Consider the following 243,167-nt stretch of genomic DNA (forward strand, 5'->3'; position numbering starts at 1 on the left):
ATAGCAGAATTATACTGACAATTCATAAATATTCTGCGGGTCTGTTTCTCGAGAAACAGACCTGCAGAATATTTATGAATTGTCGCTCTGTCTGTGGTTATTTCAGTATCAGAATCATCTGTCAGTATAATTTCACTTAGCATGAAAGAGTTCTTGTTTCATGATAAATATCTTTTGTTAAGCCTGGGATTTAGAATACAACAACTAATTGTGGAAATGCCTAAACCTCTTATACATTTATGTTAGGAGGTAAAGGATATCAGTTATGTAAATGAGTAAATCTGCTTTGGCAAACCTCATTTTTCTTGAAGTGTTGGATACTTCCAAATTACAGACAAATTTAGTCATGCTTAGAATAAAAGGTAAAGGTTTCCCCTTAACATTAAGTCTAGTTGTGTCCAAATCTATGGGGTGGTGCTCATCACTATTTCTAAGCCGAAGAGTCGGCATTGCCCACAGACGCCTCCAAGGTCATGTGGACGGCATGACTCATGGAGCGCTATTACCTTCCCACTGAAGTGGTACCTATTGAACTACTCACATTTGCATGTTTTCAAATTGCAAGGTTGGCAGAAGCTGGGCCTAACAGCGGGAGCTCACCGTGCTCCTCAGATTCAAATCGCCAACCTTTAGGTCAGCAAGTTCAGCAGTTCAGTGCTTTAATCTGCTGCACCACCGGGGGCTCCACATGCTTAAAATAGGTCAATTGAAATAAATGGGATTGGAGTTTTGAGTGGAGATGGATGCCGAAATATTATTATTATTATTAAGGACCAAAGATTCAGGAAGAAAATAAATATTCCTCTTGTTAAGGTTTCTAAACCTATAGAAGAAATACATTCTTGTTTAGAAATAACCCAATCCTTTCTAAATTAATCTTAAAAGGAAAAGAGATATGTGTTGCGTCATGTTCTCTCTTATCTTAAACTAAAACTTTACAAATATTGTTGACATAGCTTGTAGACATGCATCATTTCGCAACACAGTAATTCAGTTTTAATTCAGCAAATTGGGAGGTTAAACCAACCTCTTATAAAAGATACAAACACATACATAAATTATAATAATGAAATGGATGGGGGCACAACATACCTCATGAAAACCTTTCATTCATATTTCTCATGTTCATGCGACGCACCTACACACTGCAGCCGACACTAATGTGTTATGACACACAGTTTGGAAAGCTCTGCTTTATACACCTCTTAGCATCCAATAGCCTTGGATTTGGGTATCGCAGCAAATGTTGTTTTTGTGTAGGGATTCATTCTCTTCCCCAGTAAGTTCTTTCTACTTCCAAGCATCACTTACTGGTAGATTACTTTCAGAGAAGTATCTGCACGAGTCTCTTGCTGCATAAAAAGAAGGAAGGAATGGAAGAGACAAAAAGAAGAAATGTGGCAGCACCACGGTGAGTTTGGGTTTTTTGTGTGAGCTTTCAGGGATATCAATCCACTTCTTTGGAAGCTATACAAAGTGATATTAAGACAACAGGTAATAGTTGTGGGAATGGGATAAAATGTAATAATAATTATCCTTGCCCTAAATTATCAAAGGGTTGCATAAAGTGATATGTCTATACTGAATCCAGTCTGAAGAGTATTTTAAAAAAATCTTCCACCCCAATTAAAAATAATAATTATTGAAAACCAGCATAAATTTGGAAGGAAATTCAAAAGAGAAATAGTTTCTAATCAAAAAAGGAAAGCAGCAGCTGCAAACAAGCCCTATCGAGGAATAACGTGTTTTCAGTGTTTCGTCATCAAGGACATGTTCTTAGTATTGCCTTCCATGCCAAAAAGCTTCTCATTGTGCCCAATATAGCTTAATCAATCCATTGTGATGTTAATGAGCCAAAAGATAGTTACTGGAAGGGAAGCTTTGGTAACTGTTAACACCGTTCTAGAATGTAGAAAGAGACTTTTTTAAAAAAAGTCAACTGAGCATCTCATATTTTCAGTGCACTAAAAAGTGTAGGGGTAGGGGACAATTTTGTTTTGCAAAAGAATTACTGATAACCATCAGTGATGAGGAACAAGAAATACATCAAAATGGTTTCCCAAAGATTTATTTCACAAGAAAATCTCCAGTCCCTTGGGAAGTATTTGTTGCTCTGCAGGCAGGTAAAGCCCTCTGACTTTAAACACCACACAGCTGAGTAAAAATGCAAGCAGTTTGTTGAAGATATTTTAAAGCAGTAGCAGTAGAAAGCAACCTACAAAAATAGGTAAATCCAATTAAGTAGAAAGATAGATAGAAACAAATAGTCCAGGAAAATAGTCCATCAGAGTTCATGAAAACAAACACTGAAACTTCCAAGGTAAAACCCCAAAACTTAAACACAAATCAAACAAGGCACTTAGCACAGGAATCTATCCAAGGCAAGGCTTCCGGGGATGTGGGACAAAGTCTTGACTCAATTCCAACATTGCTTCGTCTGGCTACAGATTCTGTACTTGGCACTTTTATTCCCTAATCAACTCTATATCCCAAGTGGCTAGGAACTGATTTCTTTTCAGCCTTGACTGTTATCAATCTCTCTCACAATCTGGCAGAGCGCCTGAGAGCTTGGTTTGTTTGTCTGTGCTAACTGAAAGCTTTTTGCCAATCTGCTGGCTTATTAATTTCTGTAGCTGGCCCAGGTGCCGAGCTTTTCTCAGGCTCAAAGCCTTGGGAATTCTCCGGAAGCACTTCAGGCCTTGGGAACATACCATCAACCCCAAACCCTTCAGGAACATTCTCATCAGAAAAATCACTTTGAACAGGAATCCCATTGTCATTCCCTGCATCTAGAACAAATTCATAATTAGAAATAACATTAGAAACATTAACCGCATTGTCACTCCCAACATCCAGAGTACCCTGATCATTAGACATAATCACAGGCTGAACTCCAACAGTTTTGCTCCAATCCTATTGAACTGAACACATCTATCTGCATTTCAAAGAATATGAGTGTAGAAAGCATTTTGGAGTGTATCCCATGCTATTGAGAAAGAAATGTGTTCTGCTTAATTTTTGTGAAGAAGTATACTGTCAGGGCACATGCTGCTGGACCACATGAACCACTAGTAAACAGTATGGAGATCAGTAGTGTCTCATACATCATAGTCATACCCAGTGGCAAGTGGTCTTAGCACTGAACCTCCCAAAAAAATTAAAAAGTTGGGAACACCAACAAATTGATACGGTCTTTGTCCCAAGAATTCCTGGTCCTTTGTTTGGTCCATGCTGGTCTCTGCTAAAACTTGAGGGTGCATCTGCACTGCAGAATTTATGAAACTCGACACCATTTTAACTGCCCTGGCTCAATGCTATGGCTTCATGGGATTTGTACAAGGTCTTCAGCCTTCCCTGCCAAAGAGTGCCAGCGCCTCACCAAATTACAACTCCCAGGATCCCATAAGCATAGAACAAAGGCAGTTATAGTGATGTCAAACTGCATTCTTTCTACAGTCTCGAGTCGAAGCACCCTGAGTTCGTCTATTTTCTGGATTAAGGGATCCAATGGAAATTAGCATAATCATCCTCTGTGACGAACTCTCTAACTAAAAATATCTTTACTGGAGTTCTTTTTGCTTCCCAGTCTCTATTCGCAGTGTGGTTTTCTGCTAGAGACTTCACCAGTCTCCGTTTAATTCGTCCATAGTTTTCTATTTAATCATTTCAATAAAATGTCCAGACTGGGTTCCCTCTTGAACAGAATTTTTCAAGTCTGCATCGTTTCCCTTCCATTAGAGTGAAATTTGTGCATAAGGATCCCAAATGTAAAACAAGGAAAACTGGTCTATTTAACTGTACACAGGATCCATTCATGCTTCTATGGACCACAGAGTCCTGCAGCATCACAGCTGTGGATCTCAAGATAATGCATCCTTTCTTAGGACACAACTGGAGGCCTCTTACTTTTATTCCTCTGCAAAATGGCCAGATTATGTGTGGACAGTCTTTCTTGTGTTGTTGCTTCAGCCCAGGGCTGTTTCTGTTCCAGGAAGGCATTGTTTTAGGTTAACAAGGGCACCTTTCTTTCTCAATTATGGCAACTGGTTAAGGTTCCTCCTGAGATTATCAGAGCTCCATAACTGTGGGTAGAGCAGCATTGTGGTCTCTGTGTCGAACGAAACTCTTGGGCAACCAGAGTTCAAATCCTCACTTAGCCATGGAAACTCTGTGATTTGGGGCAGGCAATACCTTTGCAGCCTAAAAGGAAGGCCTCCACTACATAAATTTTGCCAAGAAAAATGTTATGACAGTTTTGCCATGAATTGGAGTTGACTTGACAACGCATTGCTGCAATGAGGGCTGTAGTTCCTATCTATCACTATTTGTAGGGCAGCATGTGCTGGAAAATGAGAGCTGTTGTTCTATCTAGTTTTTCTCTCCTGGCAGATGTTATCAGCAAAGACATATAACTTAAAAAGTGGGACAAATGTTGATCTCAGACTCTGGGAGGTGATGCTCATCTCCATTTCTAAGCCGAAGAGCCGGTGTTGTCCATAGACATCTCCAAGGTCATGTAGTCAGCATGACTGCATGGAGCGCCGTTACCTTCCCACAGAAGCAGTACTTATTGATCTACTCAAATTTGCCTGTTTTCAAACTGCTAGCTTGGCAGAAGCTGGGCCTAACAGCAGGAGCTCACTTCGTCCCTGGATTCGAACCACCGATCTTTCACTCAGCAAGTTCAGCAGCTCAGCGGTTTAACCCAGTGCACCACCAGGGGGCCTAATATATATAGTATATCTATATTATTATAAAGTTGAGAAGAAGAATTATATCTGTTATACACCTATTTGAAAGCTCATATGAAAGCTTGTATTTGCTGGTATGAGCTTTCAAGTAGGTGTATCATAAAGATATAATTGAGATAGGTTTGATGAGATTCTACTGGGTGACTTGAGACAGGAAGAATGATTGTGTAAGCCCTGTTAACTCATATCATGAGCTTCTATGGGTGCATCCACACTGTAGAATGAATGTAGTTTTATCCCACCAGGCTGTGTTGCAGCTAGCTGATAGCCAGCTGCATTAATTCACTACTGACTGAGAGGTCATGAGTTTGAAGCCAGCCCGGGTCAGAGTGAGCTTTCGGCCATTAGTCTAGCTTACTGTTGACCTTTGCAACCTGAAAGATAATTGCATCTGTCAAGTAGGAAATTTAGGTAGTGCTTTATGCAGGGAGACCAATTTAACTAATTTAAAACACCATAAAGCCTTCCATCAGTATGCAGAAGAATGAGGAAGTACTCCATCAAAGGACTCAGTGTCACAAATGGACAGCTCCCCCTGTGACTGGAATTGAGCATACATTCATGAATCTAGAAAGCTGGAATGCTAAATTGCCTCTGTCTCTGTCTATATATGTTGTATGTCTAAATGGCATTGAATGCTTGCTATGTATATGTGCATTGTAAACTGCCCTGAGTCCCCTGCAGGGTGAGAAGGGCGGAATATAAATACTGTAAATAAATCAATAAATTAAAATGCCATGGCTCATTGCTGTGGAGTTCTGGTATTTGTACAATGGTTGAATGAAAAGTAATGCCTCCACCTTCGTTACTTGGGTTTGGATGGGAATATTTTAATAAATCAAATGCAGAAATAATCCTTAGAATGTGCTCTTTAACTACTTTTCCACATAATCATTTCTGCCACCAATGAACAAGTTTTCTGAAGCCGTCACGGAAGAAGTCGACACTGTTTCCGCAACGAGCGTCTCACTGTTCTTTCAACGTCTTCATCAGAAGCATAATGATGTCCCCACCGATCTTCTTTCATTATCAGGACCAGATGGAAGTCAGACAGTGCTAAATCTGGACTGTATGGAGGATGCCGTACGATGGTGAAATCGAGTCTCTGAAGTTCTGCTGTGTACCCATCGTGCACAGATCTTCTGATAGCTAAGCAAAGGAATAATGTGACCCACACGTTCTTGTGAAATGCTGATTATGCTTGAAATTTCTCTCTGAGTGATACGACGATCGTCCTAAATCAATCTGACAATCTTTTGCTTGTGAAACTTGGTGGTTGCTGTCATAGGACATCCAATTCTCTGTTTCTCACGCAAGTCAGATGTTCCCACCTCAACATCTTTAAACTTACTTGCCCAACAATGCAAAGTACACACATCAACACAATCACCACAAACAGTTTGCCTTCTTTGCTGAATCTCCTTTGGAGTGACACTTTCTGCTGTCAAGAATTCAATGACTGCAAATTGCATAACTTGCATTGACCGACCATCTGCGCAAGGTTCCATACTTCGCACTTTAACAACACAGCCATTCAATGCTAAGGCTTCCCGCCAAAATGGAACTGTAGAGGAGTGTCTAGTGAACAAGCCAGTACCTGCCGCATACCAGTACTGTCAAAGTTTAATAATAATAATAATAATAATAATAATAATCTGTTGAGTTACGAAGGTGGAGGCATTACTTTTCATTCAACCCTCATAGTTTGGTGAGGCCCCCTAGAACAATGACTCCAAGTGCTCCGTAGCTCTGAATGGTGAAAGTGGGGTCGAAATGCATTCTTTCTGCAGTGTAGGCGCATCTAAGGAGTGCCTCCCTCCACCACCCTTTCTGTGGATCTCTCCCCGGCAGTTCTCCAGGCGGCCACTAGATGTCGCTGCCGGCTTCGTTCCAGGAGCTCCACGGAGGCGGGCCGGGATTCCCCTTCCCGGAAGGGAAGAGGCGCCAAGCAGAACAGGAGAGGAAACTGCGGGAGAATGTGGCGCGCAAAGGTAAACCCGGAACTGGAGAGCCCCCTCGGCACTTGCACCTGGTCTCCTGGCATCACAGCGGGTGGGATGAGAAAGCCTCTTCCTCCTCCTGGTGAATGGCTGCCCATTGAGCCAGGAGCTGGGCCCTCCCTCCTGCCCGCTTTGGCTGCATCTACACAGTGGAATGAATGCGGTTTGGCACTGCTTTAAGCGCCATGTGCCAAGGCGATGGGGTCTTGGGATTTGCAGTTTGGTGAGGCACCCGCACTCATGCGCAGAGGAGGCTAAAGACCTTGCAAAACTAGAACTCCCACAATCCCATCGCATTGAGCCAGGTTATTTGAAACAGCATCAAAACGTGTTTATTTTGCAGTGTGGGTGATGCACCCCTAGTCCTGGGATGCTTAAGGTCCCTTGAATACATCTACACTACAGAAGGAATGCTCTTTGACCCCATGGCTTAATCAATGCTATGGAATCATGGGAGTTGTAGTATTACAAGGTCTTTAGCCTGCCTTGACAAAGAGGGCTCACCAAATTATACATCCCAGGATTCCACAGCACTGAGCCAAGCCAGTAAAAGTTGTGTCAAACTGCATTAATTCCACAGTGTAGATCAGGCATGGGCAAACTGCAGCCCTCCAGTTTGTTTTGGATTTCATTTCTCACAATTCCTAACAGCCAATTAGGAATTGTGGGAGTTGAAGTCCAAACACCTGGAGGACCAAAGTTTGCCCATGTCTGATGGAGATGCACCCAGGGATGCTGGACTCCCAGGTTGACCAAAGGCTCACAAATCTTTAAAGCTGAGGGCCCTTCCAGACAGGACCTGTATCCCAGGATTCAAACCCCAGTTTATCCCAGATTATCTGTCAGCGTGGACTCATATAATCCAGTTTAAAGCAGAAAACGTGGGGTAGGATCCTGGGATATAAGGCTTGTCTGGAAGCGCCCTGAGTTTCTCAAACTGTGCTTGCCCAGATGTTTTGGATTTCAGCTCCCACAGTTCCTAACAGCTGGTAAGATGGCTGGGGTTTCTGGGAGACAGCTGGAGGAGCATGGTTGGAGAAGCTTTAAAGTGTGTAGGTATGTCTCCACCTCAATACTAAAACAAAATGAATGACTTTTCAGTCGGATTATTGCAAGTACAGATGAAAGTAATCAATGTAATATTGTTCTGGTTTGAAACATATAGTGGATAACATAGTCAAGAAATGATAAAAATTAATCTTCAAAATCAGAATGCATACGATGTGTTATTCCAAAGTAGGTGTCCTTAGGACAGCGTTTCTCAACCAGGGGGAGGGTCGTGAGGGAGTGTCAGAGGGGTCGCCATAGACCAGGGGTCCTCAAACTAAGGCTCGGGGGCCAAATGCAGCCCTCCAAGGTCATTTACCCAGCCCTTGCTCAGGGTCAACCTAAGTCTGAAACGACTTGAAAGCACACAATAACAACAACAATCCTATCACATCAGCCAAAAGCAGGCCCACACTTCCCATTGAAATAGTAAGACGTTTATATTTGTTAACATTGTTCTTAATTTTAATTATTGTATTGTTTTAAAGTGTTTTTTTTACGCTACAAATAAGATATGTGCAGCGTGCATAGGAATTCATTCATGGTTTGTTTGTTTTTCAAATTATAATCCGGCCAACAGTTTGAAGGACTGTGACCTGGCCCTCTGTTTAAAACGTTTGTGGACCCCTGCCATAGACCATCAGAAAACACAGTATTTTCTGTTGTTCCTGGGGGTTCTGTGTGGGAAGTTTGGCCCAATTCTATCATTGGTGGGGTTCAGAATATTCGTTGATTGTAGGTGAACTATAAATCCCAGCAACTACAAGTCCCAAATGTCAAGGTCTATTTTCCCCAAACTGCACCAGTGTTCTCAATTGGGCATGTTGAGTATTTGTGCCAAGTTTGGTCCAGATTCATCATTTGTTTGAGTCCACAGTGCTCTCTGGATGTAGGTGAACTACAACTCCAAAACTCAAGGTCAATGCCCACCAAACCCTTCCAGTATTTTGTGTTGGTTGTGGGAGTTCTGTGTGCCAAGTTTGGTTCAGTTCCATCATTGGTGGAGTTCAGAATGCTTTGATTGTAGGTGAACTATAAATCCCAGCAACTACAACTCCCAAATGACAAAATCAGTCCTACCCCTAATCCGCCAGTATTCAGATTTGGGCATATTGCGTATTTGTGCCAAATTTGGTCCAGGGAATGAAAATACATCCTGCATGTCAGATACTTAAATTATGATTCATAACAGTAGCAAAATTGCAGCTATGAAGTAGCCACGAAAATAATGTTATGGTTGGGTTTCAGTATTAAAAGGTCATGGCATTAGGAAGGTTGAGAACCACTGCCTTAGGAGGAATGTTGGTATTTATTAGAGTGGTGAAGTGTTTTGGACAACAAATCCCACAATGCCTTGCTGTTGTTGGCTGCTGCTTCTGGGAATTGAAGTTCCCTGGTATAAAAAGGAGAGGAAAAGACGTTAATCATTTGTATAGACCATACACGGGCAAACTGTGGCCCTCTGGGTGTTTTGGACTTCAACTCCCACAATTCCTAACAGCCTACTGGCTGTTAGGAATTGTGGGAGTTGAAGTCCAAAACACCCAGAGGGCCAAAGTTTGCCTGTGCCTGGTACTGGACAATTCCAATCTGCTTAACTTTGTTCTGCCTTTCTTTTCTTTTTTCCAAGGAAAGTTCTTAGCTGCCTTTTAAGAGCTGCGTGCCAAGTAGACATTTCCGAAAGGGAAATTAACTTTTGCTGTCATTGCTCATTTGTATTAGGAAAAGCTTTGCTTGCTGATTTGGTATACAGCTCTTGAAGCCTTAGGAGACGTGCCAGGAGAAAGAAATATAGACCTGGCATTGCTTTTTATCATTTCTGAAGCGCCATTAAGCACAATTCTTTGCACATTTGGACTTGGAATGAGCTTTATTGAACGCAGTGGGATGTATTTCTGAGAAAATGTTTATTTAAAGCATCCTTAGCCTTTTAAAATAATGGTTTTAAGGTCAGAGACGAACATATAAATCAAAGATGGGAAACAGGATATGAGTCATCTAGGAAATTATTTCTCAAGCTTTGATCTTCCAGATGTTTTGGATTTCAGCTCCTCAAATTCCTTCACAGTTGGCCAAGGCTAGGGCTTCTAGGAGTTGAAAGGATCAAGGTTTGGGGACAACTGATATACAGTGCATCCACACTATAGAATTAATGATGTTTGACACCACTTCAACTCTCATGGCTCAGTGCTGTGGAATCCAGGAAGTTGTAGTTCGGCAGAGAACCAGTGCTCTTTGGCAGTGAAGGCTAAATATCCTGTTAAACTACAACTTCCATGGTTCCTTAGCATTGAGCCATGGTGATTAAACTGATATAGAACTGCATTAATTCGATGGTGTAGATCAGGCATTCTCAAACTGCGGCCCTCCAACTGTTTGGGCCTTCAACTCCCAGAATTCCTGACAATTGAACAAGCTCGCTAGGGCTTCTGGGAGTTGGAGGCCCAAACAGCTGTAGGGCCACAGTTTGAGGATGCCTGGTGTAGATGCAGCCCAAGAGGGCCAAATATTGTGCAATTGTTCTTCCAAAGTAAGCAGACACTTGGAGGCTATAAAATGAAAATATATTGGGTTGGTGTGAGTTTTCTGGGCTGTATGGCCATGTTCCAGAAGCATTCTCTCCTGACGTTTCACCCACATCTATGGCAGGCATCCTCAGGGGTTGTGAGGTCTGTTGGAAACTAGGCAAGTGGAATAATGCCCAGGGTGGGAGAAAGAACTCATGTCTGCTTGAGGCAAGTATGAATGTTGCACTTGGCCGCCTTGATTAGCATTGGAGGCCTTGCAGCTTTAAAGCCTGGCCGATTGCTGCCTAGGGGAATCCTTTGTTGGGAAAATATATTTCTTTGAGTATTTAGTAACTCCTATTAGTTTAGTATCTAGGTAAATTGATGCCTGCTAGCTATGACTTCCTTTACAGCGGAGAAAAATTTGGTTCTAACTTTTGAAATTCCACAATGTTCTGTTTAGGGCCATAAATGTGTCCTTACATTATTTTGTTCTTAGGTGTGTTCTAATTCAGTTTTTTTTCTTTTCCTTTCGGCAGTCAGCAGTGGTGCTATGTATGGATGTTGGCTTTTCGATGAGCCATTCTGGTCAGGGAGAGGAGTCTCCTTTTGAACAAGCCAAGAAAGTGATTACAGTGTTTGTCCAACGGCAGGTAATCAAATAGAAATAACCTGTGGATCGTAGATCATAGTTCGGGCAGTCCCCAAGTTATGAACAAAATAGAGTCTGTAGGTTTGTTCTTAAGTGGAATTTGTTTGTAAGTTGGAACAGGCATATTTTTTAAGTGCAACTCCAGCCCTATCTATCTATCTATCTATCTAATCTTTGGATAGCATAAAGAAGGGTTAACATTGTGCTGGCATTGAATTTTGCCATTACCTATGTGGAAACCGCTTTGAGTCCCCTTCGGGGTGAGAAAAGTTGTATACAAATACTGTAAATAAATAAATTAATTAACATCCCTGTAAGGTTTTTCTTTGCTGTCTGTGCTCATGTTCAGAAGATTTCACTTCACTTTCTCTCCCTGTGACTATTTGGATTTTGAGAAATTTGGTTTGTTGAAACTAAAGTTGGTGATAAAGTGGAGACACCTTTTCCCCATGATAACTCTTTCAGGAGTGAATTTTCTTTCCTAGAGGTAGATTTATCTCACTTCCTGTTATCTCACTCTCTGTTCTTAACTGCGAGTTATTATAAATCAGATGTTTGTAACTTGGGGACTGTCTGTAGATGATACAGGAGTTAGAAGCAGACTGCAGCATGACATTGATTCTGTAATATGAAATGAAACTGGTGCATCTTCTGGTATCATAATGCTGTGCAAGATGGGGATTTGTTTGTGACAGTGTAGTCATCTTAGCAGCAATTCCATTTGATTGTGTGTGTGTGTGTGGGGGGGGGGGGTATACAGATCAGAGAATATCTCAGGACAATAAAATACTTTAAATTTGATTTCTCAGTATAATGCATACTTCAGTTTAGCATGTAGTAGCCTTCAGTCAAGCCTTGCCTCATGAGAGGTGCCACCTGGTTGTCAGGTTATAAGTGAAAAGGTCTGGGAAATTGGCATCAGTAGCAGTAATGCACTGGCAGTAGGCTTGAGCCAGGATCCATTTTTAGCTGTTTCCTTTGGCCAATCTTTGGTTTCTTTGAGTGACCGTAACAGCAAGGGGCCAGTCATCACAGATTCCCGTCCAAAACGTAAACACATGGCAGCCGATCTTGGCTACTTCTCCTTTATTTGGAACCATATTTTAATCTTTTTTATTTTCTTTTATTTCATTTATGCTTTTTATTTAGTGGGACTGACTGGGAGTCGGGAACAGGTGGGATGAGTGGGTGGTGTGAGCACACATATTTGGGGGCTTGGTAAAGTCACCTTTTTAGCTTCTTTTTGTCCTTCTCTTCCTCTACTTCAAATACTTCTAAAAGGTAATAATGATAATTATTAAGCCCATCAAACCAAAAAAAAGCCCTCATTCTCTGAAAACTACTATCACCTAATTACCTCTCCTCTAGAGGAGAAAGTAGAAACGACTTTAAGGAAGCGTTGAACCTAGAGATTGAAGCGTGCCCACTCCAGACAGGTCCTGCAGTAGAGAAAAATGAGGGTTTTTTTATAAAAGGAAACCCAGGGAGATTGATCCAGGTCGATCACTTTTTCTTCCCTGCCAGTGAGCCTCCTTATATGCCTTGGAAAGCTTTGTGTAGGGAGAGAGAGAGCACACACATGCAGCCTGTCTCCTCTAGAGTAGAAAGAAACAGCCTGGCTCCCTTGAAAGAAAAAAAAGAAAATGCTCCCAGGAACAGAAAGGGGAATCTCGTAAATTCCCCATTGCTGCTAGTGGCCCGGATCTAGCTGTTGTTTTCACCTACAGACCAAAAACGGCTATCTGGTTTTGTTGTTGTTGTTCATTTGTTCAGTCGTCTCCGTCTCTTTGTGACCTCATGGACCAGCCCACGCCAGAGCTCCCTGTCGGCTGTCACCACTCCCAGCTCCTTTAAGGTCAGTCCAGTCACTTCAAGGATGCCATCTGGTTACCCACCTGTTTCGGGAGTCATGCAAAAACAATGCAGGGGTCTACCGGTATCTGGCCAACAGAAGCAGATCGAGTTTTAGCCGAAATGCACAAATCTAACTGGCAGGCTATTTCAAAGGGGATTGAGATCCTAGCCCATTACTCTTGAGAAGTATCTAATTTGTCAGCAACTAATACCAGAAAAAAATGACTTTTTTCTCACTCTTGAGCTGACATGATCAGCCATAGCGATGTAAAGGCCATCTTTTGCCCTGGTGACAGGACAACCCTCTCCCTTTTTGGGGATGGTGGGGGAAGAGTCTTAACCATAATCCTGAACCAGAAGTTATTTTCAGGAGTACAACTATGGAGAACAGATTCAAATCCTTGCTCAGCCATGGAAACCCTTGGGTGAGTCCCACACTCTCAGCCTCTCAGGAAAAGGAAGTTAACCCTCCTCTGGAAAAAAATTGCCAAGAAAATCCCATGATATCTTTTTCTTAGGGTTGCATTAGTTGGGGATGATTGGAAGGCACACAACAAACAGCAACAAAGGTAAACCATGACCTTGGGTGATTTCCAGAAATTATGATATACCTTCCCTATTCCCATTCTGTTAGATATTTTAAACCATTCATGCCTCTTACATTGTTGAGGGAACAAGTCTTTGTAGTAAGATTTTTCTGGCCCCAGGATGTGTTTCTAAATATTGACCTGTAGTATTATGCAGCCCTCATGACTCCAGTTTGATATCTAAATTTGAAAATTTGATGTAACTAAAGAGATTTTACTTGTGAGGCTAGCAAATCGTTGAGGGTTACCTGTAAAGTTTATACCACTCACTCTGTCATCTTGTTTTCCATTTCCAGGTATTTGCAGAGAGTAAAGATGAAATTTCCTTGGTTTTGTTTGGCACAGAGAACACAGCAAATAGCCTTGCCAGTGAGGATCAGTATCAGCATATTGCTGTGCACAGACACCTGATGATGCCGGATTTTGATTTGTTGGAAGACATACAAAATGTGATTCAGCCCACTTCTGAACAAGGCGACAGTATCTTTTATGAATGTGTTTTTGCCAGATAACGGTTGTATGGAGGGTTGATAGTTTGTTTTGATCTCAAACCACCTTCTTAATAAATTTCCATAGTCTTTATGATGAAACGGTTCCCCACCCCCCATCCCTTTCACCAACTTCCGGTCGTATGACTTCAATTTTGCAGGCAAAAGCTATAAAACTATGCTTTTTAGAAATACGCTGGTAGTAACTGGAGAGGCAGATTTATCTGCTTGCCCCTTTTCTCTTTGGTGTGTTGTTCACACATGCTGAATAAGGGATTTAGGAAGAAACTTCTATTTACCTTGCTCACAAGTACTGTAGGATTGGCTAGAGGAGAATACAGTTCTTTCCCAGGTCAATCTTTATTGCATTGTTTACTGCAGGTGCGCTGCTGCATCCTAAAGCGGAAGTACACTTCGATACTGCTCTGTCACCAGCCTCATAGTACCCAATGCTACTTAAAAGCATACATTCTTTCAGCCAGAAAGGACAAGAGCAAGCTAAGAGCTCTATAGGTGTAAAATACTTTGTAAGAGGAGCTTCATTGTCAGAAGCTTTGTTAACTAGAGTATGCCTGTATACTTGATGGTTTGTAGTCCATCTTTATTCAGGATGTTGGTACAAAGTGATGTCACATCCAAAGTGGCTTGGATAGTGTTCTCTGAGAGCCTGAGGATTGATTGTATTTTCCACAGGAGATGGTTTGAGCATTGATTACATATGGTCTGAAATCTGAGTCCATATATCCAGATTCCTGATAATGGGGATTTCAGTGCCTTTTTCTTCAAAAAGGTAAATTACATCTTATAAATAGTTTTGGGGGTTTTTTGGGTGGTGGGAAATTTTATTGAGAATTTTTTTTCAGTGTTTACTTGGGTAGAGAGATAGTTTTGTATGTGAAGTTTCAGAACTGAGATTTCATTCTTGTTTGCTGTATGGAATTCTGATGAAATGGTTTAGCAGTTTCCTGGAGAGAATTTTGCAATGTCTTGTTATAATAGTTCATGGGATATATTGTTTGCAGCAGTTTTTTTTCATTCCCTATGACATTTTGTTATTTGCATTTATTCAGAAATCCAATGACTGCCAGTATTTCAGCAAGTATTTTGTAGATTTTGTATATTTTTCCTTGCCACAGCATGTTTAGACATTTGCTTGTTATTACTACTCTTCCTATAGGACTGCTGCGCTAATAATATAGTGATGTAATGATGCCCAAGATATATCAGATCATTGCCTTGTTATTTCATTGTCTTTCCTTAATGTGCCTAGTCCTCGATGCCCTCATTGTGAGTATGGACTTGCTTCAAAGAGAGACAGTGTAAGTATTTCAGCACATGGCTGCTTTTTCTGAATGTTGAAAATAGGGCTGACCAACATTGTGAGCTGCTGTAAGTCCCCTTTGGGGTTGAGAAGGCGGTATACATATACCGCAAATAAATAAAATAAATAATAAATTTTCAGTACAGAAACATACGATGGCAAGACACCTTTTAAAATATTATTCTGCTGTGACAGTTATGTAATAGGAACACTTTAAAAAAGAAAGATAAGAAAGATCTGTTGAAGGATGTTGGCCAAAAAGAGGTAACATGCTTATAATGAAAATCAAAATTCCCCGTGCCCTACATAGGTTAGTAAACAGGTGAGGGAAGGTTTGTTAGTTAAATGGAGGCTATGGCAGTACTTTGAACTATCAAGATTCAGAAAATAATCAGATCAAAAATACACTTTCCTGTTATTGAAGGGTAACAAGAATAAATCACCAATTCTGATCTTTCCTTTTCACCGTGTTCTGTTTTTGTTTGTTTGTTGTTTGACACTAGCTACTTAACTGTTTTTATGAAGATTCCTTGAACGACAGAAATTCAAACATTAACTATGTAAGCTCGCTCTGTGTTTCAAGTTTAACCACTTGGTTTAAATTTGGTTTAAAAATATTCCCTGAACTCTTTCCTCATCACTTTACTTACGTTGCCTCTGTCTTCTATTGGGTGTTCACAAATCTCCCAACTAAACAGTATATGCAACCTGTCCTGACTCTATGTCAGTCTGGGCTCTGGCCCCATTCACACAACAGAATTTTAGCACTGTGTTTCCACTTTAATTTCCCTGGCAATCCTGGGTTTTCAGTTTATGGAGAAGCATTTCATAATAAAAATAAATTTTTATTTATATCCCGCTTTTCTCTCTAAATAAGACCCAAAGTGATTCACAACAGTTTAAAAAACAATACAGATCCAACATACATATAAAGGTAATCTATAAAACCATAAGACCTAAATAAACATATATAAAAACATTGATCAAATACAAATACGTTGTTGGAAACTCATCAATACAGGTGGTAAACTGAACGCGACACACTGAATGTTAGCCTTCCTGTTGTTCCAAACTAAGTCTGTTTGTGAGAACAGGAAGGTCTTTAGTTGCTTTTTAAAAGATGTCAGGGAAGGGTCTGTTTTAACCTCCTTGAGGAGGAAGTTCCAAAGAGTTGGAGCGGCCACCGAGAAGGCCCTCTCTCTTGTCACCACCAACCACATTTGCGATGGTGACAGCAACGAGAGGAGGGTCTTTCCGGAAGATCTTAATGTTCAGGCAGGTTGGTATAAGGAGATGCGGTCAGATAGGTAAGCAGGAACCTGAACCTGAACCGTTTAGGGCTTTAAAGATCAAAAACAGCACCTTGAATCGGCCTCGAAACATATTGGCAGCCAGTGCAGGTGCTTTAGCAGAGGGGTAGTACACTCCCTGGGTCAAGCACCTGAATATTCATCGAAATAAAGGACTCAATTTTACTACACCATTCTATATAATGAGACTTGAACAGCCACAAATTTTTCGTGTCCTGAAACCAAATCCCAGCAAATACTAAGGAAACATCTTACCTTTCTTTCCAGTTCAGAATAGCCAACAAGTTTTATAGCAACATCCCAAATGTATCATATTTCAGTTAGGCAATACATATTGTATATTGACTGTGGACTTTCGTTAAATATGTGTGGTCGAATATCTACGCCTCTATTTTTAAAGATCATTTCAGTATCACAGCTGTTTTTTATCTCTTGAGATTGTGTTTTTCTTCCTTTAAGAGGGAAAAAATACGAGAAGCTACACATTGAGGTTTTTACTGACCTTGGCAGTCCCTTCAGTGAGGATCAACTGGATGTTATCATTGCTAACTTGAAGAAAACTGGGATCTCGCTTCAGTTTTTGTGAGTGTGCGGAAACCTATGATATCTGATTTCTACTTCAGGTTTTTCTCAAAACTGGAAATGCTTCTCCTCTGTCTCTAGCAGTGTAGTGGTATTTCTTAATTTTTTTGATTAGGCACTGCTGCTTGCAGTCTGCACAGGGGAAAAGCAGTAATAACTATATCCATTGCAATGAATTTTTTTCCAACTGATGTAAATTACGCAAAGAATAAAACATCTGGCTTTGCTTGCCATCAGCAATCTGCCATTAAGAAAAATGATAATGGATGCATTGAAGTTGATGCAGTCTATGAAAAATAGTATCCAGGGGAGCACCTACGTTGTCCAGCTGCAGCACAACTAAGAAGGATTACTTTGGTACTTCCAAGATGGAAATAGGTCTCTGATATCTCATATCAAATGTGCTGGTCATTAAGATGCCACTGCGAGGTTCTTGTGCCTTCAAAGAGGTGGTTCAGTATGTAGTGTGATTCACTTCACCTCCCTATTCCATTTGCCATACTGTGATAGTTTAGATCGGTTGAAGATCTACCACTGCATGGTGTAACTCAGAAGCAAGCACCATCATTTTCAGCGGATCTTATCTCACAGAATCCAGAACAGCAGAAAATAAGCTTGCTTCCTTCCCTATGTGCCATCCTTTCAAATATTTCAACATGACTATCACATCCCCTCTCAGCCTTCTTTTCTCCAAGCTGAACATACCTACCTCCCTCAGCCATTCCTCATAGGTCTTGGTTTCCAAACCTTTGATCACTTTGGTTGCCAATATGATCAAAAGTTTGAAATGATCAAAGCTTCAGGTAACTGCATAAAATATATGCACAAGGAGAAGCTGCTGCTGGCCTCTTGAGATAAATCACTTCTGAGCAGGTAGAATAGATTTGCACTAAAGCCAGGCTTTAGCACAGCTGGTTAACCACCAGCAGCAATAGATCACACCAATTGAAAGGCTGGCAATTCAAAGCCTGGGTCAGGGTGAGCTCCAGACCTTCAGCCCAGCTCACTGTCCACCTAAGCAGTTCAAAAACAGTGGTGAGTAAAGAAATTAGGCACTCCTTAAGCAGGGACCATAAAAAGGAAATAGCAGAAAATGCCTGCAGTCAAGGAGAGGAGAAAGTCTGTGATCAAGGGCTCTTCGTCATAGAGCAGTGGTTCTCAACCTGAGATCCCCAGATGTTTTTAGCCTACAACTCCCAGAAATCCCAGTCAGTTTACCAGCTGTTTGGATTTCTGGGAGTTGAAGGCCAAAAATATCTGAGGACCCTAAGTTGAGAACCACTGTCATAGAGGATGATGCGACAGCACTCCGCTGTGGCTGGAATCGAGTAGATCCTCTGGGACACCGAAGTTGGGAAAAATGCAGATGTGTACCTCTATCTGTTGTCTGTGCTATCTGTTTAATGGCATTGAATTTTTGCTGAGTATGCTTTCTGTGATCCACCCTGAGTCCCCTTTGGGGTGAGAAGGCAGAATATAAATACTGCAAATACTGCAAATATTTAAATAAATAAATAAATAAATAAATAAATAAATATGGAGCTAAGGGAAAGGGAGCAAGCATTTAGCCCCTTTCTACTCCAGAGCATTCATCTGGTTTGTGTACACCTCTCTCTTGACTGCTGTTTCTTTAAGACATGCATTTCTTGTTAAATATAGTTTGGGCCTTGCTTTTTGATCCAAGAGTTATTACCAAAGAGGAGGTGATTCGGATGCATTGTGCTAAACTTTTAATTTAGACTCATTCTGCAGGGGAAAGTACATCAGCTCTCAAAAAAAAGTTGCATCTTTTAAAGATCTTGTCTGGAACGAGTCATGTCATTAATGACTAATGGTGCAGCAGTAAATAAGCATCATCTGTGTGGGTTTGCTTACTAAGACTTGAGAATGACATTTAAAAGTGTATCAGAACAAAAGGAGAATTTCAGGCATCATTGCACATGCTTTCTTATTCAAAAAAGAAATAAATAGAAGCCATCATTTGAATTGATTTGTTGTTGTGCCTTGTGAATGAGGAACGTACACTGAAACTGTTTTTTAATTGCTTGTTTAGTTTGCCATTTCCAATGAATGACGAAGGTGGAAGCGGGGATAAGACGGATCGTGCTCATTCTCATAGGCCTCAAAACTCTTTTCCAAGAAAAGGGCTATCAGAGCAGCAGAAAAAAGGCCTCCAAATGGTGAGGAAGCTGATGTTTGCACTAGACAAAGAAGATGGACTGGAGGAGATTTACACTTTCAGGTAATCTTGATGTCCTTCTGCTTCTTATATTAGAAGATTTGCTTTTTACTTCACTTGCAAGACAAGACAAACTCCAGAAGTCTTATCTGGCTTAAGGTAAAGGTTGTCCCCTGACATTAAGTCTAGTCGTGTCTGACTCTGGGGGGTGGTGCTCACCTCCATTTCTAAATCAAAGAGCCAGCATTGTCCGTAGACGCCTCCAAGGTCATGTGGCCAGCATGACTACATGGGGCGCCTTTATCTTCCTGCAGAAGCAGTACCTCTACTCACATTTGCATGTTTTTGAACTGCTAGGATGGCAGAATCTGGGGCTAACAGTGGGAGCTCACCCCACTCCCCGGATTCGAACCACCGACCTTTCGGTCAGCAAGTTCAGCAGCTCAACAGTTTACCCGTTGCACCACTGGGGGCTCCGACCATTATATAATAGAGATCAATTATATACAGAGACCAATTATAGGTTGGCAGAAGCTGGGGCTAACAGCGGGAGCAGCAAGTTTAGCACCTCAGTGGTTTAACCCGCTGTGCCACCAGGGGGCCCTGGCTTAAAAGACACTCCCTTAATTTATGGTGGAACTTTACTCCAGTGTAAGAATGTGTAGGTTCACAAGGCAGATGTTCATCATCCTTTTTGCCATGCATTTTTAAACCATAGGAGAGAATATAATTTGAGTCAGAGAAGCAGTAGACAGGAAGGGAGGCGTACTTTGAATCTGACTAATATAGTTTACCCTAGTAGCAAACAGGGCTATTTTCTTGTCACCCTGTGACAAAGTGTGTATCTGCACCGTCTATTTAATGCACCACTTTAAATGTCATGGCTTAATGCTATGGAATCCAGAGACTTGAGAAACTGCAAGTCGCTTATGGTGTGAGAGAATTGGCCTTCTGCAAGGACGTTGCCCAAGAGACGTCCGGATGTTTTGATGTTTTACTATTCTTATGGGAGGCTTCTCTCACCTTCCCATATGAGAAGCTGGAGCTATAACACAGGAGCTCACCCCAGTCTCTGGATTCGAACTGTCAACTTTTTGGTCATCAGTCCTGCCGAAACAAGGATTTAACCCATTGTGCCACCATGGGCTTCTTTTTAATGAATAAAAATAAAGATCATTTTCTCCAGCTTAATTTGTTTAACATGAGTTTGTATTTATACTTCAGTGATTTGTGAAGCCATTCACTGTGCTTCCCAAATAGTTTTTCTCTATGTATATGTTTTTTTTCTTTATTTAGAGAGAGTCTGGAGCAGCTTTCAATGTTTAAGAAGGTTGAACGGAGACCTATGCCTTGGCCCTGCCAGCTTACAATTGGTTCTAAACTATCCATAAGAATTGTGGCTTATAAAGCAGTAAGTTATTACGGGTGTATTGTCACCATTCTATCCTAGCAGATAACATAAGTGAAGACGTATCAGCATGTATGTCAGTAAAAACAGAAACTCTGATTTGAGGTTTAATTGATTGTAAATGCAATTTTATATATTTATTTCTTCATTCATTATTTATTTAAAATATATCATACCATGTTGGACAGCATTGATAAACACAGTACAGCTAAAACATTAACAGGTTTTTTATTCTATAATTTATTTATTCTAGTTGTTCTCTGAATGTTTTTGTTAAATCAGTATTGAGATTGGGTTGCTGTGAGTTTTCCAGGCTGTATGGCCATGGTCCAGAAGCATTCTCTCCTGATGTTTCTCCCACATCTATGGCAGGCATCCACAGAGGTTGTGAGGTCTGTTGGAAATTAGGCAAGTGGGGTTTATATATCTGTGGAATGTCCAGGTTGGGAGAAAGAACTCTTGTCTGCTTGAGACAAGTGGCAATTGGCCACCTTGAATTGGCATTGAATGGTCTTGCAGCTTAAAAGTCTGACTAGTTGCTGCCTGGGGGATCCTTTGTTGGGGGGTGTTACTGACCCTGATTTATTCTTGTCTGGAATTCCCCTGTTTTTTGAGTGCTGTTCTTTATTTACTGTTCTAATTTTAGAGTTTTTCAATACTGGTAGCTAGATTTTGTTCATTTTCATGGTTTCTGTTGAAATTGTCCACATGCTTGTGGATTTCAATGGCTTCTCTGTGTAGTCTGACATGGTGGTTGTGAGAGTGGTCCAGCATTTCTGTGTTCTCCAATAGTATGCTGTGTCCAGGTTGGTTCATCAGGTGCTCTGCTATGGCTGACTTCTCTGCTTGGATTAGTCGGAAGTGCCTTTCATGTTCCTTGATTTGTGTTTGGGCAATGCTGCATTTGGTGGTCCCTATGTAGACTTGTCCACAGCTGCATAGTATACGGTAGACTCCTGCAGAGGTGAGAGGATCCCTCTTGTCCTTTGTGAACGTAGCATTTATTGGATTGAGATTGACAGTGGTAGTAAGAAAAGAATATTTCTGATATTAGTTTAAGTTTTGTCAGCACAATGCCAATTATCTTTTCACTCCCATTTGGAAAAGGAACGTGGGTACTCAGGAAAGTTGCAGTTAATATGCATGTTAAAATCAAAGAGATTATTTCTTAAATTAAAGAGATTGTTTCTTAAATTTTGATACCAAGTTCACTGAGGAGAGAACGAAAAAATCCTGGATGGTTGTAGATGCCAAGACATCAAAAAAAGATGATCTGCAAAAAGAAACAGTTTATTGCTTAAATGATGACGACGAAACAGAGATTCAGAAGGAGGATGTTATTCAAGGTATGATTTTTGTGCTTTGTGCATTGAACTTTCCCAAGGCATTGTGTGAGTTTGTTCAAGTACTATGTTTTCATTTGACATTTCTTATGTTTCTGTCTTTAAAGTCTTTCCTTTGACTTGATTCAAACATAATGGGGAGCCATTGTTTACTGCTGTGAAAATGTCTCAGAACATTCCTTCCTTGTGTCCTTTACACACAGAAGTGGAAAAACACAAAATTTTTAAATATATATGTATTCTTTTTAACCTAACACCTCTCCAGGAATCTCTAAATTCTTCAGAGGCTGTATCTGCAATGCAGAATTAATGTGGTTAATAATAATAATATAATAATAAATTATTATAATATTACCCTGCCACCATCTCTCTGAAGTTACTCGGGATGGCTAAAATAGCTCTCCAAAGTGCCGCACATACAACAACAACAACAACAACAATAATAAAACTTTATTTATACCCCGCCTCCATCTCCCCCAAGGGGACTTGGGGCGGCTTACATGAGGCCACACCCATTAGTACAGTAAACAATATAACACAAAAGCATAACAAAAAATCAGAAAATAAAATACAATAAAAACATAAGAAGACATCCATAAAGTATCAGATAATAAAATTAAAATTCCAAATTCATAAAACACAGTTGTAAGTAAGGTGCCACTTGCACTCCCATGGCTCAGAGCTATGGAATCATGGGAGTTGTAGTTTTACAAGGTCTTTGGCCCTCTGTGCTGGTTCCTCACCAAACTATAATTCTCAGGATTCCATAGCATTGAACCATGGCAGCTAAAGGGGTTTCAAGCTGCACTAATTCTACAGTATAGATGCACTCCTAGAAAGAACAAGATACATAATCTTATCTACAAATAATCAAATCTGTAAATGTTAAGTGCACCAGCCAATGGTAGAAAGCTATCAGTTTTGAGCCACGTATACTCCCTCTGTTTCTACCCATGCCAGGAGTCACATCATGGGTTGAGAACACAAGTTCTCTGAGTTCATTCCTAATGAGGAACTGTTTTGAATTTTAAAACTTTTTTCAGGGTTTCCTTCGTGCATGCGAAGACAAAAATCAGAGTCATGTTTTGTCTCATTCTCCCAACAGCAACCCATGGTTTTTCACTGGATCTAGACAAAGTCTTTTGTATGTAGATGAATCCACCCATATTTATTTTAGGTTGGACACCAATTTTAGCCAGTAGAAAAATATTCCATTATCTTAATATTGTTTGATCATATGCATTTGCTAGAGCTCCTGGTGGCTCAATGGATTAAAACCTTGTGCTGGCAGGATTGCTGACCGAAAGGTCAACTGTTCAAATATAGGGAGCGGAGTGAGCTCCCCTCTGTCAACTTCAGCTTCTCATGTAGGGACATGACAGAAGCCTCCCAAAGGATGATAAAAAATCTGGGCATCCCCTGCCGATGGCCAATGCTTCGCAGACAGCCCAATCTGTCACACCAGAAGTGACTTGCAGTTTCTTAAAGTCACTTCTGACACGAAAAAAGATGCATTTGCTTATGCACTTTCCCTTAATTTTTTCACCCACTTTTGTTCTGCCTGGTATAGTTTTGCTGCACAGCATTTTACCCTTTGTTTCACTAAGCCTTAATTCAGTCCATTTTTCCCTTATTGTCTTCACTTGCTGAAGAATCTGAGCATCGACATGGATAATCCTACAATCAGTGTCAAGCAACCCATGTGAGCTCTGCTGTGCTCCTCTGTACCCATTGCCTGGAGCCTAGAACAGTTACTTCTTTGGCTAGAGCTCCTAGAATCCCTCCAGCCACGTCACCAATGGCTTGCTAGCTGGAGTCTTACAGAAATTATAAGTAATCCATAAAAATACTTTTTCCAAGCCCTGACATTTACAGTTTAATTGGTGCTGGAGGCCAAAGGGTGCTGCTGTTTCTGATCTTTATTTTCTCCAGACTTATCTCCTAAGGCAACTTGGAGTCAGTTTCCTTTTCTTTTGGTTAGCTTTCATGTTGTACTAGAATGGCTTATTTAATTTGACCTTTTAGAAAACTTTTGTGGTAACAACTAACTTCTTCATCCACTCCTGTTTCTTGGGACGCAGATGGCAGTCAAGTTTATAGATGGCAGCATACAGTCAAAGCACTGTAGTCAGTTATATTGTACCATTCTTTGGAAAATAAGACCAGGAAGGGTGTAGAACAAATGCCATTTGACACCACTTTAACTGCCAAGGCTGTGGGATCCTGGGAATTGTGGTTTTACAAGGTTTCTGCCAAACTACAACTCTAGGATTCCACAGCATTGAGCCATGCACTTAAAGTGGTGTCAAACTGTATTTATTCTCCAGTATAGATGCACCTGAATATGTGTTATTTCAGTGGGTGAAGAAACAAAGACTTCTTATGTACCTAGATGTTTAAGAATGATAATAATTCCTGCTGAAATATTGATTGTTTTTTTCCTGCTGCATTGATTCTAGCTTTCTGTAATTTATTTATTTATTTAAAACGTTTATATTCCGCCCTTCTCACCCCAAAGGGGACTCAGGACATACAAATGGCAGATATTCAATGCCAGGACATAAATAGATTATACACATACATAAGCATTAAAATTCTTTATCTCATCATTAAAATCCACTGTATAAAACCATCTCGATCATCCGCATCAAATCTAGTTGGCCTGATAAGGTTTCCCATTGCTGCCTTATTGCACTGTCCCAAAATCTTGGTCCCACATCCAAGTTTTTACCATCCTTCTGAAGGTCAGGAGGGAGGGAGCTGATCTAATCTCACCAGGAAGGGAGTTCCATAGCCAAGGGGCAATCACTGAGAAGGCCCTCTTTGTGACAGTGGCGGGATGAAGAGTAGGGCCTCCCTGGAGAATCTTAATCTCCGCAATGATTCATAAAGGGAGATGCATTCAGACAGATAAATTTGGCTGGGGTCATTTAGGGCTTTATGGGCCAAAGCCAGCACTTTGAATTGTGCTCAGTAGCAAACTGGCAACCAGTGGAGCTGGCGTAACACAGGAGTTGTATGCTCCCTGAAGGCTTCTCCAGTTATTAACCTGGCTGCTTCTTGTTGAACTATTTGAAGTTTCTGAACAGTCTTCAAAGGCAACCCCACGTAGAGTACGTTGCAGTAGTCTATCCTCGATGTAATGAGCGTGGACCACCTTGGCCAAGTCTGACTTCCCAAGGTAAGGTACTGGTGCAACTGGTGCAGAAGCCAGGAGGACTTGCACCTTCAAAGGGAGTGTAACCTTATCCAGCACAGGCTGTAACCCTATACCCTGTTCGGCCTTGCCAGGAGGACCTCTGTCTTGTCTGGAGTCACCTTCAGTTTGCTCGCCCTCATCCAGACCGTCACAGCGGCCAATTTGGTGCTTTTTACATTAATACTGCTTTTAAAAAATACTGTACATTTTTTCAAAGTTTCATTATAAGCTGACTCGAATGTTTTTGTGCAATGATTGAGCAGAATTCTTCCAAATAGAAGTTAAATCCTCACCATACAGTTTTTAAACACACTAAATAAAAAAAGATGGCAAAATACAGAAAACGTGTCTGCTCAGCAGGGCAGTTTCTTTGTAAAAGCACTGTTGCCGTTTCGTGGGAGATTGGTGTGTTTTTATCAAGACATTTTGTTCTATGAACTCCTCAGAGACGCAGAGTGCTTCTTTGAATGTCCTGCTGATTTGTTATGTCACTGATTTTCTGTTTGGAAAAAAAATACCAAAAAGCAAAGCACAGGTTGAGAAAGGGAGAAAAGAAAGTCTGGCAACTTTAGGGAGACTGCTTTTGCATTTGATTTATTGGGACAAGCATTAAAATGAAATATAACAAGGCACAAGGAATGGAAGGAAGAAGGAGTGTTACTTGAACATATACATTCAGAGCAGTGAAACATTGAAAATGGCTTTGGGCCCTGCATGCTTTCTGAAATGGAGAGAAAGTTTATCAGAACATTAATAAAAAAAGACTATGAAAGTTGCATGATTATTGGATTCCAGAAGTAGGGAACTCCACTTGGAGGAGTATTTGTTTCTTTAATATTTATATACAAGATATCTCAAAAGTTACCACACATAGGGAAAATAGGAAATTGTAGCTAAATGTACCTTTATTTACAAAATACTCATTACAAAATTGTGTAAAACTCTTCCAATGTAAAAATATAAATACAAAAATATATCCTATATGATATAAGTTTGTTAATTTTTTCTACATATGGAAACTTGGGACACCTTGTAGTACCCCCCCCCCCCCCCACTTCACAAAGGTCCCCAATGTGGTATACAACATGTCTGCTGAGGTTTGTTTCTCTAGGCTAGATGCATTCACCTTGTGAATTAAAATGTCTTTGGCTGGTTCCTTGCAAAACAATCAAGTGTCCTTTGGATCAGAGCTCAAACAGCTAAATAAAGAACAACACAAGAAAGCTGGGGAATTCCAGACAAGAAACAATCAGGGCCAGCTAATCACCTCCCAACAAAGGAGTCCCCCAGGCAGGAAGCCTTGAAGATGCAATGCTGTTTGGTGCTAACCAAAGTGGTCAGTTGCAACATTCACACCTGTCTCAGACCGACAAGAGTTCTTCCTCCCACTTTGGACATTCCACAGAAAAATAAACCCCACTTGCCTAGTTAACAGACCCCCTCAACCTTTGAAGATGTCTGACATAGATGAAGGCAAAACACCAGAAGAGAATGATTCTGGAACATGGCCATACAGCCCAAAAATTGTGAATTCTGCTATAAATGTTCAGCAGTGGAACTCTCTGCCTCAAAGTGTACTGGAAGCTCCTTCCTTAGAGATCTTTAAACAGAGGCTTGATGGCCATCTGTCTGGGATACTTTGAATGTGCTTTTCCTGCATGGCAGGGGGTCGGACTAGATGGCCCATGTGGACTCTTCCAACTCTATGATTCTATGACTGATGAAAAATTCAAGGTTCATTTAGTAGAGAAGGGAAAACCCCAGGGAGGGTAGGCTGTTGATGCCATTTCCCATCCAGACATCCAAGAAGATCAGAAGGATACACCATGGTGGAAAGAATAGAAGGAATCTGTGCTTCTTTTAGGTTTCCTCAGGATTGACTAAGTTCTTGCTTTTTGCAACTCTATTCAGAGAAAGGGTTGGTTCCTTTGTTGATAAGATTTACCTACGCACATTTACCCATGGATAAGTCCATCCAAAGTTTTTAGGTTTGCTTTTTAATTAGCATTTCTAGACTTATGCATGAGGATATGGGATACTTTGAAAAGATGTTATTCTCTCATTCCACAGGGTTTCGCTATGGGAGTGAGATCATTCCTTTCTCTAAAGTGGATGAGGAGCAGATGAAATACAAAACAGATGGAAAATGTTTTGCTGTCCTGGGGTTCACTAAAGCATCTCAGGTATGACCTATAACTTGGAAATGCTGGCTGAGTTGCAGGCTGAGTTGAATTTAGGTGATGCAGGCTGAGTTGAATTTAGGTGAAGTGAAATTAAAGGTTTGGTTTGCCTGTTTTGCATGGCTGCAGAGTTGCTGGGTGGGATTGCTATTTGTCAGAGCTTGACATTTGAATGTTGCTTCTTGCTCTTCTAGGTAGCAAGCCAAAAACAAAATTATAGATCACATAGAACGATGCACATATGATGAGTGGAGTGCCACAGGATTCTGTCCTGGGCCCAGTTCTGTTCAACATCTTTATTAATGACTTCAATGAAGGTTTAGAAGGCGTAATCATCAAGTTTGCAGACAACACCAAATTGGAAGGGATAACCAATACTCCAGAAGACAGGAGCAGAATTCAAAATGATCTTAACAGATTAGAGAGATGGGCCAAAACTAACAAAATGAAGTTAAGCTGGGACAAATGCAAGATACTCCACTTAGGCAGAAAACATGAAATGTAAAGATACAGAATGGGGGATGCCTGGCTTGACATCAGTACTACATCCAATTCTGGGCACCGCAATTGGCAAGCTGGAATGTGTCCAGAGGAGGGTGACCAAAATGATCAAGGGCCTGGAGAACAAACCCTATGAGAAATGGTTTAAAGAGCTGGGCATATTTAGCCTGAAGAAGAGAAGACTGAGAGGAGACATGATGGCCATGCATAAATATGTGAGGGGAAGTCATAGGGAGGAGGGAGCAAGCTTATTTTCTGCTGCCCCAGAGACTATGATGCGGAACAATGGCTTCAAATTACAAGAAAGGAGATTTCACCTGAACATGAGGAAGAACTTCCTGACTGTGAGAGCTGTTCAGCAGTGGAACTCTCTGCCCCAGAGTGTGGTGGAGGCTCCTTCTTTGGAGTCTGTTTAAAAGCCTCCAAAGAAGGAGCTGTTGGGGGTGCTTTGAATGCGATTTTCCTGCTTCTTGGTAGGAGTTGGACTGGATGGCCCATGAGCTCTTTTCTAACTCTGTGATTCTATGATTCTACATGTCTTTGCACCCATTTAGGGCCACATTCCCACAGGGGTAATCTGATGATAGACCAGAGCTATAAGTAGATGGGACATTCTCCTCTTTCTCTTTGCAACTTCACTTTCTCTTTACTTCTCACTTGCTCCTCTTTTATCGTTCCATTTCTGCATGGCACAAAATAGTATCTACATTTGAACAGTAGCTTGAAAGGTTTTCAAAAGCCAGACAGAGTGAACTGTTGTGGGTTTTTTCTTCTTCTTCTTCAACTTGTGGGAGAAGGCTTGATGGGAGCAATAATGAGAAACTGTGAATGCTACTGAATGAAGGAGAAGGTATGAGATAGTTAACTGAGTGATGAGAGAAATTGAGAATTTTAAATCTGAGTACTGTTAAAATTAACCTAGAACAATAGAGGAGAACCATGTGCAGCTATAGGAAAGGGCACTGGAATAAAACGTAATGCTATATTTGATCTTTTCAGTGTGGAATTTAATTTGCATGTTGGATGGCAGTAACTTTACAGAGTTCAAAATGGCATTGGCGTAAGACCAAGTTGTGGCAATGTTCATTTGTAGGTCCTGAGGCATCGCTACATGGGGAATCAGGTTCTGAAAGTCTTCGCAGCAAAGGATGATGAGGTGAGGCCAACTGACTGTCAGTTGAATCTGAAAGCTGAAATTTTTATATTTTGCTCTTTGAAGTGTTGAAAAGCTGGCTTAAGGAGAAGATACTGAAACAAGCTGAAACTTCCCATTCTTAAAAGTGTATAAAGAAAGCAAGTAAAAAGCATTATAACCTACAAGGGGAAAACTGGAAGCGGAGGGGTGTTGCTCTAGATGATTAAAATGCCAGAATAAATAGATTTTTTTAATTTTATTTTGTTCATTTATATTGTGGCCTTTATATGGAGTTTTCTGGCAAAATGCAATAAAACCAATTTTAAAAAATTGAAACAAAATAAATAAATACATTAAAATGTTAATTTAAAAAAAAATTAAAATCAAGTATGATTCCTTAGCTGTGGATTTGATATCCATGGTTTCACTTACCCATGCTTCAAAAATATCCCCCCACCTTTAAAAAAAGTGTTTATGGGCCTCTTTAGGTGATTCTATAGCTGTGATTCCCTTTTTTTGACCAGGGACCATTTTGACCAGGGACCACTCTCCAACATTAGTACCAAAAGAGTTATGAGTCAGTTTTTGGTCAACCTTAGATTTGGTTTGGTTTTTTGGGGTGCTGATTCAGGAAATTGCATCAGATAGACCACATCAGCTCTAGTTTCTGATACAAGACATATGCCACCCAGTAGTCGCTATCTGCTTGCCCACAGAAAGCCATATTTAATAATCTAGATCTGATGTGGTCTATCCAATGCAATTTTCTGAATCAGCACCCTAAATAACCTGAGGAATAGGCCTAAAAACAAAGACACCAAGGCTCTGCTCCGGGGGAGAGAGGAGGAGGAGAAGCAACAGTCGAGGCTTCTTGTGGGGCCTTTCGTAGGTAGTCAGCCTCTCCCCTCCTGATATCCCTGTTGCCTCAACACTATAAGATGGTTTCATGAGACCAGTCACTCTTGTTGAAATGGTGTAGTAACCATGAGGCCACGGGATATATTTTAGGTCTTGGGGACCACTGGTGGTCCATGGACCACAGGTTGGGAACCATTATTCTATAGTATGCTCTTCTGGCCCAGGAATAGTCAATATATATCTTAGGGGGCCAGCCACCCTTGGCCTTAACCCCCATTTTCCCACCCGTATTCAAAAAGCCCTGAAGTGACACAACAGTGGAGATAGTAGACAGTAGAGCTTCCTCCATTGTCTTGTTGTGCAGCAGACACTAGAACTTTGTGTAAAAAAAAGACTATGGGAAGTCCCAGAGACTTTTCTGGTGTTACTTCTCCAAGGAGAATTAACTCCCTGTTACATCAACGGAGGAGTGTGCTTCTGGAGAATGCTTGTAGAGCAGCTCCTTGGTCACAGCCTTTGACGTTAATATTAGTAATGACAAAGGAAAATTGTATCAATGAAATTTAAAATACAATTAAAGTAAAATATGAATGGAAGGATGACCTTTTAAATAAAAAGTAGCATTTTAATATAGATAGCTAGATTTCTATATGTGTTGATAGATAGTATTTTATTTTTGAAATGTCCATTAAACTCCTCCGCTTTCCTCAAGATCTTAGTTTTCAGATGTGCAGCCCTGGTGTTCTTGCCCAAACCTGAAAAATACTCCCTGGATCCATGGGACTTGCTCACTCTTTTTTAACATGACAAGAAAAAGAATACTGCACATTTTAGTTGTTCTTTAGCTTTATATCTATAGCTTTTCTAGTTTTGAAGTGGTGATGCCCTATATGGTCTAAAGGTAGTACCCTGCTTGGACACCTCTCTTGATGTTGTGACCTGGTTGTACTCTTGTCAGCATTTCCTTTTGCTTTTGAAGAGGTAAAAAGAGACTCAAAATGCTTTTTGATCCTATGAATGCTGTTATTGATATCCATTAGTGTTATTTCTGTATACTTGTGCATATCCTTTGACAGGCTGCAGCAGTTGCTCTTTCTTCCCTCATCCATGCTTTGGATGAGTTGGATATGGTAGCCATTGTGCGTTATGTCTACGACAGAAGATCCCAGCCACAGGTTGGAGCAGCCTTTCCATTGATCAAAAATGAATATGAGGTAATACTTCTCATGTTAATAGGCTTCCTTTGCTGCTTTTTACTGTGGGTCCAAATGGGGTCCCCTTAGCTCAAATGTTGGGATTCCAAAATTTGTGGCAACAATAAAAGGTTTCTGAACACCATCCATTTACACAAGTCTGTTAGCAACAGCATGTGCTGTCTTCAGTGGACTCTCTGAAAATGTTTCTGCCATACTCCACAAAAAGAAAAACCATCCTGTTTAGGTAGCCTTGCAAATGCTGGTTTCTTTTCAGTAAATGTTTGATTTTTATACCTATTTATTTACCTATATACCTGTATAAGAAGCCCTAATCTAGTTAATTCATATGTACCTATATAAGAAGCCCTGATCTAGTTCATTCAGCCCTGTTCAGTTATCATTTCCCAGCTAGGTAATGTTGGTGTCATTCCAACATGGATGTCATTCTGATATAGAATAAAGCATTTTTAATATATGTGTTGTCGAAGGCTTTCATGGCTGGAATCACTGACTTGCTGTGAGTTTTCCAGGGTGTATGGCCATGTTTTTTTTTTTTTCCGTGTCAGGAGCAATTTAAGAAACTGCAAGTTGTGTCTGGTGTTAGAGAATTGGCCATCTGCAAGAATACTGCTCAGAGGAATCCTGGATGTTTTACTATCCTGTGGGAGCCTTCTCTCATGTCTCCGCATGAGAAGCTGGAGCTGACATATGGGAACTCACCCCGCTGCTCGGATTTGAACTGCTAACCTTTTGATCAGCAGTTCAGCCAACACAAGGGTTTAGCCCATTTCGCCACCGGGGGCTCTGTTGTATAGCCATGTTCCAGAAACCTTCTCTCCTGACGTTTCATCGACATCTATGGCAGGCATCCTCAGAGGTTGTGAAATCTTAATCTAATACAAATTATAGCCTTTAGGGCAGTGGTTCTCAACCTGTGGGTCCCCAGATGTTTTGACCATCTCTCAGAAATCCTAACAGTTGGTAAACTGGCTGGGATTTCTGGGAGTTGTAGGCCAAAACACCTGGGGACCCACAGGTTGAGATCCACTGCTTTAGGGTGTAATTGATTCTATTTAGTTATGGATTTAACATATTTTAACTAGTGTAAAACTGTTTATTATGCCATTGTTTTGTTGGTGTGTGTTTTCACCAGACATTTCTGATTTATGGCAATCCTAAGAAAAAGCTATTGTAGGATTTTCTTGGCAAGATTTGTTCAGGGGGTGTTTCTCTTTACCTAGCTCTGAAGCTGAGGTAGTGTGTTTTCTTCAAGGTCACTCAGTGAGCTTCTTTAACCCAGTGTGGATTTGAACCCTGTTCTCCAGAGTTGTAGTCAAATGTTCAAACCACTACATTATGCTGGCAATATTTGCCTGTTTATATTATTTTTATTGGCTCAAACTAGCTATCCCCTGCCACGCGTTGCTGTGGCCCAGTCTTGTGAGCTGGAACATAAAGTAATGAGAAAATGCTGGTTTCTAATATATGTAACGTATTGATGCTTGTGGGTTAAAAGTATTTCTTGTTTCTTTGTCAGTGTTGATGTGGAGATTGTCTGGTTTGCCTACTCTGGAACATGCAACATGTCATTGTCCTTTCAAATCTATGATACTATGTATGTGTGTGAATAATATGAAACTATATCTATGGCTGGGTGGCTCTTTCTCAGGAGGGCTTTGATTACATTTTCTTGCCCTGGTGAAGGGAGTTGGACTGAATGGCCTTAAGTATTTTCTGTTGGTCATGGGGATTCTGTGTGGGAAGTTTGGCCCAGTTCTGTGATTGGTGGAGTTCAGAATGCTCTTTGATTGTAGGTGAACTATAAATCCCAGTAACTACAACTCCCAAATGTCAAGGTCTGTTTCTCCCAAACTCCATCTCTCTTCATATTTGGGCATATGGAATATGGAATATTCGTGCCAAGTTTGGTCCAGATCCATCATTGTTTGAGTCCACAGTGCTCTACCTGGATGTAGGTGAACTATAACTCCCAAACTCTGGGTGAATGTCCACCAAACCATTCCAGCATGCTCTGTTTGTCATTAGAGTTCTGTGTGCCAAGATTGGTTCAATTCCATCATTGGTAGAGTTCGAATGCTCTTTGATTGTAGGTGAACTATAAATCCCAGCAACTGCAACTCCCAAATGACAAAATAATTTTTTTTGAGTGATGGTCACTCCTTGGGTTAGTTTGTGGGGTTCGGAATTCTCTTTGATTGTAAGTGAACTATAAATACCAGTAACTACAGATATCAAATGTCAAGGTCTATTTCCCCCAAACTCCATCTGTGTTCATATTTGGACATATGGAATATTTGTGCCAACTTTGGTCCAGATCCAAAATTGTTTGAGTCTACAGTGCTCTCTGGATGTAGGTGAACTATAACTCCCAAACTCAAGGTCAATGCCCACCAAACACTTCTAGTGTTTTCTGTTGGTCATGGGAGTTCTGTATGCCACGTTTGGTTCAATGCCATAATTGGTGGAGTTCAGAATGCTCTTTGATTGTAGATGAACTATAAATCCCAGCAAATACAACTCCCAAATGACAAAATCAATTTTTTTGAGTGAAGGACATACATTGGGTTGTTAGGTGTATGCTGTCAAAATTTGGTGTCAATTGGCCCACTGGTTTTTGAGTTATTCTAATCCCACAAATGAACATTACATTTTTATTTATATAGATTGCTTGATATATGTTGAAGTGATTTTGTTATACATCATCCTGAGATCCCATCATACATAAATAAGTAATAGCATAAGTAAAACAGGTAAACAAGGTATTTTACATCTCATCAGCAGGGTTTTGAAAAAATTACAATTGATGTTCATGTTTTTAGACTATTTTGTGTTAACATTGTTCGGTCTTTGCACCTAAAATCCATCATATTTTTTAGTCTGTATATCTTTTCTGTTTTTCACAGAACAAAATTCTGCATTTCACACAGTAAAACAATGATGGTACACAGAGAAAGTCTGCAGATGGCAGTGCCATTTCTGCAGTACACATTTTTAGTAACAACATATGGGATACAGTGTTCAATAAACATTGTTTTGGCTAAGCAAAAACTCAAGCTTTGTTGTTTTGGGGGTTGACATAAGCTTTCAAGTTTTTTTTGATAGACGTAAACTGTCCCAGAGAAAAATAAATTGCTTAAGATGAGTTGCAGGAGACATGTGAATAGAGATAAGTAAAAGGGCTATAAATGCCAAGAACAGATGATTGCCGATGGCCACAGCTTGACAGAAAGCTGTGGAAGCCCTGTAAGATGAAAATGGCTTTTAAAACAGGAAGCATATTTTATTTTGCAGAGAGGAAATCAAGAAAATTGCATGCCAGTGGGTCATTCACCAATAAATTCAGCATCCCTCAGTGTGTACTGCTTCAGTGCTGAATATTTATTTTAAGACTTCTGTAAACATTTCTGCTGAACGTGTATTCCAGACTGTGTTTGGCTATTTAATATGGTGGATGCTTCCAGGCAGAGAACTCCTTTCTCCATAGAACTCACAGAGGTTGTGCTTCTATTTTCTGATCAAGTTATAGAATAAGGTCCCATTTACACCTGGCTCAAGGGAAGACGAAAACAATTGGAAAACGTTGAAATGTTGGGTTGTTGTGTGTTTTCCGGGTTATATGGCTGGTTCCAGAAGCATTCTCTCCTGACGTTTCGCCTGCATCTATGGCACAACCTCTGAGGATGTCTGCCATGGATGGAGGCAAAACGTCAGGAGAGAATGTTTCTGGAACATGACCATACAGCCTGGAAAACTCACAACAACACAGTGATTCCGACCATGAAAGCCTTCGACAATATGTTGAAATGTTGCATATTAAGGATGGCTTACAGTGAATGACACAGTGTACTTCTATTATAAATGCTTCACTTGGAATAATCCCATTATGGTTTTGCTTTCTTGACACTTCTCTGCTCATCCACTATTTACTTTTTAGTGCTTGGCATATGTACAGCTACCTTATATGGAAGATTTGAGGCAATACATGTTTTCCTCCTTGAAGAATAATAAGAAATGTGCACCAACAGGTGAGATTTCACTTTAATTCAGATCCTTAGCAAGAGTGACCCTATACATGTCTCCTCAGTTGTGACTTCCACAGAGTTTGATGCTGCTTTCCCATAGACTAGTACTGGCTTGCCAGTTTAATACTGTGCACAGTACATGTAGCTTTTGTAATGCCAGAAATTATTACTTGTGATGTTGTTTCAGGTCCAGCCAGATGTTGTGGGTTTTAGAAGTGCAACTTTATGTTAATGAATCCATCAGTCCCTGGAACGAACCTTCTCTTTCAGCTTTCACTTCACTTTCTAGCTTTGACACAGGCCTTGATTGTGATTAAAGCTAACCAGGATAGTTCAGTATTTTCAAACTGTGGTGATGACATGTCTCATAACTGCATTTAAGACATGAATAGGAACCCACTTTTTGAGTGAGAGGAAAAGGGCTTCAGTGTGATTGCAGGGAATTCTTTACTTTTCCTTTGATGCTGACTTTGTGTGATTTTGTGACACAATGCATTCTGCAGATCAGAATGGAGTACATTTGGCCCTCTGGGTAATTTGGTCCACAGTTCTCATCAGTCCCACCTTTAATCCACAATTCCCATGAGTCCCACCTTGAACTACAGCCTCAACAGGGGCTGTAGTTAAAACATCTTGAAGACAAAAGGTCTCCACCTCTTCCATAGATGTTTTTGCCCTGTGGCAGCCTGTTTTCCCCCCATGTCTAGTTGCATTACACCGGCTTCCCCAATCTGGTGCCCTCCACAGCTGTTGGGATACAGCTCACATAATCCTTCTGGCATTGTCGCTATTGATTTGGAATGATGCTATTCTAGTCCATTACATCTGGAGGATAGATACCAGGTGGTAGAAGGCATTCATGTGTGCATCTGTTAGAACAGGTAGAAACTTTGTTTGTATCTCTTTAACATAGGTTTTGGTTTGTTTACTTGCTTTAGTATACATGGTTTTTCAAGACATGGCTATTCAAGAAGGCCTTTGATAATAGTTAAGGTGTCATCTATAATGGATGATCTAAATGAAGTTCTACCCTGCTGATATTTTTAACCCATCTTGTGGCTGAGTCATTAAACTTAGTTTGTATAGTTTACTTCTAATTGCAATCTATTGTTGTGTTTTGTTGTTATTCCATTTTGATTGATGTGTTCTATGTTAACTCCAGTATCTTGTAATTTATGTTATTTGGTTATTTCTGTTGATTTTGGTTATTTTTTGTACTTATGGGGAGATGGAGTGGGATATAAATGTTGTTGTTGTTTAGTAGTATTTTACATTGAGGAATATAGTTTTCAGTCCCAACTGGATGTTTACAGTTCCCTTTGCAGTCACACCACCCCGTAATCCACATAATGTCAGTCTGGAGCATTTGAGCACATTATTTTAAGTGTTCTTGTGCTATATTATAAATGCACAGCAGTCTGTGAATGGAGGGAAATTCGTAGGGAAAAAAAACCTGGAAATGGATGGTGTTTCTTGCTCTAAATTTATTGAACGGATTAACTTATCAAATGGTTGAAGGACTTCTCTCATTTAAAAAAAAAAGACAATACTTTTTTGTGCTGAAGCTTGCAGTAAAAAAGCACATATAAAATGGAAAAAAGTGATTAGGAGAGAGACAGAAAAGAAGAAAAACCAGTCACAAATATGTGTGGTTCCTTTGCATGACAGAATGACTGTTGGATGGCAGATGGATAGAGGCAAAACAGTGTTGAATGAAGTGCTTAATGGAGTTGTTGCAATAAACAAACCCTGAGGTTTAAAAAAAGACAAGCAGGCAGTTGTCCTTAGCAACTGAATCATGATGACTCTGAAGAGTGGATTCTGGCTGCAGTTAAACCCTTTGTGCTTAAAAATAGTACATGACTATTCTAATTGAGACATCATAGTATTTGAAAATAGCATGTCAAACAAAGGGCACTGCAGATGCTAAATCGGAATTTTTGTTATGAGCATCAAGTGCGTGGCTGGGAATCATATGAGCCTTGGGATGTTCTTGAATGGCACTTTCCATCAGCCTGAGCCTGCACTGCCATGGATGAGGGCTCTATGATTCCTGTCACTGGTCTACTGTTTGCACATTGATGCCTATACTCAGTGTATATTTTCTCCTCACTTTTGTACTTTTGTGATGTATTTGAGAAAACACAAAGATTAAAAACTTGGCATTATACTAAGTGTCCTTTGAGCAGTAACTGGCCACTTGAAGTGCCTCTGGTGTTACTATAAGAAGGTCCTTCATTGTTCATGTGGCAGGGCTCAGGTGGTCTGTGGTTTGCTCTTCTCCACACTCGCGTGTTGTGGACTCCACTTTGTGGCCCCATTTCTTAAGGTTGGCTCTGCATCTTGTGGTGCCAGAGCACAGCCTGTTCAGCACCTTCCAAGTTGCCCAGTCTTCTGTGTGCCCAGGAGGGCATCTCTCATTTGGTATCAGCCATGGATTGAGGTTTTGGGTTTTTAGCCTGCCACTTTTGGACTCTCGCTTGCTGAGGTGTTCCTGTGAGTATCTCTGTAGATCTTAGAAAACTATTTCTTGATTTATGGCATTGGCATGCTGGCTGATATCCAAACTGGATGGGCCAAGTATGTCACTGCCTTGGTCCTTTCATTGTTGGCTACTATTATTAACAGGTATTACCTGTTGCTTGCTGCTGCAAGAGAAGCTTTATCAATTTTAGAAGCATAGGTTCAATTGTTTAGAATGGCTGCTCCATTCGGATAGTCTAACATCATTATAAAGCATTGTGCCTCTTTTCTCCCATAGAATTCCTAGATGTATACTGTATGTTATGTTTATATTGTCTGTTTTGATAAGACCAATTGGCTGATCATTAAAATCATTTTGGGCTCTCCCATAGAAATCAGTAGGAGAAAAGTAAAATTGCTATCCTCTAGGGGTATAGACACTCAGAAGTTTAAGTTACCAATACATTGAACAAGCGAAGGAAGCTCCTCTCTCTTTTCTCTGACTTTATCTGCTTTATATTTCCCCCTCTTACATCTGAATGGCTATAAATGATTTCTCTTGCCAAAAGTTAATTACCCCTCCTTGTATTCATTTAGCTATTGGTGAAAATAATAACAAAATTGTTTTGGGGGGCTGATACCTGCTTACGAAAAGAGAACATTGCTATACATCCTCATTGTGTGTTAATGTTTTGTCTCCGCTGATCCAGAGGATCAGTTGCTTGCAGTTGACTCTCTGATTGATTCCATGAGTTTGGTTTATGAAGATGAGAATGAAGAAACAGTTGAAGATACATTTAAAACCAGCAAATTTCCAAATCCTCAGTTTCAAAGATTGTATCAGGTAAGAACAGTTGTCTTCTCATCATTGTCATTAAACATTGTCAGACTTTTTTCAAAGTATCTTCATACTTTTGCTAGAAAGAACATTGTGGCAAACACAACCTGGTAAGGCTCAAAGCCTGGAAATGTTATGGTTTTTCCTGCTGTAACTCCCAGAACCTGATTATCATGTTGTCTAAGGAATTTGGGAGCTGTTGTCAGGAGTGTAGCTGTGTATGTGGCAAAATGAGAGTATTTAATAAAAATTCTCCCCACCCTAAGGGATTTTCCTTTGATCCCCAATTTCTTTAGAATTGTAGTAAACAAAAACTTCAATTGAGGATTTAGAAATAAAGATTGGAATCCTGGTTAACTCAACGTAAATTGAGTAGGTATTTAACTAAGTAGTAAAGGTGATAAGAAATCCAGTTTTTGAAGTGTGAAGATGCATAAATGGGCATTAGCAAGTGTGCCTTGGGAGTGCTTGATGTCCATCATGGACCTGATGCTCATTGGGGACTATAACACATCAATCCCACTGTGCATTGGTCCCTTTTCTGGCTTTCCTACACAGTTTCATAATAGCCGCCCTCTCCTGGAAATGAATGTTTGACATCTTTAAGTTCTGTTTTCAACAGACATAAGTCCACTTATAAGCAACTCCTCAATGGGATTTTGGCCAGAGCTGAGAAATCTAGAGAAAAGAGGCAGGCAGAGTTACTAAGAGACTGCACACATAACGTAAATGATTTTCAATGTCTCATTTCTTTGTTATGAGAAATTTAAGGGCCAAAGGAAAATTCCATGGAGAGGGACATAACATTCTCACTTGGGGAGGCAATAGCTTCATTTTACCCCCCCCCCCCCCCCCCGCCAAGCCACATAAACTACATCACTGGTTGTAATCCAGTCCTCCCCAAGTTCAGGTGAAACTAAGCCCATGTATGTCAGAACAGATATCTTACCACTTGACTTTGATTGAAGTGGGAATGTGTGCTGTCCCTACTTGCCTCACAGAAGGGTGTTCTCAGACAATTCAACCAGAGCTCTTGGAAATTAGCTATGTGCACTGGATCCAGTGCTTTGTATTCATGTGTGCTCTGTGATGTCTTTATGTTATCAGATGTAACAGTTCACTTTAATTATGGAGCATTGCTCTTAGAAATGCTCCATCCACCCAGTTCAGAGCATAATAACCTATACATGGCCCCTCATTATTTATTGGTTGCAATCTCACTGGAAAATGTGAGTTTTGATCTCACTGGAATATATGAGCAGCATAAAATGATTCAGTATCCTAATAGTTGGAGCATTGGACTGTATCCTAGAAACCGTTGTGAGAAATCCGTGTGCTTTGGCAGACAAATGCAAATTTGACTTGAGAAATTTTATCATACAGGTTCTGGGTTTTGGAGGACTATCATAGTTTTATACACTGAAGTAAAATTGGGTTATTCGTTGAAATTAAATCATCAAAATATTCTTGCATTTTAACATTCCATCTACCATACTGGCCCCTGAATGTTTTGGTGTAATCAGCCCCACTTTTAAGCTGAAGTCACTGAGCATTACAAACGCATGCAGTATATGATCCTTTTCACTGTAACCATTCCCTGTAAACTCATATAATCTCAGAATATTGCCTCTCATACCAAGAAGCATTTAAACTTCTGCAGCGGATCCCACGGGGACCACACTCTTGAAATGCATGTTGGAAACAAATACTTTCTAAAGTGTACACTCATCTACATCTTACAGCCTCTAAATTACTGACTTGAAATATGTTTTTCTCTTTTCTCACCAGTGCCTACAGCACAAGGCTTTCCATCCGGATGCCCCTTTGCCCCCTATTGAAAAACACCTCTTAGACATGTTGGAGGCACCTCAGGAAGTGAGAGAGAAATGCCAGGCTCCTCTTGAAAAAGTGAAATCGCTTTTTCCACTGAAGGATGCAGGCAAGATGAAAGAGCAGAAGACAGCTCAGCATATCTTCAAAGACAAGTGAGTTATGTCGTTCCTGCTTCTAGTGCTTCTGGAGCCTACCTTAGTGCTAAAGCCCTAGCAAGGTTTTTAAACATTAAAACATAAATAAATAAAAGGAGGTATTTAAGAGTGGGAAGGGAAAGGAAAGATGGGATGTCAGTGAGGTTGAAACGGAAGTGGTAGGAGAAAAACCCATCTATTCATTTCTCTCCCACTGCCATCCCTCCACTGCTACTCCCTTTAATTCTTACATAAACAAGTGCATTTAAATGGGAAATAGCAAGAACGGGTGAAAAGCAACCTGAGAAAGTGAGGGAGAAATAGACAAGTTATCAATCTGGAAGAACACAAGATCTTTGTATATAAGTAGTGCAGGGTTTTTTATGTAGCTGTCATGAACCACTGAGCTGCTGAATCTGCTGACCAAAAGGTCGGTGGTTCAAATCTGGGGAGTGGGGTGAACCCCCTCTGTTAGCTCCAGCTTCTGCCATCCTAGCTGTTTGAAAACATGCAAAAGTGAGTACATTAATAGGTACCACTTCAGCAGGATGGTAACGATGCTCCCTGCAGTCATGCTGGCCACATGACCTAGGAGGTGTCAATGGACAACGCCGGCTCATTGGCTTAGAAATGGAGATGAGCACCACCCCCTAGAGTCAGACATGACTACACTTAATGTCAAGGGGAAATCTTTACCTTTTACATGAATCAGAAAAGTATCAAAACAGATTAATAGCAAGGAATATTTATGCTATTGTGGTAACCACAATAAACCTCACTCTTAATTCATAATGGACTTCTCATTCTGTGATAAGTTGAGATGTGAGGAGGAGATTTAGACAATCGCCTTGCAACTGTATCTTGTTAAAAACTAGACATTTGTCTTTTGAAAACAGTTTCTGGTGTAGTTTAAGGCTATCTAATGAGCTGTCTTGCATTTAATTGAAGTTTGTTTAGTGAGTACTGACAGCTGCACGTTGAAGTTTATCAAGCTCTTATGACCAAGGAGATGCGTTAGTAAATGTGCAGGTCTTCTTTGTTCACACATACTTAAAAGCTGTCAGTTTTAGGACAGGAGTCAGCAAATTGTATTAGAAGGGCAAATAGATTACTTTCTTAAACATTAAATTTCCATTATCTCTGATGCCAATGGAAAAGAAACCTGATGTGAATATATAATATTATGAACGCGTTCTTGTACATATGCACATACTCCATGTGGCTCATTAGGAAACTACAGAGATGGTGTTGATTTTCTGGTTTGGGGTAGGATGGAAATATCAGCCCTACAGTATCTTAGGTGGGACACAAAGCTAAAATGAGCCCTGAGACTGAGGCTGAGATAGATATTTCAAGCATCAACATTTTATAGAACTTCAGAGGTACGCAGAAGTATGTTGACAACAACAAACTTCACAAGAACAACAGAATGTGTCCAGAGATTGGTTGTCATTTAAGAGGATGTCCTCAGGGACTGGCACTGTATGGGACCATAATTTCTGGTTGTTGCCCTCAGCACATAATACTGCAGTTACAGCATTTCTAGCATGACTAAAATGTTACAACCCAGCAAACAGTACAGGCCATGGTCAGTTATTGTCAAAAGTGAGTTGATCAGGCTCACTTAAGCATATAATAGCTGAGGCTTTCATTTTTATTTTCTGCCAGCACTGGTACTCCCCCCCCCCCAAAAAAAAAAACAAACAACAACACCCAAACAACCTCCTGTTTTTACCACAAGTCTAATGAACTTCTCATCATTCTGGCATTGAACTGGATTTCTTATTATTTAGGATTTTTTCCTCCTAACTTGAGACAGAGTCCAGCTTCTTGGGAGCATAAAAGACTATTGCTTGAGAAAACTGCAACTTCTGAAACTTTCCTGGCAGGATATGTTTATCCCATATAAATTGCCCTATTCATGTTGTTTGAAATAATTTCTTCAGATTGCGAGTTTTTTTCTTGTCTACTTCCAGTACTGAAGATGGGCCCAGTGATCAAAAAGTTAAAGTAGAAGATGATGATGTTGGTTTCAGGATTGCAGACCTTGCTGAGGGCAATGTCACTGCAGTAAGTACTTCTTGCAGAGGCTGCTGTTAAAGAATTGGTGAGATTGGATACTGTGATGGGGCATGACTCCTCGATGAAATGAGAGAAAATCAAGCATTAAGAACCTGATCAGCACATCTCTCTGGCAGTTTTTAAAATAACCTTCCTGTGGCACAATAAGCAACATTTCATGAGATCATCAGATAATCCACATGAAGGGGAGTGGGGATTTGTTAATCTTCATCTGACTAAGCCACTGTCCATGGTCTACTCATAGAATAATGTATTTTGTGAACTAAAAAGTTTCAGTTTTATCAATAGTGGCAGTTTTGGTGTTTGCTACCACTGCAAAATAGAAGGCTAAATCAGTAATCCACTTAGGCCAGTATTGTAAACTCTGATTGGTACTATCCCCTGTGATTTTTAGCAGTATTATTTCCTAGTTCAACCTGGAACTTGAAAAGATAATAGAATGATAGATATTCGCGAAACTGTGTTTTTGCAAATTTATGTACCTGCTCCATCACTACAGCAATACTACCCTATTATGAGTCCTTGCTATAAGGAGGGGGTTTGCTTGTGTGACAGAATTACTATATATACACGAGTATAAGCCTAGTTTTTCAGATCTTTTTTTTGGCTGAAAAAGTCCTTATCGGCTTATACTTGAGTCAAGATTATTTATTATTGAATTCTGTTGTTGTTGTCATTGTTGTTGTTATTATTATTACATTTATCATTTTACTCTTATTATTATTATATTTATTATTTTACTTTATTATTGTTGTTATTACATTTATTATTTTTTAGTTATTACTGTTATTATTACATTTATTATTTCACTCTCTTTATTATTATTGGAAGGATACATAAGTACATTTACCTTGAAGAAGGTGAGAATAATGGTTTAATCAGAGTTGGACAGTCTTACCTTAAATTACAGTTTTATGTAAATATTCAAAAACATTTAACCTTACGATGCCTCAATTAATGTAATTGTATTGGTATCTATTTATATTTTGAAATGTACCAGTAGCTTATACTTGAGACAATCCATTTTCCCAGTTTATTTGTGGTAAAATTAGGTGCCTCGGCTTATATTCGGGTTGGCTTATACTCGAGGATATACGGTATATCTTCTTCTCTTCCTCCTTAATATCCCGAACCCTATAATCTGATCCAGAAGGCACCTCAGCATTTAGGAGAGCCTTGAATGCTTCTTAGCAGGGGGTTGGACTGGATGGCATGAGGTCTCTTCCAACTCTATGATTCTAGGAGCAAGAGGAAATTGTTCCACCTTCACATTCTGCTGATGGAAGTTGTTTCATCAACAGGGAATCTTAACTGAATATCATTCTTTGCAAATAATTTTATGGGAGGGAGGAGCAGAGCAAACAGAACACTTAATTTGTGACTGAAACAACAATTGCCTTGGACTTTTCCTTAGTTTTTTTTTTTTTGTTCAAAACTTTGTGTAGCCTGGTCTCCCTTTCCTGTTCCTTCCTAGCTCACATTTTGGAATCCCTGAGTAAGTTCAGAAGGCCTGAAACGTCAGCAGGAATGTGTGCTTTTTCTCACAAATGCTGCACTGCACTGGAGGGCCAGGCCAGCTCAGCTCTTCTTTGCGCATTTGACTAAGAGGTTTGACTTCCAATTAAGCATCTGTCAGAATGCAAATGCAGTCTGTGCTGCTGAGAAGCTTTTCACACAACAGTAGAAAAAAAAGCAGCACCGTCCCTGAATTCCCTTGTCTATGTCTTTGAAAGAAATGATTACATCACACAAGGACAGTACAGTATCTTTTAAGTTTATCTTGTTGTGCTGTTCCTCCCAGGTCCAATTTTGATTAGTGTTTTCCAGTTTGTTTTTGTTTTTTTTTTTTTTGTCGTGTCAGGAGCGACCTGAGAAACTGCAGGTCGCTCCTGTTGTGAGAGAATTGGCCGTCTGCAAGGACGTTGCCCAGGGGACGCCCAGATGATTTGATGTTTTATCATCCTTGTGGAAGGCTTCTCTCATGTCCCCACATGAGGAGCTGGAGCTGATAGAGGGAGCTCATCAGCCTCTCCCCGGATTCGAACCTGCAACCTGTCGGTCTTCAGTCCTGCGGGCACAGGGGTTTAACCCACTGCGCCACCGGAGGCTCAGTGTTTTCCAGTTTAATGTACATGCTAAACAATTCCTTTGATTGAATCAAAATGGGTGAGAACCAAAACCCCCATTTTTTCAGCTTTGTTTTTAAAAATATGGAAGAAAAAATGCAATGAGGGGCTGAGGGTGTAACTGTTGGTATGTTATTTTATAGGTTGGAAGTGTTAATCCAGTAGAAAATTTCAGAGTGCTGGTGCGGCAGAAGAATGCTGACTTCAAGGAAGGTAAATTCAGTTTGGTTTACATTTTTTCAGTTACATTGGACCAACTGGTCTTGAATTCAGGTGACCTGGGCTGAGAAATCACTGTTTTCTTACTACTCAGCCCAAATGTTTATGCTGGCAAACATCCTCTCAAAGATAAAGTATGGCCCCATCTATACATCCATATAATGCAGACAACTGTATTGAAGTGCATTATTATTGGGCTGGGCTTTAGCACAGCTAGTTAATTACCGGCAGCATTAGATGTTACCAATCAAAGATTGGCAGTTTGAAGCCCGGGGTGGGGTGAGCACCCGACCTTCTGTCCAACTTACTGTCCACGTAAGCAGTTCGAAAACAGCTGTGAGTAGAGAAATTAGGAACCTCTTAAGCAGGGAGGTATTTTACGGCACCATAAAGGAAATAACAGAAAATGCCAGCGATCAAAGGAGGGAGGAAGTATGTGATATGGGGCTCTTTGTCATAGAGGATGGAGTCACAGCACCCCCTGTGGCCAGAATCGAGCATGACCTCCAGGACACCGAAATTGGGGAAAATGCCAGTGTGTCCCTCTATCTGCTGTCTGTCCTGTATTTTAACAGCATTGAATGTTTACCATGTATGTGTTCTGTGATCTGCCCTGAGTCCCCTTTGGGGTGAGAAGGACAAAATATAAATGCTGTAAATAAATAAATACATATGTGAGTCTACATTCCATATAATGCAATGTAATGCATTTTAACTGCATTATGAAACTGCGGCCTCAGTCAAAGTAACAGTCCTTCAAGCATATGGAAAATTGACCATAATCTTTTACGACTAGGATGAGGCAGATTGATTCATTGCTGTTACTCTTATTCTGCCTTGAAAATTAAGTCTTTGTTGTTGTCTCTTTGTAGAATTGAAAGAACTGCATTTAGAGAAGGGCTGAAAATTAGAACAGAGTATGTAACTTAAATTCAACAAAATACATTTTATCTGTAGCACAATCCAAAAGGTGTTTACTCAGATCCATTTTCAGTAGAATTTACTTGCTAGTAGGTTAGTTTAGGATAATAGTTGTCAACTCCTCTTAGTTTATACTGGGCATAGTTTAATTTTCAGGTTTTTTGCATTCCCTTTATTTTCTGTTCTGCAGCATACAAAAATATAGTTCAAGAGTGACCACCTTACAACAGCAATTTTGGCATTTCATCCCATTATTTCTTTTTTATATCATTGAAATTAAATTGGTTATTAGGGCTGTGCGGTTTCGTTCGTTAATTTCGTAATTTGTTAATAATTTGTATTTAAAGTGGTTTACAATCCGATATTGAACCATTCAGGAGCAACTAAAAATCGAAACGAATTTTTAAAATTTATTTCGTAATTGTTTCGAAATTGTTTCGTTATTATTTCGTTATTATTTCCGTATGTCTGGTGCAAGTTTTATAGTTGTTGTATCAGTGATTAAAAAAATAAATTATCACACCAACAGTCAACAACAGAGGGAGAGGGAAGCTTCAGAAGTTCCCCCTGTCCCATTTGGAGGGCTTTTTAGCGTATTGCGCAATCGCGTTCGCCATTAACGAATCGATTCGTTATTGTTTCGAAATTGTTTCGTAATTTCTGAAATTTCGTAAATATCGAACTTTTTTAAAGAAAAAATTCAGAATTCTTTTAAATAACAAAACGCAAAAAACCCCTAAAAACGAATTGAGTTTAGAAACAAATTTTTCCGTGGTTGCACAGCCCTATTGGTTATGATTGCTCAGATTTTTATGTATATTGTGTCAATTTTCTTTTCATCATTGTTTATAATTGTGTTTATCTGATCATTAAGAATGTGTAAATGAGCCATTTTAAAACCTGCTGTTTCAGTTTAATCAAACTTTGGGATTTCTGTTCATTCAAAAGTAATAGCTGATCCAATTTTCCAAATGTCAGTATAAGTATTTCTTTTTTAAAAAAATATTTTTTATTCTTGTTAACGGATAAGAGAGTAAAAAAACATAACAGTAAAAGTGGTGGAACAATATGATTTTTTTTACAGTATAAGTATAGGTATTAGTCAAACATGTTTACATATATCTTTACCAATAAAATAAATAGCACAGTTATATAATTAGCCTTTGATGACAGTAGTGATGTGTCTTTGGTATGTTTTTGTTTAAATAGATTCAGAAGATGGAGAAATGCTTGCTCCAGAACAGTTTCTCAAATGTTGGGTCTCTTGAATAGCTTGGACACTTAATAAAAATTTCTCTTTTGTCTGCAGAAAAATGTATAATTACAGGGTAGACTCAATAGTCTACAACATACTGATTGTGGAAAAGATATTGGTTGCACTCCAAAGTGTTCCTATTCGACATATAAGGCTGTTACTATAAAAATGGAAAGCTTTCAGCAATAGCTACAGATAAAACTAATTAAAAAGATTATTTTAATTTCCTAAGAGTTTCCCCCAATATTTCTTTTATCATTTGGAACAAACTGTTCATTGTACTTTCCTGTTCCGGTTACTGTGGGAAAGAACTTAGATAATATAAACAAAAAACTAAGACACATGTGAGAAAAAAACGACTTAGTAGTCCTCTGTATTGTGGCTTTAAGGTAATGTAATAAAAGGGAGAACAGCGTACATAAATGGATATATTATTACTTATTAATTCAGATATAGTGCCATCTTGTACACCATCAACATACATGATTTGGAAATATTTTATGGGTTATTGTGTAAGTGTATTTCTGCGTGAATTTGTGCAGACCTGGAGTCCTTCCCAATATCATGCTCTTCAAACACAAGACCCTTCCTGTCCATAGATGCTCAAGCAACCAAGCTCTGAAAGCCAAATATCACAGGCCATGCAACTGCTGTGCCTGCACTCTTAAAGAAGTATTCCCGTCTGACACGCTGCTTCTTAAACTGTGGGCCTGATCCCAAATGGGGTCCTCAATGTTGAGGTCCCAAAAATTGGCAATAATAATAATAATAATAATAATAATAATAATAATAATTGAATAAAACTTTATATCCCACCTCCTCACCAAACAGGACTCAGGGCAGCTTACAAAGAGTAAAAACAGAGTGCAATACACAGAAATACAACATGATTTCTGAAATGCCACCCATTTACACAAATCTGTTAGCAACAATGTGCAGTGTTTACAGTGAACTCTGCAGAAAGTGCATCAGGTGTACTCCACAAAAAGGAAAATCAGCTGTTTAGCAAGCCTTGCAAATGCTGATTTCTTGTCAGCCAATGTTTGGTTTTTATACTTATTTTATCTACTTATATACCTGGGGTCATCTCAACATTTCTTGGGCAGAATGGGGTCATGAGTGGGAGAAGTTTAAGAAGTCCCGATCTAACATACCTCTAAAGGTGGTGGGACTGAGAGAAAGCCCTTCCTCAGACAACTTAATACTTGAGGTGATTTGTATAGGAAAATACAGTCTTTTTCATAATTAATCTTTCATACTGTTAAAATATAAATTGGAATCCCCCCCCTCCACCCAAAAAAAAAATCTGGCTCCCATTGTATCCTTATTTTAAGGCTATCTTGCATCACCAGTACCTCTTAGCCTTAATCCATGTCCATTGTGATAGAATGAACCTTCACACTTCTTGTATTTCCACATACATTTTGGCCCTGCTGCACATTTTGGATTTTTTTGTTGGATGTCTGAAAGTACAATCTTTCAACTTTTTTAAAAATTGTGTTAGAAACGACTTGAGATTATGCTGCTAGTTCCTTCTGGTATGAGAGAATTGGCCGTCTGCAAGGATGTTGCCTGAGTGTGTTACCATCCTGTGTGAGGCTTGTCTCATGTCCCCGCATGGGAAGCTGGGGCTGACAGACAGGAGCTCACCCCAACCCGTGGATTCAGACTGCTAGTCTTCAGGTCAGCAGTTCAGCTAGCACAAGGATTTAACCCATTGCATCACCGTGGCTCAGTCTTTCAACTAAAAATAAGAGAGAACTTTTGTGTATAGCCAGGAAGATACAGAATACCTGACTCCCAGTTTACCTGGAATTTTCTAGGATTTAGATTGGGGGGGGGTGTTAACTGGAATTTGTCAGGATTTAGATGGGAGGAGCTGGTATTTTAAGGGGAGAAGGCAGGAAGTTCATGCTAACAGAACAATTGTGATGACTACAATTTGTGTGAGTATACTTATAATACAGAAGAAAGGGACAAACCTCAACTGATTAATTCATTTGAAGAAGGAAATTAATCAGCACTAGAGAAAAGGCTAGGAAAACATCAAAACCATCATCTTGACAAACACAAGACTGAAACAAGAGCTGTGGAAAAGGAGGGAGTACGACACATCAGGCATTTCCACAACAATCTCATCTCAATCCTTCCCCCTTTGATGTGACACTTCTCATTTGCTTTATATATTGCAGCGTATAAAGCATCCACTTAATTATTGCTTATGTGCATAACGTTAGTTTTGATAGCTGACAAGAGATCAGTAAGAACTGTGGGTGAAATTCCTGACTAGTTTTGGGTAGATCTTGATTTTCTTCTGAAAGAAAGTTAAATACAGAACTTCACGTTTCAACTGCTGTAGCAAGCAGGCATCCTGTGTGTCAAGCAAAAATTAACATGCCACCAATTTGTTGATGGAGTTTCCTCTGTTTGAGAAACCCAAGAGTATGAAAAATGTTGACTTTGAAACTGTACATATGAGGCAAAAGGATCAAAATGTGGGTATTGACAAGAAAATGTGAGGTGGCAGTGAAGAAAGAGACAGAAGCTATTGAGAAAAGGGCCATGTTTTGGGATGTCTACCGTGGAATAAGATTAGAGGCGGTGAGTGAGTTGCATTATTTGGCAGCCTTAGGGGAAATGTATGTGCATTTAATTGAGTAAATAATAGGAAATGCCTTATGAATATTTAGTAGTAGTGATGGATGAATGCTCGTAGATTCCATTCAAAACCAGTGTTTATGAGCTTTCTTGGTTTGGGTTTTTTGTTTGTTTGTTTGTATGATTTTTTTTAGGAGGGAGAACTTGAGTGGGCATTTTTAAAGCTGCCTCCCATCTTGCCAAAACAAGTGCATAAATTTAATTCAGTTTCTCATACTCTGCACCTGTACCCCAGCTGTGGCAGAAAGCTGTTCAGGAATTCAGCTGTGTCTCCCTTTGCCCAAATGCACCAGGAAAAGAGAGAGTAGGTATTAAATCTAGATGGAGAGCGTCAACCACTTAGGATCGTCAATAATTTAAAGAATTGATTGACCCAAATAGATGAAATGCACATCAAGTGAAAGGTTGCTTGATCAGAGGGTCTGCTCATGTGGGCCAGCGCAATGTGGTGTTTTGAATTTATACTGACATTTAAGGAGAATCTTTTCCTTGTATGTCAAAAAATAGCCCAATAGCTAGAAAGAGCTGGAGTAATACTCTCCCCATAATGCTAATTTATTTATTCCAAAAAAACAAAATAAATACATTGGTGTTTTAATATCAGGCTTTTTGTTTAGGGAGAACTAAAGAACTATGTAGTAGTTTCAGATCTCCTATAACTCCATAGTCTAAGGGTTTTAGTGTCTATCAAGATTTTTTGTCCATGTTGAAATGTCATTAATATTATCCGTTTTCCCACCATAACTTGAGAGATTTGATTTTCACATTTGGCAGCCACTGAATTCATTTCCTTGAACAGCAATGGTTGTCTCCCCCCCCCCCCCCCCCCAAACTCGACTCAAGATTCTGGTTGCAAAGTCATAGCAGATTCGTCTTAACTCTGTAACACATTTTTGATGTTTCTCTTTTACCGTTGACCCAGAATCATGGACCTTAAAGAATCATAGTGTTAGTAGAGACTGCAAGGATCACCTATCACATTTACTTGAGTGTAATGTGCACCGTTTTGGCTAAATTACTTAGTCAAAAGTGAGATGCCAGTTACAACCAGTGGCACATTAGAATTACTTGTAACCCACTTGTCTGTACCTCTAACCAACTCACCAACCGTGGCCTGATGGAGATACATCCCTCCATGCTATGTAAAGTCTAGTGAGTTCACTAGCTCCAATCTGGAAAAGTCGAGGATAGCGAACTTGGAAGAGTTGGGGCAGCAAAAGGGCTGACCACGAAGGGAGGCCAACCTCCTTCTCCCATTTGAGAGCCTCATACTGTTCCCAACAATTGGAAATGATGCAAGGCTGGCCAGTGGGTGAAATGGCTTGGCTTCCCCTTGCTTCTTGGCCCTTCAACTGCTTGCCTCAGGTAAGCAGACAGAGGAAGGGCCAACAAACAAGAGGAAACAAGCACCATTGTCTGTGCATTACATGTGCCTTTGCAATTTTTATAGTAATGTGCACTCTGAAACTGAGGTGCACATTACTTGCGATGACACACTAGACTTGAGTGAATGTGGTAGTTCTACTCACTTGCCATGAATTATGCATGTATGGTGTAGGAAAAATTGGCCACTAGATTTATGGACACCGTGGGTTAAACCACTGAGCTGATGAACTTGCTGACCAAAAGGTTGGCAGTTTGAATCCTGGGAGTGGGGTGAACTTTCTCTGTTAGGCCCAGCTTCTGCCAACCTAGCAGTTCAAAAACATGCAAATGTGACTAGATCAATAGGTACTTCTGCAAGAAGATAATCGCTCTCCATGCAGTCATGCTGGCCACATGACCTTGGAGGCATCTACAGACAAGGCTGGCTCTTTGGCTTTGAAATGGAGATGAGCATCATCCCCCAGAGTCTGGCATGACTAGACTTAATGTCGGGAATAGTTTACCTTTAGACTTTCATTGTTTAGAGCCCCATATTTGTTCCAAAAGTGAACTACATCACAGAGGCTATAGGTTAATCTGAACAGCCCTCATCCTCGCCTGCTGTCATGTCCATCTTTCATTGCACAATAAATGATGGACATGACAGCAGGCAAGGATGAGGGCTGTTCAGATTAACCTATAGCCTCTGTGAGTGGACCAAGCTGAGTCAAATATTTAAAGTAGTGTTAGGAAAATCGGTAGCTGCTTTCACTCTCTTGCAATCTGGAAGTATGTGGGGGAGATGTTTTTTTAGAGCTGTATTAACATATCTCGCAGTGGATTCAGATGTGTTAGCTGTTCTGTCTTAAACCTGTTGTTTTCCTGCAGGCTTGAATTATACTGTCTTAGAATGATTTGAGCAGATTTTAGTCCCGAGGGGGTAATTAATAAAAAGTACCATCATTGCAGCGGAAGTCTCTTCAGATAGAAAGCGGGTTGTCATTTTGTTGGGAGGAGGGAAGAGGAATAAAGGTCAATGTGTTAAAATGAGTCGTGTGATGCTTTGAAGCTGAAGAGTGCCTCTTCCCCAGTAAAGACTTCCGCTATACTTTCTTGGTGCCTGGGGTTTTAATTTAACACATCAGTGGAGAGGGGATGCTCTAAATGGGGTGGGGGAGAGGGAAAAGCAGAGTTTTTTATTGCTGCATTTTCTAAGAAATTAGAATATTTTATGAGAAAATCATTAGCCCTTAGGTTGAGATGGGTGGGTGGGTGGATGTGGAGAATGTATTAACCTGTGAAGCTGAAATTGTAAAACTTCTTGGTTGGTTGTCTTCATATAAAATATATATGATGGTTCTTCGTGGGAGCCAGCAGTTTATGTCTTTGTCCCTCCATACAAACATTTCCAAAGAGTACAAATGGTATGTTAATCTTCAGAGTGGAGAGAAGCAGTCATAACTTCAATGTAATGCTCTATGTATACCCTTTTCTATATCCATATAAACACAGCAACAATTTCCAACTTAAGGATCACATTTCTCGTTCAAGAAGGAGTTGCATCCATCCGTGCAGTCCATAGTAGCGACCTATAGTTGGCCACATCCAATTAACCCAATACATATTCAATTTATTATGTTCACAATTGTCAGTCATTGGAATCATTTTGTAGGAATTGAGATTCTACCTTGCAGCGAGGCATTGGGCAACATTGTGGTGACTCTGTCAGTGAGCATAGTCCTTAATAGCAGTGAATGAAAGTTGTTATAAAAAGGGTGTGTGTTTTGAAGTGTATTGACCTATCAGTGTGTTTAGTCTTGGATGGTCTAGGCTGGCATGGAGTTCCTTTTATGTTTATAGCACATAAAAGGAATAGTGGAACTCCATGCCAGCCTAGACCATGTTTGCAAAATTCAGGGCGGAGAGGATTTTGGTGCATCTACTCTATAGAACAGTGGTTCCCAACCTGTGGTCCGTGTACCACCAGTGATCTGCAAGAACTAAAATGTCCGCGACCTCACCATTACTACACCATTGCAATGAAAACGGCTGACCTCGCAAAACCCTCTTATAGCACTTAGGCAATGGGGATGTTGGGAGGGGAGAGGCTGACTACTCACGAAAGGTGTAACAACAAGCCTTCTGACTTCTGCTTCTCCTCCTCCTTCCTCCCTCTCTCTGAGCAGAGCTGGTTCATGTTGTGCCTGGAAGTGGGGTGCCTTGGTGTCTTCGTTTTTAGGCCTGTTCCTGAGGTTATTCGGGGTGCTGATTCAGAAAATTGCATTGGATAGACCACATCAGCAATAGATTATTAAATATGGTTTTCTTTGGGTGAGAAGATAGCAACTACTTGATAGCATATGTTCTGTATCAGAATCTAGAGCTGATGTGGTCTATCCAATGCAATTTACTGAATCAGCACCCCAAATAACCAAATCAAATCTAAAGTTGACTAAAAACCGATTCGTAACCCTTTTGGTACTAATATTGGAGAGTGGTCCCTGATCAAAGTCTTCCCTGGTCAAAAAAGGTTGGGAACCACAGCTGTAGAATGAATGGAGTTTGATGCCATTTTAACACCTATGGCTCAATACTATGGAATCATGGGAGTTGTACTTTTACAAGTCTTTAGCCTTCTCTGCCAATTAGTGCTGGTGCTCACCAAACTACAACTCCCATCAATCCATTGCATTAAGCGAGTTTTTCACAAACTGTGTTCGGGTATTTTAGACTTCAGCTCCCATCATTCCTAACATCTGGTGAAATAGCTGGGATTTCTTGGAGCTGAAGTGCAAAACACCCAAGGAGCACAGTTTGAGAAACACTGCATTAAGCAAGGGCATTAAATTGGTGTAAGACTGCGTTATTTCTACAGAGTAGACGCAGTCTCTGAGAGGCGGTCCTCCATCCAGTGAACTCCTCATCACCTTTTGTGCTATATTAATAAGGCTTGGTTTGTAAAGTTACATTTTTATTGTAATTAGTTTTGTCCATGTGCAGTAGGCATTCTTTATTCCAGATTTTTAAAGAAAGAAGACAGCGTTTTACCAGGTCTTTTCACCCTCTGCAACGATCAAAGTGCATGCCACCAGCCTGACTCTTCTGCTGCTACAGCTCATCTCTACAGCCATTTGTAGCCCAGTAGTGCCAACTGTGGAAGGCTACAGGGCCTCATTAGCCTCATGAGAGACATTGGAGCACCTGTTCCCACAAATAAAATAAAATAAGAAGGGTTTTGCCTCTAGACACCTCCAGGAGATATGCAAACACTTTCAACATGATTTGGGTTTCAAAAACAGTCTCTTCTGGGAATAAATTGGTGCATACAAAATGTGTCCCACACCCACCTCCCTGGGTTGACATAATTCAGGTGAAATATTGGAGGCGGAAATGCCCTTTCGCAAGCTAAGAGGAAACAGCATCAGCACAGATTGAGCATTCTTATCTGGAATTCCAAAATAATCCAAAATTAGCCACCTGAGATAGCAACACCTTTGCTTTCTCATGGTTCGGTATGCACAAACTTTATTTCAGGCTCAAGATGATAAAACAATATTGTGTACAACATTAACTTCAGCCTATATGTATAAGGGGTATAGGAACATAAATGAATTACATATTTGCGCTTGGGTCCCATTAATAAGATCTTATCTTATATAAATGCAAGTATTCTAAAATTGGGGGGGAGGGAAGCCCAAATACGGGGCACTTCTTGTTTCAGACATTTTGGATAAAATGCTTTTTTGAGTGGCATTGGAGGCCAAAATAACCCATTGGTCTTTGCCTTACTCATCACTCTCCAATTTCATTTTGCATTTACGTTATAAAAGTTATAGGAGTGCAACCTGTCACAAAATGGATAATCTATCCTTGATCTAAAGTGACATTCATTTGATCATGAGTTTATTACTGGTAAATATAACTGAGATACTATGACAGTAAGGTGCAAGAGAGCTCACCTGTTTGTCAGAACTGAAGGAGAAATATCGCTGCTTAACCTGAATTTGTGCTGTTTGTCGGGAAAGGCAATATTTTATCTTGGAGGTGGCATTTTCATTGGTTGAATAACCCATATATTTCCCATTCCCTTCATTTTGAGGGTGTTATATTACCTTGATTAGCCCCCCACACACACCTTTTCCCCATTATCTATGTAATATAAAACTGGGTCAATGTTTTTTTAATGAGTTACTAATCTAATCAAAGGAAACAAAATCAAATTGGGAGCAGTGACTTGAATCCTGATTGTCGGTTCATGAATGAAGAGATCATGTTTATAAGCCAAAGTTTTTCCATGTCCCTCATCATTCTGTTGTTCCCTGCTAAAACGCCGAGGTTTTCTACGGAAGGAAGGCGAGCAAGAGCATTGGCTGCGCCTTGGCACTTTTTTGGCATAATGATTGACAGAACAAAATCCGTGTCAGTCCTTAATATGGCGGTGGAGGGAAAGTATTCTTTTGTTGGAGTGTTGGCTTCACTCTATCAGTGTTGAATCCCTTTTTTAAAATCGTGTCAGAAGCGACTTGAGAAACTACAAGTTGCTTCTGGTGTTAGAGAATTGGCTGTCTGCAGGGATGTTGCCCAGGGGATGCCTGGATGTTTTACCATCCTGTAGGAGGCTTCTCTCATGTCCCAAATGGGACATGAGAACTCACCCCATCTCACAGATTTGAACCAATGATCTTCATGTCAGCAGTTCAGCCGGCACAAGGATTTAACCCATTGTGCCACCACAGCTCCATATTGAATTCCTGTATCTCTTTCACTGAATTCAATTGCTTTACATCCTCCACCTCCCCACTTCAGTCTGATGTTAGAGTTTTAACTAGTATTGTAAAACATATGTAATTTGATTGTACTGTGTGAGTAATTCCTCTAATTTTCTAATTCTTGTCTTCTAGTCAGTCAGCAGCTAATAAAGCACATTCACCAGTTTTTGGAAAACAGGGGCCACTTATACTATTCGAAGAGCATTGACTGCATAAAAGTTCTCAGAGATGAAGCAATTAAGGTAATATGGGTTTGAAACTGTTCTCAGTGTTGGGTATGTGTGTGTGGATTTCCCTGTGCCTGCCCCTTTAATTTCTTAGGGCAGAGCTTTCCAAACTTTGTGCCACAACAGTGTGTAAGTGTGTGAGTCTTATGTGAAATAAGCAATAAATCATTTGTTTTAAAATATATAAATAAGAGGCTTTATAAGATGTGTGTAAGTAAAGGTGAAGGTTTTCCCTTAACATTAAGTCTTGTCGAGTCTGACTCTGGGGATTGGTGCTTATCTCCATTTCTAAGCCGAGGAGCCAGCGTTGTCCGTAGACACCTCCAAGGTCATGTGGCCAGCATGACTGCATGGAGCGCCATTACCTTCCTGCTGGAGCGGTACCTATTGATCTACTCACATTTACATGTTTTCAAACTGCTAGGTTGGGCCTAACAGCGGAAGCTCACCCCACTCCTCAAATTCAAACCGCCAATCTTTCAGTCAGAAGTTCAGCAGCTCAGTGGTTTAATCTGCTATGCCACCAGAGGGCCCAAGATATGTGTATCTCCATACATTTCATTATTACAGTTTATGTATGTGTCCTTTTCTCTGGTTAGGGAGTTGGTTTAACCTCCAACTTGCTCTCAAAATTGAATTGCTGTATCACAACATGATGCATGTCAAAAAAAATGTGCCACTAACATGAAATGTTTGGAAAACTGTTTTAGGATTTCTCAAGTAGGAAATGCTCAGAGGGTGTTTGTTGCAGCCTTCCTCTCATACTTAGCCTATAGCACCATTCATTCATTGGTGGTTCCCATCCAGGCTGAACCCCTCATAGTTCCAAGTCCAGATAGGACCTGGTACTTTTGGGGTATGCAATTTTGTGGTGGGGGAATATAGCTACCTACCTCCCTTCCTTGTATTGAAAATACAGGAGTTGCTTCAAAAAGGGTGTGAGGAATGCAACTGTGATGATGTCCTAAAACAAGGCAGTGCCATGCATTTTGCCATGTATTTTGTTCTTTTGCCCCTTTCAGAGTTCCACTGGAGGTTTTCAAATGTGCAGAGAGAATGTGTGCAACCTTCTAGATGAAAAGGAAACAATACTTTCCCGGAAAGCAAATCTCAAAAAGAGACAGGGCTGCTTTACGTCCTGTCATATATTTTTTTTGGTGACTCACTGCACATTAGACGTTTGGTTCTGAACATGGCCAGATGAATTGAGTGTGCAGTGGATTGAAAAGCTTCGCTTCACTTTCCCCCTACCTCCACCCGTTTCAGACAGGGTGTTATGATGAATTAAGAGTATGGTGTCATTTTGATGTCAAGCTAACTCTTATTTTCCTCTGTTATTCCTTTGTTGTTGTTGTCGTTGTTTCAGCTGTCAGAAGTTCAGTGCTTTAATGATTTTTTGGAGACTCTGAAAAAAAGGGTGGAAGATAAAAACCTAACTGATTTCTGGGAGATTATTGTACAAGGTATGTCAAATGTTATTTACAATGTGAAGTGAAGGGGAAAAGAAGAGGGCTGGAGTTTAGAGGCAAATTGGAAATTTTATGAGGAAAATCACAGTCCTGTCGGGAAGAATTAATGGAATGAATGCAGACTTGCACTACTCTCTAACAAATCTATATACGAACAATGTTTAATATGAAAGATAGGGACAGATTTGGAATTCATTGGATTTTCTTTGTACTCCATACAAGGAGAGGATGCCTAACACTAGTAGTGGTGAGGAATGCTCTGTGGAAGAAGGCAAGGAGCAGGAGGGAGAAGAAGCAATGACAACAATAATAACCAGGAATTTTATTCTATTAACAGGAGTATTCTTGGGTAAAGGTCTAGTCTGGTGGAAAGGGGAAGAGAGGCAGTATTTTGCAGATTCCTCCCTCTGGAGCAGTGGTTTTCAACCTGTGGGTCCCCAGGTGTTTTGGTCTACAATTCCCAGAAATCCTAGCCTAATCCAGTTAGGATTTCTGGGAGCTGAAGACCATAACATCTGGAGACCCAGAGGTTCAGAACCTCTGTAGAGCTTCCAGCACATTCTCCAGCAATATTGAAGAGGTCCCCCTGACCTCTGCAAATTTTCAGAGAGTGAATTCTTACCTTCTCAAATTGTATAACAGTGCACATCAGTGGGCCTGGAGGAACTAAGGTGGATGATATAAGCCAACCCGAATATAAGCTGAGGCACCTAATTTTACCACAAAAAGCTGGGAAAATGTATTGACTTGAGTATAAGCCGAGAGTGGGAAATGCAGCAGCTACTGGTAAATTTCAAAATAAAAATAGATACCAATAAAATTACATTTATTGAGGCATCAGTAGGTTAAATGTTTTTGAATATTTGCATAAAACTGTAATTTAAGAAAAGACTGTCCAACTCTGATTAACCCATTATTCTAACCTTCGACAATGTAAACATGTTTACCTATCCTTCCAATAATAATAGAGTAAATTAATGTAAATGTAATAATAACAGTAATTTTATAGTAAAATAATAAATGTAGTAATAATAAAGTAAAATAATAAATGTAATAAAATAATAACAGAGTAAAATAATAAATAACTTTGATTTGAGTATAAGCTGAGGGGGGCTTTTCCAGCCTAGAAAAGGGTTGAAAAACTCAGCTTATACAGTTACTGTTAATAATAATAATAATTATTATTATTATTATTATTATTTATAGACCGCTCTATCTCCCTGAAGGGATTCAGGGCAATTTCCAACAAATATGGTAAACATTTAATGCCAAAAGGAAAACCATACAAACAGTTTACAACTGTTCCCACAATTGAGCTAGCAGAAATGCTCCATTTCATCAGAAGTGGGTGGAAGGAGCCCTTCTTGATTTTTTCTGGATCCAACCCATTAATAGTTATAAAATATTTTCACTAAATAATTGTATGTGAACACTGCTCCAAAACAATGTTAAATTTATATCTCTGGGCATAGGGAACGGATGATCACATAATGTCTGAGGTGTTTTGAGAGATCCAGAAATATTTGTCAGATGTGTGTTCATATTTTTTTTATAGATTGTTGTTATTAGCAACTGGTTAATCCTAAACTGCCGGTTTTCCCACTTCAGGTGCTTTTGTACATAAAATATTAACTACTCCCACATTCTTCTCTGCTGGTCCCATCCTTTTTCATGTGTAAGATTTTCATCCTCCCACTTTCTAGAATACTCTATACGAATAGATTCCACTTAAGCATTAGGAAAAACTTCCAAACTATAAGAACTATTTAACAGTTGAATGCACTGCTTCACAGGGTGTTGGTGCTTCCTTCTCTGGAGGTTTTTAAGCAGAGGCTGGATGGCCATCTGTCAGGGGTGTTCTGATTGCATGACATAAAGTGGTTGGACTGGATGACCTTTTGGGTCTCTTCAAACTCTGATTCTTTATTTCAGCCAAACCCATTCTTCCTTTGCTTTACTTACTTCATTCATTTATGTTATGTGTCTACTGTATTATCAAATATATGTTTACTGAGTTTTCTGATAAAAGCCACTATAATGTGTAATCCTCCAATACAACCACATCCTTATATTACTCAACACAGAAACTGTCTATCTTTGCACTTGGCTTATCCTGGCTTGGGTAAGGTGACCATCATCTTAGCCATATAACATCTATTTTGTTGTTGTTTTTCCTTTTGATTAAACTGGATGACTTCTTATACTGGATGGCTTCGTTCTGAGTCCCTTTGGGGAGATAGAGTGGAATATAAATAAAGTTGTTTATTATTATTATTATTATTATTATTATTATTATTATTGTACTTTGGTCCATTATTACTTTTACTATGATATGAATATTCATTAATTAAGTTGGTATATCATGATACTTAGCTTGTTGGTGAAAGCTGTGTCATCCTAAAACAAAATGTTGTTGTGACCACCAAATACTGATTTACAATGCTTTACTTGTAAAATTAATTGGAGAGACTTCATAATCTGACAACTGTTTGTTTATTCTTAGATAAAATTTCCTTGATTACCAAAGAAGAATCTGGAGGAAGCTCATTGACAGCTGAAGATGCTAGAAAGGTACTTGTAAAGAGGGCTTTTTAAATATAAAGTCTGCCAGGTACAAGAGCAGGTTTAGCAGCAGGCTTGGGGAAAATACGAAAATCCTGTCTGCAGTTGTAAGTGTGACATGAGCCAGATGATGTTGATTTGATTGTGCCAAAACTGCATAGTTTTATTATTTCTCTGCATCCAAGCAAAGATGTGCATTCCTATGAAATCTGTATGCAAAAGCGGTCCTATAATAACCGTAGAGACCAAAAGACCAAAGTTGGTCTTTTTGTAGGTGCATCTACTTTGTAGAATTAATGCAGTTTAATACCACCTTAACTCTAATAGCTCAGTGCCATAGAATCATAGGAGCTACCTCACAGCTCCCAGCCTTCCATAGCATTGAGCCATGGCAGTTAAAGGGATGTCAAACGGCATTCATTCTACAGTGCAGATGCACCCTAGGTCTAATTCCTAAGATGCAAGACCTGGTTGAAGGTTGCTATCTGGAACTGTTGCTTAAATCTATTCTCTCTGTTGTGTCACTTTCAACTACTTCAAAGAAGATTTTTTCTTATTCACTATCTCAGTTCTTTTTTTAAAAGAAATTATTGTTAGGGAGATGATCTGATATAAACCCACCTACTCATGAAGAAGATAAACCATAGGTTATCTTTTTACTGCATCTAGCTTCTTGTAGCCTCTTATGACTTTTAGGTTTTTACTATTGACATGTTAATATGACACTTCCTTCCTGTTTATAAGAAGGCCTATAGAGCACAGGGCTGTGCCTTTGTGGGATTTGTTTCGACAGTTTCCTTGAGTTGTTTATATGGATTCCCCTGAGACAGGCAAGAATGAATGGGTGCCCATCCGTTGTTATCGCCCTCTCTTCCCCATCCTCCTTCTGCCATTGTTTCCCTTGGGCTCCTGCAGCCACGGCAGATGGCAATGAGGAACTGATTTCTTTGTTCATCTTTATATGCTCAGTGATAAAGAGAGCCTACTGAGAATCCCCTTGGATCCAGGAGCAAATACAAAGGAACATGAAGAACAGTGTGGCACCATATTGTTCGTCTGTGCAGGCTGTTCTTTATGCTCAAACTTAAAGGGACAGTAGCACACATGCATCCCCTCTCTGACTGACTTTGCATGTAGCACAGTCGGTGAGCCATGTGTACCTTCCTATCCTTTAAGCCAGTGGTTCTCAGCCTGTGGGTCCCCAGATGTATTGGCCTACAACTTCCAGAAATCCTAACAGCTGATAAAATGGTAAACCACTAAATACAAGAAAATAAAACCATATGACATATAAAACAACAGTTTAGAAAACATCACACAATAACCTATGGAGACAAGCAGCTGACAAGCTAAGATAGAGAGTGTGATTGCGCCCCTCGCATCGCATCTCAAGTGCTTTGCTCTAGAGCAGAAAAATTGTGAACTACAGGGCTGTTGTTGAGTTCGGCTGCATTGCAATGGAGGATTTGAAAATTGGGGTCTTCTCACATACAGTCAGTCCCATAGAAGAAAAGCACGTTCTTTCTGTGCCTTCCCTTCATTTAGGCTCTTTTTGTCCAGTAAAATGAGGTAGCAATTTGAGTTGATATAAATAAAGTATCATCATCATCATCATTTGTAGATGTTTACGCCTCTTTATACCTCAAGTCAGGGAATGCTATTCTTTAAATCACTTATTTCTTTTCCCTTACTACAGTTGGTTCTCCACATTTGTGGGTTTGACTTCTGCGGATTCAATTATTATTTCTGGATTTGATTAAAAGGTTTCCCTAGAAATCTCTAGGTCTTCCAGTGCAACCTTGTAGTTACCAGATATTGACCACAGACTCATGCAGATGACCTAGAGATTGAGGTGTTCTCTCAACTTTTTGAAAAAAAGGCTTTTTTATTCATAGATTTTCCACTTTGTGGGAGTCTTGTGTCTCCAACCCTAAAAAATGTGAAGGGCTGAGAAGGCATAGCAAGGAATGTTGGGGAATCTGAGCTGTTAGGCTCAAAATAACCTTCAGATGGGTTGATTCCACCATAAATATAACAGTGTACAGAAGTAAACTTCATAACTTACATGTGGCGAGCTATGATAAGCTTTTACTCCATAGGATGACACAGGATTGCAGAGTCAACTTTAGATTCAAAAATATTTATTGAAGTAAAAGAAATACATTCTTGATAGAAAAGGTCTTGGAGCCAACTAGCTTACTAAATTTTATCCTTACTGGAAGGAAGAAAAGGCAGAAGAGACAATGGAAGAGACCACATGGTCAACCCAAGGGCAATAAAACGTAAATAGGAAGTTCCCTCACAGAATTCCACTACTATATCATCAAAGGAGAGGAGACAGTGGCTGGCAGGAAGAGTAAAGACAAAGCCCTTTCTGGGAAAACATGCATAGGAATGTGGGGAGGAATTCCTCAGCCTCATCCTATCGCAGTATGGAAGCGCCGTCTTTGTCAAACCAGGCCTCCAAGTCAGCAATGCCCACAACACTGAAGAAAACAATATCGAGGTTATAACAGTAGAGCTTAATAACATCACCATCACCTCTGTGTACAAGCCCCCAAATGAAGAGTTCTGCTTCTCCTCCCCCGAGAACTTTGACAGGCACCAAAGGGCGGTAGTAATTGGTGACTTCAACAGCCATAGCCATGTATGGGGCTATGCCCAAGAGGACAGAAATGGAGAGGCTGTCCTGTCCTGGTCTGAACTGCACAAACTATCACTCATTCATGATAGCAAGCTCCCACCATCCTACAACAGCGGGAGATGGCACCGAGGTTATAACCCAGACCTCTTATTTGTGAGCGACAGCATCATACAGCAATGCACCAAATCAGTGGGACCACCAATCCCAAACACACAGCACCAACCAATAATATGCCAACTGTTCCCAACAATAAGGCCTCAGGAAGTTCGATTTAAACGAAGATACAACTTCAGAAAGGCAGATTGGACTAAATTCTCAGACATGTTAGACGACATGATCACATCGGTCGCACCAATCCCTGAGGAATACGAACATTTTATTGAAATAGTGAAAACCTGCTCACGGGCCTCTATACCGAGAGGCTGCAGAACCCACTACCTCCAGGGCATTACTCCTGAAACAGCTGCCTTGTTGGAAAACTATTACAGGCTCCACAACGAAGACCCATTTAGTGAGCAGACTCTTCAGGCAGCGCAGAGCATTGTGTCCTCCATCTCTGAAGCCAAGAAAGAACAGTGGATCAAGTTGATCACAGAGGTCGACATGGGCAGGAGCAGCCAGAAGGCGTGGAGGCTCCTGAGACGGCTGAGCAACGATCCCTCACAAACTAATACCCATGCCAACATAAAGGCAGATCAGATAGCACACCAACTCTTGAAGAATGGGAAACCCAACCTTGCCACCAAAGTAGGAAAGAAACCAATAGCCAGACAACCAGAGATTGAGAACAACAACCTCCATGAACCTTTTACATCTACTGAATTGGACATGGCTCTCAACAAATGTAAGAATGGCAAAGCAGCTGGCTTGGATGATCTACGGATGGAACAAATCAAGAACTTTGGTCCAAAAGCAAGGCGCTGGCTGCTGGAGCTGATGAACAACTGCACTGCATCCTGTCAGATCCCCAAAATCTGGAGGAAAGCAAGAGTCATCGCCATCTTGAAGCCAGGCAAAGACCGTAATGACCCAAAAAGCTACAGACCAATCTCCCTGTTGTGCCACCTCTACAAAGTTCTGGAGAGACTTATTTTGCATAGAATTATGGAAAATATAGACCCCTGTCTGATCCCACAGCAAGCTGGCTTCAGAAAAGGCAAAAGCTGCACATCGCAAGTGCTGAACCTGACTCAGCACATAGAAGATGGCTTTGAAAGGCAGCAGATCACAGGAGCTGTCTTCATAGACTTGTCAGCAGCCTATGATACTGTGAACCACCGCCTCCTCCTGAGAAAAATGTATAATATCACAAAGGACTACCACCTTACCCGCCTCATAGGAAACCTGCTACAAAACAGGAGCTTTTTTGTTGAGTTCCAGGGCCAGAGAAGCAGATGGCGGAAACAGAAGAACGGCCTGCCTCAGGGGAGCGTGCTTGCTCCATCCATGTTCAACATCTACACAAATGACCAGCCACTGCCAGAAGGGACAGAGAGTTTCATCTATGCTGATGATCGTGCCATTACTGCTCAAGCAGGGAGCTTTGAGATGGTAGAACAGAAGCTCTCCGAAGCTCTAGGTGCTCTTACTGCCTATTACAGAGAAAACCAACTGATCCCTAATCCATCTAAAACACAGACATGCGCCTTTCACCTTAAGAACAGACAAGCATCCCGAGCTCTGAGGATTACCTGGGAAGGAATCCCACTGGAGCATTGCAGCGCACCCAAATACCTGGGAGTCACTTTGGACCGTGCTCTGACCTACAAGAAGCACTGCCTGAACATCAAACAAAAAGTGGGCGCTAGAAACAACATCATACGAAAGCTGACTGGCACAACCTGGGGATCACAACCAGACACAGTGAAGACATCTGCCCTTGCGCTATGCTACTCTGCTGCTGAGTATGCATGCCCAGTGTGGAACACATCTCACCACACTAAAACAGTAGATGTGGCTCTTAATGAGACATGCCGCATTATCACAGGGTGTCTGCGCCCCACACCACTGGAGAAATTGCACTGCTTAGCCGGTATTGCACCACCTGACATCCGCCGGGAAGTAGCAGCCAATAGTGAAAGGACCAAGGCAGAGACATCTCCAGCTCATCCCCTGTTTGGGTATCAGCCAGCACGTCAACGACTTAAATCAAGACATAGCTTTCTTAGATCTACAGAGACACTCGCTGGAACACCCCAGCAAGCGAGAGTCCAAAAGTGGCAGGCCCAAACCCAGCACCTCAATTCATGGGTGATACCAGATGAGAGACTCCCCCCTGGGCACTCAGAAGACTGGGCGACTTGGAAGGCGCTGAACAGACTGCGCTCTGGCACCACGAGATGCAGAGCCAATCTTAAGAAATGGGGCTACAGGGTGGAATCCTCGGCATGCGAGTGCGGAGAAGAACAAACCACTGACCACCTGCTGCAATGCACCCTGAGCCCTGCCACATGCACGATGGAGGACCTTCTTGCGGCAACCCCAGAGGCACTCCAAGTGGCCAGATACTGGTCAAAGGACATTTAACCAAATACCAAATTTGCAAAATCTGTGTGGTTTTTTTCTTTCTTTTTTTTTTTAATCTCTGTGTTTGCTATGCTCTGTTAGAATTGTAATACAATGGTTGCTGATGACACGATAAATAAATCCTATCTCTATAGCTACTCATTGAGGTCTACAAAATTGATGACACAAGAGACTTATGCAGTCCAGGGATGAAACCCAACAAGGAGTAATTTACCCCTATATTTTGGAATTGTGAAGGGCTGGAGGTTTAGCACAGCTGGTAAATCATCAGCAATTATAAGATTTATCAACCGAAAGGTTGCAAGTTCAAAGCCCTGGGTCGGCGTGAGCGGCTGACTGTCAGCCCTGCTCACTGTTTACCCAAGCATTTCAAAAACAGCTTTAGCTGTAATTAGAGAAATTAGGTACCACTAAAGCAAGGGAGGTGTTTTACAACGCCATAAAGAAAAAGAAAATCAGAAAATGCTGGAATGAGGAAGTCCTGACGGCTCTTCATCATAGAAGATGGAGTGACAGCACCCCCTATGGACTCGAGCCCAACCGTCCATGGCATCGAAAAACACCTCTTTCTGTTTTGTCTGTGTACTGTCTGTACACACGGCATGGAATGTTTGCCGTGTATGTGTACTTATGATCCGCCCTGAGTCCCCTTCGGGGTGAGAAGGGCGGAATATAAATAAAGTGTTGTTGTTCCATCTTAGTTCCGATCAGTTTCTCCTGAGTTTTAAATTAGGTCTTAGGGCTGATTTATGCAGGACATATGCCACATGGAAAATCCTGCCTGAGCTTGTCGATGTTCTGAATTTTGTATAGATGCTCTTACGATGCAAAGGCAATTCTATTTAGATGCTCTGACCACGTGAGCTCTGTGCGCCAACTTTCCTTTCACTGGCATGCTAAGGGAATGCATGAATGGGCCAATGTCAGTTAGAACTGACCAGTATGTTTGGATCAGGACTTTCCCTTTGGTCTCTGTTCTGCATAAATTGAACCTGCAACCCTTTCATGGAAAGGATTGGTCTCTCTGCATCCTGAGAGAACAGAGATAGAAGGGCTGCTCTTTAGAACACAGAGATGTGACGTTAACAGACCTGCCAAGAATGCCCCGTTGTTACCTTGAGGGTGGTAATGGGTTTCAGCACAACTATTATGTGTAATTTTGCTTCTGCATAAATGTAAAACAGATCTTGTCAGGAAGAGAGGAAATAAGGAAAAAACTTGCTGATACTTGGTGCTTTTTTGATTGGAAGCAACAAAAAAAAGTTTAATTTTGTTGCTAAGCAATTTCTCATCCTCAGTGTCTTCAAGACTCTGATGTGTTGTTTACATCTAATTTAGCACCGGGATGCCACTTCAGAGGCCTCAGAGCAAATAAGTAACTTTCAGAAATAGCATTTTACGTTAATTAGCTATGTAAAATGGGATTTGCTCCAGCAGAGAAAGGCTTTTAAATTTGACAACTTGCTTTTACTTCAATATTGCCTGTACAATAATGGTATTACATCCACAATGTCAGAGGAAGAGAGGCACACGAGCGTGACATGTTGAGACTGCAATCTTCCCTGCTGCATAACCTTTCCAGATCTGTGCTGCCTTTTGCTACGAAAGGTTATAACACATCCAGACAGTCTTAAAACAAATTTTACTTTTAGGGTAGTGTTGGCTTACAGCTTTGGAAAGGCATAGCCATTGGATACGGATACAAGGAAAGCAGCCACCAATGTAGCAGTCAAAAGTGTGATTTTATTTTCATTTTGGAAGCCAGAAGTAATACTTTCCTGATAAATTCATTTGTATTTGGGAGTCTAGGTCAGAATTTTTTTTACAAATATATATCTAAAGCAGACTGAAAAGCTGTATTGCTTCTTCTTTTTCCTTGTAGCTTTGAATGCTCAGTAATATTGTCTATTTGAAACCAGAACTAACCTGGAGCTGTGTTTTGCTTCCTGTTGTGGCCTTGAATTGCCCAATCTAACCCCAAGCTTAATTGCTAGATTCAGAATTAAATGGTTGAAAGAATATGATTTTAGGTTAAAAGGGGCAATTTGTTGATTCTTCAAAGCCACTATGTAGTTGCGTGGGCAGTTAGAAAGTTGGAAATAATACATACGTTTTACTAAATGTAATTAATTCACAATATAGTTTGCCTTTAAGATCAGTTTTATTTATATACTACCCTTACTCCGTCTAGACAACTATCTTTTCATACCTTTCTATTTTTGCCAGGAGTACCTGGTGGTGCAGTGGGTTAAACCTTTGTGCCAGCAGGACTTCTGACCAACAAGTCAGTGGTTCAAATCCAGGGAGAGCGGGTTGAGCTCCCTCTATCAGCTCCAGCTCCCCATGCGGGGACGTGAGAGAAGCCTCCCACAAGGATGGTAAAGTATCAAATATCTGAGTGTCCCCTGGGCAACATCCTTGCAGACAGCAAATTCTCTCACACCAGAAGCGACTTGCAGTTTCTCAAGTCACTCCTGACACGAAAAAAGTAATGCATTCAGTGCTTCTTAGCCTACAGGGCCATTTCTTCATGGAAGCCTCTTTAGTTATCAGCTTGATGGGGCCATGGAAATGAGCTGAAGTACCCTTCCAAGGATGCAGACATAGTTCGAGACAGGACATTCCATTTCAGATTTACCTTAAAGCATTCAGATGATGATTTCTTGTACAATGCGGGAGCTCTGACCTTGGATTGGAGCCAGAAAGATCTTCTAGATAAGTGCCAGAAAGACAGAATGCAAGGATCCAAAATGCTCCTCGTTTTGTCACAATACCAGGGAACCGTGAACTGGGGATAAATTAATTAATATTTAGCAGATTTTAAATGGCAGTTTTTAAAGTGAGATGCTCTTGATCTTGCTCAAGAGAGAAAAGCAATGCAATAATGAGAATAAAGGTGATGATTGAAGTATAAGTGTTCCCTTGTATTTCTACTGACACAGCAAAAGCCTGGCAGAACTTTGGAAAGATGGAAAGCTTTGACAAAAGAGTGCCTTTCACTTCAGTATTGTTCTCTTAAGAGTAGTTTTACACATAGTGACACTGAGTGAACTCTTAAAAGCCAAATGAGGTTGTTCTGATGTGCACGTATTAAAATTGTGAGGTAGCGCTTGCGGAAAGTTGTCAAACAGAAAATCAGGATGTCCCCAATCCATGAGTTTCTCTTCCTGATGGTTAACTTGCATGTGGGTTATAATCTGACCTAATTAATAGTAACATTTGTTTTGTCTGAATTTAATGTTCAGTCTTAATTGCCCAGTGACTGCTTTTAACATGTCTAGAAATCCTGGTCTCCATCTGACAAATGATGATGGTAATTTGAGAGATTTTTAAGTTTCTGTTTTAGGATTATTATTTATTTCTGTTTCTCCAATATTTCGTCCAATATGTGTAGGTGGCAATAGGTTAGAAGAGGCTGATTTTTTTTTAGCAATGTCTATAGTATGTGTATCTCCATAAGCTGTCGCCTGTCAACTTATGGAGAAATGTATTTCATAGGATTTCTTAGGATTTCTGTTGCTTCCTCTGAAATGTAGTCTACAATTCATTGGTGGTTTCCCATCTAAGTTCTAACCAGGGCTGAGCATCTGGTGCCTGGAGAGTATTTAATCCTTTGTAGTAGACCACAGGGAAAGAATATTCTTAATAATTGCTGATTGCATTCAAATCAATTTTGTTTCTAGTTTCTGGCTCCCAAAGAAAAGCCCATGGAAGTTTCACCTGTAACGGATGAAGGAGACGATGTTGATGATCTTGTAAGTATTTTAAAAAAATGTTCCAACATGAGTTTGTTTGGCAAAACGTTATAAAATGATAATCCACACAAGCAATTCTCATTCTTCAGTGCCCTAGGAAGGTTGTGATCAGTGAGGCAAATCCAGTCACTGGAGCCTCTTCATTAGAGCTTATCACAGAGTTATCTGAGGTTGAGGATGTGTGGGTTTTCATGCTGGAGTAGATATTTCCAGAGTCATAGTAGGTTATTTTCCACAATCCCTTTCTTTGGAGGAAAGAATTTCCCTTTATAGCTAATAAATCGGTATGATTTAATATACAAAAATAGTTTCCTTTGACCATCAAATTTAAAAGTCACAAGAGTGGGGAATGAGCTCCAACAGCCAACTTTCTGAAGTTAGGCAAACTCAGCTCTGGACAATATTTAAAAAGAATGTGTTGTGGAAGGCTTTCGTGGCCAGAATCACTGGGTTGCTGTGAGTTTTCCAGGCTGTATGGCCACGTTCTAGAACAGAGGTTCTCAGCCTGTGAGTCCCCAGATGTTTTGGCTTTTAACTCCCAGGAATCCTAACAGCTGGTTAACTGGCTGGGATTTCTGGCAGTTGCAGGCCAAAACACCTGGGGATGCACAGGTTGAGAACCACTGTTCTAGAAACATTCTCTCCTGACATTTCGCCCACATCTATGGCAGGCATCCTCAGAGGTTGTGAGGTTTGTTGGAAACTGGCCAAGTGAGGTTTATATATCTGTGGAATGTCCAGGGTGGGAGAAAGAACTCTTGTCTGCTTAAGGCAAGTATGAATGTTGCAGTTGGCCTCCTTGATTAGCATTGGATGGCCTTGCAGCTTCAAAGCCTGCCTGGTTGCTCCTTGGGGGGTCCTTTGTTGGGAGGTGTTAGCTGGCCCCGATTGATTCTTGTCTGGAATTGCCCTGTTTTTTGAGTGTTGCTCTTTATTTGCTCTCCTGATTTTAGAGTATTTTTTAAATACTGGTAGCCAGATTTTGTTCATTTTCATGGTTTCCTCCTTTCTGTTGAAATTGTCCACATGCTTATGGATTTTATTGGCTTCTCTGTGTGGTCTGACATGGTGGTTGTTGGACTGGTTAGCATTTCTAAACAGACTACCCAACAAGCTCTACAGAAATTTCCTTGGATTCTGTCATAAGGGTGCAGCTACTCATTGGCCAACACACATTTTGTTGGGCTCTGTAATTAGTATTTGTCTTAGATTTTTCTCATGTTCAAAGGCTGCACAGCTAAGTGTGTATGTATTTGATAAAACTTCTAGTTCATCCTGTAGAAGTTTTATTTTTAAGTCTGTGGCCTGTGTTGTAACTATTGTGTGTTCTTTTGCAGCTGGATATGATTTGACTGAGAGAGTTGCTGAAACTGAAGATGGAAAACAGGCATGGACTATGAAGTCCTCGGGAACAACGAAATTGGCAGTGTGCTTTCAGTCTCCGTTGTCTGTTGGTCATAAGGTTTGAGAAGAAATACCAACACAACTGCCAATATCTTACTTATCCAGCCTTTTTAAATATGGTGGATCTATATTCTTCGATACCACTGCACTTGTTGCAGTATGTCATCCCTAGATCTATACATGAGAGGTTGTGATTGTTCAGGTTAATGTCCTCTTGATGGATCACAGACCTGCAGAGTTGGAATTGTTTTTTATGTGGCTAAAAAATATTCAGATTAGTTAATAGCCTCCCCCCCCCTTCTCCATATTGCAACAAGGTTATGTATTATTTGTTACTTTAATTTTTCCTAATGCAATTTGGTCTCAAGATTCAACTAGTTTTCAGTATTCTTGATGTTAAATAGGGAAATAATTTAAGTCATGTCTGCAATTAAATGTAATATTGTTATACTACATGTGAGAAACAGGAGATAAAACAGAAAATAAAAGCTGGAATATGGTTTAAAGAACCCATGACTTCAATTTTTTATCTCTTACATTATTTGTGATGAGAAAATAGGGGAAATTAGCTGCTTCCAATCCTTGATTTTCCTAGTGTTGGCAGCCTAAAAATAAGTTTAAAAAAGTACAAGTAAAACTCTCAAATGCAAGGCATAAAGAGATATTAATAAGAGCAGTCTTGGCACTGCTAGAAGAAAGGTTTCCTTTCCCTGCTTAGAAAGTGAGTGTGAGGAAGAAACTGGAACCATAAGTGTTTTAGTGTTGCTGGAAGGAATATCCACTTGATTCAGTAGAGGGAGCTGCAACTGGAGTCTTATCATAAATGCAGCTTGAGTAAAATCACTGTGGCTTTAGCTCCATCATAACGCATCCCCCTGGTTGCCAGTGATTCCTTATGGAACTGGCACCCCATTTTTACATTGCTCTTTCTTACACCATGGACCTAGGAATCCCACCCTGATGTAAATCAATACTTATGTATGCCTTACATTCTTTTCATTCCAGAGTGGTCTGGCCATCTGTGTCCCTCAATGACTTTAAATGTTTACACCCACACACACCCCACAGCCGTTGATATCCTGAACATCTTGACAGGATGCACACAACTTACTCCCTATATGTTTAAGGTGGAAACTGTTCTGTATGAACTCTGGAATGAAGGTGTGTGTCTTAATTTCAGGAGCTTCCTACAAATCACATGTGGTCTGATGGACCAAAAACGTTGTGCAACTCTTGTGCAACCCATGGTTTGGAGACATTGCTGCTTTGAATTGCCCCGACCAGGCTGATGGATAATCAAAAAGTAACTTTTCTAATGCTGGTGTAATGATAAATACTGAAAGATCAACATGGAGAATGGAGGAGCGAAACACTGCAATTTGCTCAGGACAAGACACTAAAGATGCTTGGTCCGCAGAAAAAGTTTGCAGGCCACAAACAAAGACTTTCTCTTTCAAGAAAAGTACCTGAATGTCCCCCCCCCCCCCCCCAACTTTTTGGTTGTGGGCAATGCCAGATAACCTGTTTCCAGTGGATGAGAAGATGACGCATCAAGCAGGTGATGCTTCTTGTCCAAAGGAGAGGTTGGATTTGGAAGCAAAGCTGGGAACACAATGTCTTGCTTTACATGAAAATAAGACACAACTTCATGGTTATATGCCTCATAGCAGAATAATAACTTGCTACTTCCTAAAGATGCTAGTGGCTGCATGACAGGTAAGACCATCTCTTGAGTATCGCTTTCCCTAAAAAAAACTTATGAAAGTTGTAAGGATACCATAAGACAACAGTGACTAGAAGGCACATGTACACACTGTCTCATCCATATCTGTTTTGCCTGCCATTTTAAGAACACTTCTTAATGGAGGAATATTTCTTGTTCATGTGCCTTGGCATGAATTAGGTTGGAACACTCCTGAGTAATCTCCCATTCCAATTTTTCAGTTGTTTTTTAAATGTCTCACTTTCTCTTTCTCCGCTTCCTCCATTTCATCTTATTTCACATGCTATAAAAACAAATTAAAAGTGCAAAAATCGTTTAGACTCAATTTATACAGCAAGAGGGTGAGGAAAGGAGGAGGGTGCTGCCCTTCCCTATAGACCAGTGGTTCCCAACTTTTTTTTTGACCAGGGACCACATTAACCAGGGATCACATGACCAGGAACCACTTTGACCAGGGACCACTCTCCAACATTAGTACCAAAACGATTATGAATCAGTTTTTTGGTCAACTTTAGATTTGGTTTGGTTATTTGGGTGCTGATTCAGAAAACTACATTGGATAGACGTCATCAGCTCTAGTTTCTGATACAGAACATATGCCATCCAATAGTCACCTTCTGCTCACCCACAGAAAACTATATTTAATAATCTAGAGCCATGGACTTTATTTTAGGTCTCACGGCCCAAAGATTGAGAACAACTGCTATAGACTCAGGCAAAAGCAAACCCCTATGGTTTCTTCTAGCTTCCACATTAATAACTTTCATCATATTCTGAAGTCGTTAGCACACATGCTGGTTGTCATCTGAAATATCTCTATACTCTATTCTTTTTTCTTCTTCTTCTCTTCTTCTTTCTCTTTTTTTCTTTTCTTTTCTCTCACGTTATTATATTATTATTATATTCTCTCAACTCTTTTACATTATGTGTCACAAAAGGAAACTCTCAATAAAGATGATTTTGAAAAAAAGAAATAAATGTTAGAGGTTGGCCAATGGTGGACTTTCATGTGTGCCCAGTAACATTGGTAGGGGCCTCTGGCATAGATTTTTTAAAATGTAATTTTCCTACTGTTGTACTATGGCAGGAAATAAGAATAACGTCAGTTGTGGAATTTCATAGCTGATTACAGTTCCAGACACAATCTTGGACAGTGAATGATGCAAACCAGATCTATACCTGACCAGCAGTGGTTTTAGATAGAATCATAGAATCAAAGAGTTGGAAGAGACCTTGTGGGCCATCCAGTCCAACCCCCTGCCAAGAAGCAGGAATATTGCATTCAAATCACCCCTGACAGATGGCCATCCAGCCTCTGTTTAAAAGCTTCCAAAGAAGGAGCCTCCACCACACTCCGGGGCAGAGAGTTCCACTGTTGAACGGCTCTCACAGTCAGGAAGTTCTTCCTCATGTTCAGATGGAATCTCCTCTCTTGTAGTTTGAAGCCATTGTTCCGCGTCCTAGTCTCCAAGGAAGCAGAAAACAAGCTTGCTCCCTCCTCCCTGTGGCTTCCTCTCACATATTTATACATGGCTATCATATCTCCTCTCAGCCTTCTCTTCTTCAGGCTAAACATGCCTAGTTCCCTAAGCTGCTCCTCATAGGGCTTGTTCTCCAGACCCTTGATCATTTTAGTCGCCCTCCTCTGGACACATTCCAGCTTGTCAATATCTCTCTTGAATTGTGGTGCCCAGAATTGGACACAATATTCCAGATGTGGTCTAACCAAAGCAGAATAGAGGGGTAGCATTACTTCCTTAGATCTAGACACTATGCTCCTATTGATGCAGGCCAAAATCCCATTGGCTTTTTTTGCCGCCACATCACATTGTTGGCTCATGTTTAACTTGTTGTCCACGAGGACTCCAAGATCATTTTCACACGTACTGCTCTCGAGCCAGGCATGATACCCGTTGAGCTATGTAACAGCTGACAGACACAGCTGATCCATCAGACTTCACTTTATCAGAGGCTCCAGAATGGACAAAACTGGGAAGCTATTTTAGTATATTGCCTAGAAATTGGGTTCATGCTATATTTTAATTCTGTTTTTAACCACTGTTATTATTTAATTGTTTTTTAACTTTTGTATTGCTCTTTTTATACTGTTTAGTGTGGATAGATGTCAGCTGCATTGAGTCCCCATGGAGAGAAAGGCGGGCTATAAATGATGATGATGATGATGATGATGATGATGATGATGATGCACTATCAATTTGTGGCACTGCAGAAATGGTTAGGCTTATTAAGCTACTTTAAGAAAAAATAAATAACTTACCTGCCTCTAAAGCAGCCCCGTCTATCCTAGCCAGTGATCAGAGATTATATAAATTGGGTGTAGAACATCTGGAAACATCAAGTTGCTTACCCTTGCTCTAAAGTATTACTTTGAAGAAGAATGTACCTGTGTAGTTCTGCTTGGGTTTATTAACATGTTAGTTTTAATTAGCCACCACCACAGCAAGTTGAAAGTCTTCCATGACATACTATGGACTTAAACCAGCTGTTCTATTTCTAACTACAGAATAGTGCTTTCAGGAAGTTCTGTGAAGACATGCCTATGGAGACAGATGGGTGCTGCTTAAAAACAACATGCTTTGTCACCTGCATGTGTTCGACCTTCCATAGATAACTTGGGAGTGCTTAAACATATGCTTAATAGCTTTTATCATTCCTGCTGCTGTAATGCAGTCTGAGAAACCACAGAAAGTTTACCTATTGCCATATACTTTGAATTTGGTTTTATTTATCGGGGTCTTAAAGCACTGGAATTGTGTTGTTGGCAGGGCAGTTATACTGCTAACACCTTGAGAGGAAATGCATAATTTATGTTTATTAATAAAATTGGAGATAGCTTGGCTTATCGCAGGCTCAGCAGGCCGTTGGGCAGAAAATATGGTCGTGAGAATGTTGTCTCGCCTGTTCAGGACAAATGGCAGAACCACACTTAAATTGGAGTCTTTGTTTTTTATGTGGTTTCTCGAAAAGGAAGAATGTTTGTTATTTGTGTTAACAGCCATGTCAGTAATTGGAGTTTGAACAACTCAGGGTTTTAATGTCTAATATTTCAGGCAGTAATGTGCATAGCAGGGACAAACATTTCACCCTTGGGCTGTTATGGATGAGCAGAGAGGTTTGGTTTTTTTTGTGGGTTTATTTTCACAAGTTGTCTAGCCTTCCCCAGCTGAGAGCAAGGTTGCAAAATTATTTCAGATCCACCTCTGGTTTTGTTTGTTTGTTCTTTACTGTCACCATTCTGTTTATTAGTTTTATTTATTGGCAGGCTTTTCTCACACACCTGTTGCTCTTCTCGAACTGCAGGAAGGCCCAGAATAACAATGTCAAAAATCCTAAACTTTTGTGGAGCAGCAGGAGTCATTACTCAGCCTATAGGGATGGCAGCTGAAACTCAATACATAGCCTTTGTTTCCAGATGGTTCCGGAAAGGCTTGGAGCTGCTTTCTCTAATTTTGTGCTCCTTCCCAACAGTTTATGACAACTGACTCTGCTGACTTAGGCTGCCAAGAGTTGCAGGTCCAAACTGTGCAGCTCATGAAAATTGTGAAAAGGTGCTTCAAAGGTCAAGTGATGGTAGAATAATAGTCTGCCTCATCTGAGACTGAAAGCAATCTCACAATACTTCTGCCATGACACCAGATTTTCATGAACAACGTTTTAAAAAGATTTATTAAGTCACATTATTTAGAGCAGTGGTTCTCAACCTGTGGATCCCCAGGTGTTTTGGCCTACAACTCCCAGAAATGCCACCCAGTTTACCAGCTGTTAGGATTTCTGGGAGTTGAAGGCCAAAGCATCTGGGGATCCACAGGCTGAGAACCACTGGTTTAGATTCTTGGATTAGAACCATGGAGACACTTAGCCACAGGGCTCATTTGGAGGTTTAGGACTAAGCATTCAACCTTTTTTCTTCTGGGTCTGCTCTAACAATAAAATAGAAGAGCAGAACTGTGTACGTAACTATTATTATGTACATAATTCTGAATTCCTCGGAGGAATGATTGGCTAAAATGCAATAGTTGCTTGATTAAAACAATCAATTCCCAACTTTTGGTCCTTCAGATGTTCCCAAAAGTCTCAACCAGTTGGGAGCGTACGTCCAAAACATCTGGAGGACCATAATTTAGAAACCATTGCTCAGGTGCTGCTTCAGATATCATATTTGTGTTGTATAGGGCAAGTCTTACCATAAGACCTTAGCAGAGAGAAGACAGAGACATGACCCATGCCCCAATGTTTGTCTGCTCGCTCCAGAAAAGGTGGAGGAAACTGCCCCATTATCAGCACAGAAGAATGATTCAACTGCTTGTCGATTCTACTTTTGTCCTTGACAGGCTTCCATGTTGCTATTTGCCTCAGGCATCCAGATAGCTTTGGGTGGCTAGTTTACTAAATTTCTTTTGACTCATAGGCAGTATGATGTGGGCTTCATAAAAACCATGGCATGGGATGTGGCCTGAACTTTTTCCTCCAGCTGTGGCCGTCATCTGCATTTTGAGCCCTCTCTGCTACTTCCAATGAGAAAAAGCTCTCAGCATACTGGCCACTAATGAAGTATATGCAAAATACATGTATATACTCTGGATGGCTTGGAATATTGACCACTCTAGTAGCCATTTTATGAACTCATGGCATGGAATCACATTGTGTATATCCAGATATTCTCACAACCAGAGTTTGGGAAATTAACTTTTTTGTTGAACGCTTACCAGAATCCACCTGCCACCATGACTAGGTTTGGCCAGGGCGTCAAAAAAATTACAATAAAACTCCTGTATCTACAGGAATCATATTTGCAGTCAGACTGTAGTTACCTGAAACTGCTGATATAATGCCCACTGTTAAATGATCTGACTTCTTTTCTCAGCATGCCATAGAGTTGTATTGGAAGAGTTGTAGGTAAGTGAAACCATGGATATGGTTTTGTGGTTATAGGAGTCCTACTATAGAGTCCATTTTTGGCCACCAACATATTTCACTCCAATGTCTGAACTGGTTTTGGTACTAAAACTTCCTACCTTCTTTTTGTGAGCAATTTTAGGCAGGCAGGCAGCTCAGCAAACAATTGTTCAATCAATCAATCAATCAATCAATCAATAAAAATGGATATTTGGGAAATTGTTATACAAGGCTGGTGTGGTATATTCAGCTTGATGATAGCTTGTAAATTCTGCAGACCTCTTTCAAAAGATCAAGTGAGGAAGGTTTTATTTCTGCACCTAATATACTGGAATGAAAAGTTTCAATCCCACTGCCCATGGCCATGCTTCCTCCTAAAAGTCATTACCTTAGAGATGGATGGTGCAAGTGGTAATTGAATTTGTAACGGGTGCTATTCTAGTAGATAGAACCAAACACCTGTGATCATGAAAGCTGCCTCATATACATCATGGTATGCAATTGTGTATCCAAACCCAGTAATTTCTGTGTTACGAAAGACTTCAAAAATTCTCTGAACTAACTTGCTCTATATTAGGAAAGTCTGTCAGCTGAGGATAAGAGGACTTTTTTCCAGGAAGACTGCTTTCTAGTGGCTCCCTGTTCATTTTTAAATAATGCTCATAGTAAATGTAAAGGTTTCCACTTACATTAAGTCTAGTTGCCTTTCGGTCAGTAGTTCAGCAGCTCAGCTGTTTAACCTGCTGTGCCATCAGGAGGCCCAATAATGCTCATATATTCATATAAAAAGAAGTTGGAATTTCTTCCATGTTTTCTCAAGACAGTTAGTGACAACTGTCCAGCAACTTATCTGAGCCACTGAACCAAATCTCATCTAACTAAGAGTGTCGGTTTCTTCCACCTTGCTTCAGAATAAATAACAGTATTACAATTTGTGTACAATAATTTATTGCATAAACTCTTGCCATGAGGAGAGTCAAGGAGGTCTTCCTTCTCCCAATCCATCAGTGAATTCTCTTAACTGACAAGGGTCAAGGGATGTATTTCTTAACTGACTTCTTTTCTCCAGGACTGAAAAAAATAGGTGTCCAACAATCTAATGAATGTAATTACTTGGTGCCTGACATCCTGGTCTAGCAAATCCTTTCTCTTCATTTTGCCACTGAGGGTATGTGAGATGCAGTATATGCTGGCTGAGGATGACTCTATATCCATAAATGTGTTTGCACCAAAGTTTAAAATAACATACTTGCATTATCTTCTTGGATGAGGAAGAGGCATATACAGAAAAGACTTGGATAAGTCCCTAATTCAATGAGACATGTCGTTTTTGCATTGTCAGGTTACACTGGCATCACACTGCATGGGGAAATAATGATCTCAATAGACAGCAGCCTTAAGAGTAAGGTTATTTACAATTTCCAATTTATCCTCAGCTAAACTTAACATACTTCTTTTGTGTCAGGAGTGACTTGAGAAACTTCAAGTTGCTTCTGGTGTGAGAGAATTGGCTATCTGCAAGGATGTTGCCCAGGGAATGCCTGGATGTTTTGATGTTTTACCATCCTTGTGGGAGGCTTATCTCATGTCCCTGCATAGGGAGCTGGAACTGACAGAGGGAGCTCATTCGCACTCTCCTCAGATTTGAACCTCCAACCTGTCAGTCTTCAGTCCTGCTGGCACAAGGATTTGACCCATTGTGCCACCGGGTGCTCCACTTAAGATGCTAAAATACTGCAACATTAGATAGGCATGTACCTCTGCAATAGTAAACTCAATCCAGATGATAACCTGAATAAGACTTAGCTTGTTCAACATAGGGAGAGAGAAGTATGGTCCTCTGAATGTTGTTGGATGCAGCTACCATCAACCCTGGCCAGCCTAACTAACAACATGCTGAGAATTGCAATCCAACCCTATCTGAAGGGCTACTTCTTCCCTATCCCTGGTTTAATAGGATTTATCAGTAATAGACACCAATAGAATTGAGAGATTCCCAATCTATGGATACAGCAGCTTCCAAGGATAAGGGAGGTTTGAAGAGAGAACACATCAATGGCAAAAGTTCCTTCCCAGATACCACACTCCTGATCATTTAACATTTGGCCAATATAAACATTTTGGATGTTTACTAGGAGTCAATATTTTTCCATTTGCAGTAACCATCAATAAAAACGCCTAAATTATGACAGTGACAAGTTGGATTTAATAGATGGATTTGATCTCTGAATATTGTAAAACATTTCCACATGCAGATTTTCATTTCCTGTTTAGTAAACTGATCAGATGAGTAATTCCTCTTTTCTAGCTGTCTACGGCACTGCGCTTCCTCTGAATCACTTGATGGGCCATAATCCAAAATGCATATTATGTAGCCTTAAAAACACCTCAGTGTAGTATTTATGAAATGAATTTCCTGGAATCCAGAATCTGTGCTTCCATTATTTCTTCTATTATTTCCCTTTGTTTCAAATTTACCGATTGTATTGTGGTTGATAACATCAAGTACTCTGTATTTAACTTACAATGAACTTTTCAGCCTCTATGTTATGTAGCAGCAACCAAGTGAAATGTTGAAACTGTGGAATTCATTATGTTCTGTATCCACTTCCCCATAGAAACATCATCATGAAATAGGGACACAATTGTCTTTTTAACTCAGATGCATAAAGATGTACAAAGTAGGCTAACATATCCTTTGAGAATGCAGTAAACACCCTTCCCAAACAGATCAATGTGGCAGCCTGAAACTACATTCTTAGATGCTGGTCAAAACATTGATAACTTTATGGAGGAATATAGTTCTCTTTCTATCCTTCAAATCTACAGCACACATTAGATGCCTAGGAGCAATTTATTAGGTAGGATTAATCTTCAGAAATCTTTTGGAATTTCAGACTTCATCACATTGAGAATTCAGCTCATTGCTTCTCTTGGAAATATACCTGAGAATAGTGATTTTTCTCCCTCTTGCTAATTTGAGTGCAATCTACTTTTGTGCTTTGAACTGTTTGGAGAATTTGGAGTATGCCAGGATGAAGGGGAGAAGTGGGCAAAGACGAAAGATAAACTGACGCATATTAAAAGGAGCTTGATAAATAGGATTTAGGACTGTCTTCAACTTCTGCAAACTGAGATCGAAGTGCAAAAAATAGCTTGTATTTAATTAATGGAGAAGGCATAGCCAGATTTTGCTGGAGACTCAGGCAAAAGCAAACTGCTGCAGTCTTTCGTAGTTGCCTTGTTCGTTTTCATTAATAATTTTACCATCTTGGCCACACTTACATGTTGCATGGTACACATAATGAATTTTGGGGGAGGGGGATATGGAGTAAGAACTTTCTCTTTTTTTTGTGTCAGGAGTGACTTGAGAAACTGCACGTTGCGTCTGATGTGAGAGAATTGGCTTTCTGCAAGGGCATTGCCCAGGGTACACCCAGATGTTTTACCACCCTGTGGGAGGCTTGGGAAGCTAGAGCTGAGAAGGGAGCTCACCCTGCTCCCAGAGTTGAACCATCAACCTGTCAGTCAGCAATCCTGCCGGCACAAGGCATTTTGCCACCGGGGGCTCCAATGATCATGAAAGAATGAGAGTTTGAAGTTATCTTGTTTCCTCCACCTCCATAAAACTTGCTCCACAGAAGTCATCTTAGCATACATGTGGTCTTGGAAGGAAGAAATGGGTACCCTGGAAATATAGACCCTGCTGCAGTAGGATCATACCAGTACAACACAAAATTGATGATGGAGCAGGAACCCTGCCTACTCTGTATTTTGTCCTAAGAATTGAGCTCATTCAGACAGATTTATTGAAAGCTCTGGCAATTAATTGCTTACAGATTGGAGCAGGTCCCTCTTTCATAAGTCAGAATTTTAATTAATCAAAGCAACAGATGGGTTGCATTGGCCTCAGATGCTGGTGTAACAAACTCATTCATTATCCGGTCTTGCTACGCAAAGATTCTTCTTAAAGGACATCCTTCATTTTTACCCCTTCACATAATTCCCCCCTAGATCAGTGCAGTCTGAAAAATACAAGCTGCATAGATGAGTTGAAAGTGTTGCATGATGACCGGCCTCTGGGTATAGTGAGAGTTCTTTTGGCTTCACCTGCATCAGTCAACAACCTTTCCTGTTGAGCTTCTCTGTAATATGTTTTACAGGAAAAGGGGGAGCTATCTATTATTAAAAGCACGATTCTAACACTAACAAGATATGTGATTTGGCCTTTGTATCTTTCTTGTAAACTATATCCCTTACAGTGTGGGAGCACCTCAGCTTTTACCATATTTTTAGCTATGTGAATAAAAACATACAACATACTTTTGTTGTTGCCAACTGCTGGCGACTTCAGCTCATGATAGGCTTATGAATGAGAGATCTCCAAGTCACTCTATCAGCAGCAGCCCAGCTCAAGTCTTGCAGACTCAAGATCATGGTCTCCTCGATTGAGTCTATCCATCTGGTACATGGTCTTTCTCTTTTCTTACTGCTTTTTCCTTGCCAGCAAGTCAAAGTCAACTTGACAGCAGTTAGCAACACAACTATATAATCTGTGTGTTGAAAAGCTCTATTGGACAAATGAATGTGGATGTACTCTACATGCACATTCAGATGCACAACAAAATGAGATTGGCAACTCTGTTTCCACAACCTTGAACTAAATTGTGATTTTGCACAATGGAACAATATGTCCAGAAAGGGACTTATACCAAGAAGAGTCTACCAAATCCCTCCCACATCCACAAATACTGCCAGGTCTATAACAATGTGAAGGTTTTTTTTAAAAAAAATCCACACTGTGTAGACACATGCTAGCTTATCTTTTGCAATGCTAATTGTGGTGTCAATAGCTAAATAAACCGATGCAGAAAAAACAAGAAATTAAAACAATGCAGTACTCAGTGGATCAATAATTGAGACAAGAGGCAGCTTTTTATTTCATCAAAGTATGTAGAATTAACATCCTGAGTGCACCAGCCTTTTGTTCTCCATCATTTTTTTGCCTCACATTATGGTGTTTCATATTGTTTCAGACCACTGAACATTGTCAACTTCCACACACCTCATATGCTTGTACCGAAGCCCGCAAAATGGAGGTCAAAGTCAATTGTACGCATTCTGGTGTGACTCCCAGACAACAGCCAAAGGGGATTTTATTGACCAGGGTAGAAATAAATGAAGAAGGAAATAAATTTCACAGTCTTATGTTACAGGTTAACAGTCACAGAAGGAAAATAAAATCTATAGTCTTTGAACCTCTCCCTTCACCACCCCACTCCCTCTTCAAACACAAAAGAAGAGTTTGTTTGCCCATCCGGAGCACTTCTTATTTCCTTCTTGATCCAGGATCATGACAGGAAAGTGACACATTCAAATGGTAAATTAAGCCTTGAAATAAAACCTCTTTTCTCTTAGGCTGGTTATTTTTTAGGTCAGCACTGCAGCTTTTTCTGTCCCAATCCTCCCCTCCTCCCCACTAGAAATTCCAGAATGCACCATGTTGGTCTGATACAGTTATCCTTGAACACAGAGAGTGAGAATGTTGCAAACCAGTCATCCATGTAAAGCTATGTTCAGAGTCCAAGCAAGACTTTTGGCAAGGCTGTCAAAACAATCAGTAATAGGAGGGCAACACATACAAGATTGGTTTGTACGAACCTCAATAAAATCCTTGCAAACAGATGGACACCAACAGTGTCTGCACAGGCTTGTGCACACCTAGGACAAAGACTTATACAACTCAACTGTTTTCCAAAAAGGAAAAGAAAAACCTATCTATGAACACAGTCATGAATCTGGAACTGTTAGCTTCTGCCTCTTTCAAGAAAAAGACTAAGCAGCACAAAAATGGCTTGATTTTAATCAGGGCACTGCAAATGTATTGACCAAAGTTGCATCATCAGAAAGAAGCTCTTCAGGCTAGTGTATAGGCTAAATGATATAATCAATGGCCAAAGATCTTACATGGAGGAAAAAGGGGGCAACTATATATTCTTGGAATTACATTATGTTTGTGTAATATTGCCTTGCTGGGGAATTGTGGCATAGTGCAACACACATGCGCAGCCATAAATTATATTCCTCTCATGACACGTCTGCAGTAGTGAGTCTAACAGAAATGGGCCAAAGAAGTCAATGAATGGAAAGGGGAAGGTGTTGAAGCTCCTGTCTTGGTTTCTGACAGCTATGGCAGCTAAGCCATTCTTTGTCAATGATGCTTCAAAAGCACAGAGGTGCAGTCATATTACTAGTTTAGTCATCTTACTAGTAAAAGGGGCACCTTCACACATCTTTCTTTGCCCTTTCTCCATTCTTCATAGGCATGTTGTTCCTTGAATTAAGAAAATACACTATATTGTTACAGTGAACACACAAAGAGCCATGCGGATCAGACCAAAGGCCTATCTAGCTCAACATCCTCTCCCCACATTGGTCAACCAGATACCTACAAGAAACTCACAAGGAGAACACAAAGGGAACAACTCCCTCTCTTTGTTATTCTCTTACAAACAACTGATGTTCAGAATTGCTTTGGTGCCCATTATTTTCTCATAAACTTTATCACAGGCTGAAAACCTATATGGCACATTGGAGCATTCAGGCAACTATTTGGCTACGTTGACAAATGTTTCTGTTCACAAGGCTAAGATGCTAAGACTGATCCTTGCCCTGCTCATTGCAAAGCATCATAAACACAATTGCTGGGGGAAAAACACACACACACACTTACTTACTTACTTTCTAATTTTTGACCGCTGGCATTCTGGTAAATCAATGGTTATCTGAGCATCCAAAATGCTTATCATAATTGGTTTGTTTTCACTTTTCAATTCACTGATATTTTCCCAAAAGAGAAGAAAAAGGCCTTCTGTTTTATGTTGACCATTTTTGCTGCTGGATTGCTTGTGCTTTGTTAGGAACATGCTTAATTATTTGCCTTCTTTCACTGCTTTGAATTGTTTTTAAAATATTGTGCTTTACTATTTTTTTAAAAAAAATCCTTGTAAAACCATCTACATAGGATTTTAGGATATAGGAAGAAATATCCTTTTTGTTCTAAGCCTCAGAGGCCAACCAATGATCAGCAAGGAAACCAAGGCCTTTGTGATTTTAGATGTTGTGCTTTCAATATTCTTGTGCTTACAGTGAAATCCAAATGCCCATGCCCTGCAGGCAGAAAAAATGGCTTGAATAAATAAGAAGATTCATCTAGAGCAGTGGTTCTCAACCAGATGTTTTGGCCTTCAACTCCAAGAAATCCTAACAGCCGATAAACTGGCTGGGATTTCTTGGAGTTGTAGACCAAAGCACCTGGGGACCCTCAAGTTGAGAACCACTGATCTAGATTCTCATTTCTGGAGATGCCCCCATCACTAATCTAGATTATTCATGTGAAGATTATCTTCAGAAATGATATTTGCATGAAGTAGTCATGTTAGAAACAAGATTCCATACAAGGAATATACAAAAGACTTTTCTCATAGTGTATGGGGAAGACAAGAGTTTGATGGGAAAGCTTTACACCTGTCCTACTTGGGCCTTCCACCTACTCTTAATTATGAGGGGTGGGGGTGGGGAGAGATTAAGAACCTCAGCTCATCTGAATAACAACTGAAATCCTACATTTCAGTTGGATTGCAGAGTATAAATTTCCACATGTGGAGTTATGCATGTGTTATGCAACCCTTGTGTTGAATGGAAAAGTTGCTTAGCAGGAAACATGTCAACATGTGTCACCAAATACACAACTGATTCCAGATGTGTTCATACATGCACATCTGCATGGTATAAATATGATTCTGCAAAAATGAACAGATTCTGTATCAGAAAAAATTGACAAATGTTTCCAAGGGGGAATATTAATCAGCAGGATTCTGGTTATAGTGTACAAGGCTCAACTAAATAACTTTGTGTATCTGGCTGTGCCTTCAAGCAGCCTGCAGATTTATGGTGACCCTCGTGAATTTCATAGATTTTCTTAGGCAAAAACAAACAAAATCAGAGGTGATTTTGGTAATTCCTCCCTCTGAAAAAGAGCCAAAAGCACCTGTTATTTGTTTCTGGTTTCCTACCCAAGTATTATCCAGGGCTATCCAGCTTAGTTTCCAAGATCAAATGGGATCTGATGCCTGAAGGGTATTTAGGCCTACAATACACTTTAGCCATTTGGGTAAAAACTCTCTTGTGTCCCTGTCATTTCATAAATGTCACCAGGTTTAACAGTGAGAAATGCTCCATACAAAGAAATAATCTGTATCCTTTAAATTGTGATCCTGGCCAAAGGCCGTTGAATTAAGAAAGTTTGCAAAAAAAAAAGGTAGGAAAAGTTATAAATAAGGATCACTCCTTTTCTTTTACAGAATCAGATTAAAAGTGGTACAGAAAAGCTGCCAATGCAAGAAGGGAGACACAAGGAGCTGAAAAGAAATTCCTCACCCTATTCAAACAGACTTTTGTGAGAGCTGATAGTGTCTGTTGCTTGATTCTTACTATGCACTTAGTAGGTTTCATGCTACATTCAAGGAAGAAAGAGGACATTTTTGTTGTTATTTAGCAAAATTCTGTATATAGAAAAAAGGAAAGGAACACGAAGGTACTACTTCTCTGAACCAAAAGAAAAAAGACATATTGGCTGGTCACTAGAGCTGAAAGAGTATGCATCCCATCCAAAATCATGTGGCTGCCTCCTGCAAAGTTCTGGGGCTTTAATATGCTTAGCCAGAGAGGCCCTGGTTCTCACTAAACTACAAGCCCCATAATTTTGCAGGAAACAGCCACCAGATTTCAGGTAGGACTGTATACACTTTGTCTACTCTTTAAGCTCTAGTGTGATAAAGATAGTGTCACAGTAATGCTACCATGGGCATATAGAAACAAAACCTGCCATTTTTCCCAGCCTACAGAATTTATGAACTTGAAAACATCACGTGGACATCTCTGAAAATGGCATCCTGATACACTTGGAGCCAGAGAGAACCATCATATCAAACAGAAGACGTAAGAGATTAGAAAGATCACAAGTATAGCATTTCAAAGGTCACAAATGAGGGCCCTATTGAGCAGCCTGCTTAAAATATGTTAGCACATTTTAAGACATTTGGTTTTTTTCTTTCTGACCCATCCCTAAAGAGACTCAGCCATTTCTTTAGAACCCATGAGACCAGGTCCCCAGCCACTTACTATCTTAGCAAGACAATAGTCCCCCGCCCCCCCCCCCCCCAAGTTTAACACAAGAGAGCTGCTCTTGTGATGACAGTTGTATTTGGAGATGGACAATTTTCCTGGAAAGAAAACATGCACGTGTGATTGTATAACAATCCTCATAGGCAAGAAAGACACTGTGGTATTCACTAGGGAAGAACTTTTGACAAGAATCAATGTGAAGGCTCTCCCTCCTTTTACCCACTCAATGGTATCCAGATCATGCACTTTGTTGAGGAATCCAAATTCTGCTTTCAAGTGGCGAGGGTGCACTGAGCCCTGGTCATTGCCAAGAAAAGACGTGCTTCACAATGCCCCATGAGGTAGTTAAAAGTATCAGTTATTCCCACCTCCTGCACTGCTAGAAGGGGAAACATCCTCCAAGTGACAAAATACAGTGTCCAAATGAAGGCAAATAAACTCAAGAGTCCACCTTAACTCCTGTTCTGCCTCTTTTTCTCTAGCCTTTAGCTTTCAGTCTGTGCTTTAACATGTTGCTTTTAAAATTTCATAGAAATGTGAGGCACTGAGTTTGATATTATATCTGTTGGCCAGAAAATTGTTATATTATCCTTTAAAATTCTTACATGTGTTGGCTGGATACGGAAACCTTGTTCTTGCAAACAATTGTGGTTCAAAATGTGAGTACCACAATAGGTTGCCTGGCCCTTTGTCCAAGAGATTTCTTTTAATCATCTCAGTTTTTTTCTTTCCCTCTCTGTGAGGACACCTGAGGAAATAAACCACAACTAGTATTCTCACATCTAGCCCTCTCCTATACAGATTTTATCTTCAAAAACAAGCTATAGCAGACATAAAGTTGTGTGAGATCACACAGAAAGCATTAGTCTATCCCTTAAAAGAGCATTGTGGGATTAGTAGAAGTCACTTCCGTGCCCCTCTGGCAATTATGTGCCACCTTCACATTTTCTGTAAAATGGTGTTCAATTGGCTGCCATGCAATGCAGTAGATAAATAAATGATGGCTGCGCTTAGAAACTGCTGGCATATGACAATTAGCTGTCTCTGAAATATGCCGTTTCATGGCTGCCAAGACACAACAAAGTTGATTTTGCATGGTCTACAAACTACCCTCTCCCTCTCTGAATGTGCTTCAATTTTCAAACAAACTCTGTCACATATAAGAAGTCGAAAATGTGGTCTACCTCCCATTTCCTTAGACTAGTTGCTATAAAATTGTTAAACTGTGTCCCTCCTTTAATAAATGTGGAGTTGGCCTTGCGAACTCATAAATAAAAATAGACTTGGCTGCTCAAGTCTATGTTATCCCGCTCTCCCTTCAGTGGAAGCTAATTTAGATGTTGCAGGGAGTGAGCTGCATGGCTGAGCCCAGTGATCCCTCAAGGATGCATGTAGCAATGGGATGAGAGTTGGGTGAACATACATTACATTAGATTGCTGGGTGATACAATTAAAGCCTCCTCCTCCTGTAATAATCCCCATTATAGCTTTACCCTACTGACAATGGAAGAAATCTATGGAAGCAAGAAGCGGTGGGATGTTGACACCAAAACAGAATGTTATGATCTTGCACTACAATCTCAAGGATCTCCGACCAATATGGCCATGCTCTTGTGGAATTCAAGGAGCTGTAAGTCTCCAAAATAATTTTTTCCGAGTTTTTCCATGAACAAGAAGTGAGTAAGAAGGTTCAATCTGCTGCCCTACACCTCACCTCCCATTAGCATTTGTTTGTTTGTTTGTTTGTTTGTTTGTTTGGAGCATTTCTATCTCGTCCTTCTCAACCTCCAGGGGGATTCAGGACGGCTACCAAGAGGCACTATTAAATGCCGATACAATATAATAACATAGCATAAAATACAATTAGCATAAATTAAAACAGTCATAAATATAAATATACCTAAACTGGGAGAGATGTAATCAGCAGGGAGAGGGGTTTTTACTCCATGTCCCTTTTGTTGTTAAGACGAGGTCCCAGACTGGATTCTAGATGACTGTAACCAGTATGGCTTCAATCACAAAATAATGCTATTCTCATATATTCTCCAACACTCCTCTTTTGGCAAGGAAAGTCCTGATTAACCCTTTGTAATTTCAGTTTTTTAAAGTTCATTTAAAATGTCCTAGTTTCCCGTCCTCTCAATTTTCCAGTTTACTTCACTTACAGAAAACCGAGTTCAGAATTCAAAGAAAATTCAGTTAACACAGTAGAGGAGAGAGCAGAGGAGATAGACTAATGGCTCTTACCAACAGGATCAGGCAAAAATAAACTGCTACAGCCTCTCCTGTTTTGTTCATTCTCCTATATTGGTAATCTGACATCTTCAGGCCTTCCCAGACAGGCTCCATATCCCAGGATCTGATCTCATGTTTTCTGATTATCCCAGATTATCTTGCAGTGCGGACTCATATAATCCAGTTCAAAGCAGAAAATCTGAGATCAGATCCTGGAATATAGGGACTGTGTGGAAGGGCCCATAACTACAATCTGATCTTGCTTTGCCAAATGTGTCCTGGTTTTCATTCATGAAAGAGTGGAGACACACCTATATCTAGACCCCAAAAAGTACAAGAAGGAAAAGATATGCAGTGGTACCCAAACTGATATTATTCTTTAGAGAAGGAATGAAAAGGGAGGCTAACAGGAAGGGAGTAAAATCCCATAAATAATTGAAACCTGATCATACAACCTGGGGTTTGGATGTTGCTTTGTTTGTTCTGGACTACAACTCAGTCATTATGGCCACTCATAGGCTACAAGCTCAATAGCTCTGGAACCAGAATGGAAATTCAAGTACTTGGCCAATTTTGCATATAAGCAGATAGGTTGGCTTTATGCGAGTTATGGTCTCATTACACTAGAAACCCCCCCCCCCCCCACTTAAAATCCGGTTTCTGCCTCCTGCAGAATTCTGGGGTTTGTAATTTAGGGAGGAGCCTTTAACAGCCTCACTAAACTACAAACCCCAGAATTCGGCAGGAGGCAGAAACTGGATTTTAAGTGGATTTTTTCTCTAGTGTGATGAGGCAGCCAGTTTGGATGAACACAATGGTCTTGTTTATTATAGAATGACTGCTCGCTCTTCTGAGTATGACAGCATTTAAGCCATCCGTCATTCACAGTACTACCTTGCCCTGGTTTCAGGCTAAGCAGCAAGCAAAGGAAGGGGCAGAACCTCATTACTTTCCATGTAATAATCCACTCACAGAAAAATTGGAGTGGGGAGGTTGGATCCTAAGTAGCTCCATAATATGGGAATCCCCTAGATCAGGAGTGTCAAACTCATTTTCACTGAGACCCACATTACCTTTTTGGTTGCCTTCAAAGGGCCATTTGTAATCATAAACCTGAATAAATTTAACTAGTTCTTAACATATTGTTAAATAACCTGAGACACTATATCTCACACCATTGTCATCCATTGATCATGTTCTGAAAATAACAAGAAACACAAAACAAAATGCAACTATTCAAAGTGTATGAGTTCTGAAATGATCTTGCGGACCACATAAAATAACATGGTGGGCTGGCCCTTGCTGTGGAGGATACATAAGCCTAAATCTGAGTGTAACAATGGAATCAATAGGACTTCGATAAACATTGCCTTAATAAATTTCCATTGAATTAATCAGTCTTCACTAGTTGGCACTAGTTGCTGGATTTAGGCCTCTAACACAGCTATGTGCACAACCCTAGAACTAGCAGTTTAAGAGTGACAATATGGATAGAAATGAATTGGCAGGTTGTCTTACTTGTTAAGACTTAAAACCCACTTATGTTATGCAGGTATAATACTACGCTTCCACTGTAGCTGGGATCCTGGGATGTGCATTGAGGAGGGAAGTTAGACTTCTCATCCAGAGAGCTCTTTTGGTACTTCTTACCAACTACAAATCCCAAGACTTTACAGGATGCAGCCATGATAGTTAAAGTAGAGTCAAAGTGCTCTAACTGTGAAGGGAGCATCCTTAGTAGCTAGGCAATGGGGAAAGCCATTACCCATATTGTTCATAAATTCACCAATTAAACATGTAAAAGTTATAAATGTCTGTAACGGTGGTTTTTTTTTTTCTGGGACAAGTGGCAACTCTAGCAGGAGATGCAATTTGCAGCTATTTGTCACAGAATAATGAACAGGGTGAGAAGTGAATGTCAAGTGGAAAAGGCACACACAGTCAACAAGCAAATACATTTTGATTTTCCACTTCAAGAAGCAAATAGTTTCAACAATGGTAGAGTGGATGTGCCCTTGAAGAGATTTAAAAAAATACTGCCCAGCATCCGTCTCTTGCCAAATGAGGTGTTGATTATGTTGATAACTGCAAAAGACAATGGGCCTTGCATGTTCCAAAAGCATGCTACATATATACTTCAGCAGTTTTGGCTAAATTTCAGACTGAACAGCCATCTGCTGGAAATGGCTGACCAGCTCTTGATTTCCTGTATTAAGCAGAAGCATAGCTTTCAACTGTCCTTGTTTGACAGATAGTCTCATTTAATTCTCTGTTGTTTAGTTTCCTCAGCTGCTTTTAAAATGTCCCAATTCTTCTCTCGTTCTCACACCTTCTCTCTTTGTCCTCAACTTAACTCAATTTCTGCGACCTGAGTTCTAAGTGAAAAAGTAGTTTACACCCAATTAACTCACCAGTAAAGGCGCAGTGGGTTAAACCTCTGACCTGCTGAACTTGCTGACTGAAAGATTGGTGGCTTGAATCCATGGAGCAGGGTAAGCTCCCACTGTCCGCTCCAGCTTCTGCCAACCTAGCAGTTCAAAAACATGCAAGTGTGAGTAGATCAATATGTACCGCTTCGGTAGGAAGGTAACGGCACTGCATGCAGTCATGCTGGCCACAATGACCTTGGAGGCGTCTACGGACAACAGCAACTCTTCGGCCAAGAAATTGAGATGAGCACCACCTCCCAGAGTTGACACAACTAGACTTAATGTCAGGGGAAACCTTGACCTTTACCTTTACTAGAGAGAAGAGGGGGTAGACCATTACCCTTCGCTGTAAGATCTGGCAAAAGCACACTGCAGCAGCCTTTCTAGCCTGCGTCCTTCCTCATTAGCAACGTTTGCCATCTGAATCCATTCTAAAGTTGTTTGCCAGGCATGTCCAGGCTTTCATCTGTGAAATACTGCAAGATGCCCGAAGTTGACCAAAATTCTCTTTCAAGCTCCCTGTATATTTCTGTGATTACGCTGACAGTTTAAGGCTCGGTTTGGATGCTGCTGCAGTATTCCTGATGAAAGAGCTCAGTGTGGAAATGATAATGTCAAAGGGCATCATCCCCCACTCTCCCATTTGTGAAACCTCTACAAGCCAGGGACACAAGAGACTTGCCAGTAAAGGCACATGTCAGTTCCACATTTTCAAAATGGTTTATTCAATATGTTTTGATATCTAGGGGGGCAATCGTCACAATATGGTTCAAACAGCTTTTGACAAAATTGATCTAGGTCTAGGATGTAGTGAGTCCCACTACATAATTTCCGTCAATACATGCTGATCTGGTGAACATATCATATGTTACATGCATATGGCATGTTCACAAGATTTCATATGTTACCAGTTCAATAGAATTTATAGCAGTTTGGTTAGGGAAAGCACCAGCAGATGCATTTATGGGACATCCAGAAACGGCACACACTAAAACCAGATGCCATTTATATCAGTATCATGATGATGGCTTCTTCCAAAAACTTTTGGCAGTGATAGTATGGTGAGAGGTCTTCTTTAGCAACTTTCAGCCCAAAACACCTGTCTAGAATCCCTTGCAAGGCAAGAAACAATAGGTAAGCCAGATTTACTGTGCATTCCTATGCATATTTACTCAGAAATAAGCCCCACTATATTAAGTGTGCGTTACTACCTGGAAGTTATGCATAGATTAGAGCAAGGATGAGACATTTCTGGCTGTCCAGAGGTTGCTGGACTGGAATGCTCACCAGCCCAAGCTAGCAATGCTTCACATGGCAAAACATGATAGTGTTCGCAGTCAACATCTGGAAGGCCATAAATGGCTCCTCCATGGATTAGAATTGAAATCCACTGTGTGAATGACACTTGAGACTCTCTTCCAATGTTCTCATCTACACAATTCATTGTGGGAGACAAGGGAGTGGGCAAAAGTGTTGCATTGCACCCCCCAATAGCTCTCTGACCAACATGGCCAACAGTGAAGAATAATGAGAGGTACAGTTCAACAACGTCTCAGGCACTTAACTTTACCCATGCCAGCTATAGCAAAATTCAGTGGCCTGTGAACTGTGGAGTGGCTAAACACGCAAAGAAATGCTAAAACCAATAAACTGGCATGAGTCTCTGACAAATTACTCATCCAGAATGAAAAGGAAAGGCCCAGCACGAAATTCAATAGGAGGCAATCACATTTCCAAAAACCTACAAAGGAAATAGTGTTTACAGAGGAAAACTCAAGAGATTGTACCTTCCAGTGATCAATGGCATAAATCACTCTCCAGCGCGACTTGTGCTTTGGACACTGGCAGAAATGTTGCGGCTCAAACAAAAAGCAGCTCCCTCCTCCTCCCCATAGTACAACCCCAGAAACCTTTAACACAGGCATGTCTGAGGAGGGCAGTTTTTGTGTGCTCTATGTGTAAATAATCTGGGAAAGTAATTACTTGTATAAAATAACATTTGCAATAAACTGACTGCCTGTCAGCTCAAACATCCCATGGCTGCACAAAACAGCAAATGGCCACAGGATAATTTATGCATTCAAATACTTGTACCCCTGGTTAATACAGTTTGGGAAAAACACTGGTTCTTTCTTGCTTTTCAATATGAGTGTAGGCTTGTATGTATGTATGTGTCTGTAAAATGCTTCAAATAAGAACAACGGTCCTTCCCTGTCCCCCGTCCCCCCTCCCCCTTGCAAGCCTTTTTGCCCTACTTCAAGCTCTTGTAGTCTGTATTGCACTTGTTTTCTCATACTTTCTGGTAACCACACAAACGTTTTAAACCTCTTTTCAGCAAGTGTGCGCAGCTTTGCCTCTGCCATCCTTGGCTGGCCAAGGGCCCCTTGTGCAGCTGCTGCAGAGGAGCAGGGACAGGTGGGGTTGGGTTATAGGGCAGGGGGTGTAAGGCATACCACGCTGCCAACCCTCCACTTTACGAGTTCCTCTCCCACTCTGTGTTGCAATAAGGCCTCCTGAATTCCTTTGCTCAGACTGTGGTGACTCTCATGACAAGCTCTCTGTTTGTGCTAGAGTGGTTTCTCTGTTCATGAGGCCTCAGGTGGCTGAGTATATGCAAGATGGTATAAGCACAGTGGTGGTCAGACAAGGTGCCTGCGGTGTGATCAGCCTCCCGGACCACGCCGTCAGCTGGGGCAGAGTTGCTAGCTGCACCGCTTGTGGAGGACGAAGGGTTGGTTTGGGAGGAGGTTCGTTGGTTGGTCCTGGTCCCTGTTTTTTGATCCTCCAGGTCCTTTGTTTTGTCATAGTTCAGCACTTTCCACTGTTGATTGACTGCTTGCCACCGTTTAAAAATCCGGTATACTGAGGGTCCTTCGTGGATTATTAGTCCTGAAAGACAAAGGACAATTAAGATAGTGAAAATGAAAATAAGAGGAAACTCAGGAAAAAATCTATGAATCTGCAACCAGCTATTTCCCACTACACATGTAGACCTGAGTCTCTCAGATTATCATATCTAGTTTTGACAGCTCTCTTCATATGTCACCTTTCTGGCTCAGTAATATTCTCGCCATTTTGATTTGACATTACAAGACTCAAAGGAGGGCTATCCTAATAATGCATTTTATTAAAAGGTCATGTTTGTTATTAAAAACAGGCTATAGTCTGATAGACCAGAGATGGACAATTGTGGTTCTCCAGATGTTTTGGTCCAGCAACTCCGATAGTCACTTGCTATGAGAGTTAGAGGCAAATGCATCTGTAGGGCCATACATGTCTAGGTAAAGGTAAAAGTTTTCCCTTGACATTAAGTCCAGTTGTGTCCAACTCTGGGGGTTGGTGTCCATCTCCATTTCTAAGCTGAAAAGCCTGAGTTGTCCATAGACTCCTCCAAAGTCATGTGGCCAGCATGGAGCGCCGTTACTTTCCCGCTGGAGCGGTACCTATTGAACTACTCACATTTGCAAGTTTTTGACCTGCTAGGTTGGCAGAAGCTAGGGCTAACAGTGGGAGTTCACCCCCGCTCACCGAAATCGAACCTGCAACCTTTCAGTTAGCAAGTTTAGCAGCTCAGTGGTTTAACTATTCTCCGCCACCGGAGGCGTACTTCTGCCATAAATTATCATTTTTCTCCTTCAGAGTATTGTTACATTTGGAGATTCTTCCATTTCAGTAATACATTATTACTGGGGCGATTACTTTGGATGCAATTCTTCCATTTCTTGAGGGAAGGGTGATTCTCGGTTATTGCATATGTGTGTACATGGCCTCAATCTAAAACAAAGATTTTTCACTTGTGGTTCATCAATTGAGCACAGAAATTATGATCCCTCTTCTCTTTCCTTCCCTTCCCTTTTAAAAGTACATTTTTCTGGAGATGGAGTCCACAGCTTTTATTTTATTTTTCAAAGGGACCAATGACTCCTACCCTCTGAGATTTAAATCAACTGATTTAGGATAAACAAGAAACAAAAGAATTTGCTGTCTGGAAAAATTAAAACATGGTAGATTTCTTAAATATCCATGTGTACACACATATATATACATTGAAGGTGATCTTGCTTCACAAAAAAACCATGCAAAATGCATAAAAAATATAAAATAACCTAAAATACAAAAGCAATGTATATAAGCAACGCATTAATAAAAAGTAAAAAACATTACGACATTTCATTACAACATTAAAATGATCACCATGGGCACCAAATTCAAGGATTAAAATTTTAAGATACTGGGCCATGGCAATACTCACGCAATTAATCTGGGATAAAGTACACTTGAGCTTCCCCCGTGCAACCCAGGAGCATTCCCAGGACTCAAATGTATACTTATCTCCTTATTTAATGGAGCTGAGTGGTGGCTAAAGTCAAGGCATAAGCTACCCTAAGGCCATGTAAGGGAGCTCATGACAAAGATGAACTCCACACCGAGAGACCTCAAGGCTGAATGCTCTAATAGTAACAGCCATCAAGTGTACATCTTATACTATATTCTTTTTATGAGGGTGGACAACAGCAGGGAAAATAGCTTTAAGAAAACCATATAAAGACCACTCTTCACAGCATGCTGTTAAAAGGTATTATGCAAAAGAGAGAAGTCTACACATGTTGCCTTAATTTACAAAGTGAATGCTCAATTTGCAGGGCATTCATTAGCAGGTTTGTGCCATTCCTGTCAAGAGAGAGGGGAAGGATTGCTCAGTGATGACATGTCTTTTGGGAGGAGCAGAGTAGAGAGAGAAATGGAGGTAGCATTGCTGATAATCTGCCCAACTTATAGTGTCTGACAACAAGAGAGCTAGAAAGAACCACAAAGATCACAAAGATCTGTCAATTCAGGAAATCCACTGCAACAGCACCTGTGACCAGGGACATCTAGCTGCTACTGCAAAATCAGCAAGTTCCTTCTGTAGAGATAACCCGTATAGTGTCCTGGTTTGAGCATTAAGCTCTGGAGACCAGGATTAAACCAAGGAAAACCAAAAGGTGACTATCACATTCTCTCATGACTCAGAAGAATGAATGGTGATGCCCTCTGAAGAAATCTTGCTCAAATCCTATAATAGAGTTGCCTTAGGGACACTAAAAGTCATAAATGGCTTGAAGGCACACAAGAAGCAGAAGCAGCAGCAGCAGAACTTTATTTTTCTATCCCGCCTCCTTCTCTCCAAAGGGACTCGGGGCGGCTTACATGGGGCCAATCAAAAACAGAACAATAACCAGTTAAAATAGCATAAAACCGCATAAACAATAATAAGTAAATATCAAGGCAACAACAGACTAATTTTTGGAGGAGGGGGAAGAGGGAACTATGTGAACTGGTTAAAGGATAGAGTGGTTCAAAGGTGGATAGAAATGTATAATAGCATAGGAAATAGCATGGAAACAAAGCAATTTAACAGGATCAATTTAGCTTAACTTGAAAATATATATAGTAATATAGTATAGGAATTGAGGTCAAGATTCAGGTCATGATACAATCATTTGTCATAGGAGTCATCAGTCGAATGCACAACGAAACATCAATGTCTTTAATTCCTTACGGAATGTGGATAGGGAGGGTGCCAGCCTAATTTCCCTAGGGAGGGAGCTCCAGAGACGAAGGGCCACTACCAAGAACGCCCTTTCCCTCGTCCCCACCAACCGCACCCGAGACGGGGGGTGGGATCGAGAGAAGAGCATCCCCGGAAGATCTTAAGGACCGTGTGGGCTCGTAGGGGAGGACAAGGGGCTTTATGCGGACTATTATTTTCTATGGCAATTGGTTCTACTTTCAAACTGTGCAATGCCCCAAAAGAAATAATTTTTACATATGCCTACTTCATAATGGAAAGTCTTCTGTTTCCCTTATACTTGGAAGACAGTATTCATGGAATCATGGAATCACAGATTTGGAAGAGACTACAAGGGCCGTCCACTCCAACTCCAGTCTGCCAAGCAGGAACACACAGTCCCGACAGATGGTCACCCAGCTCCTACTTAAAAACCTCCAGGGAATGAGAGTTCACCACACTCCAAGGCAACAAAATCCTCTCAATATTTTATTTGTATGAAATCTTACATCATATGTTTCTCCCCACAAAGACTAAACCTGCTTTATCTCTTGCCTGGAACCTCTATTTGTGTACGAATGGTATGGGACTGATTGTAGTTCACCTTCTGCTTACAAATCCTAATTACCCTGTATGTGAGATACACTATTAAATTTGTCAAAAACTGTTTACTTTTCCGGCATCCTGTCCTCTACAATGCCGTACAGAAGGAATATGACAGAGCACTAGTTCTTTTGGTCCTTCTCTTCCCTTGCTCACAAGAGGATGGCCAAACAAATGAGGGGGAAACAATAGCATAGAAAGGGTTGATAGGCTTCCATAAACCTTGGTAATTGACCATTGATGCCTCCTCTTCATACTGACCCTGATATTCCTCTTCATATTAGCTCAGTATTTACAGCACAAAGTGATACTTTCATATACTGAGAACTAGGCATAAATCTTATGCATTCCAATGTTTTCTATACCTAACATGCCTTCCAGTCTTCTCCATACAGGTTGCTAAATATACCATGTTTTATGCATTCAGAACAAGGAATATAGTCTATAATCTGGGCACGTGTTTATAACCCATATACTTTCCTCTAGTGGATTAAAGAATGCCTGCAGTTTGGTAGATCACATGGTTTCCAAAGTTCAAAAATCAATTTCAGGAGCCAAATATTGATGCTCTGGGTCAAATACTTACTGCAAATTTAATGTAGGTGCTCTACTCCCACATTTCTCTTCAAGGTTTGGAGTAGAATCTTGACCTTGGTTATTTGAATTTCAAGTATATGACCCAAAAAACTTGCCTTAGAGTATTTGACTCAGATGTGGAAAGTTTAGTTCTTTTTTAAAATCACAAATATTAATGAACAGCCTGACTCAAGAGCTTTTTTCCTATAAAAATAAAAAAAATGCCTTTAATATTATAAGTGTGCATGATCCCATGGAATTAATTTGATGTTGATGGATAGACTTGGTGCATCAACCGAGCACCTGCTTCCTCGGATAAATTGGGCCTCAAAATATTTACTAAAGGTGCAAAAAATAATTTTGCTTTCCTTCGTAGTTGCCGGGATCCAAATTACTTATTGATTTCTTAGCACTGAGCTCAGGAAGCTGTAAAATTAAAAAGGAGCCAAGTAGAGGAGTGGGTGGGTAGAGGGAAATAATCATGTCAGAGGTGAGGAGTGAGCAAGGCAGTCTATCAGCTTAAATTCCATTTGCAAGTAGCCCCAAGATTGCATCAAGATAAATTTGAATTGTTTCGAGTTAAGCAGAGAAATGGATTCCTCAAGCAGTTACAGAAAGCCTTGCTCAGTAGTAATAGAAGACTATGGTCGAAAAGACAGGGTAAATTTTCATTTCAGAATTTGATTCTTCCATAAGATAAACCAAGATGCAAACTAAACACAAAGAACAGCTAGGAATGTGAAAAAAGAGTGGAGGAATTTGGCCTCAGTGGTTGAGAGTTTCACCGATGTTTCAAATTATTGTATAGACGAGAGGATTTTAAGGACTATGGGGTTGGGGAAGAAACAAAACCTCCGCTTTTCATACGTGGCAGTCTTCAGTACAAGCAGGTGTGGATTACTTGTGCCCTCCAGATGTTACACTACACTGCTTGTCCCATCATCCCACATTTTTTTCCTGGGGTCACACTTTGGATGTAATATGAAGCAAATGACCAAGCTATAGAAGATACCAAACCCTTCCCTCCACCTGCACTTGAAAAAGGATATCTGCATGCATCACAAGACACCCAATTCTTGCCAATATTTTTACAGTAATTTTAGACAACTTTGTTCCGTGTTACTTTTAATTGCAGTGTGGGTATAACAAAGTTCTATTTTCAAAACAACACAACAAGGAACAAAGTTGTCATATTCTTGCCTCGGCTGTGCTCAAAGGCTCCACTCATGAAGCTACTTCTGAGCCCATTAAGCTATTTCTGAACCCATTACATGCTTTGCAACAATCACACAGCACTGAAAAAATGTCTGGCTACCTCCCCAGAGTGGATACTAAATTATGATACCCAGGTTTGAGTTCTATTGGATTCCTTCAGGGGTCTCAGCACTTCTGTAACACGTAGATGTTTGGTTAACATAAGTGGATGTTATTCTCAAGGCCGATGTTTTCTATTGACTTGTAACGTTGCTCTTAAAAAGCATTTTAAAGGCAACCTTAAAACTCAGTAACAAACATTTCCTGTTTTATTCCTTCCTTTCAACAAATCCCAAAGACTTCACAACCTTTGAGGATGCCTGCCATAGATGCAGGTAAAACGTCAGGAGAAAATGCCTCTGGAACATGGCTATACAGCCCGAAAAACTTACAACAACCCAATAAGTCCAGCCATGAAAGCCTTCGGTGATACAATGGGGAGAAACTGTTCCAAGATACACAAACCTCACAACTTAGTGTGGACTCACTAAGCAGTTCAAAGCAATTAAACTGCATTAGAGTCTACACTAACCATATAATGCAGTTTCAAACTGCATTACAGTGTTCCCTCGCTACTTCACGGTTCACTTTTAGTAGACTCACTGTTTTGTGGATTTTTGAAAATATTAATATAACATATAAAATATTTATGGCCATTGGAGGCCAGGGACCCCAGAAGTGCAGTGGCCTGAGGCACGGCAGGGAAGGCCTGCCTCCCTGGCCTGCTGTCGCCTGTGTGGCTCCGCAGGCTCTGCCAGGGAGCCTCTGTAGGCACCCTTGGGATAGGCTGGGAGGCGGGTAAGGAAGCGTGGGTAAGAAAATAATATATAAAACATATAAAATAATGTATAACTATTAAAATTAATATGGCGTCCCTACTTCACGGATTTTCACTTATTGCGGATGGTCCTGGAACAGAACCCCCGCGATAAGTGAGGGAACACTGTACATGGCAATGTGGATAGTGCCAGAGTTCTTTTGCCCTTAAGAATTAAAACTGCAAGGTGTTCCGGTGTAGATGAGTACATGTTCACTGATATATGGCCTCATTTTATTTATAGGTATTTGCATGTGTGCTACTATAGTTCTCAGTTAACTAGAGAGAAGCAGTCATTGGCATGGTACAGAGGCCCTACTTTCTTGATTTTGCCATGAAAAGCAATGACTTAAAGCTGAAATAACTGGCACAAAATGTTTGTTTGTTGTATTCCACTTCCTGAAGCAAGAGTACAAAATGTCAAGTGGAAAGCACCACCAGATGACAGCTAAAATCGGATGTTTTAAAACTTCCTTGACAAAAAAAATCCCAACATTTTTCAGAAAGCGCTTTATGTTTTGACAAAGAGATCAGAACAAATTGTAATGAAAACCTGAAGTTCACAACTCCAAAGCAGAGTTAATTGTACTGAAAGACTATTTGAATTAATGGGCCCATGAGGGCATTACTTTGTGTTTCACTGTGGCCATTGAAATACCTGTACTGTTGCGTTCAGCTCTCTTCAGGGTAACCAGTTTTACTGTAAAATAAAAATAAAATACAATATGCCTTTCTTTCTTTCTTTCTTTCTTTCTTTCTTTCTTTCTTTCTTTCTTAGCCAGGAGCCAATCACACAACACTGCTATGTATTAGTCCTTGCTGTATTGATGTTGGGTCATTGGGAAATCAAATGTTTTTTCCCATGAATTAATCCATTCATTTAATATATGCATATATAACTTTGTAAAGTCCTTGTTGTTCAGAAGGAGGGAGAGAGAGAGAGAGAGAGAGAATAAGTAACTCATTCAAAAGTAACAAGACATAGGTTGAGTATACCTCATCTAAACATCCAAAATGCTCCAAAATCTGAAATTGTCCGCATAGGTGACTGAGCTAATGACATTTTTGTTTTCAATGTACACAGACTATGTTCCATGCACAAAACTATTCAAGCTATTTTGTATAAAATTATCTCAAGACTAGGTGTATAAGGGGTACAGGAAATATAAATAGATTTCCTGTTTAGGCTTATGTCCCGCCTCCAAGATAAAAAGGTAAAGGTTTCCCCTAACATTTAGTCTAGTCGTGCCTGACTCTGGGGTGGTGGTGCTCATCTCCATTTCTAAGCTAAAGAGCCAGTGTTGTCCGTAGACACCTCCAAGGTCATGTGGCCAGCATGAGTACATGGAGCGCTGTTCCAGCAGAAATGGTACCTATTGATCTATTCACATTTGTATGTTTTCGAACTGCTAGGCTGGCAGAGTCTGGGCCTTACAGTGGGAGCTCACCCCACTCCCCGTATTCGAACCACCAACCTTTTGGTCAGCAAGTTCAGCAGCTCAGTGGTTTAATAATGATACACTTTATTTGTAACCTGCTACCATCTCCACAAAGGGGACTCAGTGCGGCTAACATGAGGCCCGCTGTGCCTCCAAAATATCTCATTCTATATTTGCAAATTCATTTTCAAAATCCAAAATGAATACAAAATCCACAACTCCAGGGCCCAATCATTTCAGATAACAGATATTCAACCTGTACAAGAAATACAGTTACAAGGAGCTTTTAGTATTATGCTAGAGCTCTGGTTTCCATAAGCAAGCACTAGAGGGCTCAAGCTTGCTATGTTCCAGGGCAGGGCAGATACCATCCCATCTCCATCCACAACCTGATATTACGATGACTGCCTAAATGTGAATTTGCAACAATTATATGGATTGTGAGGAGCAAAGATGCAGCCCCTCAATGCACCCTTACTTCTAGTCCGGCTAATTTTCTTCTAACAAGCAACAACTGTTAATGTGCCTTTCTCACTGCTAAGGCTAACTGGATGCAAAACATGGCACGCACAGACTCACCCAGTAATCTGAGGTTCTACTCTATCATTGAGCTGCCCCAGAGAAAGGAGGGGAGAAGCGGATGGAGATAGCATCAGTTAACTTATGGTCTTCAAGGAAAGCTAAGCAGTATTTCTACAGGAAAACAATTGGTCTCTCTATCTCGCTAATTCCTTTTCTGTAAGCGAGCAGCATTCCACATTTTCATAAAACTCTATTTCTTGTAAAAGCTTACATTTCAGAACATGAAAAAAAAAGAGTGGGGGTGGCAGGGGTAGGCCATTATATTCAATTATTTAGTTCACTTATTTGGAAGTATTTTCACCATTCCTCTCACATTGGATAAGGAGAAGAGGGAACATGCAACTTCTTAATGCAAGTGGACTGCTGCTCCCTTTTTCCTCGTTGTTCAACCTTGTTCATCTCCCACTGAAGGAATCCTATCTGGATGTGCCTCCTAAATGAAAGGGGGCTGGTTGCTTTGGCAATGACAACATATTCCCTCTGTTCCCACTTTTTTTTAATAAGGGGGGCAGCTCATACATTGCCATAGGAGAGAAGCAAAGAGATGTGTGGTCATTTGAATCTTCAAACCTATATCTGCAGATACCCATGTAGAAGTACTTGGTGAGAATGAGAGAAAGAGCCTTTTCTGTGGCTGCCCCCCACCTGTGGATCTTCCTTCCTAAGGAGTTAAAGATGGCCCCCTCCCTCCTCACTTTCAGAAAACAGCTGAAGACATACTATTGCTCACTGGCTTACAAGGAGGAGGAATAGTAGTGGGTATACTACCATTAAAGCTCTGATTAATAGTTGCCATTCGTATCCGTCCCCTATTCATTCTACCAGCTCAACAGATAACTTGAGCAATCAATCAATTTGCCCCAAGGAAATGGGAAATTATTGTTTCCATTCAATGTTTGATGTTTTGTCTTATGTCTGTTATAACAGACTGTGTTTTTTTATTTAATTTTAGTTAAGTTATAATTAGTGTTTATATGTTGGGTTGTTTAAACTTTTTTTTATTATGGATGTATTGTATTCAGGCATTGAATATTTGTTTTTTATGTTTGGAATCCACCCTGAGTCCCTTCGGGGAGAGAAAGCGGAATATAAATAAAGTTGTTGTTGTTGTTGTTGTTGTTATTATTATTATCCTTTTCTTCATGTCAGGAGCGACTTGAGAAACTGCAGGGATGCTTGGATGTTTTACCATCCTGTGTGAGGCTTCTCTTACGTCCCTGCATGAAAAGCTAGACCTGACATATGGGAGCTCACCACACTGCCTGGATTCGACACCTGGATTCGACTTTCTGTCAGCAGCCTTGCCGATACAAGGATTTAATCCACTGTGACACCCGGAGCGCGAAGTACTTGGTTTAAACAGGCTATGACTGTGATCAGGAGACTGGTGTGTCTGCTTAGGATCAAATCACATTTATTTATTTATTTATTTACTTTGCTTGTATACTGCAGTTTCTCAGCCCGTAGGCGACTCAACGTCGTGTTATACCACAATTGTACTGTGTTATTACCATCTTTGCCTAGCATTTATCACATGTCAGGGCTTTCTGAGCACAGTACTATTCGTGGAACGCAATTACTTGCCCACTTGAAATAATCCATTAACCACTTTGGGTGTTTTTAACCACTTTGGGCATGAATGTTTTGTTCTACTCTGTTGTGATATAGGGAACTGAATGGGCCTAGTGTGGGTGTGCTTTCATTGCTTCTCCCCTGGGGAACTCGACAAGGAAATCCCAAACTATTTCCAGAGGAAGGACACTGGGATTCTCAAAACTTCTCAAGGCAGCTGCTGTATGTTCATTCACTCCAGGTGCCAACAGTTAATCAGAACTTCAGCACCTCTCTCCTGCTCTGCCTTTTTACCTTATGCTCTTGTTTTTTTTTTTTTCATTAACTCTGAAGCAGACTTTAGCTGAGCAGTCTGTCAAATATAAGACACTTTCAAACAGAGGATACCTCACTGATGAACAATGTACAGTATTCCTCACACCTAGCCTTTCACAGACAGTGTAACAGCCCCTGCTTCTGCCAGACACACCACAAAAGGAAAAAGGATTGGGAGGGAGGAGGAGGAGGAGAAAACACATTAAAGGGAAATTGAAACATCACTCTCTGATCTTCCAGGGTCATCAAAACACAGTGCTTTTTGCTCCCTTCCCCTACCATGCATATCACTACGGTGGAGCTTATTTTGCTTGATTCTGTATCCCTCTTATGGATAGGAGAATACTTATCTCCCCCTGACAGATGAGCTAAACAGCTGCTCCCAACCCTTCCTGCTTTATCAAAGCTACATTAATCATGTTACTTACTGGCAGCTACCAGCCACCCACCTGCTCTCTGTTCCTGTTAGCATCCAAAAGTATTATAAGTACCTCTCTGTTTTAATGTCTTGCACAGCCAGACAAAAAGGATGGAAAAGAAGGTGTCTTTTCCACCCACCCTTCATCCATAAGACTTGCTCTTTTTGTAGGTTCTGTCCTCCAAATTAAAAAAAAAACAATCAGTCCACAGACTGATTTGATCGCATACCATCGTGCAATAGACAAATTTAATACTCTCCTCTGGTGAAAATCCAATGCCATCAGTTTGCGGGAATGCTTACATCATAGCAGCATGTCATACAGGACATCAAGATAAGGTTTTATGTGTGGAGTGAGAGCATGGGATGCATAGAAATGAAATTAAGGACAAATTCACAACAAAGTATATGAATTGTCAAAGGCTTTCATGGCCAGAATTACTGGGTTGTTGTAGGCCATCAAATGCTAACCTAGGTGGCCAATTGAAATATTCACACCTAGATCCAACAGACAAGAGTTCTTTTCCCTACCCTGGACCTTCCACAGATATATAAACCCAATTTTCCTAGTTTCCAACAAACCTCACAACCTCTGAGGATGCTTGCCACAGATGCAGGTGAAATGTCAGGAGAGAATGCTTCTAGAACATAGCCATACAGCCCAAAAAAACCTACAGCAACCCAGAGTATATGAGTTTTACCAAATCTTATACAGTGCCCTTGCAAATAAAGAGGGGCAAGTAAACATACATGTAAAAAAATATAAAACACATGTCTAGGACAGATGAACAGTGAATATTGTTATCACTCTGCAATTTAGCAGAGAAGTAGTTAAAACACAAACCAAGTGAAGATAATAATACTCTCCTGTTTACCTCTGTCCTAAAGATATGCATTTTATAATTTTGCCAGCAATTTTATTTACTTTTTCTTCTTCCTGTACCATAGACAGACATGTATAGCCCATGGAACAAACGTTTTTAAAGAGGAATAAAGATTATTTTTATTCTGCCTATTAGCAAATGCTTTCCTGCCTGTGTGCTTGGAGGTGATTCAAATTCACCACTGGCAATAGGCTCGTCATGATTTATAACTTTCTTGGTCGCTTCATTTCCCATCCTATTCTGTGCAAGCATATTACAGAGCACTCTTTAAAAATGAGGACAGAGGAAATGCCTGATTGGGAGTTCTCCTCAGCTATTCTTCCCCCAAGATTTATTTACACGTCCCAAGATTCATTTATTTCATACAATTCGATCAAGATTTATTTATTTTATGCCATTCCCCTTCAAAAAATATGGTTAGGCTGCAGAGTGCAATCCTTTCCATCTTAACTAGAAATCAGTTTGCTCTGCCTGTTTGTTTTTGCCTAGCACTATTTGCACTGTTACAGGCTAGATGGAATTACTCTCATATAAACTGGCTTTCACATCATTCCTCCCTACAAGCGGAGCCATTTTTTATTTTATTCTATTTTGTGTGGCATATTTGTATGCTGTGGTTTGCTATATGGGAAGAGCATCTTTTGAATAGAAAAATGTGGCTCCAACATACTGATTCTTGAAGTATTAAAATCAGAGCTGAAATAAACCTCATACTTGGAGTAGAGAACTACTAGAGAAAAAACTAGAGAAAAAAATCCACTTAAAATCCGTTTTCTGCCTCCTGCAGAATTCTGGGGTTTGTAGTTTAGTGAGGCTGTTAAAGGCTTCTCCCTAAACGACAAACCCCAGAATTCTGCAGGAGGCAGAAACCAGATTTCAAGTGGATTTTTTTCTCTAGTGTTATGTAGTAGTTATAAATGGTAGTTCTGATGTCATTTTAAACTCATCCCATTCATATCCACCAAATGAAAACTTTCATTGATATACACATTATAAACACATGATAGAAATATTTAGCACTTTGCAATTATTTGTGTATCTTATCTCTGAAATTTAGCATAACAATGATTACCTGTATCTAGCTACAAGGGATATATTTCTATACCTAGCTACTAGGGATGTGTTTATAACTAGTCACTAGGGATATATTTCTACCTTGAACCTAAACTGAAGAGCTGTCATTGCCCCCCCCCCCCCCCCCCGGGCAGCTTCTGAGATGATCCATGATTTAGAACATAACAGAGATTCATGCAGCCCACCAGAAGTTATTGGATTACAAGTTTCAACAGTACATCCAGCCAAGCCATTACTGAATGATGATACAAATTACAGTCTGACGACATCTGTGAAACTGCATGGTTTTATCCCTCCTTTAGAAGGATAAGAGCTTGCATACTATATTTGACAATATGTTGGGTGTACATGTAACTCATAAAACTTGTAACCTGTAAAAGGGGGAAAATTTGGATGGCTTCTCCCTCTCGAAAACCATCATACACAGTGTTGTGCACAGAATAATAATAATTGTTGCTGTATTCCTTCAAGTCATTTCAGACATATAATAATCATATCATGGTGTTTTACTGGTAAGATTTGTTCCGGGAAGAGGGTGTTGCTTTTACCTTCCTTCTGATGCTGAGAGACTGCTGTGACCTGGCTAAAATTACCCAGTGGCTTTTCTTGGCTGACTCTCTAAAGCAGAGTTTCTCAGACGGTGCTCCTCCAAATGTTTTGGACTTCATCTCCTACAATTCCTAACAGCTGGTAACAGTGGTAAGCCAGCTGGGATTTCTGAGAGCTGAAACCTGGAGGAGCACAGTTTGAGAAACACTGCTCTACAGTCACAACTCCTCAAACTACTTACCATGTTGGCTCCCTGTAATAACAGCTTGTCATTTAGTACCCCATCACACCTTTTTAAGCATCTGGTGGATAGTCATGCTGCCCATAACACGACATTGTTAGACTTCCCATTGTAGTACTGCAGGAGTGGAAGCATCGTAGGACACTTCCTTCCTAACATGGGAAGGTCCCCTTGTTGTCCGATTGATCCAGTCCACTTCAGCAATGCTTCTCCTATGTGATGGGGGAAACAGCACCATTCTGAAGTGGCACACAGGGTTACTTTGTCACCCCATATCCCTGCTTTTTCAACATGGAGGCTGGTGAAATTATACCAGGGCAGGGAAAGTCCATGTGATGAGGTTGTAAGGATGATAATACTTCCTGTTTATCTCATCAAAAGATACACACAGTATATCACTACACAGTTTCTTCATGCAAAAAGAAAAAAAAAGTTGACAGCCTCATTGCTTGCCGACTTTCAGCCTCACTCACCCACCTATACAGACAATGTCCATGAAGCCATACATTCCATAGCAGATCTGGAAGAGCAGGTCTTGGCGTTGCCATTTAGCAGAAGGACTGAATGTTGACCAGATGAGCCACGAGATACTCGCAATAAGGAAAAGGGAACCCAAAATAGCTGCTGCTATCTGCACCTTCTCAATGACGGTCAGAGAAATGGCCTGCCACTGCAAGAGAGTGAGGGAAGAATAGACAAGACAAATTAAAAAGAAAGGTAAGGGAAAGATAAAAATGGGCATTAGTTCCATATGCAATGGCATCAGTGGCTACCAATTAATATTCTAAGTATTACACATGGATCTTAGTAATACAACAGAAGATAACAATTTTTGTGGAGCAAAAATGGTGGTGGAAATTTCTAGCCTCTTCCATTTGGACTATAAGCCAGAGGTCGAACAGACCTCAGTGGCCTTCAGACACAAAGGTAGATCCTGAAAGTGACAGAAGAATATTACTCCTTAGCCTCCCAGGAATGAGTACATTGTGTTCTGCTCCCTAGTTTGTTTGTTTTACAGTATGACATTTTAAAAAAAATGACATGATGTGCCCTATCATAGGATAATTACTTAAGTATACTCTTCAGTTTAGATACAATTATGGGCTATCAGCTCTAACTCCCTGTTTCAATGTGGGATCTCTAACTAGAATATTCCCAGGTAGTAGCTGTTCCACCTCTTTTTAAAGTAATCCAGAGAAAGAGACCCCACTACACTCTAGGCAATTGGTTCCTTACTGAACTAATCTCACGGTCACAAAGTTCCTTCTAATGATCAATCAAAACCTGCCTGCCTATATCTTAAAAACATTGTATCATGTTCTTCCCACTGGGAACCAGGAGACAAGACTTAGTTAACCCCTTTTTCAGCCCTTATGGAATCTACATAGTACATTCATCTCATCCCTTAGTCTTCTCTTTACCAAGTCCAACTATGGGCTGAACTGGAATAAAGACAGGGTACGTATAGTCCATCAAAAGTTATTGAACTGCACCTCCCATTGTCTCTAGCTATCAATAATAATAGTGTGGATTGATATTAGTGTGGGTTGCTAAAAATTGCATTAAATAATATCAAGAAAGATAAAAATTGCCTGCCTGAGTTAGTTGGTCTGTTGAACCCATGTCTGGAATTAAAATCTTTGAATGTTTAATGTGTTACTATGTATAAGTGATTTCAGAAGGAAAGAGATCAGACTACGTATGAACTAAAACTGTTCATGATTAGCTTAGGGTTACCACATTTTGAAAAGCAAAAAAGAGGACAAGTTGACCAACTGAGTACTTCATACTACCAATCATGACTGATCCTAAGCAATTTTCTTCCAAATTTGTAACCTCATTCTTCCATTCTAACTGAAAATGGTCCAATGGCATTGAAGATACCCACCCGTTGTCCCAAATCCCGGGTTCGTTTCCATTGTGTCTGCACAATATTTCCAATCAAGACACACAGAGATGACACCAGAGGTTTATGTCTTTGTTGATCAAGGAAGGATGCCAGGAAGAATCCCATATCTGACATCAGTATTTTATAGACATTCAAAATAATAGACATTGTTCTGATTGGTACACATTACAATCCGTCGTCTCATTGTTTTGATGTACATTCATTGTTGTCATGTTTTACACCTAGAGGTTGGTGAATTATGAACAGCAGGAACTTTAATAAAGCTTTGTTGGAGAAAACTTGCATTTATTGCTGCGCTGGTGTCTGTCCCCTTTCCACAGGCAGGGGCTTTCTGGACAGAGAAATGGATGTTAGTTGAGGACAATGGTGACAATAGTCATGGATGGGCTATCTGAGTAATGATCCTTCAGATCACCTTAGATGATTTATTTGGCATCTATTATGTCCCTGAATGATCAGCTGCTGGATTATTGATTATTAGCATTTTTATCTATTGTGCTCAGCCCAGTGGCTTGGCTAATGAGGAAGTTCCTGCAGCTTTTGGTGACCTGAGCCTATTGTATGTTGGTGGGAAGGAGGAAAGGCAGGGGGGCTTCCCAACTGGGATAGGCAGTCCTGTTTCTGAAGTCAGCTGGGCCAGTGGGAGATCATCCACCTGAGCCCCGTTTTCTGGGCTCCCACTTTTATTATCCAGGTTTTGGACAACACATCCACCTGTGGTATGAAGACACTGAGTGTCTTGCATGAAAACCTGAGATGGTTAACACTAGAACAAGTATGATAAGGTTTAGAAAACAAAGGGATTTTGTATTAGCTTGAAGACTTGAGAGAACATAGTTGGTAGCATGGACCATGATGCATGGAGTAGAGAGTTTGGAAAGCTGATCCTGGAGGCGAATAAAAACTAAACTATCTTCATACTCTCAACTGACAGTCTGAATATTCTGCTTTTTAGCTTCCAGTGTTTACAGACGGGACACAGGTGAGCAAGGTTGTTGAATAAATTCGAATGCTGAGAGAATACTTCTTGGTACGTACACATTTTTGGTTGCTAAAGCATCTAGTGCAATTTCACAATTATCTTTAAATGATTTCCCATCGGATTAACTCAGGGGTTTACATCATACTCAACTACTAGTCCCAGCTGGTAAGACCCACTGAATCAATGTGATTTACACCACAAAAGATGCCTATATCTCCTCCCCATCCTTTGTTAGATTTTTTCTTTTCTTTTTGTAGTATGTTTCAAGTTCCTAATACAATCTGACAACATTATTTTTTTATAATTTTCTTTTATTACGTTTTTCCATTCAGGTTTCAAATTTGGTTTCCACATGTAAATGTCTGCCTCCCAAATGAATTATTTTAATATACTGTTGTTTCAGCACTCTGCTTTGATTTTGATTAACAATATCTTCCTATTCTATGCGCTTATTTTTCCTTATCAGTCCTTTCAACTTTGCCTCATTAGCTCTCTCCCATCTTTTATTTAACTCTGAAGGATCTATTTCATTAAAAAGAAATCCCAAAGTAATGGATCAGGATTAAACATATTCTTATGTATATTGATTCCAGATTGTCACAGCAGCCCTTGCTATTAGATTTGAAACATTATTAATTTCCTCTTTCCTGCTTCCTGGCCAAGGCAAATACCCCAGCTGTACCAAACAATCACTATCTTAGTTTGTAACATAATTCTTAAATTTGACATTACAATATTCTTGCAACTGTTTATCATCCTCTGATCATAATCCAATCACATTCCAAGGCACACTCCTTTTTTGTGACTATGATTTAGCAACCTCATTTGGGAAGGAATCCACTAGTCCTTAAAAAGCTCTTCTTGGGAGACGGGCTTTTCAGAAGTACCTTTCTGAGGATGAAGAGAGATGGAAGTGTTTAGTTTAGTACTGGCAGGTTCAAATCCAGGAAGAGCACGGATGAGCTCCCTCTGTCAGCTCCGGCTCCCCATGCAGGGATATGAGGGAAGCCTCCCACAAGGATGGTAAAACGGCAAAACATCCTGGCATCCTCTGGGCAATGTCCTTGCAGACAGACAATTCTCTCACAACAGAAGCAACTTGCAGTTTCTCAAGTCACTCTTGACACACACACACACACACACACACACACACACACACAAAAGAAGGAAATCTAACCTTCCAGATCTTTGACCTTCAGCTGTGGTATAGTTAGCTGATCTCCCAATGTCAGAAAGGGAAAAACCAATGATGATCTCCCAATGTCAGAAAGGGCAAAACCAATGATGGTTCCACCAGATTCAAAACATGTCTCCAGATTTCCAACAGGTTTTGGAACAGGAGGAAAAACATTATGGTGGTACTGGAGTTAGGGTGGTTTAGTTTGGGTTGTTGTGAGTTTTCTGGGCTGTGTGGCCATGTTCCAGAAGCATTCTCTCCTGACGTTTCGCCTGCATCTATGGCAGGCATTCTCAGAAGTTGTGAGGTCTGTTGGGTACTAGGAAAATTGGGTTTATATATCTGTGGAATAATGTCCAGGGTGGGAGAAAGAATTCTTGTCTGTTTGAGGTAGATGTGAATATTTAAATTGGCCACCTTGAATAGCATTTAATGGCCTAGCAAGTTCAAAGTCTGCCTTCTTACTGCCTGGGGGAATCCTTTCTTGGGAGGTGATTACTGGCCCTGATTTTTCTGGTCTGGAATTCCCCTGTTTTCGGGTGTTGTGCTTTATTCACCATTATGATTTTGGAATTTAGTTTCTTTTCATACACCAAGAGCTGTTCATAAGGATGGATCCTTGAACTCAGATTTCTCAACTCTTCAAAGCCAACACTCCAGGTTTTGGGGGCCTTCTGCAACATCACAGCAACCTAACAATGTGCTATCATAATCTCCAAGCTAACGCGGATCAAATGCATGATAAAATGCCCTGGTCAGACACCCTGCTGCTACCAGGCACAGAGAGTTACATCACTGAGCCTTTGTAAGGGCTAACTAGGTCAATTGAGTTACTCATGGGCTTTTCAATTTCACAGTTTTAGCACTAAATTCCACAACAGCCATGAAAACATCTGTGAAATCTTGGGATGTGTTGTCTGAGGAGAGACATTAAAAATTCTTTGCCAGAGAATTCCTCTGGTGCCCCTGACCAAACTACAAATTCCACAGGATACGGCCACAACTGTTAAAATCGAATCATGGTGCTATAATTGTATTGTGTGAAAGGGGCCTGACAAACCAAAGCAGACCAGGTAATTCCATGAATAGAGGTAACTAAATTGGGAGAAGAGAGACCAGGGGGAATTCAGAATCATCAGTACTGGGAGGTGGAACAAAATTCATATGCAAAAGCAAAGAGGGCAGAACAAGGAAGAACCAAAATCTACAGCATGATATGCCCAAACAATGATTTTAAATGATACAAGAAATAAAGAGATGTCTAAATTGGTTTTCCAAGTTATATGAAATAAAGCATTGTCTGTGAATATTAATTTTACCAAGCCTTTGGAATTAAATGTAAAAAAAATAGTAATAATAACAGAGTAAAATAATAAATAACTTTGACATGAGTATAAGCCGAGGGGGCTTTTTCAAAGGGCTGAAAAACTCAGCTTATAAAGAGTATGTATGTGTGTTTGTTTGTGTGTGTGTATACACACACACACAAATATACATACACAGTATATGAGTTTGTGTGTGTATGTGTGCGTGTGTATGAATGAGAGATTTATTTTGGGGGGAGCATGTCACAACCATTTTTAAAAATGAAATTATCAGTCTATCATGCAGATATGCCGTAAGTAGTTTATTAAGGCTGTGTACTGATTAGCTCCATGAAAAGAAAAAATGGGGGGCATGTTTTCTTTCTCTTGTGCTTTTTCTAGTTATTCTGGATAGAAAGTGTCTCTTTAATGAGAGCAATTCAAGTTAAGTGGCCACTTCACAGAAGCTAGGAGCCCTCTAAATGCACTTTTGTCTCCCAGATGAATGTACAAGGCTGTCTGGAAACAAAGGTTACTTGGGATACATAAGATTTCCTGGAAGTCATTTTTAGATCTGAACAAGGAGTATAATTGGAGAGATTTGGCCCCATCATTGTTTTTGAATAGGCAACATAAAGCTTGGTGTCTTTCCAGCTTCATGGGCTTTGCAGCTGGAACTGAAAGCTGGGCATTATTGGACTACCATAATACTCACCTGGCTGGATTTGTCTGCACTTTACATATGGCATCCAGTCCCAATCTGGTTCATTATCTGCTTTGGATTCAAAGCTTTCAATCAAAAACAAGTATCTAGCCTTTGTTTGGCCCAAGAGGTGTGAGTTAAAATTCTGCCCAATATTTCTTCGTAAAACAAACCTGCCAATGCCTTTCAGTGTGTTTAGCCAATGGCTGCAGTTTTGCACACATGACTTTTTGTTTTATAGATTCATAATTGTCGATGTGATCCATCTTCCCAGAATTCACTCAGTTAATTTCATCAAGTGGTGGTGATGTATTGAAGAGTGAAGCTGTTTTACAGAGGTCTTTGCAAATATTGAACAGAAAACAATGGAGTCAATGGAGGGGAAATACAACCAAACAGAGGAAATCTAATATCAAAATGCAATTAGTATCCACAGGGGTTTGGTTCCACCTGCCCCCAACACCAAAATGTGCAGATGCTCAAGTCCCATTCGAAATGGTGTCTTTTATAGCAAAATCAACATTTGCCTTTTGGATTGTGTCTGATGCTCATGCTGATGTTCATGTTGGGAATGGGGATGATGTTCCTGATGGTGGGACTGGGTCTATTGGCAGTGGGAATGAGGGTTTGCTTGGGCCTGAGTTAAGCTCAGACGAGAGGCCCAAGCTGTCTTAGGAAGATTAAACAAGGCCACATTCTTGGGAGAGGCCCTTTGCAGCTTTTCTCAAAACAGCTATCTGAAGATGATTTGTCAGGTGCAGAAGTTAATGAGAGTCAAGATAATGGGAGCATAGATAGAAAGTATTCAGAGGCAAAGACAATCGGTTCGGTTACAGGAAAAGAGAGATAACAAACCCTTATCTGGTGGTAAAGTCAAAAGAAATGCTTTCCTTTCAGTTTTGGTATCTGAAAAAACCATATATTGATTCATGGGTAAGAGTTGCCTCAGTCGGGTCAATGTTGGAATTTCATCACGGTCTTGCTTTCAAGTGCTCTTAGTTTCATGTACCAAGTTTTTGTCAAGCTCCAGATTTCTGTACGGGATTTTTCCTGCTATCTTGCTTCATGGATTCATGTGCCTAGTTTCATGGATTTTATATACCGATGGGTCTTGTTTCCCCTTGAAACTTATGGAATATTGTATGTATTGGAACTTTACTATTTTTGCAATTTTTACTGCTTTGCCTACATATATTCTTCAATAAACTGCTTGCTGAATTTACTAAGCTGGTGTGGTGTTTAAGGTCAACAGACTGTGCCTCTCCCCTGCACTGCTTCTACTACTATCTTAGGGCTGATCCCAAAATATCTGCTTTAAACTGGAATATATGAGTCCGCACTGCCCTGGGATAAACATATAATTTGGTATCAGATCCTGGGATATAGGGGCAGTTTGGAAGGCCCCCTACTGTGGCTCCCTCTTCCTTTGCTTGTTGCCATGCAACACCAGCAGTACCACTGTCTCACCTGCCTGCCTGCCTACCTACCCTCCATTTAAAGCAGCACTGCCTATTTTGTGTAGCTGCTTCTTATTTAGAAGATAGGGGGATGGCCAGTTGAAGTGGGGTGGATGGTAGAGAAAGGAAACCAAGATTGGAAGGTGCATCATGAGTGCAAGAGAGGAAAGAGGGAAGAGATATGTCAAGTGAGTGCCCAGGTGAGAGAGGTTGGTCATCAGTCCCAGGTGAGGTAGGGAAGAGGGAGGGCCTTTCCACACAGTAATATAACCCAGAATATCAAGGCAGATCATCCTCAATAGCTGTTTTGAACTGGATTATCTGAGTCCAGATTGCTAGATAATCCAGTTCAATGTGGATTTTATACAGCTGTGTGGAAGGGGCTGGAGAGATAAAAGCGTGGGATTTTTTTTTCCATCTCAGGAGCAACTTGAGAAACTGCAAGTTGCTTCTGGTGTGAGAGAATTGGCTGTCTGCAAGGATGTTGCCCAGGGTGTAAGGATGTTTTCCAGATGTTTTACCATCTTGTGGGAGGCTTCTCTCATGTCCCTGATTGGGAAGCTGGAGCTGACAGATAGGAGTTCACCCCACTCCCCGGATTCAAAGTGGTGGAGTGCAAGAAACGAATGAAGGAGGCATGTTAAAGATGAGAGATGAGCCCAGGAATAGTGTATTCTCTTAACTTCAATCAAGCACTCAACTAGGGAGCTAACCTAAGCCTCACATGGGGCTAAAATAACCCTTTTTTCCTGCTTTGACACTTGGCATGTCCCACCCACATTCCTCCCAAAGTGTAGGGGAAGCACCAGAAGACGCTTCCTCCACCACCATAGGGAGGAAAGTGTGTTTTGGGTAGCTCCAATGGAGATACCTGCACTTTCCTCCCCTGTCCCCATATGATGGCGAAAGAGCGGTGGGGCAACACATGTTGCCACCCTTTCTACTATCTGATGGGGACAGGGAGAGGGTGCCAACATGCCCTGTCCCATCCCCACCATGTGATGGGGGAAGGAGGGTGCGTGGGGCACCAGGAGCCTTAGCTCTTGCTGGCAACTAGGTCTAATGGTACTGGTCAACACTGCAGATTTGATGTGAACCATGAGAACGTGAACGAACAGTGTGAATTACACTTCACGGCAGGTGGTTCCTCTCATACAGTGGAATACGCTGCCTGGGAGTGTTATGGAGTCTCCTTCTGATTCCTTGGCCCTATTTTTGGTTGTGTTTTCTCTTGTTTGCTATTCTCCATTCTTTCCCCCTTTACTTTAAAGCTAATTGTGATGGCTGTTTATTATGCTGATTGGTTCTTGAGCCGTATAGATGCTGTGCTACTAAGGGAATTGGGGCTGGGGGGAGTTAAAGGGGGATTTAGATTGTTCTGTAACAATGTGTGACACTTGCATTATGTTGCAACCTGCCTATGGTGTTGTAAAGCTGATTAAAAAGCACAATGAAAACTATTAATAGAAAAGAAAAAGAGGCCACTCTTGTTTGATCTAAGAGATTGCATTGGGAGTTAAGGAAGGAATGCTCACATAGGGATATTTGGCTCAAGCTGTGAATTAAGTTATAGATCAAAATTAGTGCCATGGCATGTTTCCAGAAGATTGGGAACCAGTTCTCAAACGATGGTGATATGTAATCTCTGACACATCCCTACGGGGGAGCCAGCATGATATATAGTATATAGAGTACCTAGGCCTGCCCTACTATTAAAGTAAAGGTAAAGGTTTTCTCCTGACATTAAGTCCAGTCATGTCTGACTCTGAGGGGTTGTGCTCATCTCCATTTCTAAGCCAAAGAGCCGGCGTTGTCCGTAGATACCTCCAGGGTTATGTGGCCAGCATGACTACATGGAGCACCGTTACCTTCCCATTGAAGCGACACCTATTGATCTATTCACATTTGCATGCTTTCAAACTGCTAGGTTGAAAGAAGCTGGGGATAACAGCGGAAGCTCATGCCGCTCCCCGGATTCGAACCTGTGACCTTTCGGTCAACAAGTTTAGCAGCTCAGCAGTTTAACCCACTGCGCTACCGGGGGTTCTGATTTGCCCTACTATTAGGGAAAGCATTTTAAACCTGGCTCCTATATGAATGTAAAGTGAGTGCCAAAGAAATTCCTTTGACGACAGTGTCATACAATAACTCACTGAACCTTTAAAGAGTGTTTTCCACCTCTTACACATGTCCCATGGTTACTTGTTAAAGTAAGATGACATGAGTTTCAATTCAGATGACAAACTCCTGTCAACTAAACAGCTCGTGTTTAACCTTAAGATGTGTGTTCTTGCCAAAATTCAGAGGGAAATGTGTCTATTTTCACAGTTCTATCAATTTCAAAAATTATGATAAACATTCCTACAAAGATAGACATTCCTACTTTTGATAAATTTGCTTAAGAGTCCAATTGCATTCTTGTGAAAACTGCATTCCCATGGTATTTCAATTGCTTCACATCATTCCAATATTTTAATATTTTACTTATATATGAGAGTGGGGTCCATATAGAGAACCATCTTCTGTAGTATAGCATGGCTAATAAATACTGATGCTACTAAGGGATGCTTTACACTGAAAAATCCTCCTTACCACATGAAGAGACTCTCTTAATAGACCTGGGTGTCATTTTCTGTTCTTTTGGCTCAAGAGCTTTCCAAAATCAGTGGGGAGGAAGGGAATTAAGTAGTCAAGAGAGTTACCAGTGCCTCCTTCTCTGGGCATTTTCTAAAAGAAATCTGGATAACTATCTGCTGAGGATGTTTTAGGATTGATCTATTGTGCCATATAATCCAGTATCTGATCCCAGATTATCTTCTTTGAACTGGACTATCTGAGTCTACACAGTTAGATAACCTAGGATATACAGATAATCTGGGATCAGATACTGGATTATATCGCAGTGTAGAAGAGGCCTTAGCTGGAGATTGTACTTAAAGTCCCAATTCTATTATTCTACAAAAATACACAATAGAGGAAACATATGTCCAAATAAATCTAGTGCCTTGACCTTAAATTTCAAAAAATATCTTTAAAGTTGAGTCACTGATACATTTTAAGAAAGTACCATACAGAATGAGCCAGCTCCACTTTTAATAGGAAGCTTGATTTTGGAGGTGGAAAAAGAGATGGCAACATAAATTTGTTTCTGTGCCTAATGATGGCCATGCATGAATCATCTTTTACATAGTTTTCCAAAGAATGAAGCAAATAGCAAATACAAACAATACAAACAGTGGAAAGCTACGCATACATACAACAACAAAATAGAGAGCAGAAGTGCAGGGAAAGCATTAAAAATAACCCCAATCAAATTGAAGACTTTGAAATAATCTCTAGTACCTTTACCTGGAGGGGGTTCTTTGTGCTTATGGCAATGACGTGATACTTGTAATAACACAGCTCACAGCTCCAGCATCCCCTCTCGCTGATCCATTTGATCAGGCAAGGTTGGTGTGTGCATTTCACTGACCCATCGCACCGACATGGACTCAGTAACTCACCCTGAGGGGAAAGACAGAGAGAGGGGGGAATCAAAAGCTCATTCTTTCTTGCTCCACCTGAAAGGAGTCAAGAGCATAGTCTGCTTTGCAAGATCATGACGATGGCATTATTCTCCTTTCCAGGGGCAAAAACAGATAACATTTGCATACTTCATAGAGCCCCACTTTGGTACTTTCCACATAGGTCCTCTAATCTTCAGAAGCACTGTCATCAATAATAGTTGAAAGCTATAAGGCAGTGGTACCCAACCTTTTTTTGACCAGGGACCACTTGACCAGTAACCACTTGATCAGGGATCACTTTGACCAGGAAGCACTCTCCAACATTAGTATCAAAAGGGTGACAAATCCGTTTTTGGCCAGCTTTAGATTTGGTTTGGTTATTTGGGGTGTGATTCAGAAAATTGCATTGGATAGACCACGTCAGCTCTAGTTTCTGATACAGAACATATGCCATCCAGTAGTCGCCACCTGCTCACCCACAGAAAACTATATTTAATAATCTAGAGCTGATATGTCATGAATGATTTTTCAATAACTTTAAAGCATAGGTCCTTTTTATGGCAATTTCCAATGTGAGAGGGTATAACAGAACTTTTACAGAATTTTTACACAGAGAATGACATTGGACATACAGACATACAGATTCTATGCAACTACATTGGATTCACAATTACATTGGTTAACAAACAAACAAAGGGGAATTATATTTTCACTCAACATTTACACACATGTACATGCATTCATCCTCATGCACTCAAATACTATTATATCATTTTCTCCCTCCATTGAGAAGCACCTGCTAGGCCAGATCCTACTTTCCTACAGCCTGCCAACGCACAGTTCCAAAACTTCCATAACGGCAAAACTTCAAAATGCCGAAATGCCAAAACTTCTTTTTCTAAGAACAATGCCAAGTACCAGATCTCTGTTTTCCTTACAGCAGAATCTGACTCCTTGCACAAAATCTAAGACTCCAAAAGCACACTTCTTCCTCTTCACTTGAGAAAAAAGCCCCAAAGTGTCCAGAATCATGCTTTTCCATAGCATATCTGACACTCTCCGAATATACAATCTCTCTCCTTCCCACAGAGCAGAGCATGGTGGGTGAACCAGACTGCTCAGGTCTGTCACACTTTGAGCATTATTAGATTGAGTCTTTTATAGGAATATTCTGCTGATGTAGTCCCAAAGTTGTCAATGAATTATAGACTTCTTCCATCCTGGCTCCATCTCAGTTTCCTGGCCAGATGTTGATTCTTCTTGATTGGTGTTGATCTTATGTTGACTTCCTTCTTAACAATGTAAACATTTCTATTATCACTGTCCCAGTTCTTATCAGAGTTTACTTTTCAGTTCTTATTAGCAACTTTTAATTACAGTCCATAAAGCAGGTAGTTAGTCATTGCAGGCCTTGGTCTTTTAGAATTGGTGTCTCCAAAATTATTAACTCCATCCATACATCCTTCCATTCATTCCCACACATATATTAAATCCACATTGATCAAATCTGCAATGATATTTTTGTGACAGATATGATAGTAGTAATCTTTTGTGGGTAGTCAACCTCTTCCCTCCCTTCCCTTGCCATCCCTGTTGCCTCTGCATTATAAGAGGGTTTCACGAGACCAGTTGCTCTCATGGCCATGTGGTTTCGAGGCAACGGTGTAGTAAGGATAAGGCTGTGGATCATATTTCCATTCTTGCTGATCACTGGTAACCCACAGACCACAGGTTGGGAACCACTGCTATAAGGACTGATGAATATTAAACCCCTGCTTCCCTTGTAGTTGAGGAACGATAATAATGCCATACCCTCCAAAAATTCACACATGAAAACTGGGGCATATGTGTGCTCAACATGGCAAAAGGTTTTAATAAGGGAGAACAGACAACTTTGGAAAACCTGCAACAGTTTACTTTGGCCTAAATCTAGGAAGGGCAAGATTCTTCCCCAGCCTATCATCTTTGAAATCATATCATAGCAGTTGAGGTAAGCTGAAGACAAAGAAGCAAATGGCAGGAAGAAAGAGACACTGAGACATTTTAAAAGCAGCTGAAAAAGTGGGATAATAGAGAATTTAGAGGACTGTCCCTACCAAATCAGAATTGTTCGAGGATATGTAATGTTTGATACGTGTTGGCCAAAGCCACAGAAAGCCATGTAATTGGCACAAAGGGGGACTATTTGTGGCCTTCCAGACATATTTGAATGACAATTCCCAATAGTTGTGGTCAACATGGCATAATGGGTTTGCAGTTCAACAAAATCTGACCACATGTTGCTCATCCCTGGGGCAGAAGAACAATTCGAGTTGTATTTGTACAATAGGACTATGGGTTTGTCTACATTGACTCAATAGGGCTAACTGCAATCATTATGCTAATTAATTTTGAATCCTTAGAGCAATAAATGCACCTGGTTAAGTAATTTTCCAGGCTCTAGTCAACATTGTCATTTTTCCATGGTTTCTAATATGGTGACTTGGAATCAGGCAAACCAGAAATCCTGCCAGAGCGGCTTGGCATTCAAGTTAGAAATGCCATTAATATTCATTGCATTGTTATAAAATACAAACTGGTTTATAATGAAAAATGGTAGGTTCTGCCCTTCTCCCTCATGCAAATTCAAGAGGTTCTGTCATCTAGCAATCGATATGTAGCAATCTACCCAGCAAAAGAGCCTGGAAATAAAGAGAGCTTGGTTATACTTGTCTCAGTGCCTTGCACACCAGACAGATGGATTTGGCAATCCTGATGCCACTACAGAGTGTAATTATGGGATGGGGTGGAAGGCGGGGGAACATTTGAAGTGAAGAAAGTGGTTTGAAAAAAATGCTACTAGCTAGTTGCTTTCTCTTTTCGAAGGCTGCTGGAAGCCATGCTGCACACAGACAACACTTGTTTCTGATTTCATTGATTTAAAACACTAATCCATGGGCATGAAAAAGTATCGAGCTTGAATGTTTCCTTAAGCAAAGCCTCTGTGAACTAAGGTTAGATGCAGCTTTCATGAAGGGTATGAAGGACAAATCAGTAGGGCAGTTCATGACCACTAAAGGAATCCAGTGCAGCAATACTGAAATATTGCTTGCCTACACTTTCCTAAACAAATTAGGATAGAAGGGATCTTCCATGATGAGGCATGAAAAGAAGAATGAGAAGTAATTACTTCATGATGGCCAACAAATTTTCATAACCCTTTAAATAAACTTCGCTGCTCTCCAGTATAATAATAATAATAATCATCATCATCATCATCTTTATTTCTATCCCGCTACCATCTCCCCGATAGGGACTCGGTGCAGCTTACATGGGGCCAAGCCCAGACAACATAATACAGCAATAAAATCAAATCATATACATCAGACAACAACAACATTATCAAAATGACATTAAAATAATATTAAAATAATAATAGTAATAATAGAATAAAAATAAAATAAAATACCAATAGACACAATCACGATAGAAATGACAATGACAGTGGGCGGGCCACATATTCCGAATAAAAACAATTAACAGACTATGGTGAGATAAAATAGGAGCAGGAAGTTTAAATGGAATTCATAAAACACACAGAGTTATGGGGCAGAACATCCTATTTGGAGGGCATGAACTCCATTAGCCAAAAACGCTGAGAGGGTATTAAAAATCATACTGAGCACCTACTCACCAAAGGCGCTTTGGATAGGGCTGCCAGAACTGCAAAGTCAACGCCTAGTTCCACTACCAACGGATTTGACATTGGGGTATTTCTTGATGAAAGTGATTCCCAGCTTTTTTTTAAAGTTGTGACCCCAAATTATAGAGACAAAATGACCCCCGACACCGATATATTAAAAATAGGGTTTTTAATAGAGTACATGAAAACACATTGAAAATATATTGTCGAAGGCTTTCATGGCTGGAATTACTAGGTTCTTGTGGGTTTTTTCGGGCTATAGAGCCATGTTCTAGAGGCATTTCTCCTGACATTTTGCCTGCATCTATGGCAAGCATCCTCAGAGGTTGTGAGGTCTGTTGGAAGTAGGAAAAATGGGTTTATATATCTGTGGAATGGCTGGGGTGGGGCAAGGAGCTCTTCCCTGCTGCAGTTAGGTGTGAATGTTTAGCTGATCACCTTCATTAGCATTTGAAGGCCTGCCTGAGCCTGGGAAAATCTGTTGCTGGGAGGTGTTAATCTGTGCCTGGTTTTTTCCTCTCTGTTGTTTAGCTGTTATAATTTTAGAGTTTTTTTAATACTGGTAGCCAGATTTTGTTCATTTTCATAGTCTCTTCCTTTCTGTTGAAATTGTCCACATGCTTGTGGATTTCAATGGCTTCTCTGTGTAGTCTGACATGGTGGACAAGAGGGATCCTCTCACCTCTGCAGGAGTCTACCGTATACCATGCAGCTGTGGACAAGTCTACATAGGGACCACCAAACGCAGCGCCCAGACACGCATCAAGGAGCATGAAAGGCACTGCAGACTACTTCAACCAGAGAAGTCAGCCATAGCAGAGCACCTGATGAACCAGCCTGGACACAGCATTTTATTTGAGAACACAGAAATGCTGGACCACACCAACAACCACCATGTCAGACTACACAGAGAAGCCATTGAAATCCACAAGCATGTGGACAATTTAATCTGATTCTTGTTTTGGTTTTCAACTGAAGAAATGTTGACAATCCATTCTCACAGAGACATGTAGAAACAAAGGGGAGTTGAAATTGAATCACAAGTGATGGGGAAATTTAGTAGACGTGATTTTTTGTTTTCCCATTTTTAAATTTTCATAGCTCACCATTGCCCGATAACCCCCACCCCCCCAAAAACCCCTTTGTGACCCCATCTGGGGTCGTGATTCATGGGTTGGGAACAATTGTTCCAGAGGAACAAATGCCACAATGCAGGGTTGGATCTAGGTCACAGGACATCATATTGTTCAGCATGCAGTGAACAGTGAGCGAGAACCCTGCTATCTCCCATTCCCAGGCTATAGGTTGCAGGAAGTTGCTGTACAGCCACATCAGGCAGGCCACATGATGCCATTTCTGATTTAGGGCTTTGAAAGTAACAATTGGTTTATAACAAAAATAGACCAATTTCATGATTGGCATATAAGCAAAACAACTCTACCAGAGCCCCAAGTAATGGCATGCTCAGAAACTGGGATCTGATAAACATGATGCACATATGGAAGTGGAGCACAATGTCGTTCATATGTGTCTACTGAACCATATAGGTGCGCAAGTAACAACAAGCTGGCTGTTTTCCCAGGGTTTCTTGCAATACTCAGTGAAGGGCAGTAAAAAAGGGTATAGATCATTCAGGTAAATCAGCGGTCCTATTTTATCTTATTTGATGTTCTGCTTCATTGCAAGTAGCTTACGATAATATTCCCAATAAAATTCAACAAACAGTCAAGGTACCACCATCCATTTTAACACCATAGACACTCAGTCATTTTAAAGAGCTAGTCACGGGTGTTTGTGTGTCTAATGCCTAAGTGAAGTATGGATTCTCCTTGCCAGAATTATTGGGTGTCTGGCACTGACTCTTCCTTTCCTGCAGCGCCTTTCTTCTCCCCAGAGCCACTCTTCTCTGGGTATTTCTCACTATATTTTAATTCCTTTGCTGACACTGCCTGAGCTGTGGTGCTTTCGTCTTTCTGATACTGTACTATTCTACTGAATTTAATAGATAAAAAGTTATATAAGGCCTAGTAAATGGGAATTGAGGGACTTTCACAGTCTGTATATAGCCACTAAACTAGGGACTATGTAATGATCATGAATATCAATTAGACAATTCCAACCCTTTACAAAAGCAATATCCCCTCCCTGCATCCATTGGTTCATCTGTACAACCAACAATCATAGTCTTACACATCTTCCATCTAATATGTTTACCTCCAAACCACACATGGCTCATGCATCTCTTTTCCTATTTTAAATCACAATGTAATTTTTTAAAAACAATATGGCTGACATCCTGTTTAGTATTTTGTAGGTTGTTTGGGATCCACATTAATAGACAGTAGTTGTTAAATACACTACTGTGCATACATATACAGTAGAGTCTTGCTTATCCAACATAAACGGGCCAGCAGAAAGCTGGGTAAGCAAAATGTTGGATAATAAGGAGAGATTAAGGAGAAACCTATTAAATGTCAAATTACATTATGATTTTACAAATTAAGCACCAAAACATCATGTTTTACAACAAATTGACAGAAAAAACAGTTCAATACATGGTAACATTATGTAGTAATTACTGTATTTACGAATTTAGCACCAAAACATTGCAATGTATTGAAACAGCTGTGGATCCTGGCAGGAGGCAGACTGTGTTGGATAATGCAGAACGTTGGATGAGACTCTACTGTACCATGTGTGTGTGTGTATATATATACATACTAGCCTTTGGCACATGAAGGCGTGACTGCAAAATGGCTTTCAAGAAGACAAAATCCTACGCTTCGTAGAAAAGATTTTCTATTGCTTTGAGCTAGGAAAGACATGAAATGCACGATTCCAGTGCACTCAGAATGAGTAGCTCCATATCAAATTTATCAAAAGTGAAAAGCATTGATATGGAAGATGATCACCAGGCATTTTCTGTATTAAAATTTAATGACACGGGATTTAGCAGCATTACTCAGCTGCTGACAAAGCCCGGTAACTATGTATTAGTGTCACCACTGAAGCTATTTAGCGTTAGTGGCTATCTTTCCTAGAGATTCCTAAAGAGGTGTTCTCTTAGACAAAAAAGTAAAGTTTTTTAAAATTTGCAATTTCCGCACTTTTGCAGGGCCCTGTGCCCCTAACCTCAGGGAATGTGGAGGGCTCTGTCTATAGAGCATAGAAAACTCTATCCTTACACAAAGGGAAATGGCCTTGTGGTAGGATAGAGTGGATTAGACAAAAATAGTGTTTCCATCACTGCCTCCTGCTGAATCTGTTCATCACTCTGCTAGCTATGGGACAGGCCCTGAGTGTATATTCCTGACTCCTTAGTTTAGGTCCTCTGATCTGTAAAGCATCTTTTCCAAAAGAGAGTGGTTCCATTATCTTGCTCGTTTTTATCAGTGTGCACAAAAAAGTCTATATTTTACAAATTACTTGGAGCCAAATAGGCTTTAGTGACTCACTGAACTTTGCTGGGAAATGCTGGAAGTGGGTGATTTCAGAGAAAAATATAGTTAGGGGAAGAACATTTGCATTCAGTCTACTGCAACTGTGAAAAGCCCAATTTGTTTTTGTTCTCAGTTTAAAAAAAACATGTTATGAAAAATGTGTAGTTCTGCATAAATGAAGGAATAAACTAGAGGAGGCACTTGCTGTTTCTTCAGATCAGCTGAAGCCCATGTCCTTCTAATGATATAGCTGTAATTGGCATTACTGGCTTAAATGACACTGTACAAGTAGCACTTGCTTGTGAGACATGACAAGCGTGATTTCAACCTGATGCAGCTGTCACTTTTATCACATGCTCATAATATAAATAAGCAACAAATTTGAACTTCACTGGCAAGATAAGAACATTGCTTTCTCATCATATGGCTTTTCCAGAGGGGTTCCCTTGCGTCGGATAGAACTGAAATATCAGCCCTACAGTATCCTCCCAGATGAGATACGCAGCTGCAATGAGTCCTGAAACTGAGCAGAAAACAAAGAGACAACAAACAACAACTTTGGCCATAGGATCCACCAAGCCCCAAGACTGTTTTCTGTCCAACCTATTAACAACACTGGTCAGGGTAGATAAAGTTCATTTCAAGCAGCAGTATTTTACTCAGGTAAAGAAAAGTGTGCAAGAGCAATACCTAATGCATGAGTGGTAATTCTTATCTGATGTCTATGTGACCAGCACAGAATGTATCCAAAGATGGTTTGTTGCTTAAGAGAATGTTGTCAGGGTCTGGTACTGTTGCCATAGTAGCATATAATATTGAGGTTTCAGCATTTCTAGTATAGCACAAGTGGCAGAGCTCAGCAAAATGATACAGGCTATGGGTGGGAAGACAACTATTGTCAAAATGTAGTTAATCAGGCCAATTTGTAATTCTCATTTTACATCAACATTCTTTATTTTGCGGATCGAGTGCACTTCTTCCATGGATCCAAACCTAGGCTTGCAAATCAGATTGAATTTGTATTTCCCTCATTTTCTCATGACACAAACAACAATATGTTGCCATTGGGAAAATGGGTACCCTCTGCCCCAAAGTAACTCAAGCTACATGAAAAATGTGTCTGATTATCATAAGCTACCAAACCCAGACCACATGGAGACACAACCTGCTTGTAGAGTTTCAACTGAGTTCACACACTTTTCTTGGTACAGTGGACACCAGCAAGGTTAATCTTTCTCCAGGAAACAATGTTTGACAGTTTCACCAAATATTTTATTTGAAAACAATTGAAATAATTTTCTTTATATCTCACATAAGTATAAATGCAGACTGAGAGAAGAGGGAGAAAAGTATATCAGGTAGCATGTCAGGCAAGATTCTTCTGAATGAACCCCAAAGAAAGTAGTTGATCACACATGTTCTTCATGCACAGCAAATATTCCACCTCTCTGTTTTATAACTGCCAACTTGGCTCAGATGCCCATTGATTCAGGCACAGAGAAGATGACAAAAGGAGAAGTTATAATGTTTTCCTGTAAGACTTTGCCATTTGTCATGGTAGTCAAACTATTGTGTAGGTCTTTTCTGTCATTGTTTCTAGTAACACGAGGGACCAAACTGCACTCTTCCTAATCTTTATTTCAGAAACTTTCTGACAACATTTAGATCAGGTCTCAGGTAGAATGTCTCCTAGCAGGGAAAGAAAAGGTTGAACATCCAGTGATTGGATTCTCATCTTGTCACATGCCATGACATTTCAAGCTTGTCATACTTTTCCATGCTACCCAGTTACAGCACTACGGCACCACTTCAACTCTCATAGCAACATCATTGGTTTTGTAGTGTGTTGAGGCAGTAGAGGAGTACTCTGGTAAATGGTTCTAACTACCATACATGCTGCCCAACACTGTCTCAATGTGCCAGGGACAATCCTGACTAATCCTCTGTTGTTCCACTTTTTTTACTGCCTTTTCAATGCTCCAGGTTCTCTTTCCTCCCCTGCTTCCCACCTTTATCCTCCCCTTCCTTCAACAGTGTTCAAAACACAGAAGTGGTTTGCTCTCAATTAACTCGAGAGAGGTGGTGTAGGGGTTGAAATTTTGCCTTTCCCAATAGGCTCAGATAAAAGAAAACTGCTGCAACTTCTTGTTTTCTGCTGCCCTGGAGACTAGGTCACAGAACAATGGCTTCAAACTACAGGAAAGGAGATTGCACCTGAACATGAGGAAGAACTTCCTAATTGTGAGAGCTGTTCAGCAGTGGAACTCTCTGCCCTGGAGTGTGGTGGGGACTTCTTCTTTGGAGGTTTTAAAGCAGAGGCTAGATGTCCATCAGTCGGGGGTGCTTTGAATGTGATTTCCCTACTTCTTGGCAGGGGGTTGGACTGGATGGCCCACAAGGTCTCTTCCAACTCTATGATTCTAGGATTCTTCTACCTTGTCTGTTCTTCCCCATTAATAAATGTTGCCTCCTTGACAACACTCTGATGTTTCTTGGCCACAGCAAGATATTTAAGATATTTAATATGTCTCTCTGCTGCAAAGCACAGGTTTCTATAGCATGTTGCCATGGCACTTAAGGTAGAAGAAAAATGTATGCCTATATAGACTGAAGGTGTATAATATGAAAACCTAACTGAAAGATAAAAAACTCACACATACAACTACACAAACAAGACACACATAAACACACACACACTTGCCTTAATATATCTAATCCTACAGGGTTCAGCTGTTCTACTTTAAGCGGATCCATCAATGCATATTTTAAAAGTTCAAAGTCTGAAGTGAAAACTTACAGCATATGAGTGCTCTATAAAATGGTCATTATCAGCAATGTCTTCATTATTTGAGCAAATTGAACTTTCAGTTATTTGTGCAGGAAGTTGTTAGCAAAGAAAGATGCTTGCTAATTGGCATTTTGTAAAACATTATGCTGGCAGAGTGCTGAAAGGACCAAACAGAGCAAATTCTCAGAAAGTGCCCCTTCTTAGAGGCCGACAAGGCCAACTCCTCCATAAAGACAAAACTGAAACAACAACATTCCCCTCCCTCTCTGCGCTAACTAGCTATCTTGGAAGCCACACACTGTGAACCTCAGCACGAGCCACTCTGTATTCTGTCTTGCCCAGCTTACCCTCTCCCTTTCATAATAAACAATCAAGCAGGCACAAAGCACTGTTTTGCTGTCCCCATCCAAATTATATAGCTAGGACATGAAGTTGGCTTATTCATTAGCATCACCATCAAATCTCATGAGGAATCAAAGAGATCTGCTTCTGAAACAGCATGCATACTCTCCAAGATTTCATGGATGAAAAGCAAGACATAATGCTGAACATCTAGTTGATGAACATCTATCTTTGTTAATCTGCTGTAAACCATCTTAACTCCAATAATTTTAGTTGAATTTTAAGAGTTTTTAAGGATATAATATGTTAAATGTGTGGATATAATATGTTAAAATGTCTTGTTTATTTAAGTTCCTTTTGATAATTTTTATTGTGTTTGTTTTTGATTTATTATATGTTATCCTCGGCATTGAATGTTTACCACTATGTTTTATTTTGCTGTAAGCCACCCTGAGTCCGCTTGGGGAGATAGGGCAGACTATAAACAAAGCATCATCATCATCAGCATCATCATCATCATTTCCCCTTATTGAATTTCATTTTGTTAGTTTTGGTCCAATCTTCTTTTCCATTATCCAATATATTTAACATAGTTAACTGAGGGCAAAAAAAATACTCTTGCATTTTGAACTGTTTGCAGCAATGGAAGTAACTTGAAGACAAAGGAGAAAAGTGAGGAGTTTAGAGGGGAAAAAGTGGATTAATTGGAATGGTCTAGGCCAGCCTTTCTCAGCCTGGGGGTTGGGACCACTGGGGGTGTGAAAGAGGTCACCACAGACCATCAGAAAACACAGTATTTTCTGTTGGTCATGGGGGTTCTGTGTGGGAAGCGTGGCCCAATTCTATTGTTGGTGGGGCTCAGAATGCTCTTTGATTATAGGTGAACTATAAATCCCAGCAACTACATCTCCAAAAGTCAAGTCTATTTTCCTCAAACTCCACCAGTGTTCACATTTGGGCATATTGAGCATTTGTGCGAAGTTTGGTCCAGATCCATCATTGTTTGAGTCCACAGTGCTCTCTGAATATAGGTGAACTACATCTCCAAAACTCAAGGTCAATGCCCACCAAACCCTTCCAGTATTTTCTGTTGGTCGTGGGAGTTCTGTGCACCAAGTTTGGTTCAATTCCATTGTTGGTGAAGTTCAGAATGCTCTTTGATTGTATGTTAACTATAAATCCTAGCAACTACAACTCCTAAATGAAAAAAAAATCAATCCCCCCCCAACCCTACCAGTATTCAAATGTGGGAGTATCGGGTATTTGTGGCAAACCTGGTAGAGTGAACGATAATATATTCTGAATATCAGATATTTACATTACAATTCATAACACTAGCAAAATTGGTGACCTCCAACGAAAATAATGTTATTGTTGGGGGTCACCACAACATGAGGAACTGTATTAAGGGGTTGCAGCATTAGGAAGGTTGGGAACCACTGCTCTAGACCAAATTGGGACAGTTGGAGATTGAGAGAAGAAAGTTTTCTGGCTACTCTCAGTGGTGAAGAGTAGAAAATCTATTATGGGATTTGCATGCGCATTTATTTGTGCCCTAGTGGCACAGAGGCCCAATGACACCTGTTCATTGGGGTTTATGGTTCCTTGACTGGCAAAAGAACAACAAGTAAATGTTAATTTGCCCCATTAACCGCAATGAGTCGCCTTAGGGCTGAGAATGGTGGTATACAAATGAAGCAAATAAATAAATAAATAAAATAGTCTTGCAGGAAAGGCTCTTGGCTCATAAAAATCTAGTAAATAAATGATGTGCTGGGTTAACAGCACAGAGAAAGGATAAGAAAATGCCTCTCATATGAGAAGCTGCGTGGCACTGCCAAACAGATCAAAAGTTACAGAAGAGAACTGAAAAACAAAACAGAACACAGCACTAAAAAGAGGGGGGACAAGGTTACATTGCAGTAACATGGATGGATGCTATTGCTTTGGGGCAAGAAATATAATGACTCAACATGAGTACCATTTGATATGCTGTCTATTTTTTTTCTACAGACTCCCATTTATAGCTGAAGTTGATACTGATGGCAGCAGTTGCGGCTGCTACTCTTCTATTAGACTTTTTGACAGCACTTTGTAAACCACTCAGCTATTGTAAGATTAACAGTGGCATAACACATTTTCTAAGAATGGTTGGCATCCTGTTAGTCCCAACTAGAAACAGTCAAGTGTTGAATGATGATTCAACATGTAGGTTAATCTAATTGATTCACTAGATTTATTCTAGACAGGACACACAATAGGATTTAGGACAATAAGAATAATGCAAAATAATAATGGCATTAGTATGTTATGGGACTTTATGCCTTAAACTGACAAACAGTTAGAGCACAACTGTATTTAAGAGAGGAAAAATTATGAAATACTGAGACCTGCAAATGGAGATTCAGCCCCTCTGAGAAAAGCACTCCTCTCAATTGCAGCTGCCACTCTCCTGGCCTTGGAGAGGGAAGAAGAATCAGACACAGTTCCATCCTGCCATGGCCCAGAAGCAGATGAAAGTTTCTGCCACCATCTCATTGCACCACCAGCCATTGCACCACCAGGGGCTCCTCTCCATCTCAATTGCCATTGTCTTCGCCATGGAGGAACAAAATAAGAGGCAGTGTCTGCTGGATTTAATCCCCTCTTGCATTGCCCCCACCTTTTCCATTTTTCTCAGGTCTTATTTAGATTTTAAGCCTGGGGGCAGGGAAATGTTTTATTGTTCTTTTACTTTTAAAGTGTCATATACCGTGATGGCACTATATAAACAAACAAACAAATTAAAGCGAGTGGTTCCAGTGGTGAATGGTGATCTGGGAATAATTTCAAATGGCCTGAAAAAAAATGTCTGAATGATAGAATTACCATAGCGCAATGAAAAAGTGCAGATATGTGAGAGTTTACAATAAAATATTAGATTAGAGTATGTGTGTATATGCCTTCAAGTTGCTTGTTGACTTATAGTGATTCTATGAATTTCATTGGTGGTTTTGCCAGGTCCTCCCTCTAAAATATAGTCTACAAAACCTATTATTAATTGGCAGTCTACCATTCAAGAACAGACCAGGGCTGATCTTGCTTAACTTCAACTATCAACTGACTTAAAGGGTGTCTCGTGTAGATTCCCTCTCTGCATTATTTCTTCACCTACCGCCTGAGACTTTCGTGCAACCTCATCACATTCACCAAAATCAGCATCCTAGGATGCTTCCAGCCTGTTTTGGGAATAGAGCCCCACACTGGTCATCACACGATGTTGTGTGACTTCCAGTGGTGTCCCTGCTCCCAACCAGGGTCTTTTGTGGATGGTTCAAAGTCCAGCTTCCAAGCAACCGAACAATAATCATCAAGAGGAATGCAGCTCATCAAAAATGAGCACAAGCATTTTTCCTGATTTGAATGCTGTATGTTCCTGCCACGTTAAAGTGTCTGATACTTGACAGTGGTTAGACTTTCTTGATTAGGAAAGGGAAAAAAACTTTTAAGTGCTTTCACAAAAGAGATGTATGCTATCCAGTTGCAAATCCTTTTTTATATATCAGAAAAGATATTAGAAAGGTGATGATAAATGAGTTTCAAGTGCTTTGGGATGAGATGAATTATCCGTGCTTATTTCCACCTGGGTTCAGGCCTGATTTTGGTACTGAAACAGCCTTGGTCATCCTAAAAGGTGTTCTTTGACAGATGTCAGAAGGGGTATGATTATGACCACATGCATTCTTCTAAATCTCATCAAGGCTTTTGATATCATTGATCTTGCAATTTTGCTGGAACAGTCTTATGGAACTGGTATAAGGGGGCACAGCGATACCATGGTATCATGCCTACTAACATAATTAGTTCAATGAGGTGGCATAGAAAGAGATTTCTGTTCACCATGTAACCACTCATGTCGTGCAATCTCTGAGTGCTTTGTCTCATCTCTCAATCTTTGAAACACCTATATGAAATTGCTGAAGGTCAACTAAGTTTCAGGAGCCAGAAGTCATCACGTCTAAGTCTGCTGATCATACTTAGCACCATCTTGGCTGGTCGTCCAGGGAGGAGATGCAATTCGATCTCAAATACAAGAAATTATTAATGCATCTCACTGGGAAGGGAGATGGAAAATATTATACCAAAGAATAAAGCTTTTATGGTACAAGCACCCAAGTTATGGAATGCTCTCCATAATAAGATGTATCTGGGTCAGATACTGAAAAAACTAATTTTTGGATTCAAAAAACTAGATCCAGAGAACTGTCCACAATGTTAACTCTTCAAAGTTCCAGTCTGGTGCCTATATTGCATTCTTTTCAATGCCAAATTAAATACATTTTTATTCTCCCGGCATTGTATTCTGCAAAGCGTTTAAAAATTCTCTGCTGTGATCTTAGCCTGCTGCATATTTTTAGCCACTGCCTTATTTTATCATCTGTGTCACGGTTTGATTGCATAGTTTAATGGTTTATTATATGTTTGTTATCTTGCAAGTTGTTGCATGATCTGTAGTATATAAATGTTTTCAATAAACAAATTTACATGCACCAATACAGAGCAAATTACTGCACTCCCTTTGGGGCTCAAGTGTATTTTATCATTACTAACATGAAATGGTTATTTCAAAAATAGCTGTACTGCAACAGATGGTTGAGGTTTAGGATGTCTAAGAATAAATGTCTTAACTGCTGTGATTTTTAGGTCTTTGGAGTAGCAGAAATGCCACTTTAATTAAATGTATGTGCTGAGATAACACAACCGATTTGGAGGTGGGCACAAAACAGTTTTAGAAAGCAAATGTAGTTAGGTGAAGAGTTTTTCCTTCCTGGAGTACAGTGGAATTAAAGAATAATTGGATTTTAAGTCTGGCTGTTGATTAGTGCCGTCAGATTTTCAAAATAGCAATAAGGAACAGTCAAAATTCACAACATTCAGGACTGACAGGAAGTAGCTATTAACAAGTTCGTGTTCTACCTGAATATTAAATTGAAGTGGTGACCAGAATCCTATATCATAATTTGTGTAATACAACTTTACACATATTCTATATACTCATGTTAAAGTCTAGGAATTTTAGTCAAAAAACTGACCCAACCTATCCATGGGTCAGCGTGAGTACTGTACCTTAACTATTATTTTTTTAAAAAGAACAACTTCCTTTTCTGAGTAGAGTGGCAAAAGGTAAGCATTCAGTCAATTCCTGCAGAACCTAAGAAAAGCAGTGACCATCTCTACTCTCTCTTTGGTGGCACTACTTCTGCTTTTTTTGAATGCCTGGGTGGGGGAATGGCGGCAGTAGGCAGGGGCAACTGGGCCTCTGAGGCAGGATTTGAAGGACCCTTGACTTGGAAGGATCATTGGTCCTACTGAAATCCACAATTTTGCCCCCAAAACTTGCCTTCAACTTATACATGAGGCTGACTTAGACATTAGTATATACATACCTCAATGTTATAATTTGTTCAATAGCCTATCCAATTTTTCACTTTGTAAACCTATGGCAGTGCATAAGCTAAAATTGGAATTATTATAACTTGGTGCAGGCATGTAGCCCCCCCCCCCCGAAATTCTCAGGGTGGTCCGCGAGAAGGCCTTACTGGTACATTATTTAAACTGTTATGTTTATTCATATCATGATCTGATCACCATTCTCAATATATCCCATATGCATAGGGGTATTGGGGTAACGATACAAAAGGTTTGCTAGGGTAGACCCTCTTTCACTCAGACTCAGCCCCCCCCCCCAAATCAAACTCAGCTCCCCCCGAAACAAAATCCTGGCTAAGGGCCTGACTTGGTATATTTTTTGCATACATATTTTGATTGTTTTGTGAAATGCCCAGTTTTGTAAGAGAGGGCCAGATATTCATCAAATGGATGAATGAATGATTATGTCTTGTTAGCTTCCCATTTCAATGTAATTCATTCCACTAGCCATTCCAAAAGCGATTTGCAAATATGAGCTAGTATCCTGTTAGGTTTTTCCATAATCATAAACTGACTTACAAACACATAAAGGTAAATTGCAATATTGTTCAATTCTCATATTTTCAGCAGAACAGAAATGTTGCTACCTCTTGGAGAACCTTGTAAAAACAGATCCAATAACATGACAATTGCCCCATGATTCCCAAATACAGAGTGGACATCAGGATGCTAGCGAACCTGTTATGCAATGGGCACCAGTATACTATGGAACTTTTTGTGTAATGGGAATTCCTATTGAACAATAGGGCCCTGAGCAAGACTTCCTGATATGCCATCATTGTAATTCACTGGAAAGATTACTTGTCCTATCAGAGACATGGCTATGATATTGTAAAGTTACAAATCAGAGTCTCTTATCATGTTTTTTGTTGTTATTTACACTTTAGGATTTAGCATCCCCACTTATACCTATATGTTGAGTATTTAGATGGGCAATGCTCTTGTCGGTATCCTGACAGACATTTTTCCAATCACCATTAGGTATTTTTATTAAGTAAAAATATTCCAGTGATTATTGGCCTATCAAGCACAGAAAAATAGGTAAGATTCTATTATATCAATACAGATTGCTTTCGATCACACATATTTATTTATTTATTTAGAGCATTTCTACCCCACCCTTCTCAACCAACCCCCCCCCCGGGGGGGGGGGGCTCAGGGAGGCTTCCAGCCAGAACATATTCGATGCCTACAATTCAGCACAATAAATAACATAACAACAATAAACATAAATTGTTAAAACATTAAATTAATACAAAAAAATCTCATAGAAAGGTCAGCCTGGTGGCCATTGTTTCACCAGTACATGAGTCTATTCAGCATATCATAATCCGTTTCCAAAGCTTTAGTCATCATTGTCTTTAGCAGTCTGCACGACTACCCAAAGGCCTGGTCCTATATCCATGTTTTTAATTTCCTTCTAAAAGAGAGGAGGGATGGCGATGATCTAATTTCCCCGGGGAGTGAATTCCACAGGTGGGGGGCCACCATTGAGAAGGCCCTGTCCCTCGTCCCCGCCAGTCTCATTTGTGACAAAGGCGGGGCCGAGAGCAGGGCCTCTCCAGAAGATCTTAAATTCCTAGGCGGGACGTAGAAGGAGATACGCTGTGCTTCTATTGCGTGGCAGGGGGTTGGAACAGATGGCTCAAGTGGTCTCTTCCAACTATTATTCTATGATTCTGTGGTGCGACACAACATTTGGTTGATTAGCTTCTTCTCTGGGTAAGAAGAGACCTCTGTTAAGCTAGAATATTGAGGGAAAAAATCATTTATATTTGGATATGTTCCCAGACAAGGCTGCATTTTATCATTCTGTTTAATTTATATGCAAAACGTATCCTATGGAAAGATGCATTAGACTCTGATGAAGGAAGTGTGAAACTGGAGAAAGAAACATCAATAATTTAAGATGACACTCTTATTTCTAGTAGAAAACAGCAAATACTTGGAAGAACTACAGATGAAAGGTAAGGAAGTAAATGGAAAGGCAGGGTTACAGATGAATATTAAGAAGAGAAAACTAATTACCACAGAAGATTTGCATAATCATGAAGTGGTTGATGAAGACATCAAAACTATGAACATTTTTTATATATCTTCGGTTCAGCCATCAAACAAAATCCAGACTATAAAGAAATCAGAGTGAGAGGAAGGTTTGGAAGGGCAGCTACGAAGGAACTAGATAAAATTCTCAAGTGTAAAGATGTGTCATTTTATACCCAATTCAGAATCATATTATATAGTACTTCAGAGATCTGATGTGTGGCTATGAAAACTGGACATTAAAGAGAGTGCTGAGGAAGAAAACTTATATGAAAAATGATCATGGGGCAGAGAAAGCATAGACTGCTAAAAAGAGTAGGGGGAGGTGGGGAGGGGAGGGAATGAGGCAGTCTGAAAGACCACAAGGAAGGCCTACAGCAGCCATCTGGAAGCAGCTGGTGTACATTTTTAAAAAGGAAATGAAAAGGCAGATATCTTGTCCTGAAGTTTATCCCATAACTTTAAATATAGGGACCAGGTCTCATGTTTGGAGGCCTAATACCTTCTGGGAACGACCCTCTAGGAAGAACCGAAGCCACTGCCAAACAGTGCCTCCAAGGCCCATTCCTGCGAGGCATCCCAGAATGATACCGTGGTCAATGGTATCGAAGGCCACTGAGATGTCCAGCAGAACCAACAGGGACACATTCCCCCTGCCTAGCTCACAGTGTAGATCATCACCTAAGGCAACCAAGGCTGTCTCGGTTCCATGTCTCGGCCTAAAACCAGACTGTGCCAGGTCCAGATAATCTGTGTCTTCCAAGAATACCTGGAGTTGTGAGGCCACCACATGTTCCAGGACTTTGCCCAAAAAGGATAGATTGGAAACAGGCTGATACTTGACGAATTGAGTGGGTCTAGTGATGGTTTTTTTCAACAGCAGGTGGGTAGTCTTCATAACTGGAATAGCTTCCTAAATGAAAGGTGTGTGTATATGATGGTCTATGCAGATCTTCCCATTGATACAAAGAGTTCAGGGGCCATGGCTAGTGGGAACAGTGGTTGGAGCAGCAAGTGAGAGACAGGAACACAAGGAAAATAGCATGCCCAACTGACATACTAGACTTTCTCTTGCACTCTAGAAAACATTTTTGCTAAGGCAGTCTTGCCAAGTTTTCAAGCCTGACCTAGTTGGCCAAGATCCAGGATAATAACTGGGAGAAGAAAGCAAAGTGCAGCCCATCTGCACAACTCTTCATATGAGAAGAACGTTGCTTTGTAGGCCCAGTGCAATATGCTTGAAGTTGTGAAGAAGAAACAGCAACTGTTTTTTCCCCCTTTTTAATGTTAAGTGCTTACAGTGCATGATTTATTTGCCAGAAGGGACAATATGTTGCAGAACCTCTTGATAGGGTAACCTTCCCAAGCTCTTGCTGAGAACAATCATGTAGGTGTAAGAAGAAAGTCGCTGACAGACTGCCTTCAATGGCACGATGTAACTGTGATATAAAAATAATTGGAATGCTTAGTTTGCATTGTCATTTCTCTGCTACTCAGAAAGTAAGCCAATTTTTCGTTTCTCAGATCTTTTGATATAGAGTGGTGATATAAATATTTTAATAAGTAAGAAATACATCAAGCACTACTCCAGTTAAATATACCTGCCTGATTTAGATTTTTTAATGTAATATCTGGTATATTTAAAAATACTTGGGTACAGACACAAATCCCGGCTCTAGGGCTGGTAGGTTAGAGGCATCCTAGGCATTCCTCCTGCTTCTCATTCTCCTTTTTCCCCCTCTTCACCACCATGAATGTATATGGTGTTTGACAACAAGGTGATACATTTCAGACAGTCCATGAAGGGGTCTTGGTAAATGAGCAATGCTTCTGTGACCAAAGTTTTAAACAAGTTAGTGAAAGAGGCTGGTGAGTTGAGCCCCTGTGCAGGTTTAGAAATAGAATTAGTCAAGGTGTCCAGGATATTACTTTTTTCTTATTCTTATATTGCAAATGCCAAGTTCTCATGTGCACAAGCCAACCAAATGAACAGTTATGAAAGTAGAAAGCTAACCCACTCCCCTGTCTTTGCGTGTACTTACAAGAGATGTGGAAAACTGCATGCTGTGAGCCACATGTGGTTCCTAAGCCCCAGATACTCCCTAATAGTCCCCCCAAGCTCTCCTGAGCGCTCCAGTTTTGATGATTTCATATTAACGGCAAAATGATTTGAGGATGTTTTTGCCTAAAAGCATAAAAACGCACAACGGCATTTAGTTTCACCCATCCCTCCAACTCCTTTTAAGTGAATGGCAAACCATTGTTTCTAATGTGTCACAATGTGTTTCTAATGTGACATAATACAGCAGTCAGGACTATAGGAGAAGGAAGAATTGGCTCTCCATCATTTCCTTTGCTGCTCTCCATCATTACAGCTTTCTATGTACAGTTGCATAGATGGCTATCTGCCTGTGCAGAATTTCTGAATAGTCCTACCTCTCAGGCTATAAATTCATCATCTGTGAATTCATCAGCTGTGGCTGGTGGTTCCCAAGTCAATGACTTGGCAAATCCAAGTTTCAACCCTGGTTTCCAAGGAGCTCTTCAAAGTGCTGAACTCTCTTCTCCTAATAGATTCAAAGTCTTAGACAACTCTTCTAATGTGTTGTTGAAGGCTTTCATAGCTGGAATCATTGAATTGCTGTGAGTTTTCCAGGCTGCATGGTCATGTTCCAGAAGCATTCTCTCCTGACATTTTGCCCACGTCTATGGCAGACATCCTCACAACCTCTGAGGATGCTTGCCGGAGATATGGGTGAAATGTTATAGTTCTTAAAGAAAACACTGATATCTTTTTCACTTGTGGATATACTTCAGTAGATAGTCAGTAGGAGTGTCTCCTGTAATTGACTCCCACTGGTGAAATCAGCTAATTAAATTGGACAATTAGCCAATTGTCAGTCAAGCATAGGATGGCAAACCAGCACCCACAATGTTGCCAGGCTCCATGCAATAAAAACTAAGACAAAATATTTCTATATTAGAGCTAGTTGGATCATAAGTGAGGCTGACTCTGCCTCCTGCAGTTCTGGCAGCTGAATTCAAACTTGATGGGTTGCATTGAATATTCATGTTGCACCTGTCCCTACATCTCTGCAGGAGACAAGTTTCAGAAGCAAAATAATATTCTTGGATGTTTCTTTCCTCATCTCCATTGCTCTTGCCATCTTATTCTCACGCATACCCACCCAACACACACTGAGACTGAAACCAATTCAAAGAATGAAACTGCAATAGAATAACGGAATTGAGTCTTAAAGCAATTAGTCAACTTATTCTTCCCTTCAGTTAGAGATGGGGCTGCTTTTCCCTAGAGGGAAAAGGCAACTGAAATTGTTTCCTTCCTTCCTCCATCCTGGCATACACAAACCTGGGGCTGAGCCATAGTTCTGTAGTAGTGCATCTACTTTGCATGCAAATGTCTTCAGCTTCAGAACTCAACCTTCTGGAAAAGACTCCAAGCTGAAATCCTTGAGAGGTGCTCCTAATGCATTGTTGAAACTACTGCATTAGATAGCAGAGTAGACTAATTCAGTAGTAAGGTTCACAATTAATAATCACTTAGGTTTTGGTTTGTTGACTGAAGGTCTGTTCTTTCTAAAGTATGAGTCCCATTCATGATTGAAATGTGAGATATAAATCAATAACACGATTATCCCTGCAAGTAAACTATGATGTACTGCACATATACAAATCATTATTAGCTAGTTTAAAGTTTATGAATGATGCGTTCTTAGTAACTGGAACCCACAAGTTTTGGCTTTCACTTGATTTGTTTTCCTAGCTATCCAACTCTAAACAACAGTTGACAAAAACGTAGGACAGAAACCAATCAGACATGAGGGTAAAAGTGGTTTATTTGGCTCTCTGTAGAACTATTTGCAGTTAAAGCAAAAACACTGCTAATATAAAGTATAGTTCAATGCCACCTGTAAGATCACTGTGCTAGGGCAGATTTCTGATTATGAACACACCTCCCTCTCTTGGTGTACCTCGAAAAATCAATTTGGGATAGCATTCCCAATTGTGGTGATAGTATCACAAATGTGCCCATATAGTGTTAGTTAATACGGAGGAATTACAGATTCATAACTATACAATGCCAGCTACTCAACACATATAATTTTGACTGACTAAACTTTCCAAAAAAGTAAGTTTCCCAAATTTTGGTCTCATGTGCTGTTTTTGTATTTTAAATCTTCTGGTAGTACTTCAACTATTCTTTGCTTCAGATGCATATTAAAAACATACTGACTTATGCAAGTCTTTCATTCTTTTGGACTTCATCTCATGGAGAAGGCAAACTGCCACATTAGCACGACATTAGTGATGGTCCCTATCACACAATGTTGTTGCCAGTTCACCTCCCCATGATGAGACTGTTAGGGGCTATTGGCTGTGCAATGTTGTCCATCAAAATGACAGTAAGTACTTGCTATCCTGCATTGCATAAATGCTGCAGAAGAGCAGTTTCTGTATTAAGTTCTTGTGGGTTTTTTCGGGCTATATGGCCATGTTCTAGAGGCATTTCTCCTGACGTTTCGCCTGCATCTATGGCAAGCATCCTCAGAGGTGAGGTCTGTTGGAACTGGGAAAAAGGGTTTATATATCTGTGGAATGACCAGGGTGAGACAAAGGACTTTTGTCAGTTGGGCTAGGTGTGAATATTTCAACTGACCACCTTGATTAGCATACAATGGGCTGACTGTGCCTGGAGCAAACTCTTCTTGAAAGGTAATTAGATGTTTCCTCTCTGCTGTTTTTGCTGTTGCAATTTTAGAATTTTTTTAATACCGGTAGCCAGATCTTGTTCATTTTCATGGTTTCCTCCTTTCTGTTGAAATTGTCCACATGCTTGTGTATTTCAATGGCTTCTCTGTGTAGTCTGACATGGTGGTTGTGCGAGTGGTCCAGCACTTCTGTGTTCTCAAATAATATGCTGTGTCCAGGTTGGTTCATCAAGTGCTCTGCTATGGCTGATTTCTCTGGTTGTAGTAGTTTGCAGTGCCTTTCATGTTCCTTGATGCGTGTCTGGGCGCTGCGTTTGGTGGTCCCTATGTAGACTTGTCCACAGCTGCATGGTACACGGTAGACTCCTGCAGAGGTGAGAGGATCCCTCTTGTCCTTTGCTGAATGTAGCATTTGTTGGATTTTCTTAGTAGGTCTGTAGGTGGTTCGTATGTTGTGTTTCCTCATCAGCTTCCCTATGCGGTCAGTGGTTCCCTTGATGTATGGCAAGAACACTTTTCCTCGGGGTGGATCTTCATCTTTACTCTCGTGGCTTGTTCTTGGTCTTGCAGCTCTTCTGATGTCTGAGGTGGAGTATCCATTGGCCTGGAGAGCCCAGTTGAGGTGGTTCAGTTCATCTTGAAGGAGGTGGGGTTCACAGATTCTTTTTGCATGGTCTGCCAAAGCTTTAATGTGCTTCTTTTTTTACTTGGGTGATGGTTGGAGTTTTTATGTAGATATCTATCTGTGTGTGTGTGGGTTTCCTGTAAACAGTGTGACCCAATTGTTGATCTGGTTTACGGATGACTAGGACATCTAGAAAAGGCAGTCTTCCTTCCTTTTCTTTTTCCATGATGAACTGGATGTTTGGGTGGATGTTTCTGTATTATCGCATGCAGTAATATCTTTAGGTAAAAGTAAAGGTTTTCCCCTGATATTAAGTCCAGTCATGGTTGGTGCTCATCTCCATTTCTAAGCTGAAGAGCCGGCCTTGTTTGTAGACACCTCCAAGGTCATGTGGCTGGCATGACTGCATGGAGCACCATTACCTTCCTGCAGAAGCGGTACCTATTGATCTACTCATATTTGCATGTTTTCGAACTGCTGGGTTGGCAGAAGCTGGGTTTAACAGTGGGAGCTCATGCTGCTCCTTGAATTTGAACCTTTCAGTCAACAAGTTTAGCAGCTCAGTGGTTTAACCCACTGCGCCAATGGGGTCTCCAATATCTTTAGAGTGTTTATATCTCCCAGTGTTTTTAATTTTTTTATATAATTTTATCCATGCATCTGGCCCTACCTAGTGAAATTCCCTGTATTTTTAATGTTTGATTTTATATTGTTGTGTTGTACATTATTTTGATTTTGCATTTTATGTATTTTGCTCGTTTTATTGTGTTTTGTGTTATATTGCTTGTATTGTATCGATGGGAGTGGCCTCATGTAAGCTGCACTGAGTCCCCCTGGGGGAGATGGAGCAGAGTATAAATAAAGATTATTATTATTATTATTATTATTATTATTATTATTAATTTGTTAATATGTTCACTGTGTATTTTAAAAAGGTTTTATAGATGGATTCTATTTTGAAATGTTGAGGTGCCATTGGAATATAAATATTTGTAAACAAACAGCCTTAACTATTTGTAGGCCCCTATGGTATTATCATCAAAATAAATAGCCCACTAAGCTTGGAAAGAGAACAGCCACAAGTGTTGCTCTATCCTTCCTTCACATTTTCTCCCATCTTCTCTCTCTTCTGCCCACACCTTTCCCCCCTTTTCTATGGAATGCTTGCAATAATTAAACAGAATGAGATGCTCAATGTATGAACCGGTCATGCAAATCAGCCATGAGATTTACAATAAACTAGGTCACCCCTGTTGACTACAGATTGCTGGCTGTCTTAACCTGTTCAATTTTGTATCCTCAGTCATCAGGCCGGAAAACCCACCCTTCTCTCATCCTTTTGGCATCCTATTCAGCAAGTGTGTTGTTCCCAAACAAGATCTTCTCTTTCTCTAGTCTTTCTGTTCATTTTCCTGGGAGAGCGGGGTGTTCTGCAACTCAGCAGGTGGTTGGTTCTCTGCCTTTGTAGTAGAGCACTGTAGGGGACTGCTGTGATGGGTGTTGTTTTGCTTTTGTCTGGCCCATGTTTCAGAATAATTTTCTGCCTCTTAGATGGAAAAACAGGTAGTGAAAAAAACTGCAAGTAATCTGCACCCCAGAAGAGAATATATCAGCATAGAAGGAAATTGGAGGATGTTCTCCTTAGGGCAGAAAAAAACCCAGACTGTGAAATGTCACTTCACAGTGGTTTTGCTCTTGACAAGTACCACTCCAAAAGGAATACCTCCTTAAAAAATAAATCCATAGGGGAAGTCAGGTTTGTGGCTGAACAAGACAGCTAGCAGTGATTGAAAAGGAAGTGTGCCATACGTGCATGTATTATATGTGCATCATGTGTCTGTTATGCCACACGCCTGCCACTGCCAGTCACACTCACTTGTTCTCACCGCACACCGACACATATGCACTCACCACCATCACCGTTCCTTCACTCACTTCATGCACTTGCTGCCACCGTGTGCATCTGTGAGCGCACCATACCTGTGCCAGCTGTGCGTGCGTGCACACACATGTGGTGGTAGTGGCAGGGGGCGGGAAAAATACCTTGGTGGGCCTGATTCAGTCTGCAGGCCTTAGTTTGGGGACTCCTGATGTAGATACACCCCTAGATTCACTCAAAAAGCCAAATGAAGCTTCTCCTCTTCTGAATGGAGACATGGCCTCATATCTGCCATACTGCTAGTAATTTGGCCTTCCTATTTTTAAACAATATCTGTTAGCCTATCTTCAACACAACATGGTTCACAAACCCAACAGTCTTTTTTCATTCTCTTGATCCTCTTTCCCTTCGTTCCCTTCTCCCCTCAAACAATTGCTCATGTCTGAATTGCTGACATTTGTTTTTCTTTTAACTGATTTTTTTAGTTTGTTTTACTTTTCTATATTTAAATATTATTGTGGCTTATTGGTGTTTTAAGGTCTGTGGGAGAAGAGGGATATACTGATTTAATAAATGTTTAAAAATTCTCACAAGTGCATTTTTGAGGAACTAAGCCTGGTACTTGCAAAGTGTCCTCCTTTATTGTACTTACTGCATATGTTTCTACTCCTCCCTTCAAGCCCATAATTCAACTGTGGAGGAAAAGATTCTTACTGAAATGTTTGCATATGGGGAAACAGCATGGAGGAAAGTTGCCCTTTTGCTGCTCTGCACAGCAAGATGGGGAATGACAGCATTAAACATTGTAACAGGTACAGTGCAGGGACGCATATACCCATATTCATGTGATGTGCTTAACTATGAATCTCAGCATTGTGGTGAGACTGCAAGCAGACACTTTGTACTGCCAAAATCTCATCTCATGCCATCCTGGAGGGACAGGAAAGACATATACACCTAGCTGTGGAAAACCACAGATGCTCTCTATTCAAAATGTCTGGACACATATTTCTCAGTGGCATTTAATTGGGGAACGGGATGTTCTTTTGTCACACTGAGATAAATTACCTTTGCTTGAATGGCCAAACTCTCTGTGGGATCCTCTGGGGTTTCAGAGACAGACAGTTTCAAATCCTCATGAAAGTACTTGAGTTGGAAAGTATGCCCTAGAAAACTGTAAATGTAATTAACAAAGGAAGAAGTGTGTACACAATACTGTCTCCGTCTTTCCCGAAAGGTGCTATAGGTCTCCAGTCATAATGTTTGGAGAGTCATCCATGGTTTTCAGCACTAGAAAGAGAAATTATGTGCAAAAGGAGGCTAGAACAAGCAATGATAAGCCACATCTATCTGTCCCATCTGGAGCTGTTCTCTCTTAATGCCAATCATCACTGCTTTGGACAAGGGTGAGGACATCTCTTTTAACCTGTGGCTCAAATGCAAAATTAGATAAGTTCTCAAGACCCACATTCCTGTGGTGGGCAGGACCAAAAGCAATAGGATGAAACTAAAAAAGCCAGCTTATTTTGCCAAGAGGATCTCACTAACAGCAATTATGGTACTTTGGTTTGGGAAAAACATACAAGACATGGAAGCATCACCAAATGACTGCGCTGTGGAGTACCACTGAGGGCTGGCTTTGGACAGCTGTATTAGGACTCATGGCTTGAAGTTGGCCATTGGAACTATAGAAAGTTTCTAATTCTGTGTAAAAAGTTGCAATGGAGGACCTCTAATTCTTCTCCACCATACCATACACATCTATGAGCATGCATAAATCAAGCTGCACTATCTAGAGGTGAGTTTGGATTTGTGAATGCACAATACCACAACAATCACATTGTATAAAAAACCCTTCCTATTTCCTTATGTCACATCAGACACATGGCTTTTCAGTGAGTCCATTCACAGAAACAGCTACCAGTTGTCATTTAAATGTTGAGTAATCAGCAGGCATGCCTCAATCAGGCTTCGGGTCATTGAAGTTACCATGCCACACCCTTCTGTTTCTTCTTGTATTCATGGTTGGGTAACTGTTTTGAAAGGTGAGAACCTCACATCTATCAGCATTATGTGGACATGGTTCCTGAATATTCTGTGCTCTCTAGACAAATTAGTACCATGAAAAGTGGGTGAACCATACAGAATTATTAAAAGCAAACAAATTACCCTTCAAGCATACTGATTTACAATTCTAATAATCAGAAAGAAAGAGTGCACAAGCTTTAGTAGTCTGTAAGTAACACACTTCTCTGCTAGAATGCATCTAAATTTGCTTCCCACCTGCTTAGAATGATTGTTGAGGCTGGCCTTGTTTAGAAATCCAATGAGAACATTGGGGGAAATCAAAACATTTTCTCGGAAGCAATATCTCTACATGTTTTACTGCAATAGTAGACTCCTGGTTTTCTGGCCTACAACTCCTACCATCTTATCTAGTGGATTCAATACCAACAGATTTATGAACTGTATTGCAAAACATCTAGAGGACATAAAAAATCTTACTTCTGTTTACCAGGATTTTCTCTTTGCCTTCTTACTCACTTCTTACTTACTTCTTACAATTGGTTGAATACCAATTGTAAAAAAAAAAATAAGGACCCAATATCGAGTTATCCCCCTGATTTCACAGTGCTGAAGGTAAACATAAGCTCTATTCAGGTATTCAAAATATTGTTAAAATATATAAAATATGTATTCAAGAAGGGAAGGCATGCTAGCCCTGCCTCTTCTGTTAACACTGTGGAGATCAACAGATTAAAGAAGAATATCTAATTCCTGTGGAAGTTCCACTACTATTATGAGAACAGCAACATTTTTAACATTTGTATATTTTTATGTTTTAATTGTAGTGACTAATTGTCAATGAGATCAAGTTTAGTTTGACTAAATGGTTTGACTTCCATTCTATTCTTCGTTGGTTGTGAGCTAAAATGTGCTTGTTCCCCAAATGGGTAGGAAAGAAAAGAAAGAATCTTTACTTCAATGTGCTATCTTAGGCATCCTGTGAGTATTGTTTATTCAGATTATTAAACCTATCTTTTGTTGCTTGAAATAGTTCTTGACCTGGTCAATGAGTTCCTAATCTTTAAACAAGAGATAAATAAACACTTGGCTTTCTAGTGTATTCCAAAAAACAAGGCGTACCTCAAGCTAAGATGGCTTCCTGTTTTTTTCCTCATTGGCCGCTGGAGCCAAAAACACACTACTGTTTTTTTAATTGACTTTTTTTTTAAAAAAATGGCAAAATGCTACCAAAATTTACAAAAAAATGTTGGAAGTGTGATTCTCAAGTAGGCATGTTCTACCATACATGGTGGACATGCGGAGCTGCAAGAAAATACTGGAGAAAAATACAGGAAATAATACAGAAAATGTATTTAAAGTTCAGTTGAAACCAGAACATTTCTTATTGGGATTAATTGATATGGAGAAGGAAAAGAACAAAGAAATACTTTCCAATTATTTAGTAACAGCAGCAAGAATAGTATATGTGAGACATTCATGAGTAAAAGAAACACCTTCAATATAACAATGAATAATAAAAATAATGGAGATTATGAATGTGGATAGGTCAACTCAACTCTTATCAAAACCCCATGAAAAAACCTAAAAAGCAAACGGATTGGCTTCTTGTTATTTGTTATTTGAAACGAAAAAAAGTGAAAATAATCATATAGGTAAAGAAAGAGAAAATTTTAAAGAAACAATTGATTTACCGAATAGATGCATAAGAAGGGGAAGGTGAAAATAAGAAATCTTAAACAAAAAGGACTATAATTTTTACCACAACAAAAAGATTGGAAGTTACAATACTCCCTTAACATTCCCCTCTTTCCCCTTTTTGTTCTTCTTTCTTTCTTTTTATGTGTGTATGTATTTTTGTTAGTTCACTTTATATAGCACTTCCTTTCCTCCCTCCTTTCTTCAGTAACTATTTTTATTATACTGTAAAAAACTCAATTATGCTCAATAAATTTATTTTTTAAAAAACACACCACTGTTTTTGAGTGAGTCATACTCTTTCTCTTGCAACCCGCCCCCAGAATAAATCATGGCAAGGAAACCATAAGATAGGACCATTGCAAACTAGAATTAATTGAAGGCTCATGAAAATATCAACCTAAATATAAGGGATCTCATGCTTGTGTGGAAGAACAGTTTGGCTGTTGTTTAGATTTTAACTTTGAAGGACAATTCCAAGGCCCTTCTTCTTTCTCCTTTAAATGGTACTCCAGTTTGGCCCCTCTTTGAAGGACGCTTTCAAAGAATGGACTGTCTCCTCTCAAGCTTGGAGGTAATGGCTAGTTGCTATGACTGAGTGACAGCCTCCCTTTTGCAGGAAACATAGGTGCCACTATTATCACACAATCCAGGTTTGCATCCACGTTAGAGACGGCTTTTGAAATGTATTTGTGATGTAGACGTGTGTTTGAACTCTCGTCAGCTGAGGACAAACTGTTTATGTGCCCGTAATTGTGTTCACAAATAAACACAGAACCCAACCTGTTATTATCACAGTGGAACTTCGGCAACATTGCGTTTTATTGTATGGCGCGACCAAAAAGAGTCTGCATTTTGTAACAATCAAGGTTGGCAGGAAGGTTTGTGCGAGGCCTTGTGGATTCTGCAGTGTTGCTTGAGCCTAGAAATGTTTGCAGAAACTTGGCTATTAGCCCAGAATTTGCCAGTGTCATTAAAATGAGGGTAGAAAGGTTGCTGCTGATATACACGAAGCCCTGGGCGAACAGAGCAGAGGGGATGAGAGACTTCTCCCAGATTCTCTTAATTTTGCCCATCATTACAGCCTGCTAGAGGGTGCTCAGAAACCTAGTTTAATGAAAGGTCAGGAAATGGGAATAGAAGGCATACAGGTGGCCCTAGAGGCATTTTCTCTACCCTTGGATTGACATTTTGTGAATTTGATTATTCATGGATTAGATTATTATATTGTCTTTAGAAATCTCCAGGGCTGCCAACACGACTATATTCATGAAAGTTTTTCATAGAGTTGTGCTGGAGGATTTAGAGATTCCTTGAGGAAACAATTTAGACATTCGTTAAGTCCTTCAAGATTGTGAGCTTAACTCAGTTGTAGTATTGACAACAGGTACATAGATTATATAGAGACATTTTCTTTCATTCTAAATATATGCCTCTTTTACTTCGCTCTAATTCCTGGGGAATTCCAGTAAAAACAAAAAGGGCAGTAGTTTTATTTACTGAAGAACTGAATGCATTTGTGTAAAGATTTCAAAGGGATCTCTAGTTTTTAAAGCTTGCATGTTCAATGATGTTTATTTTTCTTTAAGTGATGAATGTTTCTTTATTAATGTACTGCATTTGAAGTACTAATGATTTTCATGTCAGAATTAGCTAGTCTTGTCTATGGCACAACCCCCCCCCCCCCCCCCCACAAAAACAACCTTGTTAGATCACACCAAAACTAACAATTGTAGCATTCTGTTCCTACGGTCCTACAGGACATGATGCATATGGCAACATTCTTACCATTTTTGTTCCCTATTAGCTTGTACAGACAGTTCCCGAGTTACAGACATCCAGCTTACAAATGACTCATAGTTAACAACAACAACAACAATAAAAAGAATTAAACAAGGGTGAGCTAGGTCAGATGCAAAGGGTAAAAATGGTAAGTTAAGAACAGGAATGAGACAACAGGAAGTGAGTGAGAGAAATCTACCACTAGATAAGGAAATTCACTCCTGAAAGAGTTATTATGGGGAAAAGATGTCTCCACTAAAGCTTTAGCACCAGTCTTTGTTTCTACAGCAAGCCACATTTTTCAAAATCCAATTATCACAGGGACAGAAGGTGAGGTGAAATAGTCTGAACAGGGGCACATACAGCAAAACAAACACAACGGGGGTTTTAAACCTCGCCTATGCTACCCAATGCATAGTTGGAGGCACACTTAAAAAGACACCTGTTCCAACTTACAAATTCTACCTAAGAACAAACCTACATAACCTATCTTGTTTGTAACTTGTGGAATGCTTGTATACAAAAACAAACTGCTTCTGCCATTGGCTAGAATATTATACACATACTGACATGTAACCACTGATAGACTCATTCTCCATGAATTTGTTCAATCCCATTTCAAAACTATCAGAGTTGTCAGCTGGCCCTACCTCCTGTGACACTAATTTCTCCTACATTGGGACACCTTCTTAAAGCACTCCATGAGCCAATGAAATAGAATCATTCCGGTGGCAGTGTCAAAAAAACTAATCACTTGGTCCCTATAATAGCCCTTTTAAATGGCTTCCATTAATCCTGTAAAATAGTCCCTCCATATTTGTAGGTTAAACATATTGAGATTTAATTATTTTCAGATTGCTCTATTTATTTACTGTTGCCTCAGGTGCTGTCCTATACATTACTGAAAAATATGTTCTCTCTAAGCACTTTTAGTTGTTCTAGCATGATTCCATGGCCAGTTTCTGCATGGAATCACACTGCAGGACCTACAAATGCCTAAGGAAGTAGCTGCTTTGAGGCCCCTTCCACACAGCTGTATAAAATCCAAATTGTACTGGATTACATGGCAATGTGGACTCAGATAACCCAGTTCAAAACAGATATTGTGGGTTATCTGCTTTGATATTCTGGGTTATATGGCTGTCTGGAAGTGCCCTGAGTTTCCTTTGAGATAGATAAAGCAGGCGATAAATGCATATAACAACAACAACAACAACAACAACAACAACAACACCATTGCTCAGACGATTCATTGGAACCTGTGCCACAAATATCATCTCCCTGCGACAAAGAACTTGTGGGATTACAAGCCTGAAAACGTTACAGAAAATGAATACGTCAAACTACTCTGGGACTTCCAAATTCAAACTGACAGAGTTTTGGAGCACAATACTCCTGACCTCACAATCATGTTAAAAAACAAAATATGGATCATCAATGTTGCAGTCCCAGGTGACAGCAGGATTGAAGAGAAACAACTGGAAAGGCTGACACGATATGAGGATTTAAAGACTGAACTGCAAAGACTCTGGCACAAGCCAGTAAACGTGGTCCCAGTGGTGATCGGCACACTGGTTGCAGTACCTAAAGACCTTGGCCTGCATTTAAACACAATCGGTGCTGACAAAATTACTATCTGCCAGCTGCAGAAGGCCACCTTACAGGGATCTACATGCATTGTTCACCAATACATCACACAGTCCTAGACACTTAGGAAGTGTCCGACGTTTGATCCAATACAACAGCCAGCAGAGTGATTTTGTTTGCTGTGGACTCATCTTGTTGTGTTTCAAGTAATAATAATAATAATAATAATAATAATAATAATAATAATACTTTTCTTAGGTTGAAAAAAGAATTCACTGTTTTTATTTGCATTCACAGTTGACCCACTTTAATGGGGGCCTTGCACCTCTAATCTTTGCAAATGTGGTGGGATTACTCCATTTGTAGTGAGTTTAGTTAGAGCAAGAAAAAAGCAGTCCATCTTTAAAGCTGTGCACGCTTACTCTTAGGGAAAACAGTGGAGGTCTAATGCATTTCAAATGTGCTTTAAATTGATGCGCACTGGTGGGAAGAAACCACAGCATAAAATGTAAGTGAAAATGTCTGGGAGATCGGAATTGGGAGGGGGAGGATTCAACCAAGATAGCAAAAAGCATTCTGCAGAAAGCCCTCCCTCTGCGCTGTCTCTACACCTCAGCACGCTTCCTAGCCTCTAGCAGCAGGAGAGTGAAACTGAGCAGAAGCTCGGCTGCAGAGGCAACCTGGGCTGCCACTGTAAAAATAGAAATCTATTCATCTTGACACTGAGAGGAATCTAGGCAATGCCATAGCATCTCCTCTCAGCAGGTTATGGATTGGGGCGTGATCACTTTAGGAATAAACTGTATGAACCACTGTTTAGGGTATCAGATAATGAAGATATTTGATATGCAAACAAGATTTAAACAATTTTTGGGATAATAATATGCTCTTTTGGATAGTGGCATGAAACCTGTTAAACTTTACATATCTATAATCTCAGTATGTTGAAAGACAAAAGCCATATTTTCAAGAAGAGTAAACATTCAGTTGTTTTGCCCAACAGCTGCTGGTCTACTTTCATAGTAGATAAAAAGTGGGAAAAGAGAGTATGCTCTTGGTTCATGCCCATATAGGTAGAATGAGGATTTGAATCCCAACCAGCAGTTGGGGATGCTAATGCAAGCTAGAGTAGTTGCTATGCAGAGTTCTTAAATCCTCTGTAAAGAGGTATGTGTGGTCTTAATTCAAATCTAATACATACAACATTGGGTGCAAAAGTGCCTGAACACTTTGGACACCAGTGAAAGTCATCCAAATAATCACACTGATATTATGTTATTACTAAGCATGAATCTCTACGTACACAAACTTTAGACCAGGGATCAGGCCCGTAGCCAGGATTTCGTTTTTTTTGGGGGGGGGCTGAATTTTTTTCATGGGCGGGGTTCGGGGGGGGCTGAGTTTCGGGGGGGGGGGGCTGAGTCTGAGTGAAAGAGGGTCTAGCCTAGCAAACCTTTTGTATCATTACCCCAATACCCTCATGCATATGGGATATATTGAGTATGGTTATCAGATCATGATATGAATAAACTTAACAGTTTAAATAATGCACAAGTAAGGCCTTTTCGCGAACAACCATGAGAATTTGAGGGGGGGGGATGAAGCCCCCCGAGCACCCCTCCCCTGGCTACATGCCTGCCAGGGATGGACAAGGTAACTTATGTCTTAAACTGTTTCAAGACATAAGTGCAATTGTCAATATTCCTTTTCTGAAACCAGGATGCACAATGACTTCAGAGTGGATGCTAACATTAAACAGACTTGTGTTACACAAGTATATCTTTCACAGAAAACATATGTGTGGTTACCTTGAGATGTTATTCACTATCTAAAAGCAATAGCTCCAAAAGTCATACACCCCCTCCTCCAATTTATTTCCATACCATGGTGTCCAATCCTTTTTAGACTATTTATGTATGAGGAATGAGTACACATGGGGGAAAACTCAAGATGGACTCCATACATGTTCTCAACAAAGATTCAGTAAGTTCTGGATAGAGCATATAGCATATAGTAGCTCAGAAGTAGAGTCTGCATTTTGAATTGAGAAGGTACCACATTCAATCCCAAACAATGGCAGATAAGTCTGGAATGATTCCTGTCTGTCAATGTACAGTCCTGAACTAGATGGACCAACTATCCGACTTTATATATGGCAGTCTCCTAGGAGTTAAGCTTTGTTCAGAATATACAGTGCAGCATGGAAGTAGACAAGCTGAACACGAGCAGCTTAAAACGCCAATGGATTTTGGGCTGCATCAAAAGGAGCATGCACCATGGAAAAATGCACCATGACATTTCTTTTTTACTTTACGTTCAATTATTGGATAAAACAAAGAAACAAAATATGATTACAGCTAGTCCATCTAAGAGAATATAAGACTCTTCTGTGTCATAGTCATGTCAAGGTTTCCTGAAACCCAAGAAAACATGAACAAGACCCAAAATCCAGAAACCTGAACACATGAAGCAAGGCCATAGAACTTAAGAGTTGTTCCCACTTGAAATGTAACATTGTTCTCTTTAATTGTGTTTGGAGCTCCCTTAAAAGCCTCAATTCTCTCCCATGACATCACTTCTTGTACACCTGGTTCTTTGCTGCTTATCTTGAAGCTGCTGGGAAAAGTGAGTCTACCTTTCTCATACACATTCTGCAGCCACTCTGACCTAGAAAAAAACTCACACTCCTCTCAGGAGCAAACTCTGGCAGATTCTCATAGGAACAGATTTTGCTTTCTCTAACATCTTGAGAACTACCAGCTAACTACTTGCTAACACATCTCTCCATGCCATTTCCATCCCACTAAACCGCCTCCTGAGTCCACACAAAATCCACATCCTCTGAAGCATCAGATTCTTCACAAATCACAACACTTGGGATATAGGGCAGTATAGGCCCAGCCTGGATGTATGACGTGTGAATTGGGCCCTAATCCTTAGTACAGAGGAAAGTTTGGAAAAGCTTTTTAGGCTCCCACTCAAGAATCCTCCAGCCATCACACCTGCAGATGCACACAAATAAGCTCATGGAATGAAAGGTATTCTTGAGCTAGCATTCAATCGTTTTCCATTAAGTTTGCTACTTGTCTACTGGCATAGATCCCAAATATTTGCAATGGTCAAATATGCAATATTTAGTTCTTCTTGTAATGCTCTTAAATTGTGGGATAAGGTCCAATTACTAAATTTCTACATTTCGTTGTCAGGTCATGAACTGGTGCCTGGCCGCTGTCTCAGACTGGATGAGGGACAACAGATTGAAACTAAATCCAGACAAGACAGAGGTACTCCTGGTCAGGGTACGGGGTTACAGCCTGTGCTGGACGGGGTCACACTCCCCCTGAAAGCTCAGGTACGCAGTCTGGGAGTTCTCCTGGATTCATCGCTGAGCCTGGAACCCCAGGTCTCAGCGGTGGTCAGGGGAGCATTTGCACAATTAAAACTTGTGCGCCAGCTGCGTCCGTACCTTGGGAGGGCTGACTTGGCCACGGTAGTACACGCTTTGGTTACATCCCGCTTAGACTACTGCGACGCTCTCTATGTGGGGTTGCCTTTGAAGACTGCCCGGAAGCTGCAGCAAGTCCAACGCGCGGCAGCCAGATTACTAACGGGGGCTGGATACAGGGAGCACACCACTCCGCTGTTACGCCAGCTCCACTGGCTGCCAATTAGCTTCTGAGCACAATTCAAAGTGCTGATGTTGACCTATAAAGCCCTAAACGACTCCGGCCCTGTTTACCTCTCCGAACGTATTCTCCCCTATGAACCATCAAGATTATTAAAATCATCTGGAGAGGCCCTGCTCTCGGTCCCACCGGCCTCGCAAGCATGCCTGGTGGGGACGAGGGACAGGGCCTTCTCGGTGGTGGCCCCGCGACTCTGGAACTCTCTCCCTCTGGAGGCCAGAACCGCCCCATCCATCCTAACATTTAGGAAACGGGTGAAGACGTGGCTGTGGAGTCAGGCCTTCGATGAATGAGACAACACCATAGGACTCTGGATGGAAGTTGATGTAGACCCATCTTAATAGGACGACTGACCACTGTAGTTTTATATATAATGTTTTTAAAGTTGTTTTTGTAATTGTGATATATAAAATTTTAATGAGTGTATATGCTTTTATGGCTGAGTCCCTCAATGAGGTTGAGAAGCTCGGTATAGAAAACTGTGAAATAAATAAATAAATTTTGATATAATGATATAGTCCTTCTAAATCACTGCCTCTCTTGTGCCAAGCAACATTTAAAGTGGAGATCTCAATGGGAAAAATAAACTCTCTGGCGGTGTGAAAATGGACCAAAACAAAAATTAAAATGAGCAAGGCAAAAGGTACTGGCTGCAATTCTAAATAAATATCAGGGGGAAAGGGGGAATACAAAACCCCTGTCATGGAGTAGGGAGGTTGTACCCAATCTACATCTCCTGCAAGCTTGTTAATGTGTGTGCAAAACTCATTATGCTGTCTTTGCTTAGCATTTCATGGGGCCAATTCTTAAGCAAGCATTTCAAAGGGAAGCCCAGATTGTTTACAAATGTAAATTGAACTTTATTGTTAGATCACAATTATTACAGTGGAAAAGCACAAACACCAAGCTGTTCTATTTGGACGCCATCCAAAGCCATCTTGCATTTGAGAGTATTTCCTTCCAGCCGCCTGGTTTAGGTACAAGGCGGGGGTGACTAACACTTCTGCCAGGAAATATGTTCTCTGTGTGTGCCATGATGCCAGTAGTAACTCAGCACAGGACTGCACTCAAGAGATCTCAGGTGTACATTTTCATTCAGATGTGCAATTGCAAAGGCAACTCTTAATAGCAGTGCTTCTTTCCCCATCTGTGTCAGCGTGGCAGGTATCCTGCCAAGCAAGTGAAAGGAAAAATCTCATATCTGGCAAAGGAAGTCATTTACTTCTGGTGCTAATAACTGGAAACGGAAAACTAAATTCAGAATTATCAACAGTGGCTGTTTTAAAAATAAAAATGGTGTTGGGATCTCTATTTTTGTCTGGATGCAACAAACAGAGAAAGACCCTGCATGGTCAGCAAAGGCTGAACACCATTCCTCCCTTCCCAGTTCCAGTTTTCAGCCCCACTGTTCTATCAAAAGACTTCATCAATTGCTAACTATCCTGCAAAGAAAATCCCATTGCCATTCTTTACAAGCACATTGCAATCTTTGTGACTCCCTTCACCTCTTAGAACATCAAAAGAGCTCTGATGAAAGGTTAAGCTTGCCCAGCATTCTGTTTTTTACAGGACTGAAATCCTCCAGATGGTAGAAGCCCACCTCCTACAACTTATACTCAATATTCAGAGACTTATAATCTTACCACAAAGACTGTCGGAATTGCCATGGATCATGGCAATTCCAGCTGTGCCCATCCAGGGGCATGGGGAACCTGTCACCCCACTTCCCATATCACCTGACTCACCGAAGTTCCCATCTGACAGGGTGAAGCATCTGCCACCTGGCTTTCCCCTGTTGATCCAAGAGGACAACATATCTTTGCATGCCGCATGATGCCAAATAGGGGAGAAGGAGCCGTGACCAGCCGCTGCATGGTCCGTTGTGGCTGAAAAAAGCAAGGTAGCTGAGCCCTTACCATTATGGCCAGCCAAACAAGCCGGATTGGCTGAAGGGAACCAACCAAACCAAATCTGTGCACAAGCCTAATAGACAATGTAGCTGCATATTAGGTGTTTAGTTTACATGTCTTGCCCACGACAGAGTCTTAAGTGAAATCCAGTTTTAGATTTCTTTAGCACCATGTAATATTGAGACCTAGAGAAAGGAAGATTTCAGACACAAATGGATAACAGGGTGATTCCCTCTGTTCCCCTTCTGAAGATTATAGTTGTTATTTGCCATTGAGGTGGGTTTGATTTATAGGGACACAGAACTGAGAGATCTCCAAGAGACATTGTCATTAACAGCTTAGCCCTTGGATACTCAGGGCCATGGCTTCCCTTATTGAATCAACACACCTGTGTGATAGTTTCCCCCTTTTTCTCCTGCCTTCTACTTTATCAAGCATTATTGAGTCATGTTGCCATATAATATATCCAGAGTATTATGGTCTCAATTTCATCATTTTGGCTTCTAGTGAAAGTTCAGTCTTGCTATGTCCTTATCCCATTTATGGCAGTTTACTAGATTGGTAAACTATGGTTACACCAAGGAACAAATAGGAAATCTGGAAGTAATCAATATGGATTAAACATATATCTACAAAAATGCAATTGTTTTCTTACTGTTGTTAATTGTGATTCCAGTCATTCTTTAAATGACTCACTAAGTTAAAGTAAAAAAGGGGTTTTAAATGTTTAATGTCCACATCATCCACTTTGAAGTCAATATTTCTCTAAAAAAATTATTTAAAACTTTTGTTGTCCTTATTTATTTATTTATTTACTGCATTTATATACCACTTGTCTCACCCCTGAGGGTTCTCAAAGAGGTTTCCAATATAATAATGGCAAAATTCAATTTTTGTTTTCTTAATAATCAGCAATAACTCAGCTTTTGTATTTTCTTCCTTATCTTCTATTAGTAGTCATTTCAATCTTTGCTATTTTCTGCCAGTAATGTGATGCTATCTGCATATTTTAAATTATTGATGTTCCTTCCTCCAGTTTTCACATATCCTTCCTTTAAGTCTAATCCTGCTTATCATATGATTTGTTCTGCATAAAATTAATTAGAGATATAATATACAGCTTTGTCAGATCCCACCCCTCTGCCTCCAAAATTGAGAAACGATTCCATTTCTTCACAATCTATCTAGACAGTGTTCTCTTGTCCACTGCATAGATTTCACAACAAGATTATCAAAGATGACAATCTATTTCTTTTGGAGCAGTCCATAGTTATCTACAAGGTTTTTATGATCTAAATAACTGTGTAAGATACCCCACCTATACTTTGTTAGGAAACTGCCAATGCTACCTCTTTAAATCTTCAGTCACCTTCATTAAAAAAAGGTAACTGATTTCAAGAACATAACGTAAGTAATGTCAATTAACCTTTTGAAGGGGTAGGATTCAACTAATTGCCCATTTGGATTTTCTATTGGGGACAGAGAATCAGAATGATATAGTGCCCAGAGTACTAAACTGGAAGTTGGGAAAAGCAGATTCGAACCCCGACCAAGTTAAAAAATCCAATGGGAAACCTTGACAAATCAGACTCTCAGTCCAATTTATCTTCAAGGTTTTGTAAGGACAAAGAGAAGATGGAGAGGAATCTTGACTGAGGCCTTCAAGCCACTGGATATAAGTGATATATTTCTATAACAACTAAATAACTAGGCAATGGTGGCACAAAATACGCCTGTCAATCTTGCCACAGGTCATCCCTGTAAACAAGAAGTTTAAGGATTGCCCAGGGCAATAATGTAGTTCTGACAGTTTTTTAGGACAAGTTTTCCTTTGAGACCTGAAGTTGTTGTTGTGTGCCTTCAAGATGTTTCTGACTTATGAAAAGGCCATTATGGAGTTTTTTGCCAAGATTTGTTCTGAGAGCATTTGTCATTGCGTTCTGCTGAGGAGTGTGACTTGCCCAAGGTCGGCCAGTGGTTTTTGTGTAGAAATTTGAACCCCGGGTCTCCCAGAGTCCTAAATCAATAGTCAGACCACTACACCCTACCAGGCTCTAAAGTGCAGGCAGTCCCAAAGTTATCAAGATAGGTTCTGCAGAATTGTTCTGAAGTTGAATTTTTTTTGTAAGTTGGAACAGGTACATTTTTAAGTGTAGCTCCACCTCTCTCTCTCTCTCTCTCTCTACACACACACTTTGGAAAGCATAGGGAAGGGTTAATGTCCAGTGATGTTTGTTTTGCTGTTTGTGCCCCTGTTCAGAAGATTTTACCCCACTTTCTGTCCCTGTGATAATTGGATTTTGAAAAAATTGGCTTGTTGTCAAAACAAGGATTGGTGATAAAGCTTCAATGAAGACACCCCCCCTCCCCCCCGAAAGTGAATTTCTCTTTCAGGAGTGAATTTCTCTTCCAAGGGGTAGATTTCTCTCACTTCCTGTTGTCTCACACCTGTTCTTAACTATGAGTCGTTTGTAAGACAGATGTTTGTAACTCAGGGATTGCCTGTACACAGATATTAAATAGAATCTCAACATAAGGAAGTGGGAAGACTTTTATATTCTTGCCAGGAGCCTTCATCTTCCCTTTCTTGCGTTGTGCTTTATTCAGCAAGATCCAGACATTGAGAGAGTCCCTTCTTCAGCTTCGCAACTGCATTTCTTTTGTTTTCTGATCAACCCACTTATGTTATCCAAATGATAGTTTCAGCAGAAAAGTGAATCTGGGATAAGGAAAGGCAAACAACTCCAGCCCATTTCATTTTGCTCAATAATTGTTTTATTCCCAGGAAACGTTTCTCACTACAGTATAATTTAATGGAGACAAGACAAATGCACCTATTCACTCACTCTCCATTGCTTCTAAATTTACTCAGCTTATACTACAATGGGGAGCTTAACCTCACCATAATTGAATTTAAATAGCATCCAGTTCTCTGAGGCAGGCCAAGATATGCATAATAAATAAGCAGGACAGAATACTGTGGCAGGATGGAGGTGGGGAGAAGTAGAGGAAACTCGCTTCTATCACATTCGGGTTTGGTTTTTTGCATGAAATGTTTGGGACTGAATAATATATGAAATAGAAAGACAGGTCTACAAAAGGCTCGGTGAGGTGAGCTCTTCACGGGCCAATCTTCACATAATTTATTCTATTATTTACAGATCGAAGCTTGCCGTCCACCCCCGAATGCAATGTTCTGTTGAGAATTGTAGTCTGTTTCTGTGTTGCTGGTTTTTTAAATATGAAAATTGCTTCCTCAAAAAATAACAACTACCAAGCTTATCACAAAAGTCCCTTAGAGTAGCAGTAATTTGGACAAATGTGTTGCTGCTTGTTCCCTATCAGCACGTATTTTCCAGTTGCTTTGTTTCACAGAAATAGGATTTTGGGGAATGAATTTCTCCATAAAACTAGCTGGTTCCTACCCACAATTCTCACTTGTCTTCTAAAGAAAAGGAGTGGGCCAGGGGAAGAGAGAAGGGGGAGGGAAGCTGAGACATTCAGGCATCTTTCCTAGAGGCAAAATAAAAATGATGGGAAACAGGGTAGGAGATGCTAAAGAAGACTCCAGAAATAAAATATAGAAATAGTGGGATTCAAGGACAGAAAAAGAGATGAAAGGACTACAGAAGTCTCCTCCCCACTATAATCACCATCCCAATCTCTATATATGTCATTTTGAATGGGAATGATGATGCACAATTGGATATATGTTGTTATTGTGTGCCTTCAAGTCATAGATGACTCATGGCGACTTTAAGGTGAACCTATTACAGGTTTTCTTGGCAAGATTTGATCAGAAGGAGTTTGACATTGCCTTCCACCGAGAGTGTGTGACTTGCCCAGGATCATCCAATGGGTTTCTATGATGAAGCAGAAATTCAGGCCCTGGTCTCCATGATCCTAGCCCAACGTGCTCACCACTACTTTGCACTGGCCGCCTTGGTTATATGTTTTACAGCCTGAATCCTCACATATTTACTTGTCAGTACACATTCCAATGAATAGTGTGCTTTGGATTTCAACGTTAGAAGAAAAATACTCTATTTATATAGGATGGGATTTTCTTCTCCATGTTCTCCTATGGATACAAGGTGCTCAGAGGCATTAACCCCAAGTCAGAAACAAGAGGACACCATAGCAGCAATCAATAATATAAAACATTAGAAGGAGAAACAAAAGTAGCTAGATCCACAGAAAAGGGATAGTTACAGAAAAGGGATAGTTACAGAAAATCTACAGAAAACAAAAGAGATAAGTTTATGGTGGAAGATGAGCAATAAGGATGGCATGGATCAGGCCCTGGTAAAGCAGCCTGCATTTCTTTTCTCCAGAGAAGCAACTTTTCCAAGTCCTGTCACAGTTCTGTCCTTTACAACCAAATAGGGCCCTTCCAATGTTCTTACAACCATCAGGAAGAAATACAATCAAGTTTCTCCCTCAATGGTTGAAGGGGCTTATGTGGGAGAAGGCAGCCTGACAACCAGTGAGGTTGATCTAAACATTGAACTTACATACACCAAATGACTGGCACTGACCAGCACGTTGACAGTATGTCACAGCTGAAGTTCCCAGACACTCTTTGAAATACAATTCTTTATTCTAATCTAGTCTTATAGCTAAGCATGCCAGATGTAGCCTGTAGCCAAGTTCAGAAATGATAACGTTAGACAAAGGTGCTCTTATCCTCTCCTCCCTCTTCATTCGTCTGGGAACTTAGCAGTAGCATCATCTGAAAATCTGAAAAAAATGAGTCTTCAAGAAAAGAACAATATTAGATGAATTCCTGTTGCTGAGCTGGCTGTCTTGCTAACCAAGAGCACATCTATCTTTTATAAAATTAAGTCAGTTCCTGTATATCTGGTCCCTTTACCATTCATTCTATGGGCTAACTTGCTTTTCATCGCTCCTCTCACACTTGATAATTCCTGTACATCTCCAATGCAATATAAAAAGAACACTAAAGTTGCTTATCTGATGCAAAGTTCCTCTCATTGCACAGCATGAGCTGTTGTACAACCATGGCATATGCTCACCTTTTTCATTAAAAGTTAGTTGCTAATAACAGGTGGTGTATCAATCTTTTCCTCTCTTTCCTAGTGTGCTCTTTATACAATTATGCCAATCATAATTTGAAATTTCACAGGAACAGGAATATTTTATGGTCACTTAGCTACTCTTCTTCCCCAGTCTTCTTTTAAAAGATAGTTATCATTTGTGGGCATAACTTTTCCCATTGTAGCATAAATTGCACAGGCAGAGGCTGGGGATGGAAGAGAGATATTAACAGAAAAAAAGATATACTGTCTCGCGTTAATTGAAAATTCTCAAAGAAAAATACATTTAAGTATCTTTAATTTGGTGTTAAGGAAAGCAACAGAAGTGATTGCTCCCCCAATTTCCTTCTCCATGTCCATGTTTCCTTTGCAGAAGAATCACAGCACCAAATGATGTTTCAGCACAGAATGATGAGGCCAAGCCAGCCCTTGAGACCTCCCCAAATTGCAAACACCAGAATTCCATTTACGTATGTCTTGCAGAACACTGAACTAGATGGTCTTGACATACCAATCAAACTATGTACAGTGTACCCTTGGTATCTGTTGGGGTTTAGTTCCAGGACATAAAATGGTATCCAAATCAAGGTTTGTTTTATTATTTTGGACTACTTTCAAGCCATGAATCTGTGACTGCTGGATGCATGGATATGGAGGGCTGACTGTACCATTTTGCAGATGGAGCCATGCCCCACCTAAAAATGAGAATAATCAAACTGATCTGACATAATACTTTTTAGTAATATGCTCCTGAACAGGTGAATAAAGCAGGAGTGGGAATCAGGTAGCCCTCCATTGATGGATTGCAGCTCCCAACATTCCTTACTACTGGTTCTGGTGGTTAGGAGGTACAGCTCAACACTACTGGGGCGGGGCGGACACATGATTCCTGCCCCTAGGATATAGCATGCATCACAGCATGAAATATAAAGGGATAGTGAAATGTGACTTTGATCTCTGTCCCCACCCTTTCCTTTCCTTCTCTTACACAGGTTTCTTTCTCCCTTGCTCTTATACTAACCTTCCCCTCCCAATGCAGCTCACAAAATAAAGATACAAAAAAACAACAACACTGTCCTCTAGCCAAGGAACACATATTTGCAGCAATATTCATTCTCTTCTCTATATATAGGGTAGCTAGAATGAAAACAGGAGAGGGTTCCCTGCAACTTTAATGGTTGTGTAGGGAGGGAGTTTGAGTTGGTGTTACTTGTCATGAAACCGGTTAACATCAACTGGCGATCATAGAAACTCAGGTTGTCAGTAAGGTACATTCAAGACCCTGTGATGTGAAGGCCAAACCCTGAAAGATAAGGACAGTAGCTGGGAATGGAGTGGCCCTTTGAGTGACCTTAGTAACAGTCTTTGTCGCCTTGGTAAATGATCTTCGCAGGGAGCTAGACAGGGGGAGTGTGTCCCTGTTAGTTCTGCTGGACCTCTCAGCAGCCTTCGATACCGTCGATCACGGTATCCTTCTGGGACGCCTCATGGACATGGGTCTTGGGGGTACTGCGTTGCAGTGGCTCCGGTCATTTCTTGAGGGACGGTCCCAGAAGGTGTTACTGGGTGACACCTGTTCGGCCCCACAACCGTTGTCGTGTGGAGTCCCACAGGGTTCGATCCTGTCCCCAATGTTGTTTAACATCTACATGAAGCCGCTGGGTGAGATCATTCGGAGTTTCGGATTGAGATGTTATCTCTACGCAGATGATGTCCAGATCTGTCACTCCTTCCCACCTGTCATCAAGGAGGCTGTCCAGACCTTGAACCGGTGTCTAGCTGCTGTGTCGGACTGGATGAGAGCTAACAAATTGAAATTGAATCCAGACAAGACAGAGGTCCTACTGGTCAGTCGTAAGGCTGAACAGGGTATAGGGTTACAGCCTGTGCTGGATGGGGTTACACTCCCCCTGAAGGCGCAGGTTCGCAGCTTGGGAGTGATCTTGGACTCACCGCTGAGCCTGGAACCCCAGGTCTGTGAGAGCTTTTGCGCAGTTAAAACTTGTGCACCAGTTGCGCCCGTACCTTGGGAAGTCTGATCTGGCCACGGTGGTCCACGCTCTTGTCACATCCAGAATAGACTACTGCAACGCGCTCTACGTGGGGTTGCCCTTGAAGACTGTTCGGAAACTTCAACTAGTCCAACGAGCAGCAGCCAGACTGCTCACCGGAGCGATATACAGGGAGCATACCACCCCCCTGTTATGCCAGCTCCACTGGCTGCCGGTTCAGTTCTGAGCACAATTCAAGGTGCTGGTTTTGACTTACAAAACCCTGTACGGTTCCGGTCCAGTGTATCTGTCCGAACGTATCTCCCTCTACGTCCCACCCCGAAGTCTGAGATCATCTGGGGAGGCCCTGCTCTCGACCCCATCACTGTCACAAGTGAGGCTGGTGGGGACGAGGAGCAGGGCTTTCTCAGTGGTGGCCCCCCACCTGTGGAACTCACTCCCGGGGGAAATCAGGACATCATCATCCCTCCTCTCTTTCAGGAGGAGGGTGAAGACATGGTTATGGGACCAGGCCTTTGGGCAGTCCGGCAATTAAATAAATAAGTCAACCAGGCGAGTAAGATCAATCAGGATTATTGAAATGGAACGGAAAACGGAAATTAGAACTATGAGTTAGCGATTGCTGACCATGTAAGAGGAGGAACTGGGTTTGTATTGTTTTATTGATTTTATTGATTTTATTGGTATAATGCTTGAACTAGTATGAATTGTGAATTGATGTAATTTTTGTGTCTTGATTGTTCTGTGCTGCAGGCATCAAATTGTGCCTTTGCTTCTGTAAGCCGCCCTGAGTCCCCTTCGGGGTGAGAAGGGCGGGGTAAAACAACCCCAAATAAATAAATATAATAAATAGTATGGAACTGTGGAGAAAGCAGTAGGGGACTAGAAAGTGAAATAGAGAATTAAAGGAAAAAAGAAAAGCAATAGCAAAAAGGAAGGGCTAAGCAGAGCTTTTCTTCCATGTCGAGAGCGACTTAAGGAACTGCAAGTTGCTTCTGGTATAAGAGAATTGACCGTCTGCAAGGACATTGCCCAGGGGACACCCAGATGTTTGATGTTTTACCATCATAGTGGGTGGCTGCTCACATATCCCTGCATGTGAAGTTGGAGCTGACAGAGGGATCTCAACTCACTCTCCCTTGGCTCAAACCGCTGACCTGTCAGTCAGTAGTCCTCCCGGCACATGGGTTTAAGCCATAGCTCCACCAGGAGCTGAAGAAGAAAGACATCCATAGCACATTTTTGCTAACCATGATACAACCCATGTGCTCCTCAGACCAAGAAAGAAAATTGTAGTACTGCTTTAATAATTAAAGACAGAGTGAAGCAACTGGGGACACAAATGGGAAAGAGAACAATAAGATAGGAAAAGACACAGAACAGCAATTCTGTAGCACCTGTTCTGGCAAGTAACTGAAACTAAGTCCTATGCGGAGAGGCTTGGGAGCTTGGTATGTTTATCTTGGAGGAGAGAAGCTTACATGGTGACATAATAACCATGTTTAAATATTTGAAAGAATGCCATAGAGCAGGGGTCCTCAAACTAAGGCCCGGGGGCCAAATGTGGCCCTCCAAGGTCATTTACCCGGCCCTCGCTTAGGGTCAACCTAAGTCTGTAACGACTTGAAAGTACACAACAACAACAACAACCCTATCCCATCTGCCAAAAACAGGCCCACACTTCCCATTGAAATACTAATAAATTTATATTTGTTAAAATTGTTCTTCATTTTAATTATTGTATTGTTTTTAAGTGGTTTTGCACTACAAATAAGATATGTGCAGTGTGCATATGAATTCATTCATGTTTTTTTTCAAATAATCCGGCCCTCCAACAGATTGAGGAACTGTGACCTGGCCCTCTGTTTAAAAAGTTTGTGGACCCCTGTCATAGAGACTAAGTATGAAGTATTTGAAAGGCTATTTACTTGCATAGTGGGGAAGATAGACTGGATGGCCTTTGTGATTTCTTCCAACCCTATGATTCTGTGATTTCATTTCCCTGCACTGCGGTCAGAGGCGGCCCTAGGTAATTTTCAACGGTAAGCAAACAGTATTTTGGTGCCCCCCCCCCCCTCAAACCAATCATTGATATATATTTTCTGTTCGTCCTGGGAGTTCTGTGTGCCATATTTGGTTCAATTCCATCATTGGTGGAGTTCAGAATGCTCTTTGATTGTAGGTGAACTATACATCCCAGTAATAGTTCACCTTGCCGCATTTGCTCCCTTGCCTGGCCCGCTTTGGGTCCGGAGGCGTGCCTGAAGACCCCGGCGTGTGCACCAAAAGTCACCTCTTCTCCTGACTTTCTCCTCAGCCTTTGGGACAGAGAGAGAGAGAGAGAGACAAAGGTGGAGATGCCCACCTTTCCTGAAGGTAGGCGCAAAAACAAAGGAGGAAGCGGAGGTGGGAGATACCTCCAGCTGGAGGGGCTCTTTCTCTCTCTCTCTCTTGGTCCCAATGGCTGAAGAGAAAGTCAGGAGAAGAGGTGACTTTTGGTGTGCATGCTGGGGTCTTCAGACACACCTCTGGACCCAAAGAGGGCCAGGTGCGGCGGCTCTGCCCCTTGGCCCACCCTTGGATTGGGGAGAGGAGAGGAGGCAGGTGGAGCGCTGGGGGATAGGGAAAGGGAGCCAGTCACGGGGAAGGGATTGAACGCGGAGAATGATTGAGCGCCAGCTCTGCTCACGCACCCAGTGGCCGGGTGGAGCAGGAACGAGAGGGGCTAGGCAAGGCTCAAGGGCCTGGCCCCTTTGGGAAGAGGATCGCCCGGTAGCGAGGCAAGAAAGCCGAGGCTCCCCCTGGACTGCTAGGGCTGTTGTGAGCTGAGGGGGCGCTCCTCAAGTGGCGGTCAAGGGGCATTTACAGAGGCACCTCTGCGCCCCTGGCAAAAAAAAGTGTTCTGCGACTGCTTACTTCGCGTAATGGACGAGCCGCCCCTGACTGCGGTATATGCTTCCATTGACCTAAGTTCCCTTAGTATGCACACCATATGTTAAGGATCTGGGTTTCATGGGTTTGAATCTATGGAGGAGATAAATGCACATATACCTATTCACTACACACGTTCTTGCACTTATAGCAATGATAAACAAAACATGCCTGGGAAAAAAATTGCAAAGTTCCTCCAGAAATTCCAGGAGACAGGCAACCTTACTTGACATCTGGCAAAGGCATTGTGTCCTCCACCACATCAAAGTTGCCATCATTGTTCCACAACAACTCCTGCCTAAGATTATCACCCCTCCCTGCCCAAAGGTAGGGCTGGACCTGTTTTGAAATTACTGTAGCAAGACCGCAGGGCCACTAATTTCTTACTGATACTTAGACATTAAGTATAGGAAATGTTGATGGACCACTGATGTATCCTATCCATGGTAAAAATTGGTTTCAGTGCATGAATAACTGAGACATTTTAACGGGAAGCATTAGAAATCTGACCACAACACTGAAGTAAAGGTTCACTAGACTTGGAAAGTCAGTGGAAAGTTGCAGTAAGATGCAAAGATGAAAAAGAAAAGTGGAGATGTTTGGGGCGGAGGAACAGAAATGACCTCTCCTCACTTTTCTTCCTTCGTTTTCTCTTTGAAACTGCCATGTTCATATGCAGCTCGCAGCTGCCTCTGCGTCTTTCATCTGCAAAAAGCAGTTCTAATAGTAATGAATGATAGACAGCATTGTAAAACTTCCTGCTGTGGCTGTCAGTGAAGAACAGTCGGAGGACAGTGAACTGAAAATTGAATTGAAATAGGGAGCCTCCTCAGCATATCTACATACATGCATACCCTTTTTTCCTCTCTCCTCTCCAGCCTTATGCACAACATTCAACAGGGCAAATATTTTCTTACTATTTATTTATTTACTTCATTTCTACTCCACCTTTCTCACCTGAAGGGACTCAACCTAGTGCCTTCAAGGTGTGACAGATTACAAATAGCATCATCCTTATCCAGAATAGCCATTGGAAAGATGTTGACACTCACAGGGTGCATCTACACTGTAGAGTTAATGCAAGTTGACAGCACTTTAACTGCCATGGCCCAATGATATAGAATTGTGGGAGTTATAGGTTTTCAAGGTTTTTTAGCCACTGTCAATGTGTTGGTGTCTTACCAAATGACCACTCCCAGGATTCCTTAGCATTTGACCATTGCAGTTAAAGTGTAGTCAAACTGTGTTAATTCTACAGTATAGATGTACCCATAGACCCGAGCCCCCGGTGGTGTAGTGGGTTAAACCCCTGTGCCGGCAGGACTGAAGACCGACAGGTCGCAGGTTCGAATCCAGGGAGAGGTGGATGAGCTCCCTCTATCAGCTCCAGCTCCTCATGCAGGGACATGAGAGAAGCCTCCCACAAGGATGATAAAACATCAAAAATCATCCGGCCGTCCCCTGGGCAACGTCCTTGCAGACGGCCAATTATCTCACACCAGAAGCGACTTGCAGTTTCTCAAGTTGCTCCTGACACGACAAAAAACAAAAAAACAAAAAACAAACCCATAGACTCTGGAGGACATTGGGCTATGGATATCTTCCTAACAAAAGTGCATCAGGTGACAGCTTGCAAAGAAGGAACAAAGAAAAAGGTTTCAGAGTTTTTGTATTATACCAGTTCACCTACAATCACACCGTCTTTTGGGGTAAAATGGAGTTTCACACCAAAACATAACAGTTCTTGGTATGTTTCACACTTTTAGCCCAAGGCTGACAGCCACACTCTGTGGATTTGTTAAGAGAGCTTCCTAGATTTATTTTGATAGAAATGAGACAAAACCACATGCTCACATTATCTTGAACCACTGATGAATAACAGATTTGAAAAAGATGCAGAGAGGGAAAGAAATGAGTTATGATCAAGGCTGTCTTGTCCTGTGAAGGCTCATCTATCTAAAAACCTTAAAGCTCTTAATATGACTTTAAATCATATTTTCCATGGGGAAATCAATAAAGGTGTAGTGGAGGGATGGTGATGGAAACTGCAAATATTTACTTTAAACAAACATTTGTATTATTGTGAAGCATTATGGCAACGTAAGTGTCTTCCTGTAATACTATATAATGAAAAATATTCTGTTTGCCATCAAACCAAATCACACTCTGGAAATGGAGTACCATTTTTAAAAACAAACAAACAAACAAACAAATTATATGTTTGTACATGACTTGAAGATCATCTGGCAGCTGGGTAGTATATGCCCAAATTTAACATATACATGCATAATAAAACATAAGAAATCTTTCAAATTCTTCTAGTGTGAAGTGAAAACCTGAACTCATTTCCAGATTGTGAATGCACTTGTTTCCAAATTTTTCATACAAAAGGAAGCAACTTTTTTTAAATTAAAAAAAGAGAAAATTATGTGGATATTTCCATGAAAAAAATTAAGACAGAACACTTCATGGATGAAAAAAGGAAGAAAGCTAAGATTTGAACAAAAAATATGGAACTCAGAATATAATACTATGTAATACTTAAAATAAACATGGTAAATTGCAGGCTAAAAACTTTTAAATCAACAAACAAAAACATCCCAGTAATTATTTGAAAAGCTGATGTGAATTAAAAAGTTCTTCATTTGTCACTGGAAAGATGACAGAGAAAGTTCCAAGGGAGAGTTATTTAAGAATGCTATTCCAAAAAAAGGCTATTAAATTAGAAAGGCCCAGTATTTAGTAGTCACCTACTTAACCTCAGTTGTCAAGGGCACAAGAAAAAGGGCCTCTTCTATGTGAAAGAAGATGGTCTTATAGTCAGGCTGGTTAAAAGCTATTAAAAACAGCACTTTAATTTGAGCGTAGAAATGAGTCCAGTGTGGATGATAGAGCAAGATATAATATAGCTTTGTAACATGGCTAAAATGCCTAAGCCAGGTTAGTCATATTTGGCTAACCATACTTTTTGGACAGTTTTTAAATTGCATTCTACACAATCATACAATGCATCACAGTAGTCCAGATGGGGAGATTCTAAAGTATGGGAATTATAGCCATACTATCTCTATCCTGATATTGTCACTGCTGGCATACAATAACTATATGGAAAAAAACAACTGACATGTAATATTTTCTGCTTCTTTACTTCGTAGCCTTTTTTGTTGTTGATGATGATTAGTGCCTTCAAGTCATTTCAAACTTAAGGCAACCCTAAGGTGAATCTATCACAGGGTTTTCTTGGCAAGAATTATTCAGAGGGGGTTTGCCTTTGCCCTCCTCTGTAGCTGAGAGAATGTGACTTGCTCAAGATCACCCAGTGGGTTTCCATGGCCAATCATAGATTCAAATCCTTAGTTCTCCAAAGTTGTAGTCCAGTACTCAAACCATTATACCAGTCCTCCTCCAACTCTCCTCCTCCAGGTGTTTTGGATTCCATCTCCCACAAATCCTAATAAACTGGCTGGGATTTTGGGGAGCCGAAGTCCAAAACACCTGATGAGAAACACTGCATTATACCACATTGGCTCTCCTCCCACACTGTGTCTTACATTCTATTGTTCACTCCTAAACCATATAAAATATGGTAAATGTAAAACACAAACCAAAAATATATAAACTCTGATGTATTATTGTTCTATGAGGAAATGGAATACAGATGGAAAACTCACTGCAGAACCGTTGTTTTCAGAAGCATCCCTGTGGTGAAAATAATGTGAGCAGCAGCTCTCAGAAAACCTGTTTCCACTTGATTTTGATAACCTGGCAGCAGTAAAAAGCTATCTTGTTAGGAAGAACATACAATTGGTCATCTGTATTCACTCTGCCAGTGGTTATCTGTGCACTTGGCTCCAGCAAACTATAGCACTCCTTCAGTTTGAGGGAAATGCTGAACTGCTTCTGTTCAGACTTGGCAAAGTGCTACAAACTCTTCTCCCTTCAGCCATTGCTCTTTGGGATGAGGACTGGCCCAGGGTCAGCAAACTATATTGAAACTGGCAATAATGCCATCAACGGGGAGATGCATGTGAATGGATTTCCTATGCTCCCAGTACCTACTCTCTGGATCCCTTGCCAGTCCATAAGTGAATTTGCTTGAGATTTCACCTGAATTATAAGGGAACTATCCAAGGTGCTAAATAAGGGTTTCGGTTTCAGCACTTTGATAGCTCTTTCACAGTTCTGTCTAAAAGCGGGAAAAGATGCATCCCATGGGGAGCCATCAGATGCCTTCACTGATTGGTAGGCCATCCATGCTTCCACATGGACAGATGGAGCTTCAGTGGAGATTGAAGTCAACTTAAATCAAGTCAATTTTGACAAAACAAACATATGAAACTACAGTCAAGGGCTTCAGCTTGAAACCTATGTGAAGGAATACTACCAAGGAGAAGATATAGAGATGCAGCAAGCCCCCATATCCATGGAGTATAAGTTCTTAGCCATACTGTAATTACATGAAACTGTGGATATGACCAAACACCATTGATTTACCTCACTTCCAGTCCAAAGATACCATAGAGTAGTGTTAAAGATTGGAGAGGGTCCTAGAGAAGTATTATCTCTAGAAATTTGCCAGTTTCTCTATGTAACATCTGGGGGAAGTATACTATAGAATTACCTAGAAAACCTAGCAAATTCCTAGAGAGATTTCCCTCCCTCCTGTGCCCCAAGTACTGATCAGTGAAACCACCAATATGAGTTCCAAAGTTATGATGGCATTACTGTGGTCCATGTTTTTCCTTACTTTGGTACTGTCATTAATCAGAACAGAGAGTACAGTCAAGAAATCAAAAGAAGACTAGGACTTGGAAGAGTAGCTATGAAGGAACTAGATAAGACCCTGAATTGTATATATCACTGACCACTAAATCCAGGATGTTCCATGCCAATCTATTTCCAATTTCTATGTATAACTGTGAAAGCTGTAAAATAAAAAAGGTGATGGGAAGAAAATTTACTCATTTCAAATGTGGTGCTGGAAATGAATTCTGTGGATATCATAGACTTTTTTTGTTGTGTCCGGAGTGACTTGAGAAACTGCAATTCGCTTCAGGTGTGAGAGAATTGGCCGTCTGCAAGGACGTTGCCCAGGTGACACCCAGATGAATTGATGTTTTTATCATCCTTGTGGAAGGCTTCTCTCATGTCCACGCATGAGAAGCTGGAGCTGATAGAGGGAGCTCATCCACCTCTCCCTGGATTTGAACCTGCGACCTGTTGGGTTTCAGTCCTGCCAGCACAGGGGTTTAACCCACTGCGCCACCGGGGGCTCTAGACTGATACAAAGCTTGAAAAAATCCTAGTGTAAATCAAGCCTGGTTGCTCCCTGGAAGCAAAGATGGTTAAACTGAGATTGTTGAAGTCTGGATGTACCAAGAAAAGACATGACTCATTAGAAAAGACAATAATGCTTGGTTAGAGAGAAGATAGTAGGAAAAGAAGTACATACTCAATCAAGGAAGTCACAGCCCTGAATCTGAAAGACTTGAGCTGATGATAGGGGTGTCCTGAAGGTCTCCAATTTATAGGGTTGCCATAAATAGAAGTCAACAACATCGAATTTGTGCGGTCCATTGGTTTCAATGTCCCTTGGGTTGTAAATCCATCTCAGAACTTAAAGCTTGCAGTTATCTAAATCCTTTCCCTAAAACAGTTTCAGCACCATGGATAGCTCCCCATATAGTTTGAACAGATGGCTTATTAAGTGACTAATACTTTGCAAGGAAAGGGCTTCCCATTTATGTAGGTTCTTTCATGCCATTGCAATTGTCACAAATGACTGCATATTCTGCCGAGCGAACCCAGATTTTATTATGTTTTGCCTTCACAGCTTCAGGCCTCGATACTGACTGCTGTGGAAAACCATGCACTTTGCATGAACTCTGCATCCCTGACATTCAGTTGTTGCATTGCATTTGCCTTTGTCAAATTCAATAAGTTGCTTTTCCTCTTGTGAGCTACCCTGGAAGCCTCCAGTGGTTAATTTAACATCTCCAAAATCAGTGTACTGGGTGTCTTCACGTCACCTCATTTTTCAGTCAAAGAAATTCACAAAAGCAGGAAAAATCCTTTATTATGTATCGTAGCCAATCAGAAGTTAGATATAATTACTTTCTGGATACCCTATTATGTTCTCCTTTCCTAAAAAGCACTTCGTATTCTGAGGTCATTGAGTATGCTCAATTTTCACTGGGTTGTGTGTTGTTTTAGAGCGAGCTTATCAATTGTTCTTTTTTTTAGTTCTCCATCGTATTTCTTCAATCTTTGGAATTCCACTAATAATGGAATCTTCTTCTTACAACAACCCTGTTTTCTATTAGAATATATTTTGGTGGGCAGAAAGTACATATATATCTACTCATAGATCTTTGTGTAACCTGGAGGAGCCTGGCAATGATTTCTGACTCTTACCCGACATATCAGAAATACATAATGATTAATATAGGAGAACTCACGGTTATAAACCAGAATCCCATTCTATAATTTATCAGCTTACAGTTCTTGATAGAACAAGGAACACAGCAGAGTGGCAATCAGGCAACCATTGGGATGCTGTTGGACTGCAACTGCTACAGTTTATACTTTTTAGGACTGCTGGAAACAGCAGTTCAACAATATATGGAGGCCCAACACTGATATATGCACATGCATATTTAGAAAGATAATTCTGCCTGGCATCCTCATACCATCAACTTCACCTGTGTCAGCGGTAGGAATTATGTGGCCACCCAGTTAATGGCCACATAATTCCCAGCATTCTTTCCTATTGACTATGCTGCTTCAGACAGATGAAAGACAGACATTAAGGTTAAAATCTCTAGAGATTAAGCCCCACTGAACTCAGTTGGGCTTCTTTTAAGTCACCTGCAAATAATTGTATTGTAAATTTGCAGGACAAACTCTCTGACTTTATTCAGATGACCATATGATTTATCGACACTGTAGGCCAGGCATGAGATTGACCTATGGGCAAAGGGAGACAAAAGCCAAGTAGTATCATGAAGTGGTCCTTTCTTTCAAGCATCTGTGGGAGATAGACTTGATTCGTGAATTGGAAATGAAGAGGTAAGGGCTTTGCTAATCAGGCACAAAACAGGAGCCTCGGTGCCCCCTCCTGCCTACTCTTTGCGCTCTCTCTCTCTCTCTGTTTCTGATCCTTGCCAAGTGGGCTTTCATCACATTGGCAATTAGGGGGATAATCATTTAAAGAGATGACTGAGTGCACAAATCTGTTAATCCTTTCACAGGGCTGCTTCCCTTGGTTTCCCCGTCAGAACCTTTAACATCACACACACGCTTAGACACACATGCACAGAATCAGAGTTATGCTCCCTCGTCTCTGCCAATCGCTCATTAAAAGGAAAACTTTAACCTCATTCTCTATGCCTCACAGGCTTTCCGGAGGCAAACACTGGCCCAAACATCAGCATTCCTGATGATGTAAGGTTGGAGGAAAGCTGGAATTATGAAGAGTGGCTCTGTTCTAAAGGTTTGCATTTGCACAGCATAAACATAGTATTAAAATGTTTGGTAAGAGATTATGGAAAGCCAATATGGCACAGTAGTGTTGGACTAGGACACTGAAAGACCAGGGTTTGAATTGTTGCTTGGTTCTGCAAACCTACTGGGTGAACTTGTGCAAGTTGCATTTTCTCATTCTTTGAGAAAGGCAAGGACAAACCCCTTCTGAACAAATCTTTCCAAGATCATTCTTTGATAGATTCGCTTTGTGAGTGTGCCTTCAAATCACCTGTCAACTTATGGCAACCGCGTGAATTTCACAGGGTTTTTTAAGACAAGGAATGCTCAGAGGTGGTTCTGCCAGTTCCTTCCTCTGAATGACAACCTAGAGCATCTACTTAGGGTAAGACAGAAACAACACAACAACAGAAAAAGAAGTAAGATCTCAACTGAAACATTAGAAGGAAGTGACAAAAATACAAGGTACTGAATAAGATTGTTAGACTTATTGTTTCTTCTATTTGATTTTCTATAGATTAAAGGTGGCATGACTCCTTCACACAGGCATTGGTGAACTGGAGCTTCCATCAGCTTTAGCCAGTATAGCCCATGGTGAAGAATGCTTTGACAACAAGATTGATATCCCAGAGTGATACGATGAGTACTGGACTAGGACTCTGGGAGAACAGGGTTCAAATCCCTGCTTGGTCAAAGAAACCACTCCATAATTTTGCACAAATCATATTCTCTCAGTCTCAGAGGAAGGCGGTACTAAACCTCCTCTGAATAAACCTTGTTATGAAATCCCCATGAGTTTGCAGTTGGGTTGCCTTAAGAAAAGGCATGACTTGAAAGTGCCCAACAATGAGTTTCCGGGGGACTTATCTGCACCAGGGTGCTATGTCATCTTCATCCCACCCACTTTAATTGCCACTCCACAATTGTAATACTGAACTGTATCATGTGCAGAAATCCATTTGACCCCATGTACAGAATTGTATAAGGAAATTATGAAATGAATTAACTTGCTTTTCCTTACCGGAGGCATGGGCAAAATACAGCCATCCAGATTATGCTGGTTTGTGACTTCCAGCATCCCTCACTATTATTTAGGGGTGATGAGAGCGACTGCATTAATTCCTCCCTCCTTTACAGTCTATAGGTCTCCCCTCCATTTCAAATTATTGGAATAGTTTCCCAGAACATCAATATGATGCTAGTTCTCATTTAAGTCACAACTCCAGATATCACTGAACTGTAGCTCCCAACATTCCTCAACATTGACTAAAGCTTCAGGGAGTTGTAGTTCAAGGACCCCTGGAGAGCCACATGATTCCTTGCTCTGCAATTACTGTTTCCACAAAGTTTTTGGCACAATACCCTAATTCTCCTATTCTACTCTAATGCAGCCTGTAGGAAGACTACAGTTGAAGTGGTCGCACACTCATAGAATTATAGAGTTGGAAGAGACCTCATGGGCCATCCAGTCCAACCTCCTGCCAAGAAGTAGAAAAATTGCATTCAAAGCACCCCCGACAGATGGCCATCCGGCCTCTGTTTATATGCCCCCAAAGAAGGAGCCTCCACCACACTCTGGGGCAGAGAGTTCCACTGCTGAACAGCTCTCACAGTTAGGAAGTTCTTCCTCATGTTCAGGTGAAATCTCCTTTCCTGTAGTTTGAAGCCATTGTTCCACATCCTAGTCTCCAGGGAAGCATAAAACAAGCTTGCTCCCTCCTCCCTATGACTTCCTCTCACATACTTATACATGACTATCATGTCTCCTCTCAGCCTTCTCTTCTTCAGGCTAAACTTGCCCAGCTCTTTAGGCCACTCCTCATAGGGCTTGTTCTCCAGACCCTCGATCATTTTAGTTGCCCTCCTCTGGACACATTTCAGCTTGTCAACATCACTCTTCAATTGTGATGCCCAGAATTGGACACAGTATTTCAGATGTGGTCTAAGCAAGGCAGAATAGAGGGGTAGCATGACTTCCCTAGATCTAGACACTATACTCCTATTGATGCAGGATGTGTTATTGCCCCAACTTTATTCTCCATCTTCATTGCTATGATACTTCACCTTGTTGATGGGAAGCTTCCCACCAGAGTGGAAATCATCTATCGGACAGATGGCAAGCTGTTTAACCTCAGCAGAATGAAAGCCAAAACCAAAGTTACAACAACATCTATTATAGAACTCCGGTATGCTGATGACAATGTCATCTGTGTGCATACAGAAGAAGATCTACAAGCCACTCTCAACACCTTTGCAGAAGCATACACGAAGCTTGGCCTGTCACTGAACATCGAGAAAACCAAAGTGCTGTTCCAGCAGTCACCAGCCATCCCCTCACCAATGCCAGAGATACAGCTTAATGGTGTAACATTAGAAAATGTTGACCATTTCCGCTACCTTGGCAGCCACCTCTCCACCAAAGTCAACATCGACGCCGAAATACAACACCGCCTGAGCTCTGCAAGTGCAGCATTTTCCCGAATGAAGCAGAGAGTGTTTGAGGACCGGGACATCTGTAGGGATACCAAGGTGCTTGTCTATAAAGCTATTGTCCTCCCAACCCTGCTATATGCCTGTGAAACGTGGACTGTCTACAGGCGTCACATGCAGCTCCTGGAACGATTCCATCAGCGCTGCCTCCGGAAAATCCTGCAAATCTCCTGGGAAGACAAGCGGACAAACGTCAGTGTGCTGGAAGAAGCAAAGACCACCAGCATTGAAGCGATGGTCCTCCAACATCAACTCTGCTGGGCCGGCCACGTTGACCGGATGCCTGACCACCGTCTCCCAAAGCAGTTGCTCTACTCTGAACTTAAGAACAGAAAACAGAACGTTGGTGGACAGGAAAAGAGATTTAAAGATGGGCTCAAAGCCAACCTTAAAAACTCTGGCATAGACACTGAGAACTGGGAAGCCCTAGCCCTTGAGCACTCCAGCTGGAGGTCAGCTGTGACCAGCAGTGCTGCAGAATTCGAGGAGGCATGAGTGGAGGGTGAAAGAGAAAAACGTGCCAGGAGGAAGGCGCATCAAGCCAACCCCAACTGGGACCGCCTTCCACCTGGAAACCAATGCCCTCACTGCGGAAGAAGATGCAGAGCAAGAATAGGGCTCCACAGCCACATACGGACCCACAGGGAAACCCATGATGGCAGACCATCTTACTCGTCCAACGAGGGATCGCCTAAGTAAAGTAAGTAAGTAGTAATTGATGCACGGCAAAATCCCACTGGCTTCTTTTGCTGCCACATCACATTGTTTGCTCATGTTTAACTTGTTGTCCACAAGGACCCCGAGATCTTTTTCACACATATTGCTCTCGAGTAATGCGTTCCCCATTCTCCATCTTTGCATTTCATTTTTTCTGCCTGAGTGGGGTATCTTGCATTTGTCACTGTTGAACTTCATTTTGTTACTTTTGGCCCATCTCTCTAATCAAAGAACGTTTTGAATTCTGCTCCTGTCCTCTGGAGTATTGGCTATCCCTCCCAATTTGATGTCATCTGCAAACGATGATCATGCCTTCTAACCCTTCATCTAAGCCACTCTTTCCCTGTTTCTGTCTAGATCACCTTTTGTTCACTTATTCTGCTGTGTGTTTCATGGAAAGCATCTTGGGACAGGGATTCCTTAAGATGCACACTAATGGAAGTAAATAGATTTAACACAAGATGAGTGGGGAAGAGATGAAGTTATATAAATGAAGGTTTCGTTTATTAAGAAACACAGCTGCTGAAAAAGGCACAGAAATAATTTAAAAGGTGGCAATTCCAGTGTAGAAAACAAAGACAAAATGGGTAATTTACTCCCCAGGGTAAAGAGAAAATCTATGAGAAGACAAACCCTGCTGAGGGCAAAGATTATTTGCTAAACTGTTTGACTGCTGCTGTTTAGAAACAACTCACATTCTGAAGCACATCTCAAGAAACAGAAATAATATTTATTTGACTGCCATCATATTGAGGAATGTCAGTCAAGCTACTGCAGAACACTGAGATTTGGAGCTGCCATTTTCAAGAAACAACAGGTTCCTAGCTTGAAAAGAGAAAAGAAAAGAAAGCATGCAGGCAATTCCTGATGGAAAACCATAACAGAAACTAGCAGCATAGCTTAGGCATATAGTCAGCCCTTCATATTTGTGAGTTTAACTTTTGTGGAGTTAATTACTCATGAATTTGATTACTTTGATTAATATATTATCTCCAGGAATCTCTAGGTAATATGAGACCCTAAGTTCGACAACCACCAGAGGTTGATCATAGAGTAATGCTGAAGGACTTTGGGATTTCTAGAAGTAATACTTTTCTAGACATCTGCAAGTACATCAGCCTGATTCTATGGTCAACACTTGGCAGGAGTTCTCTTTGGTAAAAAAAAAAGCTTTTCATTCAATTTTTCTAGTTCCCCTTGTCCTTTATCTTTATTAAAGTGTAGGGTCTACTGCAGAGTTTATCAAACTGTGCTCCCCCAGATGTTTTTGACTTCAGCTCCCACAATTCCTAACAGCTGGTAACCTGGCTAGGGTTTCTGGAAGCTGAAGTCCAAAAAACCTCTGATACATTCCTTTCTCATCTAACTTGAGTAGACATTAGCAGGTGATGATGTTAATGTTGTGGGGAATTTAATATCAGTTTTCTGTTTATTCCTTTCCAGTCTGTTGGCAACCTCACTCAATACACATTCCACTCATTGTTAATTTTATCTGGTGTTTTATTGATTATCTGTTCAATCTGTCTGATTCATTATCTTATATGACCCCCCCCCCCCCCCCCCCCCCGGTTTTCAAAAAGACTCTGTTGACACGATTTGCCTGTGATCTTCCTCACCTAGGTTCTATCTAGACAGGACACAAAATCTGAGGCTGGTCTAGAGCATTGCTGCTTTGAATCAGCCCTACATTCTGCCATGTTGCTTACATCATTCTGTTCCCAAACTGCTTCAAAGGTGGGAGTGGAGTCCTCACCATCTAATTTGGCCGAACCTGGTTTACCCTGCTGGACAGTCCCACTTACACTTGTCATTTTTCAGCACTGTAGAGCCATAACTCAGCAGAGATGCTCATGTGTCTCAGAGAGGAAAACAGGAGGGGGTAGTTACCTAACATGAGGAAAAGCCATGTTACGTTACTTTGCCCCATGATGGGGGTGAGTTAGGCCTGTGCAACATGTTAATGCTATGGAGCATTTTCTTGTCCACTTTTAAATATGTGCCCCGTGTAGACGGACCCTAGTGAAATGACAGTGAGTGTAACATAGTACACAATAAACAGGGTGAGGGAATTATGATGGGAAGGCCTTGTTTCATCTGCTCCCAGTATCAACACATTTGGCCCGAGATAGGCTTACCTAACTCTTACTATAAATTAATTGAGCACCCACCTCAGTGCATATATAGTACCACACTCCCCATACCTGTGACACTAGTTCCTGTGGTTTCACCTATAATAAAATAAATACTAATAATAAACTTTATTTATATATTGCCACCATCTCCCCTAAGGGACTCGGGGCAGCTTACAAGGGACTCCAGGGTGCACATATAACATACAACAGGTAAAAATGGTACAAAAGTATAAAACAAGTCACATAAAATTATAACAACAACCCCTGTCAACACATGTAGCATAAAATCAAAATAATACAATTTTAAAACAACAGTAAATAATGTTGGAAAATGCAAGGCATGTGTGTGTGAACTGTAAAATAAAATGCATGAAGCCTATTGGTTAGGCAATGCACGGGGTGATGGCTGAGCCTGGAACTTTTGGATACTGTTGCATTTTTGTTCAGATCCGAGCTAAGGGGGTGCAGTGAGAGACAGAGAGATACAGGCTGATTTGCTTCTTGGCTGCTGAAAGAAGGTCTCTTATATGGACAAAGAAATACCATTTTAAATGTCTCTGAAAGGACATTTAATGAGTTGATGCAACTGATCATATTGTACATATGTTGTTCTGATTTACAAAGAGTAAACTACTTGTTCTTTATTGATAATCTGTGTGGCATATTTTCTTTCTCTGGCAAGGTAGTGTGTGGGTTGATCAATCAATCGTGAACTACACGTGGTTTATTTTACATTATGCCACAGATAAAACTAACTGCTGTCAATTCATAAGGTGCCAAGTGTCAGCTTCATATGTGCCCATACCTTCCTTGCCCTTTGCATCAGCCCTGGTCATTTTGCTGGGTGATGCAAAGGGCAAGATGAAACTGCTCACTCTCTATGTACAAAAGCCAACAAGACTGCCCACTGAATCTCACTTCAACAGTTGAACTGAGACATCTTCCTTCACAATGCCTGAGGTAGCAGGTTAGTTTTACAGGGCAGATGAAATGCTCTCTCAACCATCTTCTTGGTGCTGTTCTCCATTTTCCAGCATCTGTATCAGCTGCCTCATGCTGCCTTATTAGTAGGGCATGAATCTTTACAGACACAATTAGACAAATTTCTCCTCCATACTGTTTTCACAGAGAGGGCATTCAAATCCTCCCACTGTATTGGGGCATTCTTCATCATTATGGATATGGTGGTAAATTCTGAGGTGCATATCCTCACTAACACAGCCTTTGTATCAACACCCTCATGTTGTGTCCCAAAACCCAAGTAGATGTGTCAGACTTAAATCATTTTCTAAACTGTATTCATCTCTATCAAGAACAAGTGTTGCATTATTTTCTACTAACAAATACAATTTTAATATATAAAGCAACATGCTTATAATGGATTTCACCAACTCAGGACAAAGTTATCTCAAAATAGTTTCCTCTTCAGCTCCTCTTCAGTCCAAAGGATGTGACCTATGGTGCCATGGTGGCTGTTCATTAAGAAGTCCCAAGGCTTCAACCCTACAAGCTGGGCTCTACTTCACCAATGATACATTGCCTTAGGAAAGTGCCACTTTACAAACCTATGGAAGAATTTGTATAGACTTTCTAGCCTTTACTAACATGTCAGCCTACCTATCTACTTGTCAATAATTTGGGATCAAATAATTCATCTCCCTGTTATCAATAACATCTTTAGCCTGAAAAACACACCCTAAGGCACCTTAGGGAAACCAACATCTTAACAGAGGGAAAGGCTTTGTGTAATTAAAACATCTCAATGGGCTAAATACCATAATCAGTGTCATGCCATTATCATTAATTAATGTGATATTCACTGTAATAGGTTTAATCACAATACATACTGTAGATAAGAATAGTAGTTCTGCCATGCAACCTCAGTAAGGAGAGTGAGGCTGTTCTAGTAGAGATATCTTTGTTTCTCTTCCCAGCAAACAATAAATGAGGAACGGCTATTCAGGATTGAGAGGAGGTTGAAAAACACACTACACCCCTTTGAGTACTAGCTTCCTAAGCATACATCTATGTACAAAACATATAGCAATAGCTGACAGTTGTGCCAGAGACAGGATCAGTCCCTCCATAGCTACAAACTACATTACCAAATTCTGGCCATTGTGTTAGTTCAGTTTGTATGTGTATATACATATCTTACATAAATCAGCATTAGGATATTGAGTATTATAATATCTAAGGTAAAGTAAAGGTTTCCCCTTGACATTATGTCTAGTCGAGTCCGACTCTGGGTGGTGGTGCTCATTTCCATTTTTAAACCAAGGAGTTGGTGTTGTCCATAGACACCTCCTAAGTTATGTGGCTGGCATGACTGCATGGAGTGCCATTACCTTTCCACGAAGCTAAGTTGGCAGAAGCTGGGGCTAACAACAGAAGCTTACCCTGTCCACAGATTTGAACCACCAACTTTCCAGTCAGCAAGTTCTGCAGCTTAGCGGTTTAACCCACTGTGCCACCATGGCCCCCATTATATTATCTAAAATCTCTAAATAAAGTGAATAGAATTGAACACCATAAGTCTATATAGTATTCTAAGCAGATTTTTTGTTGGTTTGTTTTTAGCACCACTGTAGTTGTTTGGTTGCCAACTTAAATAACAAACCTTGTCTGGTTGATTTTCTTGCCTGTAAGACAATTTATAATTATGAAATGAAAGAATATTTGAAAATATTCTGGAAATAGTCAACAACATGTTCTTGTGTGTTGGCAAACTCTAAGAAGAATGTCTTGGGGCTGAGCAGAATCATTAGTTTGGTGCTTATTCTGTGCCAAATTTGTACTTGTGCAAAAACCATCTTTTTCTATGTAGAAAGCAACTCAAAAAGTGGCAGCACAAAGAAGCCTTTGTATGAATTTTGTGCAGGCAACCGGTCATTTCTGTATGAATTAGAGAGGAGGAAACACATTGCACGTGAAACCTCTGTTCTGACCCTTTCCACTCCATTAAGACTACTCCCTCCCTGCTTCTATTTCTATTCAATAAATCTTACAAATGATATGTGAATCAATAAAGTGGTTCCATAAAATAAAGTGATTCCAACCTGAAGTGCATCACTCACATTGCCAAATAACAATATATAAACCTTAAATCCATATACTTCACTTTTCTCCTTGCACCACCAGACATGCCATAAATGCCAATCATACTTCAGTAGAATTTTTTTAATGTTAAGTCTTCTCTAAGCATATTATCAATTTCTTGCCAGATCAGCAACAAGCATACATACTTTTCAGGGCTATGAATAGCCTTCAATGCTTTGAATTCCCATTGTCTTTGCAACCAATAAATGTGTGTGAGTGTGTCTTCAACTCACCTGTTGACTTACAAAAACTCCATGGATTTCCTAGGCAAAGAATACGCAGAGATGGTTTTGCCACTTCCTTCCTCTGAAATGTAGCCTACTGTACCTGGTATGCACCATCCAATTAATGCTTATCTAAACTGGAGAACACTCCTGAGGTTTTCTGAAATATTTATCTGCCATCTGGACATTTTTCCTATGCAATTTGCAAGTAGCAAGGCAGCCAACCAAATCCTAAAGCACCAGGCCACTCTTTGAGCTGCTAATACTGGTTTTCAAAGGAGCAGGAGGTCCCTACATGCAAAATACAAAGCTGAAATGATAACTCTAAACTGGCAAACAAATAAGAACCTACCTCTTTTTGATGTCTTGAACACATCACTGCAAAAGAACAAGCTCTATTTGGAACCAGGGTGAAGTAATTGTCCCCCTCTATTGACTGGTATCAATGGAATCTCACTGGGTCAGCCCATGATATTTTGCTGACTAAGGCAATACAGCAAATGGCATCCATGACCACCACAACCACCACGTTCAAGGTTTATATGAATGAAATTCAGTCAAGCTTTCTTGGCACGTGAAGCAGTGATGATATGCTAACTCAAAAGAGTCAGTTGGGCATGATGTTCTCTTTTGCTTTGGCCTCAAATGTTCCACATAATCCTTTGTTTGTTTGTTTTTTACTTTTCATTCATTTTCTTGATGTACAAGTATTTAAAAAGCAGGAAGACCTAGGGCCCATCCAGAGAGGGCACAAAATGCACGCTCTCCTGCATATTTCCCTGAGGCATCCAGATGACACCTCAGGTAATTGCAACTGCATTTGGCATGAAGCAGGATACCCTGTTTTGTCACAAATTAATTAGCCCATTAGACACATGCTTTTGTTAAATTCCTGAGTCTAATGGACTATAGCCCTGTGTGGACAGGCTCATGGGGAGTCCTGGGACTTCCCGTGGCCCATCCAAACACCCATCCTGCACCTTCTGGGCTCCTCGAGCTTCCTACTAACCTTAATCCCTAAGCCCGTTGCTTCCTCGGCGGAATTGGTACATTCCAGAAATTATGTTACAAGGCCTAATGGAGGCCAGTAAATTATTTTTAATCTCCCCCCCCCCCCCATTTTTAAGGGGTTTTGGGAAGGGATGGGCATGTGTAGACTAGAACCCGGGAATATTCACGTTTTTAAAATGCAGTTATTTCTGTGTTAAACTGCTGTCTGGAGCCATCCTTAAACTTTTCACCTGAACTCACAGTTTCTCCTTTATTCATGGAATGGCTGTTTTTAGATCAGTAAACAACCTGCCCTTCTTGTGGATGCTATAATTCACACTGGATAAGGCAATACAAGCCTATTGTAGAAGTAGCTTTCCTTGAGATAAACAGAGTTCTTAAATGACTTTATTTACCCTGGTTTCTTAATTAGAGAAGAAGAGGATCCTTAAACATATTTTCCCTGACAAATTAAGCAAGCTAATTGGCCAATAACAGCTAGAATTTCGTTTCCCTGTTTCCTTTAGAAAAAAAAGGAAAAGAAAAATCCATTATGGTAAATTTCTGTACTAATCGAGTTTCAGTTCCAAGCTCAGCCTCAGGGTTTCACACCAGCTGTTTCATGAAGCCTTTCCGCAATGAAGCTGATGTTATTATTTATTGAGCCAGGCTCACCAGCCTGTTCCAGCTTTAGTTTTCAGCCTGACATGAACCAGTTTCAATCTATAGTTCTCTTCTCCCTCTCCCCTTTTCCTGCCATCCTTCCATCCTTCCATTCTTCCTCCCCTCTTTTTGTTTGCTTTCCCCCTTATTTTATTTCCTCATTTCTGTTTTCTTTCATTTTTTTTTTTACTTAATTATACACCGTAGATGCACTCTTAGGCACTGGAACTTGTGAACTTTCCCATATGTTCAGATCCCATATTGCTCCATATTAACTCTATTTTTATTAGAGTTCATTTATTTGATTTATTGTATACTTTTGTTTTAGATCGAGGGTGTTCCATGATACTTTTCCATCTGGAAGTCCTTTTTCTTTTCAAAAACATCTTCCCATGGGGGGTGTTTTGGGGTTTTGCATTTATTTAAGTATTTTTGTATGATAGCTTTGAAGCACTTTTTTTGTTACTTCACCTACCTGAGCTGTTCATTTTCTATACTTTTGTTCATTTTATTCATTTATATTTGATTTTGTAAGGTTTCCAAGATTTATCATTTGAAGTAAAGTGATGGTTTATGGAATGAATAACTACAAATCACAACTTAGGAAATGTGTGCTCTTTTATGAGAAACCCTTTTTATTACGTTCTGTGGTAGTTTAGTGTTTAATGTAATTTCATGGAATGTGTGACATTCCTAATTTGTAAACATCTTTCAGTTGCAATACATTGGGCAATGATAGACCCAGATGGACAATTTTTGATTTGATTTGTAAGATAATTAGAAAAATTAATATGTTTCAATTAATGTTGATGGCCGTAATAGTGCTGCATCACAGATGTTTCATAATTGTTTTAGTAATGTTGTTGATTTAGAATATGACCCTTTGATTGTTAATGGTGATTTTCATAAAATCCGATTCCTTTGCTAATCAGAAACACACCTCCACCTAGCAAACAATCTGTGCTGAGAGCTACTTTGCTAGGATACATGAATGAACAAGGTTTAATTGCTATGTGGAGATCTATACACCCAGGAGACACAGAGAATACTTTTATCTCTTTGGTCAACCATAATTGTTTCAGATTAGATCATTTTAAAATGTCTTATTCTTTGCTTATATAAATATGTGCAAAATTGTATCCTTGATCATATCAGACCATACTCTGGTTTGTCCAGAACAGTATTTTCTATTGCTCTGAAACTCTCTGGTGTTTAATGTTTGATTCTCCGTGAACAGTTCATCAGTGGCTCAAATGTCAGCAGATCTGATGGAATATTTTAAGATGAATGAAAGAACTGTAAGTTCGTGTGCTAGTGAATGAGAAGCACGTAAAGCCTACATTTGAAGTAGAATTATTTCTTATTCTTCTGATAAACCAGATTTTCAAATTTTAAAAAGAAACGATTGAATAAGAACCTGAAATCACTTATATTTTGCTGTTTCTCCATCTGAAGAACTTTATTAAGAATTTCAAAGGGATAAATATACACAGAATAATATTCCCTGGCCACAAATTGAACTTGCTCTGACATGACTACAAAAAACATATTGAGGAAATAGGGGACATCCCAGCAAGACGCTGCTGAGATGAAAGAAGTATTTTATTGGGTTGCTGTGAGTTTTCTGGACTGTATGGCTGAGAATGCTTCTTGAACATAGCCATACAACCCAGAAAACTCACAGCAACCCACTAATTCCAGTTTGAAAGCCTTCAATAACACAAGTATATTATTTTTGGATATATGTATATATCTGTAGGTATAAACCTACAATGAATCCCTTGGTTTCTAAAGCGGAATAATTTTATAATGGCATGAATAGAGGACAAGGACTTATTCTATTGGGCACATGAAGTGTAAATTGACAAATACAGGGGTTTATATAGGTTCAGAGAAGGAAAATGTCAACATTACAGTTTAAAAGACCACAGAATTCAAAAGATTTGTGCCTATCCTGGCTGTTATTTTAAACTACATCCATATATTTTTCAAATATATTTATAGCAATTTTGGTATTATATTTGAAGGAGGAAAAAGCACAGACTTGGTTATGCCATTATGTTGGATTTGGCTATACTGAATAGGGGATTTGGAAAAAAAAGCTGTCCGGCTGTGCTTGTCACCGCAGCATCCACAACCTACTTAGGGTGCATCGACACTGTAGAACCTATGCAGATTGACACTACTTTGACTGCCATGGCTCAATGCTATGGAATCATGGGACTTGTAGTTTGATGGGCAGCAGCACTCTTTGGCAGAAAAGGCTAAAAACCTAGTAAAACCCCTCCTCCCACGATTCCATAGCATTGAGCAATTGAATTTGTGCCAAACTGCATTAATTCTACATTGTAGATGTACCCTCAGTTGAGCATTGTGGTCTGGATGCAGTATCCAAATGTGAGTGTATGTGAATTTAATGTCACATTTAGGACCTGCACGCTATCAGAAGGAGCTGGAGAAAAATGGGGGGAAGTGGGGAAATCAACTTCCTTGAGTGGGGTTCCATCTTTAAAGAAGGCAAATAATTTACTCACCCCCATCCCACAAGATCGGCTCCTCCAGCTTCTAACTCAACCATCTGCTTAATTCCCATCACACGGGCAAATGATGTCTCCTTCCATTTCAAGGATACCAGCACACTTTTTAAAACAAGCATCCTTTTTGAGACACCTCTTTCCCTGGGGCCCTTTCCCCTCAAGATCCTTCCAGTGAAGCAGGGTTAAGGCTCTTTCCTTAAGGCACTGCTTTCCCTGGGGTTGTTTGTTCTCAAGACTCTTTCACTAAAGGAAAGTTTAGGCACCCTTTTCAAACACTTCTTTCAGTGGGACCCACACTGTCTGAAGGAGCATTCGCAGATCACCCGCCCATTGCTCCATGTTACTGAACCAAAATGAGCCAAGGAGTCTGACAGATCCCATCCCATGTGTTTCCCCTCCCCTTCCTCATATTCCCAACCACACTGGGAGGTCAAAAGACCATTTATCCCCATCTCCCTCCACCTCTTGGTTTCTCTGTACTTCTACTACATTTCAGAGATGAAATGCAATGTATGATGACAGAAAGTAGTTTTATGTCATGTGAAGGGCTCTGTGGCAGTTCGTCCCTGAAATGTCTTAGAAGTGTGTGGAAACAGAAGAGGACCTGTGTCTAACAAAGTCTTTAGTATGGGCAGCTGTAAGCAATGTGCCATCCTCAACATCGTCAGCATAGCTATTTGTTAAGGATGTCACAATCTAAAACATCTGCTAAAAGGCCAAAGGTTACTTATCCCTCTGATCGAAGCAAAACACCTGATCAGGTGTAATGTCTTTCATGCATGTCAGCCAAACACAGCCTCTTTACAGACAACATCTGTCTAGTCTGTGGCTACCAAATGTTTTTTAAACAATATAGAATGTCCATCTTTTTTGTATCTTCTTTTCTCCCCTTTCTTTTTGCCATTAGTGCCTTCTATCCTTTGACTGCTTTGCCCTGACTGTCCAATGCACCATCTGTCTGACAGCATTATAGAAACATTGCCCAATTTTTCTTTTAATTTCCTTTAATCCAGAAGAATTTTTTTGGGAAAAAAATTAACATCATTTCAGCCTGCTGGTACATCTATCAAAAATACGCCAGCCAGCGTGCTATATATATCAAGCGGCACCCATTAATTCTCTTTATTCATGTGTAATTTCTTCCTTTTTGTCAGCCCACAGAAACAAAAATTAGAAAAGAAAGCTGGAAGTAACATTTAACTTTGTTAAAAAATAGAAGTTACCCAAAGGCCTCCTGGATTTACAGTGACCTGAGATAACTCTTCTTGAAGGAGCTTTAAGGGAAACTGACACTCACGTTTTTGACATGCTGTCAGTATTTCCAGATCAGTAAACTGTCTCTGCCACTCAGCCTTTGGGGACGGTGAGGGTGTGCTCAGTTTTCACAGCTCTGCTTGCTTGCAAGACAGGGTGTAAAGGCACTGGTTTTTCCTGCCGCAATGACCTGTACACACAGGATCAGGAGCCTAAGGCAGCCTGGAGAAGCCATGGCAGGAATCCAGATTACAGTTGCCACCAGCCCCAGGCCTGGGGACTGAGGAAAGACACAGTCTAAAACCAAGAAAGTGTCAGTCTCCAACAAAATGGTACTGTTGACGCCTATGTTGTCAACATTGTTATCTCTGTGGATGTCCATGTAAAATACAGTAGGCCCTCCACTTTTGCGGGAAAAAAATGAATAAAAACACTCTGAAAGAACACATCTTTAGGAATCTAGGTCCTCTAGAACAGTGGTTCCCAACCTTTGGTCCTCTAGGTGTTTTGAACTTCAACTCCCAGAAATCCCAACCAGCTTACCAACTGTTAGGAATTGTGGGAGCTGAAGTCCAAAACACCTGGAGGACCAAAGGTTGGGAACCACTGATCTAGAATTAGCCAGTAGCAGAACATGTTCTCACTAGAAATCCTTAGATCCTCCTGCTTGATTCTGTGATTCCATTGGAGAAGTGTTTCAATTTCTTCAGGGGGTTGGACTGCATAGCTCTTCTAGTCTCTTCCATCTCTATGATTCTAATTTCCACTAGAAAAGTGTTCTCTCTATAGGTCTTCCGGCACAGCTCTATGGTCACTCTCCAACAGAAGTTGAGCATAAAATTTATTTATTTACTTACTTCATTTCTATCCCATCTTGCTCTCCATAGGGACTCAAGGCTGCTAACAATAACATGACACAACCCAATAATATTTGTGTCATGGGTATAAGTTAAAATACAGTTAAGATACAATAAAATATTTGTAACATTAAAATTACATTTAAAGCTAAATATCCTTTCATTGTGCAACTGACGAATTGCGCTGGAGGATCTAGAGATTGCTAGAGATAATACATTAATCAAATCCATGAATATTAAAATGCACCAAAGTTAAATCTGCAAATGTGAAGGGCCAACTGTATTATTATTGTCATTATCGCTATGAATTTCACAGTCTGCAGCTGTTACTGAGGAGATTTTTGGGGCCATTAATGGTTTGGAATCTATCCAAGAATCATGAGATATTGCTGGAAATGTGGCTCATTTCAAGCAATGTTGCTCTGTGTCATGGTGCGGCTGTGATCCTATTGATTGATATTTCATTCAAATGTTTTGTCAGTCTAATTGGAATGATTCCCAGAGTACTTGTCCCTTACTAGAGCCATGGTTGTTCTCTTCTCCTTCTAAATCCTTTGACATCTGGTTTATGGAATATCCTACTGTTCAAAGCCTGATTTGTACCAACACAGGGCCATTCCAGTGCCAATCCAAAACAAGACTTTTTATTATGAACTTTGAAGTCTAACTGGTTTTATCCAATTTGCCTATTGGGTTGTCATAAGGTTTTTGGGCTAAATGGCCATGTTCTAGAAGTATTCTCTCCCGATGTTTCACCTGCAAGCATCCTCAGAGGTTGTAAGGCTTGAGGATGCTTGCATAGATGCAGGTGAAACATCAGGAGAGAATATTTCTAGAACATGGCCATATAGCCCAAAAAACCTACAACAACCCAGTGATTCCAGCCATGAAAGCCTTCGACAATACAATTTGCCTATTATCATTTCAATCTGCTTTTTTGGTATTCAAATGTCTTGCTTTTTAAGGGCTGAATTTATTGATATCCCTTTAGTCTTTTAAACTGATTTTAAATTGTTTCAATTATATACTGTATTAAGATCCTTAAACATAGGGCAAGATATCATTCTTTTAATAAATAGCATAATTTTGTGTTGTAATGCTACTCTTAATTTAGAGAACCAGTGTGGTGTAGTGGACTGAGCACTGGATTACATCTCTGGAGACCAGTGTTTGAATCCCTGCTCGACCACAGATACCCAGTGGGTGACCTTGGGCAAAGCACACTCTTTCAATCTCAGAGAAAGGAAAGAAACTCCCCTATGAACAAATCATAAATAGAATCATAAAATCCTAGAGTTGAAAGAGACCTCGTGGGTCATCCAGTCCAACCCCCTGCCAAGAGTGGGAAAGTCGCATTCAAGGCACCCCCGACAGATCGCCATCCAGCCTCTGTTTAAAAGCCTCCAAAGAAGAAGCCTCCACCACACTCTGGGGCAGAGAGTTCCACAGCTGAACAGCTCTCTCGGTCAGGAAGTTCGTCCTAATTTTCAGGTGGAATCTCCTTTGCTGAAGTTTGACGCCATTGTTCCATTGCATCCTAGTCTCCAGGGCAGCAGAAAACAAACTTGCTCCCTTCTCCCTATGACTTGCAAAAAAAAAAAAAAAAAAACCCCCATGGTGAGGTCTCCCTCAGTCAGAAATGACTTCAAGGCATGCATACATATGTACAGAAATGTAATGTATGCCATTATAAGCCTCGCTGGTGAATATAATTTGCCCCAATGGCCTTGAAGGGGAAATCCTCCCATCTTCCAGCCTTAGCAGTCATTTGGATCACAGTTGGCCTTCCAGATCCACAGATTCTGTATCCACAGATTCAACCACTCATGGCTTGAAAACATTTTTTATAAATTCCAAAAAAGCAAAATGATAAAACATTGCATATAATGCAACTTGAGCATCCATGGATTTTGGCATCCACAGTGGTTCGTGGAATCAAACCCCAGCGGGTACAAAGGACCCACTGTGCAAGATAATGTAATCTCAAACTACATGTCCTTTATTTTGTGTATCATACAGTTTAGCTCTCACTCTCTGGGCACTATCACACAGCTATACACACACTGCTCTCCACATCGATGCTCTTGAAGAAAAAAATGTGGTGAAGTGCAATGAAGGTTTTTAGGCTCAACTCTCATGACACAGAATGGGAAGCCAAGTGAGAAAAACAATGACATTATTAATGATACTTGGTTCCTCTTGCAAAGTTCCACTGATTTTTCTGCAACGTTTGTGCTGATCTTTGGAAATTTTACACCTCTCTAAAGGCACAGCAGGCTACCTCTTTTAATCATATTGCCGTTTAATCTTTTGATTCACACTGCTGCACTTTCTCTGTGCCTGAACCCAGCTCTATCAGAGCAGCAATCTAGGATCTGTGACTAGAGGGACTTCAAGTCACTGGGAAGTTGTTCAGATGCTGAATAAAAATCCTACTGAGAATACTTTGCTTGGCACCTCATAGGTAAAGGTAAAGTTTTTCCCCTGACATCAAGTCCAGTCATGTCTGATTCTAGGGGTTGGTGCTCATCTCCATTTCTAAGCCGAAGAGCCGGCGTTATCTGTAGACATCTCCAAGATCATGTGGCCAGCATGACTACATGGCGCACCGTTACCTTCCCACCCAAGCAGTACCTATTGATCTACTCACATGTGCATGTTTTCAAACTGCTAGCACCTTATACTGCTATCATAATATTTCTTTTTATTGCAGGGAGGCAGCCCCAGGACAGTTAAAAGCAAATGTAGCATTCTGTTTACAATTCTTCATTGTGCATTTCCTGCTTATAGCAGAGCTTCTTTTAGAAGTCACTTCAAATTAATCATTCTTAGGTGGTTTCCTTGTTCATTTAAGTCTTATATATGGTAAGGACCTGAGTGCTGGAATTCATCTGTTTTTCTTAAGCGGATTATACTTTATAACAGGATTTTACTGATTGATTGAAAAAAAAACCATTTTGTAATAAAGGACTAATTCCTTTGGGGGATGTTCTGTTTCCCAAGGAATAGAGTATAGCTTATTTGCTAGAGCTGTCTGGATATAGCATGATTATGATAATTAAGTTTCGGAACACCTCACTAACTATTGTAGAAGAATAAAAGCAAAATAAGCCTTCCCCGTAGCTTTACAGTGATATGAAAAGAGGGTGGGGCTGTCTGTTATGAGAATTATAAGGCTTGTTAGTATAGGCACTCTTGTGCTCTTATAAACATTACCACTGAGTCTCATAAAAGCTATTGCTTAAAGCCAAACGCTGTCACAATGCAAGTAAATTTTGGCTCCCAGTTATGACCCTGCACTTTACTACTGCCCCTGCTTAGAGATACGGTGTTCCACCTTATATTGCCCATTACCCACAATTTTTGTCATCTGGCATTTGCACTTTATCTATCAATCCTTACTCAAAATTGATTGTATTGGCCCCTTGCCTGTTCCCAGAACTGCATTGCTATCTCAGGGTACTGGTTGTCTGTTTGATGGTTGTTTTATATGGTGTTATGCCATTGTTGTTTTATTTCTCTTGTTGCTGTTTTTATTAATTTTAATGTGTTATTTTAACTATGTTGATCGGGCTTGTCCCCATGTAAGCTGCCCTGAGTCTCTTCAGGGAGATGGAGGCAGGGTACAAAAATAAAGTTGTTGTTGTTGTTGTTGTTAATATTATTAAATAAAAACAGAAGTCATCCAAAATATTAAAAAAATAAAGACAAGAATATTCTAAGAATAAGATCAGTTCTCTTCCCAACAGAGTGCTAGGCAGAGAATGATAGTCCATTTTATGGAGATGGGGGGTGGGGGTGGGGGGCTGAAGACATTAAATCCATTTCTTTCTGTTTTCCTGTTGTGTCCCCACCCATGTCACAGTCATCAAAACAATAATTGTTTATGTTATGAGAAAGGGGGGATAACAAGTGAAAATGGGGGAAATTATTTTCCTCCATCAACTCCCTCTCCCATAAAATGGATTATCCTTCTCTGTCCACTCCAGGCCCTCTTTTGGAGTCCATCTGGATAATGGAACAGTACCTAAAAGGTTTTGCTGCTATAACCATGTTATTTTGAACATCTGAAATTTTGACCTATTGATAATTTCCTATTTTGTACTCTGCAATTATGGAGCCCCCGGTGGCGCAATGGGTTAAACTCTTGTGCCAGCATGACTGAAGACTGACAGGTCGCAGGTTCGAATCTGGGGAGAGCACAGATGAGCTTCCTCTATCAGCTCCAGCTCCCCATGCGGGGACATGAGAGAAGCCTCCCACAAGGGTGGTAAAACATCAAAACATCTGGGCATCCCCTGGGCAATGTCCTTGCAGACGGCCAATTCTCTCACACCAGAAGCAACTTGCAGTTTTTTGAGTCACTCCTGACACAAAAAACCCTCTGCAATTCTGGAATGAAGAGCATAGTTTGATTAGAAACTGACAGAGGTGATCATGTGTGATGGGGTGAGTAAATTCTCCATCTTTGTTAAAGATGGAATGCCGCAGGAAGAAGCTGATGCCTCCTGCTTCCCCTCCTCTTTGTGGGATGTTGCCCTATAACTGCCTTCACTCCCAATGATAAGGGATTGTGGGAACTGTAGTCTAAAAGACCAACGGAGGGCCAAGAAGTGTAGATCTCACCATTAGGATAGGTGCACTGGAAGTCTTAATGGCTTAACACTTAACTGCTGCGTTTTTTTAATGTTTAGGATGTAGTATTATTCTAGAAAACATATTTTTAATATTTTGTTGTTGATGATTTTTTTGTTTTGTTTGTTTTTGTTGTTCATAATTTTGTGTGTAGGTTTTGTTTTAATCTATCTGAATAAAAAATTATTTTAAAAAACCCTCTTCTATTCTGTTATGGGCCCCTTGGTGGTACAGTGAGTTAAACCTCTGAGCTGCTGAACTTGTTGACTGAAACGTTGGTGGTTTGAATCCGGGGAGAGGGATGAGCTTCCGCTATTAGGCCCAGCTTCTGCCAACCTAGCAATTTGAAAACATGCAAATGTGAGTAGATCAATAGGCAAGAAGGTAACGGTGCTCCATGCAGTCATGCTGGCCACATGATCTTGGAGGTGTCTATGGACAATGCTGGCTCTTTGGCTTAAATATGGAGATGAGCACCACCCACCAGAGTCAGACATGACTAGACTTAATGTCGGGGAAAACCTTTACTTTTATCTTTACCTACTCTGTTCTTGGCTTCCTTTGTTTGATTCCTTCTCTGTTCTGTGTCTGGCCTTTTCATTCCTGTTTGTCCTTTGCATTTTCCCTAATAAAACTACAACACCATCTATTCTGACTTCTTTCTTGTAATGTGTTCTTCCACCTTGGTAGGACACAAGAGGAAGAGAAAATACAGAGTTGAATCAGAGAACAGGAAGTTCTGGTGTAGAAAAGGCTAGGATAGAAAAACAGATTGTTTTTGTTGTTGTATTGTGTGCCCTCAAATTGTTCCTGTCTTTATGAGCATGTGTATATGCATGTGGCCTCGTGTCACCTATTTACAGGTTCTAAAACATTGAAGAGTAGAAGCCAGGTGGTTGCTAGGTGATAAGAGGACTCCAGGTATAGGGAAAGAAATAAACACGAGCGTAGGTTACTAACAAGAGGAAAATCCTATGTAATCAGCTACACCTTGTTAATTCATGAACTTCTCATGCTGAAACTCTGAATTACTCACTTTCTCTCTACATATTCATTTCATTTTGCATATTGGTCCTAGAGGCAACTGTGAAGAAAACATAACTCCCAGATCCACATTGCCAAAGCAGTATTCTCTACCCAAAAAGAACACCCGTAAGTCCTGTCACACTACACAGCTCTAAGTGTATAATTTAACTTTAACTGCCATTGTAACATCTTATGGAATTTTGAATTTTCAAATTTTGTTGTTATTTGCCATCACATTGACTTTAATATATGATGTCCTTATGAATGAGAGATCTCCAAGAGCTATGGTCATCAACTGCTCTGTTCAAATCTTGCAAAGTTGGAACCATTGATTCCTTTATTGTCAACCATTTGTCATGTGGTCTTCCTCTTTTCCTACTGCCTTCTACTTAGTTGAGAATTTTCTAGTGAATCATGCCATCTCATGATATATCCAAAGTACAAAAGCTTTAGTTTGGTCAACTTGGATTCAAATGGCGGTTCAGGTCTGATTTGCTCTGAACGGTCACTTTGGCAAGCGACAATTTCCATAAGACTCTCCAACAGCATCATATTTCAAATTATTTGATTTTCTTTCTGACAGTTTTCTTCATTTCACAACCATACATGGAAATCAGGGGGGCAACAACACAATGGGTTTTTATTTATTGATAAATCTTTATCCTAGAAGGTCTTGTCTACTTTCGCCATAGCCACCCTTCCAGGTTTTAGCCTTTTTCCAATTTTTGAACACAAATTTCAATTTGATTACTGATTGAGCTAAGGTATTGAAATGTTTTAATTATTATCATGTATTCTTGAGCTGCTCTAAAATTGTGTAAATGAGCATTATTTTTATTTTCTTAATATTTATGTGAGTTTTTTTTTGCTTTTTCTACCTTAATTTTCATTTGTCAGTCTAAATATTTGGTATTTTCCACAAGTAACACAGTGTAATCTGATTCCTTTCCCCGATTTTCATGCCTGTTTCCCCTGAGTTTAATCTTGCTTTTTGTATGATATGTTCTATATATACTTTTATTTAGAGTTCTTAGTCAGAGAGCTCCAGCATCACACAAAACTACAAGCCCTTTGATTCCATATGATGCTGTCAGTATAATTAAAAGTGGAATTATAATACTATAATTCTATCATTTGAAAAAACACCAGATTCTTCTCCTTACCAAAATAATTAGTCCTCACTACATGTATAGTTTTCTATGTCGTTTTTTTTAAGTGTGTCATGCTTTCAGATCAGTAATGCAGACTAGAATTGGAAGGAAGAAAGACTTATAAGGTAGGATAGAGGGACAATATTTGGCATGGATTGCTCCAAGGGGGTAGTGATGCCCATCATTCAGTCTTCTCACCTTTATTGTGTATGGATTCATACACAGATAAACACTGGGACCAGTGTTGCTATTTTTTGGACTTGGGAGTCTGCTTGCAGCAACTGAAACAAACCAAGGAAGTATGGAAATATGTATATAGTTTTAAAACACTTTTTCATAAATATTGCCACCATCAGTGGCACAATTTGGAACATCTTCCTCAGTCATCAAAATATCCTGGGTGCTTTTCAGTTTAACATTATAAAACTATGATTCCACTGCAACTATCTTGGTAATGTCCAATTACATTTACATTTACTATAAAATACAGAAATAACCTTACTGTGCCTGGATTTATCTGGTAAACACAAAATAGTAAATACCAAAAGTCCATCACACCAAAACTTCTATAATAGTTTAGAAATGATAATAATAATAATAATAATAATAATAATAATAATACTTTATTTCTAGACCGCACATCTCTCTCAAAAATGACTTTAGGGTGTTTTACAGCAAAAAAAAAAAAAAAAAAAACAGGCAAACAATTAATGCATACAAAGTAACAAACATCAGGAATAATACAAAAATGTACAATGATATCAGTAAGTTTATAATGAAATAATTAAACATTAAAATGGGACTAGGTAGTAATAAGCCAATAAGAAAATGAACTAGGACATGTGTAAGAACCCCTGGACAATCATAAGCAAAGGTGAGTTGGAAAGGTCCCATTCATGTTTCCTATTTTCTTATACTCCTCCTATGTGGGTCTGGTCTCTAATCTTTTTGCTCTGCACTTCAATCAAAACTCTGCAGTTCCAACCAGCTCTTCTGTTTCATTGCTGTGACCTTGAGCTCAAAGCTTTGCACTACCTCCAGGAGAGGAAAGAACAGGTGGAAGAAAATGAGCCATGTTCTCCCTTATTGTTTCCTTCAAGATGGAAGAGGCAAAAGGAAAAAAATAAGTTGGGGTGTACATGAAGGCAGCTTCTTATTTCAAGGAGAGGCAATGTGTGGAGCATCTCATTATGTTACTCCTTCCTGGATATCTTTTGGACACTGGTTTACTAATATGGAATTCTCATCAAGTCTGGGTTTTAATTTATATGGAGGGCTCTAAAGATGTTGTATATATATAGACATTAAAATACCCTAGCTATGTATTTTGTAAGATATTAAAATATATTTCCAGATCTTAAATCCAAGACTATTTTGAAGCAACATGGAATAGCTTGTTCCCCATGGGGGTGTCTTTTTATCCCTTACTAGGTGTTTGCACTATCATGGTCACCCATTACATGTTGCTCTGGCTTTATGAATCAACAACAATAGAAGTTTTTCCCCAAAAGGGAAGCCATGCTTTGAATGTACCTCCTGTGTCTTTGTTTATCATACAGAGAGATCAAAGTTACCCAGCATAGCTCAAATTGGACATTTCCTTTTAATCCCACATCTACTTTTGGAATCAAATCAAGATTAATTGAAGGGAAATCCATCATACACACTGTCAATCAAAAATAACAGGTTACTGCAAGAGGATACATTTAGTAACAATAACAATTCACGTTTGTATAGAGAATTACAGTACAACAATACTGCAAAATGGATGAATGTTCTTATCCTCAAATTGCTGATGGAGGCACAGGGCAGCAGGTCAGTCATTCTCATAAAACTACAGACTAAGTTTACTTTCGACTGACAAATGACATGTAAGAGTAGAGCTCAGAAAGGTGACTTTTTTTAGCCTGAAGTACAAAAAAGTAACTTTTATGAATTCCACACCACAATATCCTGATCCCTTTTCAGAAAACAAAATGTTTTTCTTTCAATAAAGAACTTTAAAATATGAATTGTATACTTTTGGCAGAGCTCTCTGTTTTTCTGTTTTGTTTTCTTACTGTACCATGTGCATTGGTGATGTAGCAATAGCACTAGCAGATTAGCAGTAATGGCAATGGAAGTACATGTTTCCTTCTCACCAATTCCATGACCCATTTTCTCTTTCTGTGATTAAAATCAAAGGCAGATATTCCTCCAGTTAGTCAGTCTACTGAATCCTTATTACCACTATCTTTTCTGGGCTAAGCTTATCTGGTTATTAGAAAGAGACATTTTCTTTTTGTAAGAATGAAAGCATAAAGATATCACACTAGTGAGAAATAGCTCAATTCTTTTGTGAGCTAGCTAGTTTTTAATTACTTTTATGGGTATGGAAAGAGGCCTCACTGAATAGTGGAGAAGGAAAATCGTGCAGTTCAAGTGCTGGCTCAGTCTACTATTGCATGCTCTGTTGTTGGTAATGACAGACAGAACATGTTTGGTCATCCAGCCAAACAACTTGCAGCATTCAGATCTTTCCTAAAGTAACAAAATAATATCTATTTTAATTAGTCTTGGGAAATTGAAATAAATAGTTATGTGTTAGAAAGATAACAATAACTTATTTGGGTAGCTCTGGAAATATAATGGTAACAACTTTCAGCTTCTGCTTTGGTCACACCTCACCTGCAATATTGTAACTAGTTCCGGGCACCACTATTCAAGGACATACTGACAAACTGGAACGAGATCAGAGAAGGGCAGCCAAAATGATTAAAGGTTTGGAAACCAAGCCCTATGAGGAAGGGCTGAGGGAGCTGGGTAGGTTCAGCCTGGAGAAGAGAAGGTTAAGAGGTGACATGGCAACCATGTTTAAATATATGAAAGGACATCACAATGCAAATGGACCAGATAGGTTTTCTGCTACTCCAGAGACTAAGACACAGAACAATGGATTCAAACTACAGAACAAAGAAATTCTATCTAAAAATTGAGAAGAACTTTATTCTGGTTAGAGCTGTTCAACAGTTGGATACAATGTTGTGGAGTCTTCTTCTCTGGAAGTTTTTAAGCGTGGAGTCAGCAAAATAAGGAGCCATGTTCAGATTGAAGTAGATCTGTGTAACTGATTCAACTTGTAAAACCAACCTAAAGACACAGAACAGATCAAGTCTCTTTGGGTTATGGTGCTGATTATTTTTAATACAAAGGACAGAGTTAGCTCTCAGCTTACTAGACATTGAAAACAAAAAACATGTTGCCTGATGAAAATGAAGTCATGCTGATTTCAATTGCTTTTTCCATGTGTTTTAAGACTGCCCACATGTTTTAATTGCTTTTCTTGCTGGCTTCACATTTATTTTGAAGGGCTAGGCTCAGCCAGTTTAGATATTAGTGAAAGCCAAATAATGTAAAATCCTTAAGTACCAAGCAAGCCTCCAAAAGAGATAGATCCTTTAGTCACTTGGCTGGCGATATCCTTCTAATCTTATCCTTCTTAAGCTAGAGAAGAGTGAACTTCTTTGCATAAACGGGTTTGTTTCTCTGAGCTATCACTCATGCCACCCACACAGAAACCCCAAAAGATTGCCACTGTCCCCGGATTAAGCCTGTTACTATTTTTGAGTCAAGACTGAATATGCAAAAGCTTGGATGAATTTTCTAGGGTTGTCCCAAAGCTGGGAGTGGTAAAAATATCAACAAAAAGGATAAAGAAAAAGGAAGAATGGGAACAATGTAGAGCAATCAGCCCCTCAGACTATAAGAGTTTTTCTCCTGCCTGTGCTTTGTTGGGAACACCTCAGAGTGCTTCACAGACAGACAAGAAAGGAGTCTTAGAGTAGCTTTTCCTTTCACTTTTGAAAATTGACTCCCATAAGCACTAGCCAGCATGAAAACAATAAAAATGGTCCAAATCCAAAATAACTGGAGAGTATCAAATACTAGGATGTTGCTTCAGGGAAACAATATGAACCTAATACAAAGGGGAGACACTGCATTTCCCCTGGTGTACATAATGTACAACTATGGAAATGTTGAGGTTGGCACATTTGAAATGAGGGTGCCTGATGATTTTCCTCTGTTTTAATTGGTGGCATTTTGATTCCCACAGTGCCGTCACACCTGGGGCTGTAGCTCTTAGTGAAAGAAACATGGACGTGACATCTTTTCCCTAGGGGATTGCTTCTTCCCCTCCTTTAGGGAACTGGAACTCCCAAGGACCAGGACACAACAGATAACTCGAAATGGTATTTATTGTTGACAAAGAGTTATCTTTCTGGGGGATTAAACTTGATATTTCAAAAGGGACAAGGAAAATCTATGTTACAGTCTCTGAAGCCCTGGGTCCAAGGAGGTTTGCAGCTGAGAAGCTTTCCCTGTTCCCTCTTTTCTCAATGGCTGTGAATGTCAGAACAAACACAACCCCTAGTCCAATGGCCTAGGTTGAAGGCACAGAGTCTTCCTTTTGATGCCAAAGGACCGGTTTGAAGGCGCTTGGGTCTCCTCAACGTTGTCCAGGGTGAACTGGGCATGAAGTATGAGTCCCAAGGGTAAAACCTGAGAATTGGTAATGAGATATAACTTATCCAAGGGCTTTTAGAGCCAAGTCCTTTTTCACGTCCATCTGCTGAGATGTTTGATGGTGGAATGAGAAGAAAGCCCTGCCCTCTCCCCCAGGAAGGGGAGGAGCCAAACAATTAAGCAGGGGAGGCAATTTAACAGATGCAAACAACATTGATAGAAAGCAATAGATAGCCAAACAATTCAACTGTACATTCACATACAAGTGGGGCCTGATGCGTCATCACACCCACTTTCAAAACAGTGCATCTAGTTCCCATAACTGCATATAATGAAACATAATCAACAGTATTCCAAACGTAAATCCACAACTTATAGGTTACTCTTTTCTCCTGCACTGTTGAACAACATTACCAGGCAAACTTTAGTTATGAAAGCCTCTGACAGTTAGGCTCTATTAAAAAAAAACAACCAAAAAACAAGAGCTCCACCGCTCCTCTATTTGCAAATGTTTTAGTAGCATAACACATTGAGAAGTTGTGAAAGAGGGCTGGAGAAACACAAAGTTTGATGCCAGGTTGCAGTGAGTCCACAGTAAATAATAATGCTTGAGCTAAAAATGAGTGAGATTCTGCTCCAGCTGATCTCATTATTCTTGTCTTGTGCTTGCCTACAACAGGCAAGATAAACAGTAGCTTCCTTTGAAATGCCTTATCTCATGTGTGTGAACAGCGAAATAAAGAAGAAAGCAGAGAGCAGATACATCTGCTTTACCAACACTCCAAGAGCCAACATAGCATAGTCGTTTTTGGTGATAGACTAGGACTCTGGATTCCAAGGTTGCAATTTCTTCTTGGCCATGGAAATTGACTGACTGATATTAGTCAAGTCACACTGCCACAGCCTCAGAGAATAGTAAAAGCAAATCCCCTCTGAACAAATCTTTCCAAGAAAATCTTGTGACTTTTAGGTTGCTGTGAGATAGAAATATACTTGAAGGCACACTATCAGCTATCCTGGAATGTTTTCAGAGAAGCCCAACCAAAATGATAAAAGGTCTGGAAGCTAAGCCCTATGAGGAGCAGCTGAGAGAATTGGGCATGTTTAGCCTGGATAAGATAATGTTAAGAGGTAACATACTAGCCATTCTTGAAAGGATGTCATATTGAGGAGAGGTCAATCTCGTTTTCTGCTCTACAGTCTAGGACATGGAACAATGGATTCAAATTGAGGGAATGAGATTCCACCTAAACATTAGGGAAAAAAAACCTTCTTCAATGTTAGAGCTGTTTGAAAATAAAATAGGCTGCCTCCAAGTGTGGTAGAGTCTCCTTCTCTTTAGGTTTTTAGGCAGAAGTTGGGCGGCCATCTGTCAAGAGTGCTTTGATTGTGTGTTTCTGCATGCCAGGAGGCTTGCCTAACCTGGTTGTTTCAATGCATATGTGCATTCTGGTATTTTCAAATATAAAATGTGCTGAAACATGTTGAACTGCCCTTGTCTTTTGTGGTATTGGAACCTAACACTATTATTTCCACGTTATTTCTGCCTCTGGTACCAAATTTTCTTTTAATGTCCAGGAAGAATTTATGGCATTGACTGTGGTATACCTCCATTTTGGATGAATAGCTTTATATTCTACATAAAGCAGGAGTATACCATATAATCTCATAGGAATGATGCAACAGGGGCTAATTAGCTGTTTACAAGCAGTCCACAGACAACACTGATATATGATAGGTTCCCCCAACTTGTGTTCCTTAATTAACTGGTGCTCAAAATACCTCTGTCTGCAGAGAGCACACATAGATATCACCACTAGTAGCCACAATTAGTCATATTCTTTCTCTAATCATGAATGCATCCCAGAATAAGCCTTCTCCATCAGGCTGGACAAAATCTGGTCCTTCAGATGTTGGACTGCAACCGCCATCAGCCATGCCCTGAATAGTCAACATAATCAATGGTGAGGAGTGTTTAGAACTGTAGCCTAACAGCATCTGGAGTGCTGCAATTTTGCACTCATCTGCTCTATATACTGTAGTTAAGTGAAAAACATTTGGGGGAGTGGGAAGAAGAGGAGACAAGAAAAGAAGAGAGGTAAATTAACTTGGTACTCCAAATGGAAACTTTTATAAAATGGTTTACAGGTGGTAAAACTTGCCAAGATGAATGAAAACAAAAAAGAATTTATAATAAATGCTGGAAATGTAAAACAAAAGAAGGGACATTTTTCACATGTGGTGGACCTGTCATAAAGCTCATGAATATTGGAGAGCTGTTAAGAAAACAATACAAAAATCTTTACAACAGAATATACCATTTGTACCATAAATATTTTTGTTTGGACTGGCAAATGATGTCATCAATAAAAAAATACTTTTTTCTTTCAAAATTCTATAACAGCTGTCCAAATAGTTTATGCCAGACACTGGAAAGAAAGGATCACTCCATCTGTAAATAAATGGTTGATCAAACTTCTAAACTTTGCAGAATTTGATAAATAAAATTAACATGTGTCTTTAGAAATAAAATACAATATTTTCAAAATAATTAGAAGCTTTTCACAGAATATACAGGTAGAATATTTAAAGACTGAGGAATTAAAAAACATTGTTAGAAGGTGTTGCACTTCAGCTGGGGGTCACTTTGCTCAAGCACTCACAAGAAAGCCAAACGTAGGAATAAACAGTTTATTGAAAAAGCACACACAGTAAAAGAGTAAAAAATCCAAATAGGTAAGATAAAAGGAGTCCCAAAAGCCAGAAATAAATCTCCAATGTGAAGCATGAACATAAATCCAAGAAGCAGAGTATATTCATGAGATTGCTTAATCCAAAAGACAAGGAATAAAACATCAACTTGAGTAATCCAAGAATCAAAGAACAATTCATGGTAAAATCTCCAAGACTTAAAGCAAAACTTGACCAGAACATGGCTTGAAGCAAGAACCAAGGCAGCAGCTTCTTGCTGTATCTGCTACGTTGCTTGATCTGAGAACTGAAAACTATTATTTCCTTAATTAAGGACAGCAATGCATGAAAGCATTCCTTCAGTCTTGAGTAGTCTCTCTCAGTCTTCCTTTCCCATGGCCTGGCTTGCACCTGGAATTCTTCCCCCACAGAAGCAGACTTGATTCTCTATCTAACCTCCTTTCCTGCCTGTCAGCTTCTAAAACAGTTTCGTTTTCACACAGAGAATCAACCAAATCCTCTTCTGTTCTCCCAACTGGGGAATCACCATCCTGTTCTAACATCCCTTCTATTTGAGTATCTCCAGAAGCATCAGGCCTTGCAGGCCCTGCACCCCCAAACCCCTCATCATCATCCTCTGCTGGCTGAACTACACCAAACTCCTCATCCTCAGTTGGCTGAGCTACAACACAAGGAAGAGCAAGATTATGATAAAGGTTGTACAGTTAGGTCAACTTTGATTACTTTATGCAAATTTTACACATATAAAATATGCTTGTTAAGAGCTTTGCTAGAACAAAATATTGTAAGAATACCTTGGTGTAACATCGGGAAGTTTTTTACAAATAAGCTACATATGTTTTACTGTTATTAGAAAGTGTCAAATTACTACTGTTAATTGGTGGCTTTATATACCAATAGTTATGTTATAATGTGTACACTTTTAAAATAATAATAATATAGTAATTAAAACAAAAAAAAAATAAATGAACAAATTTTCCTCCCTCCATAATTATGCCCATATATTTTGATCTACAATCTTTCTGTTTGAAAAATGGCCAGTCAAAATCATTTGCTATCTGAGACAAAAAAAAGCTCAAATACACCTGTTCCCATTCCATGCTCAAAAGTCAAGGTTGACTGTTGTGTTTTATTAAACACTGGCAATATCTTGGAAAGCAGTGCTGGGAAAGCGTTTTTGGATAATTGTTACCAACCATAGTATAACACACCAGACTAAATGGATCCAGTAGGCCTGGGTAACAACGCAAAAATTTGTTTCTAAAATCGTTTTGTAATTGGGGTTTTTTTTTTGTTTCGATATTTAAAATAATTACAAAATTTTCCAAAAAAAAAGTTCGGTATTTACGAAATTTCGTAAATATTTACAAAACATTTTGTAAAGATGGCGCCCTTTTTTTTCAATATTTTTAAAATATTTTTTAAATTTAATTATTAATTTAGTAGAATAGGGAGGAGAAATTAAAATTATTATTAAGGAGGGAAGGCAGGCACTCACTCTGGCGGGCCCTCTAATCAAGGTGGTCAGTTGAAACATTCACACCTCGCTCCAGCAGACAAGAGTCCTTTGTCCCACCCTGGTCATTATTCCCCATAAATATAAACCCTTTTTCCTACTTCCAACAGACCTCACTACTACCTCTGAGGATGCTTGCCATAGATGCAGGCAAAACGTCAGGAGAGAATGCCTCGCTCGCCCCTCTCGCTCGCCGCTCGCTCGCCCCTCTCGCTCGCCGCTTGCTCGCCCCTCTCACTCGCCATAGATGCAGGCGAAAAGTCAGGAGAAAATGCCTCTAGGCCATGGCCATATGGCCTGAAAAAACCTACAACAACCCAATCAGGGACATCTAATCACCTCTCAACAAAAGATTGCTCCAGGCACTGCCAGGCCATCAAATGCTAATCAAGGTGGTCAGTTGAAACATTCACACCTCGCTCCAGCAGACAAGAGTCCTTTGTCCCACCCTGGTCATTATTCCACATAAATATAAACCCTTTTTCCTACTTCCAACAGACCTCACTACTACCTCTGAGGATGCTTGCCATAGATGCAGGCAAAACGTCAGGAGAGAATGCCTCGCTCGCCCCTCTCGCTCGCCACTCGCTCGCCCCTCTCGCTCGCCATAGATGCAGGCGAAAAGTCAGGAGAAAATGCCTCTAGGCCATGGCCATATAGCCTGAAAAAACCTACAACAACCCAATCAGGGACATCTAATCAGTCACCTCTCAACAAAAGATTGCTCCAGGCACTGCCAAGCCATCAAATGCTAATCAAGGTGGTCAGTTGAAACATTCACACCTCGCTCCAGCAGACAAGAGTCCTTTGTCCCACCCTGGTCATTATTCCACATAAATATAAACCCTTATAAATATAGACCTCACTACCTCTGAGGATGCTTTCCATAGATGCAGACAAAACGTCAGGAGAGAATGCCTCGCTCGCCCCTCTCGCTCGCCGCTCGCTCGCCCCTCTCGCTTGCCATAGATGCAGGCGAAAAGTCAGGAGAAAATGCCTCTAGGCCATGGCCATATAGCCTGAAAAAACCTACAACTCAGAGAGGAGAGCTCCCAGCAAGCATCGGCAGGCGGCCATCTTACGTATTTCCGAAATGGATGGAAATACAAAATTTTTTGGCGCCTGCCGTTTCGATATTTAAAAACACTTCCAGATTAAAAAAAAAGTTTTGTAATCGTTTCATAATTCAAAAAATAACGAATTTTTTAACGAATTACGAATTAACGAAACAAATTGACCAGCCCTAGGATCCAGTAATGCAAAATGTAAAGTTTTGATGATATATGCAAATTTCATGCATATAGCTTCTCTCATTTTTGCCAATGTGTATTTTAAGTTGTATCCTTAAGTGGACTACAGGAGCCCTGCCAATCTCTACAATGGTACTGTATAATAACTGCTTTTTCTGTCTTATTTTGGCAGACAGACTCCAAAGTGGAAATGTTTGGAGCATTTTTGTTGAGATATGTTTTCTTCTGCTGTGCCTTTTCTAGCTGGCTTCCCAGGGAGGAGGGGGTTAGCATATCTCCTACTGTGTCTTCTGCAGCAGATGCAAAGGACACAACACAAAAAGGATCAGCAAGTTGCTCTTTCCAGCAGGTTTGCCAAATGAAGAAAGCAGGCTCTAGTCTAGTTGCTCACCTTCCACCTAATCAAGCTGAGTCAACTTCATTCTCCCACCCCCAAACACCTAAAACTTGAGTTTCCTCCTCTTTCTGGTGTCCTCCCTTCTAAGCAGGCAAAGGAAACTCTTTTCCTCCAGCAATGCTAAGGCTGCAGTTGCTTTCTCACTCCCCTGATTCCCCTTATCTTGTTGTTGTTCTCTGCCTTCAATTAATTTCTGACTTGCAGTCACCCTTATGTAGCTGGAAATGTGCCCAAGGTCACCCAGTGAGTTTTCATGGCATAGGAGGGATTCGAATTCTCTAGAGTCATATCCAACACTCAAACCACTGTGCCACACTATGTGAACTCTAAAAAAACAAACAATTCAGTCACTTTTTCTCATCTCACAGCAAAACTCCAATCAGTCTTGCCCTCTCATCTCACTCCTCCAGTTAGAGACTCAAGGAAGTTATCTCTCATCCCTCCAACCAGACTTGAGGTCTCACCTCACCTCACACTCCACATTTTTTATATTTCCCTTCTTGCATTTCCATCCTGCTCAACTGCAGAAGTGTGTTGGGAGAGCTACATCATTTATTTAAACATTTCTGAAAAAACAGTACAAATTGGGAGAATACAATTTCAGATTTGCCTATATCATCTCCTACAGTTTTACTCTTTCCAATATGATATTAATGTCTTTTGAAAAGCTTCAGTCCTTTCTTTCTCTTACAAAATCCACATTGGCTGTCTTTGTCTAATCAAAGTTCTTTCTCTCATTAAATTTCACAGCATTGTTTCTGTTATTCCCTTCACAAATTGTGCTAAGATAAAAAGGTTTATAATTGCCACCTAGCATTTCCTTTTATGGGTTTGTTGCAAAATTCACTCTGTAGATCATAGGCGTCTTCTCCATCCTTGACAAAGATCTAATGATATCGTTTTAGCTTCTGTCTGCAGGTTTCAACTCTGTGCCAAGTTGGTTCATCAAAAAAAGGGGGGAGCGATGATGTTTTGTATGTAATGGACAGCTATGGACATAATCATGAGATGGACATTTGCAAACCTTTTCACTGACCAAACTTGCACAAACTGCACACTAAAGACACTATGAAGACTGAAGCAAACATTGTCCAATTTCTACTGAAAATTGGGGTGTTTTGTGTATCACCTTCTACTCTAGTTAGCAGTTTTCTAGTTATCAAAGAAATAGCTGTGTTAATCTCTTTCATCATAAAAAGGGAGGGGGAGAAAAGAAAGAAATGTAGCAGCCGCTTTAAGACTCTCTTTTAAATTTTGCATGAGCTTTCATGGATATGAACCCACTTCTTCAGATATAGCACCAAATAGGTTTAAATCCTTGGGCATAAAACATATTTATACAGTTGTGGGTGTAGGATAAAATATAATAGGATCCAGCTAGTTCCAGTTACAATCTATAGGATATGTAGAAAATAAACAATCTCTAAATTACCCAAGTGTCTTCTGGAAGATCCAATCCTTAGAACTGAAAATTGGAATCCAGATTTACCTAGGATCACTGGGAGAACTGATTTTTTTTTGTCCTGCGGGGCATCTTCAATCAGCATTAATTTCTGTTTCAGTTGGAGTCACTTGAGAATTCAATGTATACTTGTTTCAAAATTGCTCATTGTTCTATAACTCCTTCACCTTCCTTCCCTCTTCCTTCTCCTTCCTTCCTATTAGCCAGACTAGTTCCATTCTACATTTCCCACTTGATATGTCTCTCCCTACCTCAATACACTATATTCCTTACTAGGTTTATTGGACTGATACTTAAACCCACTACTAGGATATCTGTGTATAGGGAATCTTATATCCTTTATTATAATCATAGGACCATAAAGCTGGAAGAGACCACAAAGGCAATCCAGACAAACCCCCTGCCATGGAAGAATACAGTCTAAGCACTCCCAACACATGACCATTCAGCCTCTGTTTAAAAACCTCCAGAGAAGGAGATCCCATCATGCTCCAAGGCAGTATATTCTATTGCCAAACAGCTCTTACCATTGGGAAGTTCTTCCTAATGTTCAGATGGAATTTCTTGAATCAATTGCTCTGTGATCTAGTGCCTGGAGCAAACACGTTTTCCCACCTTCAATATTATCTTCATATATTTAAATATAGCTATCATGCACTACTTAAGGTTCTTTTCTGTGAGCTAAACAAATCAATTCCCTAAGCCACTCTTCATAGGGCATAATTTCTAGCTTTTAACCATTTTTTGGTCATCCTTCTTTGGGCACGTTCCAGTTTGTCAATATTCTTCTTGTGAGCCTGACAACTCTTGTCAGTTCCTTTGGTACATCACAGGTCTTTCTTTTTGTTTTAGGGAGATAGCACACCTGTCAAGTCACCCTGTTAGGCCTGCAAACCATTGCTTCTGTTCCCCTCAGCAGAGAGTCCCCTATCACTTCCCTATATCTCCTTTGAGGTTAACCAAGAGCCCTTCCATGTGTTGAATCTTTATGTTATTAGCATATGTCACATTTCCCCATCTGTCTTTCCCATTTCCAACTAAAAGAAAAGAAAAGCAGAGAATAGGAAAATATAAGGCGCTGGCATATTTTCAGGAAATAGTCCCTATGTCATGATCAATAAACTACTGTCTATAAAAGAGGGTTTGATCTGGCCCATAGCCAGAAAACAAATCTGGGGCAGGGGGTGGGGTTGAAATCATTTTTTAAGCGACTCATGAAGAGTCCACAACACAAAATAATTTAAATTCTGTGACTCATTCTATATTTTATATAGACTTAATTAAATCAAATTTCTATTTTAGCTACAAAGGTTCAAGTCTTTAAAAAAACCTGAAAATGACTCTTAATTGCTCATTTAATGGTTAAAAAAGAATACCACAACACCTGTGGAAAACACCTGAAAACTGTGTCAATATAATTTGACAGAAATCAGGATCCATTAATACACTTGGATGGACAGTCAAGAGTGCAAGTCCAGTCAGTCTTTCTTGCCACATTGTGCTTCTTATGTATGTTTTCAAACATTTAAGAGTTGAAATGACCTTTCATTTGTAGCTGTTGACACTGGCAATGTTGCAGAAATCTGAAGAAGTTTCATAACGTTCGGAAAAAAACTGTCATCACAGACAAGACAAGATATGCTTCCAGTCCATTTGATATTTTTTTTCCTGCAGGTGTAATTTTTTTCCATTTTCTTCACCACAGGTCAAACTCTTCAAACAGTTTCTGTATCTTGAAGGCATTCATTGTAAAGTTTGATTACTTTGATTGTGATTTTCCTGCATGGCAGGGGGGTTGAACTAGAAGGCTCGTGTGGTCTCTTCCAACTCTATGATTCCATGAAAGTTCTTTGCACTTGTTCAAGTTGGATTTTAAATGGCCACAATTAATAGGGAGGAACACATGTAGTTCCTTGAACTAATTCCTATGCCTTGTAAACCTTTCTTGAAACTGACTGCAGAAAAAGTCCAGAAATGAGATTACACATTTAGCCTATAATATGTATTCCACTGGTGTTGGTTAAGTTGCCTGGATGTTGCTTTTACAAGTCTGCCTTGGACAGATGCGAGGAATCCTTACTTCTCTACCCATAGACTCCACCACTGATCTATTGTGTCAAACATTTGAAATTCTTTCACAGATTCTGTGTGCATCTCCCTGGCTTTTTCTAAGAAACTGTCAACATGTTGGAGATTACAGAAAATGTCCATATTGATCTTTGTAATGTTTTGTTAAGCTGAAGGGATGTTGACAGAAGCTTTCTTAGGATGTGTATGGTTACTACAAATTCAGCATTCAGAACAGCTAAAAGAAGGTGTTCAGCTTGGGAAGAAGTCTCACTGTTGTACAGAGGATTCTCTTTTAGTTCTTCAAATTTTCTCACCACCACACTGTACAGTTCAACAAAACATAAAACTGCATAAAAATATAAAACTGCAACCCAATGGGTTTCACAAAGCGGCAACAGGTTGTTTGCTTTTGATTCAGGGAAACAGTCTTTTATATTGTTGTTCAACAGTTCCAATCTGATGGATGATGCTCTGAAGAAAGTGCACAGAGATGATATGGTTCCTTGGCAGTTTCTGACATGTGGAATGCTGCAAGTCTTTGCTAAGGTGAGATTTAGTGAGGGGGCAATGCAGTGGATGTAGACAGTCATTGGATACTTCTGCAATATAATTACCTGTGCACCACTAATATGACCCCTCATATTAGTAGCTCCATCACAACCCTGTCCACACAATTATTGCAAGTTCAGCTCATTTTTTCCAGTGTTTTCAATATAATGCCTGCAAGTCCTTCACCTGTCATATCACTTAGCTTCACAAAGCCTATAAAGCTTTTTCTTATTCCTGCAGCTTCAGCATCAACGTACCTTGAATGCGATTTTCCTGCTTCTTGCCCGGGGGTTGGACTGGATGGCCCATGAGGTTTCTTCCAACTCAACGATTCTATGATTCAGTGATTCTAATAACTGTTCTGAGGTACTCACATCTAAAGTTTCATCTGCCAAAATAGCGGAACTCTGTGATGCACTGCATCTTTCAACATTCTGTATTTGATTTTTTTTGCTATTTTGTCTATTAGTTCTTTCTGTATTTGAGGACTAGTATAATGGCCATTCATAGCTGCAGTTTTGAGATTACTTTTCAGGTCAGTGTCTCCTGATGTGGCATGAGATCTCAACAAGGCCCTGAAATTACCATCATTGTGCAAGATTCTTCACAGGTAATAGGTCCTGAATCATTGCTTCCTCTTAAAACTAGTTCTTGTTGGCCACAATGCAGAATTGTTTTTACAATTGGCAGAAATTTATTTCTGTTTTCTTCTGCTTTCTTCTTATTTCCTTTAACATGATGACAGGTTACATCAAGACATTTTCCACTCTGAATTAGCAAGAAGTTTTCAGTCAAGTACAAGTTGCTTTGACGGTACTCTGTTTTTTGATGTCCATTGAGGACTTGTATTGTATCTTTCCATCACACAAATGGTTTAACAACCAATGCACCAAGCTTCTGATGATCACCTTTACCCCTAACTTCTCCTCCAAACACTACACAGCACTAAAAGATTGTATCTTGTACAGGAAATACATATCCTGGCAATGGAGACACCAAGAAGAGGATATTGGTCTTCAATATTTGGCTTTTTCTATTTTGCCATGAACTCAAAAACATTCAGTTGCTTTGATAGACATTTAGGTCTTCTCTGGAGTCAGGTGGATGAAAGGAAACACTAACCGCAACTACCAGGGCTTTAAGTCACAGAACAGCAGCTCAAACTAGCAGAACAATTGCACATTAAGACAGCTGTGTTTGGAAGGACCCACAGCTGCTCCAGTAGGAGTAGCAAGAAGGCAGACGTAAAAGAGAGCTCTGAAAGGGGGAAGAGCAAAAAAGCAGTGAAGTGACTACTTTCAGGTATTTTTATTTATAACATTTCAAAAAAAATTAAGATAATTATATGGGGTAAAAACAAATGAAACTCTATAATATAATCTATAATTGTGTTCAAATTTCATTTAAAACATTGAATAGAATCAGAGCTATAGCATTTTGAATGATCTCTTATACACATATTTTCACTTTAAATTGGAATGTCTAAAATTAAGATCTATGATCACACACATTATTAAATTTTAGAAACAATTAAAATATTTGTAATCTGGTACCTAGTCATTCAAAAATACTTGAAAGTTTTAGAGAAATTAAAGTGTAATTTTTTAAAGTTGTTCTCAAAGTTGTTATATACAAGAAAACATTGTAAATTGCATTTAAACTTAATTTTTTCTTATGGAATTTAATCTGGTGAGTCCAATTCTGATGTCGATTTTGGTGGATTACATCGTCTTCATGTTGAAAATGTTGGTTAAACATTAGTGACGTCAAAACCTGGTTGCTTTGACCATATGGCTATTGCTGCTATTGGAATGTAAATTTGTGGAAAGGTAGGTAATGATAGTGTGAATAAATTATCAAACTTCTGTTGAGATTATGAATGTAGTTCTGGAGGAACTCTAATTTTTGCTTCTCATAGATTTAGGCTCAGGATTAGGTCAATAAGTTTGCAGGGGGGGGGGGGTCAACCAGCTATGGCCTGGTTGCACAACGCAGGTCAGAATTACACTCGCACAGCAAGTGAGAGATACTGGTGTGTGCTATAAACTTAACTATTGCTAACTGCCATTTTTTTACTATCCTTCACTATCACTCAAATTTAACTTAATTACATGTGGATGAAGCATGCTATAATCTTAACACACACAACATGCACACATACTGACATTTGCTGATAGTCTGCCCGGCTCCTCTTTAGGAAAGATCCAGACCTATAGAACACCAAGGTTCATTTATCAAAGCATCTTAATTTCCTTTCTGTTCTAGCTAATCTTTGCCAACATGACAGGCAATGCTCTGTGAAAAGATGATGTGAATCAAAACAGAAGAAAATAGTCAACAGGCCTGTCACTCCCACACACAGTTCAGCAGGTGTTTATGAATCACCCTGCTCCTGAATCCACATTCCAAAACAGAGGAAATCCAGAATGTCACAGATGAAACAAATTGAGCCTCCAGTATCTGGAGGTTATGAATAAAGATGATGCAACCAGACAATTCTTGGGTGATGTTCAGATGTTACATCAATTCGATTAAGTAAACAAGTGAGAAAGTCAGTGTATCACATTGCCCTGTTCAACATCACTTTCTGTATGCTTTGAGTGATGGCAGTCAAGGGGTGGGATTAGCTCCGGGTGACATATCTAAAGTGGAAAGGTTGTGTGGACATATTCCAAACCTAGAAGAGATTTTCTTTTTCTGACTATCACTTGTCACATCAGAAAGGCACTGACCAAGTGGTTGCTTACTTCAACTAGATCATGTAGTACTTCAACAAGGCTCTGGTTTTAGGCAAATACATATCACAGCATCCTCTTCTTGACGACAGTGAAGTAGAGGTTTTCCTAAGTGAAGAACATGATCTTAAGTAGATTTACTCCAAAGGAAGCTGTACTGACTCCAGTGAGATTTCATTTATTCATTAGTAAATATTATAGAAGAGCTATATCATCACCATCATTAACAAAACCATCATTGTTGTGTTTACTTATATTATTTGTTTCTCTTAGAACTCAAGATAATTTTTAAAGTGCACATCACTTTTAAGTTTATCTTGAACACCATAGTCCTTTTTGGTAGAAGGCTTTTGGTACCGCCAGCAGAAAATGTTATGTACCTATTCCTTCCTTCCTGCTTAATTTTTTTCTATTTTTTTTACTTGGAAAAGGTAATGGAAACCCACAAGAACATTACAAATGGAAGGCATTACAGATAAAGTCCCTGGAAAATTCCATGACTGAATCATGTTTGTTAGATAAAATGTAATCTGGAAGCATTGTGCTTATAGTGCGGTCATAGTAGCTCTTAAGTGATGTGGTTCATATACAGTACAACCTCTCTATTTGAAGGATAAATGTTCCTGGACTTGCCATAAATGCAGAAAACCCTGAATAATAGTGAACTCTGTTGAAATGGAAGACTTTTGCTGCAAGTTACCATAAAGTCATACTGGAGGACCTCAAAAATCCCTACATGCTCTCTCATCTATCCCAATTATTTGTCTTCATCACCCCAAACTTGACTATTGTAGTTAGGGATCAAGTTGTCTAAGGGTACATTGTGAGTTTGTTGGTTTTGGTAAGATTTAAAGCAGAGACTTGTCCTTTCATTTATTCCACTGTTTCTCAACTTTCCTAATGCCGTGAGCTCTTGATACAGTTCCTCATGTTGTGGTGACCCCCAAACATAAAATTATTTTCATTGCTACTTTATCACTGTAATTTTGCTACTGTTATGAATCGTCATGATATACAGAATGATATACAGTATATCGTATCTGATATACAGGATGTATTTTCATTCACTGGACGAAATCTGGCACAAATACCTGATACACCAAAATCTGAATACAGGTGGGGTAGCAGGGATTGATTTTGTCATCTGGGAGTTGTAATTGCTGGGATTTATAGTTCACCTACAATCAAAGAGCATTTAGAACTCCACCAATGATGGAATTGAACCAAACTTGGCACACAGAACTCCCATGACCAACAGAAAATACTGGAAGGGTTTGAAGGGCATTGACATTGAGTTTTGGAGTTGTAGTTCACTACATCCAGAGAGCACGGTGAACTCAGACAATGATGGATCTGGACCAAACTTGGCACGAATACTCAATATGCCAAATGAGAACACTGGTGGAGTTTGGGGGAAATAGACCCTGACATTTGAGAGTTCTCGTTGCTGGGATTTATAGTTCACCTACAATCAAAGAGCATTCTAAACCCCACCAACGATACAATTGGGCCAAACCCGCATAACCAACTACGTTTTCTGGTGGTCTTTGGTGACCCCTCTGACACCCCCTCATGTCCCTCTCCCAGGGATTCTGATCCCCAGGTTGATAAATGCTGATTTATTCCATTAGATTTGGGGAGAGTTGCCTTTTGTACTATAATTCCTAGTAAGTGATCCTGGGAGTCACGGCGCAAAGAAGCAATTTTTCCTAGCATTCCCTATGCCAGCTCCCATTGGCACTCAAAGGAAGAGCTATATTATGAATTGTGTTTCTTTGTCCTTACCCCTGTTGCTTAACTTGAGGTTGTTTTTTTTTTAAAAGGAAACAATCAGCTTAAACATAAAAGCCCTGGAACACACATGCAAAACTCAAGATACAAGCAAGCCAGTAGCTCCGAGCTGTCATGTTTCAAACTGTTGTACAACTTAAAACTGAAAATCCTTGCTGACTTTCTGGCTTGCCTTAGTTGTTATATATAAAAATAAACCTCCTCGAGAAGACAGATTAGAGAGGCACCCAGAGAAATCTTATTTAGGCTTGTTTGTAAAGAAAATCAAAACTGGATTTGCATCTCTTTATGAGACTCGACAGCATATTGTATGGATAAACCGTTTTTGCCTGAAAGTTTGCATTTCTAATCAAGACAGAAGGCTTTTAACATTCTTGAAGATGCTTCACTGCTTCTCCTTCCACTGACCCAATAATTATTTCATAACCGAGCTAAGCAATTATAGGCAGATGCATCCAGTATTATCATATACTGTTAACTAGTGAACATGAATGCATGATAAAGAAATGTATGTAATTCCAAAACTTGCATATTCTTTAACTAAGAGCCCTTCCAGACAGGGCTCATATCCCAGGCCTTGTCAGATTTTTATCTGAGGTGTCCAAACCATGCCTCAAGACAAAGCAGGTAAACCCTGCTTTGTCCAGAATTATTTAGATACTCCATTAGATCCGGGCCTTCCTGAAAGGCTTAGTTTTAATGAGGAATGATCCCTGCAGGGATTCACTCCTGGGTAGTCCTGGTACTACCCACGGGTCCATCCCCACAGCCCACCTCGGTTCTTTGGGCTTCCAAAAGCCCGGAGGACCAAGTAGGGCAACCCCCCCCCAAAAGAACCCCCTTTAAAATAAAGGAAAACTTACTGGGTTGCCATTAGGCTTCCCTGCAGGCCACCTGGAACATACCAATGATGTGCCAAAAGACTGGCCGGGGTTCGCTCCCCCCCCCCCCACCTTCTGGTGCATCATTGGTACATTCCAGGAAGCCTGCAGAGATGCCTGATTTTTACTTTGTTTTAAAGATTTTTAGGGGGAGAATTGGGTGGCCTGATGCCATCCTGAAAGTTTTTGGGATGGCATGGGGACAGCCAACGGGCAAAGCCCATTTTCTCTCCAAGGTGTGGGGACTTGAATCCGCTTTGGAGTAGGTTTCACTTATGTGTGGAATCACCTTAAGATAGACTGGTCCAATAGATCTAGTTATCTTGGATATCAGGAAAAGGAGATTAACCTGTTGTGGGGACAGTGTTCAGTGATTTCCAGATATTATTGAATTGCAAGTCCCAAAAACTTTCACTAGCAGAGCCAATAATGAAGAATGCCAGGAGTTGCAGTCCAACAACATCTAGAGAACAACATGTTCCCTCTTTCCAGTGACTTAATATATTATGTTAAGGAGAGAACCCACCTTGGACCATGGTACGTACACATTACATATAGCTAGAGCCCCAGTCTCTGAACAGGAGTTTGGCTATCAGGTGAGACCATTAGGAGTGTTTTGTATAGGTGTATAGTGGGGGAGCGTTGAAGAGGAGGCCCAGAATTCTGTTTTAGTGACTACATAAGACTATTGATCATGGATTGTGAGGTATGTCTGTGTCCTTTCCAGAGAATGTGGGTAGTTCCACCTGCAGCAAATGCAAGCTGGTTGCCCTGTTGGAAGACAAAGTCCAGCAGCTTGAGAATATTAGGAAGCTTGATGTTTTCATGGGCATAGTGGAGCAGACTATCCTGGATGAAGAACACACTAGGGACATCGCTGAGGTGAAAGTCAGTTCCCAAATATAGGAGGTACATATTTGGAGGAAGGTAACACACAGAAATAGAAGGACCAAAGATTATTCTTTGCGTTTGGAGTTACAGAACCAGATTGAAGCTCCTTCCCTTATAAATGCTGATGAGTATCTAGAGCAACCATTACTTAGGGCTATACAAGCAGTTGGCCCAGTTCAGGCACTGCTACATGGCCATCTTGATGTCGAGCACGAATTTGGAAGCCCTGCCAAGGCAAAGACTAGCAAGACCCAGAAGGAGGATCAGCCACACCTGGCGAGACAGCAAGCACCAGAAAAAGATTTTCCCCTTATTTTCCCAAATAAAGTCTCACTGTCAATCTCATATTCCCCAGCTCGGACTACTTGGAAACATGGGACAGCATGAACTGTTCTGCTCCTGTTCTCCCTGTAGAAGCAACCACCTGGCATGACATGACTGTGTCCATCACACATCACCTGGAGTAATGTAGCATGTATGTTTGGAAAGGCTTACAATATTTATCATTTTTCTACTTTAGTGCAGATCCTGCATCCCTAACCCCCATGAATGTGGAGTACTAACTGCCTTAGAAATAGTAGAGCATTGTGTTTCCAGTGTAGATGAGCACGAATGACCACATTTATGCCTCAGAAATAAGAAATGCAGAGCAAGTGAGAAACTGATTTTGATTGAAATGACTCCTGTCTTTTTGAAATAAGTACTTCAAAGTAGTTGAGGCATGCTTTCATGTCCTTTGTCTGATTACTGTCTCTCAAAAAAGTGAGAAACTTAAAAAAAATGTTCACAATAACACTGTAACATGGCTGAATGTTTTGCCCTCCCTCCAACAATGCCTCCCAATCTGGCATCCTCAGATTTGTTGACTAAAATTCACCAGATTCCTGATTGTTGGCCAGGTTGGATAGAGCTGTGGCTGATTGGGTCTGGAGCTAACATCAACTGGTAACACTGGTCTTAAAGAAATTTCACTGGCTGTCAGTACACTTCTAGCCTGAATTCGAAGTGCCACTGCTAACATTTAATGCCCTTATCCTTTTATATCCCTATGAAAGATTGCCTGGCAGAGCCCTCTTTTCGATTCCATCTATGTGGATAATATTTTCTGTGATGACATGGATAAGGACCTTGTCAGTTGTGGCAATGCAGTTGTAAAATGATGTCCACTTAGGAGTTTGATTTGTGCCAACATTGTTGCCTTTTCAATGCCAATACATACAATGAGGCTTTTTATTAAAGCCTTTGGGATTTAATGAATTGACCCAATATGTATATGTACAAAGTTTTAACAATTCTAACTTATCAGATTGTTTTGTATGTTCTCAGAGTAGAAATGACCTTTTCCTGTTTTACAGTTTAAATTATTTAAACTAAATGCATTGTATGCTTCTCTCTGATATTTTGTCAAATCAGGGTGTAATATAAATAATATACATAAAAAAGTGAGCTCGGCCTTTTCTCTCTCTACATATCCTTTCTTGCTGTTTCCTTCTTTCTCTCCCGCTGCCTTCCCTCCTAATAGGCTGTATGGAAGGGGCTACTTGCTCTTCCTGAAGTTTCACCTTTGAAATAGTTTTTGAAATTAACCCAAGGGTTGTATGAGTTCAAGCTAAGAGCCACAGGCAGCCCAGGAATCAAAGGCTCCTCACCTCTGTTGTAGAAAAGAAGAAAAATGAGTAACTTCTAGAAGTGTGCTACTTTTTGAGTCATGGCACCTCACTTTCCAAGAGGATACATGATCAATGCCTAACATCATGATTAAAGGGCTGTAAGTACTACTATACTATAGGCAATCACGCATGGTCGAATATTATTGTCTTCCAAGGGTAGAGTCAGTACAAAATGCCCTCTGACACACAGTATCTCACCCTTCCATTGAAATTAATTCCCCATTGGTTGTCCGGTTTAATGTCTTTGCTTATTTTGTTGTACCCTGTGTTTATTTTATATTACTCTCCTTCTTTCTTTCAATATTTTATGGTATGTTATTTTATGTATTTTTTATGACTGTATGCTGTATTCGTTTTGCTTGTTGTAACTGCTGGGCTTGGCCTCATGTTAGCCGCCCTTCCATCTCCCCTTGGGGAGATGGAGGCAGGGTACAAATAAAGATGATGATGATGATGATTATTATTATTATTGTCTTGGTCATGGGTCCATAAGTGACTGTGGAGACCTATTCTGGATCCACATGTTGTTTCACAGTGAGGACATAGATTTCCAGGTGGAATGCGGTGACAACAAGGGCTTGCTTGATGTATCTTGTTCTTGGCATATTTCTCCTTTTGCCTTCTATTCGTGCCTCTTCAAAATCCATAGCACTGTTGGTAACAGCTGAACTCCAGTTACAACACTTGAGGGCCAGAGTTCCCCACTTCTTGGTGTTTATGGCATTGGCTCGAATCCCAGTGGTTCATTCCAGCAGAATAGCCCATTAAAACAATTGTTCAATAGTTTGTCAACACACAGGCAATTTCCATTTTTAATACATCTTCTCTAATGGGACTAGCAATAAGATTCAGACCATTTTGAATCTAAAAAGATGGGTACACAAATCTGCAATCCTTACCTAGGAGTGAGACCCATTGAACTAAAAGGGGTATAATAGCTGAATAATATATCAGGGAAAGCCCATTAATTATTGTAAAGCTTCAGTGTTCTCTAAAACAAACAATTTACCTTTAACACTGATTAGAGTCTATGCAAACACACACGAAGACATGGTTCATGGACTCCAACTTCTCTGGACCAGCGAAGAAAGATAAACAGCTTATGTAGCTCTATAAAGATAAAATATGTAAAGCACGGGGAATAATTGTGTACTTCATCAAAAAGGTGGATTTCTAAACATCCCAGAAAAAAGAAATTTCAGTGATATGTAATTTGTCAGAGCAAGGGTGCATCAACAAAGAGAATTTGAACCATACACAGATATAGAGAGACATGCCTACCTTCCTACCTTAATGGGTTTCAGTGAAATAATCACTTACAGAAGCCATCACTGTCCAAATGTATGTCTTAATGGTCTCACTGGGTATCTGGTCTTTCAGAGCAGAATTCGGCTTTCTTGCACTATTGCTTGATAAAGTTTTTTTCCCCCTCGGGCAAGTAATTTTGAATCCTGTATGACACCCTCCAACTGCAAGACCTGTGGTTCCAGCAATCCGCACTTGACAAAATATGTCCTCTTTTCAAATTTTCTAGGTTCACCAGACAATTTATGGTATGTTTCCACTAGAAGTTACCACAGAGTTGCCCTGTACAACCTAGCAAATTCCTAGAAAAGATAGCACTTTAGGGTTTTTCTGCATACTCAAGAGTGACTTTATGGCAATTTCCAGTGTAAGTTATTCATTTCAATAGGGTTTGCGATTATCCTGAGTTTCCTGTTTCCAAGATAATTTCAGAAACATATTCCCTGCAGATATGAGGATAATACTGCATTTGTTTGTCCACTGAAGCATGGAAAATTACTTTCTTAACCACAGTTGTGTTCAAAAAGAGTAACCTTATCGATCCTAAATGTGTATGGATGAGATTTTAGAGCCAGTGTCAGAGCATCTCAACAATAGTACTGGATCTCAGAACAACAGGAACCAGGCATGTAGCCGGGGGGGGGGGGGGGCTCGGGGGGCTTCAGCCCCCCCCCCCCAATTCTCATGGTGGTTCACGAAAAGGCCTTACTGGTGCATTATTTAAACTGTTATGTTTATTCATATCATGATCTGATCACCATACTCAATATATCCCATATATATCCCAGACTCAGCCCCCCCCCTGAAACTCATCCCCCCCCGACCCCCCCCCCCCGAAAAAAATTCAGCCTTTCCCGAAACGAAATCCTGGCTACGGGCCTGACAGGAACTGAAGTCCTGACCCAGTTTCTTGTATGTCATGGTGTACCTTTTCTCACAGTCAGCTCAAAGTGTTTTTCTGCCTCAGACAGAACAGCAAATGACATCCCCTCCAGCTACTCAGCTCAATGTATATGGTGCCCAAAGACAGCCATGTTGTTTTGGCTCATGAGACAGAAAATCCCAAAAGCACCTACTGCCATCTCTGACACTAAGGATGCCACAATAAATAAAAAGTTCTTAAACAAAACTCAAGTATTGTATTGCCCCAACTCCTGTTTATAGGATTGTTGTTGTTGACTATTGTTAAGCTGACTTTGACTTATGGTGAACCAATGAATAAGAAACTTCCAGGTTCTTCTATCGTCAACAGACCTGCTCAGATCCTACAGAGTCAGGGAACCCAGGGTGTTCTCCATGGAGTACATCTGTAATATGTTCTTCCTCTTTTCTTATTGCCTTCTGCTTCACCAAGCATTGTTGTCTTTTCTAGTGAGCCATATATTGTCATGATATGGCCAAAAGAGAATAGTCTTAGTTTAATCTCTGCTTCGCTTAGCGTTGTGGTGGCACAATGGGTTAAACTGTTGTGCCAGATAAACTGCTGACCTGAAGGTCGGTGGTTCAAATCTGCAAGACGGGATGAGCTCCCATCTGTCAACTTCATCTTCCCTTGTGGCGACATGAGAGGAGCCTCCCACAGGAAGGCAAAGCATCTAGGCGTCCCCTGGGCAATGTCCTTGCAGATGGCCAAGGACATTGTTATACCAACAATTGTCCATTGTTGGTATAACTCCTACAGAAGCTTCCTACCAGAAGCGCTTGCAGTTTCTCAAGTTGCTTCTGACAAGATAAAAAAAATCTTGGCTTCTAGGGAGAGTTCAGGTTTTGTTTGCTGTATGCACTTCGTATTTGTCTTTTAGCACTTTTCCCATCTATCCTGCTTGCTATTATATGTTCTGCTTTCCAGAGTTCCAGATAAAGCTCCCATATGCCTCTTGTCTGATCATGTTTTTAAGATGGTGATATGGAGATTGGGGTTTGAACCTTTTGCTGAGTTACAGCCCCATATAGTATTTCTGATTTCTAAGTAGGGTAGTAAAAGTTGGATAATGAAGAAAGCTGACAGAAGAGAAACAACTCATGTGCTGCTGGAGAAGACTTCTACAGATGCCCTGAACTGATGAATAAATGAGTCTGAAAGCAAATCAAAGCTGAACACTTACTAGAAACCAAGATGACTAAGTTGAGACTGTCATACTTTGGCCTGATCATGAAATGCCATGACTCCTTAGAAAAGACAGTAGCTCTTGGCAAAGTAGAAAAGAGGAAGAAAAGAAGAATGTATTCTAGGTGGATTGATCCAGTCAATAAAGCTACTGAATTTGCAAGGCCATTAATGAATGAGATGCTTGGAGGTCTCGCATTCAGAGGGTTACTATAAATCAACACCAACTTGATGGCAGATACAAAAATGACAACTGCTCCATCCTCGTCGTCCTGCATTATTTCATTTTAGAGTATAAATCATGGGTGAGGACTACCTTTTTATCTGGGCCACTATATTTTTGTCAAATCAATTCTGATCTGCTAGTGATTTTGCTGTTTGTTCTATTCCCAGAAGTCACCATTCAGTATAAAGGCAAGGCTTCCTATGTGCCTAAACTTTAAAGCTAAAGTGAAATTGGTGACAGCGCCATAGTTTATGTGTAGTCACCGGTGAGGTAATATCAATATAGCCCCATATGCACCCCATGTATACACACACTGCAGGACATTATCCATTGTTGGTATAACTCCTACACAAATGTTACAGGTCATTGTACTTTCAGGAACACAATCATAATTCTTGGAGATTCCATTCCTGAACTTTTTATCTGGAAACCTATCTTTATCTGGCTTTTAATCAGAGGGCAGATGACCATCTTTTGGAGGTGGTTTAATTGTGCTTTCCTGCATGGCAGGGGGTTGAACTAGATGGCCCATGTGGTCTCTTCTGACTTATATGATTCTATGATTCTATGAAACCAGCCTGTCTCTTTGGCAAAGTAATGCCATGCAAAAAATCCCTTTGGTTCCCATTTCCCACTCTGAATCTCTTTATGTTCCGGAGACTGTAGAACGAGCATTTGTTCCTTTCACAATCCCTACCAGATGTTGAACTTGTCTATAGTTCTCATTAGGCCACAGGAAATGCTTCACTGCACACAGTTACATTATAGGTACTACCAGCATTTATTTATTTTTTTGGGAAAAAAACCAAAACAGCTACTTGCTCCATTCTTCCAAAGGGAGATAAGAATTACTCTCAGGATGGTAAATCAGCTCTGGACCCATGCCATGGAGATGTTGCTGCAAGTTCTGGTTCAATCCATTTTTATGAACAACTTTACAGACTTCTTTGCTTAGAAAGCAGATGTCATGTCCTATAAAAATCTGCATGGGCAGCTCTTTATGTTACGCATTAACAGGATTAACCCCATCACCAACATTTCACAAATTTGGGTTGCAGAGTAGAATTTTTTTCTACCAAATGCATGATATTAGCAACTCACCAAATACAAAACATTTTCATTGTTGCTGCTTTTAACTTCAAGGAAAGTAAAACATTTCCAGTGGGGCATAACCAAAAGGATCTTCCAACAAATTTTGAATGTACTAGCTCAAAGTATATTATACTTCCCAATACTGTTTCCCTCTCGAGTTAATATTGCATGTGTTTACTTCATGTATATATTTCAAGGTATTGTTTGACAGCAGCTCCCAACATTCCTCCCGGTCATGCCAGTGAGGCCAATTGAACAACATCTGAACAACTGCATGATTTCTATTCCTGATGTAGTAAATCATCATCAGTTGCTTATATTATTGTATGGTGTTCTTTAAAAATATGCATTTGTTGTGGGGGCACAATGTTTTTGCTCTCCATATTACATTGTTTTTATTCGAATGCCTATCTGCAATTTGATTTTAGCTTATGCATGGGTCACCTGCAAGATGATGATGATGATACTTTATTTGTATTCTGCCCTGTCTTCCCAAAGGGACTCAGGGCAGATTCCAGTCACAAAAAAGCAAACATTCAATGCCTAAATGCAATAACAAAAACATTCAGTGCCTAAATACAATCATGTGTTGGTTGTATGTTGCACAAAGCACTGGTTGCAATGGTTGGACCTTGGTTGCACATCATAAGCATTCAATTGAATCTGTACATTCTGGGTGACAGAAGTGATCATGGATGTTGTCCTCAATATCATGCTATCTGCACAGTGCCAGCAGTGAGGTCAGCATTCAATTGTTCTGTATGACACTGGGCATCCATCAACCCTTCCTTCCAAGTTACATCTATATGCCTACACACAGTACAACTATTGCTTTATTATATACTGAATGTATATAGAGAAAAATCCTTTACAGCTGGATCATCCAAATAGACACAGTGCCAGTTGCAAGTCAGAATGATCCACTTACTAATGTTTTGCAAATAATACAGTCAAAACCACAATGTGCAATTGGAATCAGAGACATGGGATAGCCTTCTCTACACAACATAAAAACGGATCTAAAACATATACTTCTTGAACAATAGTGTTCTGCAAAGTACCAAGAAAGTATTTCCTAGAGAGCTGTTAGCATTAATAAGCACATTTCCTCTCTTGTGTTCAATGTTAACATTGTTTTTAAAGGGGCCTATATGAGTACCACTTTTCTCTTTATAATATTTTAAACACAGAAAGCATTCACCTTCTCTACTTGTTCAACATCTTATACCAGAGAGATGTCTTCAGCATTTCCATTTTATGGATAGAGAGGCAAGGCTCAAAGATCATAACAACTGAATTCAACCCATGAAGTAAAATATTTGAGAACAGAGACAATTGTCCAGGTCCAACTCGGAATTAAACTGTAAATATTTATAGCTTGTTTTGTAATTATTTGTATAGGGAATATTATGAGGCACTAAATCATTACATGCTAAAAATTGGATTCCAACAAAGAAGTTCTATGTGTGTGTGTTTTTCCTCTCTCATTTGAATCTAAATATAAATGTGGACTAAAGAGCTGCAATATAATTAGGGTTTCTGTATACAGCTGCCTATATGGCACAGTATGTAGCAAAAGTCAGGTTTGGTGTGTACGTGTGTGCGTAAAAGGTTCTGGTGTGGTCTCTTAAACATTACAAGGGCCAATGTGGCATGATTTGGCAAGAAGACAAGAGCATGCAAACTTAATTTCAGTAGTATTTTGGTATACAAAACTATACCAAATTGTGATCAATGAATACAATCTGGTGGAAACATCTCCTCCACAGAGCTTTTTGAAACTGAATAGGCATTTCACAATAGGACAGTTATGTGTGCCCATGCAAATTAAAGAAAACATAACATAAACTCTCTCTAGACAGCAGTGTATCAGCGAATCATTCTGATAAAAAATGAAAATTGGGAACTTCAATTGTAGCGCACTAAATGATCTTTTTTACACATTAAAAAACTAGCTGTAGTCATTCTTCCTAGATACACAGCCTACACAACCAATTTAATTAATTGCTTTCAGTGGTACTTTTACTGAACTCATTGTTGTTTTATTTTGCTTTATTTTTACAATTTTAATGTTTTCCAAAGACAATGAAAGTTTGCTAAAGGCCAGTTGAACACCACCAAGACCCAACCTTAGTATATGGAAGCTGGGGCTTTTCCAAGTACTTGAGGATGTATGTGCTATTCTGACATTAAAAACCCAGATATCTTTGATAAACAATTCAAGGTAATATCACTACATTTCATGGCATACTCTAATTTCAAGGCATGAAATCCTATCATCTTTGAAAGCATTTCAATGCACTCAACATACTATCAAGAAAAGGAAGCTGTGCTTTTGCCTTGCCTGCTAAGCTACAAAACAATTCAGCAAAAGCTATGGTTGCTATTTTGAAAACCAATTTTAAAACTTTCAGTCAATCAGAGAATCAGTAATAAGATAATAAATGTAACAAACGTTAACTCTGGATGACACATATCTGTTCAACCTGAAGGAAATTCAGACAGAATCCTGCTTCCTGCACAACATCATTGATACATAAAAATAATTAACTGGAACACCTTCAAATAGGATGTTGCTACTATCATTAGAGCTCATACAGTGAAATGGAGCTCATGAAAACATCTGTAAGCAAACCTGCCTTCCTCCTTTCATCCACAGCTGTTACAGAGAAGGCACAAGAAAGAATATCCTAAAATAACTATATGACAGAACCTGACTTTTTTTGTTAACATGTGGGTTTGCTTATTTATAAGGTTATATTTTTGGGGTGGAGATCGCCCCCTCCAATGTTTTTTAGTTGTTGCATTCTCATGTTTCTCTGATTTGGGGTCTGCATGGGGAGGGGTGAGTATTCAAGTTCACATGTGTGCCTCCATTTTTTTTCTTCCTAAAGTTGCCAAGTTGGAACATTTCCACTTCCCACAACTTCCTCCTTCTTTTCCTGCACACTTAGCAACTATCACAAAAAAATACAACAACCCAAGGGGGAAAAAATGAACACATTATAATCCACATTATAATACTTTCCCCATTCTGGAAGGGATAAGAAGGTTTGAGAAAGGCTTGGATTTCAATTCTTGGGGGTCCTGCTGGCTTGGAGGATTCTGGGAGATGGAGCCCAAAAGGGAAACATGGCCAACTCTGCACTATAAGGACTCTCTTAACCATGCTGGACAGAGGAATCTTGGAGCTGAACTCCAAAAATTATCAGAAAGGAAAGCTTGGAAAGTCATCCAGCCACTTTGTCTACAGCAGGGGTCCCCAGACTAAGGCCTGTGGGCCAGATGCAGCCCTCCAAAGTCATTTCCCCAACCCAGTGGTTCCCCACCTTTCCTTGATCAGAAACCACTTGACCAGGAACCACTTTGACCATGGGCCACTCTCCAACATTAGTACCAAAAGGGTTACGAATGGTTTTTGGTCAACTTTTAGATTTAGTTTGGTAATTTGGGGTGCTGATTCAGAAAATTGCATTGGATAGACCATATCAGCTCTAGTTTCTGATACAGAACATATGCCATCCAATAGTTGCCATCTGCTGTCCACAGAAAACCATATTAAATAAGCCTTGAGGTTTTGCAAGATCAATCACTCTCATTGTAACAATGTAGTAATGGTGAGGCCATGGACCATATTTTAGTTCTTGGGACCACTAGCTTGGGAACCACTGCCCTAAACTTTAGACTTAGGGTCACCCTATGTCTAAAATGACTTGAAGGCACACAACAGCATTCCTAATTAACTTGACTATCTCAGCAGCCAAAGGCAGGCCTAACGCTTCTCACTGAAAATCTGGAAGTTTGCATCAGTTAAAATTGTTCTTTGTTTTAAGAGTTGTATTGTTCTTTCATTTTTTTTTACTACAAATAAGTTTAAAAAGTAAGCGTGGACAGGTATTTGTTCATGCTTTTTTCAAGCTATAATCAAGCCCCTTGACAGTCTGAGGGGCTGTGAACCAGCAGTCTGCTCTAGACCCCGATCTAGAGCAGGTCTGGGCAAACTTTGGCCCTCCAGGTGTTTTGGACTCCAGCTCTCACAATTCCTAACAGTCTCAGGCCCTTTACTTTTCAAGTGGTCTCTGGTCAAGTGGTTCCTGGTCACAGTGGTTCCTGGTCAAGTGGCCGCTGGTCAAAGTGGTCCCTGGTCAAAAGTGCTCCTTGGTCAAAGTGGATCCAGGTCAAGGTGGTCCCTGGTCAAAGTGGTCCCTGGTCCAAGTGCTCCCTGGTCAAGTGGTCCGTGGCCATAGTGGTAACTGGGCAAAGTGGTCCCTGGTCAAGTGGTCCCTGCTCAAGTGTTGCCTGGTCAGAGTGGCCCCTGCTCAAAGTGGTCTCTGGTCAAAGTAGTCCCTGGGGAACTTTTCTTAGAAGAGGGAGGCAGGATGGGGGAAGATTTCGGTGGAGGAGGCGAGGAGGCCACTTGACCCTCCCTCCCGAGGCACCCTTTGCCTCCCTTGCTCCCAAGACCCCCTCTGCCCCGGGGAGCCCCCTCCTCCCTCCCTCCTCCCTCACTCACCTGCTCGGGCCCTTGGAAGCAGATCCTGCAGAGCGGGGTGCGCATCCCACTGTCCAAGCTGCTGCCCAGGGAGTAGCGGTCCTCGGCCGCCTTGCCTTTGCAGAAGTCCTCGGAGGAGGCGCTGCTCATCATGGAGACGGGGGGCTCGCCCTCTCCCGCGGGGGGCCCCCACTCCTCTTCGGGGGGGCTGCCGGCCCCCGCCGCCCCTCCTCCTGCCCCTCCGCCTCCCCCGGCGCCCCCCGCCGCCCTCCAGGGCCCCCGCCGCCCTCCATGGAGCAAGAGCGTGTTGTTGTTGGACGCCTGGCAGCAGCCCGAGGCCGGGTCGCCACTGTTCATGGGCGGGAGGGGCGGGGGCGCGGGGGGTCTCCGCAGGAGGAAGACCTTCAGGTCATTGAAGAGCATGCGGCAGCGGCACTTGAGGAGGCCCTGGGGGCGCAACATGGGGCTGGGCAGCAGCGGCAGTCCGGAGCAGAGGGACCATAAGACCACCGCGCCGGGTGGCAGGAACATGTATGGGCCTTCTCTGGCGAAGCGGCGCCGAGCGGGAGAGAGAGAGAGAGAGAGAGAGAGAGAGAGAGAGCGGGGGAAAGAGCCGGGCGGGCGGGCGGGCGGCCTGCAGGGGGCGCGCGAGAGCAAGGGGGCCCGGCCGAGAAGCGCCTCAGGGAGAGCTCGCCGTTGGAGCCAGGCTCAAAACACACCAAGCCCACTTGGCAAGGAGCTCTTCAGCAATTACAATAATTTTTGATTCCTTTATTGTCCCTTCCTACACACAAAAAGGGTGTTGACTTTTCAACTTTCTCTTTCTTCCCCACTATATATATATATTTAAAGAAATTCCACTTCTTGAGCTTGTTTAAAAGTAAACACAAAATCTCAAGGGAAGCCGGGCTTCTGCAGCCAAAAACATGCTTGGTTTTCCTCCTCCTGAGCACCAAAATGGGTTGACTTTTCAACCTCCTCCACTTCCCCGCGTCTACTTGTATATAAAAGAAGGCTAACAATTCAACTTTTCGTTTGTTTCAAACGCAAAATCTCAAGGGAAGCAAGGCTTCGAGACCCAACATGCTCGGTGGGCGGAAGGAAACAGCCTGGAGGGGATTTTCTAAGCCTCGGCAACTCCAAAGGGGAGAGGAAAGGGAGATTCAAGTCCCCGGCAGACTTAGTATGGAAAGGATATATACATTTTACAAAAGGACAACAACAGTATTTGGCATGTCAAGTATTTCCTCTTATTACTAGCTTTTAAATCCAGTTTTGGGGGAAAATATGATTCTAACAGAGCAGAGGAGTCAGAAAGGCAAGAAAAAAAATAGTTCGTAGTATCAAAATCGCGGTTCGTGAGCCAAAAAACCCCCCGAATTTCTTGGGAAAGTGAGGGAACACACCCTCCGGAGGTTAAATCCTCAAGAAAAATGGAAATATTCTCCATAGAAATCCCCAAAGTCCGGAAAGGAAGTATTCAAGGAGCTGGAGTCGGGTTCCCAAAGGCGCTGGATTCCGGTTCCGAGAACTCTCTGGACCGCAGGCCAACATCTTCCCACCAAAAAGGAGGCGATGAGGAGAGGTCTTCGTTTTTCCTTCCTGAAGGGGAAAAGAAGGCGCCACAGAGGAAGGTGGGGAGAAAAGACCGTGGAGAGGGGTCTTAGTTCTTCCTCAACTCCTTCTCGCTCATGAGAAAGGGAAGGCTGCTCCAAAGCGTTGAGGTGGAAGGAGTAGAAGAAGGGGAGGCGAGGAAGGCGGCCCAGAGGAAGAGGTTGCAGAGAGAGGGGCTTCAGGAGGGGAGGGAAGGCAAGGCGGGCCTCCTCTCCCCCTCGTCACGCTCCTCGCCTTCCCTTCCACCGAACAAGGACGTCACCAAACGCATCGAGAGGCTGGAGGGGAGCCAAGAAGGACTGGGCGCCTTCCTCGCCGGGGCTACGGAAGCCTGGCCTTGGCGACCCGCTTCACCCTCCTCTTCCTCCTCTTCCTCCTCCTCCTTTCCCCCGCTCCTCCACCTCCTCCTTCTCCTCCTCCTCCTCTTTCTCCTCCTCCTCCTCCTCCTCTTTCTCTGACGGTTGTTTTCGCTCAATGGCATTGACGCTCAACCATGGCAGGGCTCGGGCATCGAAGGGGGAGGAAGAAGAAGAGGACGACGACGACGACGAAAGGGAGGAAGGCTGACAACAACGCCGACGACGGTGGGGCCCTCCTCGCTGGGCGGAGAAAGCAGGACAGCAGGCTGGCTTAGGAAGACAAAAGCAGGCTGTAGGGAAGAGGAAGAGGAGGAGGAGGAGGAGGAGGCCTTTCGCTTGGGGATTTGGTGCCTCTCCTCCTCCGCCGCCTTCTCCTCCTCCTCCTCCTCTCGCCCATCCGATGATGTGGCTGTTGCTACCTCCTTAGGAGGCAATGGGAAAGGAGGAGAGTTTTGCGGCGCAAAAGGGGGAGGGGGAAGGAGGGGGTATGTGGAAGGAGGGAGGAAGGGAGGGGTGGGACGTGGCGTTTTCCCCTTCCTCCTCTTCCCCCTCCCTTCCTCGTCTATCCTTAAATAAATAAAGCGGGAAGAGGCGGAGTAAGAGAGGGCTTGGAAAGGGAAAGGTTGTTGCTGCCCAGCCTGGCTTTTTCCCCCCTCCGCCCCCGGGGCTGAGAGAAAGGGAGGTCTTGCCTAGACTCTCCCAAAAGACACGCAATGGTAGAGGTGAGAAGCGAGAGAGCTCGAGAGCTCGAGAGAAGGGAGCGGGCAGAGTCAGGGCCGCAGCATGAGTTTCAGCACCAAGCGCCGCTGGACAGCTCCCTTCCCGGCTCGGCGCGTCAAAGTGCTGCGAGTCTGACGCAACCAGCAAAGACGAGGGAGGGAGGGAGGGAAGAGAGAGGGAGAAGCAGGCGCCTGCCTAAAGGTGCATCTACACTACTGCCACGGCTCAAGGCTATGGATTCCTAGGAGGAGAAGTTTGATGGTGCAGCAGCACTCTCTGGCAAAAGAGGAAAGGATGGGGAGTCCATCTCCTTACTGGGTTATTGTAAAGAAGCTTGCCCCAACCGGGTGCCCCCCCCCCCCCCATGTGTCAGACTGCAAACAGCACCATCCTCGTCCAGCCATTGGTATGCTGATGGAACTCACAGGGACACTTAAAGCTTTAGAAATAATGCCCTTTGAGATCACATCAATATCCATGACTCAGTACTATGTAGAATCATGGGAGTTGGAGTTCTGCAGCTTAGCTGCCACAAAGGGCTGGTGCCTCCTCAGACTACAACTCTCAGGATTCCATAACATAAAGTGGAATCAAACTACATTTATTCAATTGTGCAGATCAGTGGTTCCCAACCTTTTTTTGACCAGGGATCACTTGACCAGGGACCATTTTGACCAGGACCACTTGACCAGGGACCACTTTGATCAGGGACCACTTTGACCAGGAACCACTTGACCAGGCACCATTTGACCAGCAACCACTTGATCAGGGACCACTTGACCAGGGACACTTTGACCAGGGATACTTGACCAGGGACCACTTTGACCAGGACCACTTGACCAGGGACCACTTTGGCCAGGAACCACTTTGACCAGGAACCACTTGACCAGCAACCACTTAATCAGGGACTACTATTTCACCAGGGACTATGTTGATCAGAGACCACTTTGACCAGGGACCACTTCACCAGGGACCACTTTGACTAGGAACCACTTGATCAGAGACCACTTTGACCAGGGACCACTTTGACCAAGGACTTCTTGCCTATTTGCCTAAGAAAACCTTGTAAAATTCATGGTATCATCAACAATCAATAGGTGACTTAAAGACACACGTGCTGATATTCAAGCAATCCATTTTGTTGCTTGAATTTAAATGTGTATTACTTTTAACACTCAGAAAATAAATGCTATTTCTTGGTTTAGGTTAAATCATTATCTAGACAACATGTACAATCCTATTTCCAGATTTTAAACAGGGTAAGTAGAAAATGTGGAACCTCTGAGAAATTTTTGTCCAATGAAGCATCAGGCTAGATGCCTGATGGAACTGATTAAATACATTTCTGCCCACTGTCATTAACTGGGCCTGCAAGTGGGGATCTGGGCCAAGGATTTGTTTCTCATCCTATGTAACAATTACTCAATTTGCTCTAGAATGAGGTTAATTTTTAAACGAAGACCACAAGATTTTCTATTAAACAGCACTTCAGTCTCCTCTAGATTGCATTTCAGTTTGTTTGTCCTCATCTAGGCCAAAATTTCTACTGCAGACACCAGTTCAGAAAAGCCACCGCCTCCTTCACCTTTTCTAAAAGCATTGCCTTTTAGCTGCTCTCCTGAGGCCATTTTATCACAAAGCAGCTAACCCACATTTTCTGCTTAGTGAAAGCTCAAGGGAGAGCCAAAGGCAACATCAGCTTCCTGCTGAAAATGTCTATATGAGGTACACTAGGAAATGTACACTTGTCATTTGCAACCTATACATGCATGCGTTATCATAATAAAAGAGAATTGTCTGTTTGAATTCATGGAAAAGAATTCCATCCACTCCAACCCCCTCCTTCCCTCCCTCCTTCTTTCCCTGCCTCCCTTTCTCTACTTCCCCTCCTTCTCCTTCCTTTACTTCTTTACCTCCTTCCCTTCCCTCCTTCCTTTCCCTCCCTCCTTCCTCCCTTCCTTACCTTTTCTCCCACTCCTCCCTTCCCTTCCTTTCTTCCCTTCCTTTTCTCTCCCCCACTCGCCAGCTTCATCCTCCTTTATTAAATCTACAGTGTAGATGCACCCCTCTCACACTGCCATGTAAAATCCAGATTATCTACTTAGAACTGGATTATATGGCAGTGTAGACACACACACACTCACTCACACACACACACACACACATTTATGAATGGATGTTGGATGACTGGCTGATTATATATATATATATATATATATATATATATATATCTTTATATTACACACACACACACATATATAATTGTTTTATATATATTACTATATAATATAATGTTACTATTTTATATTACTATATTAAATAGACTCATAGAATGGAGTTACAAGGGACTCTACTAAGGTATTGGGGAGAACAGGCAGGAAGGAAGGAGAGAAGAAAGGAGGGAGGGAAAAGAGGAAGGAATGGAGGGAAAGGGGGAAGGAAGGAAAGAGAGAAGGAGTGAGGGAAAGAAGGAGGGAGGGAAAGAAAGAGGGAAGGAAGGAGAGAAGGAAAGAAAGAAAGAGGTACCAAAGGAAGGAAGGAAGGAAGGAAGGAAGGAAGGAAGGAAGGAAGGAAGGAAGGAAGGAGAAAAGGAAATAAAAAGTGAATGAAGTAAGAAAAGAGGGAAGGAAGGAGACAAAGTAGAGAAAGGGGAAGGGAAAGAAGGAGAGAGAGAAAGAAGGATGGAACCAAAGAGCGAAGGAAGGAAGGAAAGAAAGAGGTAGAGAAGGAAGAAAGGAGAGAAAGGGAAAGGAGAATAAAAGGGGGAAGGAATAGGTAGGTACCTCTCTTTCATAATAGTCCAGATAGCTACCTCTGCTCTGAAAATTCTTACTATAGTCCACAGCAACGCGTGGCAGAGCACAGCTAGTATTAATAATAAAATTTCATAGAGTATAGGTTTAGGGCTTTTGAGAAGTTTGTTTCTCTTCCTTTGTAGTTTTTTTCCTTTGCTATATAATATCAACAAATTAATAATTAACCATTTTTCTGTCAATTTCTCTGTTTTTTTTTGCTACAAGGGATCCTAGTAGTCTTCCTTGGACTCCAGAACCCCAATTAACGAGAGAACAGTTTTTCATACCCAAGAGCTGAGAGACACCTGAGAAATCTTTTTGACAGTTTGAGGCTAGCGGCAAGGCAAAGTCCTACCATCAAGGAAGAAACCAGGCCAGATTCAAAGGTTACTGAAAGGTTACCTGGGTCTACTTCTCCCTTTGCGAGAAAAGCAATCAATGGGCTTTGCTGAAAAACAGCATGAAGCAGATTCTAGGCTTCTGCATCGTTCCCTCATTAAGACTAGAGCAAAACAAAAACAAAACCCAATTGCTCAGCACAGCCAAATAAAAACAGCATGCACACTTAATTTACTGCAAATACGTTACAGATCAAACTGCTGGAAAGTTTAAAATGTTTCATCACTGCAGGCTGCTACATCACTGGGAATCAGGGTTTTTTTTTTTTTTTTGTCTTTCATAGTAAATCACAGTCATTCAGTGCCTCCAGAAATATATCAAGAATTCTATGCATTGTAATTCAGTCACACAGCACAATTGCAACAGTTCAATCACATTTTAACTACCACTTTTCTGTACTATTTGGAGGATTTTTTTGTTATGGAACTAGAGTTATAGTACAGGGATTCTCTACTAAAGTCATAGAATTACAAGAGTTGAAAGAGACCATCCAGTTCAATCCTCTGCCAAGAAGCAGGAAAATTACATTCAAAACATTCCTGACAGATGGCCATCCAGCCTCTGTTTAAAAGCATCCAAAGAAGGAGCTTCCACACTCCAGGGCAGAGTGTACCACTACTGAACAGCTCTCGCAGTTAGGAAGTTCTTCCTAATGTTCAGATGGAATCTCCTTCTTTGTAGTTTGAAGCCATTGTTTCCAGTCCTAGTCTCCAGGACAGCAGAAAACAAGTCTACCCCATCCACCCTATGACTTCCCCCCACATATTTATACATGGCCATCATGTCTCTTCTCAGCCTTCTCTTCTGCAGGCTAAACATGCCCAGCTCTTTAAGCCACTCCTCATAGGGCTTGTTCTCCAGACCCCTGATCATTTGAGTCGCCCTCCTCTGGACACATTCCACCTTGTCAACATCTCCCTTCAATTGTGGTGCCCAGAATTGGGCACAGTATTCCAGATGTGGTCTAACCAAGGCAGAATAGAGGGGTAGCATGACTTCCCTGGCTCTAGACACTAGACTCCTATTGATGTAGGCCAAAATCCCACTGGCTTTTTAGCTGCTGCATGACATTGTTGGATCCTGTTTAACTTGTTGTCCACAAGGACTCCAAGATCTTTTCCACACATACTGCTGTTGAGCCAGGCATCCCCCATTCTATATCTTTGCATTTCCTTTTTCTGCCTAAGTGGAAAAAAGCTAAGTATCTCCACAAACTACAAATCCCAGGATTCTATAGGATCAGCCTGGAGTAACTATGAAACTGCTATAATTATGCAATATTTAGTCTATTGTAAGAGCATCGTCAAGTAGAGAGGAAGTAAGGCATACAGTAGGACTCTGGAAGAGTCATTAGCATTTGTTTTAATAGTGGATTTCCCAGGTATATGATAAAACTCAATTGCTCCATAGATGTGGAAAAAGTTACTGTGTTTGATGCCTTTAAAAGTGGTGTAGTCAAAGTAATGTAGAGTAGGTTTGTTGACATCTATCACCCATGACATTTACATGAAACCTTCATGATTAGAGGCAATGGATGAGGGACATTACAAAGGGCTCTTTTGTCTTGCTCTATCTGTGGACTTCCCAAGGGAATCTTTCTGACCACAATCAGCATCTATGGGCTGGACTCATGCACCTAAACTTCTTATTTATTTAGTTTCACATTATCAACAATAACAAGCCAATTCATCATCCAAAACATTCCCATTGCTTATGGATATTGACAGTAAGGCAGTCTCTGCCTGCAGCTTGGTTCTGAAGTTCATTGTATTTTTGTGAAACAAAGTGGTAGTAAGTCCAATTCAGCTGGAAGTACATTAGACATAGTGTCAAACTTTCTTCTAAAGTAAACCTGTATACAGTCATCCCTCCACATTTCCTGGGGCTATGGGCACAGGACTCCCATGAATGTGCAAAATTGTAAATAAATACATAGTTTCTTTTTAATGTGGTCTTCCTCCATGAATCATGGAGATCTTCCTCCATGATTCTGTGGTTGACTTCTGCTGAAAGCTGACCATAGAGTTACTCTGGAGGACCTAGAGATTCCTAGTGAGAACAGTTTGATCAAATCCATTAATAATCAAATCAGCATTAATAGTAAAAAACCAGACTGTAATCTTCAATCTTCCATCTAAAATTCATGAGACCAGTACGGATATAAGTGAACCCTATTCCACTACATATTCCTTGTTCCCTCCTATTCAGAGAATTGTCCCAGTATAGGATTTGTATGGACTGTGAAGAGAGAGAGAGAGAGAGAGAGAGAGAGAGAGAGAGAGAGAGCAAACTGTGAATGGAAAGAGAACACACAGCTTTTACTTTACTGATCCAAATTGGTCAATTCTGTCACTCTCCCAAATTGTGCTCATATTACAGTCTTAGTGATGTGGCAAAAAGAAATCCAGCTGCTGAGCATTTCAGTAGGAAGGAGAAATGGGCTGCTTGACCTTTTAGTCTCTTTTTCTAGTTTGTAACTATACAGAGAAGCCACGACAGACTTTGAGATATGCAGTCCCCCCCCTCCCCCACCAAAGAGGCCCCATTTATGTGTCTTAAGATTGCCTGTCGATGTATGGTGATTCCATGAATTTATGAAGGTTTTCTTAAGCAAGGAATACTCAAAGGTAGTTTTGCCAGTGCGTTCCTCTACTATATGTATTCCTCTCAAATGATAGATACCATGAATCCATTTGGCTCAATGTAAAAAGCAAGCAAATCGGATATTTGCTATACTGTATATATGGTGTCAAAAGCATGTGTTTATGTCCATTTTTGTGTGTAGGAAAGGCTCTTAGTGTAAATTCCACTTTTTTTCTTTAAGACTAAATTACCTCCCACTCCCCCAACACTTTTATATATAGGAGCCGCAGTGGCGCAATGGGATAAACCCTTGTGCTGACTGCACTGCTGACTTGAAAGTTGGCAGTTTGAATCCGTGAGACAAGGTGAGCTCCTGTCTGTCAGCTCCAGTTTCCCATGCAGGGACATGAAAGAAGTATCCCACAGGATGGTAACATATCCGGACATTTCCTGGGCAGTGTCTCTGCAGACGGCCAATTCTCTCACACCAGAAACAGCTTGCAGTTTCTCAAATCACTTCTGACATGATTGAAATCCAGAAATCTATATAAATAAAAATGTAATGTTTGTCTGTGGGATTAACATAACTCAAAAACTACTAGATTAATTGGCACAATATTTGGACACAATACACCTATCAGGCCAACAAGCTACCATCACTCATAAAAACACTGAAAAACACTGTGGAAGGGACTTAAACCCACCCAAAAAGATGCATTACAACTCATGCGCAAAACCACATATATACACAAACACACACACATATATACACACATATACACAAACATACTCACACACATACGTATACACATATACACATACACAAAACACATATACAAAGACTGGGCCACAGCAATGCATGGCAGGGAATGGCTAGTATTTATATATGGAGGTACTTCATTTGGCCAAGACAAACTGCTTTTAATCTATATTGACACATCTGTTGTACCCTGTCTCAAGCCACAAGGAGAGGCAGGTAAGAAAAAAAATGATAATCATCATACGCATGTGTACCAGCAATACAATATTCTGGTGGCATCTGCTGTGGCCTGTGGGGCTATAGATGTATAACTCACTGCATAGACCTTTTTGTGGAAGTTCTGGGTTGGGAAAGCAAGTCTTATTGTGAGCCAAGGAATTAGTTTTGAGTTGAGTTTCTTCCCTTCTCTGAACTGAAGCTGAGATAGGACACTACCAGATCATGCAGAATGACACTGTCTTCAGTTATAGTATAAGTATATCTAGATGTGACTCTGATGTTCTAAGCACTTTAGAGTCTCCTCTCCCTTTGAAAAGGCTCAAAATCTTTGGGTCAGCACAAAGAAAGAAAACTATAATATTGGTCTAAAAATACTAGTTGCCAGTCAATATTCATGACATTTTGAGCTCTAGGAACAAAAGGAATTGCAAATTAGAGAGCTGGGTTTTTACTAACTGTTAGCAAGCTCCACCGGTAGAAGTTCCTTCTCTACAAACTGTTCAATGTGTGGATTACTTCTTGACTAATAATATTCATCATACATAATTTAGTTACTCCACTGGGACATGCTGATAAGCATATTTTGTCCATATTGTGAGCCTGTTTGTGTATAATTTCTTATTTTCCATCTGTTGATTGTATTTGTTTTTGAAACTCAAATAAAATCTATTTTGCAGAATAGAAATGATTCCTGTGTACTTTTGCATGGGGTCTAAGAAGGGGGTCAGTTTCTGCTCTGCCTCAGACAACACTCCATATCCTCCATTTGAAAATAACAATAGGCTTCTTTTTCAACTTTCCATTGGGCACAAAGCTAATACTTTCATCAACCCATTGTGTTGCCTCCCTCTCCTCTCACAAGAGCAGCAGAGAGCTTCTTGTTCCACTTAAGTTTCCCTTAATGGGACACAGGCAGCTTTGATTGCTTTGCTCTCTGCCACATCCCCCTGGCAAACCATCACTCCAAGAGATACTTCACAGTTAGCTCCTGGCTGGACTGTCAATGATCAGGAGTCTTGTGTTGCCCTGGCGAATGTTGTATCACAGCAAGACTTCCTGTGCTTTTTCCTGCATGAGGAGGATGCTGGTAAAGAAAATTCAGAGCACAAGCCTTAGATGTGAGAGGGTTTGTGCCTCTGCTTGGCAGCCCATTGAAGTGCTTTATCTCCCTCTAAGGAGAATATTGTTGCAGGCTGGGAATGAGGCACACCAACACAATCTTAATAAACAGACATCCTGGGTCCTAAGTGAACCAGTAGAAGACATTTAGCTATCTGGGGAGAACAGCAAATTGTGCCCACTTGCCTGCCTACCTAATTGGTTAATTTTACACTTTCTGGTGTTAGGTTGATATGTAATTGGTTACCAATCAAATCCAAAGAATGCTTACCAGTGTCTCCTCCTCGTTCTGGCAAGAAATGATCAGTGGGCTGCCACAGAGTTCTGTTCTGGACCCAGGGCTATTCAGCGTCTTTATCAATACTTAGAAAGGAGCCCACAGTGACACAATGGGTTAAACCCTGGTGTTGGCAGAACTGCTGACCAAAAGGTTGGTGGTTTGAATTCAGGGTGAGCTCCCTTTTGTCAGCTCCAGCTTCTCATGCAGGGACATGAGATGGTAAAACATCTGGGCATCCCCTGGGCAATGTCCTTGCAGTCGGCCAATTTTTTCACACCAGAAACAACTTGAAGTTTCTCAAGTTGCTCCTGACAGAGAAAAAAAATGGAAGATGGAAGGGAGGGCATGCTTATCAAATCTGCTTGTTCTTCATTCGTTCAGTTGTCTCCGACTCTTCGTGACCTCATGGACCAGCCCATGCCAGAGCTCCCTGTCGGCTGTCACCACCCCCAGCTCCTTCAAGGTCAGTCCAGTCACTTCAAGTATGCCATCCATCCATCTTGCCCTTGGTCGGTCCCTCTTCCTTTTGCCTTCCACTTTTCCCAGCATAATTGTCTTCTCTAGGCTTTGCTGTCTCCTCATGATGTGGCCAAAGCACTTCAACTTTGTCTCTAGTATCCTTCCCTCCAATGAGCAGTCAGGCTTTATTTCCTGGAGGATGGACTGGTTGGATCTTCTCGCAATCCAAGGCACTCTCAGAACTTTCCTCCAGCACCACAGTTCAAAGGCATCTATCTTCCTTCACTCAGCCTTCCCTAAGGTCCAGCTCTCACATCCGTAGGTGACTACAGGGAATACCATGGCTTTGACTAGACAGATCTTTGTTGCCAGTGTGATGTCTCTACTCTTTACTATTTTATCGAGATTGGACATTGCTCTCCTCCCAAGAAGTAAGCGTCTTCTGATTTCCTGGCCACAGTCTGCATCTGCAGTAATCAAATCTGCAGATATCATCAAATTATAGGAGGCAATTAATACCCCGGAAGACAAGATCAGAATCCAAAATGTTGTTAAGAGGGTAGAAAGCAAGGCCAAAAACTAACAAAATAAATTTCAACTGGGAGAAATGTAAGATACTAATCTTAGGCAGAAAAAAAGTGAAATACACAGATATAGAATGGGTTATCTGGTTTGAAACCAGTATATGTGGAAGGGATCTTAGTAGATTGCAAGTCAAACATGAATGGATGTACCAGCTAATAAAAGTTATTGCTGTTGTAGGCTGCATCAAATATAGTGTCTACATTGAGGGAGAGTAATAGTATCACTTGGTTTGGCTTTGGTGTGATATGCTGCCTCAAGAGTGTGGAGGGTTAGGGTTAGGGAGAGAGATAGTCATCTGTAAAAAAAAAAAGCACATTGTATCTTCCTTCATGACAGAGTACTAGGCAAGAGTGGCCTCTTCCAAATCAATGACCCCATGACTCTATGAATATATGGATATTGGTGGTGATAAGTGAAATCTGAAAGAAAAGAGATACAGATTACCAATAAACTTTAACTGAACTAGTCATTAGATCCTGGGCTTCTCCAAACTTTACAGTTTCCATATTTATTGAATTACAAATTTCTTCAACTATATAGCCAGCAGTCAGATTGTAGGATTTGTGATGCAACACATCACAAAGGGAAAGGCCATTTAAAAAACTACATTTTTTTTTAAATATCCAATAACAAAATGCATTATTAGGTGGCTATGGTGTCAAACATGTGTCAGTTTGGAGCTCCTGGTGGATTAAGCCATTGAGCTGCTGAACTTGCTGACCTAAAGGTCAGCGAATCAAATCCGGGGAGCGGAGTGAGCTCCCTGTTAGCCCCATCTTCTGCCACCCTAGCAGTTCAAAAACATGCAAATGTGAGTAGATCAATAGGTACTGCTCCTGCAGGAAGGTAACGGCACTCCATGCAGTCATGCCAGCCACATGGTCATGGAGGCGTCTACAAACAATGGCAGCTCTTTGGTTTAGAAATGAAGATGAGCACCACCCCCCAGAGTTGCACACAACTAAACTTAATATAAAGACGAAACCTTTATCTTTATGGTGTCAATCAGACATTCCATTCGTTAACACCCCTTTGGTCCTTGATAAAATAACAATCTAATTAACAATCTAATGGAAAAAAATACTTCATGGAAATAGCAGACATTACATTCCACACCTTCCATTACTGACCGTTCAGACGAAGAGGAGGAGGAGGAGGAGGAGGAGGAGGAGGAGGAGGAGGAAGAAGAAGAAGAAGAAGAAGAAGAAGAAGAAGAAGAAGAAGAAGAAGAAGAAGAAGAAGAAGAGAGATAAATTGAACACAAGCAGCTAGGACTCTCAAGCCAGCCCCAAATAGGAAAAAAAATGCATGCACAAATCTGGTTTTATGATACAGTGTTTGTATTAATTTGCTTTTAATTACTGGATTTCAATATTAATGTCAAGTCAATGCAGAGTGCATGGTATAGTATTAGTTAGGCCTGTTCTTAATAGTAATTCTGAAGCAACCAGAAACTACATTTATCTGGAATCTACTAATCTGTATGGGTGCCTGTTAGCCTAATAATCCAAGCTCTGCCAGGAAGAAATACTCATTTGAAATTATTTTTTCCTTTTGAGAAAATAAGGGAAAGGGTAGACCCTTTCTCCCACCCACTGCACAGCCTGGTCATCATCTGGAATCAAACTTTGAAATTTAAGGTGTAAAATAGCCAATGAATGGAGGACTTTTTAGAGATAATTTCAAGCAGCTTCATCCCAAATTGCAATGCCCTTATGTCCCTTCTAGAGAGTTGCCCTCTGCACTAAAGAGTTGAGGGATTCGAACTACAAATGTGACTTTTTAATTAAGTCATCCAACATAGATGAGTATGTCGTTATAAAAGGCCTAAGGTTGGCTCCAAAGGCACCAAGCCAAAAGCCAAATGGTTGTAACTACCCAAGAAATACAGTAATTATCTTAAAAGGCAGGTCCTCAAGGGACCTAGAATTTAGATATTAAGCAGGCAGAAGACATTGCAAAGTTGGATATTTCCTGAGGATTATAGATGGGGTTGACCTCCCTCTGGTAGTTTTAGCTTGAACTTTTGAACCTGGGCTGCTTGAGAGACAAGAGTACTTACATTTAATTGATATCCTTGGAATTAAGACAAGCTCATTTTGCAATCATTCAAGACAAAAATTAAGGATGAATAGTCAAATTTAGTTCACTACTATGTGCTTTGGAATCCAGTATGTGAGTTGGAGAATCTCCATCAATGTTAACTGACTCCAGGGAATCGTGCCTGAGGGACAAAGGATTGTAGCATGGCTTCTTGCAGACAAGCAGACTTGTGATTTAAGCTTCTATGGAGTAGAGTCTTTTTGGTCATTGGTCTTCTCCAGCAAAACATTCTGCTATAATAAATCTACTATTCCTGTGAGGCCATGGGACTTGTTTTTCATACACACACTAATATGGCTTTCTCTCTGGAATTCACCTTCACAAGAACGTTGTGCAGCAGGCTGACAAATTTGTGTATTGTATTTCAGTTATAGTTGTTTGATACCAGAGAAAGTTCTATCCTATAGAACTGTGGTTTTGTAAGAGCTAGCATGGGGCAGTGATTTGAATGTATGTCCCCAAATAGTATCCCTTGCCAAATTATACAGGCTTGACCCACTTTTGAATTTGCAAAATTCACAATATTATTTGCTTTACTGCAAATTCCATTCCTCATGCACTAAATAAAGGATTTGACAACCATCAGCTCATTGACTCTTGATCCTAAGCTTTCTGTTAATGGCCCTTCATCATATTGCTTGAGGCACACTTAAGGCCTTCAATGCAGCCATATAACCCAGAATATCAAGGCAGAGAATCCACAATATTTACCTTTTGAATTGGATTATCTGAGTCCACACTGCCACATAATCCAGTTTAATGTGGATTTTACACAGCTGTGCAGAAGGGGCCTTAATATAAACTTATTACTTATCCTAGGCAAAGCTCCCCAATCACTTTCCATTCTTGTGGTTTTCCATTGCTTCAGTTCTAAGTGATGAAAAAGGAGCAGGGGGTTCCCTTTTTGCCCTTCTGTGGCTTTGGACGATGCTCTCAAGCTGTGTCTTGGAACCTGGGTCAAAGCCTGAAAAAAAGCAATTAGTCCAAAAGCCATAGTCCAAAAATTTGCACTTTCCTAAACTCTAATTCATCTAGATTCTCTTAAAAGTAAACAGTGCTTTTCAGCTGTTTTTTAAATTGTGTGTGGAGGGACTTTGGGAACCACAGTCATGAAGAAGGAGTCCATGGGTAGCCAAGTACCTACCCTTGTTCTGGAGTATTTTCCACACTGTGGGCTTCCAGGGATTTTGGACCTTTGATCCAAGAATCCCTGATTATTGGCCAAAGCAGCTAATGCTTATGGGATCTGAAGTCCACAACACCTGCAGTTTGGAATCCCAAAAATTTGGTTGCCTTCTTTGAAATTTGGTACAGAAGAAGCAGTGAATTTTGGAACATTAGCCAAAATGTTAAAGCTTAAATTGCACACTGCAAATAAATTCAAACACTCATATTTAAATATAAAATTCCAATAAGTCTCCACTAACCTAACTCTAATGGAAAGTAAACCTAAGTAAACTTTGCACCCTTGACATTTTCCACCAAAGGGAGGACCGGAGGGCATGGCCTTTTGTCCAAGCAGGGATTCAAACCCTGGTGTCCAGCATCATAGGCAGACACTCAGCCTACTAGACCACAATGGTGCTCATGTTTCCAAATACACTAATTTAATTGGACCCTATCTGAAAGATTTTTTTTCATGTCAGGAGTGACTTGAGAAACTTCAAAGATGATCTTTCTTAATAAAAGTCCATCAATACAAGACCATCTGGGTTTCAAGATCCTTGAGGGTGGGTTTTATATTAGTTTTACTACTATCACAGGCGCATTTGATGAGGACATGAGAAAAAGCCTTCTCAGTGGCTGCTCTCAGACTATGGGATTCCCTCCTATTTGAAACAAGGTTATTCTTTTATCTGGTCTCTTTCTGCCAACAGGCAAAGGCCTCATTGTTTGTCCAGGCCTTTGATTGCTAACTTTGAATTGCAATAGTTCTTTATTTTATTTTATTTTATATGATTTATTTTCCTCAGTACAGTATAATCTTTCTTATCCAACATAAATGGACCGTCAAAACATAGGATAAGCGAAAATGTTGGATAATAAGGAGAGATTAAGGAAAAGCCTATTAAACATCAAATTATTTTATGATTTTACAAATTAAGCACCAAAACATCATGTTTTACAACAAACTGACAGTTCAATACATGGTAACGTTATGTAGTAATTACTGTATTTACAAATTTAGCACCAAAACAGACAAGGGTTCTTTCTTTCTCCCACCCTGGACATTATTCCGGGCAGGAGGCAGACTGCATTGGATAATACAAAACGTTGGATGAGCAAAGGTTGGATAAGCGAGACTCTACTGTATTATAACTGTATTTAAAATGGTTTAAGAATGCTGAATTATTTGATATTTTTTAAACTTTGCATCATGCCTTGTTTTAATTAACATTATAAGCCACCTTGTGCCCCATATTGGGAGAAAGATGAGATATTAAGCAAACCTGTCTATCTCAAGATAGATAGGAAGGACAAGGAGCATTGTAGCAAGAATGAGTGTTTGCTCATACAGGGGCCCATTCCCATTAGACAATTATAGCACTATGTGTCCACTTTAACTGTCATAGCAACATCCCATGGAATCTTGGCATTTATAGTTTGGTCAAGGGCCTCAGAGAAGTTCCTTGGCTGAGGATTTAAACATCTCTCCCTATTCCAATGATCCTAGGAGTCCATAGGCTGTAACATGGCAATTAGTGGAATCATAGTGCTATATTTGTTTACTGAGGATGGACCCAAAGAATGGAAATACAATCCACATCTCTTAAAATTACTATGAT

The 243,167-nt window shown here is 40.5% G+C and overlaps 2 protein-coding genes across 4 annotated transcripts; one reads left to right on the forward strand and one right to left on the reverse strand.

Moving 5' to 3' along the window:
• The first annotated feature begins 6,634 nt into the window (after positions 1-6,634).
• XRCC5 (X-ray repair cross complementing 5) lies at positions 6,635-70,900 on the forward strand. Of its 2 annotated transcripts, none has more exons than XM_060773928.2 (21): positions 6,635-6,742; positions 10,845-10,958; positions 13,695-13,878; positions 15,157-15,205; positions 16,977-17,099; positions 19,153-19,341; positions 20,575-20,689; positions 21,894-22,032; positions 27,299-27,411; positions 29,003-29,065; positions 30,979-31,116; positions 35,054-35,144; positions 38,315-38,448; positions 40,231-40,427; positions 42,386-42,479; positions 44,761-44,830; positions 55,937-56,046; positions 57,398-57,494; positions 60,004-60,071; positions 68,916-68,987; positions 70,325-70,900. In XM_060773928.2, exons 1-21 carry the CDS (start codon positions 6,728-6,730, stop codon positions 70,337-70,339), a joined length of 2,190 nt encoding a protein of 729 aa, XP_060629911.2. In that variant the 5' UTR covers positions 6,635-6,727; the 3' UTR covers positions 70,340-70,900. The 2 variants fall into 2 exon arrangements, with proteins under 2 accessions (XP_060629911.2, XP_060629920.2); XM_060773937.2 differs by having other exon boundaries at positions 6,738-6,803.
• Positions 70,901-91,582: 20,682 nt separating this feature from the next.
• Positions 91,583-229,194, reverse strand: MARCHF4 (membrane associated ring-CH-type finger 4). 2 transcript variants are annotated; one of them, XM_060773915.2, is made up of 4 exons: positions 226,408-229,194; positions 117,637-117,792; positions 107,234-107,426; positions 91,583-93,770 (listed from the first exon to the last, which is right to left on the reverse strand). In XM_060773915.2, exons 1-4 carry the CDS (start codon positions 226,915-226,917, stop codon positions 93,409-93,411), a joined length of 1,221 nt encoding a protein of 406 aa, XP_060629898.2. In that variant the 5' UTR covers positions 226,918-229,194; the 3' UTR covers positions 91,583-93,408. The 2 variants fall into 2 exon arrangements, with proteins under 2 accessions (XP_060629898.2, XP_060629892.2); XM_060773909.2 differs by having other exon boundaries at positions 117,631-117,792.
• Between the last annotated feature and the right edge of the window lie 13,973 nt (positions 229,195-243,167).

The sequence above is a fragment of the Anolis sagrei genome, chromosome 1 (genome assembly GCF_037176765.1).
Source record: "Anolis sagrei isolate rAnoSag1 chromosome 1, rAnoSag1.mat, whole genome shotgun sequence".
NCBI lineage: Eukaryota > Metazoa > Chordata > Lepidosauria > Squamata > Dactyloidae > Anolis > Anolis sagrei.

Excerpts from the sequence above, each read along its gene's own strand:
- XRCC5 (XM_060773928.2), top strand. Across the intron at positions 42,480-44,760 it reads CTGAGGGCAATGTCACTGCA|GTTGGAAGTGTTAATCCAGT; the intron begins GTAAGTACTTCT and ends GTTATTTTATAG. Across the intron at positions 60,072-68,915 it reads CAGCTGAAGATGCTAGAAAG|TTTCTGGCTCCCAAAGAAAA; the intron begins GTACTTGTAAAG and ends TTTTGTTTCTAG.
- MARCHF4 (XM_060773909.2), bottom strand. The coding sequence starts at position 226,917 with ATGTTCCTGCCACCCGGCGCGGTGGTCTTATGGTCCCTCTGCTCCGGA. Across the intron at positions 117,793-226,407 it reads GCTTCCAAGGGCCCGAGCAG|GGTGAGTTACTGAGTCCATG; the intron begins GTGAGTGAGGGA and ends CTTTCCCCTCAG. Across the intron at positions 93,771-107,233 it reads CATGGACATTGTCTGTATAG|GACTAATAATCCACGAAGGA; the intron begins GTGGGTGAGTGA and ends TTTGTCTTTCAG.